General features: G+C 44.5%; 16 protein-coding genes across 32 annotated transcripts in view; 11 read left to right on the top strand and 5 right to left on the bottom strand.

Moving 5' to 3' along the window:
* The window catches only part of LOC131191912 (zinc finger protein 420-like), a 25,842-nt gene extending 21,517 nt beyond the window's left edge, over positions 1-4,325 (top strand). Inside the window, exon 6 of the mRNA XM_058170538.1 lies at positions 1-4,325. This exon is cut by the window's left edge and continues 256 nt beyond it. Coding sequence (XP_058026521.1) covers positions 1-1,693 — 1,693 coding nt within the window. The 3' untranslated portion in view covers positions 1,694-4,325.
* A 13,463-nt stretch (positions 4,326-17,788) lies between these two features.
* LOC131191919 (zinc finger protein 260-like) lies at positions 17,789-23,141 on the bottom strand. Its single transcript, XM_058170550.1, has 2 exons — positions 22,984-23,141; positions 17,789-20,331 (listed from the first exon to the last, which is right to left on the bottom strand). The coding sequence occupies exon 2, from the start codon at positions 20,252-20,254 to the stop codon at positions 18,437-18,439; it is 1,818 nt and encodes a 605-aa protein (XP_058026533.1). The 5' UTR covers positions 20,255-20,331; positions 22,984-23,141; the 3' UTR covers positions 17,789-18,436.
* A 1,530-nt stretch (positions 23,142-24,671) lies between these two features.
* LOC131191926 (gastrula zinc finger protein XlCGF17.1-like) lies at positions 24,672-42,377 on the bottom strand. 6 transcript variants are annotated; one of them, XM_058170567.1, is made up of 5 exons: positions 42,247-42,363; positions 33,433-36,697; positions 32,743-32,867; positions 29,977-30,078; positions 24,675-28,706 (listed from the first exon to the last, which is right to left on the bottom strand). In XM_058170567.1, exon 2 carries the CDS (start codon positions 36,605-36,607, stop codon positions 35,450-35,452), a length of 1,158 nt encoding a protein of 385 aa, XP_058026550.1. In that variant the 5' UTR covers positions 36,608-36,697; positions 42,247-42,363; the 3' UTR covers positions 24,675-28,706; positions 29,977-30,078; positions 32,743-32,867; positions 33,433-35,449. The 6 variants fall into 6 exon arrangements, with proteins under 6 accessions (XP_058026549.1, XP_058026550.1, XP_058026554.1 ...); XM_058170566.1 differs by having other exon boundaries at positions 24,672-28,706; positions 32,743-36,697; XM_058170571.1 differs by lacking the exons at positions 32,743-32,867; positions 33,433-36,697 and having other exon boundaries at positions 24,678-28,706; positions 42,247-42,377.
* A 2,862-nt stretch (positions 42,378-45,239) lies between these two features.
* LOC131191925 (zinc finger protein 501-like) lies at positions 45,240-69,641 on the bottom strand. 4 transcript variants are annotated; one of them, XR_009153604.1, is made up of 3 exons: positions 69,527-69,641; positions 65,413-67,290; positions 45,240-46,168 (listed from the first exon to the last, which is right to left on the bottom strand). XR_009153604.1 is itself a non-coding variant. In XM_058170564.1 (2 exons), exon 2 carries the CDS (start codon positions 56,087-56,089, stop codon positions 54,779-54,781), a length of 1,311 nt encoding a protein of 436 aa, XP_058026547.1. In that variant the 5' UTR covers positions 56,090-56,179; positions 69,527-69,603; the 3' UTR covers positions 53,855-54,778. The 4 variants fall into 4 exon arrangements, 3 of the variants coding, with proteins under 3 accessions (XP_058026547.1, XP_058026546.1, XP_058026548.1); XM_058170564.1 differs by lacking the exons at positions 45,240-46,168; positions 65,413-67,290 and adding an exon at positions 53,855-56,179 and having other exon boundaries at positions 69,527-69,603; XM_058170563.1 differs by lacking the exons at positions 45,240-46,168; positions 65,413-67,290; positions 69,527-69,641 and adding exons at positions 53,855-56,179; positions 59,420-59,530.
* On the bottom strand, positions 46,161-49,863 carry LOC131191927 (gastrula zinc finger protein XlCGF17.1-like). Its single transcript, XM_058170573.1, has 2 exons — positions 49,743-49,863; positions 46,161-47,761 (listed from the first exon to the last, which is right to left on the bottom strand). Exon 2 carries the CDS (start codon positions 47,669-47,671, stop codon positions 46,589-46,591), a length of 1,083 nt encoding a protein of 360 aa, XP_058026556.1. The 5' UTR covers positions 47,672-47,761; positions 49,743-49,863; the 3' UTR covers positions 46,161-46,588.
* A 689-nt stretch (positions 69,642-70,330) lies between the features above and the next one.
* Positions 70,331-114,193, top strand: LOC131191929 (zinc finger protein 502-like). Its single transcript, XM_058170575.1, has 8 exons — positions 70,331-70,390; positions 72,040-72,093; positions 80,653-81,402; positions 83,083-83,209; positions 84,691-85,515; positions 98,585-98,602; positions 101,733-101,754; positions 112,711-114,193. Exons 2-8 carry the CDS (start codon positions 72,082-72,084, stop codon positions 113,420-113,422), a joined length of 2,466 nt encoding a protein of 821 aa, XP_058026558.1. The 5' UTR covers positions 70,331-70,390; positions 72,040-72,081; the 3' UTR covers positions 113,423-114,193.
* LOC131191928 (uncharacterized) lies at positions 103,775-112,573 on the top strand. The gene is made up of 3 exons (XM_058170574.1): positions 103,775-103,851; positions 106,184-107,050; positions 112,416-112,573. The coding sequence occupies exons 2-3, from the start codon at positions 106,250-106,252 to the stop codon at positions 112,425-112,427; spliced, it is 813 nt and encodes a 270-aa protein (XP_058026557.1). The 5' UTR covers positions 103,775-103,851; positions 106,184-106,249; the 3' UTR covers positions 112,428-112,573.
* Positions 114,194-118,888: 4,695 nt separating the features above from the next.
* On the bottom strand, positions 118,889-212,673 carry LOC131191920 (zinc finger protein 24-like). 4 transcript variants are annotated; one of them, XM_058170551.1, is made up of 4 exons: positions 212,563-212,673; positions 125,198-126,034; positions 122,408-122,519; positions 118,889-121,003 (listed from the first exon to the last, which is right to left on the bottom strand). In XM_058170551.1, the coding sequence occupies exons 2-4, from the start codon at positions 125,870-125,872 to the stop codon at positions 120,135-120,137; spliced, it is 1,656 nt and encodes a 551-aa protein (XP_058026534.1). In that variant the 5' UTR covers positions 125,873-126,034; positions 212,563-212,673; the 3' UTR covers positions 118,889-120,134. The 4 variants fall into 4 exon arrangements, with proteins under 4 accessions (XP_058026534.1, XP_058026537.1, XP_058026536.1 ...); XM_058170554.1 differs by having other exon boundaries at positions 118,889-121,000; positions 212,563-212,672; XM_058170553.1 differs by lacking the exon at positions 212,563-212,673 and adding an exon at positions 129,263-129,281.
* Positions 129,596-134,832, top strand: LOC131191924 (zinc finger protein OZF-like). Of its 5 annotated transcripts, none has more exons than XM_058170559.1 (2): positions 129,596-129,716; positions 131,955-134,832. In XM_058170559.1, exon 2 carries the CDS (start codon positions 132,124-132,126, stop codon positions 133,666-133,668), a length of 1,545 nt encoding a protein of 514 aa, XP_058026542.1. In that variant the 5' UTR covers positions 129,596-129,716; positions 131,955-132,123; the 3' UTR covers positions 133,669-134,832. The 5 variants fall into 5 exon arrangements, with proteins under 5 accessions (XP_058026542.1, XP_058026540.1, XP_058026545.1 ...); XM_058170557.1 differs by having other exon boundaries at positions 129,612-129,777; XM_058170562.1 differs by lacking the exon at positions 129,596-129,716 and adding an exon at positions 129,931-130,078.
* Positions 138,533-143,174, top strand: LOC131190477 (gastrula zinc finger protein XlCGF26.1-like). Its single transcript, XM_058167801.1, has 2 exons — positions 138,533-138,639; positions 141,515-143,174. The coding sequence occupies exons 1-2, from the start codon at positions 138,542-138,544 to the stop codon at positions 143,172-143,174; spliced, it is 1,758 nt and encodes a 585-aa protein (XP_058023784.1). The 5' UTR covers positions 138,533-138,541.
* Positions 156,860-161,397, top strand: LOC131190478 (gastrula zinc finger protein XlCGF49.1-like). Its single transcript, XM_058167802.1, has 2 exons — positions 156,860-157,180; positions 160,380-161,397. The coding sequence occupies exon 2, from the start codon at positions 160,573-160,575 to the stop codon at positions 161,395-161,397; it is 825 nt and encodes a 274-aa protein (XP_058023785.1). The 5' UTR covers positions 156,860-157,180; positions 160,380-160,572.
* Positions 168,232-204,970, top strand: LOC131191914 (zinc finger protein 850-like). Its single transcript, XM_058170542.1, has 3 exons — positions 168,232-168,372; positions 191,897-191,957; positions 198,413-204,970. Exon 3 carries the CDS (start codon positions 198,582-198,584, stop codon positions 200,961-200,963), a length of 2,382 nt encoding a protein of 793 aa, XP_058026525.1. The 5' UTR covers positions 168,232-168,372; positions 191,897-191,957; positions 198,413-198,581; the 3' UTR covers positions 200,964-204,970.
* LOC131191922 (zinc finger protein 420-like) lies at positions 175,797-184,419 on the top strand. The gene is made up of 2 exons (XM_058170555.1): positions 175,797-178,704; positions 181,028-184,419. Exon 1 carries the CDS (start codon positions 175,807-175,809, stop codon positions 177,418-177,420), a length of 1,614 nt encoding a protein of 537 aa, XP_058026538.1. The 5' UTR covers positions 175,797-175,806; the 3' UTR covers positions 177,421-178,704; positions 181,028-184,419.
* LOC131191923 (zinc finger protein 501-like) lies at positions 205,311-212,577 on the top strand. The gene is made up of 2 exons (XM_058170556.1): positions 205,311-205,419; positions 209,281-212,577. The coding sequence occupies exon 2, from the start codon at positions 209,486-209,488 to the stop codon at positions 211,046-211,048; it is 1,563 nt and encodes a 520-aa protein (XP_058026539.1). The 5' UTR covers positions 205,311-205,419; positions 209,281-209,485; the 3' UTR covers positions 211,049-212,577.
* Positions 212,674-217,952: 5,279 nt separating the features above from the next.
* Positions 217,953-227,690, top strand: LOC131191916 (zinc finger protein 260-like). Its single transcript, XM_058170545.1, has 3 exons — positions 217,953-217,984; positions 219,244-219,317; positions 222,696-227,690. Exons 2-3 carry the CDS (start codon positions 219,286-219,288, stop codon positions 224,716-224,718), a joined length of 2,055 nt encoding a protein of 684 aa, XP_058026528.1. The 5' UTR covers positions 217,953-217,984; positions 219,244-219,285; the 3' UTR covers positions 224,719-227,690.
* A 2,504-nt stretch (positions 227,691-230,194) lies between these two features.
* Positions 230,195-242,535, top strand: LOC131191915 (zinc finger protein 260-like). 2 transcript variants are annotated; one of them, XM_058170543.1, is made up of 2 exons: positions 230,195-231,680; positions 239,973-242,535. In XM_058170543.1, the coding sequence occupies exons 1-2, from the start codon at positions 231,649-231,651 to the stop codon at positions 242,005-242,007; spliced, it is 2,067 nt and encodes a 688-aa protein (XP_058026526.1). In that variant the 5' UTR covers positions 230,195-231,648; the 3' UTR covers positions 242,008-242,535. The 2 variants fall into 2 exon arrangements, with proteins under 2 accessions (XP_058026526.1, XP_058026527.1); XM_058170544.1 differs by having other exon boundaries at positions 230,195-230,364.
* Positions 242,536-255,400: the final 12,865 nt, after the last annotated feature.

Genomic DNA, 255,400 nt, shown 5'->3' on the forward strand with positions numbered 1-255,400 from the left:
CCACACCACCAAGAAACCCTACAAATGCCTGGAGTGCGGGAAGAGCTTCAGCACCAGGCAGTACCTGGGCTGTCACCGGCGAGTTCACACCGGAGAGAAGCCCTTCAAGTGCGCCAAATGCGGGAAGAGCTTCAGCACCAGGCAATACCTTTCCTGTCACCAGAGAATCCACACCGGGGAGAAGCCCTTTAAGTGTCTGGAGTGCGGGGAGACCTTCTGCTGGGCCAATTCCCTGACCTTGCACCAGATCGTCCACACGGGGGAGAAGCCATTCAAGTGCCTGGTGTGCGGGAAAACTTTCAGCAGGAGCACCAGCCTTTCCTCCCATCAGAGGATCCACACGGGGGAGAAGCCATATAAATGCTTAGAGTGCGGCAAGAGGTTCATCCACAACACCAGCCTCACTTACCACCGGCAACACCACACCGGCGTGAAGCCCTACAAGTGTCCCGAGTGCGGCAAGAGGTTCAGTCACAGGACAAGCCTGACCTACCACCAGCGCAGTCACACCGGTGTGAAACCGCACGCCTGCTTGGAGTGCGGGAAGAACTTCAGTACCCGACAGTATCTCATGTCCCACCAGAGGATCCACACGGGAGAGAAACCGTACAAATGCACCGAGTGCGGGAAGCGCTTCGTCCACAGCACCAGCCTCAGCTACCACCAACGCCTTCATCGCGGGGAGGAGCCCTTTCAGTGTTTGGACTGCGGGAAAAGTTTCATTACGCGCCAGTGCCTGACTTCGCATCGCCGAATCCACACGGGGGAGGAACCCTTCAAATGCCTGGAGTGCGGGAAGACTTTCCGGAGACGAACGAGCCTTATTTCCCACCAGACTATCCACATGGGAGAGAAGCCGTACAAATGCCTGGAGTGCGGGAAGAGCTTCACGACGAGCAAGTACATCCTTTCCCATCAGAGGATCCACACCGGAGAGAAACCTTACAAATGTTTGGAGTGCGGACAGACCTTCTGTTGGGCTAACTCCCTCACCTTGCACCAGATAACGCACACGGGAGAGAAACCCTTTAAATGCATGGAGTGCGGGAAGAGTTTCAGCCGAGGCACCAGCCTTACCTCACATCAGCGGATCCACACCGGCGAGAAGCCGTTCAAATGTTTAGTGTGTGGAAAGAACTTCAGCACTAACAGGTACCTGACCTGCCATCAGCGGATCCATATTGTGGATAAAGCTTATAAATGCCTGGTGTGCGGGAAGAGCTTCACGACGAGCAAGTACATCCTTTCCCATCAGAGGATCCACACCGGAGAGAAACCTTACAAATGTTTGGAGTGCGGACAGACCTTCTGTTGGGCTAACTCCCTCACCTTGCACCAGATAACGCACACGGGAGAGAAACCCTTTAAATGCATGGAGTGCGGGAAGAGTTTCAGCCGAGGCACCAGCCTTACCTCACATCAGCGGATCCACACCGGCGAGAAGCCGTTCAAATGTTTAGTGTGTGGAAAGAACTTCAGCACTAACAGGTACCTGACCTGCCATCAGCGGATCCATATTGTGGATAAAGCTTATAAATGCCTGGTGTGCGGGAAGAGCTTTAGCACCAGCAAATACCTCAGCTGCCATCAAAGAATTCACACCGGAGAGAAGCCATTTAAATGCCTGGAATGTGGAAAGAGCTTTTGTTGGGCGTATTCCCTGACTTTGCATCAAAGAATCCACGCAGGATGAAGATGGATTTAAATGCTAGGAGTATGAAAATTACTCTGGTTTTGGATTATTTTTTTATTTTTATTTTTGTGGGGGCAGAAGGATGAAGGAGCCCTTAATCATAGAAAGATTTCGGAGAAAAACTATAGAAATCGTTGTGGAAAGAGATTTGTGTAGAACATGGACGCCGTTTCTTTGCATTAGATATGAATATATATGTGTCTGTCTGTGCATTTTTTTTTATTTTTGGTGTGTTGGCCCATTGTGGTTGTCCAGTGTTTCCAATGGCTTCTTTTGCCAGCCCCGCTTTCAAGGACTGGGAAGTGAATTTGAATCTTCAGCTCGCGCCACATCTAAGTGATCGCCGGACCCTAATTTGAATTCTTGGAAGGAGAAGGAAAGAGCGTTAATTCTGTGCAGTGATCTTGCTTCTCAGTGAGGACCGGAGATGTGAGAGGATCTATAGAAATGCCTGGAGTTTTGCAGAGGTCTTTCAGTTGGAGATAACGATTCAAGGATCCCCTATCGTAGGTTTGCTAGGAATATGCTAGGAATTTAGGAGGAGTGGTGTAGTGGCCTAGAGGTAGAGCCCTCGCCTCACAATCAATCAGGAGGCTGTGAGTTCAATCCTAGTAGAGACAGATATTTTTGTTCCTGGGCACACTGAGAATATATCTGCTGAACAAAACTCCGCATTGGCGACCAGGGAGGGCATCCGGCCATTAAACACTCTGCTAGCTCCATTCAGTTTCCCAGACTACCTTGCAAGGGATTATGGGGTCGTTAAAAGATGATGATGCCAGAAATTTAGGATTGCTCATCAATAGTATATCAAGATCCCTTGTGGGTTCCTACGAAACTGAACTTCTAAAGCTCTATGATTTAAGGATATCTCATCATAATCAAAGTTGTCTGACCTATTTCTGTAAGACAGGGATGGCAGGTATCTTCTGATCCTTTGGCCACCAAGTCTCCCTCAGCCTACTAGCCGAAATGCTTGACTCTCCAATTTTGAGAGTCCTTAGTAACGTACGGCTTCTCAGTACTCTACAGCTCTCTCTAAGCCGTGTACAGACTCAGCATATTGCCCCAATAATCTAGATCCTCATTTTACCGACCTTGGAAGGATGGAAGGCTGAGTCCACCTTCAGCTGGTGAGAATCGAACTGCTGGCAGCTGGCAGAAGTAACCTGCAGTACTGCATTCCGACCACTGCGCCATCACGGCTCAGTACCGCCGAGTCTTCCAGACACAGAATTTCAAGAAGAAAACATGGCTTCCAGCAAGCAGAATCAGCGTGCAAGATTCCTGTTTACTTTCTTTTCTGTAGCAAATGCAACAACATTCAAGATTGCTGGAGTGGAGGGGGATAATTTTGTGGGTGTTCCCAATTGGTTTACTCTCTTCTTTTTTTTTAATTAGGGCTATATCCCGCCTTTGATCCTGGAGCCTCCCTGATGGGATGTTGCTTCAGCAAAATTCGGCAAGGTAACCAGCTCCAAATCAACCAGAAGATTTCCACGATGGAAGGTGGATTTGAACTCGGATCTTTCCCTCCTGGTCTTATCCTAAACGTTGCTTCTAATTGTCATAGGAATCCACAAAGTGGAGGAGGAAGTGGGGGGGAGGGGAAACAACTGTAGCCACGTCCTAGTGTAAACCTCAACCCTGACATACTTGTTTATGGCGTCAGCATGCGGGTACCCAAGAAACAGGCCTTTGGGTATGATGTCGTAACTCGACATCAGCTGCAGGTTTCTGTGCTGGAAGGTAGATTTGAACTCGGGTCTCTCCTGCGTAGTCTGATCCCAGAATTGCCAGGAAGTCATTCTTTGGAAGTGTGATGGCACATCCTCCGACTGATGTTTGGCAACAGGGGCCCACAATGCATCGCAACCATTCCAGAATATGACTGCTGGACCCTGAAAGATTGGCCGTCCCTGATTTAGTCTCTCTGGACCTAGTTCTTCTCGTTCACCTCCTCTTCCTCCAGACTGACTTTGGACACATTTTGAGGGACAACCGTCCCCAAACCCAATGACTCGAGCAGGCCGAATGGATCATCCTTTCTGGGGTTTCTCCCACTTGTGTCTCCCACCCGTCATTCTAGGCCTGTGATGGCGAACCTATTTGGCACGCGTAGCCATATCAGTGGGCACGTGAGCTCAGCTCCAGCTGGTTTTCGGGCCTTCTGGGCTCACCAGAAGTAGGGAAACAGGCTGTTTCCTGCCTCCAGAGGGCCTTGGGGAGGGGGGGGGAAGGCCCATTTTTCTCTCACACCTGGCTCCAGAGCCTCTCTAGGAGTCGGGGGGGTGAAAACGGCCTTCCCCACCCCCCCGGAGGTCCTCCAGGGGCCGAAAACGGCCCATTTGCCAACTCCCGATGAGACCAGAAGGCCCGTTTTTTGCTGTCCCCAGCCTCCAGGGCCTCTCTAGGAGTCGGGGGAGGGAAAACGGCCTTCCCCACCCCCACCCCCCGGAGGTCCTCCGGAGGTTGAAAACGGCGCATTTGCCAACTTCCAGTGGGACCAGAAGGCCCGTTTTTTGCTGTCCCCAGCCTCCAGGGCCTCTCTAGGAGTCTGGGGAGGGTGATAACTGCCTCACCCACCCACCCACCCCGCAGAGGTCCTCCGGAGGCCAAAAAAGGCCCATTTGCCAACTTCTGGTCCCACCGGAAGTTGGCAAACGGGCCATTTCTGGCATCCAAAGGACCTCCAGGGGGTGTGTGGGAAAGGCAGTTTTTGCCCACCCCCAACTCCTAGAAAGGCTCTGGAGCCAGGTGTGAGAAAAATGGGCCTACTGGGCCATTGCGTGCCAGGAGCAGGGGAGAGGGGTCCCGGGGGCGGGGCGCATAGAATTATGGTTGTGGGCACGCGTGCGCAAGACTCACACACACACACACACACGCACCCCACTGGCACACGATGGCAAAAAGGTTAGCCATTACTGTTCTAGGCTGCCTTCTGTGTGGGGACATCGATCTTATCGTCACAGACCGTTTAGGAGCACTTGCACCCCTTCTGAGACTTGAGGGGGGAGGGTCCTGGATGGATCCAAGCAGCAGGGCCTTTATAGTGGTGGCAGCGAGATAAACCATCTGCCTGAACAACGGAAATCGCATCGTTTGACAAACTGCAAAAAGGGAACTTTTTTTTTTACTGCGGGTCGCTTCCACCGCTGCTAACATGTCACGGCAATTTTCCTTGCAGATCCGTTTGGGCCATGCTACAATGCTGCTTCTCTGGTTTTAACTCTCGATCCATCATAGGGATGTGCAGAGCACTGATCTACATGGGAAGAGCTCTTTTTGAGCGGGCCGTACCTCCATCAAAATAACAGCTGTATGAGGTGTGTTGATCTGTGCACACGTGATGGCATGTAGTCCAGGGCTGCGGGGATGGGACGGGAGAGGCTCCTTCACAAAGAGCAAAGAGATAATGTCACTTGGGGACTTTTGATATGCAGGAAGAGGTTGAAGGCGGAGCATCCCCTAGCAGAGAGGCGGGGACCTATAGCAATAAAAATAAGCACCCGTATTTTTCGGACTATAAGACGCACCTAAATTTAGAAGAGGAAAACAACAAAAAAAGTGTTTTTGGCCTCCTTTTTTTGGGCCCGTTTTTTTCCGAAAAAACAGGCCCAAAAAAGCCTCAAAAATGGGCCAAAAAAAGGCCCAAAAACGGGATGTACGTAGGCCAAAAAACAGCCAGCGGGTGGGAGGGGCTTCGGCAATATTCGATCTATAAGACACACACATTTTCACTCTTGGGAGACAAAAAAGTGCGCCTTGTAGTCCGAAAAATACGGTAGATTTATATACCGGTTCACAGTGCTTTACGGCCCTCTAAGTGCTTTAGAGAGTCGGTCCTCATTTTTACAGACCTCGGAAGTATGGAAGGCTGAGTCAACCCTGAGCCGGTGAGATTCGAACTGCTGAACTGCAGGCAGCCAGCAATCAGCAAAAGTAGCCTGCAGTACTATTTATTTTTATTTATTTTTAACCACGGCTCTTATGACTTGTGGACTTCAACTCCCAGAATTCCTGAGCCAGCATGGGTAGCTCAGGAATTCTGGGAGTTGAAGCCCACAAACCATAGAAGGGCCATCCTGCCCCACCCCTGGCAGAGTGTATTGAACACTTACACAGATGAGTGCCTGAGTCAGGCAAGGTTGATATCCAGCCAAGGAGCCAGCAATGACACCACAGGAGGAGCTGCTTCTAAGTAGCTTCTTCTTATTGCTCATCTAGAGACAGAAATCTTCCAAGCTAGGTTGTCTCTAATGAAGGAGAATATTTGGAGCTCAGGGTTGAAATGAGGGGTCCTTGGTGCTCTCTGAGCTTGCTTGTTTTCTTGCAGATTGTTGTGACCCAGGCCCAAGTAGGTAGTAGGAAACTCAAGTCAGTGTAAAAACAAACAAACAGCTGAGAATTAACTCGTTCTCAGCATAGTCCAACAAAATTAAAGCAAATTCCGCTCAACACAATTCCTCAGTCTATCACCAACCTTGGTCCAATTAGACAAGCTGCTAAAAGGCCCTTCTTGGCAAACGTTCAGAAGACACCAATACAAAATAAATGCAAGAAGACGAAGCTATCAACGTCGTTTTCCGGCAAAGCCCAAATGCAGTTGCTGGTCTTTTAAGCCTTATGGGAGGGGCCAATCATCTTTTGACCCTACTCCTGAGTCCTCTTTGCTTGAGCTGCTCTTGCCTTTTGGCAGTTCTTCTCATGCGTGCATTAGGAACAGGCTCCTCCTGCTCCTCTGCCTCACTACTGTCAGCCTCTGGAGATTCTGGAGTCTGCACATCACTCTCCGATGGCCCTGCCTCTGACGCAGAGCCCTCATCAAGGCCTTCCCCAGCCTCCAGGACTGGCCCATGTTCTTCCTCAGCCTCATCGCTGTCTGACTCCGTTGCCAGCTCTGCAGGCTGCTGGCGGACCACAACACAGATGCTTCATTACCCAAACTTGGTAACCACATCAGTGCTACTAAGGAGTGGGGTTAGCTTTCAGTTTATATTCTGTGGTGGCTTGTCCCTGTCAGTGTTGGTCCGCTTGGTCTTTAGAGATTCTTTGGTTGGGCTATTTGCTGTTGGCTTCTTCGGCAAGTTTCTGAATTGGGGTATTGCTTACTTGATTGTTGGTCTGATGTTAACCTTGGAATTAATGGACCTTATTAACTCCAAAGTCGGTATTAACTCCAAGGTTAATAACATGGTGGCACAATGGTTAGAACGCAGTATTGCAGGCTAATTACGCTCACTCGTCCTTCCTGAACAAGGCTCAAGGTTGACTCAGCCTTCCATCCTTCCGAGGTGGGTAAAATGAGAACCCAGATTGTTGGGGGCAATAGGCTGACTCTGTAAACTGCTTAGAGAGAGATGTAAAAAGCACTATGAAGCGGTATGTAAGTCTTAAGTGCTGTTACAATTGCTATCAGACCAACAATCAAGACATAAACAATACTCCAATCAAGAAACTGCCGAAGAAGCTAACAGTAAACAGCCCAACCAAAGAATCTCTAATACTACCGCGACCAACACTGACAGGGCAAACCACCGGAATATAAAGTGACAGCAAACCCCACTCCTTACGAGCACTGATGATGTTACCTAGTTTGGGTAATGAAACGTCTGCAAGAAAGCCAGCGAGCTCAGAGAGCACCAAGGACCCCTCATGTTGTCTCTTTGCTCTTCGTGAAAGAACCCCTTCATCCTGTGACTCTGAACTATATTCCACCACGGCACAGCCGAAACAAAACGGCCATTTTATCTCTCCTGAACACACTTGGTCCAGATGACGGTGGTTGAATGGGGAGGATGATGATGGTGGCCTGGGAAGGTGGGGAAGAAAGCAGGGCGGTCAGTGGGAGGTATCACCTAAGGACATCGGTGGCAAGGAAAGAAAGACGTTGCAGGCCGGAGCTGGTGGGAGAAGGACCGACGCGCATCAGATGTGCTCAAGCTTGTCCTGTCCGGATTTTGCTTCGCCCCAAACCAAACAGCCGAAGCACGGAAGTGCTTGTTACTGCTGGACTGTGGCTGAGTTTGGCAGAACTTCTGAAACACGATGGCCGGTTCTGCGTTCGAAACAAACTGTTGATTCTTTTCTCAGGCCCAGCCCTGTGTCGTTGATGAACTTTGGATAGATGTGTAGAAAAGTGGGTTTAATGGGAAAAGTAGAGTAGTAACCCTGTGTTTAAGCAACTTCTCCCCCCGTCGTAGGAATCCGCTCAGGTGAGGCACTGTGAATTGGAGAAGAGAGGTGTGAATCGAAACCGGGGCTGGGGTTTGGAAGCAGGCTGCGCAAGCTGCGCAGATGGAGTTGTGTCTGCTCGTGAGTGCGCCTGCCGCTCACATTAAATCATCCCCTCTCCTCTCCTGCCGGTCCCCTCGAGCTGGAAAAACTGGGGACCATTGTCTTAGAAGACCAACTGAGACTCCGGTGGACTGGCAGCCTGAATGGAGCCCAGGCTTTCAGGTGCCTTTGGAAAAAGAGGCTCTTCTGAACGGCTGGGTTTTGTTGCCGAGAATTTGGCTTTAGCATCTAGAGCCACAGTCTGTTTTTTTTCCCATGGCGTTTCTTGTTTAAACAGTGCCAGTCTATGCATGTTTTAAGAGAAATCCAGTGAGTTATGTTCAGCTTTTGCTCTTTTGTGTTTTGGTTGTTGTTTATCCCTCCCTGTTTTCCTCTGTAATTTCATTTTTTGTATGCCGTCTCGGATAGTTAACTGATTAATCTCCTGTACTAAAAGCATGGAATTACGGATGGGTATTCTGAGTGAGGGTTTTCGTGGCAGTGTCGCGCACAAGCCTAGTCTACGGCGGGAGGGGACAAATCACACGCCGTGATACTGCAGCGAGGCCACGCATGGCGTGACTGACATTATAGTAGCTGACCTAGGTAGTCCTTGACTTGCAACAGTTCATTTAGTGACCGTTCAAAAGGAGTGGTGCGGTGGCCGAGCGGTGGAGCTCCCGCCTCACAATCAGGAGGCTGTGAGTTCGATCCTAGGTAGGGTCACAGATATTTCTGTCCCGGGGCACACTGAGATTATATCTGCTGAACAAAACTCCACATTGGCGACAGGAAGGGCATCCGGCCATTAAAACACTCTGCTGACTCCATTCAGTTGCCCAGACTCCACCCTACCAGGGATTATTAAATGGTGATGATGATGATTTAGCCACCATTCAAAGTTACAACAACACTGAAAAAAGTGACATGACCATTTTTCACATTTATGACCGTTGCAGCATCTCCATGGTCACATGATCAAAATTCAGGCCCTTGGCAACTGACTCATATTTATGACGGTCGCAGTGTCCCGGGGTCACGCGATCACCTTTTGCAGCCTTCTGACCAGCAAAGTCATTGGGGAAGCCAGGTTCACTTAACAACCGTGTGACTAACTTAACAACTGCAGTGATTCACTTAACGACGGTGGTAAGAGAAGGAAAAAGGGCGACGCTCACTTAATTGTCTTGCTTAGCAAAACGTTTGGGCTCAAATATGGTCGTAAGTTGAGGAGTCCCTGTGATTGCTAAAAGGGAAAGAAAACGAAGCAGAAACTGGCCGAAAACTAGGAGCAACTCAGGTCAACTTTGTCTGCCTAGCTGCTTTTGGGTTTAACAAATAAGAGTTAAACCAAGCCATGGTTTGGTGGATGAAGAAGACAGTGCGCTAATGGGGCTTTCTGTCCATCAAGACTGGTTTTTCAAGCCCTCAAAATATAACTGTTGTTGGCACAGGCTAATGCAGCCTATTATTAACAGCAACTGCTTGCAATATTGCAGGTTCAAGTCCCACCAGGCCCAAGGTTGACTCAGCCTTCCATCCTTTATAAGGTAGGTAAAATGAGGACCCAGATTGTTGGGGGGCAATAAGTTGACTTTGTATATAGTATACAAATGGATGAAGACTATTGCTTAACACAATGTAAGCCGCCCTGAGTCTTCGGAGAAGGGCGGGATATAAATGCAAAAAAAAAAAAAAAGAATTGCACATGTAAGTAACAAGAATTGCACATGTCAGAGCATTTTCCCCTCCCCAGTTAAAGTTAGCGCCTCTCAGTCTTTTAAGACCGGGGAAAATCAAATTATCCTTTTTATGATGGTCATTAAAGGAATCGCTGTGATTTCCAGTCCCAACTGCAGTCAGTAAGCAAGGACTGCCTGCCATCAACGTAATGAAAATAACATTGTGCCTTCACAATGCAAGCACCACTTCTTTTTTTATTTTTTTTATTTTTTAACTTAAAACATTTCATTAAACAGTGCATCATATGCGTACAAATATCTCTGCAATAATCAGAATTTACAACAGTATTCATTACATATTGATTCTCTAATCTTAACAATAATAATAATGAGCATAATACATCTATTCATTTCTCCTTCTTAACGTATCTTCTAATAGGAATAGAATGATATTAAATATAATAATCTTAAAAGTCATATTAGTAAGAATCATCATATTGTTTGCTTCTCTATCATAACATGTTTTCTATTTTTCACTGATCTCCATTTATTTCTAACTTCTATTTTTATTTTCCAACCATTCATAAAATAATAATAATAATAATAATAATATCAGAGTTGGAAGGGACCTTGGAGGTCTTCTAGTCCAACCCCCTGCCCAGGCAGGAAACCCTACACCATTTCAGACAAATGGCTATCCAACATTTTCTTTAAAATTTCCAGTGTTGGAGCATTTACGACTTCTGCAGGCAAGTTGTTCCACTGATTAATTGTTCTGTCAGGAAATTTATCCTTAGTTCTAAGTTGCATCTCTCCTTGATTAGTTTCCACCCATTGCTTCTTGTTCTACCATCAGGTGCTTTGGAGAATAGTTTGACCCCCTCTTCTTTGTGGCAGCCCCTGAGATATTGGATATCTATGATATCTATCATGTCTCCCCTAGTCCTTCTTTTCATTAAACTAGGCATACCCAGTTCCTGCAACCGTTCTTCATATGTTTTAGCCTCCAGTCCCCTAATCATCTTTGTTGCTCTTCTCTGCACTCTTTCTAGACTCTCAGCGTCTTTTTTACATCGTGGCGACCAAAACTGAATGCAGTATTCCAAGTGTGGCCTTCCCAAGGCATTATAAAGTGGTATTAACACTTCACGTGATCTTGATTCTATCCCTCTGTTTATACAGCCCAGAACTGTGTTGGCTTTTTTGGCAGCTGCTGCACACTGCTGGCTCAAATCCCATGTCATATATTCCCCACCATCCAGTCAGAGGTCTGTAGAGATTCCCAGTCATCCAGGTCATGGTTGTCCCAACAGGTGCTTTTTCAGGAGGCAACTGGACTTTCTGGTTTGTCTTTTTTGAAGACGCTTCTTGGATGAGAAGCGAAACTTTTTCAAAAAGAAAAGCAAGAAAGTTCAGTTGCCTTCTGAAAAAGCACTTTTGGGACATCCAGTCAAAGCTGAAAAAGCTTCTTGAATGAGAAGCAAAACGTCTACAAAGACATCTGCATCTTGGAAAAAAAGCACTTTTTTTAAAATTTGCATTTATATCCCGCCCTTCTCCGAAGACTCAGGGCAGCTTACACTATGTCAAGCAATAGTCTTCATTCATTTGTATATTTATATACAAAGTCAACTTATTGCCCCCAACAATCTGGGTCCTCATTTTACCTACCTTATAAAGGATGGAAGGCTGAGTCAACCTTGGCCCTGGTGGGACTTGAACCTGCAGTAATTGCAAGCAGCTGCTGTTAATAACAGACTGTCTTAGCAGTCTGAGCCACTCAAGGACCTTTGGGACAACCCAAGTGTGCCTCTTGAAAAAAAGCACCTTTGTGACCTGGATGACTGAGAATCCCCATAGATAAAATTGTTAGGCGAGTTTTGCCACCTATTACGGCTTTTCTTGCCATGGTTGTTAAGGTGAATCGCTACATTTTTTAAGTTAGTAATGGGGTTGTTGAGAGAATCTGGCTTCCTCGTTGACTTTGCTTGTCGGAAAGTTACAAAAGGTAATTGCATCCCCCACGGGACAATGCCACCATTATAAATATGAGCCGGGTGCCAAGCATCCAAATTTTGATCGTGTGACCACAGCAGGGGTGAAATGCTCCCAGTTCGGACCGGATCGCCCAATCCGGTAGTGATGGTGGCGGGTGGTTCGAAGAACCAATAGCAAAAATTCCTGAGGGGGGGGGCATACCCAGCTGAGTCACGCGATCATCAGAGCGTGTTTTGTTTTGTTTTTTACATTTAAAAGCATTTTTTCTTTGGCTGAAAAAATGCTTTTAAAAGTAAAAAAAAAGCCTCTGATGATCATACAGCTCAGCTGGGATCGTCAGAACCCTTTAAAAGCATTTTTTCTACAACCTCTTCAGCCGAAGTGGTTGTACAAAAAATGCTTTTAAAAGGCTCCTCTGACGATCCTAGCTGAGTTGCCTGATCATCAGAGGCTTTTAAAAGCATTTTTTACAACCTCTTCAGCCGAAGAGGGTTTTTTTTTTTGTTTTTTTTTTTGTTTACATTTATACCCCGCCCTTCTCCGAAGACTCAGGGCGGCTTACAATGTATAAGGCAATAGTCTCATTCTATTTGTATATTTTTTTACAAAGTCAACTTATTGCCCCCCCCAACAATCTGGGTCCTCATTTTACCTACCTTATAAAGGGTGGAAGGCTGAGTCAACCTTGGGCCGGGCTCGAACCTGCAGTAATTGCAGGCTCTGTGTTCTAATAACAGGCTTCTCTACTGCCTGAGCTATCCCGTCCCTTTGTAGAAAAAATGCTTTTAAAAGAAGAAGAAAAAAGTTGGCCACACGCACCCAGTCACATTACCCCACCACCACCAAGCTATGCCCATAGAACCAGTAGTTACAAATTTTACATTTCATCCCTGGACCACAGGGCTGCCTGTGTTGTAAGTTGTAAGTTGAAAACAGTCATAAATCACTTGTTCAGTGTTGTTGCAACTTTGAACAGTCACTAAGCAAAGGATTACCTATAATGAGCAAGGAAGATATCCTTGATGAGGTAACATGGAAGATCATTATCTGGGCAAAAGGGACTAAATTTTTTTAAGTCACTGGAAATGAGATAACATTTGGAAGAGACTCAGACAGATGCCTTCCTGATTCACCAGAGAAGAAGAGGAATAAAAATGTAAGGTTCCAGAAGTTTCCCCGTGCCACTGAGATGCCAAAGAGAGTGAAACGCGAGATGAGGCTTGGAAAAATAACCACTTTTTTTTATTCTTTGGCCAAAGCAAAAAATGAGCTTGGTGTTGTGACTCAGGCCCAAGTAGGTAGTAGTAAACACAATCAGTTCGAAAACAAAGAGACTTTATTAGAACAGCTGAGAATTAACTCATTTTCAGCGTCGTCCAAATTAAATCGAAGCAAATGCTTCATAACACAATTCATCAGTCTTATCACCAACCTTGGTCTAAGTAGGCAAACTACCAAAGGCTTTTCTTGGCAAAAGTTCAAAAGCAGAAGACGCTGACAAGAAATAAATGCAGCAAGACAAGGATCATGTTTATCAATGTTGTTTTCCGACAAAGAGCCCACACGCTGTTGCTGGTCTTTTAAGCCTTATGGGAGGGGCCGATCATCTCTTGGCCCTACTCCCAAGTCGTCCTCTTTGCTTGAGATGCTTTTGCCTTCTGGCAGCTCTTCTCATGCGTGCATTAGGAACAGACTCCTCCTGTTCCTCTGTCTCAATACTATCAGGCTCTGGAGTCCACACCTCACTCCCTGATGGCCATGGCCCCAATTCTGCCTCCGATGCAAAGCCCTCCCCCGGGCCTTCCCCAGCCTCCAGGACTGGTCCATGTTCTTCCTCAGCCTTATCGCTGTCCGACTCTATTGCCAGCTCCGCAGGCTGCTGGCGGACCACAACACTGGGTGCTACTATTTCCAAAATACAGAGAAAAGAATGTAAGGAATAGCACCACACCCTGCGAGAATGGCCCAGAGTATTCTATACATTTTACGCCAAGAGAAACAAAGTTTATCCCATCGAAGACAAAGGTTCATCCCCAACGTAATCTTTAAAGCATTCTTTGTACAGGCCACTGTCTCTGTCCATGCTTTGCTATCTTACAGAGCAGCAGTCACCAGCTGATGGTCCGCAAGAAAATTTTGGTGGTCTGCAGAAAAATTATTTGCATTTTTTTTATTGCACTAAATCAAGGGTCCTCAAACTACGGCCCCTGGGTGGGATACGTGCAATGAACGTTTGTGTTGCTGCACAGAGTCTCCCCCTTCGGGGGTCTTTTTGTGTGGGTCATAGGGGGCCAGAAAATCCAACTTGGGGTCTGCTTCAGCCTCCTGGTGTGGGGTTTTGGACGAAGGTTGGAAGAAAGTGATGCTGGTGGATCAGAGCCAGAGGGCCTCGTTCCAGTGGGACTGCATCATGGCCTGGAACTGGCTGACCATCTCAGCCCGCTGAGCAGTGGTGGGATTGAGGGAATTTAACAACCGGTTCTCTGCCATAATGATTTCTTCCAACAACCAGTTTGCGAAACTGCTCAGAAAGTTAACAACCGGTTCTTCCAAAGTGGTGCGAACTGGCTGAATCCCACCACTGCCGCTGAGCCTCCAGGCGCCGGTACCTGGCCTTGCACTCCCGCAGGTCTTCCCTCTGTTTGGAAAGCCTATGCTCGTAGTCCTCAGTGAGGTGCTTCTGCTGAGCCTCCTTCTCGGTCAGATCCAATCTGAACTGAGCCAGCTGTTTTGCCAACTCTTTCCCGTGGTGGCTGCTTAGCTTAGAGGGGAGGGGCAAGTAGAGGTCGGGGAGGCACCCCTCGACGTGAGTGACATCAAGTTGGCCACGCCCACCCAGTCACATGACCGCCTAGCCACGCCCACCCAGCCGGTCATTAAGCAGATCTTATTAGTGGTCTGTGAGATTTAAAATTATGAATTTAGTGGTCCCTGAGGTCCGAAAGGTTGGGGACCCCTGTTACAGAGTATCCCTTACTTCTAAAACTAAAATCCTGTGGCATTTCTGGACTCCTACATAAACTCCTACATTGGCTATGTGTCAGATCGGTCTAACAAGTGGCAACTTCAAATCTCAATCAACAAATGTTCTGTCTTGCACATTGGCAAAAACAAATCAAAACATAAAAACATAAACTTTAAGACTTGTGGACTTCAACTCCCAGAGTTCCGTAGCCAGCAAAGCTGGCTGAGGGATTCTGGAAGTTGAAGTACACAAGTCTTAAAGTTGCCAAGGTTGGAGACCCCTGATCTATAGAGCAGGATGTTCCTGGGAACTGTCTCCCAAGGATGTGCCTAGCTCTGAAGCAAATTACAGAAGCGAGAAACCAGATAGAAAAGGATACAATTCTTTTACAGAATGAATTCCTAACCAATGATCCCTAACCATAGCAAAATAGTACAAGCAACTTCTTTAACAGAAGCAAAGGTTAGATTGATTCGTGTCAATATGTCCTTTCATTAACATATTTAAACCTGCATGATTTTGCCAATACTCCAAACTCGGGGTGGCAGGGAAACTTTTGACTTCTTGTGGAGTTGATTTCCCAGTTTGGTCTGACACAACATAGGTGTCCAAAGTTCTTCCTTCCACCCTTTTTCCAGTAGGATAACCCCAGTGGTGGGATTCAGCCAGTTCGCACCACTTCGGGAGAACCGGTTAACTTTCTCAGCAGTTTGGTGAACTGGTTGTTGGAAGAAATCATTAGGGCAGAGAACTGGTTGTTAAATTATTTGAATCCCACCACTGGATAACCCCATCCCTGTGAGGCCATGAAGTCTGAGGTCTAAAACTAATTACTGGCCATAAAATTTAGGAGCTATAAAGCCGTTTGCAGAAGAAGCGATGAATAAAATTGCATCACAATGCCAGCTTAGCTTCTTGTATGCACTGCAACGCAAGAACAAAAGGACCAAGCTTGTATTATGACATCGTAAGGCCTGCCTTGATACCAGGCATTGTCATGGCTAGGAAGGGATGACACCAGGGAAGAAATCCAGCAGGTTCTGACAGGTTCTGGAGAACCGGTAGTGGAAATTTTGAGTAGTTCGGAGAACTGGCAAATACCATCTCTGGCTGGCCCCAGAGTAGGGTGGGAATGGAGAGTTTGCAATATCCTTCCCCCTGGAGTAGGGGAGGGAATGGAGAGTTTGTAGTATCCTTCTCCTGCCACGCCCACCAAGCCACACCCACCAGAACCGGTAGTAAAAATATTTGGATTTCACCACTGGATTACACAAGTAAGTAAAGAAAGAAACAGTGCTTGTATTTAACAGTAACCATAGATTCTGGTGCTGGCCAGGAGAAATTAAGAACAGTTAAGCAGTGGGACAACTTGCTTTCACTGGAGGTTTTTAAGCAGAGATTGGACAACTATTTGTCTGAAACCATATAGGATCTCCTGCTTGAGCAGGGGGCCGGACTAGGAGATCTCCAAGATCCCTTCCAGCTCTATTCTGATTCTATTGCAACAGATTAAAAAGTTGCTCAAGAGGATAAATCCATAAGAACTACTTGCTTCATACCTACTTCCCTTTCCTCTCCTCCACTCTTCTCTTTCCCTCCTTTCTCTCCTTCTCTCCTACTCTTGTCTCCTAACTTATCTTCCTCTCCTTCTCCTTCCCTCCATCCCTCTCTCTCCTTCACCTCCTCTATCTTACCTTCTATTCCTGTCTTCTTTCTTTCTTCTTTGTTGTATGATATTTCCCTTGTTTGGTATCCGAGCAACTCTGATCTTCTGATAATATATACTTTCTTTTCAATTTCTTTTCTATTTTACCCAATCTATCATTTCATAATTGTACATTTATATCTATAATCTTCTCTTCTTCATCCCCCCCATCCCCCTTTTCCATTTACTCTGGTGGTATCTGGGTGTCAGGGTTCCAAGGAACACCCCCAACGTAATAAAGCTCTGGGGCCTGAGGTTCCTCAAAGTTTCAATTTATTAGAGATGTCATATTGGCACAACTGGGAAAACCCGAAACTGAAAGCTTCCAGGTTTTCCACACCCAGTTGACAGTTCACAGCCCTGCCCCACACCCACAAGTTCATCACATTGTCCAATCAACTCTTCACATTCAACTGGATACAATCTTCAGGCAGTCTCCATCAGACACAGGCAAAAAGCCTTGAATACGGAATGTTGTTATGGCTAACTTTCTACCGCTCCAACAACAACCCCCTCCCAACTTCTCCAGCTAAAATATGTGGCAGTGGGTTTATGTGAGCACATTATGAGCACTTGGCAACCAGCTGGCTTTTGCAACCAGTTCCATAATCTTTCAGCCATCGCATCACAATTTGCAGTTTTTTTGGCATTTTGGGCAAAAAATGTAAATGTCAGCTTTGGAAGCCACACTAGGCCGAAGGCTTCCATGTGCTGCCACAATTCTCTTCTGTGGGAAAGGAGGGGAGGAGGGTGGTAGTGCAAGGGATGATTAGACATAATAACATTTTCTGCCGGTCAAGGTCAGGCTGGGTTCGCATCTGGAGAAGGAGTGGCTGGAGTGATACTTCGACATGGGACGGTTGAGGATTGGAGCATGTGACCGTCAGAGGGATCATGAGGGGTGGAGATTTTGGGGTTTGTATTACTGAGGGAGGAACCGGAATCCCCAGTTTCGGTTTTCCTCCAACTGTGTCAGTTACCTATGCTAGTAAAAGAACTTTGAAAGATGTTGGTTTCGGAGTCTTTTCTGCAGGAGGGGTTTTCTGGAACACTGACAGCAAATTTGGAAGAGCGGCTTTATACTTAGGACTGCTTATTGCTTATTGACCACAAATGACAAATAAATGTCATAAAATCGGATCTGGTCATATGGGTGCCACTAAGTATGACTGTATACATCTATGACCGGGAATCTGTTCCTAATTGCAATCATAAATCAAGGACTGGCTGTGCTCTGCAAAATACAACTTATACTCCCCAACACTTGTAATTCAGTGTGGTAAGTAACTATTACTGCTGCATGTGAGCCAAAGCTTCTAAAATTCCTAACATGGATGCACTTCTGTTAGATTATCTACTCTCTATTGCAGGGGTCTCCAATCTTGGCCGCTTTAAGCCTGGCGGACTTCAACTCCCAGAATTCAAAGCTGGCTGGGGGATTCTGGGAGTTGAAGTCCGCCAGGCTTAAAGCGGCCAAGGTTGGAGACTCCTACTCTATTGGTATTTAAGGTTATTTGACTAGGAAAAACATTTTCCCCACACCAAACAATTGTATGATTTTGCTTTTGTCACTGTGTGACGTTTTTGCTGAATTGCGAGGTGTGACTGTTGAAAAAAAGTATTCCCAACATTGTTCCCAATGGAAGAGATTTATCGCTGCTGTGGACTTTCTGGTGTGATTTTTGGCTGTGATTTTCAATGAAAAGATTTATAGCCCTCTGCACATTTTTTTTATTTATTTATTTTATTTGCATTTATATCCCGCCCTTCTCTGAAGACTCAGGGCGGCTTACACTATGTTAGCAATAGTCTTCATCCATTTGTATATTATATACAAAGTCAACTTATTGCCCCCAACAATCTGGGTCCTCATTTTACCTACCTTATAAAGGATGGAAGGCTGAGTCAACCTTGGGCCTGGTGGGACTTGAACCTGCAGTAATTGCAAGCAGCTGCTGTTAATAACAGACTGTCTTAGCAGTCTGAGCCACTCAAGGACCTTTGGGACAACCCAAGTGTGCCTCCTGAAAAAAAGCACCTTTGTGACCTGGATGACTGAGAATCCCCATAGATAAAATTGTCTTAGCAGTCTGAGCCACCAGAGGCCCTTTGTAAGGTCACTCTCCTGCGTGATTTATGGTGTGCATGCAAACTGCTGAAGGTTGGGCAAAACATTTCCCACACTCCAGACATTTATGTGGTTTTCCCCCAGTGTGGATTCTCTGATGCTTCGAAAGAGTAACTTTCCGGGAAAAACATTTATCACACTCTGAGCATTTATGGGGTTTCTCTCCTGTATGGATTCGGCTGTGACTTCGAAGGGAACATGAATGAGCAAATGTTCTCCCACAATCTAAACATTTGTAGTTTTTTTTCCCTGTGTGAATGTTCACATGACTTCTAAGGGCTGATGTGGTACGATAAAATCTCCCACACTCGACGCATTGATATGGCTTCTCCCCTGTGTGAATTTTCTGATGGCTCCAAAGTAGTTCCTTATAACCAAAAGATTTTCCACATTCTACGCATCTGTATGGCTTCTCTCCCGTGTGGACCTTCTGATGCCTTCCAAGGTCACATTTTTGGATAAAACATTTCCCACACTCTACACATTTGTACGGCTTCTCCCCTGTGTGGATTCTCTGATGAATCTGAACACGGTACTGCGAAATAAAGCTTTTCCCACACTCCCCACATTTATAGAGTTTCTCCTCTTTGTGCCATTCCTGATGTCTATGAAGTTCAGAAGAATTTACAAATCGTTTCTCACATTCTGGGCATTCATAGGGTCTCTCTCCCGTGTGAAGCCTCTGATGTTGCAGCAGGTTTGATTTCAAGGTAAAACATTTCCCACATTCTGGGCACTTTTCATTTTTCTCCCGTGTGTGTGTTTTCCAGTGACTCCGAAGTGATGAGCTCTCAGTGAAACATTTTCCACACTCAAAGCATTTGTAAGGTTTGATTCCTGCATGGATCTTCTCATGGACCCAAAGATTTGCCTTCTGAGAAAAGCTCTTCCCACATTCCCAACACTTGTAAGGTTTCTCCCCTGTGTGAGTCCTCTCGTGGATTTTAAGACTTCCTATTTGAAGAAAAGGTTTCCCACATTCCAGACATTGATAAGGTTTCTCTCCAGTGTGGATTTTCTGATGTATCATAAGATTACTTTTTTGAGAAAAACATTTATTGCACTCCAAGCATTTATGGGGCTTCTCTCCTGTATGGATTCGGCTGTGACTTTTAAGATTAGATGAATTAACAAATGTTCTCCCGCACTCTAAACATTTGTAGTTTTTTTCCCCTGTGTGAATTTTCACATGACTTCGAAGGCTTGATGTGGTACGATAAGATTGTCCACATTCGTTGCATCGATATGGCTTCTCCCCTGTGTGGGTTTTATGATGACTCCAAAGGTCTCCATTTCGAGTAAAAGATTTTCCACATTCTACACATCTGTATGGCTTCTCTCCCGTGTGGAGCCTCTGATGCCTTCCAAGGTTGGGTTTTTGGGAAAAGCACATCCCACACTCCACACATTTGAATGGCTTCTCCCCTGTGTGGATTCTCTCATGATTCTGAAACATCCTTTGTTTAAGAAAACTTTCTCCACACTCCCCACATTTATAGGGTTTTTCCTCATTGTGGCCATTCTGGTGTTTCTGAAGTTCGGAAGAATTTACAAATCGTTTCTCACCTTCTGGGCATTCATAGGGTCTCTCTCCAGTGTGAAGCCTCTGATGTTGCAGCAAGTTTGATTTTACGGAAAAACACGTCCCACATTCAAGGCACTTTTTGTTTTTCTCCCCTGTGTGAATTCTCTCGTGGTTTGTGAGAGTGGCTTCCTCACAGAAAAATGTCCCACATTCCAGACATTTGTGGTTTTTCAAAGTGCTGCTTGTGCCTGACGGGGGATCCAAGAGTTTCCCAGGCTCCATCCTTTCTGACGGCTTCTGCCTTGGGCTGAATTTCTATTATCGGTTGATAGTTGTCTTGCAGGTAAATCTTTTACCCTCTGTTCAAAAAAAAAAAAAAAGAAAAGAAATGCAGAATTTTTTTTTTTTTTTGAGAGAAGTGCAGAATCACAAAATCTGAGATTTGGTAGGGACCATGAAGGTCTTTAGTCCAAACCCCTGTGCAGCACCTTACAACACTCCAGTGCAGGGGTCTCCAACTTTGGCAACTTTAAGCCTGGCGGACTTCAACTCCCAGAATTCCCCAGCCAGCTTTGCTGGCTGGGGAATTCTGGGAGTTGAAGTCCGCCAGGCTTAAAGTTGCCAAAGTTGGAAACCCCTGCTCCAGTGAACGAGCCCTCACATCTCTAGGAGACAAACTCTTTTATTATAGTAGTTGTTAAGTGACTTTGTGGGTTGTTAAGTGAAGGGAGATCTAGGCAAGAACTGCATGGATGTGTCGTGTCCCACTCCTCTGCTGACGGCTGGGTCAGGGAAATCCGAATCAGGCTTGCCTCTGCAGCCTGCCAAACTCCTAGCAAAGTTCTCAAGGCAGGCAGGAGACCAGAAAGTGACTTCAGCAAGATAAGATAGACTTTGCCTGACTCAGAGAATGCCAGAAAGCAGATCCTTTATATAGGCCATGGGGTGTGGCTCCATGACTCAGCACTTATCCAGGCCTGCCCCTCCCTTCCTTCTGTTGCCTCCGCCTATCCAATCTTCTGATGCGAGGGTCACTCCAGTCTGCAGCTGTTGGTAATTGACCTTCCTCAGGCTCACATGCTGTGGGGGAGGGGGAGGGGTCTAGTTGCTCCGTTTGCCTGGGCATGGAGCCAGGGCTGGGGGCTGGAGGTTCTTCTTCTTCCTCAGCCTGTCTGGGCATGGAGCCAGGGCTGGGGCCGGGAGGCATGCTAGGACATTCCTCAGCGTTCGGCAGCAGATAAGAAGGCCCCGGCTGCGGGGAAAGCGGACGAGGCACAACAGGATGCCCTGAAGAGGGTGGAGGTTCAGCGCAGGCCACACAGGAATTAAGAAAACTGCAGCATGGGGCAAAGCTGTAGCCACCCCACAAAGAAGCCTCAGATGCCCCATCTGGGCCCTGCAATGGGGCAGAAATGCCATGATGGTGCCTCAAGTGGAGGCCTGGGGCCTTCAGCCATTTCAGCCATCTGCCACTGACCCCAGGCCTGGATTTCAGCCCACTGTCACTGCTGCCACCCAGAAATGCGGCCTTAATCCCCAGACTGGTGGCTTTTACAGCCTTGTGCCATTTTCCAAGCTGCGTGTTCCATACCGTTGCTAAGCAACATGGACCAAAGCATCCCTAATCTTCTCCAGGAGCCCCTCAAGTCAAACGTGGCCAACACTGGGGGCCCCCCCCGCACCCCTCGCAGGATTAAAATTTCCCTGAAGTGTTCAGTGCCTACTAGGGGTGGATCGGTTTTACAACATTGGGTATTTTTTTCTTTCAAAAAAGGGGGGCAAAGCCAGTGGTGGGATTCAAATAGGGCCTCTTGTGGCTCAGGCTGCTAAGACAGTCTGTTATTAACAGCAGCTGCTTGCAATTACTGCAAGTTCAAGTCCCACCAGGCCCAAGGTTGACTCAGCCTTCCATCCTTTATAAGGTAGGTAAAATGAGTACCCAGATTGTTGGGGGCAATAAAAGTTGACTTTGTATATAATATACAAATGGATGAAGACTATTGCTTAACACAGTGTAAGCCGCCCTGAGTCTTCGGAGAAGGGCGGGATATAAATGCAAATAAAAAAAAAAACAACGGGCAATAAGAAAACTAAAGATGGCTTTGCCCAGTGGTGGGATTCAGCCAGTTCGCACCACTTTGGGAGAACCGGTTGTTAACTTTCTGAGCAGTTTGGTGAACTGGTTGTTGGAAGAAATCATTAGGGCAGGGAACAGGTTGTTAAATTATTATTATTTTTTATTTGCATTTATATCCCGCTCTTCTCCGAAGACTCAGGGCAGCTTACACTATGTTAGCAATAGTCGTCATCCTATTTGTATATTTATATACAAAGTCAACTTATTGCCCCCCCAACAATCTGGGTCCTCATTTTACCTACCTTATAAAGGATGGAAGGCTGAGTCAACTTTGGGCCTGGTGGGACTAGAACCTGCAGTAATTGCAAGCAGCTGCTGTTAATAACAGACTGTCTTAGCAGCCTGAGCCACAAGAGGCCCTATTTGAATCCCACCACTGGCTTTGCCCCCCTTTTTTGAAAGAAAAAAATACCCAATGTTGTAAAACCGATCCACCCCTAGTAGGCACTGAACACTTCAGGGAAATTTTAATCCTGCAAGGGGTGCGGGGGGGGGGGGAGGAGAGAGAGAGAGAAGGGGGGAGGCAGCAATCAAATTGAAAACGAGAACGGTGGGGAGGGGAGGGGGAGGCTGGGCTGCTCCCATCGCCACGACATGGAAAAGGGGAGACCACGGACCTTCTTGCTTGTTCTGCAAAGGCGGCCCCTCCTTACCCCATCTTTTATTTGCAGGAACGGCTCAGATGGGCTTTTTTGGGTGGGGGGCTTCCAGCGCCCTTCCTCCTTCCCTAATCCTCTGCAGCTTCGCTTTGCCCAAATGCACAAGGCGGGTGGAAGGAACCCACCGGCGGGTGTTCCTCCCACCCACCCTCTCCCCCATGCACCACCACCTCTACACACAACACATACACTACATACACACAACACATACACACCAGAAAGATCCGGAGGGAGAGCAGGGTCCATCTCAACCCCTTTCTGCCAACGCCGCTGCCAGCATCCCCGCACCGAAACGTTCCTTTCTTTTTTTCCCCACCCTCCTAAGACCCCCCAAACTCCACCCCAGATTTTCTTCCTCTCTAGGAATCCATCGCATCTACTTAACTCTTTCTGAGACCAAGCAGAAGAGGAGCAAGAAGAGGCTTGATGAAATAGGGAGGGAAAAGGGGAGGGAGGGGCAAGCGGGATTTGCACTATGTCTGCAACACACATACCCCACAGGCAGAGGTGAAATTCAGCAGGTTCTGGAGCAGGGGTCTCCAACCTTGGTCCCTTTAAGACTTGTGGACTTCAACTCCCAGAGTTCCTCAGCCAGCTTTGCTGGCTGAGGGACTCTGGGAGTTGAAGTCCACAAGTCTTAAAGGGACCAAGGTTGGAGACCCCTGTTCTGGAGAAACCGTAGCGGAAATTTTGAGTAGTTCAGAGAACTGGCAAATACCACCTCTGGCTGGCCCGAGTGGGGTGGGAATGGGGATTTTGCACTATCCTTCCCCAGGACTGGGGAGGGAATGGGGATTTTGCAGTATCTTTCTCCTGCCGTGTCCACAGAACCAGTAGTAAAAAAAATTGGATTTCACCACTGCCCACAGGTGACCTTGAAGCAAGACCCCAATGCTTTATAATACAAGTGCTTTATGTTTATTTGTTAGGATTATAACAAGATCAGATATTACCGACTTGTATAAAAGTCAACGTGTCACTTAGAAAGCAGAAGTATACCATTGGGCAGGTATATGGTGTTGCAAGCTTTCGGGAAAGTGCAGAAATATTTCTACAAACTGTTTTTGTAACTATGTGGCAAAGAGGAGGGGACATCGAGAGTAACACGTGTATCCAGAAGGTGTATGATAAGAGTAGACCATATATGGGCTTTTGTTTATTTCAACCAATTAGGATAACTTCTTCTTTTTTCTTATGGCAATGTCTGTAACCAAAAAGTATAAAAGATTATGTTTAAGCCATGCTCGATGCTCAGACCTTTGTTTTCCACCCGAGTGGGGGTCTGTGTCCTATTTGCGGAAATAATAAATTAATTCTTGTTTCTCAAATCCTTCGTGGTCTTGTCTCCTCACTTTAAGACATAAGTTTTCTACAACAACCTAAGGCCAGACAGAGGCACCTGGTTTGTGCGAAGCTGTAACCAGATTTGGGGGGTTGAATGCATCAGGTTAGTCTAGGGCAGCGGTTCTCAATCTTGGCATCTTTTCAGGTATGTGGACTTCAAATCCCAGAGTTCCTCAGCCAGCATGGGGCAGTCTGGGAGTTGAAGTTCAGGTATCTTAAGGTGGAGAAATGTCTCTATGCCAACCCAGGAAACAGGGCAATTCACAAGGCCAATCACAGGAATCCCATTGTTAACATCCCTACAGAGATATTATCCATCAGGCTTCTAAGCACTTCACCATTAACCCAAAGAAACTGGCTCAGAAAGGGTACCCCAAATATTTGACGGCAGCATTTGATGGGAATTGTAGTACTAGGGCCATCCAGAGAATAGGAATAGGGAAAATTCAGAGGCATCATTCCTCGTCCTATCCTGCTTGTTTAAGTCCAATTTTTACTTGCATTATATTCCATTCTTTCTTTTTTTAAAGAAATATATATTTTATTAAACTTTTTTTACATTAAAAACATAGGAAAAAAAGAAAAGAAAAGGTTATATCACTTAACAGCTATTTGTGGTGTTTTTCTTATAACAATAATCCGTGCAATGATTACAAACATTAAATTGTATATATTTGTGTTCTTGGTTTATCTATTGTTTATACTTAACAACTAACTATCCTTGTCTATCTCCTTTCTATCCATTTATACCACTGTTCCCATATATTATGAAATACGGATGTCTCTTTATCTTTTAAACTCAGCGTTAGTTTGTCCATTTCTGCGCAGTTTGTCCATTTCTGCGCAGTTATACTTTTGTATAACAAGTTTCTCTGTAGGTATACATGGCTGTTTCCAACATTGAGCGAAGGACATCCTAGCAGCAGTTAATATGTGTAGTATTAAATATTTTATACTCTTCACATTTTTTTTTTGGGAAAATCCCCAATAAAGAGTTCTGGTTCTAGATCTGATTGTTCATTCATGATTTCCTGTAGCCACCCTTTAATTTTTAACCAATATTTACGGGATTCGGGGCAGGACCACCACAAATGGTAATATGTTTCTTCTTTATTTTTACATTTCCAGCATATGGGGCTCATTTTGGGATACATTCGGGATATGTTCCATTCTTTCTATTCTACTCTATTCTTTATATACTTTATTTTCTGTTCTGTTCTACTCTATTCTGTTCATAGAATATCATAGGGAAGATGATCGTGGCTTACACAATTCTGATTATTGTAGGTAGAGACCCATCGTGGCATTTAAAGATGTTTTCAAAGGCCTTTCAGGCTGCTCTACCGAGTGCTGAACTGGGGCTTCTTTCTTGATTGCTACTTCCTTTACTCCTGATGGTTGATCCTAAAAGGCAGAAGCTGCTCAGTGCTTTGATATATTCATTGTCAGTTCTAAAGAGGTTTGTTCTACCTATTGTCATTAGTCGGTCTTTATATTTAATTCTGGACCTCACGGTCTTTATATTTAATTCTGGACCTCACTGATTTGTATACTTTATTTTATATGCCTGTTTAGCGTTTGGAAACCATAGGCTTGACAGTTGGCCATTGAAGCAATCATTGTCATCAAAATAAGGAAAAATTAAATGCAGATTTGGAAAATAATATATAAACTGTTGAACTGTTTCTCCCTGGTGTGAATTGTTTGACTACTCCAAACGCTGGTACGGTCTCTCTCTAGTTTGGATCCTCTGATAGCAATAGCACTTAGATTTATATACTGCTTCACAGTGCTTTTACAGCCCTCTTTTAAGCAGTTTACAGAGTCAGCATATTTCCCCCCACAATCCGGGTCCTCATTTAACCAACCTGGGAAGGATGGAAGGCAGAGTCAACCTTGAGCCGGTCAGGGTCAAACTCCTGGCTGTAGGCAGAGTTACCCTGCAATACAGCCTTGTAACCACTGCGGCATTGTAACACTGAACTGAGGGTCTGTTACCCAAAGCACCCAATTGCACATAAACCGATAACAGGGGGACGACAGGGAAAAAGAGAAAGTTAATTGTGCGTGAAAATATCAGATCCAGCTTCTCCAGCTTCTCTTAACCGTGTTAATAACTTAATTGCCATGGTTTCACTTAACAAGAGTGGGAAGAAAAGTCCTAAAATGGGGCAATTTAATGCAATATGGTATATGAATAATGAAATATCACAGAAAAGAAGAAACTGAATATTACGTAATTCAAAGTTAACACATCCCCCAACCTGCGATATATGTGCTAAATTACTTGCACTCCAATTAATCCTGAATGCCTGATTTATCACTTTCCAATTACGAACAGGGGCATCTTCATTGTATAGCTGATCCCATTTTTTACAAACTTATCTTTAAATCTTCAGCCCTCCTATTGATCAACAAAGTGCGCTCAGAGTGTACCCAAGTGTACCCAAAGTGCGCTCGGAGGCTTCAGTTAGTCCAGAATGCAGCTGCGCGGGTGATAGAGGGAGCTACACGTAGCTCCCATGTAACACCGCTCCTGCGCAGACTGCACTGGCTGCCTGTGGCCTTCCGGGTGCACTTTAAGGTGTTGGTTATGACCTTTAAAGCGCTCCATGGCTTAGGACCTGGGTACTTACGGGACCGCCTGCTGTTACCATACGCTTCCCACCGACCCGTACGCTCCCACAGAGAGGGACTTCTCAGGGTGCCGTCCGCCAAACAATGTCGGCTGGCGGCCCCCAGGGGAAGGGCCTTCTCTGTGGGGGCTCCCACACTCTGGAACGAGCTTCCCCCGGGTTTACGCCAAATACCTGACCTTCGGACATTTCGTCGCGAACTCAAGACTCACCTTTTTATCCGCGCGGGGCTGGCTTAAATCGGGATTTTAATCTTAAATTTATTAATTTTAAACGGGGTTTTAGTATGGTAAATTTTAATCATTGGGCTAATTTAAATAAGTTTTTTAAATCGTATTTTAAATCTGTATATTGTATTGCCGGTTTTTTATTATGCCTGTATACCGCCCTGAGTCCTTCGGGAGAAGGGCGGTATAAAAATCAAATAAAATAATAATAATAATAATAATAAAGATCCAAATCCAATGGACAAAAATGGCTAACGATGTAAGTATATAAACCCCCTTTCCATTTAGCTTAAATCCCCCTAACAAAATAATAGTAATAAAATTGGAAGTTATTAAACATTTTTGAAATAATACTTTATATCCAAAAATGAAAACAAAAATAAGTTAACAAAGATTTGATTTGACTAGCACATACTTATCGAAAACTTTTCTTTTCAGCCATAGGGGGATGTTCTTCTTGAAAATTATGCTTAAATTTAAGATTATATGACTAGGACTTCTTTCCTATATGGATTTGGCTTCTAAGGGAAGATGAATCAGCAAATGTTCTCCCACACTCTAAACAATTGAAATTTTGTTCCCCGTGTGCAGTTTTGTGTGTTTTTTAAGGGTTGTTAGGGTACGATAAAATTGTCCACACTTATTGCACTGAAAGGGCTTCTCCCCCGTGTGGGTTTTATAATGTACCCAAAGGTATCCCTTTTGAGCAAAACATTTTCCACATTCTCCACATCTGTATGGCTTCTCTCCTGTGTGGACCCTCTGATGCCTTGCAAGGTTGTATTTATCAGAAAAGCACATCCCACACTCCACACATTTGAATGGCTTCTCCCCTGTATGGATTCTCTCATGACTCTCAAGTTTCCTTCGTTCAAGAAAACCTTTCCCACATTCCCCACATTTATACGGTTTCTCGTCTTGGTGCCCTATTTGGTGTGTCCGAAGATCAGAAGAAGTTAGAAACCGTTTCTCACATTCTGAGCATCCATAGGGTCTCATTCCAGTATGGAGTCTCTGATGTTTCAGCAGGTTTGATTTCAAGGTAAAACATTTCCCGCATTCAAGGCACTTTTCGTTTTTCTCTCCTCTGTGTGTTTTCTCATGACTCCGGAGAGATGGAATCTGTGTGAAACATTTTCCACACTCCAAGCATTTGTGAGGTTTGATTCCTGCATGAATCAGCTCATGGACACAAAGATTTGCTTTATGAGAAAAGCTCTTCCCACATTCCGAACACTTGTAAGGTTTCTCCCCTGTGTGAGTCCTCTCGTGCTTTCTGAGAGTGGCTTTTTCACGGAAAAATGTCCCGCATTCCAGACATTGATAAGGTTTCTCTCCGGTGTGGATTTTCTGATGCGTAAGAAGGTGCGACTTTTGACCAAAGCCTAAGTCACATTCATCACATTTATAAGGTTTTAGTCTGGACGGGCTACCTAGATCTTTGGAGTTTTTCCCAGAGAAAAATTTCTCACCCTCTAAACCTTGACTGGATCCACTCCCCACATGGATCTTCCTGTGGGTCAAAAGGAGGGAGCGGCCAGCAAAGGATTTCCCACACTCTGAGCATTTGTGTGTCTTTTTGTGGTTTTTCAAAGTGCTCCTTGTGTCCGATGGGGCATCCAAGGGTATCCCAGGCTCCATCCTTTCTGGCGGCTTCTGCCTTGTCCTATGTTTCTACTGCCTGTTGATAGTTGTCTTGCAGGTAAATCTTTGATCACAATCTTTTACCCTCTGTCAGAAAAAGAAATGCAGAATCATATTTCCTTTTGAGGAACACAGAGATTCACAATATCTGAGACTTGGGAGGGATCAGGAAGGTCTCCCAATCCAACCCCCTTCTCAGGACCTCAAAACACTCTAGACAAATTCGCCAGTGAGGGAGCCCCCACATCACTAGGAGGGAAACACAGTTTTTACAGTAGTTGTTAAGGGATGTTGTAGGTTAACATAACATAACATAACATCAGAGTTGGAAGGGACCTTGGAGGCCTTCTAGTCCAACCCCCTGCCCAGGCAGGAAACCCTACACCATCTCAGTCAGATGGTTATCCAACATTTTCTTAAAAATTTCCAGTGTTGGAGCATTCACAACTTCTGCAGGCAAGTCGTTCCACTTATTAATTGTTCTAACTGTCAGGAAATTTCTCCTTAGTTCTAAGTTGCTTCTTTCTTTGATCAGTTTCCACCCATTGCTTCTTGTTCTACCCTCAGGTGCTTTGGAGAACAGCCCGACTCCCTCTTCTTTGTGGCAGCCCCTGAGGGTGTTGTTGAGGGTGGCCCGGAGAAGAAGCGGAGGGCTACCTGAACGGGCTGGGCAAGATCCTGGAGATCCTGCGCAGGCCATGCATGAATTAGGAGTGCTGCAGTGAAGTACAAAGATACAGCTGCCCAAGCTGGGCCCTGCAATGGGGCAGAAATGCCAGGGCAGTGCCTTAAGTGGAGAACTGGGCAGTAGTGGGATTCAAATAATTTAACTATCTGTTCTCTGCCCTAATGACCTGCTGGCTAGATATGACTGGGTGGGCATGTGACTGAGTGGGTATGGCCAACTCGATGTCACTCATGTTGAGGGGCGTCCCGCCTCGCCCGGCATCTCCTTGCAACGCCCAGCCGTATCTTGCCCCTCCCCCCCAGCCGCCCGCCTCAAAGGTGGTTAAATTCAATTTTTTTACTACTGGTTCTGTGGGTGTGGCAGGGAAAGGATACTGCAAAATCCCCATTCCCACCCCACTCTGGGGCCAGCCAGAGGTGGTTTCTGCCGGTTCTCCGAACTACTCAAAATTTACGCTACCGGTTCTCCAGAACCTGTCAGAACCTGTTGGATTTCACCCCTGCCTCGACATATCTATAGTTCTGTAAAAATGCTGTTCACCTTTTTTCACCTACAGAGCCAGGCATGACCCCCATAGGAATCCAGAAGGTATAAAAACCTACCCATCCTCAACTCCAATTTTGTCAGCTGTACCAGAACCACAAAAACTTTTGGTGGTTTTCTGCTCACCAATAAATGGATCTTCTTTTCAATCAGCCTCCAGAGTCCATTTTATTTCTGCCTTCTTTCTCCTGCTGTGAAACTGAACCAGATAGATTTTCCTTCCAAAATCTGCGAAAAACCAGAAAGAAGGAAGCTTCAATCGCAACAATACAAGAGCAAACAACAGATTCAAACTTAATGTCAACCGCTTCAAACTTGATTGCAGAAAATATGACTTTTGTAACAGAGTTGTTAACGCTTGGAACTCACTACCTGACTCTGTAGTCTCTACTCAAAACCCCAAAATCTTCAACCAAAAACTGTCTACTATTGACCTCACCCCATTCCTAAGAGGACTTTAAGGGGCGTGCATAAGAGCACAAAAGTGCCTACCGTTCCTGTCCTATTGTTCCCTTCATTATATCAAATTAACATAGTTGTTGCATGCTTTTACTTATATATACTTTTTTTCTCTCATGATGGGTTATTGTTTATGTTGATGATTGTATATACTGTTGTGACAAAATGAAATTTAAAAAGGGGGGGGGGAGACCCTCTTGCTTCTTCTGCTTAAGCGGCCCCTCCTCACCCAATCTTTTATTTTGGGGGATCTTTTTGGGGTGGGAAGAGTTTCCCAGCTCTCTTCCGCCCTGCCTGCTCCTATGCAGCTACGCTTTGTCCAAATGCATGGAAAAGGAGAGACCACGTGCCCCTTTGCTTCTTCTGCGTAGGCGGCCCCTCCTCACCCAATCTTTTATGTGCAGGATCTTTTGGGGGTCGGGTGGGGATTCCCAGCTCTCTCCCTTCCTCCCTGCTGTACTGCAGCTTCGCTTTCTCCACATGCATGGAAAAGAGGAGACCAGGGACCCTCTTGCTGTTCCACAAACACGACCTCTCCTCAACCTAAATCTTTTATCTGCAGGATCTTTGGTGGGTGGGGCTTCTTCCTCCTTCCCTGCTCCTCTGCAGCTGCAAATGCACAAGGCGGGTGGAAGGAACCCATCAGCGGGTGTTCCCAATCCACCGTGAAGTGGGGACCCCAAGGGCTCGATCCTCACCCCGCACCTCCTCTTCTGCCCCCCCCCCACCATCATGCACCAGAAAGGCCCGGGGAGGGAGAGAGAGCAGGGTCGATCTCAGCCCCCTCTGCAAACGCCGCTGCCAGAGTCCCGAAGAGGGGGCATTCAGACGAGACCCGGGAATGGGAAAAACCTTTGGCGCTCTCTTCTTTCCCCCCCCCGCCCCCGCCCCCAAACTCCAACCCCAAATTTTTCTTCCGCTCTAGGAATCCATCGCCTCTACTTAACTCTTTCAAAGACGGGAGCAAGAAGAAGGTTGATGAAATAGGGAGGGAAAGGGGGAGGGGGGGCAAGCAGGATTCGCACCACGACTCTAACCCCCCCCCCCTGTATACATACACGGGTGATCTATGCACCAAAACAAATTCCTTGTGTGTCCAATCACACTTGGCCAATAAAATTCTATTCTATTCTAAGTGCCGGATAGAAGCACCTGGTTTGTGCGAAGCTGTAAGCAGATTTGGGAGTTTAATGCATCAGGCTAGTCTAGGACACTATGTCTGAAACTTGGCATCTTTTAAGACAGGGGTCTCCAACCTTGGTCCCTTTAAGACTTGTGGACTTCAACTCCCAGAGTTCCTCAGCCAGCAAAGCTGGCTGAGGAACTCTGGGAGTTGAAGTCCACAAGTCTTAAAGGGACCAAGGTTGAAGACCCCTGTTTTAAGATATATGTGAACTTCAACTCCCAGAACTCCCCCAGTCAGCATGGGGCATTCTGGGAGTTGAAATTCAGGTATCTTAAGGTGCTGAATGGTCTCTATGCCAACTCAGGAAACAGGGCAATTCACAAGGTCAGTTACAGGAATGCCACCCTTAACATCCATCCCTACAGGGACATTATCCCTCCAACTTCTAAGGACTCAACACCATTCCATAGGAACTGGCTTGAAAGGGTGCCCCAAATATTTGAAGGCAGCATGTGATGGGAGTTGTAGTACTAGGGCCATCCAGAGAACAGCAACGGGGGAAACTTCAGAGACATCAGTCCTCATGCTATCCTGCTTGTTTAAATCCAGCTTTGGCTTCTATTCTGTTCCATTCCATTTTATTGTTTATATATTTATATCCCATTATTCCTCTTTTCTCTAATCGTCTCTTCACCTATTCTATTCCATATACTTTATATTTCGTTTTTTACATTCTATTGTTCTCTTCATAGATCATAGGGAAGATGATCATGGTTTACCTAATTCTAATTATTGTAGCAAGAGACCAAACATGGCATTTAAAAATGTTTTCAAAGGCCTTTATGGCTGCTCTACCAAGTGCTGGACTGAGGCTTATTTCTTCCTTTACTGTTGATGGCTGATCCTAAAAGTCAGGAACTGTTCACTACTTTAATATCTACATTGTCAGTTCTAATGGGGTTTGTCCCACCTATTGTCATTAGTTGGTCTTCCTTATATTTAATTCTGAACATCTCTGACTTGTACTTTTATTTTATATGCCGGTTTGATGTCTGGGAAGAATAGGCCGGACAGTTGGCAATTGAAGCAATAATTGTCATCCAAATAAGATAAAATTAAATGCAGATTTTATAAAAACAAATGGTTTCTCCCTGGTGTGAATTGTTGGCCAGTCCAAACACTGGTAGAGTCACTCTCTAGTGAGGATCCCGATAGCAATAGCACTTATATATCGCTTCACAGCCCTCTCTGAGCAGTTTACAGAATCGGCATATTGTCTCCCACAATCTGGGTCCTATTTCACCCACCTCAGAAGGATGGAAAGCTGAGACAATCTTGAGCCAGTCAGGGATTCGAACTCCTGGCTATAGGCAGCGTTAGCCTGCAATACTGCCTTGTAACCACTGCGCCATCATGACGCTGAACTGAGTATCTGTTATCCAAACAATATACAAGCACTCAATTAGGCATTAACCGGTCACAGGAGAAATGTCCTGGGAGAAGAGAAAGTTAATTGTGCGCGAAAATACCAGATCCAGCTTCACTTTTGTAATGACTTCGGCTTTAGTAATGTTTAATTTTGCCTGAACAATGGGCCAGAAGTCTTTTTCTTTGCTGGATGACCGAGTTGGGAAGGTTGACATTAGCACTGAAAGGGTATATCTCCACTGTGGAGTTTCCACTGACTTTTAAGATTCGATTTATAGCTGAAAGTTTTCTCACACACAAAACACTGGATTTTCTCCTTTTTGATGAGAACCTCTGGAGATACCAATTCATGCAACGTTGTCATGGGCTGGGGATGAGATGCCACTTCATGGAGGACGCAAGAGAAGAGAATTAACCACAGATCAGGGCAAGGGAGAAGTTAAGTTAGGTCTCACTTAGTGAGGTTCATGAATCCCACAAAAATATCCCATTCAATTTATACAGGTAGTCCTCAACTTACAATAGTCCGTTCATTACAAGTTACAAGGGCCCTGAAAAATGTGACTTACGACCGTTTTCACACTTGCAACAACTGCAGCACCTCCATGGTCGCATGATCAAAATTCAAATGTTTGGCAACTATTTCGTCACGTTTTGTCACAGTTGCAGTCTTTGGGTCACGAGATCCCTTTTTGCGACCTTCTCACAAGCAAAGTCAACGGGGAAGCCGGATTCACTGAACTGGGTTACTAACTTAATTTCCATGGTTCACTTAAACAAGAGCGGGAAGAAAAGTCGTAATATGGGGCAATTTAATGCAACATGAATAATGAATAATGAACTATCACAGTAAAGAAGAAACTGAATATTACATAATTCGAAGTTAACACATCTCACAACCTGTGAGTATTGCAAAATTCCTGCGCTCCAATTAATCCTGAGTGTCTGATTTATCACTGTCACTCCAATTACCAACAGAAGCATCTTCATTGTACCAGGTTTCCCCGAAAATAAGACATCCCCAGATAATAAGCCCAATCGGGCTTTTCAGCACATGCGATAAAATAAGCTCCCCCACCCAAAATAAGCCCCCCAATTATTTACACGCAAGCGCAGCCGGTCTTACCATTTCTTCTGGTTCCTTGCCGCACAAACAACACGAGGTGAGACAAGGCCGGAGGGGAGGATAGGGGGGGAATAAGCCCCAAGAACCCCACACGCTCTTACCGTACCTATCGGAAACACTGATGGCAGCCGCCAAAAAAGCAGCAGGCCTTGAGCCCGGTAACAGATAACGCTGATGGCCGCTGCAAAAAGAGCGGCACACCAGCAATGCGCTTCGCGTCTCACACCGCACTCTTTACCGGTAACGCTGATGGCCGCCACAAAAAGAGCGGCAGGCCAGCAACGTGCTTTGCGCCCGGTAACCAGTAACGCTGATGGCCACCACAAACAGTGGCAGGTCAGTGATGCACTTTGTGCCCCACTCCTTACTGCCTCCAGCAAAAATGAGAGAGAAAATGGGGAGAGAGAAAGGAAAGAAAAGAAAGAAAGAAAAAGGAAGGAAGAGGGAAAGGAAAAAGAGAAACAGAAATGAGAAGGAGGGAGGGAGGGAGGGAGATCCATTTCCCACACACACAGAGAAACCAAATGCCAAATCCCAACCACCACACCCCCAGGATCAATGATAAAAGAAAAAAATTATTGAACTCATGAGATTTTTTTTTTTTTACAACGTGTTTCCCTGGACACAACGGTGAGGAACGCGTCGGAGCTGGAAAGGTAAGACGCTCGTCCCGCTTCTTGCCCGTCCCACCTGCCACCCCCAAATTGCATCCCTAAAGGGGACGGGTGGCTAAGCAAGGGGCAGGAGCCCTGCCATGCACGGCGAGGAAGGGGGGGGAGAAGAGACGGCAAGGGGAGCCACGTTTCGCTTCTCCCCCGCCCCCACTATTGTGAGATCGTCATGGCAGCGCCACCGCCTTGTGGAGCAGGACTCTGCAAGACTTATGCCACTGCATGCACGGACCGCAGCACTGCCGTGAGGTTCGACATACCAGCGCAGCCGCAAGCAGCAGGACGCCAGCTGTGCCGGTATGATGAAGCTTGCAGCAGTGCTGCAGTTCATGCATGCAACGGCACAACAAGCCCTGCAGAGTCCTGCTCCACAACGCGGCAGCAGGACATGTCAGGGCAGTGACGGACGGCCGCTCGGCCAGCACGAAGAACAGGGAGGGGAGGCGATGGCAGCGATGGGACATCCAGTCTCACACTCGCCGCCTCCTGCGCCCCCCAAAATAATAAGACACCAGCGCTCCCCGATAATAAGGCCAAACGCTTATTTCTGGGTTCAAAAGAAAATAAGGCCCTGTCTTATTTTCAGGGAAACACGGTATATCTGATCTAATTTTTTACCAACTTATCTTTAAATCTTCAGCTCTCCTGTTGATCAACAAAGATCCAGATCCAATGGACAAAAATAGCTAACAACATAAATATATAACCCCCCCTTTCCATTTAGCTTAAATCCCCCTCAAAACAACTAGGTTCTTCTTGAAAATTATGCTTAAATTTAAGGTTATGTGACTAGGGCTCCTCCCTTGTATGGATTTGGCTGTGACTTCTAAGGGAAGATGAATCAGCAAATGTTCTCCCACACTCTATAACATTTGAAATTTTGTTCTCCGTGTGCAGTTTTGCATGTTTTCTAAGGGTTGATGCGGTACGATAAAACTGTCCACACTCAATGCACTGAAAGGGCTTCTCCACTGTGTGGGTTTTATAATGAATCCACAGGTATCCCTTTTGAGCAAAACATTTTCCACATTCTCCGCATCTGTATGGCTTCTCTCCTGTGTGGACCCTCTGATGTCTGGTAAGGTTGTATTTTTCGGAAAAGCATCTCCCACACTCCACACATTTGAATGGCTTCTCCCCTGTGTGGATACTCTCATGCCTCTGAAGCTTCCTTCGTTCAAGAAAACCTTTCCCACACTCCCCACATTTATACGGTTTCTCGTCTTGGTGCCCTATTTGGTGTGTCCGAAGATCAGAAGAAGTTAGAAACCGTTTCTCACATTCTGAGCATCCATAGGGTCTCATTCCGGTGTGGAGTCTCTGATGTTTCAGCAGGTTTGATTTCAAGGTAAAACATTTCCCGCATTCGAGGCACTTTTCGTTTTTCTCCCCTGTGTGTGTTTTCTCATGTCTCTGAAGACCTGAACTCATAGTGAAACATTTTCCACACTCCAAGCATTTGTGAGGTTTGATTCCTACATGGATCTGCTCATGCTGCCAAAGACCGGAATTCTGGGAAAAGCTCTTCCCACAGTGTCCACAGCTGTAAGGTTTCTCCCCTGTGTGAGTCCTCTCGTGCTTTCTGAGAGTGGCTTTTTCACGGAAAAATGTCCCGCATTCCAGACATTGATAAGGTTTCTCTCCGGTGTGGATTTTCTGATGTGTAGAAAGGTGTGACTTTTGATCAAAGCACAAGTCGTATTCATCACATTTATAGGGTTTTAGTCTGGAGGGGCTTCCGAGATCTTTGCAGTTTTTCCCAGAAAAGAATTTCTCACTCTCCAGACCTTGACTAGATCCAATTCCCACATGGATCTTACTGTGGGTCAAAAGGAGGGATTGCCCGGAAAAAGATTTCCCACACTCTGAACATACGTGTGTTTTTTTGTGGTTTTTCAAAGCGCTCCTTGTGTCTGGCGGGGCATCCAAGAGTTTCCCAGGCTCCATCCTTTCTGGCGGCTGCTGCCTTGTCCTATGTTTCTACTGCCTGTTGATAGTTGTCCTGCAGGTGAATCTTTGATCACAATCTTTTACCCTCTGTCAGAAAAAGAAATGCAGAATCATATTTCCTTTTGAGGAACACAGAGATTCACAATATCTGAGACTTGGGAGGGATCAGGAAGGTCTCCCAATTCCACCCCCTTCTCAGGACCTCAAAACACTCTAGACAAATTCGCCAGTGAGGGAGCCCCCACATCACTAGGAGGGAAACCCAGTTTTTAGAGTAGTTGTTAAGGGATGTTGTAGGTTGTTACGGGTGGCCCGGGGAAGAAGCGGGTGGAGGAGACCCTGCAGGCCCTACACAAGCCAGGCATGAATTAGGAGTGCTGCAGTGAAGTTCAAAGATGCAGCTGCACCCAGAACCTTCAGCCGCCACATCTGGGCCCTACAATGGGGCAGAAATGCCAGGGCAGTGCCTTAAGTGGAGGACTGGGGCAGTGGTAGAATTCAAATAATTTAACAACTACTTCTCTGCCCTAAAGACTGGCTGGGTAGGCATGGCCGGCTGAGCATGTGAGTTGGTGGGCATGGCCAACTCAATGTCACTCACATCAAGGGGTGCCTTGCTTGCCCGACCTCTCCTCTCCTCGCCATGCCTGGCACCCGCCTCGTCCTCCCCTCCCAGCCATTCCTTGTCACGCCCGGCCTCGCCTCCTGGCCGCTCGCCTCAGAGGCCTCAATGTATCTATAGTTGTGTAAAAATGTTGTTCACCTTTTTTCGAAATTATTATCTGCAGCTACATACTATAGATGTACTTTCATGGCCCACTGAAAGGAGGAAATGGCTCACATACTTTGCCCAAGTGTGTGATAAGCAGGTCACAAAACAGACTTTTGAGGGCCTGCCACAAAGAAGGGGAGGGCAATGCATTTTCTAAACCAGCAAAAGACGAAACAAGAAGCAATGGATAGAAACAGAACGAAGAGTGAAGCAACCAAAAACTCTGGAGGGCCTCTGGTGGCTCAGACTGCTAAGACAGTCTGTTATTAGCACAGCTGCTTGCAATTACTGCAAGTTCAAGTCCCACCAGGCCCAAGGTTGACTCAGCCTTCCATCCTTTATAAGGCAGGTAAAATGAGGACCCAGATTGTTGGGGGCAATAAGTTGACTTTGTATATAATATACAAATGGATGAAGACTATTGCTTAACATAGTGTAAGCTGCCCTGAGTCTTCGGAGAAGGGCGGGATATAAATGCAAATTAAAAAAAAAACTAAGCAGAAGCTTCCTGACAGTGAGAATAATTAACCAGTGGAACTGCTTGTCTTTTTTAGAAAAGACTGGACAGCCATTTCTCTGAAATGCTATAGCCCCCTCCCCACCCCAAGATCCTGTCTAAGTGTTATTCTGTTATTCTAACACCTTTCCCAGGCCCTCCACTCAGATTTTGGCATCCTCCTTTTTCCTGTCTGAGCAGGGGGTTGGACTAGAAGACCTCCAAAATCCCTTTCTATTCTGTTATTCCTGAGCTAAATACGCTAAGACCCTCATTGGGACCCTATCTCCTTTGCTTCCTCTGGACTGAGTTAAAGAGCTGCCTTTAGAGTCTAGGCATTCATTTTAATAAGGTTTTTAGAAACCTGCAGTTGAAAGTTCTTCATATCTCCTTATCCTGAAGACCCAATTTCATTTGGAATTTAATCCCAAGCTGATTGCCCTTTTAGCATTTCTCTTGACACGTTTCCAAAATGCACCAAGAAGCCACATCTCTCTCTCTCTCTCTTTCTTTTTCTAACACATGCGCACACAATTTAAGCAAATTCCCTAGTCTTGGAGCCTTAAATCATAAGCTACGTACCTTGGAAGGCTTCTAGTTCAACCTTCTGCTCAAGGCAGAACACCTCATACATATTTGTGAGTTTGCAGACATCCGGGCTTTGGCTGCAAGAACTGCAGGTAGACTTCCCAGCCATACACTTCCTCCTCCTGCCACCCCACCCCCTGCGAGGTAGGACCATCCCCAATTTGAAATGCCATTCCTCTAAACTGGAAGGATGGAACTCTTTTGTTTCAATTGCTGGTATGGAATAGGAATAGGAATAGGAATAGGAATAGAATAGAATAGAATAGAATAGAATAGAATTCTCTATTGGCCAAGTGTGATTGGACACACAAGGAATTTGTCTTTGGTGCATATGCAAGTGACATCTGCTATTTAGGCACCTGACTAACAACAACGCATGCCTAAGCCATAAATAAAGCATCATAAGGCTAACCTATATTCAATGAATCTAAAAGCAATCACAATAGAATATTAAATGTCCAATATCAAAGTTCTTTATTATAAATTTGTTTTCTGTAAAGTGAATTCAAAGAAATTTATGTATGCCTTTACCATTGCCAGACATATACTGGAATACCCACGGACCCCATTTTTGGAATACAAATCAAAATAATTCAGTTGACTTCAAGTACTTTAAGTACTTTACTTCTTTTCCTTCACGTCTAGCTTCATGTCTACAGGTATGTAAATAAAAATATGAAAAAATCCAGATTTTCAGCTGACTTATGGGAAAGAATCAGGAGAGTCAAACCAGCTTTGTTGGATTCCTCCTTTGTTGGATAATCTTGCTGATCGTCTTAGGAAATACAAAAAAAATAAGGCATTTTATAAACAAAAGAGGAGAAAAAACGAGTTCTGGCTGGAATAAGCAACCCATTCTTTATCCCTTTTTCTTGCTTTTTCTGAGTTACGCAGTTATGAACTCAAACCCATCATGTCTAATTAATCTTCGGTTTCGTTTCTTGTTCCTCCACAAAGGAAGGAAGAAAGAAAGGAGGGAGGGAGGGAGGGAGGGAGGGAGAGAGAGAAAGAGAGAGAGAAGGAAGGAAGGAAGGAAGGAAGGAAGGAAGGAAGGAAGGAAGGAAGGAAGGAAGGAAGGAAGGAAGGAAGGAAGGAAGGAAGGAAGGAAAGTAAGTAAGTAAGTAAGTCAAATTCAAAGACGTTCAAATACACCTTCAGCTATAGAAACTGTGCTACTGGAGTCAGATCCAACCCCTCTACCTTGCAGGTTTACACTTGGGGAGGGCAATTTAAGTATAAGAAAAAAAAGATATTACAAAAAAGGATTGTTTTGGCTTAATGAACTGCTGCTTTTATGCTTTTCTCCCCCCCCCCAACTCATAAGGAGCAGGATGGGTTAAAAAAAATTTTTTAAAGGGTCTAACAGCTAAAATTACATGGGAGATATGAAAACTAAAGGCATCTTTAGAAAGAAAAGCACCCAATAAATCCGATCCACACCTAGTAAGACATTGACTAAACCTTGGAAATCTTAACCCTGTGCCCCCCCCTCCACACCACCTAGAAGAATGAAATATTTTGGGAAATATTTTTTTAAAAAGGCAGGATAAAGTATTTCCCCTAAAGGAGAAATGGGAAAAAGTCTTAAGGGAGGCAGAACCCAGCCCCAGTTTCCCTGTCCCTAAGCAGAAACTGAGGAGGCCAACTTTTAGAAATGCAGATTTGGTAACCCATTCAGAAAGACTGGGCCGAGACAGGGTTAAGACTGGGATAAGCAACAACAACAACAAAAGTTGACCAAGTGAGTTCAGACAAACATCTAGGACCCTGATGCCGAAGCTATGGCACACGTGCCATAGGTAGCACCCGGTGTTGCGACCCAGGCCCAAGTAGGTAATAGTAGACGCAATCAGTTAAAAAACAAACAGACTTTATTAGAACAGCTGAGAATTAACTCATTCTCAGCATCCTCCAAACTAAATCAAAGCAAATTCTTCATAACGCAACTCTTCAGTCTTATCACCAACCTTGGTCTAATTAGGCAAACTGCCAAAGGCTTTTCTTGGCAAAAGTTCAAAAGCAGAAGATGCCGACAAGAAATAAACACAGCAAGACAAGGAGCAAGGCTATCAATGATGTTTTCCAACAAAGAGCCCAAACACCATTGCTGGTCTTTTAAGCCTTACGGGAGGGGCCAATCATCTCTTGGCCCTACTCCCAAGTCAACCTCTTTGCTTGAGCTGCTCTTGCCTTCTGGCAGCTCTTCTCATGCGTGCATTAGGAACAGGCTCCTTCCGTTCCACTGCCTCACTACTGTCAGCCTCTGGAGGCTCTGGAGTCCGCACCTCACTCCCCCATGGCCCTGGCCCCACCTGCCTCTGATGCAGAGCCCTCATCTGGGCCTTCCCCAGCCTCCAGGACTGGCCCATGTTCTTCCTCAGCCTCATCGCTGTCCGACTCCCTTGCCAGCTCCATAGGCTGCTGGCTGACCACAACACCCGGAGCCATATCTGTGAGCACACGAGTCGCCCTAGCTCAGCTCCAGCACGCATGTGCGCGCCAGCCAACTGATTTTCGGCCTTCCGGGCCCACAAGAAGTTGGGAAACGGGCTGTTTCCGGCCTCCAGAGGGGTGACGAAGGCTGTTTCACCCTCCCCAGGCTCCAAGAAAGCCTCTGGAGCCTGGAGAGGGTGAAAAACTGGCTACCAGGCCCACCGTGCCATCATGTGCCAAAAGCAGGGGGAGCATGGGGGTTCGTACACGCATGTGCAGGGGGGCAGGGCACATTGAATTATGGGTGTGAGCACGCACATGTGCACACACACCTGGAGCTCCCCCCCTGCTTTTGTCACACGATGGCAAAAAGGTTAGCCATCACTGATCTAGGATTTGCATTTCCTCTTTTGCCTACAAGAGCCAGCCATGACCCCCATAGGAATCCAGAAGGTATAAAAACCCCACCCGCCCTCAACTCCCATTTTGTCAGCTGTACCAGAACCACAAAAACCCCTGGTGGTTTTCTGTTCACCAATAAATGGGACCTTCTTTTCAATCAGCCTCCATTTGGATTCCAGCGTCTTTCCTCCAGCTTGGAACTGAACCAGATGGATTTTTCCTTCCAACATCTGAAAAGGCTGCGGCGGGAGGTGGGGGGGGGGGCAGGACAGGACAGGCAGAGGCTGCAACTAAACCTAAAGCCAGAACGACGGGGACGGAGGGGGGGGGCTAAACTGCTTCCCCCCAGCATGGAAAAGGGGAGACCACGTACCCCCTTGCTTCTTCTCCTTGGGCAGCCCCTCCTCTCCCAATCTTTTATTTTTGGGATCTTTTTGGGGTGGGGTGGGGTGGGGTGGGATTCCCAATTCTCTTCCTCCCTGCTCCACTGCAGCTTCGCTTTAACCAAATGCATGGGAAAGGAGAGACCACGTTCCCCTTTGCTTCTTCTGCTTAGGCGCCCCCTCCTCACCCAATCTTTTATGTGCAGGATCTTTTGGGGGTCGGATGGGGATTCCCAGCTCTCTCTCTCCCTCCCTCCCTGCTGCACTGCAGCTTCGCTTTCTCCAAATGCATGGAAAAGAGGAGACCACGGACCCTCTTGTTGTTGGACGAACGCGACCCCTCCTCACCTAATCTTTCATTTGCAAGATCTTTTGGGGGGGGGGCTTCCCAGCGCTCTTCCTCCTTCCCTGCTTCTTTGCAGCGTCGCTTTGCCGAAATGCACAAGGCGGGTGGAAGGAACCCACCAGCGGGGGTTCCCTCCCGTGAAGTGGGGACCCCAAGGGCCCGATCCCCACCCCATCCCGCACCTCCCCTTCCCCCCACATGCACTCCACTACGCACCAGAAAAGTCCGGAGGGAGAGAGAGCAGGATCGATCTCAGCCCCTTCTGCAAACGCCGCTACCAGCGTCCCGACCAGGCAGCATTCAGACGACACCCGGGAATGGGAGGGGTCTTTGGCGCTCTCTTCTTTCCCCCCGCCCCCAAACTCCAACCCCAAATTTTTCTTCCGCTCTAGGAATCCATCGGCTCTTCTTAACTCCTTCGAAGACGGGAGCAAGAAAAAGGTTGATGAAATAGGGAGGGAAAAGGGGAGGGAGGGGGCAAGCAGAATTCGCACCACGTCTCTACCCACCCCCACGGGTGACCGAAGTGCCGGATAGAAGCACCTGGTTTGTGCGAAGCTGTAACCAGATTTGGGAGTTTAATGCATCAGGTTAGTCTAGCAGCGGTTGGGCAGCGGTTCTCAACCTTAGCATCTTTTCAGGTATGTGAACTTCAACTCCCAAAGTTCCTCAGCCAGCATGGGGCATTCTGGGAGTTGAAGTTCAGGTATCTTAAGGTGATGAATGGTCTCTATGCCAACGCAGGAAACAGGGCAATTCACAAGGCCAGTTGCAGGAATGCCACCATTAACATCCCTACAGAGATATTATCCATCGGGCTTCTAAGCACTTCACCACTACCCCAAAGAAACTGGCTTAAAAAGGTGCCCCAAACACTGGAAGGCGGGGGTGATGGGAGTTGTAGTACTAGGGCCATCCAAAGAACAGGAATGGGGAATGTTAAGAGGCATCAGTCCTCATCCTATCCTGCTTGTTTAGAATAGAATAGAATAGAATAGAATAGAACAGAACAGAACAGAACAGAACAGAACAGAACAGAACAGAACAGAACAGAATAGAATAGAATATTGGCCAAGTGTGATTAGGAACAAGGAATTTGTCTTGGTGCATATAGTCTCAGTGTACATAAAAGAAAAGATACGTTCATCAAGAATCATAAGGTACAACACTTAATGATAGTCATAGGGTACAAATAAGCAATCAAGAAACAATATCAATATAAATGGTAAGGATACATGCAACAAAGTTAGTCATAGTCATAAGTGGGTGTTGGGAACGATGAGATTAATAGTAGTGCAGAGTCCCACTTTGGCTTCTACCCTGTTCCATTCCATTCCATTCTATTGTTTCCATACTTTATATTTCATTGTTTCTCTCTTCTTCTTCTTCTTCTTTTTCTTTTCTTTTCTCTTCATCTGTTCTATTCTATTCTACTCTATTCATAGAACATCATAGGGAAGATGATCATGGCTTACACAATTCTGATTTAAATATGATTTCAAATGCCTTTATGGCTCCTCTACCAAATGCTGGACTGGGGCTTCTTTCTTGATTGCTACTTCCTTTACTCTTGGTGGTTGATCCTAAAAGGCAGAAACTGCTCACTACTTCCATATCTTCATTGTCAATTCTAAAGAGGTTTGTTCTACCTATTGTCTTTAGCCTGTCTTTATATTTAATTCTGGACCCCACTGATTTGTACACCTTATTTTAAATGCCTGTTTAATGTTTGGAAAGAATAGGCCTGACAATTTGCAATTGAAGCAATAATTGTCATCGAAATAATATAAAGTTAAATGAGGATTTTTTTAAACGGTTGGTTTCTCCCCGGTGTGAATTGTTTGGCCACGACAAACACTGGTACAGATCACACTCTGGCAAGGATCCTGATAGTAATGGCACTTATATATCGCTTCAGAGACCTCTCTGAGCAGTTTACAGAGTCGCCATATTGCCCCCACAATCTGGGTCCTCATTTTACCGACCTCAGAAGGCTGAGACAATCTTGAGCCGGTCAGGGATTCAAGCTCCTGGTTGTTGGCAGTGTTAGCCTGCAATAACCTTGTAACCCAGTGGTTCTCAACCTTTATAGTGCTGTGACCCCTTTAATACAATTCCCCACAATGTGGCGACCCCTTTAATACAATTCCCCACGATGTGGCGACCCCAACCGTAAAATTATTTTCGTTTTGAATTTATCGCGCCTGAAGCCGTATTGGCTAGGGATCTGAACTGCTTGATTGCCTTGAGGACGGAGGCATTAAAGCGGAGACTCCTCCCATATTAAGTTTATCGCGCCTGAAGCCAGATTAGGCTAGCGATTGGGAGTGATTGCAACTGGCTTGAGAGGGAGACATCAGAGCAGATTTCTCTCTTTTTTAATTCATCGCGCCTGAAGCTGAATTCGGCTAGCGATTTGAAGAGCCTGCAGCTGGCTTGTGGAGTCAACCATTGGAGTCAACCATTCTTCAACTCACAAGTATACTTCCATATTCCGATGGTCTTAGGCGACCCCTGGCAAATCGTCATTCGACCCCCAACGGGGTCGCGACCACAGGTTGAGAACCACTGTTGTAACCACTGCGCCACCACGACTCTGAATTGCGTGTTCATTACCCAAACAATATACAACCACCCAATTGGGTATTAACTGGCCACGGGGGGGATGTCCGGGGAGAAGAGAAAATTAATTGTATGTGAAAATACCAGATCCAGCTTCACTTTTGTAACAACTTTGGCTTTAGTAAAGTTTAATTTTGCCTGAACAGTGGGCCAGAAGACTTTTTCTTTGCTGGATGTTGGGAAGGTTGACATTAACACTGAAAGGGTTTCTCTCCACTGTGGAGTTTCCACTGAGTTTTAAGATTTTATTTATAGCTGAACATTTTCTCACACAAAAAACACTGGATGTTCTCCTTTTTGATGAGAACCTCTGGAGATGCCAGTTCATGCAACGTTGTCATGGGCTGGGGATGAGATGCCACTTCACGGAGGACGCAAGAGAAGAGAATTAACCACAGTTCAGGGCAAGCAAAGAGTTAAGTTAGGTCTCGTTTAGTGAGGTTAATGAATCCCACAAAAATATCCCATTCAATTTCTACAAGTACTCCTCAACTTACAACAATTTATTTAGTGACCGTTACAAGTTACAATGGCACTGAAAAATGTGACTTATGACCGTCTTCTCACTTACAACCACTGCAGCATATCCATGGTCACATGATCAAAATTCAGATACTTGGCAACTGTTTCATATTTATGACGGTCACAATGTCCCGGCAGTGGTGGGTTTCAAAAATTTTTTTACTACCGGTTCTGTGGGTGTGGCTTGGTGGGTGTGGCAGGGAAAGGATATTGTAAAATCTCCATTTCTTCCCGATCAGCTGGGACTCGGGAGGCAGAGAATAGATGGGGATGGGGCCAGCCAGAGGTGGTATTTACCAGTTCTCCAAACTACTCAAAATTTCTGTTACCGGTTCTCCAGAACTGATCAGAACCTACTGAAACCCACCTCTGTGTCCCAGGGTTATGTGATCCCCTTTTGTGACCTTCTGACAAGCAAAGTCAATGGGGAAGCCAAATTCACTTAACAACCGTGTTACTAACTAAACACTTGCTATGGTTCACTTAACAAGAGTGGGAACAATAGTCGTAAAAATGAGCAAAATTCACATAAAAATGTTTCACTTAGCAACCTACATTTTGTGGCTCAATTGTGGTCCTAAATCAAGGACTACATGTACTATTTGAAGTGATATCTCGATGGAAAATAAGGTAATTGTTTCTGGATTGATGGCAATAGGCAAGAAAAACATTGAATACAATATGATATATGAATAATAATGAAATATCACAGTAAAGAAGAACAAGAATGTGCTTCAAAAATTTAAATTTATAGATAAAACAACTGTACATATGGTAACCTTAATTGCACATATTGTAACCTAACATTAAATGAATTTTGAGTCACATGATAATCAACTTGGTATCCATTTAAAATTCACACTAATCTGAATATTACGCAATTCAAAGTTACACACCTGCAATGTACGTGCTAAATTACCTGTACTCCAATTAATCCTGAGTGTCTGATTTATCACTCTCTCCAATTATAAACAGGGGCATCTTCATTGTATATCTGATCCTATTTTTTACAAACTTATCTTTAAATCTTCACTCTCCTATTGATCAACAAAGATCTAGATCAATGGACAAAAATAGCTAACGACCTAAGTATATAATCCCCCTTCCCATTTATCTTAAATCCCCCTTGTAACAACTAAACAAAATAATTACAATTAGAAGCCATTATAAATTTCCTGGAATAATAACTTGTTAATGAAATAATGAAAACAAAAATAAAAGGCTAACAAGAAAGATTTGATTTTACTAGAACACACTGATCGAATACTTTTCTCTTTAGTCATAGGGGGAGGTTCTTCTTGAAAATTATGCTTAAATTTAAGGTTATGTGACTAGGGCTTCTCTCCTGTGACTTCTAAGGGAATTTGGCTGTGACTTCTAAGGGAAGATGAATCAGCAAATGTTCTCCCACACTCTAAACATTTGAAATTTTGTTCCCCGTGTGCAGTTTTGCGTGTTTTTTAAGGGTTGTTAGGGTACGATAAAATTGTCCACACTCATTGCACTGAAAGGGCTTCTCCCCTGTATGTGTTTTATAATGTACTGAAAGGTATCCCTTTTGAGCAAAACATTTTCCACATTCTCCACATCTGTATGGCTTCTCTCCTGTGTGGACCCTCTGATGCCTTGCAAGGTTGTATTTATCAGAAAAGCACATCCCACATTCCACACATTTGAATGGCTTCTCCCCTGTATGGATTCTCTCATGACTCTCAAGTTTCCTTCGTTCAAGAAAACCTTTCCCACACTCCCCACATTTATACGGTTTCTCATCTTGATGCCCTATTTGGTGTTTCCGGAGATCAGAAGAAGTTAGAAACCGTTTCTCACATTCTGAGCATTCATAGGGTCTCATTCCGGTGTGGAGTCTCTGATGTTGCAGTAGGTTTGATTTCAAGATAAAACATTTCCCGCATTCAAGGCACTTTTCGTTTTTCTCCCCTCTGTGTGTTTTCTCATGACTCCGGAGAGATGAAATCTGTGTGAAACATTTTCCACACTCCAAGCATTTGTGAGGTTTGATTCCTGCATGAATCTGTTCATGGACACAAAGATTTATCTTCTGGGAAAAGCTCTTCCCACAGTGTCCACAGCTGTAAGGTTTCTCCCCTGTGTGAGTCCTCTCGTGCTTTACGAGAGTGGCTTTTTCACGGAAAAACGTCCCACATTCCAGACATTGATAAGGTTTCTCTCCAGTGTGGATTTTCTGATGGGTAAGAAGATATGACGATCGACCAAAGCTTAAGTCGCATTCTTCACATTTAAAGGGCTTTAGTCTAGGGGGGCTCCTGAGATCTTTGGAATTTTCTCCAGGGGAGGCTTCCTCACACTCCAAACCTTGACTGGATCCACTTCCCACATGGATCTTCCTGTGGGTCAAAAGGAGGGACTGGCCAGCAAAGGATTTTCCACACTCTCTGCATTCGTGTGTTTTTTGGTGGTTTTTCGGAATGCTGCTTGTGTCTGACAGTGGATCCAAGAGTTTCACAGGCTCCATCTATTCTGGCAGCTGCTGCCTTGGGCTGAATTTCTATTTTTTGTTGAGAGTTATCTTGCAGGTAAATCTTTGGTCACAATCTTTGACCCTCTGTTAGAAAAAAAAAAGAAATGCAGAATAATATTTCCTTTTGAGAAAGATAGAGAGTCACAATATCTGAGACTTGGGAGGGATCAGGAAGCTCTCACAATCCAGGATTCACCCATCTTTCAGATCTCAGGGACCACTAAATTCATAATTTTAAATCCCGCAGACCACTAATATGATCTGCCTAATGACCGGCTGGGTGGGCACAGATAGATAGTCAAGTGACTGGGTGGGCATGGTCAACTCAATGTCACTCACATTGAGGGGCACCTCCCAGGCCTCTACTCGCCCCTCCCCGCCCAGCCCCTCCTCGCCTGCCCGCCCAGGCTCCTTAGTTCCCCAACAGGAAGCAGTTGTTTGGAGCTAAGCAGCCACCATGAGAAAGAGTTGGCCAAACAGCTCTGTTCAAATTGGATCTGACCGAGAAGGAGGCTCAGCAGAAGCACCTCACTGAGGACTAGGAGCATAGGCTTTCCAAGCAGCGGGAAGACCTGCGGAAGTGCAAGGCCAGGTACCGGCACCTGGAGGCTCAGCGGGCTGAGATGGTCAGCCAGTTCCAGGCCATGATACAGTCCCACTGAAACGAGGCCCTCCGGCTCTTCGCCACCACCGGCACTTCCCTCCAGCCTTTGCCTAAAGGAAGCTGAAGCAGACCCAAAGTCGGAATTTCTGCCCCCCCACCCCCACCCACGCAAAAAGACCCTGAAGGGGGAACACTCTCTGCAGCAACACAAATGTTCATTGCAGGTATCCGGCCCTGGGGTCATTGTTTGAGGACAACTGATTTATAAAAAATGCAAATAATTTTTCTGCAGACCAACAAGTGTCAAACCCGCCCATCCCAGAAGAATGAAATATATTAGGAAGTATTTAAAAAGGCAGAATATTATATTTCCCTAAAGAAGACAGAATGCAGCCCCCACTGTTTCTTCAGAGCTCACTGCAGCTGCCAGCCCTTAAGGAGATAAAGAGCTTATTGAAAGAGGCAGCAGCCAACTATCCAGAATGGCTCTATTCATATGCAAAGCAAAGACTGCAGGCAGAAATGAATTCAAGGCAGGATACTGCTTGCCGCTAACAAAAGCCGAATGGTAGGATTATTGCAGCAGCCCCTCTCCCAAGATCCAGCACAGGAAAAAAAAAAACCTTAGCCACAATAGGAATTGCCCAACACCCTTTCAGAACACAACCTCATTCATCACGCACACATACAGTATTTCAGGACCTGTAAATCCTGGCACTCATCTAGCTAGTGGTGCAGCTGACCCAAAATTTCCCGTTGTGTCTTTGTGTCTGTTTCCCTTCAATAAACTTTCTTGCCAATCAGCCTCCATGTTGTTTCAGGCGTCTTTCTCCTAGCTTTGAACTGAAGCAGATGGTTTTGCCTTAAGGCATTTAATACACCCTGGAGCAGGGGTCTCCAACCTTGGCAACTTTAAGCCTGGTGGACTTCAACTCCCAGAATTCCCCAGACAGCTGGAATTCTGGGAGTTGAAGTCCACCAGGCTTAAAGTTGCCAAGGTTGGAGACCCCTGCCCTGGAGGTTTTCACCCTGCAAAGTTGCCAAGGTTGGAGACCCCTGCCCTGGAGGTTTTCACCCTGCAAAGGGTGCGGGGGGGGGGGCAAAATGAAAACCAGAACGAGGGGCGAGGGGGCGAGAGGGGGGGGCTAAGCTGCCCCCCCACGGCATGGAAAAGGGGAGACCACGGACCCCCTTGCTTTTTTCTGCAAAGGCGGCCCCTCTTCACCCAATCTTTTAACTGCAGGAACGACTCGGATCTTATTTAGGGTGGGGGGCTTCCCAGCGCCCTTCCTCCCTCCCTGATCCTCTGCAGCTTCGCTTTGCCCAAATGCACAAGGCGGGTGGAAGGAACCCACCGGCGGGTGTTCCTCCCCACCCGTGAAGTGGGGACCCCAAGGGCCCGATCCTCACCCCGCACCTTTCCTTCCAACACCACCACCCCAAATACACTCCACTACGCACCAGAAAGACCCGGGGGGGGGAGAGAGAGAGCAGGGTCGATCTCAGCCCCTTCTGCAAACGCCGCTGACAATCTCCCGACCAGGCAGCATTCAGACGAGACCCGGGAATGGGAGGAGCCTTTGACGCTCTCTTCCCCCCCCCAAACTCCAACCCCAAATTTTTCTTCCGCTCTAGGAATCCAGCGCCTCTACTTAACTCCTTCGAAGACGGGAGCAAGACGAAGGTTGATGAAATAGGGAGGGAAAAGGGGAAGGAGGGGGCAGGCAGGCAGAATATTTATTATTTATTTATTTATTTATTTATTTATTTTTATTTTGTCATACAGTATATATGAGCGTAAGCATGAATAACTATACAGTATATATATATATATATATATAAGTATGAGTATGTAATAACTAAATTAATTGAATATAAAGAAAGGAAACAATAGGACAGGAACGGTAGGCACGCTTGTGCTCTTATGCACGCACGCCCCTTACAGACCTCTTAGGAATGGGGTGAGGTCAATAGTAGATAGTTTTTGGTTAAAGCTTTGGGGATTTTGGGAAGAGACCACAGAGTCAGGTAGTGTATTCCAGGCATTAACAACTCTGTTAGTGAAGTCGTATCTTCTGCAGTCAAGATTGGAGCGGTTCACATTAAGCTTAAATTTGTTGTGTGCTCGTGTATTGTTGCAATTGAAGCTGAAGTAGTCTTTGACAGGAAGGACATTGTAATAGATGATTCTATGAGTTAAACTCAAGTCATGTCGGAGACGGTGTATATGCAGCACATCTGAACCCACCCACCCCCATAGGTGACCTAAGGCCGGGCAGAGGTACCTGGCCCTGGTTGGTGCGAAGCTGTAACCAGATTTCGGAGTTTAATGCATCAGATCAGTCTATCTAGGGCACTGTTTCTGAACTTTAGCATCTTTAATATGAACTTCAACTCCCAGAATTCCCCCAGTCAGCATGGGGCATTCTGGGAGTTGAAGTTCAGGTGTTTTAAGGTGGAGAATGGTCTCTATGCCAACCCAGGAAATAGGGCAATTCACAAGGCCAGTTACAGGAATGTCACCATTAAGATCCCTACAGAGACATTATCCCTCTGGCTTCTAAGCACTTCACCACTACACCAAAGAAACTGGCTCTAAAGGATGCCCCAAATACTTGAATGCAGGGTGTGATGGGAGTTGTAGTACTAGGGCCATCCAGAGAACAGGAATGGGGAAAGTTCAGGGGCATCAGTCCTCGTCCTATCCTACTTGTTTAAGTACAACTTCAGCTTCTATTGTGTTCCATTCCATTCTATAGTCTACATACATTATATTCTATTGTTTCTTCTTTTTTCTTTTCTCTTCATCTCTTCTCTTCTATTCATAGAACATCATAGGGAAGATGATCATGGCTTACACAATTACTTTTATCGTAGGTAGAGAGCCATCATGGCATTTAAAGATTTTTTCAAAGGCCTTTATCCAAAATTTTTCCCTACTGGTTCTGTGGGCATGGCTTGGTGGGCATGGAAGGGGAAGGATATTGCAAAATCTCCATTCCCTCCCCTCCTGGGGGAAGGATATTGCAAAATATTCATTTCCACCACACTCTGGGGCCAGCCAGAGGTGGTACTTGCTGGTTCTCTGAACTACTCAAATTTTCCACTACTGGTTCCCCAGAACCTGCTGTATTTCACCCCTGCCTTTCTATACAAGTTTCTATACAAGTACTTCTACCAAGTGCTGGACTGGGGCTTATTTCTTGATTGCTACTGCCTTTACTCTTGATGGTTGATCCTAAAAGGCAGAAGCTTCTCACTACTTTGATACCTTCATTGTCAGTTCTCAAACGGTTTGTTTTACCTGTAGTCCTTAGTCAGTCTTCTTTATATTTAATTCTAGACTCCACTGATTTGCATAGCTTGTTTTATCTGCCTGTTTGATGTCTGGAAAGAATAGGCCTGAGAGTTGGCTATTGAAACAATCATTGATATCAAAATAAGCTAAAAATAAATGCAGAATTGAAAAATCCCCGGTGTGAATTGTTTGATGAGATGTGAGATATTAAGTTCACACTGGAACTCTTCCCGCAATCTGAACACAGGTTTGGCCTCTCTCCGGTGTGAATCCTCAGGTGGTAAATGAATGATTTGCTTGTACTGAAGCTCTTTCAATACTCAGGAGCCCTGAATGGGTTTATCTTCAGTGTGGAGTTTCCAAGGAGTTTTAAGGTTCGATTTATAGCTGAAACTTTTCTCTCACACATAACACTAGATTCTTTTTTTCTTTTAATGAGAATCTCTGGAGATGCCAATTCCTGCAACCTTGTCATGGGCTGGGGATGAGATGCCAGTTCATAGAGGACACAGGAGAAGAGAATTAACTACAGTTCAGGGCAAGTGAGGAGATATGGTAGTCTTCATTAGTGCAATTAATGAATTCCACCCAAAAAATGACATTAAATTTATAATATTTGATGTGATATTCCTATGGAAAATAGGCTAATCGTTTCCAGATTGCTGGAAATAGGCAAGAAAAATGTTTAATATGGTATATGAATCATAATGAAATTTCCCAGTAAAGAAGAAAAGGAATATGCTTAAAACAATTTACATTTATAGATAAAACGACTGTACATATAATAACCTTAATTGCATACATTGTAACCTGACATTAACTAAATTTTGGGTCACATGAAAGGCAACCAGATATCCATTTACAATTCACACTAAACTGAATATTACACAATTCAAAATTGCGCTTCTCACGACCTGCTGTGTACATACTGAGTAACCCAGTGATGGCTAACCTTTCACGTCACCGCGTGTTGACCTGCGTGCCGGAAATGGCATGCAAAACCATCCCATCTGGACTGCACGACCTCATTGGTCCTCGTGCAGGAGTACCGAAACCAGAAGAGTAGTGTTCCGTCGTGCATACACATGCCGGCACCCAAACCTCGAGCGCGGAGGCATGCCCATTGAACATCTGGCCATCAGGAATGCGCATGACAGAAACCCAGAAGTTTGTGTGCCAGTGCGCACATGCGTGACAGAACATTTCCGGGTTTCGGCACTGCCATGCACGAAGACTAGCAGACTGGTGCGCATGTGTGCACTGGAACGTGGAAGAGGAGCCAGCAAGGCCATGCATCCTGCGCAGGATGGTTCTGCATGCTACTTTCAGCACGCATTCCATGGGTTCGCCAACAAGGTAGTAACCTGTGCTCCAATTAATCCCAGTGGGTGATTTCTCACTCTCTGCAATTGCGGCCAGGTGCATCTTCGTGGTCAGGGAATTGCACAGCTGGTATCCAAACTGAGTCAGAGATACTGTCAAGAATCAGCAGTTTTATATAAGTAAATATATTTACAGTAAGTAAGACAGGCAAACAGTAAACCAATTACCTTAAAAAGTTTTAATTTACAATCTTAAAAGAGAATTTCCTGTCCAAGCTGGCCGCCCAGGTCTCTTGGGGTTATTTCTGTTATGTATTTGGACTTTAGGAGGGAAGTTTGGGCGGGAACAAGCATGTTGCTGATTGGCTGATGCCTCAGCCAAAATAGTATTTAAAGAGGGGTTTTTGCCTGTTTGGTTTTGCTGGGTCACAATAAACTAAAGAGCTGTTGTCACTTGTATCATCTCCTGCCTCTTCATTGCCCAAACCTAACATTGGCGACGAAGGTGGGATGTTGAGGCAGTGAGACCAGGAAAAGAGCTGAAAGAGTAACGGATTCGCAAAACCCAGCCAGTATCGGGAGCGGATATATAGCAATGTCTAGCTATACACCGCCAGCGCCATTCGACCCTGCCAAGGAGAAATGGGGGTCGTACATAGCTCGTTTCGAGTGTTTCCTCGAAGCAAATGAACTGCAAGGAGTCTCGGATAATCGAAAGCATGCTTGTTCCCGCCCAAACTTCCCTCCTAAAGTCCAAATACATAACAATTTCCACTGTGAATACGAGAGGACGGAGGGCGGATAAGGGGGCAAAACAGACCCGGAGGCTCAAGTGACATCTGAAGGATATTTTCCTCCTCTAGATCAGGGGTCTCCAACCTTGGCAACTTTAAGACTTGCGGAAGGCTGAGGAACTCCGGGAGTTGAAGTCCGCAAGTCTTAAAGTTGCCAAGGTTGGAGACCCCTGATCTAGATCACAACCATTTTTTTTAATAATACCCAGGTCTGGGAACCTTTTTCTCACTTCACTGCAATTATGAACCGCTTTGTGTTCTTTGAAAAGATTACAGGAGAAAATGTTAAGATTTCTAGGCTTTCTCTCTATGGGGGCTTACAAATGTATCACAACAACTGTCTCATTTCAAGAAAACAGATTTTTCACACACCAGGCACTAATGCAGTTTGTCACCCGGAAAGAGTGTCCAATAGTCCGAGCACCTGGAGGGTTTAACTGGAGGGCATTTTTATCTGCAGACCAAGTAGACATTCCAGAAAAATATTTCCCACATCCCAAATGCACAATTTTTTTTTCTTGTGGATCTTTACAGCCTCCAGAGCAGTGCTGGGTTGCCCCCGGTTTGGAACGGTTCGCAAGTACCGGTGGGAGGCTCCGCCCACTGACCTGGACGTCATCAGGAAGCTTCTGCGCATGCGCAGAAGTGCACACACATGAAACAAGCGCACACGCATGGCCCCGTTGCAAACCAGTAGTAAAGGTAAGCAGAACCCACCCCTGCTCCAGAGGTATCAGTGAAGTCAGTGTTTTGCAATATTCCAAGCATTTATACAATTACGTTCTTTTGTGAACACTTCAGGATTTAGCAAGGTTTCCTCACAGGTAGTCCTCGGCTTATAAAACCACTTTGTTCAAGAAAACTAGGAAAAACATATTGCCCGTACCAAGCAATTGTAGAATTACCCTCTGTCACTGTGTGAAGTTCCCAATGAATAGTATAATGTATGACTTGAAAAAAATATTACATTCTTTGTTCACAACTGAAGGGATTTATATCTGCTATGGGGTTTCTGATGCATTTTAGCTTTGATTTGGAGTGAAATGTTTTCTCACCCTCTGCACACTCCTGCGTAGAGTAAGGTCACTCTCCTGCGTGACTTCGGGTGTGCCTGTGAAATGCTGCAGGTTGGGCAAAACATTTCCCACAGTCCGAACATTTATACGGTTTCTCTCCAGAGTGGATTCGTTGATGTATTACAAGAGTACTTTTCTGAGAAAAACATTTATTGCACTCCGAGCATTTATGGGGCTTCTCTCCTGTATGGATTCGGCTGTGACTTTTAAGCGAAGATGACTTACCAAATGTTCTCCCACAGTCTAAACATTTGTAATTTTTCTCCCCCGTGTGAATTTTCACATGACTTCGAAGGCTTGATGTGGTACGATAAAATTGTCCACATTCGTTACATTGATATGGCTTCTCCCGTGTGTGGGTTTTATGATGACTCCAAAGGTCTCCGTTTTGAGCGAAGCATTTTCCACATTCTCCGCATCTGTATGGCTTCACTCCCATGTGGAGCCTCTGATGCCTTCCAAGGTTGTGTTTTTCGGAAAAGCATTTCCCACACTCCTCACATTTGTAGGGTTTCTCCCCTGTGTGGATTTTCCCATGATTCTGAACCTCTCTTGGAGTAAGAAAACTTTTCTCACACTCCCCACATTTGTAAGGTTTTTCCCCTTTGTGCCTCTTCTGGTGCCTCTGAAGTTCCGAAGAATTTACAAATCGTCTCTCACATTCTGGGCATTCATAGGGTCTCTCTCCAGCGTGGAGTCTCTGATGTTGCACCAGGTTTGATTTCCAGGTAAAACATTTCCCGCATTCGAGGCACTTTTCGTTTTTCTCCCCTGTGTGTGTTTTCTCGTGACTCCGGAGAGCTGAACTCTGGATGAAGCATTTTCCACACTCCAAGCATTTGTAAGGTTTGATTCCTGCATGAATCTGCTCATGGATCCAAAGATGGGCCTTCTGAGTAAAGCTCTTCCCACATTGCCCACAGCTGTAAGGTTTCTCCCCAGTGTGAATTCTCTCGTGGTTTCTGAGATTGGCTTTCTTTTGGAAAATTTTCCCACAGTCCAGACATTGATAAGGTTTCTCCCCAGTGTGGATTTTCTGATGTCTAAGAAGGTGTGACTTTCGACCAAAGCATAAGTCACATTCCTCACATTTATGGGGTTTTAGTCTAGAGGGGATCCTGAGATCTTCGGAGTTTTCTCCAGGGAAGGATTTCTCACCCTCCAAACCTTGACTGGATCCACTTCCCACATGGATCTTCTTGTGGGTCAAAAGGAGGGACCAGCCAGCAAAGGATTTCCCACACTCAGAGCATTCATGGGTTGTTTTGTGGTTTTTCAGAGTGCTTGTTGTGTCTGATAAAAGATCCAAGTCCACCATCCTTTATGGTGGTTGCTGCCTTGCACTGATTTTCTACCGCTGGTTGATCGTTGTCATGCAGATAAATCTTTGATCACAATCTTTCCTCCACTGTTAGAAAGAAAAAGAAATGAAGAATAGTATTCCCTTTGGAGAAAAGTAAAGAATCACAAAATCCTAGACTTGAAAGGGACCATTTGGTCTTCCAATGTAACCCCCTCTCTAGGACCTCAGAACACCATAGACAAAATCTCCAGTGATGGAGCCCCCACATCTCTAGGAGGCAAACTCTTCTGTTGTTGTAGAAATTAAGTGATTTTGTGGGTGGTTTAGTGAAGAGGGTGCCTCAAGGGATCGGGAAAGACCCAGGAGGTCTAGTGCAGGCCATGCAGGAATTAACTGCAATGGTGGTGCAAAGCTGCAGCCACACCCAGAAGCCTTAGCCACCCCAGCTGGCCATATTATGGGGCAGAAATGCCAGGGCGTGCCTGAAGTGGAGGCCTGGGCTAGGGGTGAAATGTAAAATTTGTTACTACCAGTTCTGTGGGCATAGCTTGGTGGGGTGGGGGTAATGTGACTGGGTGGGCGTGGCCAACTTTTTTTTTTTTACTTTTAAAAGCATTTTTTCTACAACCTATTTGGCCGAAGAGGTTGTAAAAAAAATGCTTTTAAAAGCCTCTGATGATCAGGCAACTCAGCTGGGATCGCCAGAGGAAAAAAAGCTTTTAAAGGGTTCTGACGATCCCAGCTGAGGTGCATGATCACCAAAACCTTTTAAAAGCATTTTTTCTACAACCTCTTCGGCCGAAGAGCTTGTAGAAAACATGCTTTTAAAAGGTTCTGGCGATCAGGCAACTCAGCTGGGATCGCCAGAGGAGCCTTTTAAAAGCTTTTTTTTTTACAACCCCTTCGGCCAAAGACGTAGAAAAAATGCTTTTAAAGGGTTCTGACAATCCCAGCTGAGCCGCATGATCATCAAAGGCTTTTTTTTTTACTTTTAAAAACATTTTTCGGCCGAAGAAAAAATGCTTTTAAAAGTAAAAAAAAACCCTGATGATCGCACGGCTCAGCTGGGGCAGGGGGGCAGGGATTTTTGCTACCAGTTCTCTGAACTACCCGCCGCCATCGCTACTGGATTAGGCGATCCGGTCTGAACTGGGAGCATTTTACCCCTGGCCTAGGGCCTTCAGTCGTTTCAGCTAGCTGCCACTGACTGTTGTGTCCTCCCTCGCCTCCGTCCGAGTGATGGCTTAATTAGCCGGCAGTATCAGCTCTGGCAACAGAATAACCATCGTCTGCCAAGAGCCCCCGTTATCTTCCACGATGCTGGTGAGTCACCCAGAAACAAACTTCAGCTCTTAATCAGTGGATTTGCCTGTTACAAAGAGACACAGCACCTCTGGCTGCCTTTTATATCCTGTGGGGTGTGGCTCCATGACTCAGCACTTCCTGGGCCTGCCCCACCCCTGCTTCTGTTGTTCCCGCCTCTCCTGCCTACGAAACCTAGGGTCCAGCCAGGCCTGATTGCCATCAGCCGGGTCTGGAGGCGTGGCCTGGGAGGGGAAAGAGTCTGGGGATGGAGGCCTCGTTATCTCCTCCACCTGGCCTGCCTCTGGCTCCTGGAGCTGAGCCAGGGAAGCCGGTGCTCCCAAGGTAAGTCCTGATGGCCCTTCCCCCTCACTGTCCAAGTCACTTTCTGGCAGCAGGCCCGGCTCGGTGGGGCGCAGACACAACACTGACATCAGTCCTGGACTTCAGTCCAGTGCCATCATTTCCACTGAGGAATGCGGCCTTAATCCTCAGACCGGTGGCCTTTGCAGCCTTGTACCATTTTCCAAGCCGCACATTCCATACCGTTTCTAAGCAACTTGTCCTGAAAGCATTTCTAAGCTTCCCCAGGCCTTCCTCAAGTCAAATGCAGACTGTGCCAGGCCTCTCTGCACGTGGCCTCTCCTTTCGGAAAATCCAGGCTTCTTACCTTACCACTTAACGACCAGCGAGATCACTTAACAACTGCAATTGTGAGTGCAGAATGACATTGCTTGAGCAAAGCGGTCCTGTGATATCTCACATAATGACCACTTTGCTAAACAAGCAAGATTCCAGTCCCCAAATGTAATTGTACGTCGAGGACTACCTACAGGCAACGCAAAAGATTAAGGCTTCGTAGAAGCAAAAGAGGAGGAAGGAGAGGTCAGGCTAGTATAAGCAACCCATTTCTTCTCCCTTTTTCTTGCTTATTCTGTGTTTTTGCAGTTATGAGCTCCATCCCATCATGACTAATTGATCCTGGCTTCCTTGTGACACATTTCCTCTTCCTATATGGGGAAGGAAGGAAGGAAGGAAGGAGGAAAGGAAGGAAAGTATATACTTAGACTTACATACCACTTCATAGTGCTGTACAGCCCTTTCTAAGCGGTTTACAAAGTCAGCATATTGCCCCCAACAATCTGGGTTCTCATTTTACCCACCTCGGAAGGATGGAAGGCTGAGTCAACCTTGAGCCTGGTGAGATTTTGATCTGCCAAATTGCAGGCAGCCGGCAGTCAGCAGAAGTAGCCTGCATTACTGCACTTTAACTGTGCCACCGCAGAAGAAGGGAGGGAGGGAGGGAGGTATAGAGAGGTGGGTTCAAATCCACCTTCAGCTATAGAAACTCTGGATGACCCGGGGCCAACCCTGACCTGTCTACCTTTCAGGTTTACCCTTGGATAGGGGAATAAATTAAAAGATATTATGAGGAAGGCTTGTTTTGGCTGAATGAACTACTTACTGCTCTTATGCGTTTCCCCCCCTCGAACCCCGCCCAGTCACCTAGAACTCATGAGGAGCAAGATGGGATTTTGAAAAAGGAAAGAAAAAGGCGCCAACAGCTAAAAATAAAGGGGCAATATGAGAATTAAAGGCGGATTTGAAAGAAAAAAACACCCCATAAAACCGATCCACACCCTAGTGAGACACTAAACACCCGCGTGGAGTTTTAATCTCGCAAGGGGGGAGGGAGGCAGCAATCGAACCTGAAATCGAGATCGATGCTGCATCCCCCGCCAAGGCAGCGAAAAAGGGAGACCACCGACCCTCTTGCTTGCTCTGCAAAGGCGCCCCCTCCCCACCTTGCCTGTTCTTTGCAGGGACCACTCGGATCCTTTTTTTGGGAGGGTCGGGGGGGCTTCCCAGCGCTCTTCCTCCCTCCTTGCTCCTCTGCAGCTTCGCTTTGCCCAAATGCACAAGGCGGGGCGGGGGGGGGGAGACTCACAAGCGGGTGTCCCCGCGTTAAGTGGGGATCCCAAGGGCCCGATCTCCCCCCCGCCACGTCCCTCCCACTGCTCCCCCCCTTACATCCCCACACACCAGAAAGATACGGAGGGTCTCTGCAAACGCCGCTGCCAGCATCCGCCCGTGGGAGCATTCAGACGAGACCAGGAACGGGAGGAGCATTTGGCGTTCCCTTCTTTCCCCCCCCCCCCACTCCTCCTTCTCATTCCCCTCCCCACAAGACCCCAAACTCCACCCCAAATTTTATTCCTCTCTAGTAATCCGTCGCCTCGATTTAACTCCTTCGAAGACGGGAGCAAGAAGAAGGTTGATGAAATAGGGAGGGGAGAGGGAGGGGCTAGCAGGATTCGCACCAAGGTCTGTAGTGTACAACATCCCTCCCTCCACAGGTGACCTAAGGCCGGGCAGAGGCACCTGGCCGTGGTTGGTGCGAAGCTGTAACCAGATTTGGGAGTTTAATGCATCAAGTCAGTCTATCTAGGGCAGCGGTCACCAACTGGTGGGTCCACAAGAAAATTTTGGTGGTCCGCAGAAAAATCATTTGCATTTTTATATTGCGCTAAATGCTATTTATCTTTTTTAAAAAAATCATATTAGTGGTCCGCGGGATTTAAAATTATGACTGTAGTGGTCCCTGCGGTCTGAAAGGTTGGTGAGCCCTGACCTAGGGCACTGTTTCTGAACCTTGGCATCTTTTAAGATACTTGAACTTCAACTCCCAGAATTCCCCAGTCAGCATGGGGCATTCTGGGAGTTGAAGTTCAGGTATCTTAAGGTGCTGAACGGTCTCTATGCCAACCCAGGAAACAGGGCAATTCACAAGGCCAGTTACAGGAATGCCACCCTTAACATCCCTACAGGGACATTATCCCTCAGGCTTCTAAGCATTTCACCACTACACCAAAGGAACCTGCTCGAAAGGGTGCCCCAAAAACTTGAAGGCAGGGTGTGATGGGAGTGGTAGTAGTTGAGCCATCCAGAGAACAGGAATGGAGAAAGTTTAGAGGCATCAGTCCTCGTCCTATCCTACTTGTTTAAGTCCAACTTTGGCTTCTATTCTGTTCCATTTCATTCCATTGGTTATATTTCTTTATTTATTATTTAGATTTTTATACCGCCCTTCTCCCGAAGGACTCAAGGTGGGTGTACAGCCAGATTATAAAAAACAATACAATATACAAATTAAAACAGAAAGTTAAAATAACATATTCTATAAATGGCCGAAAATTTAAAACCATCAAATTTAACCCATAAAATTCATAAAAATACCCCAATTAAAATTATTTAAAATTCAAAAAGTTTAAAAAATTTAGGCCAGTCCCACTTGAATAAACAAGTGCATTTTCAATTCACGGCGAAAGGTCCGAAGATCAGGTAGTTGACACAAACCAGGGGGAAGTTCGTTCCAGAGGGTAGGTATTATATATTTTATATTCCATTTATTTATTTATTTATTTATTTATTTATTTATTTATTTATTTATTTATTTATTTATTTATTTATTTATTTATTTATTTATTTATTTATTTATTTATTTGATTCATTGATTCATTGATTCATTGATTCATTGATTCATTGATTCATTGATTGATTGATTTCTAGACCGCCCTTCTCCCGAAGGACTCAGGGCGCTGTACAGCCTTATTAAAACACATAGGAACACAATAAATTTAAAATACATTTAAAATGAAATATTTAACCGGCCAATTTAAAACTAAAACGGTCAAACGACCGATATAAAACCCTAAACTATAAAATTATAAATAAATTAATACAGTTTAAAATTCAATTAAAACTAAGTTAAACTAAAATATCAAATTAAAATAATATTTAGGCTTTATATTCCATTGTTTTGTTTTGTTTTCTCTTCTTTCCATCTGTTCTATTCTATTCATAGACCATCATAGGGAAGATGATCATGGCTTAGACAATTCTGATTATTGTAGGTAGAGACCCATCGTGGCATTTAAATATGATTTCAAATGCCTTTATGGCTCCTCTACCAAGTGCTGGACTAGGGCTTCTTTCTTGATTGCTACTTCCTTTACTCTTGATGGTTGATCCTAAAAGGCAGAAGCTGCTCAGTGCTTTGATATATTCATTGTCAGTTCTAAAGAGGTTTGTTCTACCTATTGTCTTTAGCCAGTCTTTATATTTAATTCTGAACCCCACTGATTTGTACACCCTATTTTACATGCCTGTTTAATGTTTGGAAAGAATAGGCATGATAATTGGCAATTGAAGCAATAATTGTCACCAAAATGACATAAAATTAAATGTAGATTTTTAAAAACGGTTCAATGGTTTCTCCACGGTGTGAATTGTTTGGCCAATCCAAACACTGGTATGGTCTCTCTCTGGTATGGATCCTCTTTTAGCAATAGAACTTAAAACTCTGATACCACCTCACAGGCTTGGCAACTAGTTCATGTTTTATCACAGTTGCAGTGTCTCTGGCTCATGAGATCTCTTCAATGTGGAAGCCAGATTCACTTAATAACCATGTTACTAACTAAACCAGGGGTCTCCAACCTTGGCCACTTTTAAGACTTGTGGACTTCAACTCCCAGAATTCCTTAGCCAGCAAAGCTCTCTGGGAGTTGAAGTCCACAACTCTTAAAGTGGCCAAGGTTGGAGACCTCTGAACTAAACAATTGCAATTGTTCACTTATCAAGAAAGAAAAGTCGTAAAAATGAGCCAAAACGCACTTAACTCGTTTCACTTAGCAACCTACATTTTGTGGCTCAATTCTGATCGGAACTCAAGGACTACCTGTACTTTTTGAAGTGATATCTTGTTGGAAAATAAGGTAATTGTTTCCAGAATGACGGAAATAGGCAAGAAAATCATTGAATACAATATGGTATATGAATAATAATGAAATATCACAGTAAAGAATAATATGCTTTAAAAATTTAAATTTACAGATAAAACAAGTGTACATATAGTAATGTTAATTGCACATACTATAACCTGACATTGTGAATTTGGGTTCACATGATAAGCAACCTGGTATCCATTTAAAAGTCACACTAGACTGTATATCACATAATTCAAAGTTAACACATCTCACAAACTGTGATGTGCTAAGTAAACTGTATGCCAATTAATCCTGAGTGATTTATCACTGTCCCTGCAATTACAAACAGGTGCTAAGAAAGAAGATTTCTGGCTAAGAAATCGCATTAAAACTCCTCTGCCTTCAATTTTCCTAACAAATATATGCTCACTTGCAAATAAGATGGATGAAATACTCCTCTTAAACAAATACTATTCTGATTTTCGCAATTCAGCAGTCCTATGCTTCTCTGAAACCTGGTTAAATGAATCAATTGAAAATAGCATTTCTTTTCTAATTGCTGTTTATATCCCACCACAAGCCTGTGTAAACAAGGCATTACGAACTCTAGCTGACCAAATCATGAAGGCTGAAGCCAACACCCTGATTCACTGGCCATTGTTTTGGGAGATCTAAACAAGGCAAACTTAAGGCAAGAGCTACCAAAATACTTTCAGCATGTCAATTGTCCCACCAGAGGCAAGAATACTCTAGACCATTGCTACACACTAAAAGATGCTTATCGGTCTTTACCACGTGCAGCTGTAGGACACTCTGATCATTGCATGATTCACCTTGTACCTGCTTACAGGCAAAGACTTAAAACCACAAAACCAACAATTAAATCAGTGAAGACCTGGATGGAGGAGGCAAAATTAAAGCTACAGGCATGTTTTGATTGCACTGATTGGAATATTTTTAAAGATACCTCTGCAGACCTGGATGAACCCACAGATACTGTAACATCATATGTCAGCTTCTGTGAAGACCTATGTGTACCTACAAGGAACTTGCGAATATACAGTAACAACAAACCTTGGTTCACACCTAAACTTAAGCAGCTACGACATTCCAAAGAGGAAGCCTACAGAAAAGGTGATAAAATGCTGTACAATCAGGCCAGAAATGCACTAATAAGGGAGATCAGAGCAGCAAAAAGAAGCTACTCTGAAAAGCTAAAGAATCAGTTTTCAGCAAATGAACCAGCAAACATGTGGAAAACTCTTAAAAATATCACCGGCTATGGCAAACCTCCTTCCCAGGCTGAAGGTAATCAACAACTGGCAGATGACCTGAATGAGTTTTACTGCAGGTTTGAAAGGAAACTACAGCCACCTATCTCCACAACCCCCATCTCAGACACACCAACAACAGCCAAGCCTCCTACAACTGACCCCATTTCATTGGGTTCACAACCCCTAGTGATCACAGAAAAGGAAGTGCAGAACCTATTTCACAGACAAAAGCCAGGAAAAGCTCCAGGCCCAGACAAGATAACTCCTTCTTGCTTAAAAGTCTGTGCTGACCAATTGGCCCCATCTTCACCCATATTTTCAATAAATCACTAGAGATGTGCTATGTTCCTTCTTGCTTCAAACGCTCTACCATCATCCCAGTGCCAAGAAGCCCACCATCAAGGAACTGAATGACTACAGACAAGTTGCTTTAACATCTGTAGTCATGAAAACCTTTGAAAGGCTAGTGCTTTCCTACTTGAAAACCATCACGGATCCGCTGTTAGACCCCTTGCAATTTGCATACCGAGCAAATAGATCAACAGATGATGCTGTTAATATGGCTCTGCACTACATCCTACAACATCTTGAGTCTCCAAAGACCTATGCAAGGGTCCTTTTTGTAGACTTTAGTTCAGCATTCAATACCATCATTCCAGACATTCTTCTAACTAAGCTAAACCAGCTACAGGTACCGGAACAGACTTGTAAGTGGATCACAAGCTTCCTAACAAACAGGAAGCAGCAGGTGAAGCTAAGCAAGATCACATCAAATACCTGTACAATTAGCACAGGGGCCCCCCAAGGCTGTGTGCTCTCCCCACTTCTCTTCTCTCTGTATACCAATGACTGCATCTCCAATGATCCATCTGTTAAGCTACTGAAGTTCGCAGATGACACAACAGTGATTGGTCTCATTCGAGACAATGATGAATCCGCATATAGGCGAGAGGTCGAACGACTAGCCTTGTGGTGCAACCAAAACAATCTGGAACTGAACACACTCAAAACCGTAGAAATGGTGGTAGACTTTAGGAGAAACCCTTCCATACTTCCACCTCTCACAATACTAGACAACACAGTATCAACAGTAGAAACCTTCAAATTTCTAGGTTCTATCATATCGCAAGATCTAAAATGGACAGCTAACATCAAAAACATCATTAAAAAAGGACAACAAAGAATGTTCTTTCTGCGCCAACTCAGTAAGCTCAAACTGCCCAAGGAGCTGCTGATTCAGTTCTACAGAGGAATTATTGAGTCTGTCATTTGCACCTCTATAACTGTCTGGTTCGGTTCTGCAACCCAACAAGAAAAACACAGGCTTCAGAGGATAATTAGAACTGCAGAAAAAATAATTGCTACCAACCTGCCTTCCATTGAGGACCTGTATACTGCACGAATCAAGAAGAGGGCCGTGAAAATATTTACAGACCCCTCACATCCTGGACACAAACTGTTTCAACTCCTACCCTCAAAACGACGCTATAGAGCACTGCACACCAGAACAACTAGACACAAGAACAGTTTTTTCCCGAAGGCCATCACTCTGCTAAACAAATAATTCCATTGACACTGTCAAACTATTTACTGAATCTGCACTACTATTAATCTTCTCATAGTTCCCATCACCAATCTCTTTCCACTTATGACTGTATGACTGTAAATTTGTTGCTGGCAATCCTTATGATTTATATTGATATATTGACCATCAATTGTGTTGTAAATGTTGTACCTTGATGAACGTATCTTTTCTTTTATGTACACTGAGAGCATATGCACCAAGACAAATTCCTTGTGTGTCCAATCACACTTGGCCAATAAAAAATTCTATTCTATTCTATTTAAAAGTCACACTAAACTGTATATCACATAATTCAAAGTTAACACATCTCACAACTTGTGATGTGCTAAGTAATCTGTATGCCAATTAATCCTGAGTGATTTATCACTGTCCCTGCAATTACAAACAGGTGCATCTTCATTGTATTACCTGATCCCATTTTTTACAAACTTATCTTTAAATCTTCAGCTCTCCTATTGATCAACAAAGATCCAGATCCAATGGACAAAAATAGCTAACAACGTAAATATATAATTTTTCAAATCTTTATTGTCAGTGCACAACATATGTACAATGAGATTGGTTGAGTTCTCTCAGTGCATAACAACTAAACAAAATAATTATAAAGCAATAGTAATAAAATTGGAAGCTATTTTATCAGGAATATCAGGAAACATTTCCTGAAACAATAAACTTTATATCCAAAAATGGAAACAAAAATAAGTTAACAAGAAAAAATTGATTTGACTAGCACACACTGATCAAAAAGTTTTCTCTTCAGTCATAGGGGGAGGTTCTTCTTGAAAATTATGCTTAAATTTATGTGATTAAGACTAGGGCTTCTCTCCTATAGGGATTTGGCTGTGACTTCTAAGGGAAGATTAATCAGCAAATGTTCTCTCACACTCTATAAACATTTGAAATTTTGTTCTCTATGAATTTTTGCATGTTTTCTGAGAGTTGATGCAGTACGATAAAATTGTCCACATTTGTTGCATTGATATGGCTTCTCCCCTGTGTGGGTTTTATAATGTACTGAAAGATATCCCTTTTGAGCAAAACATTTTCCACATTCTCCACATCTGTATGGCTTCTCTCCTGTATGGACGCTCTGATGCCTTGCAACATGGTGTTTTTGGGAAAAGCACATCCCACACTCCACACATTTGAATGGCTTCTCCCCTGTATGGATTCTCTCATGACTCTCAAGTTTCCTTCGTTCAAGAAAACCTTTCCCACACTCCCCACATTTATACGGTTTCTCATCTTGGTGCCCTATTTGATGTTTCCGGAGATCAGAAGATGTTAGAAATCGTTTCTCACATTCTGTGCATTCATAGGGTCTCATCCCGGTGTGGAGTCTCTGATGTTGCAGCAGGTTTGATTTCAAGATAAAACATTTCCCGCATTCAAGGCACTTTTCATTTTTCTCCCCTCTGTGTGTTTTCTCATGACTCCGGAGAGATGAAATCTGTGTGAAACATTTTCCACACTCCAAGCATTTGTGAGGTTTGATTCCTGCATGAATCTGTTCATGGACACAAAGATTTGCCTTATGAGAAAAGCTCTTCCCACATTCCGAACACTTGTAAGGTTTCTCCCCTGTGTGAGTTCTCTCGTGCTTTATGAGAGTGGCTTTTTCACGGAAAAACGTCCCACATTCCAGACATTGATAAGGTTTCTCTCCAGTGTGGATTTTCTGATGGGTAAGAAGGTATGACGATCGACCAAAGCATAAATCGCATTCATCACATTTAAAGGGCTTTAGTCTAGGGGGGCTCCTGAGATCTTTGGAATTTTCTCCAGGGGAGGCTTCCTCACACTCCAAACCTTGACTGGATCCACTTCCCACATGGATCTTCCTGTGGGTCAAAAGGAGGGACCGGCCAGCAAAGGATTTCCCACACTCTGAGCATTCGTGTGGTTTTTCGTGGTTTTTTGAAGTGCTGCTTGTGTCTAATGGGGTATCCAAGAATTTCCCAGGCTCCATCCTTTCTGGCGGCTGCTGCCTTGGGCTGAATTTCTATTATGTTGATAGTTGTCTTTCAGGTAAATCTTTTGTCACAATCTTGTACGCCGGCAAGGGTAATAAAAGTTTAGCCTATAGAGCCAGCCATGATCCAGAAGGTGTAAAAACCCACCCATCTTAAAAAACTCCCGTTTTGTCAGCTGTACCAAAACCACAAAAACCCTGGTAGCTTTCTGTTCACCAATAAATGGGACCTTCTTTTCAATCAGCGTCCATTTGGATTCCAGCGTCTTTCTTCCGGCTTGGAACTAAACCAGATGGATTTTTCCTCCCAACGCCTGCAAAGGGGGCGGGGTTTTGGGGACAGGGAAGGGAGAAGCAGCAATCAAACTTAGAACTAGAACGACAGGTAAGGGGGAGGGAGGAGGGGTTAAGCTGCTCCCCCCCCCCACTGCACAGCAGGGGAGACCACGGGACCAGTGGTGGGTTTCAAAAATTTTTACTACCGGTTCTGTGGGCGTGGCTTGGTGGGCGAGGCATGGCTTGGTAGACGTGGCAGGGGAAGCATACTGTAAAATCTCCATTTGCTCCCCACTCCAGAGGAAAGTTTCTGCAAAATCCCCATTTCCTCCCAATCAGCTGGGACTTGGGAGGCAGAGAATAGATGGGGGCGGAATTTTTACTACCAGTTCTCCGAACTAGTCAAAATTTCCACTACTGGTTCTCCAGAAACTGGTCAGTTATGAAAGTTATGGAATCTATCATCAACCAATCCATTACCCTCCACCTAGAAACAATCAATCTACTCTCTAATAAACAATTTGGTTTCAGAAAAAAATTATCATGTAACTTACAACTTCTTCACTGCAAAAACATATGGACTACAAATCTTGATCAAGGCAAAACAATAGATGCAATATACATAGACTTCTGTAAAGCTTTTGACTCAGTGGTACATGACAAACTTTTCCTAAAACTAAAATCCTACGGCATCTCTGGACCCCTCCACAATTGGATAATGGCATTCCTGTCTAACAGACAACAAGTAGTCAAAATAGGCAGTGCCATATCAAATCCTGTTCCTGTCAATAGCGGCGTTCCCCAAGGCAGTGTTCTTGGACCAACACTCTTCATATTATACATTAATGATCTCTGTGACCACATTAAAAGTAACTGTGTTCTCTTTGCTGACGATGTCAAAATATTTAACACTACCAACAATACAGCTACCCTTCAAAAAGACCTTGACTTTGTGTCAGAATGGTCAAAAACTTGCCAACTCCAAATCTCAACCAGCAAATGCTCTGTCTTACACATTGGAAAAAAGAATCCAAACACTAAATACAAACTCAACGGACATTACCTTACAGATGACCCCCACCCTGTCAAAGACCTTGGAGTTTTCATATCCAATGATCTAAGTGCCAAAGCCCACTGCAACTACATCGCAAAAAAGGCTTTAAGAGTTGTAAACCTAATCTTACGTAGCTTCTTCTCCAGAAACACTACACTGCTAACCAGAGCTTATAAAACATTTGCTAGACCAATTCTTGAATACAGCTCGCCTGTCTAGAACCCATACCACATTTCAGACATCAATACAATTGAACGTGTCCAGAAATATTTTACAAGAAGAGTTCTCCACTCCTCTGAATACAACAAAATACCTTATGCTGCCAGACTTGAAATCTTGAATTCAGAAAACTTAGAACTCCGCCGCCTTCGACAGGACCTATGTTTAACTCATAGAATCATCTATTGCAATGTCCTTCCTGTTGAAGACTACTTCAGCTTCAATCATAACAATACAAGAGCAAACAATAGATCTAAACTCAATGTTAACCGTTTCAATCTTGATTGCAGAAAATATGACTTCTGTAACAGACTTGTTAATGCTTGGAACACACTACCTGACTCTGTGGTCTCTTCTCAAAATCCCCAAAGCTTTAACCACAAACTTTCTACTATTGACCTCACCCCATTCCTAAGAGGACTATAAGGGGCGTGCATAAGAGCACAAACGTGTCTACCATTCCTGTCTTATTGTTTCCTTTCATTATATCCAATTAATATAGTTATCACATACATGCTCATATATATGCTTATATATTATATAGTTATTTTCATGCTTATGCTTATATATACTGTTGTGACAAAAAAAAAGCAGCACAACTCTGCACAGGACCTTCTTGCTTGTTCTGCAAAGGCGGCCCCTCCTCACCCTATCTTTTATCTGCAGGAACGACTCGGCTCTTATTTGGGGCGGGGGCTTCCCAGCGTTCCTCCTCCCTCCCTCTCTGATCTTCTGTAGCTTCGCTTTGCCCAAATGCACAAGGCGGTTAGCAGGAACCCACCAGCGCAGGGCTCTCCAACCTTGGTCCCTTTAAGACTTGTGGACTTCAACTCCCAGAGTTCCTCAGCCAGCTTTGCTGGCTGAGGAACTCTGGGAGTTGAAGTCCACAAGTCTTAAAGGGACCAAGGTTGGAGAGCCCTGCGCTGGTGGGTGTTTTTCTCCTCCCGCCCATTGAGTGGCGACCTCAAGGGCCCGATCCCCACCCCCCAACCAACACACACCAGAAAGGCCCGGGGAAGGAGAGAGAGCAGGGTCGATCTCAGCCCCTTCTGCAAACGCCGCTGCCAGCGTCTCGAACATGCAGCATTCAGACAAGACCCGGGAATGGGAGGAGCCTTTGGCGCTCTCTTCTTTCCCCCTGCCCCCAAACTCCAACCCCAAATTTTTTTTCCGCTCTAGGAATCCATCGCCTCTACTTAACTCTTCCGAAGCCAGGAGCAAAAAGAGGCTGGAAGAAATAGGGAGGGAAGGGCGAGCCGGATTCGCACCAGGTCTCTAACCCCTGCCCTAGACAACCTTGCTGCATTCAACCCCTCAATGCAGAGGTCTTCAACCTTGGTCGCTTTAAGACTCGTGGACTTCAACTCCCAGAATTCTCCTGCCTGCTATGCTATGCTATGCTATGCTGGCTGGAGAATTCTGGGAGTTGAAGTCCATGAGTCTTAAAGCGGCCAAGGTTGAAGACCTCTGCATTGAGGGGTTGAATGCAGCAAGGTTGTCTAGGGCAGGGGTCTCCAGCCTTGGCAACTTTAAGACTGGTGGACTTCAACTCCCAGAATTCCCCAGCCAGCTTTGCTTTGTTGGCTGGGGGATTCTGGGAGTTGAAGTCCACCAGGCTTAAAATTGCCAAGGTTGGAGACCCCTGGTCTAGGGCAGCGTTTCTCAACCTTAGGAGTTTTTAAGGTTGGTAGGCAATTGTTTCCAGATTGACGGATATAGGCAAAAAAAACAAAACATTGAATGCAATATGGTATATGAATAATAATAATGAAATATTTTTGTAGACTTTAGTTCAGCATTCAATACCATCATTCCAGACATTCTTCTAACTAAGCTAAACCAGCTACAGGTACCGGAACAGACTTGTAAGTGGATCACAAGCTTCCTAACAAACAGGAAGCAGCAGGTGAAGCTAAGCAAGATCACATCAAATACCTGTACAATTAGCACAGGGGCCCCCCAAGGCTGTGTGCTCTCCCCACTTCTCTTCTCTCTGTATACCAATGACTGCATCTCCAATGATCCATTTGTTAAGCTACTGAAGTTCGCAGATGACACAACAGTGATTGGTCTCATTCGAGACAATGACGAATCCGCATATAGACGAGAGGTCGAACGACTAGCCTTGTGGTGCAACCAAAACAATCTGGAACTGAACACACTCAAAACCGTAGAAATGGTGGTAGATTTTAGGAAAAACCCTTCCATACTTCCACCTCTCACAATACTTGACAACACAGTATCAACAGTAGAAACCTTCAAATTTCTGGGTTCTATCATATCGCAAGATCTCAAATGGACAGCTAACATCAAAAACATCATTAAAAAAGGACAACAAAGAATGTTCTTTCTGCGCCAACTCAGTAAGCTCAAACTGCCCAAGGAGCTGCTGATCCAGTTCTACAGAGGAATTATTGAGTCTGTCATTTGCACCTCTATAACTGTCTGGTTCGGTTCTGCAACCCAACAAGAAAAACACAGACTTCAGAGGATAATTCGAACTGCAGAAAAAATACAACCTGCCTTCCATTGAGGACCTGTATACTGCACGAATCAAGAAGAGAGCCGTGAAAATATTTGCAGATCCCTCGCATCCTGGACATAAACTGTTTCAACTCCTACCCTCAAAACAATGCTATAGAGCACTGCACATCAGAACAACTAGACACAAGAACAGTTTTTTCCCGAAGGCCATCACTCTGCTAAACAAATAATTCCCTCAACACTGTCAGACTATTTACTGAATCTGCACTACTATTAATCGTTTCATAGTTCCCATCACCAATCTCTTTCCACTTATGACTGTATGACTATAACTTGTTGCTGGCAATCCTTATGATTTATATTGATATATTGATCATCAATTGTGTTGTAAATGTTGTACCTTGATGAACGTATCTTTTCTTTTATGTACACTGAGAGCATATGCACCAAGACAAATTCCTTGTCTGTCCAATCACACTTGGCCAATAAAAATTCTATTCTATTCTATATCACAGTAAAGAAGAAGAAGAATATGCTTTAAAAGTTTAAATTTATACAGAATGCTGTATATATAGGGACCTTGATTGCACATATTGTAACCTGACATTTACTGAATTTTGGGTCACATGATAAGCAACCTGGTATCCATATACAAGTGGGAAGGTAACAGCATTCCGTGTGCCTTTGGCGTTGAGTCATGCCGGCCACATGACCACGGAGACGTCTTCGAACAGCGCTGGCTCTTCGGCTTTGAAACGGAGATGAGCACCGCCCCCTAGAGTTGGCAACGACTAGCACGTACGTGCGAGGGGAACCTTTACCTTATCCATATACAATTCACACTGAACTGAATATTACATACTAGTAGTTAAAAGTTAACACATCTCACAACCTGTGAGGTACGTGCTAAGAAATCTGCGCTGCAATGGATCCTGAATTTCTGATTTATTGCTGTCTCATTAATTACAAACAGGTGCATCTTCATTGCATACCTGATCCCATTGTTTACAAACTTGTTTTAAATCTTCAGCTCTCCTATTGATCAACAAAGATCCAGACCCAATGGACAAAAATGGCTAACAATGTAAGTATATAATCCCCCTTTCTATTTATTTTAAATCCCCCTCATAACAACTAAACAAATAATTACGAAACAATAATATTACCATTAGAAGCTATTAAACATTTCCTGAAATAATAAACCTTATATCCAAAAAAGAAAACAAAAATAATAAATTAACAAGAAATACTTGATTTGATTCCTCCTCCTCCTCCTTCCCTTCCTTCCTTCCTTCCTTCCTTGGCCAAATTGTCCACAAAATAAAATTATAGAGTTGGAAGGGACCTTGAAAGTCTTCTAGTCCAACCCACTGCCTAGGCAGGAAACCCTACACCACTTCAGACAAATGGTTATCCAACATCTTTAAAACTTCCAGTGTTGGAGCATTCACAACTTCTGGAGGCAAGTTGTTCCACTGATTAATTGTTCTAACTGTCAGGAAATTTCTCCTTAATTCTTAAGTTGTTTCTCTCCTTGATTAGTTTGAACCCATTGCTTCTCGTCCTACCCTCAGGTGCTTTGGAGAATGGCTTGACTTCCTCTTCTTTGTGGCAGACCCTGAGATATTGGAACACTGCTATCATGTCTCCCCTAGTCCTTCTTTTCATTAAACTAGACATACCCAGTTCCTGCAACCATTCTTCATATGTTTTAGCCTTCATCCCCTAATCATCTTTGTTGCTCTTCTCTGCACTCTTTCTAGAGTCTCAACATCTTTTTTACTATTGTGGCGACCAAAACTGGATGCAATATTCCAAGTGTGGCCTTCCCAAGGCATTATAAAGTGGCACTAACACTTCATGTGATCTTGATTCTATCCCTCAGTTTATGCAGCCCAGAACTGTGTTGGCTTTTTTGGCAGCTGCTGCACACTGTTGGCTCATATCTAAATGGTTGTCCACTAGGACTCCAAGATCCCTCTCATAGTTACTACTATTGAGCGAGGTACCACATACTTGGACTGCAAGAGGCTCTTTCAGGGTAACAAACCACACAGATGTTTAGAGGGTAGAAAAACTGTCGTGGACAATGTGAGAAAATTAAGAACATGCTGTAGGCTAGTGCAAATACTTTTCTTAAAGACTCAAGAATGGCCTGAAACGTTGAAAAAAAGTCCCACTCCAGGAGATTATGGACTTCCGTACACTTCCTACGGAAACAAAACTTCCATGAAACCTTAAAAGTTTGATTTTACAATCCTAAAAGAGAATTTCCTGTTCCACTTAAAATTTGGCGACCAGGGCAGAGGTGGGTTTCAGCAGGTTCTGACCAGTTCTGGAGAACCGGTAGTGGAAATTTGGAGTCGTTCGGAGAACCGATAAATACCCCCTCTGACTGCCCCACCCCCATCTATTCTCTGCCTTCCGAGTTCTAGCTGATCGGGAGGAAATGGGGATTTTGCAGTAACCTTCCCCTGGAGTTGGGGGGAATGGAGATTTTAAAGTATCCTTTCCCTGTCATGCTGACCAAGCCACACCCACCAAGCCATGCCACGCCCACCAAGCCACACCCACAGAACCGGTAGTAAAAAAAATTGAAACCTACCACTGGACCAGGATCTCTTGAGGCCTCTCCCACTATAAATAGGATACAAGTGGGGGCAGATAAGGGGTTAAAAGAGACTCTGACAATTAAGTGGCATCTGTAGGATATTTTCCCCTTCTGGATCACAATATTTTTTTCATAACACCCAGGCCAAAGAACCTTTTTTTCTCTCACTTCACCACAAGTATGAACTGCTTTGTGTTTTTTTAAAAAGATTTCAGGATAAAACATTTTCTATGCCGCAAAGATTTGTAGGGCTCCCTCTCTGTGAGACTCATACATGTATGACAACAATTGTCTCATTTCTAGGAACAGATTTTCCACATACCAAGTTCTGATGTCTTTTGTCATCTGAAGAGTGTCCTGTAGTCTGAGCACCTGGTGGGTTTCTCCTCAGGGCATTTTTACCTGCAGACCAAGTAGACATTCCAGAAAAATATTTCCCATACATCAAAACCACAATATCTTTTTCTTGTGGATTCTTTGGGGCCTCCAGAGATCTCAGTAAAGTCAGTACTTTGCAATATTCAAAGTGTTTATACGATGACCCCGTGTTGCGAATGCTCCAGGGTTTATCAAGGCTTCCTTACAGGTAATCCTCAATTTACGGCAAGCATTGATGGCCCATAAACCAATTCTGGCCATTGTAAAATGCTGCCCCTCCGATCAAGTTATGTGACCACATTATGAGCACTTGGCAACTGGTTGGCTTTTGCGACCAGTTCCGTGATCCTGCAACCATCCGTTCACAACTTGCAGCTTTTTGTCAAATTTTTTTTTTTTTTGCAGAAAATACAAGTTTAGAAGAGTGGCTTTATAATTAGGACTGTTTTGCTTAAAGACCACAAAAAATGTCATAAAATCAGATCTCGTCATATGGGTCCCACAACAGACGACTGTATAAATCTGTTCCTAATTGCAATCTTAAATAGAGGACTAGCTGCGCTCTGCAAAACATAATGTATATCAGGGATCTCCAACCTTGGTTCCTTTAAGACTTGTGGACTTCAACTCCCAGAGTTCCTCAGCCAGCTTTGCTGGCTGAGGGACTCTGGGGGTTGAAGTCCACAAGTCTTAAAGGGACCAAGGTTGGAGACCCCTGATCTATATCAGTGGTGAAATCCAATTTTTTTTACTACCAGTTCTGTGGGCGTGATGTGGCTTGGTGGGTGTGGTGTGGCTTGGTGGGTGTGGCTTGGTAGGCATGGCAGGGGAAGGATACTACAAAATCCCCATTCCCACCCCACCCCAAGGGAAGGATACTGCAAAATCCCCATTCCCACCCCACACTGGGGCAAGCCAGAGGTGGTATTTGCCGGTTCTCTGAACTACTCAAAATTTCCGCTGTCGGTTCTCTAGAACCTGTCAGAACCTCCTGGATTTCAACCCTGGATCTAGGTCAAGCAAGTTTATTCATGGTTGAGAACTTTTGGTTCACCGACTTATAATAAGCCGCCTTCTCCAAACTGCTGTGCTGAACCGCAGCTTCCATTGTCCACAGCCAGGCCAGTGAAATTTTAGATCCATGAAAGAGTTAAGTCTAGTGAATTCCTTGGTGGGAGAAAAAAGGCATTCCTAGAGAGGAAAAGGTGGATGTGGAATCATAACTTGAAAAAGGAGACCCGTAAATACCGCAGACCCTTTTCCTGTTCCCACGCTTTTTCCCTTCCCTCTGGAAACAGGAGCTTTTCATGCTGCTAAGGATTCCAATGCATTTTTTTTAAAAAAAGGGCATTTGTCTTTCTCTGCCGGAGTCGCGCGGGGTGCATATGCAGGAAGGACGACCTGGAGGGTGCAGTCAAAATCAGTAAAATTGGGTGAGTTTTTAAAAATAAACGGCGGACGGGAGGCAGGAGAAACCCATTCAGTGTTTTGCATCAAAACAAAACAAAAAAGTGCCTACCCCAAATCAAGTGACTGTCAGTTATCTTGGTTTTCAGTCCCCACAATTTTTAACTAATCCAAGAGAGCCTATGAGATGCTCAGTCATCCAGGTCATGGGTATGTCCCAAAGATGGGTTTTTTTCAGGAAGCAATTGAACTTTCTTGTTTTATCTTTGAAGACATTTCGCTTCTCATCCAAGTCACTTCTTCAGCTTTAACTGGATGGTGGGGAATAGAATAGAATAGAATAGAATAGAATAGAATAGAATAGAATAGAATAGAATAATGGAATGGAATAGAGTAGAATAGAATAGAATAGAATAGAATAGAATAGAATAGAATAGAATAGAATAGAATAGAATAGAATAGAATAATGGAATGGAGTGGAGTGGAGTGGAGTGGAGTGGAGTGGAGTGGAGTGGAGTAGAGTAGAGTAGAGTAGAGTAGAGTAGAGTAGAGTAGAGTAGAGTAGAGTAGAGTAGAGTAGAGTAGAGTAGAGTAGAGTAGAGTAGAGTAGAGTAGAGTAGAGTAGAATAGAATAGAATAGAATAGAATAGAATAGAATAATGGAATGAAATAGAGTAGAGTAGAATAGAATAGAATAGAATAGAATAATGGAATGGAATAGAATAGAGTAGAGTAGAGTAGAATAGAATAGAATAGAATTCTTTATTGGCTGTGTGATTGGACACACAAGGAATTTGTCTTGGTGCATACGCTCTCAGTGTACCATAAAAGAAAAGATACGGAGTTTTTTTAATTAATTAATTTTTTTATTTTGTCACAACATTATATACAAGCACATATTTATTTATTTATTTATTTATTTATTTATTTATTTATTTATTTATTTTGTCACAACAATATATGTAACTATCATACAGAAAGGTTATATAGTACATAAAGGTATAAGCATATATATATATATATATATATATATATATATATATATATATATATATATATATATATATATATATATATATATATATATGTAGATCTTTAGTTATGATCTTTGGTTAAACCTCAGAAAACATATATATATATATATATTTATATTTATATTTATATTTATATATATATATATATATATATATATATATATATATATATATATATATATATATATATATATATATATATATATATATATATGAAGAAGAAAAGAAAAACAATAGGACAGGAATGGTAGGCACGTTTGTGCGCTTATGCACGCCCCTTATTCTTAGGAATGGGGTGAGGTCAATAGTAAAAAGTTTTTGGTTAAAGCTTTTAGGATTATGAGAAGAGACCACAGAGTCAGGTAAAGTATTCCAAGCACTGATGATTCTGTTACAGAAGTCATATTTTCTGCAATCTAGATTAAAGCGGTTGACATTAAGTTTAAATCTATTGGTTGCTCTTGTATTATTGCAATTAAAGCTGAAGTAGTCTTTGACAGGAAGGACATTACAATAGATCATTCTATGAGTTAAACTTAGGTCTTGTCGAAGACGACGGAGTTCCAAGTTTTCCAAGCCCAGGATTTCAAGTCTAGTGGGATAAGGTATTTTGTTGTTTACAGAGGAATGGAGAACTCTTCTTGTAAAATATTTCTGGACACGTTCAATTGTACTGATGTCAGAGATATGGTGAGGGTTCCAAACAGGTGAGCTATATTCTAGAATTGGTCTAGCAAATGTTTTATATGCTCTGGTTAGTAGTGTAGCGTTTTTGGAAAAGAAGCTACGCAAGATTAGGTTTACAACTCTTAGAGCCTTTTTTGCTATGTAGTTGTAGTGGGCTTTGGCACTTACATCATTTGACATGAAAAGTCCAAGGTCAGGATGGGGGTCATCTGTAAGGTAATGTCCATCAAGTATGTACTTAGTGTTTGGGTTCTTTTTTCCTATATGTAAGACTGAGCATTTGCTGGTTGAGATTTGGAGTTGCCAAGTTTTAGACCAAGCGGTTAGATGATCAAGGTTTTTTTGAATGATAGAAGTATTATCATTCAACATATATTGAAAGGAAACAATAGGACAGGAATGGTAGGCACTTTTGTGCACTTATGCACGCCCCTTATTGTCCTCTTAGGAATGGGGTGAGGTCAATGGTAGACAGTTTTTGGTTAAAGCTTTTGGGAGGTTTTTTTTGGGGGGGAGTTTGTCAAGAATCATAAGGTGCAACACTTAATGATAGTCATAGGGAACAAACAAGCAATCAAATCAAATTAGGAAACAATATAAATCGTAAGGATACCAGCAACAAGGTTACAGTCGTACAGTCATAAGTGGGAGTAGTGATGGTGTTCGGGGGAAAAAACTGTCCTTGTGTCTAGTTGTTCTGGTGTGCAGTGCTCTGTAGCGTCGTTTTGAGGGTAGAAGTTGAAACAGTTTATGTCCAGGATGCGAGCGGATCTGTAAATATTTTCACAGCCCTCTTTTTGAATCGTGCAGTATATCTATGTCTATGTCCAGTCTACAGCACAGTCCTTTCAGCAATTCGAAGAAGGCTCCACACCCATTTGCACCAGTCAGGTGACCCGGAAGACACAGGTAAAGCTCCAGGTGGCCTCAACCACTCTCTCAAAGGATGCAAATGACCAGCTGTCTGGAAGAAATATAAATCCTTCCCATTCCCCACTATCCTATCAGAGCTGAAGTAGCTTCTTGGATGAGAAGCGAAACGTCTTCAAAGAAAACGTTTCCCAGAAAGTCCAGTTGCCTCCTGAAACAGCACCTCTGGGGTAGTCCAAGAGAATATGGCTGTTGAGGTCCAATGCAGCCAAAGGGCGCCAGGTTGGAGAAGAATATCTCAAGTAATTGTGTTCTCTTTGCTGACGATGTCAAACTATTTAACACCACAGACAACACTTCTATCATTCAAAACGACCTTGACCATCTAACCGCTTGGTCCAAAAATTGGCAGCTCCAAATTTCAACCAGCAAATGCTCAGTTTTACATATAGGAAAAAAGAACCCAAAAACTAAGTACATACTAGATGGACATTACCTTACAGACGACCCACATCCCGTTAAAAACCTTGGAGTTTTCATGTCAAATGATCTAAGTGCCAAAGCCCACTGCAACTACATAGCAAAAAAAGCTGTAAGAGTTGTAAACCTAATTTTGTGTAGCTTCTTTTCCAAAAACACCACACTACTAACCAGAGCATATAAAACATTTGCTAGACCAATTCTAGAATACAGCTCACCTGTTTGGAACCCTCACCACATCTCTGACATCAATACAATTGAACGTGTCCAGAAATATTTTACAAGAAGAGTTCTCCATTCCTCTGAAAACAACAAAATACCTTATCCCACCAGACTTGAAATCCTAGGCTTAGAAAACTTGAAACTCCGTCGCCTTCGGCAAGACCTAAGTTTAACTCACAGAATCATCTATTGTAATGTCCTTCCTGTCAAAGACTATTTCAGCTTTAATTGCAATAATACAAGGGCAACCAATAGATTTAAACTTAATGTCAACCGCTTTAATCTAGATTGCAGAAAATATGACTTCTGTAACAGAATCATCAGTGCTTGGAATACTTTACTTGACTCTGTGGTCTCTTCCCATAATCCTAAAAGCTTTAACCAAAAGCTTTCTACTATTGACCTCACCCCATTCCTAAGAGGACCATAAGGGGCGTGCATAAGCGCACAAACGTGCCTACCGTTCCTGTCCTATTTGTTTTTCTTTTCTTCTTCCTATATATGTTTATATGTTTATATACTATATAATCTTTTTGTATGATGTTGTGACAAAATAAACAAATAAATAAATAAGAAGCAAACAAAAGAAACTAGTGCAGGTAATCTTTGACTTACGACCATAATTGGGACAGGAATTTCCATTGCTAGGCAAGGCTGTTAAGCGCATCATTACTGGTGGTTACCGTCATTCTTGTCATGGTTGTTAAGCAAATCACTGCAGTTGTTAAGTGAGTCACACTGTTGTTAAGTGAATCGGGCTTCCCCCATTGACTTTATTTGCCAGAAGCCTGCTGGGGAAGGTCACAAACGGTGATCGCGTGACCTCGGGATCATAGATGATCCAAGCGCCCAAATTCTGATCACCCATCCATGCGGAGGCTGTGATGGTCGTAAGTGTGAGGGTTGGCTGCACGTCACTTTTATCGGTGTTGTTTTGACTTTGATTGGTGGCTAAATAAATGGCTCAGTTGGGGATTTTCCCTCTGTGCTTTACAGGCCGTCCTCAATTTACGACCACAATTGAGCCCAAAGTTTACATTGCTAAGTGAGAAATTTGTTAAGTGGGTTTTGCCCCATTTTACAACTTTTTTCTTGCCATGTTTGTTAAGTTTGCTAGAGTTGTTAAATTAGTAACACAGCTATTAAGGGAATTAGTTTTCCTATTGACACGAAGATCGCGAACATGACCCCGGGACACACTGCAACCGTCATAGATGTGAGTCAGTGATCAATCATCCGATTGTAAATCATGTGGCCATTTGGATGCTGTAACGGTCAGAACTGTGAAAAACAGTCATAAGTCACTTTTTTCAGTTCTGGTGTAACTTTGAACTGTCACTAAGTGTTGTGTCTTGCCCGCCCTCAGAGCAGCCGGGGCCTTCTTATCTGCTCCCGAACACGGAGGAATGTATGCCTCCCGGCCCCAGTCCTGGCTCCATGCCCAGACAAACTGCAGAAGAAGGAGCACCTCCCGGCCCCAGCCCTGACTCCATGCCCAGGCAAATGGAGCAGCTAGACCCCTCCCCCTCCTCCACAGCATGTGAGCCTGAGGAAAGTTTACTTCCAACAGCTGATTGGAGTGACCCTCGCATCAGAAGATTGGATAGGCGGAGGCAACAGAAGGAAGGGAGGGGCAGGCCTTAATGAGTGCTGAGTCATGGAGCCACACCCCATGGCCTATATAAAGGATCTGCTTTCTGGCAGTCTCTGAGTCAGGCAAAGTCAAACTTATCTTGCTGAAGTCACTTACTGGTCTCCTGCCTGCTCTGAGGACTTTGCTAGGACTTTGGGCAGAGCTGCAGAGGCAAGCCTGATTCGGATTTCCCTGACCCGGCCGTCAGCGGAGGAGTGGGACACGACACTAAGCGAACTATTGTAACTCAAAGGCTACCCACATCAGCTTTCTTTCCCAGCAACAAATGTTTTCTTGCTTGTCTTCTTTCTCCCTCTGCAGAGACGCTCCATTTCCGTCTTGGAAATGGAAGATCCGGTGATGGTCCTCAAAGTGGCAGGAGGGTCAGGCACGGTGGGAAGAAACCCTCAGCTGCTACCGACTGGAAGCATTGGGCAATTCCCACAAAGGGTGCCACCGCAGAAGAAAGTTAAGCAGGAACCAGACGAAGTGGTCCTTCCTTATTGGGACACCCACTTTCGGCAGGAAACGGGATCCCCTTGCTCACGATGGGGGTCTCCTCAGCCGCCCCAGGAGCCGACCCCGTGGGATGATGCCAAGGGCTTCCTGGCCTCCTTTGAGCAAGTGGCCAAAGCTTGCCGGTGGCCGAAATACGAGTGGGTATCCCGTCTCTTGCCCGCCCTCGGTGGGCAAGCTGAAAGGGCCTTCAGTAGCCTGGAGGCCGGAGAGCAAGAGGATTATGGGAAATTGAAGATGGCCATCTTACAGGGAAGCGCCCTGAGCCGGGAGAAGCAACGCCAGCACTTCCGGCGTTTCTGCTACCAGGAGGCTGAGGGCCCGCGATGGGCTTGCAGCCGTCTTCAGGAGCTTTGCCGCCAGTGGCTGAAAGTGGAGAGACACTCCAAGGAGCAGATCCTGGAGTTGCTGATCCTGGAGCAGTTCCTGGCTATCCTACCAGGGGAGATTCAGAGCTGGGTCAGAGCCCGGGGCCCCGACACCTGCTCCCAGGCGGTAGCCCTGGCCGAGGATTTTCTGCAGAAGCAGCCGGGAATGGAAGAGTGGGAGCAACAGGTGAGGAGAACTGATCCTGATTACATCCGTGACCCTAAGGTTAGTGGTGGAAAGGCAGCACGTCTCAAAAAAGGAAGCATCGCTGATTATTTCCAATGCAAGATGGGGTTTATTGTTCATCGGACTTTAATATTCACCTGCACTCAGTGGTGAAATTCAAATTTCTTTACTATCGGTTCTGTGGGCGTGGCTTGGTGGGCGTGGTGTGGCTTGGTGGGTGTGGTGTGGCTTGGTGGGCGTGGCTTGGTGGGCGTGGCAGGGGAAGGATACTGCAAAATCTCCATTCCCACCCCACTCTGGGGCCAGCCAGAGGTGGCATTTGCCGGTTCTCCGAACTACTCAAAATTTCCGCTACCGGTTCTCCAGAACCTGCTGAATTTCACCCCTGCCTACACTGCATAGCACCTTATTTTTTTTATATGTGCTCTGCTAAGTACTGTAAACTAGTGGCTCTGATTGTACTTACCAGCCACTGAGAAACTGACTAGATTAGAGAAACTGATCATTTGTTTGCGGCTAAAACAGCTCTTAAGATTCTTATATGTTTTGACCATACAAATAAATTAAAAACATCTTATCTGTTTGTCCTGTCATCTATCTAGGATAGACAGACAGACCTCTTTAATTTAGTTGTATCGCACCTTTATTTTTATTTTTTACAAATAACACAAGGTGGCAAACATGTCCAACACACCTTCCTCCTCCTATTTTCCCCACAACAACAACAACCCTGTGAGGTGGGTTGGACTGAGATTGACTGGTCAAAAGTCACCGAGCTGGCTTTCATGGCTAAGGCCTCTGGTGGCTCAGACTGGTAAGACAGTCTGTTATTAACAGCAGCTGCCAGCAATTACTGCAGGTTCAAGCCCCACCAGGCCCAAGGTTGACTCAGCCTTCCATCTTTTATAAGGTAGGTAAAATGAGGACCCAGATTGTTGGGGGCAATAAGTTGACTTTGTATATAATATACAAATGGATGAAGACTATTGCTTGACATAGTGTAAGCCACCCTGAGTCTTCGGAGAAGGGCGGGATATAAATGCAAATAAAAAAAAAATGGTGGGACCTGAACTCACAGTGTCCTGTTTTCTAGCCTGCAGCTTAACCATTAGATCAAACTGGTATCTGTCTGTCTGTCTGTCTCTTTCTATCCCTATTTCTATTTCTATCCCTATTGTCGCCCAGAGTTACCCTGCGGTCAGATGGATAGCCAATGAATTTGACAAATAAATAAATAAATAAAGCAAGTAGGTAAGTAAGTAAAGTTAGTTAGTTAGTTAATTAGTTAGTTAGTGGTCTGTGACTGTAATAAAAATTGTTGTTGCAATAAATAAATAATAAAATAAATAAATAAAGTAAGTAAAGTTAGTTAGTTAGTTAGTTAGTGGTCCGTGACTGTAGTAAAAATTGTTGCAATAAATAAATAATAAAATAAATAAATAAATAATACAATAAATAATGTTGTTATGACTAACTTTCTACCGCTCCAACAACAACCCCCTCCCAACTTCCCCAGCTAAAATATGTGGCAGTTAAGAAGCAAAAAAGAAAATTGTCTTCCAAAACTGACACCTTCTTTTCATTAAACTAGAACACCCAATTCCATCAACCGTTCTTTATATTAGATTAAGGCATAGTCTGTCCTTCAGCTAGCTAAAGCGTATACCATTAATATTTCAGGATATCATGCCATGTGAGGAAGTAGCGGTTGGTTTTTCAGGATCAGAACAAGCTTTCCAGCCTCCGGATCAGAGCCAGCTGCAAGGAGAAGCCGAAGGAGAAAGTGATGGGGGCAGTTGTCTCCCAGGTACTGTTTGCATCTCACATACTAAAGTTTAAGTTTTGTTCCTCCTCCTTCTACACAACTTTTAAGGCAGGGGTCTCCAACCTTGGCAGCTTTGCTTTGCTGGCTGGGGAATTCTGGGAGTTGAAGTCCTCCAGGCTTAAAGTTACCAAGATTGGAGACCCCTGTTTTAAGGCACGTTTTTCTTGTAAAGGTTTCCACAGCCTATCTTGGTTTAGATATGAATCTGAATGTTTTTTTAAAACACTAGACAACCCCCTTTGGGACATCATTTCAAAGATAGAGGTAGTCCTCGCCTTATGACCGCAATTGAGCCCAAAATCTCCATTGCTAAACAATGAGGAAGAACTTTCTGACAGTGAGAAGAATCAACCAATGGAACAGAAGTTGCCTTTGGAAGTTGTGGGAGCTCCATCACTTGAGACTTTCAAGAAAAGATTGGACTGCCATTTGTCAAAAATGGTGTAGGGTCTCCTGCTTGAGCGGGGGGTTGGACTAGATGACCTACAAGGTCCCTTCCAACTCTGTTAATCTCTGTCTGAATTGGGTATGTCTAGTTTGATGAAAAGAAGGACTAGGGGTGACATGATAGCAGTGTTCCAGTATCTCAGGGGTTCCCACAAAGAAGAGGGAGTCAAAGCTATTCTCCAAAGCACCAGAGGGTAGAACAAGAAGCAATGGGTGGAAACTAATCAAGGAGAGAAGCAACCTAGAACTAAAGAGAAATTTCCTGACAGTTAGAACAATTAATCAGTGGAACAACTTGCCTCCCGAAGTTGTGAATGCTCCAACACTGGAATGTTGGATAACCATTTGTCTAAAGAAATTTCCTGATAATAAGGACATTTAACCAGTGGCACAACTTGCCTCCAGAAGTTGTGGGTGCTCCATCACTTAAGAGTGGGGGTTGTTAAGAAAAGATTGGATAGCCATTTGTCTGAAATGGTATAGGGTTTCCTGCTTGAGCAGAGGGTTGGACTAGAAGACCTCCAAGGTAGGGGTGAAATGCTCCCGGTTTAGACCGGATCGCCCAATCTGGTAGCGATGGCAGCAGGTGGTTCGGAGATCCGGTAGCAAAAATCCCTGCCCTCCCCCCCCCCACATGCCCAGCTGAGCCACACAATCATCAGAGGCTTTTTTTTTTTTACTTTTAAAAGCATTTTTTCTTCGGCCGAAAAAATGCTTTTAAAAGTTAAAAAAAAAAGCCTCTGATGATTCTGTGGCTCAGCTGGGATCATCAGAGCCTTTTAAAGGCATTTTTTCGACAACCTCTTTGGCCGAAGAGGTTGTAGAAAAAATGCTTTTAAAAGTAAAAAAAAAAAGTTGGCCACACCTACCCAGTTACATTACCCCCTCCCCAACAAGCTATGCCCACAGAACTGGAAGTAACAAATTTTACATTTCACCTTTGCTCCAAGGTCCCTTCTAACTTTGTTATTCTGTTCTACATGAAATCAGCATCTCTTCTGTTCTCATTCCAACAGACTACAGACCTGCAAATGATCAGGAGCAGAGAAGCTATTTGCAGGGAGGAGTTGAGGAAAGGGACCTGTGCTGGATCCCACAAGGACGATTCACCAAGAACTTTTCCAGCGTCCCCGATGAGCAGAAACTCTTCCAGAATCAGACCCGGCCAAAAATTCAGCCAGGAATCCATATACAGAACAAAGCCACCCTATCCATCGCTTCGGTCATCAATAGGAAGATCTTGGGCAAACCCTTATTATTCCAGATTCAGAAGTCAAGCATCCCGTCTGGGCTGGACTTGAGTCGGGAACCAGACGATAACATCCCGGTTCCCGAGAGACCCTACCACAAGTGTCCGATCTGCGGGAAGACCTTTGGTCAAAGCTCGCATCTGAATTTCCACCAGAGGACCCACGACGTAGAGAAGCCGTACAAGTGCACCCAGTGTGGGAGCAGTTTCCACTCACGCCAAGGCCTCATCTACCACCAACGCAGCCACGCCGGCGAGAAGCCGTACAAGTGCTCCTTCTGCGGGAAAAACTTCAGCCAGAGCTCTCACCTCCTGGTGCATAAGAGGAGCCACACGGGCGAGAAGCCCTTCAGGTGTCCTACCTGCGGGAAGTGCTTCAGCCGCAACTCCCTTCTGACCATCCACCAAAGGACCCACACAGGGGAGAAGCCGTACACATGCTTGCAGTGCGGCAGCCAGTTCCATTCCGGTTCGGGGCTGATTAACCACAAGAGGATTCACGCAGGCGTGAAACCCTATCAATGCGTGAAGTGTGGGAGGGATTTCATCCGGAAGGCACACCTCATTCGGCACCAGAGCATACACAGCGATGGCAAGGACGGCACGTGACCTGGCTTGCAGGGGAAAACCGGAGAGAGAAGCTCCTTCAAGAACTCACTGCTTATGTTAGATCAGGGGTCCCCAATCTGTGGGTGTGACCCACTACCTGTTGTGACTTGTCCTCCCTCCTCTCCTCAGCCGGGCCCCTCCCGTCTCCAACCGGGCCTTTTATCAGACTCCGAGTCTGATAATGAAGATGAACAGCCTGTCATGCCTCCAGCCCCCGGCCCTGGCCCCATGCCCGGAGAGGATTCCAGGAGTGAAAGGACAAGCCTGATAAACCTCACTCATACAGCGTGTGTTCCTTTGGCTCAGCCTTCAGAGCAGGAAGCCAACCAGGTGCTAGAATCACTCGGCCCTACTCCCTCTGACCCCTCCCTTTCCCAGAAGCTGACAGCAGATCCAGCTGAAGACAATTCAGTGTGGGAGGACCCTCGCTTCCAGAGATCTGAGAGGCGACGCCAGCAGAAGTAGGGGTGGGGCAGGCCTGGATAAATGCTGAATCATGGAGCCACACCCCACAGCCTATATAAAGGACCTGCTTTTGGCATTCCAACCTTGAGTCAAGCAAAGTCTTATCTAGTTTGCTGATATCGGATTCTATCGCTGAAGTCACAACTTGGATTCCTGCCTGCCCTGATAAACCTCGAAGGAACTTGGCAAGCTGCAAAAGCTTCATTGCCAAGTTTGTTACGGACTTCCTTGCCTCGTTTGTCAGAGTGGGAGTGGGACACGACACTACCAGGCTGTGGCCTAATTGCCACCGGGCTGCGTGAGGGGCCGGCTGGTGCACGCACATGGCCTCAATTGTCCGAGCGTCGCCATGAGCATCACGAGCAGTCGCGACCCCTCTCGTGCGAGCCTCACTGTGAGTGCTTGCGGCCCCACTTGTGCAAGCGTTGTCGCGGGCTGTCGCAGTCCCATTTGCATGAGCCTCATCGCAGGCACTCGCAGTCCCATTCGCATGAGCCGTGCCACAAACGGTTGCAACTGCACTCATGAGAGCGTCATCGCAGGCGTTCATAGCCCCACTCGCACGAGTGTTGTTGTTGTGGGCGCTTGCAACCCCACGCGCGCAGGTGTCATTACAGGCACTCGCAATCCCATTCACCTGAGCCTCGTCACAGGCATTCGTAGCCCACTCGCACAAGCGTCATTGCAGGTGTTCATGGCCCCACTCGCACAAGTATCATTGCGGCCACTTGTGGTCCCACATGCGCCTGCCTGCACCGCCCCCAACCATCCCTTCTTCTCCTCCTCCCCTCGCTTGGGGCCGCCAACCCAGAAAGGTTGGGGAACTCTGTGTTAGATCACAGGAACAAACACAAGCCCACCGAGTAACTGCTGAGCCTACATGTTTAGGAATCAGAGTGAAAATAGTAGTATAGCTAGTCCTCAGTTTACAACAGTGGTGGGTTTTAAAAATTTTTACTACTGGTTCTGTGGGTGTGGATTGGTTGGTGTGGCTTTGTGTGCATGGCAGGGGAAGGATACTGTAAAATCTCCATTCCCACCCCACTTCAGGGGAAGATTACTGCAAAAATCTCCATTTATTTTATTTATTTATTTTATTTTATTAGATTTTTATACCGCCCTTCTCCCGAAAGACTCAGGGCGGTGTACAGCCAAATAGTAAAACCCCACAATATACACATTAAAACAGAAACTTAAAACCAAGCATATTACATAAATGGCCGAAATTTAAAACAATCAATTTAAAACCCTAAAATTCATAAATAACCCCAATTAAAATTTAATAAAACTTTTAAGCCAGTCCCGCTTGAATAAATAAATGCGTTTTCAGCTCACGGCGAAAGGTCCGAAGATCAGGCAATTGGCGTAAACCAGGGGGAAGTTCGTTCCAAAGAGTAGGAGCTCCGACAGAGAAGGCCCTACCCCTGGGGGCCGCCAGCCGACATTGTTTGGCGGACGGCACCCTGAGAAGACCCTCTCTGTGTGAGCGTACGGGTCGGTGGGAGGCATAAGGTAACAGCAGGCGGTCCCGTAAGTACCCGGGCCCTAAGCCATGGAGCGCTTTAAAGGTGGTAACCAAAATCTTAAAGCGCACCCGAAAGACCACAGGAAGCCAGTGCAGGCTGCGCAGGAGTGGTGTTACATGGGAGCAACGAGTGGCTCCCACTATTACCCGCGCAGCTGCATTCTGAACTAGCTGAAGCCTCCGGGTGCACTTCAAGGGCAGCCCCATGTAGAGAGCATTGCAATAATCCAAACGAGAAGTGACAAGAGCGTGAGTGACCGTGCATAAGGCATCCCGGTCAAGGAAGGGGCGCAACTGGCGGACCAAGCGTACTTGGTGAAAGGCCCTCCTGGAGACGGCCGCCAAATGATCTTCAAACGACAGCCGCCCATCCAGGAGGACACCCAAGTTGCGCACCCTTTCCATTGGGGCCAATAACTCGCCCCCAACAGTCAGCTGCGGTTGCAGCTGACTGTACCGGGGTGCCGGCATCCACAGCCACTCCGTCTTGGAGGGATTGAGCTTGAGTCTGTTTCTCCCCATCCAGACCCGTACGGCTTCCAGGCACCGGGACAGCACTTCGACAGCTTCGTTGGGGTGGCCCGGGGTGGAAAAGTACAGCTGCGTGTCATCAGCGTACAGATGGTAACTCATCCCAAAACCACTGATGACCTCGCCCAGCGGCTTCATATAGATGTTGAACAGGAGAGGCGAGAGAATCGACCCCTGAGGCACCCCACAAGTAAGGCGCCTCGCGGTCGATCTCTGCCCCCCTGTCAACACCGTCTGCGACCGGTCAGAGAGATAGGAGGAGAACCACCGATAAACGGTGCCTCCCACTCCCAAACTCTCCAACCGGTGCAGCAAGATACCATGGTCGATAGTATCAAAAGCAGCTGAGAGATCTAATAGGACCAGGGCAGGGAACAACCCCTATCCCTGGCCCTCCAGAGGTCATCCACCAACGCGACCAAAGCTTTTCTCTGTACTATGTCCGGGCCGGAAGCCGGACTGGAACGGGTCTAGATAGACAGCTTCATCCAGGTACCGGGGAAGCTGCCATGCAACCACACTCTCTACAGCCTTCGCCACAAAGCGAAGGTTGGAGACTGGACGATAATTTCCCAAAATAGCTGGATCCAGGGAAGGCTTCTTGAGGAGGGGTCTCACCACCGCCTCTTTCAAGGCGGCAGGGAAAACCCCTTCCACCAAAGAAGCATTTATAATTCCCTGGAGCCAGCCTCGTGTCACCTCCTGAGTAGCTAGTACTAACCAGGAGGGACACGGGTCCAGTAAACATGTGGTTGCATGTAACCTCCCCAGCAACCTGTCCACGTCCTCGAGAGCCACAGAATCAAACAACCTCAACAAGACGCGTCTCCGTCATCTCATTTGGATCATCGCAATTTTGGTCTAAACTATCCCGAAGCTGAACGATTTTATCGTATAGATAACCGTTAAACTCCTCAGCACGTCCCTGTAAGGGGTCATCCCGCCCCCCCTGATGAAGGAGGGAGCAGGTCACCCGAAACAGGGCGGCCGGGCGGTTATCTGCCGATGCAATGAGGGTGGAAACGTAAGAACGTTTCGCCTCCCTCATTGCCACTAGATAGGTCTTAGTAAAAGACCTCACTAGTGTCCGATCAGCCTCGGAACGGCTAGACCTCCAGGTGCTCTTTAGGCATCTTCTCCGGCGTTTCATCTCCCTCAGCTCCTCAGAGAACCAAGGAGCCAATTGAGATCTACGCCGGGTCAGAGGCCGCAAAGGCACGACACGGTCCAAAGCCCCAGCCGCGGCCCGTTCCCAGGCCGCAACTAGTTCTTCAGTCGTGCCGTGGGCAAGATCCTCAGGGAACGGCCCAAGCTCCATCCGGAACCTCTCAGGGTCCATCAGGCGATTGATCCATTCCCTCCCTATCAGCTGGGACTTGGGAGGCAGAGAATAGATGAGGGTGGAGCCAGTCAGAATTTTTACTACCGGTTCTCCGAACTACTCAAAATTTCTGCTACCAGTTCTCCAGAACTGGCAGAACCTGCTGAAACCCACCTCTGGTTTACAACCACAGTTGGGACCAGAATTTCAATTGCTAAGTAAGATAGTTGAGCCATGGTGGCGTAGTGGTTAGAATGCAATATTGCAGGCTAATTCTGCCGACTGCCGCAGTTTGATTTTGACTGATTCAAGGTTGACTTAGCCTGCCATCCTTCCGGGGTCAGTAAAAATGAGGACCCAGATTGTGCGGGGGGGGGGACACAATATGTTGACACTGTAAAAATGCTTAGCGAAGGCACTGTGAAGCGGTATATGGGTAAGTCTAAGTGCTATTGCTAGTTAAGTGAGTTGCACCCAATTTTACGACCTATTTTGCCACAATTGTTCAGTGAATCGCTGCAATCCTTAAGCGAATCCTGGTTGTTCAGCAAATCCGGCTTTCCCCATTGACTTTGCTTGTAGGAAGCTGGCTAGGAGGTCTGCAATTAGGAATTATGTGACTCCCAGGATTCTGCAACTGTTGTAAATACATACCAGTTGCCAAGTGCCGGATTTTGAGCGTGGAGATGCTGCGACGGTCGTAAGTGCAAGGACCAGTTGCAAGCCATTTTTTTTAGTGTTATTATAACTTCAAATGGTTGCTTAAGGATAATTAGAACTGCAGAAAAAACCAGTGGCTACCAACCTGCCTTCCATTGAGGACCTGTATACTGTATGAGTCAAAAAGAGGGCTGTGAAAATATTTACAGACCCCTCACATCCTGGACATAAACTGTTTCAACTCCTAACTTCAAAATGACACTATAGAGCACTGCACACCAGAACAACTAGACACAAGAACAGTTTTTCCCCGAACACCATCACTCTGCTAAACAAATAATTCCCTCAACACTGTCAAACTATTTACTAAGTCTGCACTACTATTAATCTTCTCATCGTTCCTATCACCCATCTCCTCCCACTTATGACTGTATGACTGTAATTTTGTTGCTTGTATCCTTAACGATTTATATTGATATTGATTGGTTCCTGATTGCTTATTTGTACCCTATGACTATCATTAAGTGTTGTACCTTATGATTCTTGATGGTCTTTTCTTTTATGTACACTGAGAGCGTATGCACCAAGACAAATTCCTTGTGTGCCCAATCACACTTGGCCAATAAAAAATTCTATTAAAAAAAAATTCTATTCATCCAAGAAGCTTCTTCAACTTTGGCTGGATAGTGGGGAATGGAAGGATTTATACTCCTTGCAGACAGCTGGTCATTTGCATTCTTTTAGATAGTTATTTGTCTGTGAAAAAGGGGCAGGGCTCTAGTCATGCTGGGAGGTGGGGCAACTTCTCTTGTTTTTTCAATCTCCCCTGCGGAAGCTCCTAGCTGGGAAACCCACAGGAGCAGCAAAGGGGAACTTGGGAAAGAGAAAAGGGGGAAAAATCATCGATCATTTGAAAGGCATATCAGGCTTTTTGTAGATACACCTTCGTTTGTTTGTAGCCAATGACTGCTTCACTTCAATAAAATAAGTGTGGCCTGTAAGGCCACACTTGGAATATTGCATTCAGTTTTGGTGGCCACGATGTAAAAAGGATGTTGAGACTCTAGAAAGAGTGCAGAGAAGAGCAACGAAGATGATTAGGGGACTGGAGGCTAAAACATATGAAGAACGGTTGCAGGAACTGGGTATGCCTAGTTTAATGAAAAGAAGGACTAGGGGAGACATGATAGCAGTGTTCCAATATCTCAGGGGTTGCCACAAAGAAGAGGGAGTCAAACTATTCTCCAAAGCACCTGAGGGCAGGACAAGAAGCAATGGGTGGAAACTGATCAAGGAGAGAAGCAACTTAGAACTAAGGAGAAATTTCCTGACAGAACAATCAATAAGTGATACAACTTGCCTGCAGAAGTTGTGAATGCTCCAACACTGGAAATTTTAAAGAAAATGTTGGATAACCATTTGTCTGAAATGATGTAGGGTTTCCTGCCTCAGAAGGGGGTTGGACTAGAAGACCTCCAAGGTCCCTTCCAACTCTGTTATTATGTTATGTTAAAATGAACGTCCTTTCTTGCCCTTCCTTAATGCTTGGAATTCAATCCTGATGGGGCTCAAGGTTGACTCAGCTTTCCATCTTTCCGAGGTCTGTAAAATGAGGACCCAGATGGTCGGGGGCAAATAATGCAAATAATACTGACATTGTAAAACCAGATTTGTTGTGGTAGTAATTGTTGTAAACTGCCAGAGAGTGCTGTAAAGCAGTGGCCCCCAAACTTCGAGGCTCGGTGGCCTGGCGTGAGGGAGGGGAACTGGGCTGCGTGAACGAGCACATGCATACATACAGCCCTTGCATGAGTGGCCAGTTGGCACGTACGCACGCAGCTCAACTTACATGAATGCTGAGCTGACTGCACGAATGAGTGCCCACCATCTTACTGCTTGTCCAAATTGAGTTACACACGTGTGCACCAGCCTGCCACTCGCATGGCCCAATTTCGAGTAGGCCAGCCTTGGTAGTGGGTCGCGGTCAGAGTGGATTTCAGCAGGTTCTGACCAGTTCTGGAGAACTGGTAGCGGAAATTTTGAGTAGTTTGGAGAACGTGTAGTAAAAATTCTGACTGGCCCCACCCCCATCTATTCTCTGGGTCCCGAATCCCAGCTGATCGGGAGGAAATGGGGATTTTGCGGTATCCTTCCCCTGCCATGCCCACCAAGCCATGCCCACCATGCCACGCCCATCAAGCCACACCCACAGAACCAACAGTAAAAAAATTTGAAACCCACCACTGGTCACAGCCTAGGGGGATTGGGGACCCTTTCTGTAAAGCACTATGGGGAGGTACCATATTTTATTTATTTTATTTTATTTATTTTATTTTATTTTGTCATAACAATATATGTAGGTATCATACAAAAAGATTATATAGTAAATAAACACATATATGGGTAAATATAAGGAGGTATAAGCATATATATAGGAAGAAGAAAAGAAAAACAATAGGACAGGAACGGTAGGCACGTTTGTGCGCTTATGCACGCCCCTTATGGTCCTCTTAGGAATGGGGTGAGGTCAATAGTAGAAAGTTTTTGGATAAAAGTTTTAGGATTATGGGAAGAGACCACAGAGTCAGGTAAAGTATTCCAAACACTGATGATTCTGTTACAGAAGTCATATTTTCTGCAATCTAGATTAAAGCGGTTGACATTAAGTTTAAATCTATTGGTTGCTCTAGTATTATTGCAATTAAAGCTGAAGTAGTCTTTAACAGGAAGGACATTACAATAGATGATTCTGTGAGTTAAACTTAGGTCTTGTCGAAGGCGACGGAGTTCCAAGTTTTCTAAGCCTAGGATTTCAAGTCTGGTGGGATAAGGTATTTTATTGTTTTCAGAGGAATGGAGAACTCTTCTTGTAAAATATTTCTGGACACGTTCAATTGTATTGATGTCAGAGATGTGGTGAGGGTTCCAAACTGGCGAGCTGTATTCTAGAATTGGTCTAGCAAATGTTTTATATGCTCTGGTTAGTAGTGTGGTGTTTTTGGAAAAGAAGCTACGCAAAATTAGGTTTACAACTCTTAGAGCTTTTTTTGCTATGTAGTTGCAGTGGGCTTTGGCACTTAGATCATTTGACATGAAAACTCCATATAAGTTTAAATGCTATTATTATTGCAACAGGCACCTGGCAGATTCATGGGGAGGGGGGGGCGGTTAAGATTCCTTGGCCCACCATGACTTCCAGGCAATAATTTTTGTTTTTTGTAGTACCATGATAGAGTCTGGAATATGTAGTAAATCTAATCAAGGAACAAAAAGTGTCAGTTGGCAGAGACTCCCCGATCTGGTAAGAACAAAGATAACAGGGTGTAGGAAGTTAGCACCCCATCTTTCCTAGAAGAATGAAATATTCTGGGAAATATTAAAAAGGCAGAATATTATATTTCCCTGGATGAGAAAGGGAGAAACATGGTTTTAAAGACAAAGCAGCTTCCTGCAGCTCCCTGCCCCCCCCCCCCGCTTCAGCTTCAGCGTGATGGGATTAAGACATGGCCCTCACCACACGGCAGCTGGGAAGATTACATCACCCAGCAAGGCTCAACCAAGCCTGGGACACAGACAGCCTACAAAGCTAGCTAAGATTCCCCCCCACCCCGGGAGTCTGACAACCAATCAGAATACAAGCTCAAATTCAAACCCCAACAGACGGTTTAAATCTCTCTCTCACACGCGCGCTCAACCATGTGCTTTTTTGCCCAGGACCTCAAACCATGTGGCCCTGTCCACTATTAACATCTTTCCAAAAAAGCCATCATGTTTCCAATGTCTTTCTCCCCACTTGGAACTGAACCCAGATGGACATTTCTTCCAACCATTGATTGTAGGAGATTAGTCCTTGGTGATAGGAAAGCAGAGATCTGGTATCAGTTAGCACAGTTTGTTAAAAGGCAGGCCTGTTGAAAGCACCTGCCTTTTAATAAAATGAGTTGTAAAAGGTATGACTTGATCAGGGGTCCCGAATCCCAGGGCCGGGCCATGTCCTGTTCGGAACTGAGGCGCGCGAGTGTAGCTCCATTCACACAAGCGCGCAAAGCTCCATTCCCGTGAGCGGTGTTGGAAGAAATATCCATCTGGGTTCAGTTCCAAGTGGGGACAAAGACACTGGAAACATGGAGGCTGCTTGGAAAGATGGTTTAATGGTGGCCAGGATCACATGGCTTGAGATCCTGGACAGAAAAGGGATGAGATCCTGTGTGCTCCCTGGCTTTATGCTTTTTCTGAGCTTTGAACTTTCTGGGGCACAGGAAGAGTATCCTGATTGGTTGTCAGACTCCCAGGGGGTGGGAGTCTTAGCTAGCCTTGCTGGCTGATGTAATCTTCCCAGGTGCCATGTGGTGAGTTTCAGTTGCTAGATGGGTTCTATTATGATGCAGATGATGGTTGACAAAGGTGGGGGAAAATGAGTGAGCTTAGCTGAGGCTTTAATGGCCCATTGACAAAGGTGGGGGGGGAGTCAGGAAGCTGCTTTGTCTTTAAAACATGTTTCTCCATTTCTCATCCAGGGTAATATATTCTGCCTTTTTAAATATTTTCTAAAATATTTCATTCTTCTAGGAGAGGGGTGGGTGCTAAATTCTTACAGCGGCAAGCTGATCCACAAATGGAGCTGTGCACATGAGCACGTCCGCTTACCATGCACCCGGAGCGATCCCTTTTTCAGTGGTGGGATTCAAGTAATATAACAACCGGTTCTCTGCCCTGATGATTTCTTCCAACAACCAGTTTGCCAAACTGCTCACAAAGTTAACAACCGGTTCTCCCGAAGTGGTGTGAACCGGCTGAATCCCACCACTGCCCCTCTCCCCTCCCTACCTTCCCACGCCTGTCTGCTAAACCGGAAAGGTTGACGACCGCTGTACTAGACACCTGAGGAAGAGAGCGGTGACAAGACCGTTTCAGCACCTTGGACAGCTCTGATTAGGGTTGAAATACGGCTGAGCTTAAGGAAACGGTCATTCTATTTATCTCGTTTTCTTAAATCCGTGCCTGTTTCTTGGGCAGAAATTCAGTAGACCACGATCTGTTTCTGAGGAGTTGGAAGTTATTGGTTTTGGGTCTCGGGGTTCAGAAAGTTGCAAATTAGTGGAAATTAGAAATTCTCAACCTTGGAAAACCTTATGATGAATGGACTTCAACTCCCAGAATCTACCTGTTAAAATTCCCCATGCTGGGTGGAGAATTCTGAGAGTTGAAGTCCATGCATCTTAAAGTTGCTAAGGTTGAGAGACATGAGTTTGGAGACTGTGGTGGAGATGTTAAAATAATCTGTCTACTAAATGATCTTGGAGTCCTTAGAAGACCCCAGTGATGAAATTATATTGAAAATACTGTTCTGGGCATTTGTGGGGTAGTGCAGGGGTCTCCAACCTTGGAAACTTTAGGACTTGTGGACTTCAACTCCCAGAATTCCTCAGCCAGCTAGCTGAGGAATTCTGGGAGTTGAAGTCCACAAGTTTTAAAGTTGCCAAGGTTGGAGACCAGTGATTGGTTGCTCCCAGTTCTGTCCGGTTCTTTAGAATCAATAGTAAAAGCAGTGGGATGCTCCGCCCACCCACCCGGACATCATAATTGACGATCTGTGCAAGCATAGAAGCTTCTGTGAATGCGCAGAAGTGTGCTCTCCCGTTGCGAACTGGTAGTAAAGGTAAGTAGAACCCACCCCCGTTGGAGACCCCTGGGTTAGTGGGATCATTTGACAGTATTGATTCTGGAACAATTGAGCACCCAGGGGGGATTTGGGCTGTGCTTACACCAGGGCCTCTGGTGGCTCAGACTGCTAAGACAGTCTGTTATTAACACATCTGCTTGCAATTACTGTAGGTTCAAGGCCCACCAGGCCCAAGGTTGACTCAGCCTTCCATCCTTTATAAGGTAGGTAAAATGAGGACCCAGATTGTTGGGGGCAATAAGTTGACTTTGTATATAATATACAAATAGGATGAAGACTATTGCTTCATAGACTATGCCAGTCTCAGAGGCATCAGGATTCCTCACCCCACCCCAAAGGTAGAGCACCTTGAAGTACAAAGTGGATCCACATCAGAAGGATGCACGGTTTGGTTTTTTTTTGTATTTGCGGCTTTCTAGCACCTTATCCAGCACCTGGACTGGGTGAAGGATCAGACTAGATCAGCCAATTTCTCCAGATGGGTAGACTTCTGTTCCCATAATTCTCAACCATAAAGTTGCTGGGTGGAGAATTTCAAACTCATTCCGCACACTCTGCTGGAGAGAAGTTCCCTGAGGATGAGCTCCAGCATGAGTCCAAAAGCTCGGAAGGCAAAACCTCCCGATGGAATCCTGCATCATTCCAAAATGGCTAAAGAGCATGGCAAAAGCTGGCTGAGAGAGGTCTCTTAAGATTCCTCCCATTCTCTCAATTCTCTGATCCAACAGCGCAACAGATCCCTAGGGAAATGATTTTTCACTTCAAAAACGTCGACTGCATCAAACTCCAAGCTGCTGGCTCAGACATATGGCTTCCAATCCCTGTCTCTTCCATTAAACTCCCCAATTGGATATGGACAAGCATATTCTCAAAGTCTTGTCTAGCTCATATAATATGGTGGAAATGTTTAAAAGGTCTCTTCTAAATGATCTTGGGAGTCCATAGAAGACCCCAGTGATGAAATGATCTTGAAAATATTGTTCTGGCTTTTTTGTGGGTTAATGGCATCACTTGACCAAATTGATCTGGAACAATGAAGCGCCCAATGTGCTTACCCCAAACCTTACAAATGGATTTTGTTCATTTTTTTCATTCATTACAACACAAGCAGCAGTGGTGGGATTCAAATTAGTTAACAACTGGTTCTCTGACCTAATGACCAGCTGGGTAGATGTGGCTTGGTGGTCATGTGACCGTGTGGGCGTGGTCAACTCAACGTCACTCACGTTGATGAGCAATCTGCCTTAGCTGTTACTGTCTAATAAGGGTTAACCAGAGAGGCAGTTTCTGTAAGCAGGGCAGTAAAGCTTAGGCTAGAAACACCACCAGAATGTTTCTTTCCTGCCTTCCTTACATGATTAGCCCTGTAAAGTAGAAAAAACAAAATAAGATTTCTTCCAGCAACGGGTTCTCTGAACTGCTTAGAAAGTTAACAACCGGTTCTCCTGAATAGGTGCGAACTGCCTGAATCCCACCACTGACAACAAGCCAATAAATCACAACAAGGCTTGAAAGTAAAAAACTAAACTAAACTAAACTAAAAAAGCTAACACAGTTCTGGGCTGCATAAACAGAGGGATAGAATCAAGATCACGTGAAGTGTTAGTGCCACTTTATAATGCCTTGGTAAGGCCACACTTGGAATATTGCATCCAGTTTTGGTCGCCATGATGTAAAAAAGATGCTGAGACTCTAGAAAGACTGCACATATGAAGAACGGTTGCAGGAACTCGGTATGTCTAGTTTAATGAAAAGAAGGACTAGGGCAGACATGATAGCAGTGTTCCAATATCTCAGGGGTTGCCACAAAGAAGAGGGAGTCACACTATTCTCCAAAGCACCTGAGGGTAGAACAAGAAGCAATGAGTGGAAACTGATCAAGGAAAGAAGCAACTTAGAACTAAGGAGGAATTTCCTGACAGTTAGGACAATTAATGAGTGGAACGACTTGCCTGCAGAAGTTGTGAATGCTCCAACACTGGAAATTTTTAAGAAAATGTTGGATAACCATCTGACTGAGATTGTGTAGGGTTTCCTGCCTGGGCAGGGGGTTGTTGTTGTTGTTGTTGTTATTATTATTATTATGTCTAAAATGAGTCAGGTTTAGCTAGCATGTGCAAGCTGCCAGGTCTTTATTTGATCCTCTTACATGCATTGTATGAATGTAATCGATTGCTTGAAAGAAAACTTCTTTACACCTTTGATCACATGGATGTGATCATGGTCCCTTTGTGAATGTAGCCCACAGTGTAATTATGCACATTAGGGTCCCTTCAGTGGTGGCACCCCATTCTGGGCAATATCTTCCCTGCTGAACTATATTTGTTTCCAAATATTGTAACTTCTGAGCACTAGCAAGAAACTCATTCATTATCATCTCTGGTTGATATTAAGTAACTGCAGATTTGTTTTTGCTATTCCTACTAGTTTTTTAATCTTAAACTGTATTTGGTTTGTTTGTTGCTGCGTTTTATATGACTGCTTTAAGGATGAAAAGAAGGCCAGCAATAAAAAAACCCAAAATATTCACCCATAGCCACTTTATTATTAAACAAAAGCAAGAGATAGTCCATATGTATGAGCTGGTTCCTACATTGATAGATTCAAAACTCCTACATTGATAGATTCAAAACCTGGACGGAGGAATCAGAATTAAAGCTACAGGCATGTTTTGACTGCACTGATTGGAATATTTTTAAAGATACCTCTGCAGACCTGGATGAACTCACAGATACTGTAACATCATATGTCAGCTTCTGTGAAGACCTATGTGTACCTACAAGGAACTTGTGAATACACAGTAATAACAAACCTTGGTTTACACCTAAACTTAAGCAGCTACGACATTCCAAAGAGGAAGCCTACAGAAAAGGTGATAAAATGCTGTACAATCAGGCCAGAAATGCACTAACAAGGAAGATAAGAGCAGCAAAAAGAAGCTACTCTGAAAAGCTAAAGAATCAATTTTCAGCAAATGAACCAGCAAACATGTGGAAAACTCTTAAAAATATCACCGGCTATGGCAAACCTCCTTCCCAGGCTGAAGGTAATCAACAACTGGCAGATGACCTGAATGAGTTTTACTGCAGGTTTGAAAGGAAACTACAGCCACCTATCTCCACAACCCCATCTCAGACACACCAACAACAGCCAAGCCTCCTACAACTGACCCCATTTCATTGGGTTCACAACCCTAGTGATCACAGAAAAGGAAGTGCAGGACCTATTTCACAGACAAAAGCCAGGAAAAGCTCCAGGCCCAGACAAGATAACTCCTTCTTGCTTAAAAGTCTGTGCTGACCAATTGGCCCCATCTTCACCCATATTTTCAATAAATCACTAGAGATGTGCTATGTTCCTTCTTGCTTCAAACGCTCTACCATCATCCCAGTGCCGAAGAAGCCCACCATCAAGGAACTGAATGACTACAGACCAGTTGCTCTAACATCTGTAGTCATGAAAACCTTTGAAAGGCTAGTGCTTTCCTACCTGAAAACCATCACGAATCCGCTCTTAGACCCCTTGCAATTTGCATACCGAGCAAATAGATCAACAGATGATGCTGTTAATATGGCTCTGCACTACATCCTACAACATCTTGAGTCTCCAAAGACCTATGCAAGGGTCCTTTTGTAGACTTTAGTTCAGCATTCAATACCATCATTCCAGACATTCTTCTAACTAAGCTAAACCAGCTACAGGTACCGGAACAGACTTGTAAGTGGATCACAAGCTTCCTAACAAACAGGAAGCAGCAGGTGAAGCTAAGCAAGATCACATCAAATACCTGTACAATTAGCTCAGGGCCCCCAAGGCTGTGTGCTCTCCCACTTCTCTTCTCTCTGTATACCAATGACTGCATCTCCAATGATCCATTTGTTAAGCTACTGAAGTTCGCAGATGACACAACAGTGATTGGTCTCATTCGAGACAATGACGAATCCGCATATAGACGAGAGGTCGAACGACTAGCCTTGTGGTGCAACCAAAACAATCTGGAACTGAACACACTCAAAACCGTAGAAATGGTGGTAGACTTTAGGAAAACCCTTCCATACTTCCACCTCTCACAATACTTGACAACACAGTATCAACAGTAGAAACCTTCAAATTTCTGGGTTCTATCATATCGCAAGATCTCAAATGGACAGCTAACATCAAAAACATCATTAAAAAAGGACAACAAAGAATGTTATTTCTGCGCCAACTCAGTAAGCTCAAACTGCCCAAGGAGCTGCTGATCCAATTCTACAGAGGAATTATTGAGTCTGTCATTTGCACCTCTATAACTGTCTGGTTCGGTTCTGCAACCCAACAAGAAAAACACAGACTTCAGAGGATAATTAGAACTGCAGAAAACATAATTGCTACCAACTTGCCTTCCATTGAGGACCTGTATACTGCACGAATCAAGAAGAGGGCCGTGAAAATATTTGCAGATCCCTCGCATCCTGGACATAAACTGTTTCAACTCCTACCCTCAAAACGACGCTATAGAGCACTGCACACCAGAACAACTAGACACAAGAACAGTTTTTTCCCGAAGGCCATCACTCTGCTAAACAAATAATTCCCTCAACACTGTCAGACTATTTACTGAATCTGCACTACTATTAATCGTTTCATAGTTCCCATCACCAATCCCTTTCCACTTATGACTGTATGACTATAACTTGTTGCTGGCAATCCTTATGATTTATATTGATATATTGATCATCAATTGTGTTGTAAATGTTGTACCTTGATGAACGTATCTTTTCTTTTATGTACACTGAGAGCATATGCACCAAGACAAATTCCTTGTGTGTCCAATCACACTTGGCCAATAAAATTCTATTCTATTCTATTCTATTTTATAAACAGTTGCAACTGAAGAAGCTTCTTGGATGAGAAGCGAAATGTTTTCAACAAAAACAAAACAAAACAAGAAAGTTCAGTTGGTTTTTGAAAAGCACTTTTGACACAACCATGACCTGGATGATGGAGCATCATAAACAGCTGCAACCACTATCAGTGAACAGGCTTGCCTCTTCATCAGGCTACAAAGAAGAGAATTAAAAAGTCTCTTCCCAAATAAATAGATCCTGCTGTGACCCAGGCCCAAGTAGGTAGCAGTAAACCAGTTTAAAAGCAGACTTTATTAGAACAGATGAGAATTAACTCATTCTCAGCATAGTCCAAACTAAATCAAAGCAAATTCTTCCCAACACAATTCCTCAGTCTTAAGGTAAAGGTTTCCCTAGCACATACGTGCTAGTCATTGCCGACTCTAGGGGGCGGTGCTCATCTCCGTTTCAAAGCGGAAGAGCCAGTGCTATCCGAAGACATCTCCGTGGTCATGTGGCCGGCATGACTCAACACCAAAGGTGCACTGAACGCTGTTACCTTCCCACCAAAGGTGGTCCCTATTTTTTCTACTTGCATTTTTACGTGCTTTCGAAACTGCTAGGTTGGCAGAAGCTGGGACAAGTAACAGGAGCTCACCCCATTACATGGCAGGACTAGGGATTCGAACCGCTGAGCTGCCGACCTTTTGATCGACAAGCTCAACGTCCTAGCCCCTGAGCCACCGTGTCCCTTCTTCAGTCTTACCTTGGTCTAAATTAGGCAAACTGCCAAAGGCCTTTCTTGGCAAAAGTTCAAAAGCAGAATAAGAAACAAATGCAACAAGACAAAGCTATCAACGTTGTTTTCCGACAAAGAGCCCAAACACCTTTGCTAGTCTTTTAAGCCTTATGGGAGAGGCCAATCATCTCTTGGCCCAACTCCCAAGTCGTTCTCTTTGCTTCAGCTGCTCTTGCCTTCTGGCAGCTCTTCTCATGAGTGCATTAGGAACAGGCTCCTCCAGTTCCTCTGCCTCACTACTGTCAGCCTCTGGAGGCTCTGGAGGCTGCACATCACTTTCACCAAGGCATTATTAAAGTAGTACTAACACTTCATATGATCCTGATTCTATCCTTCTGTTAATGCAGCCAAGGATTGGGTTGGCTTTTTTTTTTTTTTTGATGACTGCAGCACACTGCTGGCTCATATTTAGATGATTGTCCACTAAATCCCTCCCACGGTTACTACTGTTGAGCCAGGGGCCACTTATCCTATACCTATGCATTGGGTTTTTCTTGCCTAAATGTAGAACCTTACTTCTCTCACCATTGAATTTCATTTAGCTTTGTTAGTTCTCATTGGTTCTTGGATGGGAGACTACCAGAAAATCTTAAAATTTCAGGCTAGACCCCCCATCCAAAGGAAAAAAAAACCTCAAAGAAAGGAAACGGCAAACCACTTCAATATTTCTGCCAAGAAAACCACAAGGATATCATCCTAAAGCCGCAAGGGTGGAACTCAACTTGAAGAAGTCTTTACTTTCATGTCTATTAGAACCCTTAGTTTATTTCATTACAACAACAGGAAAAAATAATTACAGGAAGTGGGGCCAACTTTTATATGGCCAGTTAATCAGTGGAACAACTTGCCTCCAGAAGTTGTGAATGCTCCAACACTGGAAGTTTTTAAGAAGAGATTGGACAACCATTTGTCTGAAATGGTATGCTTGAGCGGAGGGGTGGACTAGAACAGGGGTCTCCAACCTTGGTCCCTTTAAGACTTGTGGACTTCAACTCCCAGAGTTCCTCAGCCAGCTTTGCTTTCTTTGGGCGAGGGTTTAAGGAAGTGGCACCTGGATTGGGTCATAGGGGTCTGTTGTTGACAAAGATTTGCAGAAGAGGTGCAAATCCCTCCTCACACACACACACCCCGAATAGAGGCAGTCCTCAACTTACAACCGTTTGTTTAGTGACCAAACTTAACGGTAACAGAGTTGGAAGGAACCTTGGAGGTCATCTAGTCCAGGGGTCTCCAATCTTGGTCCCTTTAAGACTTGTGGACTTCAACTGCCAGAGTTCCTCAGCCAGCTTTGCTCTGGGAGTTGAAGTCCACAGGTCTTAAATAGAATAGAATAGAATAGAATAGAATAGAATAGAATAGAATAGAATTATTGGCCAAGTGTGATTGGACACACAAGGAATTTGTCTTGGTGCATACGCTCTCAGTGTACATAAAAGAAAAGATACCAAGGGATCAAGGTTGGAGACCCCTGGACTAGAAGACCTCCAAGATCCCTTCCAACTCTATTATCATTCTGTTTACTTAAAGACTGGTGGACTTCAACTCCCAGCATTCCCCAGCCAGCATGAATTCTGGGACTTGAAGTCCACACATTTTAAAATTTGCCAAGGTTCAGAAATGGGGGATTATATACATTTACATTTATTTATTTATTTATTTATTTATTTTATTTATTTATTTTATTTTGTCACAACAATATATGTAGGTATCATACAAAAAGATTATATAGTAAATAAACACATATATGGGTAAATATAAGGAGGTATAAGCATATATATAGGAAGAAGAAAAGAAAAACAATAGGACAGGAACGGTAGGCACGTTTGTGCGCTTATGCACGCCCCTTATGGTCCTCTTAGGAATAGGGTGAGGTCAATAGTAGAAAGTTTTTGGATAAAGCTTTTAGGATTATGAGAAGAGACCACAGAATCAGGTAACGTATTCCAAGCACTGATGATTCTGTTACAGAAGTCATATTTTCTGCAATCTAGGTTAAAGCGGTTGACATTAAGTTTAAATCTATTAGTTGCTCTAGTATTATTGCAATTGAAGCTGAAGTAGTCTTTAACAGGAAGGACATTACAATAGATGATTCTGTGAGTTAAGCTTAGGTCTTGTCGAAGGCGACGGAGTTTCAAGTTTTCTAAGCCTAGGATTTCAAGTCTGGTGGGATAGGGTATTTTATTGTTATTTATACATTTAGACTATAAATGGTTGGATTGTTCCTCCTTGTTTGATCTGGCCAGTGATAAAAAAAGCTTAGTTCCCGAGTCTCTTCTGACTTAAAATTAAACTCTGGTTTTCAAATCAGTTTCTTTTTTAAAAAAAGAAAAAAAGCCTTGTTTGTTTCCAAAGGGTTAAGCCTATAGAGCTGGGCTTCCTAGAAAGGAAGAGGGGGGGGTGAATGGGAGGGAGCAAAAGCTGCTCCTTTTTCTGCAAAGCAAGAAGAGGTTTTGTTTTTTTTTAATTGCTCCAACAGTTGCAAAAGGACAAGAGGACCCAGAAGAAGGTTGTATGAAAAAAAAAAAAAAAGCAAAGAATTTAGGGAAGGGAGATGGCAGAAGATGCAAAAACGCGAAAAACGCTTTCGCAAAAATTAGGGGGAAACCCTCTGTATTTGATTGACAGGCAGACTTTTCTTCCCCAAATTATACCGGTTTTTCCGCGCCCCCCCCCCCCCGCATAGATCGCAGGCGAGACGCTCCCGATCCCAGAGAAGAAGAAACCAACAGCAGGGAAAAGGGAAATAGGATCCCCTGCTTGAGCCGGCGGGTGCGGGGGGGGGTTGGATTGGACTAGAAGACCTCCAAGGTCCCTTCCAACTCACGTTATTCTGTTATGCCTTGCCATCGTGTCGGGAGTGTGCTACCGCCGCACCCATCATCCTGGGCTCGGTGGGTTTGGGAATCCAATAACAGCCTGATGGGAGTGAGACTTAAGTAGATGTTTTGAGGGGGGGGGAGACATTTCCAGCAGCTGTTCAACTTATAACTAAGATAAATAAGTAAAATGATGTTTTTTTTAAACAGGTGAATGACGGTGGGTTTAGCTACTTGTTTTAGTTTTGTGGCATGTCCCCAGAGTCACTTGTTTGTGAGATGGGCAGCTGTATAAGATAGACAGACAGACGGACGGACGGATAGATGGATAGATAGATAGATGAGATGGGCAGCTATATAAAATAGATAGATAGATAGATAGATAGATAGATAGATAGACAGACAGACAGACAGACAGACAGACAGACAGACAGACAGACAGACAGACAGACAGACAGACAGATAGATAGATGAGATGGGCAGCTATATAAAATAGATAGATAGATAGATAGATAGATAGATAGATAGATAGATAGATAGATAGATAGATAGACAGACAGACAGACAGACAGACAGACAGATAGATGAGATGGGCAGCTATATAAAATAGATAGATAGATAGATAGATAGATAGATAGATAGATAGATAGATAGATAGATAGATAGATAGACAGACAGACAGACAGACAGACAGACAGACATACGGTAGGTAGATAGATAGATAGATAGATAGATAGATAGATAGATAGATAGATAGATAGACAGACAGACAGACAGACAGACAGACAGACAGACAGATAGATGATAGGTAGGTAGGTAGATAGATTTATTGATAGATAGATTGATAGAAGACAGACAGACAGGCAGACAGACAGATAGATAGACAGACAGATGGATAGAAAGATAGATAGATAGATAGATAGATGAATAGATAGATAGACAGAAAGACAGACAGACAGACAGACAGATAGATAGATAGATAGATAGATAGATGATAGATAGATAGATAGATAGATAGATAGATAGATAGATAGATAGATAGATAGATAGATAGATAGATAGATAGATAGATAGATAGATAGATAGATGAGATGGGCAGCTATATAAGATAGATAGATAGATAGATAGATAGATAGATAGATAGATAGATAGATAGATAGATAGATAGATAGATAGATAGATGAGATGGGCAGCTATATAAAATAGGTAGATGAAGGGAGGGATGGAGGGAGAGAGAAAGAATGAAAAAAGAGCAAAAGGAAGGAAGAAAAAAGAAAGAGAGGAAAAGAAAGAAAGAAAGAAAAAGAAAGAAAGAAAAGCAAATAAATAATAAATCTTATTCTGGAAAGAGCTGGCAGTTGTTCTCAGTGCATATCGCTGTGCCAGTCTTCTGTTATGACTCATTATGCCTTGACATATTATGTCCAGGACTAATCTGATAAATCTGTTGTAATCATTGTGATCTTGTGGGACCAAAGAGAAAATTAAATATACAGGCTGACATTACCCATTTTGCCAAAGTAAACTTATAACTTTAATAAGTAAAGTAAATTTATAAAGAAAACGATTTTCCTTATTTAACCATACATAATATACTATCTAGAGGGGATGCGGTGGCTCAGTGGCTAAAATGCTGAGCTTGTTGATCGAAAGGTCGGCAGTTCAGCGGTTCGAATCCCTAGGGCCGCGTAATGGGGTGAGCTCCCGTTACTTGTCTCAGCTTCTGCCAACCTAGCAGTTTGAAAGCACGTAAAAAATGCAAGTAGAAAAAATAGGGGTGGGTACGTAACAGCGTTCCATGCACCTTTGCTGTTGAGTCATGACCACGGAGACGTCTTCGGACAGCGCTGGCTCTTCGGCTTTGAAACTTTGAGCACTGCCCCCTAGTGTTGGAAACAACTAGCACATATGTGCAAGGGGAACTTTTCCTTTTTTTAATATACTATCTGACACCCAGGATTTTGAGTAAAGACATCTGTTCATCTCTAACTTAGGTTCAGTTTTCTTCTGCTTTCCAAACAGGAGTTCAGAAGAAAAGTGTGACTCCCGAGAACCTATTTTTGGAGATTCTTACATTGCTGGATTAAAATGGAAGGGAACCCCTTCCCTGTCTGGCCAAAAGAAGAAGACCCAGAAGAGGTTGGAGAAGCCCTTGGAGGCCTCCAGAAGGTTGTTGCCTTCAAGCCCCAGGCAGATGAAGGAGGAAGTCCACTGTTGGGGTCAGTGCCTTCTGGGTTTATTGGACACCACCCACAAAGGACAACATTACATTGGGCGAAAGAAGAAGCAAGAGAGGGTGCGACAAGATGCTGGGAAGCCCAGTTGCAGATGTTTCTGAAGAAGATGGAGTCACCTTGTTCCACCTGGAGATCCGCACCCTTGGCAGAGGTGCCTACACCATGGGACAACGCCAAGGCATTTTTGGATTCCTTTGAGCAAGTGGCCAAAGCTTGCCAGTGGCCCAAGGAAGAATGGGTAGCCAGGCTCTTGCCGGCTCTCCGTGGAGAGACCCAACAGGTCTTTGACGGAATGTTGGCCAAGGATAGGGTAGATTACGGGAAAGTGAAGGCGGCCATCTTGCAAGGGGACACCCTACAGAGGGAGAAACATCGTCAGCACTTCCGTCATTTCTGTTACCAGGAGGCTGAGGGACCTACCGCAGCATACAACCAGCTCCAAGATCTTTGTTACGGGTGGCTGAAAGTGGAGAGACACTCTAAGGAGCAGATCCTGGAGCTGTTGATCCTGGAGCAATTCCTGGCGATCCTGCCCCGGGAGATCCAGAGTTGGGTCTGGGAATGCAGCCCCGAGACATGCTCCCAAGCGGTGGGCCTGGCGGAAGAGTTCCTTCAGCGTCAACGAGAGGCCAAGGACCGCTGTGGAAAGCAGGTGAGACGGGGTGGGACTCTGGTTTAGAAGGTCACAGAAGTCACCACATTGGCCAGGAGGGTTAGAGGTACACATTGAAAGATATCTCGCTTGTCTTGAGTTTTCTGTCTGTCTTGGAGCTACATTTTGGGATGCGGAGCTGCAGTAATGAAGTTGGTGCAGGTTAAGTCAAAGGAGGCGAGTCAAAACATAGAAGAAGCTGGGTAGAGGAAAAGGTTATACTAATGATAACCAGATGTCAAGTAAAGGGCATTGTAGCTGTTCCTGCTTCCCCAGACATTCGGGAGACTCATCCTTCCTTTAGACTTTGGCTTGTTTTCTCTTTGACTTTGGCTTCAACTGGCTCATGTACCAATGTTGGCCAGCTACCAAATGCCTGGCTCAGCTTTCCCCATTGAGCTGTTTTCAAGAGGTCTGGGACTAGGTCCCATCAGTCCCAGAGCAGCCAATGTCTAAGGTTAATTGGAGTTGTAATTCAAATAAGCCCCCCTGGTAGTCCAGTCAGTCTTGTCCAATCCACGTTTCCGCTAGGTGGCACATGGGGCGCATCTTCAGATGGTTCCATCCCCCTTCAGTTTAAAGTTTCGTTTCTCTTCCAGCACTGTTGTCCCCCCTCCCCGTTACCATGACAGCCGTAGCAAGCTAGGTAATAAAAGCCTAAATCAGCAGGGTAATAAAAGCCTAATTCAACAGATAGTATAAAGCAATAAAACAATCAAGGTGTAGTAAATAAACTGGTAGCAAGTGGAGGCTGACGCACACACACACACACACACATATTCTGAGGTTTTCGCGGGTGTTTGTATGTAGGTCTTTGGTTATTCGGGTTTTCTCCCGCGTAAAATTAGAAGTGTCTTGGCGACATTTCGACGAAGTCTCATTCGTCATCTTCAGGCTTCAGCTTCGTGCTTCATGCTCCTAGAAGCACGAAGCTGAAGCCTGAAGATGACCAATGAGACTTCGTCAAAACGTCGCCAAGACACTTCTAATTTTACGCGGGAGAAAACCCGAATAACCAAAGACCTACATATATATATATACACATACATACATACATACATACATACACTATATGAGTTTTCCACTGTCTCACCTCACAGCAGCGGCACCGATAGCCCCACCCAGCAGGAGCCCATGTGGCCGCTGCTCGTATGCATTGCCCTGGCCTCTGTTTCACCATCAGAGGCCTTCAGGAAAGGTCTCTGCAGCCGAGAATTGAGCTCTGGATTGACGCGCTATAGATAAACAGAGAGAGAGATACAGACAGGCAGATATAGAAGATAGATAGATAGATAGATAGATAGATAGATAGATAGATAGATAGATAGATAGATAGATAGATACAGATACATAGATAGATAGATGATAGATATAGATGATAGACTGATAAAGATAGGTAGGTAGGTAGATATAGATAGATGATAGATACATAGATAGATGATAGAGAGAGAGAGATGATTGATAAATAGATGGTAGGCAGATAGAGATAGATAGATAGTTGATAGATTGATGAGAGAGAGAGAGAGAGAGAGAAGACAGGGGGGAGAAGGAGAGAGAGAGAGATGAAAAATGAACTCAGTGGGAGACCAACTCAATCCCATCTGGGAATAAATAACCCACAGCTTGGGGGTTTGAGCACTGTTGTGTCTGCGCCCCCCCCCCCCAAGCCGGGCCCCCTGCCAGAAAGTGACTTGGAAAGTGAGGGGGAAGGGCCATCAGGACTTACCTCTGGAGTTCAGCTCCAGGAGCCAGAGGTAGGCCAGGTGGAGGAGATAACGAGGCCTCCGTCCCCTGACTCTCCCTCCAAGGCTACGCTTCCCCCCCAGGCCATGCCTCCAGACCTGGCGTGATGGCAACCAGGCCTGGCTAGATCCCAGGTTTCGGAGATACGAGAGGCAGCTACAACAAAGGAAGGGGTGGGGCAGGCCTAGAGAGTGCTGAGTCATGGAGTCACGGAGCCACACCCCACAGAGTATAAAAGCAGCCCTGGCTGCTCTTCTGCTCTGTGACGAGCAAAAATTGAGCTGAACTATTTGACTCGTGAAGAAGTGAGCTGAACGTTCGGCCTGGATTGCTGACTTCCTGGTTGCCCGGCAACCCCAAGATAAGGGAGACTTTGGCAGGCAGCTGCAGATTCCCCGCCAGGACTGATAGCAGCCGTGAACTCAGCCGTGAACTCAATTACTGGCTCGTTTAGCCAGCTCGCATGGCTGAGGCCGGGAGGGGACAGAACAGAACACTATCCATGGTGGCAAAGGACACAGTTGTCACTTCCCAGCCCTGTTGTCCTATCCTAAAACTGTTCCTCTCTGCTAATTCCAGGTCAACATCAAAGAGAGCTCCCTGCATTCCTCTGAGGCCAGCCAGGCTCCCCCTGATACGCAGCAGAGGCAGCTGTATGCTGCAACTAAGCAGGAAGACGGTGAGCGGGACGCCGGGCCATTGGACCAGAAGGGGAGCCTCTGTAAGCATCTGTGCCGCCCCTGGCTGAGCTAACCTTGGTTGCCAGCCATCGATTCTATCTGATAGAAGTTCAGAATCGTTTATTCTACGGCCAGAAGGGTGGACATTCAGTGTTGTACTGGTAGTCCTCGACTTACAACAGTTCATTTAGTGACTGAACTTACAACGGTACTGAAATGCTGTTGTAATGATTTATGACATTTTTTCACACTTATGACCATCGCAGCATCCCCGTGGTCACGTGATCCCGATTCAGAGGCTTCGCAATTGATTCATATTTAGGAGGGTTGCAGTGTCCTGAGATCATGTGGTCAGATTTCGCAAACTTCTGACAAGCAAAGTCAATGGGGAAGCCGGATTCCCTTAACGACCATGTTGCAAACTTAACAACCCCCAATGATTCATGGAACAACTGGGGCAAGAAAGGTCGTAAAATGGGGCAAAACTCACGGAGCAAACGTCTCACTTGGCAACATAAATTTTGGGCTCAATTTTTTTGTTTGTTTACATTTATACCCCGCCCTTCTCCGAAGACTCAGGGCGGCTTACAGTGTGTAAGGCAATAGTCTCATTCTATTTGTATATTTTTTTTACAAAGTCAACTTATTGCCCCCCCAACAATCTGGGTCCTCATTTTACCTACCTTATAAAGGATGGAATTGCGATCGTAAGTCATAAGTCGAGGACTGCTTAACCACCAGTCACACAGTGGCTGTTCGAAGTTATGACAGACCTCGTAAAAGCTACTTATGATCCCATTTCAAGGCCGTGAGCTAAAAACACACTTATTTATTCAAGCGGGACTGGCTTAATAGTTTTATTAAATTTTAATTGGGGTTTTATTATTTTAGGGTTTTAAACTTTAAATTTTTAATGTTGGCCATTTTGTAATATGCTTTGTTTTAAATTCTTTGTTTTAATTGTATATACATGGGTTTTTATCTTTTGGCTGTACAACACAATTGATGGTCAATATAAATGTAAATAAATAAAAATAATAATAAACATAAACATAAACATACAACCATTGCAGAGCCTCTCATGTGGCTCAGGCTGTAAGAAGCCTGTTATTAAAACACAGCTGCCTGCAATTACTGCAGGTTCAAGCCCCACCAGGCCCAAGGTTGACTCAGCCTTCCATCCTTTATAAGGTAGGTAAGATGAGGACCCAGATTGTTGGGGGGGCAATAAGTTGACTTTGTAAATATACAAATAGAATGAGACTATTGCCGAGGAATATAGAATAGAATAGAATAGAATAGAATAGAATAGAATAGAATAGAATAGAATAGAATAGAATTTTATTGGCCAAGTGTGATTGGACACACAAGGAATTTGTCTTGGTGCATATGCTCTCAGTGTACATAAAAGAAAAGATACCTTCATCAAGGTACAACATTTACAACACAATTGATGGTCAATATAAATGTAAATAAATAAATAAATAAATAAATAAATAAATAAATAAATAAATAAATAAATAAATAAAAATAATAATAATAATAATAATAATAATAATAATAATAATAATAATAATAATAATAATAATAATAATGACCAACCATAGGGACACTGCAGCCCCTCCGCCCCAGCTTTCTCTCCCCCAATCGCACTCCATTGGGGTCTCTGAAGGCCTTGGTCCTATCCCCACACGCCCATCATCCATCATACACACTCATCTTTTGAAGATCTCTGGACCTCATGTTGGGGAAGAATAATAATAGAATAACAGAGTTGGAAGGGATCTTCGAGGTCCTCTAGTCCAACCCGCTACTTAAGTAGGGTCTTAAAACCTCCGGTGTTAGAACACCCGCAACTTTTGGAGTTCTACTGGATAACCGTTCTGACTGTCAGGAAATTTCTCTGTAGTTCTAGGTTGTGTTTCTCCTTGATTAGCTCCTATCCGTTGCTTCTTGTCTTGCCTTTCGGTGCTTTGGAGAATATCAATCAGTACAGTACAGTACAGTACAAACCTGGAAGGGAGTCCAACCCCCTGCTCAAGCAGGAAGGCCTATATCGGTGATGGTGAACCTGTGGCATGCGCCAGCCAACTGATTTTCGGGCCTTCTGGGGCCACCGGAAGTTGGCAAATGGGCCGTTTCCGGCCTCCGGAAAGCCTCCGGGGGGGGGCATGCCAATTTCACCCTCCCCAGACTCCTAGAAAGGCTCTGGAGTCTGGGCAAAGCAAAAAACGGGCCTACCGGGCCCACCAAGCCATCACGTGCCAAAAGTGGAGGGAACGCGGGAGGGTCGCGCACGCATGTGCAGGGGGTGAGGTGCATAGAATTATTGGTGTAGACACATGCGCGCACGACTCCCCCACACTCCCCCCCCCACTTTTGGCACACAATGGCAAAAAGGTTAGCCAACGCCCTATATCATTTCAGACAAATGGTTGTCCAATCTCTTCTTAAAAACCTCCAGTGTTGGAGCATTCACAATTTCTGAGTGGCCCCCCGCTTGCGCCCCATGTGCATGCGCACACGCCCCATGCATGCAACTGCCCCCCCATGCATGCGCGTGCAGCCCCACCCCCACATGTCCCCCGTCCCCTGCATATGGGTGGCAGAGACCCAAAGACCAGCTGACCGGCGGGAGGCGCTTGCGCATGCACGGCGGAGCTGAGTTGGGGCGACAATCGCGTGCCCACAGAGAGGGCTCTGCGTGCCACCTCTGGCCCGCGTGCTTTAGGTTCGCCACCACGGACTTACACTTAGGGTTCAAATCTCAGATTAAACCTGAAGTTTAGTAACCATCCGGAAACCGTTATTTTGTAACCTTAGTTTGTTTGCGTTTTAGATGTAGATGGCTTGACGTGTGTCACTAAAACGAGTAAGGGTAGGTCCATCTCCTGAGGCACAGCTTCTTCCACCGTTTTAATCGCTTCCTCTTTTTATTCCAGTGGGGGAAATGAAGAACGAAGACGTGGTGGAACCTTGTGAGATGCCTTCAGAAGACAACCCTATCGAAGTCCTCAAAAAAAACCTACGGAAGCAGGGTGGATCAATCAGATCTGAGGGGATCCCTCTAGAGAAAAGGAGTGACGTCGCCATTTCCTGCCAGGAGGAAGAAGTCCACGAAGTCATCATTCTGGGACAATCAATGGAAGAGAGGAAGAAACAGCGCCAGGGCGACCACTGGAGAACCCACTTAGGGGAGAACCCCAACAAGAACCCAAGTTTTGGGAAGGGTGTTCATCAGAGCAGCAACCTGGCCGAGTGTCCGCGTCTCCACTCTGGCGTCAGGCCTTACAAATGCTTAGAATGTAGGAAAGATTTCAGTCAAAGCACCCAACTGACCTCCCACCAGAGGACCCACACGGGGGAGAGGCCGTACAGTTGTCCAAGCTGTGGCAGGACCTTCAATCAGAGCACCAGCCTGATCCAACATCAGAGGATCCACACCGGGGAGAAACCCTACCAATGCTCCGAGTGTGGGAAGAGCTTCCGCCACAGCACCAGTCTGACCTCCCACCAGAGAATCCACACGGGGGAGAAGCCGTACAAATGCTCCGATTGCGGGAAAGGCTTTTGCAACCAGTCGGGCCTCATTAACCACAAGACCATTCACACGGGGGAGAGGCCCTACAAATGCTTGGAGTGCGGGAAGAGTTTCAGCCAGAGCACCCACCTTACGTCGCACCAAAGAATTCACACGGGCGAGAGGCCGTACAAATGCTCGGACTGTAACAAAACCTTTTGCGATCAGTCGGGGCTCGTTAAACACCAGAGGATCCACACGGGGCAGAAACCCTATAAATGCCTGGCGTGCGGGAAGAGTTTTAGCCAAAGCACCAACCTTATTAGACATCAGAGAATCCACACGGGGGAGGAAGCCCACAAATTAACCTCTCCTTGTAACGCGATGGTTGCGTTCCAGTTTCAAATGCCCGCCATTTCTAAGGCTTAATCCCGGTAGTCCTCGATTTACGACCACAACTGAGCCCAGAAGTTATGTTGCTAAGTGAGTTTTGCCCCGTTTGACAACTTTTCTTGCCGCCTTTGTTAAGTGGATGTGTGTCGTCGTTTAATGACCTCATAATCCTTTGCGGGGGTGGAGTCAGGGCAACTGAACGGAGCTCGCAGGGTGTTTACTGGCCAGATGCCCTTCCTGTCGCCAATGCGGAGTTTTGTTCAGAAGATATATTCTCATTCTGCCCCAGAGAGAGAAATAGGAGCCTCTACCTAGGATCGAACTCACAGCCTCCTGATTGTGAGGCGAGAGCTCCGCCTGTAGGCCACCGCGCCACTCTGTTAAGTGAATCCCTGCGGCTGTTAAATTAGTAACGCAGTGATTAGGTGAATCGGGCTTCCCCGTTGACTTTGCGCGTCAGAACGTTGCAAAAGGTGATCACGTGACCCCAAGATGTTGCAGCCGTCATAAATACGAACCATTTGTCCAGCATCTCAATGTAAAACACATGATCATGGGGATACTGCAAAGGTCATAAGTGTGAAAAATGGTCACCTCACTTTTCTCAGTCCCGCTGTAATGTAAAGCCACCGTCAATGACTGAAGCAAAAAAAAAAGTCATACAATTGGGCATGATTTATTTAACATCTGTCTTGCTTAAATTTTGGGCCCGGTTGTGTTTGTAAATCGAGGACTACCTGTACACCTCTACAGCAGTCATACCCACTGCGATGTTATAAATCGGTGTCTCTTGATTGTTTGTCTATACCAGGGGTCTCCAACCTTGGTCCCTTTAAGACTTGTGGACTTCAACTCCCAGAGTTCCTCAGCCAGCTTTGCTGGCTGAGGGACTCTGGGAGTTGAAGTCCACAAGTCTTAAAGGGACCAAGGTTAGAGGCCTCTTGTCATGTCCCACTCCCCCTCCGACGACCGGATCTAGGAAGTCCGTATCAAGCGTGGCCACGAAGCCTTTGCAGCTTTGCCAAATTCTTTTCAGGAATCCAAGTTGTGACTTCAGCAAATTAAATGAGACTTTGCTTGACTCAAAGTTGCTTGACTCAAGCTGGTCCTTTATATAGGCTGTGGGGTGTGGCTCCATGACTCAGCATTTATCCAGGCCTGCCCCTCCCTTCCTTCTGCTGACGTCGCCTCTCAGATCTCCAGAAGCGGGGATCCTCCCACTGTGACTTCTCTTCCACTGGATCTGCTGTTGGTAATTCCAGCACGTGGCTGGCTCCCTTCTCACACGCTGTAGGAGTGAGGTTTGTTTGTTCATTCCTGACATCCTGTCCGGGCATGGGGCCAAGGCTGGGGGCTGGAGGCATGACAGGCCGTTCATCTTCATTATCAGACTCCAAATCTGATAGCAGGCCCGGGAGGAGACGGGCTGAGGAGAGGAGGGAGGACGAGGCACAACACCTGGTCTATATAGCAGTGTTTCTCAACCCAGGCAACTTTAAGATATGTGGACTTCAGCTCCCAGGATGCCTCATGCATGGCTGTGGAATTCTGGGAGTTGAAGTCCATACATCTTAAAAGTGGCCAACGTTGAGAAATACTACCTTATAGGGACAATAGTCAAAATTGAAATACGCTGAGTGAACTCCCCCTTTCCTAAGCGTTCGAGCTGCTGCTCCTCAGCCTTCTCAAAACTGCCACCAAATTTGAATATGCTAGAATGAAGAAATGATTCGATCCATTGGGAATAAATATGAACTATATTGTAACAATGATATCGGCATTATTTTTATTCTGGTTCTTCTCATCTTTAACCTGGTCCCACTCATTCAAGACATACATCTGTTGGCTTGCCTCTCCAAGGGGATTTTCAGTCAGTCTACCTGCCAGCCCAGATCTATGGGGAGTCATGAGAAAGGGGCTAGACTAGGAGTGGGGAGATCCAGAGTCTAATCCTGCCCCGCCCCCAGCTCAGGGATCCCTAAGGGTTTTTTAGTCCAGACCCCATAATTTCACAGTGTTTGTCATGAGGAAAAATAAGAGGAAGGAATGCAATATATGAATAGGTAATGGTAAAGGTTCCCCTCGCACATACGTGCTAGTCGTTCCCGACTCTAGGGGGCGGTGCTCATCTTTGTTTCAAAGCCGAAGAGCCAGCGCTGTCCGAAGATGTCTCTGTGGTCATGTGGCCGGCATGACTCAACGTCAAAGGCGCATGGAACGTTGTTACCTTCCCACCAAAGGTGGTCCCTATTTTTTCTACTTGCATTTTTTACGTGCTTTCGAACTGCTAGGTTGGCAGAAGCTGGGACAAGTAACGGGAGCTCACCCCGTTACGCGGCAGCACTAGGGATTCGAATGGCTGAACTGCCGACCTTTCAATCGACAAGCTCAGTGTCTTAGCCCCTGAGCCACCGTGTCCCTAATGTATGAATAGCTAGATAGAAATCAAGAAAAAGAGGTTCAGATTCGGGAAGTTTATGACAAACCTGGTTAAACAGAACAAACAAGGTTAAGCAGAATCTGTGGCAGAGACTGGAATCAATCCAGGTTGTCCTCAATTTACGACCACAATTGGCAGTGTGGGTTGCCCCCCCCCCCGGTTCTGACCGGTTTCTATAGAACCTGTAGTAAAACTGGAGGGAAGCTCCACCCACTGACCTGGATGTTGTCATAGGTGATCTGCGCATGCGCAGAAGCTCGGCGTGCACGCAAGGGAAGCAAGCACGTGTGCATGATCCCGTTGCAAACTGGTAGTAAAGATAAGTAAAACCCACCCCTGACAATTGGAACCAGAATTCTGAAGTAAGGCAATTATGTATTTATTTATTTATTTTATTTTATTTACATTTATATCCCGCCCTTCTCCGAAGACTCAGGGCGGCTTACAGTGTATAAGGCAATAGTCTCATTCTATTTGTATATTTACAAAGTCAACTTATTGCCCCCCCAACAATCTGGGTCCTCATTTTACCTACCTTATAAAGGATGAAAGGCTGAGTCAACCTTGGGCCGGGCTCGAACCTGCAGTAATTGCAGGCTACTGCGTTCTAATAACAGGCTTCTTACCAGCCTGAGCTACCACGACCCAGCCAATTTTTTTACTTTTTTTTTAAAGTCATTGCAGTTAAATTAGTATCACCAATTTAAGTGAATCCAGCTTCCCCATTGATTTTGCTTGTCAGCAGGTCACAAAAGTGGATCGTGTGACCTCTGGATGCTGCAGTTATCCTAGATATAAACCAGTTGCCAAGTATCTGAATTTTGATCAGGTGACCAACAGGAGGCTGCAACGGTCGCTGACTGAAAATTGGTCATAAGCCACGGTGGCCCAGTGGTTAGAGTGCAGGACTGCAGGCTACTTCTGCTGCCTGCTGGCTGCCTGCAATTTGGCAGTTCGAATCTCACCAGGCTCAAGGTGGACTCAGCCTTCCATCCTTCTGAGGTGGGTAAAACGAGGGCCCAGATTGTGGGGGGGAAATATGCTGACTCTGTAAACTGCTTAGCGAGGGCTGTAAAGCACCGTGAAGCGGTATATAAGTCTTAAGTGTTATTGCTGTTGCTATAAGTCACTTTTTTCAGTGCCATTGTAAACTTCGACCAATGTACAACCTGTCACTAAACGAATGGTTGTAAATTGAGGACTATCGGTACTGGAAGACTTTCATTGCGTTCCCCCTTTGCTTTCTCTTCTTTAGCACATTTCTCTCACCTGTTCTTCAGAGCAGAGTTCCCCAAACTTTCTGGCTTTGTGGACCGGCCGGAGATAGAGAGGAGATGGTTATGTGCAGGGATGGGATTCTGCCAGTTCGGACCAGTTCAGGTGCACCGCCGATCAGCTGAGAACAAACCGGTTCGCTCCGATGATCAGCTGGGCCAGCCCACCCATCCCTGCACTGTACCTACCTTTATTTCCTTTGTTTAAAGTCCAGCTGATCGGCGTGACAGTGCAGATTGCCATGCCGATCAGCTGTTTTATTCACCGGAGCTGCAGTAGAAGGTGCTGTTTTCAAATGTACTGCGAGCGCATAGATTACCCGTTTGGGCGGAAGCGCGTGCGAAGCGAAGCAGTTGTCACACTGGTTGAATCCCACCACTGGTTGTGTGCGAGAAGCAGGCAAGGGTGCACACAAGAGTGACAGAACTTTAGTCTAAAAATGAAACACCGCAACTGGTGATCTTCACCGCATTTGTTTTTCTCTGTCACGCCTTCGCTTGGTGACCATTTTCCTTAGTGACCATTTCGCTTCCAATTTAAGAAACCGATTGGAGTCGCTAAAGGAGGGGAGGGTGTGTATAACTCTGTTGATACAGGGCAAGATTCCATTGGCTATTTTGGCAACCGCAGCACACTGTTGGCTCATGCTGAATTTATTTCTCAGTACACCTTACGGGTCACTATTTATTTAAATGTATCGGCTGCCCAATTTCAGTGGGGTCTGGCCAGTGTACCAAACTAAAACCTCAAAGTTTAAAAAAAGAAATATTACAAACGGGGGAATCCTGGGACTTGAACTCTATAGTGTCTCAAGGAGGTCAGTCCTTCGCTGGCCCTATTGGATCAGGGGTTCAGTGAATGCAACAGGAAATGCTTTATGTCGTAAGATACTTTAGAAGAGGGGTCTGCAAACTTGGCTCTTTTAAGACTTGTGGACTTCAACTCTCAGAGTTCCTCAGCCAGCTTTGCTGGCTGAGGAACTCTGGGAGTTGAAGTCCACAAGTCTTAAAAGAGCCAAGTTTGCAGACCCCTGCTTTAGAATCATTTTTTACATCATAAAATGTTTTACAACACTCACCAAATTTCAATTTGACGGGAATCTTGGATCTCAGGTTTCAGACCTGTTTCAGGCTGTGGGGATCACCAGAGTACATCGCCACCGATCGCTGCCTCCACGTGTCGTATTTTCGGCCTCTGCACATCGCGTTTTCGGCCTCCACATGGCCCATTTTTGGCCTCCGTGCGTCGCATTTCCACCCGGTTTCGGCGATGATACGCTGTGGCGATCCCAGCAGCCTAGAATGGGTCTAAAATGGAGTGTGCGGAGGCCGAAAACGCCATGTGCAGAGGGGGCGATGGGCTGTGGCGATCCCGGCAGCCTGGAACAGCAGATTGGTGGTATTCCGGGAGGCCGATCCAACCGCCAATCATGCTGAATCAGGCTGCGATAACGTGCTGAAGCTGACTAGGCTGTTTGCTGCAAGGATGCTAGCCAGATGAATACCGATGGATGCTGATAGGCAGAGACAGAATTTTTTTTCTTGGTGACGTCCCCAAAAATTAATGTGCGTCTTATACTCCGAAAAATACGATAAATCATAACTTTGAATAGTCACTAAATGTCCTTTTGTTAAAATACCTGTAGTTTGGGTGTGTGTGTGTTGGTGAATAGGCAGCCCCTTGCCGTGGCAACCCTGTTGTGTGACACCCCCCCCCACCCCATATTCCAAAGTATGTGTCCAAAAGACACCAGAGGCCCTGTTTCAAACGACAGAAAAGCCAATGACTGCGTGTATTGTTTTAATAAAAAGATAATACTTTCAAAATATTTCTCCACGGATTGACAGCACGGCTTACGACCCCCCCAAATTTCGGTTACCGAGCCAAAGAATTGTTTAAATGAATCTTGCCCCCTTTTATGACCCTTCCTTGCCACAGTGGATAAGTGAATCACTACAGCTGTTAAGTTAGTAACAAGGTCATCTGGCTTGCCCCTTGACTTTGCTTGTCAGAAGGTCGCAAAAGGACCCTGGGACACTGCAACTGTCATAAATATGAATCAGTTGTCAAGAGTCCGAAATCTGATCATGTGACCACGGGGAATGCTGCAACGGTCGTTAAGTGGAAAAAGCGGTCCTAAGTCGCTTTTTTCAGTGCCGTTAACTTCGAACAGTCAGTAAAAGAAGTGTTGTAAATCGAGGACTATCTATATCCAATGATTGCCAAGACCAGTATTTAGAGCAGGGGTTTCAAACTTGAGGCCTGTGGGCGAGATCCAGCCCGCGCGGCCGCTCTGGAAACAGCGAAGGACCGGCCTGCGGTGCCTCTGCCAGCGAAAAAGGAGCTCGGGAGCCCATTTTCTCTGGCAGAGGGTTGCAGGAGGCCGTCGCAGCCGAAAACGGAGCTCGGGAGCCCGTTTTCTCTGGCAGAGGGTTGCAGGAGGCCGTCGCAGCCGAAAACGGAGCTCGGGAGCCCGTTTTTGCTGGCAGAGCGCTCGGGCCACCAACGGCGCCCCCTCAACACGAGTAACATCGAGCTGGCCACGCTCCCCTCGGCCCCCCGAGGTCAAACACAACCCTGATGCAGCCCTGAATGAAATTGACTTTGACACCCCCGATTTCGACTCATCAAATGGCCAGCCAGGTGTGGGTGGTTTCTCGGCTTGAGAACAAGGTGCAACGGAGGGTGGGGCAGCGGAAGCACTTGGCTGGAAACCTGAGAAACCGATCATTAACTACGGTAAAGATTGTTGGGGGCCGGTAGGCTGACTCTGTAAACCGCTTGGAGAGGGCTTCAAAGCGCCGTGAAGCGATATATAAGTCTAAGTGCTATTGCTATCCCCCAAAACCAGCGCCTTGTAGCTCCTCAGTGCACAATGCTCAGAAAGGGACGAATAGTTCAAATCTTTCCCTGTGCCCCCCGCCCCAAATTGTGGTAGTTCCCCATATTGCTTTAATGCCAGCTGGATTGGAAATTTCTCCAGTCGCCAAGGGGAGAAAAAAATCCCCTCGGCAATGGAGAGCAGCCGAGTGGCTAATCACTCAGCTTCTCCGAAGTCTCGCAAACCATGGCTTCCAACTGAATCTTGTCTCCACATTCGAAAACGCTGATACTTTTGCCCAAGGCGTACATTTTCTGGTGGGCCAAGCACGGTGAATGCGGCTTCAACTTCTGACCGTATTCGGGGCATTTAAAAGTCTTCTCCTCCACAGGAACGATGGGGGAACGAATCAGTTTGGGCTGGTCCGGGAGGCTACAATCTGCGTGTTGATACCTCCGTTCGCCCAGGTGGACTCTCTGATGGGAAGCCAGGTAAGTGCTCCGGCTGAAGCTGTTCCCACACTCGCCGCACTTGTGGGGTTTCTCGCCCGTGTGGATCCTCTGGTGGGAGTTGAGAATCGCCTTCTGGCTGAAGCTCTTGCCGCACTCCATGCAGATGTACGGCTTCTCCCCTGTGTGGATCCTCCGATGCTTGATCAGCGTGGACAAGTCGCAGAAGCTCTTGCCGCAGAAGGAGCAGCTGTAGGGCTTCTCCCCCGTGTGGATCCTTTGATGGGAGGCCAGGAGGTCGCTACGGATGAAGCTCTTCCCGCACTCCAAGCACTTGTACGGTTTCTCCCCGGTGTGGATTCTCAGGTGGATCTTCAGGCTCGACTTGTAGCTGAAGAATTTCCCGCAAACGTTGCACTTGTATTTTCTCTTTTCGGTCGGCTTCTCTTCGGGGAGGGAAGCGTTATGGAATCCCGCCGCTTGGGAAGCCATGTTTTTCTTACACTTATCCGTGAGGTAGTTTCTCCTTGTCCTCCTCAGCGGGCGTATCTCTTCCAGCTTTGGCGGCTCGACGCGGTCGGAGGCAACTTTCAAAAGTCCCCTGCCGTTCTCGCTTTGCCGTACGTCACCTGCTGAAATAAAGAGAGGAGTGAAGAGGGCAAAAGGGAGAAAACACAGAATAACAGTTGGAAGGGACCTTGAAGGTCTTCTAGTCTGACCCCCCTGCTCAGGCAGGAAACCCTGTACCATTTCAGGCAAATCGCTGTTCAGTTTCTTCTTAAAAAGCTCCAGTGATGGAGCCCGTGTAACCGTGATGGCGAACCTATGGCACGTGTAGCCATATCAGTGGGCACGCCGGCTCAGCTCCAGCAGACATGCAGACACCAGCCAGCTGATTTTTGGGCTTTCTGGGCCCACCAGAAGTAGGGAAACAGGCTGTTTCCTGCTTCTGGAGGGTCTCGGGGGGGGGGGGGGGGGGGACCCGTTTTGGGACCCGTTGTGGGACCGGAAGTGGGCAAACAGATTGTTTTTGGCCTCCAGAGGACCTCCGGGGTGGTGGGGAAGGCCCGTTTTCTTTCTCACCTGGCTCCAGATCCTCTCTATGCATCTAGGGAGGGCAAAAATAGCCTTCCCCAGGCCCTCTGGAGGCCCTCCGGATGCCAGAAATGCCCCTTTTGCCCCCTTCGGGTGGGACGGGAAGTGGGCAAACAGATTGTTTTTGGCCTCCAGAGGACCTCCGGGGTGGTGGGGAAGGCCCGTTTTCTTTCTCACCTGGCTCCAGATCCTCTCTATGCATCTAGGGAGGGCAAAAATAGCCTTCCCCAGGCCCTCTGGAGGCCCAAAACAGCCTGTTTCCCAACTTCCGGTTGGACAGGAAGTGACGTTTTCTGCTGCCCCCACCCCCCAGAGACTCCTAGAGAGACTCTGGAGGCTGCGGACAGCAAAAAGGTCACTTCCTGTCCCACCGGAAGTTGGGAAAGGGGCCATTTCGGGCCTATGGAGGGGCTTCCGAGAGGGTGGGGAAGGCTGTTTTCGCCCTCTCCAGATGCATAGAGAGGACCTGGAGCCAGGTGAGAAAGAAAAACAGGCCTATCGGGCCATCACATGCCAGGAGCGGGGGGGGCGGGGGGGGGGAAGGGCGGTTGCACGCGCATGCGCAGGGTGGGGCGGATAAAATTATGGGTGTGGGCACGCATGTGCGTGAACCTTACCCCCACCCCCCCATCCTGGCACGCGATGGCAAAAAGATTAGCCATCACTGCCCTATAACATCTGGAAACAAGTCGTTCCACCATTAGGAAATTTCTCCTGTAAATCTGTAAAGCAGGAAATATATGTATTTTTTTTTTAAAAAAAACTGTATATAAAATATAAAAATAAACTTTTTTTTAAAAAAAAAAAGATATCAGTCAGCAGGATTGCAGCCCACAATATGTGGAGGGTGTCAAAGGCTGGTGCACAGGGAGGGAAAAAATATACCAGTTTTTCTTTGGTTTATACCATGGAAACCCAGGAATCTTGGTTTTTTTACTCACTGCATGAATTTCCAGCCTTCTCCTCTTCGTCCAGGAACGGTCTTGGGAGAATCCTTCCGCTGTCAGGTGAGTCCAGCTCTGCCTTGGCTGAGGGAACGGCTGCTGTGGTCCCCTGCAATGACAGACAGGGTCAAAACGCAAAACAGAGCTTAGGAACAGGGAAAGCAAGATAATGACAGGTTGCCCCATCACCTCAGCCTGTCCCAGACGTTCAGATAAGGAAGGCACAAACAGGCCCCATCAGTCAAAAGTTTTTGATTGGCAGGATCAAAGAAGAGGGCCTTTTATGCCCATGCCCCTGCTTTGGGGAACACCTTTTTTTTTTTTTAATTTGCATTTATATCCCGCCCTTCTCCGAAGACTCAGGGCGGCTTACACTATGTTAGCAATAGTCTTCATCCTATTTGTATATTTATAGACAAAGTCAACTTATTGCCCCCAACAATCTGGGTCCTCATTTTACCTACCTTATAAAGGATGGAAGGCTGAGTCAACCTTGGGCCTGGTGGGACTAGAACCTGCAGTAATTGCAGGCAGCTGTGTTAATAACAGACTGTCTTACCAGCCTGAGCCACAGAGGCCCAATCTCTGTTCTCAGAGATTGTTGTAACCAAAGCCCAAGTAGGTAGTAGGAAACTCAGTCCGTGAAAAAAACAAACAAACTTTATTCGAACAGCTGAGAATTACTTCATTCCCAGCGTAGTTCAACTAAATTAAAACAAATTCCTCCCAACACAAATTCCTCAGTCCTATCGCAAACCTGGGTCCAATTAGGCAAACTGCCAAAGGCCTTTCTTGGCAAACGTTCAGAAATCACAAAAATAAATGCAAGACGTAGAAGCAGAAGACGAAGCTACCAATGTTGTTTTCCGACAAAGAGTCCAAAAGCCGTTACTGGTCTGTTTTAAGCCTTACGGGAAAGGCCAATCATCTCTTGGCCCTACTCCCAAGTCGTCCTTTTTGCTTGAGCTGCTCTTGCCTTCTAGCATCTCTTCTCATGCGTGCATTAGGAACAGGCTCCTCCTGTTCCTCTGGCTCACTACTATCAGGCTTTGGAGGCTCTGGAGTCCACACCTGACTCCCCGATGGCCTTGGCCCCACCTCAGCCTCATCACTGTCCGACTCCGTTGCCAGCTCTGCAGGCTGCTGGCGGACCACAACAGAGATGAGAAAAGACCCGTCTTTTGGCCTTCCACATAGGGGTCAAATCCTAGCTGTGCAGCCTTGTGTGAGGAACACAGGGGACCCCACCCCCCTGGATTAACATGTATTAACCTGCGAGTCCCTTGGATTGCAAGGTGAACAAACAAGTCAGTCCCAGAGGAGACCAACCCTGACTGCTCTTTATTTATTTATTTATTTGAATGTTTATACTGCCCTATCTCCCAAAGGACTCAGGGCGGTTCACAGCCAGATAAAAACATGCAAATAATACAGGCAAAAACAACAATTAAAAAACTTATTAATTAGGCCGAATTAAAAATATCACTAGAATAAAATAATATAAAACCCCATTAAAAACTAAATTAAAAACTAAAACCCTAGGCTAGCCCTGCGCAAATAAATAGATGTGTCTTAAGCTCGCGGCGGAAGGTTCGGAGGTCAGGAAGTTGACGAAGCCCTGGGGGAAGCTCGTTCCAGAGGGTGGGAGCCCCCACAGAGAAAGCCCTTCCTCTGGGTGTCGCCAGTCGGCACTGCCTGGTGGACGGCAACCTAAGCAGTCCCTCTTTGTGAGAGCGTATGGGTCGGTGGGAGGCGATCGGTGGCAGTAGGCGGTCCCGTAAATAGAAGGCCAGATCCTGAAGAGGAAACTGAAATACTTTGGCCACCTAATGAGAAGGAAGGACTTACTGGAGAAGAGCCTAATGGTGGGAAAGATTGAGGGCAAAAGAAGGACGACAGAGAACGAGGTGGCTGGATGGAGTCACTGAAGCAGTCGGCTGAGGACTGCCTACAAAGGCAAACATGGCGTGTTTTTTTCTGGTGAGGCCAAGTCTATCAGGGCAACCTGGTCTACCGAAATATGGGACGGAGCATACTGCTTCCGCTTTCGCCTTTCAGCCCCAATGTCTCCCCTGGTATAGCCGACAAAGTGAGGAGAACCCGTGGCTTAGAGGTTAATACATCTACCTAATATGCAAGTAGCCCAGGTTCGAATCCCAGAAAGGGTATGGCTAGCTGATGAGAGCTAACTAGCTTGAAATAGATCTATACCAGTCTCCCTTTATTTCTTTGTCGGTAAATATAAACTCAACAGGCAGAGACATGCCAGACAGTATTTAGAATTAGAATAGCAGAGTTGGAAGGGACCTTGGAGGTCTTCTAGTCCAACCGCTTGCTTAGGGAGGAAACTCTGTACCATTTCATGGTTGCCCAATCTCTTCTTAAAAGCTTCCAGTGTTGGAGTATTCACAACTTCTGGAGGCAAGTTGTTCCGCTGATTAATTGTTCCCACTGTCAGGAAATTCCTCTTTAGTTCTAAGTTGCTTCTCTCCTTGGTTACTTTCCATCCGTTGCTTCTTGTCTTACCCTCAGGTGCTTTGGAGCAGGGGTCTCCAGCCTCGTCAACTTTAAGACGTGGACTTCAACTCCCAGAGTTCCTCAGCCAGCAAAGCAAAGCTGGCTGAGGAATTCTGGGAGTTGAAGTCCACAAGTCTTAAAGTTGACAAGGTTGGAGACCCCTGCTTTGGAGAATAGCCTGACTCGCTCTTTGCAGATAAAAATGTTGCAGATATTTGTAGAATATCTCAATTGTTGTAGAGCATCTGGTGTAAAAACAAGGGGCTTTACCTGTTGTTCCCATCTCGAAGACTCTCTTTGCATCCAGAGGAAATCCTCGGCCAGGGCGACCGCCTGGGCGCAGCACGCAGGGCCTCTCTCCCGCACCCAGCTCTGGACCTCCGGAGGGAGGACAGTCAGGAACTGTTCCAGGATCAGCAACTCCAGGATCTGCTCTTTGGAGTGTCTCTCCACCTTCAGCCACTGACGGCACAGCGCCTGGAGTCGGTTGTAAACCCCGCGAGGCCCCTCGGCCTCCTGGTAGCGGAGACGCCGGAAGTGCTGGCGTTGTTTCTCCCGGCTCAGGGCATCTCGGTGCAAGATGGCCGCTTTCACCTTCCCATAATCCTGCCGGTCTCGAGCCTCCAGGTTACTGAAAGCTTGTTCGGCTCCTCCGCGGAGGGCAGGCAAAAGCCGGGCTGCCCATTCTTTCCGGGGCCATCGACAGGCCTCAGCCACTTGTTCGAAGGAGGCCAGGAAACCCTTGGGGTCGTCCCAAGGAGTGGGCTCCTCTGGACCCTGGCTGCCCCCCCACCCGGAGTGCAGAGAGCCTGCGGTTACGATCAGGTCTTGCCAGTGTTGGGGTAACTCCGTGTTCGTCTGTAGCATCTCCGCTCCCAGTTTCTTGGGAAAAAATTCCCACACGCGTTTCGCCTGGACCTCACTCAAGGCGCTCAGCGTGGCCATCGCCTTCTCCCTTCTGTTTCTTCTCCTAAATGCAGAAAAGGGGTTGCTTGCAAACACGTCCGGTCAAATCCGTGGATTTGTCCGAGGAAACTTCTTTCCCGAACTGGGCTCGCTCGCTCGGTCAGAGAAGTAATTGTTTTTCCCAAAAGTTGACGTTTCTTCCTACGGGACAGAGAAGATGGAAGAAATGGGGAAAAGACAATCCAACAATTAGCTTGTCCATCATTTTTCATCATCAGAGTTAAGATCACAGTAACACAGAGTCGGAAGGGACCTTGGAGGTCATCTACTCCAACCCCCTGCTCAAGCAGACCTGTATTAGGGATTTGAACCGCCGACCTTTCTGATCGACAAGCTGAGTGTCTTAGCTACTGAGCCACCTAGTCAAGCTTTGAGGCACCTAGTCAGGCTTAAATTGCAAGGGGCCATGGAGCTCCTCTAATCCAACCCCCTGCTCAAGCAGGCGTCCCTATATTTTATATTTCTGAGAGCCAAAGCAGATTGGTTCCCCTGTCCAAAAGCAAACAAATCCTTGCATATAAAAGGCTAATCTGTCAAGGGTCTTGTATCCTTAGAGATGAGAATATGAGAAGAGTGAACAAGCAGGATGGCTAGGGATTTCTGAGAGTCCGCATATCTTAAATTTCCCAAGGTTGAAAAACACTGTTAGGAAGTAAGAGGCATTCAGGAGATGCAGCCTCTGGGTCCTTCAACTGGGGAAGCTGCTGGGGAACTGAGGACTAACCTCTTTCTTTCTCTCTCTTTCTTTCCTTCTTTTTCTCTCTTTCTCTCTCATGCTAAACTAACTTTCAAGGTTTGGGGAGAGGGAGGGGGAATGGGAGGAGGAAGTGCTAAAACTGCCCACTTTAACTACTGTTCAAAAACCAATACCGGATTCAAAATAGGTATCAGGTTAAAAAATAACAATTAGTTTTTGAGTGAAGTTAGGAATTGACATGTATTAGAGTTTAAGAAAGAAGGGAATTGATAGTGTGATGGTTTGATGGTGTGAAATGGAATATGTTTTATGTTATATTTTAGATTATGTTTGTTAGTTACAATACCCTGTATTCTGTTCTGGGAAGTCTCGGGGGGGGAGGGGGGGAAATGGGGGGGGGGAAGGGGAAGATTATAAATTGATTGATTGCCATTGTACAGAAACAAGGGTAGAATTGAACAAGTTGGAATGGTGTAAAGTCGGGGCTGCTTGGTAACAACTCCTGAAGGGAAAGGGTAAGGAAAGAGGAGTAAAGAAGGGAGAAAGTAGGTAGGCAGGTAGGCAGGTAGGAAAGAAGGGAGGGAGAAGAAAGGATAGGAGGAGAAGAAGGAGGAGAAGATAGAGGGTTAGAAAGGATGGTAGTGAGAAGTGGGAAAGAGGAGGGGAAGTAGGAAAGCGAGGAGAAGGTGGTGGGGGAAGTTTAAGAAGGATGAGAAGGGAAGAAAGGATTAAAGGGGGGAGTGGCGGTTGAGTAGCCCGGATTGAGCATAATTTGAGTATAGGATCGATTGTTGTATAAGTGATTGTATTGTACACTGGTCAAATTGTGGGAATTATTATGGAAAAAAAATAAAAAAAATTTGCCCTAAAAAAAACTATTAAAAAAACCCCCCAATACTGGTAGTCCTCGACTTACGACCACAACGGAGCCCCAAATGTCCGTTGTTAAGCGAGACGTGCTTTAAAATGCGCTTCGCCCCATTTTACGACTTTTCCTGCCGCCGTTGTTCAGGGAATCACGGCCGTGCTGAAGTTGGTAAACCAAGCCGTTCAGCGTGTCTGGTTTTCCCCCACCGACTTTGCTCGTCCAAATGGTGGCCAACGTTGATCGCAGGACCCGGAGACATTGCAAGCCATCATCCATATGAGTTGGCTGCCCGGCATCAGAAGTTTGATCCCGTGAGCCTGGGGAATGCCGCAGGGGTCGTCGTCACAACGGTCATAAGTCACTTTTTCCAGTGACCCTGACTAGGTGGTTCAGTGGTTAGGACGCTGAGCTTGTCGATCAAAAAGGCCAGCAAGTTCGGCGGTTCGAATCCCTAACACAAATCTCCTGCGTGAACAGGGAGTTGGGCTAGATCAGGGGTCACCAACCTTTCGGACCTCAGGGACCACTAAATTCATAATTTTAAATTCCGCGGCCCCTAATATGATCTGCCTAGTGACCGGCTGAGTGGGAATGGCTAGGTGGTCATGTGATTGGGTGGGCGTGGCCAAGTTGATGTCACTCACGTCAAGGGGCACCTCGCCAACCTCTACTCGCTCCTCCATTCCCAGCCATTCCTTGCCTGCCCGCCTGGGCTCCTTAGGGCCCCAACAGGAACCAGTTGTTGGAGCTCAGCAGCCACCATGAGAAAGAGTTGGCAAAAGAGCTCAGTTCAAATCAGATCTGACCAAGAAGGAGATTCAGTAGAAGCACCTCACTGAGGACTACGAGCATAGGGAAGACCTGTGGGAATGCAAGGCCAGGTACCGGCGCCTGGAGGCTCAGTGGGCTGAGATGGTCAGCCAGTTCCAGGCCATGAGGCAGTCCCACTGGAACGAGGCCCTCTGGTTCCTTGCCACCAGTGACACTTCCCTCCAGCCTTTGCCCAAAGCCCCACACCAGGAGACCGAAGCAGACCCCAAGTCAGAATTTGTGCCCCCCTCTGACCCCCACAAAGAGACATCAAAGGGGGAGATTCTCTGCAGCAACAGAAACATTCATTGCATGTATCCATCCCAGGGGGCCATAGTTTGAGGACCCCTGATTTAGTGCCATATAAAAATGCAAAATAATTTTTCTGCGGATCACCAAAATTTTCTCGCGGACCACCAGTTGGTGACTGCTGGACTAGATCTAGGGGTCTCCAACCTTGGTCCCTTTAAGACTTGTGGACCTCAACTCCCAGAGCTTTGCTGGCTGAGGATCTCTGGGAGTTGAGGTCCACAAGTCTTAAAAGGACCAAGGTTGGAGACCCCTAGACTAGATGACCTCCAAGGTCCCTTCCAACTCTGTTACCGTTAAGTTTGGTCACTAAACGAACGGTTGTAAGTTAAGGACTGCCTCTATTCGGGGTGGGGGGGTTGTACCTCTTTTGCAAACCTTTGTCAACCACCGACCCCTATGACTCAATCCAGATGCCACTTCCTTACACCCAAGAAAAACTTAACGGTCCCACCCACCCCCCAAAAAAATAAAACATCCCAGAGCAAACTTGGACACAGAGTCCCTAACGGAGAAGCGAGGACGGGGTCGCGTTGCCCACCAGACCGGCCCTTCCGACGTGCACACGGGGGCGGAGGGGGGGGGGACGGGACGATCCAACCCGGGAGTCGTGGGAACTCGCGGCAACTTGGAAAGAGCCTCCAAACACCCGGCTGCTGACCCCAGCTCTGGGGTGCAGCCTCACCCATCATCATCATCATCATCATCCCCGGCCAAGTCGGCTGGGGAAGACAGTTGCTGGAGTCCTGTTCTGCCCTTCTAATGCTGTCCTCCCGTTTTAAAAGACTCGCCTTCGCCTTCGCCCAGCCGGGAAAGAAGCGGCTCGCCCAGCGCCCTCCGAGGGGGAAGCGGCGCTTCCCGGACCCCGAAACTGCAGCCGTTCCAGGGGGGGAGGAGAGGAAGGAGGGGCTAGAGCGTCTCCCCACCCTATCTCAGGGAGGAAAAGGGAGCCGGAAAAGGCGGGGAATTGTTTCATAATAGCCCCTCTAGGAACCTCCTCTCGTTCTCCCTCTCCATTGTCTATGGGAGATGGGTTGCCGGGAGTTTTGATGCCCTTTTTCCCCACTTGCGGCGCTTTGGGCGGCTGTTCCAATTCTTCGTTTGCCGGCAAGGCTGCTCCTGGGTCCCGCTCCGGGCAGGTGGGGCTCCCGCTCTCCCTCCCTCGGGCTGCCCGGAGGGCTTCTCCCCGCCAGGAGGAAGGTAGCCCCGAGAGGGTCCCGGGTGGATGCGGGGCTGGGCAAAGGGGGGGAAGCCCCGCCCCACGGAGGGCAAAGGGGGCTTTTCTTTGAAGGGGTTCAGGGGGGATTCTGGGGTAATCAAGTACTTCAATTGGGGGTGGAGGGTTTTCTTTAGGGGGAAAAAAGGGTTTGAATTGAGTTCATTTTCTCCCAACGGTGAAAAGTTTTCACTTTCTTTCTGCTTCATCTACATAGAGAAGAATGACTAAGAATTCTTTGCTTTTATTTTAGTATTTCAATTGTTTATTTTTCTTTCTCCAAAGGTGGGTAGAAGCAGAAAAAAATCATTATTTGCCTAGTTTTGCTCTGCTGTGATGTGGCAGCCCCTCGTTGGTGGGTTTTATCCATCAGAATAGGGTGGGAAGGGCCCTTGGAGGTCGTCTAGTCCAGCCCCCTGCTCAAGCAGGAGACCCTGTACCGTATACATTTGAGACAGGTGGCCGTCCATTCTTTTCTTAAAAGTCTCCACTGTTGGGGCAACCACAAATTCCTTGTGTGTCCAATCACACTTGGCCAATAAAAAATTCTGTTCTATTCTATTCTGTTCTGTTCTGTTCTATTCTAACTTCTGCAGACCAGTTGCTGTTGTTGGTAGTGGCAAAGTTGTGTCCGACCCATCGTGACCCCATGGACCACATTCCTTCCTGTCCTTTACCATCCTCTGGAGTCCATTTAAGCTCACACCGACTGCTTCACTGACTCCATCCAGCCACCTCATTCTCTGTCGTCCCCTTCTTCTTTTGCCCTCAATCTTTCCCAGCATTAGGCTCTTCTCCAGTGAGTCCTTCCTTCTCATTAGGTGGCCAAAGTGTTTTGAGTTTCATCTTCAGGATCTGGCCTTCTAAAGAGCAGTCAGGGTTGATCTCCTCTAGGACTGACCAGTTTGATCGCCTGGCAGTCCAAGTGGGGGAAAAGTGACAGGTTTCCATCGGTCTTCTTCTTTAGGTTCATATATAAGATCTGTTTTTTTAAATGGAAGCTGTTCGTTCCCTGTTGTGTTCAATGTGGGTGTATTGGATTTCTTCTTGAGGTTCATTTTTTTAAAGAAGCTCTTTGCTTACAAAGGAAGCTGGTAAGTAGTAGAGCAAGCCTATTAGGAGAGAAAAGGAAGGAAAAGGAAAGGAAGAAGGAACTGTAAATGAGAGAAAGGAGAAAGAGGGAGCTGAGGGGGGAGAGGAAGAGGAGGAGATTCCGGATGGTCAGTGATCTTGACCAGGACAGCCTCAGAGACCTCAATGGAACTGAAAAGGATTGAATATGACAGTGGAGAAAAAAATATGTTAATTCTATAATTTTGCCACCCCATATCAGGTAAAATTTGATTTTGCCCCAAGCACAGTCCTCCAAAGCAGGGATCAGTCTTCAGCCCAGAAATTACATATCCCTCAGCTAAACCATTATTATTTTAACCATGGTTTCTGGTGCTTAAGCCCCTTGGTGAAGTGATTCCAGCAATTGGGTGGATACTACATTCGAAGCCAAAAGAAAATGGTTGAAGACAAATTCCAAAATCTGACCTGGGCAGGTATGAGGATCTGGTGGAAATTTTGGCCAAATATACCATCAGCTTCCCTTTTAGAAAACATGAGCCATTGCTGACCCCGATGAATGTATTTACATCCGGCCTAAACTATAAAGCAACAATAGGAAGCCATTCTTGGAGGAGCCCATATTAAAGTCTCTGGTGCCCCAAAGAACAGTGTCCATATATGAACAGTGTCCATATATGAATAGTGTCCATATATGAACAGTGTCCATATATAGGTTGTACATAATTAGATCTACCTGACACATAGAAATCCTATGGGGGGTCTTTGTCTCACATCCTGTTACCACACGCACGCACCCCAGCCAAGGAAAAGGAAAAGGCAGGGATCATCCCCAGTTCAGGCAGGCAAATGGAAAGCAACAGGGACTCTGTCAGCCATCCCTTCTCATCATACTAAGAAAAGGGAAGGGGAGGCCAGCTCTGCAGCAAGGACCCCAGCATTGCTTTGATTCTGCAGGGAAGGAATGGAAATTTTTGGGGGTACTCCAGGGTTTATATAGGGGGTCTTGCAGCTATTGTTTGGGCTATTTGGAGAGCTGAAGAAAATAAATTTTCTTCTCTCCTTCACTTCTTTTATCTTCATCCTGCAGGTGCCACCAGGAAAACCTTTGGGGGAAGTTCTGCTTGCAGGATCCAATCTGGCTCAGTCACCGGGACTAAAGATTTAGTCTTCTCAGCTTTCGGACTCGTGCTGGAGCCCATCCTCCTGCCCATCTTCTAACTTTTTCACCAAAGTTCTGCTTGTTCGAGTTTCCTCGGATGGAAAGCCCTGGAAGTAAGCAGCCCCTGGAAATTATGCAGAGGGGGGAACACTTTGGCCAAAGGTCCCTTCAGAGGAATCTGGGGAGACCCTTGAAATGCTCCAAATGCGGAAAATCCTTTGCTCACCGGTCCCTCCTTTTGATCCATCGGAACCTGCATATGGGAAATGGATCCCACCTGTGTTTTCTTTGTGGAAACTCCTTTCCTGGAATGTGGAGCTTTGCCAAACATCTCCGGAGCCACCCTGGACTGAGGCCTTATAAATGCGGAGAGTGCGGGGAGCATTTTGCTAAAGGCTCAGACCTTGGAGCCCATCAGCGAATCCACCAGGGAAAGAGATCTCAGGAATCCTGGAAGCGCTGGGGAAGATTTCCTGGAAGACGGCGTCTTTCTAGGCCTCAGAAGAGCCCAGCTGAAGAGAAGCCCTGCAAGTGTGTGCAATGTGGGCTGTGCTTTTCTCAAAACTCACAGCTGCTTAAACATCAACAAATCCACACCAGAGAGAAACCTTATCAATGTCTGGAGTGTGGGAAATCTTTCCACTTTAAACAATGTTTTAGAAAACATGAGAAAATTCACACAGGGCAGAGTCCTTATAAATGTTTTGTGTGTGGAAAATGTTTCACTCGGAGCTCATCTCTTTGCAAACATAATAAAACACACACAAAGGAGGAAAGGAAAACGTGCCGAGAATGTGGGAAATGTTTTTCCAGCAAATTCTGGCTGATGCAACATCAGAGAATTCACACTGGAGAAAGACCCTATAAATGTCCAGAATGTGAGAGACGATATGTGAGTTTGTCGGCACTTCGGAAACACCAAAGCACACACACATCAGGAAGGCTCTATAAATGTAAGGATTGTGAGAAATGTTTTTTTTTTAAGGGAAGTCTTTTTCGACATCAGAGTGTCCACACAGGGGAGAAGCCCTATCAGTGCATCCAGTGTGGAACATTTTTTCGTACAATATTCATCCTCAGAAGTCATGAAAATGTTCACAGAGGAGAGAAAAAATTCAAATGTTTAGACTGTGGGAAAGCATTTGTTTCTTCATTTACCCTTAGAAATCACTGCCGAATACATACAGGAGAGAGGCCCTATAAATGCTCGGAGTGTGGGGAAACTTTTCATTGCCAGAGACATCTTACAAACCACAAGAGGATTCACGCAGGAGAGGAAGCTTACAAATGTGTGCAGAAAAATGAAAAGTGCCCAGAATGTGAGAAATGTTTTGGCAGGAAGTCAAACCTAATTCGACATCAGAAAATACACACCGGAGAAAGACCCTATCAATGCCCAGAATGTGAGAAAAGATTTGTGCAATTGAGTGAACTTCAGATACATCAAAAGGGACACACAGGGGAGAAGCCCTTTAAATGTGGGGAGTGTGAAAAATGTTTTATCACGGCAGCACGGCTACGGGTTCATCAGAGAATCCACACGGGGGAGAGGCCATACAAATGTGAAGAGTGTGGGAAATGCTTTTCTCAAAAACACCACCTTACATATCATCAGAAGATCCATACACGAGGGAAGCCATAGCGATTCACAGAGTGCGATAATGTTTTGTTCAAAAGGAAGACATCAGAAAAATCAGAGTAAAGGGGAAGATGAGAGGTCAACTGAATGCAGAGAGATTGACTGTTTTCATATATAGAGTTAATTAAGATTTAAAGTAGGCGAAAGGAGATATGGAATTGAACAATAGACTGTGAATTTGAAACTAAAGTGCCATATGTGGAAATGGTGGATAATTGTAATTATTGTAATTGTAAATAATTGTAATTATTTGGCTATCCGTGATCATCTCGGTATAGTTCTCCAATACTAAAGATGTCCGGTGATATGGCCAGCAGCTGACACACCCAATGACAATTTTTAAGAGGTCAAGTTAGGGACTTTTGCATTATGGATATCAGCAAGGCTGGGTATTCCTGCAGAAAAAAATGATATGATAGCTATTTCAGTGAGGGAAAATTTAATTGGGGAAGATTTGCTTCAGACCAATTTATAATGTTAACAGGACAGCTTTGGGACTTTTTAAAATGGATATAAATAAAGCTGAGAACTTCAGGAAAAGAGACTTGATAGACTCTCCTTGAAAGAAAGCGACTCTATTCTAGGAAGATAAGCTGGAGGGAGTGACTTAAATATGTTTTAATTAGAATGGATTACCATATTTTTCAGAATATAAGACCCATCTTCCCCCCCCCCAAAAAAGGTTAAAATTTCGGTGCGTCTTATACTCTGAATGTAACCCCGTTCACCCACTGGCCCCCACACTTTGGCTTCTGCCTCCCAGCAATTTACCTCCTTGCAGCAAGCAGCAAGAAGAAACAGCCCATTTCACTTTCAGCACAGCCTGATTAGCACAAGCAGCTGATTGTCTGTCCCATCAGCCTCCCGACCCTCAGCTGTTTCAGGCTGCAGGGATTGTCATTGCCTATTGCCAGGCAGGACTCTGCTGCTTGCTGCAAGCAGGCAAATTGCTGGGAGGCAGATTTTTTTTTTCTTGTGATGAAAATGAAAATGAAACTAAAGCAGGCTGTTTGCTGAAACGAGGCAAACTGAGAAGCAGAGTAATTGTGAGCGTTTTATGGTCTTACTTTCTTCTTTGTGTCCTTTTGTTGTAAAATTTCTGTCTAGAATCAACAATTAGTTGGAATTTAAAAAGCATTTCACTAACTTAGTTGAAATATTACCTGAAGGAAAATAAAGAGGGGGGGGAACCTTTACATCTAACAGATTGTGTGCTGTATAACTTACTGATTCTGATTACAATACCAATCTATGCAAAGACAAAAAACTTTAAACTGGTAAAATTACATATTATTTCCCATATCCATGCACTAGCACAGGGGTCCCCAACTTTTCGGACCTCAGGGACCATTAAATTCATAATTTTAAATCTTGTGGACTACTAATATGATCTGCTTAATGGAGGTCATGTGAGTGGGTGGGTGTGGCCAACTCCTCACCTCCCCGCCCAGGGTCCTTAAGGCGCCAACAGGGAACAGTTGTTGGAGCTAAGCAGCCACCATGAGAAAGAGTTGGCAAAACAGCTGGCTCAGTTCAAATTGGATCTGATCGAAAAGGAGGCTCAGTAGAAGCACCTCACTGAGGACTACAAGCATAGGCTTTCCAAACAGAGGTAAGACCTGCGGGACTGCAAGGCCAGGTACCGGCACCTGGAGGCTCAGTGGGCTGAGATGGTCAGCCAGTTCCAGGCCATAATGCAGTCCCACTGAAACAAGGCCCTCCGGCTCTTCATCACCAGCAGCACTTCCCTCCAGCCTTTGCCCAAAGTCCTGCACCAGGAGGCCGAAGCAGACCCCAAGTCAGAATTTCTGTCCCCCTCTGACCCACACAAAAAGACCCCAAAGGGGGAGATTCTGCAGCAACACAAACGTTATTGCACGTATCTGTCCCGGGGGCCGTAGTTTGAGGACCCCTGATTTAGTGCAATATAAAAAATGCAAATAATTTTTCTACGGACCACCAAAATTTTCTCGCGGACCACCAGTTGATGACTGCTGCACTAGCGTATATCTTGTTTTCCTTCCCAAAAAAGATAGGTGCATCTTATAGTCTAAAGTGTCTTATAGTCTGAAAAATATGGTATTTTTAAAAAATCTATATATAATAATAACAACAACAACAAAAACAACAGAGTTGGAAGGGACCTTGGAGGCCTTCTAGTCCAACCCCCTGCCCAGGCAACCCCCTGCCCTACACCATCTCAGACAGATGGTCATCCAACATTTTCTTAAAAATTTCCAGTGTTGGAGCATTCACAACTTCTGCAGGCAAGTCGTTCCACTTATTAATTATTCTAATTGTCAGGAAATTTCTTAGTTCTAAGTTGCTTCTTTCCTTGATCAGTTTCCACCCACTGCTTCTTGTTCTACCCTCAGGTGCTTTGGAGAACAGCCCGACTCCCTCTCCTTTGTGGCAACCCCTGAGATATTGGAACACAGCTATCATGTCTCCCCTAGTCCTTCTTTTTATTAAACTAGACATACCCAGTTCCTGCAACCATTCTTCATATGTTTTAGCCTCCAGTCCCCTAACCATATTTGTTGCTCTTCTCTGCACTCTTTCTAGAGTCTCAACATCTTTTTGACACCGTGGCGACCAAAACTGGATGCAATATTCCAATATTCCAAATTACCAAGGCATTATAAAGTAGTATTAACATTTCATGTGATCTTGATTCCATCCCTCTGTTTATGCAGCCCTGAACTGTGTTGGCTTTTTTAGCAGCTGCTGTACACTGTTGGTTCATATCTAAATGGAGTCCACTAGGACTCCAAGATCCCTCTCACAGGTACTACTATTGAGCAAGGTACCCCATATACGGTACCTGTGCATTTTGGTGTTTGTTTGTTTTTTTGCCTAAATGTAGAACCTTACTTTTTTCACTGTTGAATTTCATTTTGTTAGATAGCGCCCAGTGTTCGAGTCTGTCAAGATCCTTCTGTAACTTGAGCCTATCTTCTGGAATGTTGTCTATTCCTGCCAGCTTGGTATCATCTGCAAATCTGATGAGTTCCCCATCTATCCCCTCGTCCAAGTCATTGATGAAGATGTTGAAGAGTACTGGGCCTAAAACAGAGCCTTGGGGTACTCCACTGCATACTTCCCTCCATGTGGATGTAGTTTCGTTGAGGACTACATGCTGAGTGCGGTTGGTCAGCCAGTTACGAATCCATCTGGTGGTGATTCTGTCTAACCCACATTTTTGTACTATGTACTGTATATATATACTATGTATGTATGTATGTACGTATACACACACGTGTGTGTGTGTGTGTGTGTGTGTGTGTATTCTGAGGTTTTCGCGGGTGTTTGTATCTAGATCTTTGGTTATTCCCGCGTAAAATTGGAAGGTCTCCCGCGTAAAATTGGAAGTGTCTTGGCGACGTTTCAACTAAATCCCATTCGTCATTTTCAGGTTAGGTGTTTACGGCTTCGTGCTTCTAGGAGAAATGTGTGATCGCAGCTGTTTCTTCCTTTTAACTGCTAGTGTGGGTTTGAACTGATTGGGTGACTTCAACTCCCAGCTTTGCTGGCTGAGGAACTCTGGGATTTGAAGTCCACAAGTCTTCAACTTGCCAGGGTTGGAGAGCCCTGAGCTAGAAGACCTCCAAGTTCCTCTTCAACTGGTTATTCTGTCAGGCTTTCTCACCTGTGGCTTGGAAAGTGTTACACACCCACCAGTCACCCCCATCGATGGCCAGAATGTGAGAAACGATTTGTAAACTCTGCTGAACTGAGACATCACACGGGGCAAACCATGATGAAAGCAAAGCTTACGGGATGGTGTTTCCTGAATGCTCTTAAGGCAGGGGTCTCCAACCTTAGTCCCTTTAAGACTTGTGGACTTCAACTCCCAGAGTCCCTCAGCCAGCTTTGCTTTGCTGGCTGGGGGATTCTGGGAGTTGAAATCCACCAGGCTTAAAGTTGCCAAGGTTGGAGACCCCTGGTCTAAGGCAGCGTTTCTCAACCTTAGGAATTTTTAAGATTGGTAGGCAATTGTTGTTTCCAGATTGACGGAAATAGGCAAGAAAAACATTGAATGCAATATGGCAAAGCTGGCTGAGGAACTCTGGGAGTTGAAGTCCACAAGTCTTCAAGTTGCCAGGGTTGGAGAGCCCTGAGCTAGAAGACCTCCAAGTTCCTCTTCAACTGGTTATTCTGTCAGGCTTTCTCACCTGTGGCTTGGAAAGTGTTACACACCCACCAGTCACCCCCATCGATGGCCAGAATGTGAGAAACGATTTGTAAACTCTGCTGAACTGAGACATCATACGGGGCAAACCATGATGAAAGCAAAGCTTATGGGATGGTGTTTCCTGAATGCTCTGAGGCAGGGGTCTCCAACCTTGGTCCCTTTAAGACTTCTGGACTTCAACTCCCAGAATCCCTCAGCCAGCAAAGCTTGGCTACATTGGTCCCAGCCTTGCCAGGGGACGGATGAGGGATCTTAGCGCACAGTCCCGCCTCCAAGTCCCCCAAACTTTGGGGGAAGCAGAGAGCGGGGATCCCCGGTCGCCTCTTCCCAATCCTGGGGGAGAGGCAGGGAAGGAGGAAAAAGCTCCCGGCTTCCCTGGACTCCGCCCGGCCGGAAAAGAGGCGGCTCGGCCAGCGGCTCCCGGGGGAGGAGAGGAAGGACAGGCTAGAGCAGAGGTGTCCAAACTTGGTCCCTTTAAGACTTGTGGACTTCAACTCCCAGAATCCCTCAGCAAAGCAAAGCTGGCTGAGGAACTCTGGGAATTGAAGTCCACAATTTTGGACACCCCTGGGCTAGAGCGTCTCCCTACTCTCAGGGAGGAAACGAGGCCGGAAAAAGCAGGGAGAAGCATCCAAGGAGCCCCTCTGGGAAGTTCCTCTCGGTGTCCCCCCACGCACGTGTATGGGAGCTGAGTTGCCGTTTCCTCCACTTGCGGCTTGGGCGGCTGTGCCAATTCTTGGCTGTCCGGCAAGGCTGCTCCTGGGTCCCGCTCCGGGCAGGTGGGGCTCCCGCTCTCCCTCCCTCGGGCTGCCCGGAGGGCTTCTCCCCGCCAGGAGGAAGGTAGCCCCGAGAGGGTCCCGGGTGGATGCGGGGCTGGGCAAAGGGGGGGAAGCCCCGCCCCACGGAGGGCAAAGGGGGCTTTTCTTTGAAGGGGTTCAGGGGGGATTTTGGGGTAATCAAATACTTCAATTGGGGGGGTGGAGGGTTTTCTTTATGGGGGAGGGAAAGGGTTTGAACTGACTTCAATTTCTCCCAACGGAGAAACGATCCACTCTCTCTCGGCTTCATCTAAATAAAGAAATGAAAATTCTTTCTTATATTCTAATATTTGGATTTCTTTTGTTTGGCAAAGCTGGGTAGAATCTCTTTTTTCACTCGTTTTGCTCTGAAGAGTCTGTGATGTGTCAGCCCCTCGTTGGCGTGTTTTATAAATCAGAATAGAGCTGGTGTAGGGACCTTGAAGGTCATCTAGACCAACCCTCTGCTCAAGCACATTATACCATTTCTGTCCATTTTTTCAGAAAAATCTCCAGTGTTGGAGCAGCCACAACTTCTGCAGACCAGTTGCTACACTCATTAACTGTCCTCTCTGTTAGGAAGTTTCTCCTTAATTCCAGGTTGCTTCTCTTCTTGATTTGTTTCCATCCATTCTTCATTATTCTTCATTATTATTATTATTTATTATTCATTATTATTCCATTATTCTCCATTCCTGCCTTCTGGTGCTTTGGAGAATAGGTGGACTTCCTCTTCTTTGTAGCAGTCCCTCAAATACTGGAATAGCAATCATGCCATACCTGATCCTTCTTTTTTCTAGAGCCTAGACTAAGCATTCTTGTCGAAGAATGAAATAAGATTGGTTTGGCATGATCTGTTTTTAGCAAACCCAGAATAGAATAGAATAGGAATAGGAATAGGAATAGGAATTAGAAAGAATAGAGAATTCTTTATTGGCCAAGTGTAATGGCTTTTAATTATAACTTTGTCTCTAGATATTTGCAGATCTGTGTTTTTATTATGTTTTCCAGGATCTTCCCAGTTATTGATGTTGGGCTGATTGGTTTGTAGTTTCTCTGGTCTCTCTCTTTTTCTCCCCTTTCATGAAAATGGGCATCATGATCCATTCTTTTCAGATTCATTGTGTTATTGGTCTCCTTGTGCAGGAGAAGAAAGGGGCAGTACTCCATGGGTTTCATTATTTCTGTTACATCTTTGATTTTTTCTTCAGGGAGATTAATTTACCAAGCTAGAATAGAATAGGAATAGGAATAGGATAGAACAGTTTATTGGCCTTGTGATTGGACACACAAGGAAGTTCTCGTGGTGCATATGCTCTCAATATAAATAAAAGAAAAGATACATTGGTCAAAAATCACAAGGTACAACACTTAATGATAGTCATAGGGAACAAATAAGCAATCAAATCATATTAGGAAACAGTCAATCAATAAATCATAAGGATACCAACAAAAAGTCATAAGTAGGAAGAGTTGGGTGATAGGAACAATGGAAAGATTAATAATAATGCTGAAAGTATTAATAATAATGGTGAAAATAATAATGCTGACAGTATTTTGGAAGTTCTTTCCTTAAGTTTACCTTGTTTAGATCTTCCAAAATAATGGCCAGTGAATCAGGGTATTTGGCTTCAGCCTGCATAATCTGGTCAGCTAGAATTTGTAATGCCTTGTTTACACAGGCTTGTGGAGGGACATAAACAGCAATTAGTAGAAATGAGGAGAACTCTCGTGGAGAGTAAAATGATTTGCAGTTGATAAGTAGAGAATCTTAAGTTTTCATCACAGAATTTATACATTATACTTATATTCTGAGACCATCTGTTGTTGATATATAAGCATAAGCCGCCTCCTTTCTGATGATTCTGCAATTCTATCTGTTCTATGTATCTGAAACCCTGGACTTTGCATGCTGTTATTGACTATCTGCTCTGCAAACTATAATTTCTGTTTCCCTAAGAATTGAATCGCCTGTCACTGAAACTCGCCTTCTTTCCCTAGGAAACTCTGGGATATTTCCATCCGGTTGCAGAAATGCTGGGTTTTGATTCTTTTTTAGAAACTATTGAAGACTGCTCTTTTGTGGGCGACTGCATATTCCTTTTCAGGGGGAGAACATGGCAGCGAATGTTCACTTCCAGAAAAGCTTCATTGGAGTGGATTGGATAGATAGAAGGGGCTTTGCTCTCGGTTGTTGTTTTCTTCTAAAAGTGACAGGCTTCCATCCGTCTTCCTCTTTAGGTTCATATATAGGGTCAATTTTTTTAATGGAAGCTGTTTGTTCCCAATTGTGTTCAAACCGTATTTCTGGTCCCAATCAATGTATTTGCATCCTCCCTAAACTATAAAGCAACAATAGGAGGCCATTCCAGGAGGAAGACATATTCAATCTGTGCTGGTTGAAAGAACAGTCTCCATTAATATCTACATAGGTTGAACTCTCTACACAATTAGATCTACCTGGCACATACATACAAATCCTATGGGAGGGAAGGTCTTTGCAGTTTGCTTCATATCATGTAGCATCGCCTCCCCCCCCCCCACGGAAAAGAAAAAGGCAGGGATCATCCCCAGTTCAGGAAGGCAAATGGGCAACAGGGACTCTGTCAGCCATCCCCTCTCCTTGTGCTAAGAAAAGGGAAGGGGAGGTCAGCTCCACAGGGGAGATCCCAACATTGTTTGATAGTGCAGGGAGGGAATAGAGCCTTTGGGGGGTCATACAGCTTTGGGCACTCAGTCCAGAAAAGGTTAGCCATCACTGATATATGGGGGCTTCCAGCTATTGTTTGGGCTATTTGAAGAGCCGAAGAAAATAAATCTTCCTCTCTCCTTCACTTCTTCTATCTTCATCCTGCAGGTGCCGCCAGGAAAACCTTTGGAGGAAGCTCTGCTTGCAGGATCCCATCTGGCTCAGTCACCGGGACCAGAAGTTTCGTCTTCTCAGCATTTGGACTCATCCTCCTGCCCATCCTTCAACCTTTTGGCCAAAGTTCTGCTTGTTACAGTTTCCTTGGATTGAAAGCTGTGGACGTGAGCAGCCCCTGGAGACTATGCAGAGGGAGGAACACGTTGGCCAAAGGTCCCTTCAGAGGAATCTGGGGAGACTCTACAAATGCTCCAAGTGCGGGAAATCCTTTGGTCACCGGTCCCTTCTTTTGATCCATCGGAAGCTGCATACGGGGAATGGATCCCACCTGTGTTTTCCTTGTGGGAACTCCTTTCCTGGAATGTGGAGCTTTGCCAAACATCTCCGGAGCCACCCTGGACTGAAGCCTTACAGATGCGGAGAGTGCGGGGAGCGTTTTGCTAAAGGCTCGGACCTTGGAACCCATCAGGGAATCCACCAGGGAAAGAGATCTCAGGAATCCTGGAAGTGCTGGAGAAGATTTCCTGGGAGACGGCATCTTTCTAGGCCTCAGAAGAGCCTGGCTGAAGAGAAGCCCTGCAAGTGTGTGCAATGTGGGCTGTGCTTTTCTCAAACCTCGCAGCTTCTTAAACATCAACAAATCCACAGCAGAGAGAAACCTTATCGATGTCTTGAGTGTGGGAAATCTTTCCGTTATAAACAATTATTTAGAAAACATGAGATTATTCACACGGGGCAGAGTCCTTATAAATGCTTTGAGTGTGGAAAATGTTTCACTCGGAACTCATCTCTTTGCCAACATAATAAAACACACACAAAGGAAAGCAAAACGTGCCTAGAATGTGGGAAATCTTTTTCCAGGAAATCATGCCTGCTGAAACATCAGAGAATTCACACTGGAGAAAGACCCCATCAGTGCCCAGAATGTGGGAGATGTTTTGGCCAGAAGTCAGCTCTAATTCGACATCAGACTATACACACCAGAGAAAGACCCAATCAATGGCCAGAATGTGAGAAAACATTTGTGGATTCTTATGAACTTCGGAGACACCAAAGGACACACACGGGAGAAAAACTATATAAATGTAATGATTGTGATAAATGTTTTTCTTCGAAGGAAACTCTTTTTCAACATCAGGGTATCCATACACGGGTGAAGCCCTTTATGTGCATCGAGTGTGGAACATTTTTCCGTACAATACAAAGCCTCCGAAATCATGAGAATGTTCACAGAGGGGAAAAAAAGTTCAAATGTTTAGACTGTGGGAAATCATTTGCTCTTTCATCAACCCTTAGAATTCACTGCAAAATCCATACGGGTGAGAAATGCCACAAATGCTCAGTGTGTGGGAAATCTTTTAGACGGAAAGATGGACTTGTGCGGCATCAGAGAAACCACTTAGAGAAGCAATATAAATGTCCAGAATGTGGGAGATCTTTTGGCTTCAAGACAAGCCTAATGCGACATCAGAGACTTCACACTGGAGACACACCCTTTCAATGCCCACAATGTGAGAAACGATTTGTGGAGTCTGCTGGACTTCGGAGACATCAGAAGAGGCACACGAGAGAGTTGCCCTATAAATGTGGGGAGTGTGGGAAAAGTTTTCTCACAGCAAAACTGCTTCAGGTTCATCAGAGAAGCCATTAGAGAAGCAATATAAATGTCCAGAATGTGGGAAATCTTTTCATTGCAAATATTATCTTAGAAAACATGAGAGGCTTCACAAAGAAGAAAACCCTTTTCTACATGTGCAGAAAAATGAAAAGTGCCCATAATGTGAGAGGTGTTTTGGCAGAAAGTCAACCCGAATTCAACATCAGAGAGTTCACACGGAGAAAAACTATATAAATGTAATGATTGTGATAAATGTTTTTCTTCGAAGGAAACTCTTTTTCAACATCAGGGTATCCATACACGGGTGAAGCCCTTTATGTGCATCGAGTGTGGAACATTTTTCCGTACAATACAAAGCCTCCGAAATCATGAGAATGTTCACAGAGGGGAAAAAAAGTTCAAATGTTTAGACTGTGGGAAATCATTTGCTCTTTCATCAACCCTTAGAATTCACTGCAAAATCCATACAGGGTGAAGCCCTTTATGTGCATCAGTGTGGAACATTTTCCGTACAATACAAAGCCTCGAAATCATGAGAATGTTCACAGAGGGGAAAAAAAGTTCAAATGTTTAGACTGTGGGAAATCATTTGCTCTTTCATCAACCCTTAGAATTCACTGCAAAATCCATACAGGTGAGAAATGCCACAAATGCTCAGTGTGTGGGAAATCTTTTAGACGGAAAGATGGACTTGTGCGGCATCAGAGAAACCACTTAGAGAATCAATATAAATGTCCAGAATGTGGGAGATCTTTTGGCTACAAGACAAGCCTAATGCGACATCAGAGACTTCACACTGGAGACACACCCTTTCAATGCCCAGTATGTGAGAAACGATTTGTGGAGTCTTCTGGACTTCGGAAACATCAGAAGAGGCACACGGGAGAGTTGTCCTATAAATGTGGGGAGTGTGGGAAAAGTTTTCTCACAGCAAAACTGCTTCAGGTTCATCAGAGAAGCCATTAGAGAAGCAATATAAATGTCCGGAGTTTGAGAAATCTTTTCATTGCAGATATTATCTTAGAAAACATGAGAGGCTTCACAAAGAAGAGAAGCCTTTTCTACATGTGCAGAAAAATGAAAAGTGCCCATAATGTGAGAGGTGTTTTGGCAGAAAGTCAACCCAAATTCAACATCAGAGAGTTCACACCGGAGAAAGACCCTATTAGTACCCAGAATACGGGAGGTGTTTTGGCCAGAAATCAATCCTAATTCGATATCACTCTGGAGACAGACCTTATCTGTCTTCAGAGATAGCTGGGGCTGGGATATCTCAGGCTACAGAGAAGCCTGTTATTAGAACACAGAGCCTGCAATTACTGCAGGTTCGAGCCCGGCCCAAGGTTGACTCAGCCTTCCACCCTTTATAAGGTAGGTAAAATGAGGACCCAGATTGTTGGGGGGGGCAATAAGTTGACTTTGTAAAAATATACAAATAGAATGAGACTATTGCCTATACATTGTAACGCCCTGAGTCTTGGAGAAGGCGGGATATAAATGTAAAAAAAATCAATGCCCAGTATGTGAGAAACGATTTGTGAGTCTTCTGGACTTGAAACATCAGAAGGGAAACACAGGAGAGGCCCTGTAAGCGTGGACTGTGGGAAAGGTTTTCCCAAAATAATGGCTTGCACGGCATGGAAAGTTCCATACGATTGAAGCCATAGAGATGCATAGAATGCGGTAATGTTTTGCTCAAAGTGAGACCTCAGAAAATCACATGGAAAAGCCCTTATAGGCCCAGAACAGTTTTCATAGTTGTTCAACCCTTAGAAGTCATATAAGGGTTCATAAAGGTGGGGAATAATAATAATGTTGATGTTGACAGTGTTGCACCAGCTTTGATGGAGGTCAACAAGAGGAAGCTGTTAAAAGCACAGTAAACCCAAGTATTAATATAGGAAAACAGCGATGCAAACTTGAGCTGACAGCTGGTGTAACAAAGCACTGCATGGACAGTTCCTTGACAAGATCCAAGGAAAAGTAAATAAGGAAGAGACCTGGTTATGGCTGACCAATGAAACACTGAAGAAAGAAACGGAAGGCCTGAGTCTTCGGAGAAGGGCGGGATATAAATGTAAAAAAAAAAAATCAATGCCCAGAATGTGAGAAAAGATTTGTGGAGTCTGCTGAACTTCAGAGACATCAGAAGGGAAACACAGGAGAGAGGCCCTGTAAACGTGTGGACTGTGGGAAAGGTTTTTCCCCAAAATAATGGCTTGCACGGCATGGAAAGTTCCATACGCGATTGAAGCCATAGAGATGCATAGAATGCGGTAATGTTTTGCTCAAAAGTGAGACCTCAGAAAAATCACATGGAAAAAGCCCTTATAGGCCCAGATGGTAGAACAGTTTTTCATAGTTGTTCAACCCTTAGAAGTCATATAAGGGTTCATAAAGGTGGGGGGAATAATAATAATGTTGATGTTGACAGTGTTGCACCAGCTTTGATGGAGGTCAACAAGAGGAAGCTGTTAAAAGCACAGTAAACCCAAGTATTAATATAGGAAAACAGCGATGCAAACTTGAGCTGACAGCTGGTGTAACAAAGCACTGCATGGACAGTTCCTTGACAAGATCCAAGGAAAAGTAAATAAGGAAGAGACCTGGTTATGGCTGACCAATGAAACACTGAAGAAAGAAACGGAAGGCCTGATTCTTGCAGCCCAAGAACAAGCCATTAGAACGGATGTAATTAAAGCCAGAATAGAAAAATCTGCTGATGACCCCAAATGCAGACTCTGTAAAGAAACAGATGAAACCATTGATCGCATACTGAGCTGACTACAAACAACGTCACAATACAGTTGCACAGATGGGACAGTGGAACTTGTGTCACAACTACCATCTGCCTGCAGCAAAGAACTGGTGGGACCATAAGCCTGAAAAAGTGATCGAAAATGAGCATGCAAAACTACTGTGGGACTTCTGAATACAGACTGACAAAGTTCTGGAACACAATACTCCGGATATTACGATTGTGAAGAAGAAAAAAGTGTGGATCGTCGACCTTGCCATACCTAGTGACAGCAGAATTGATGAAAAACAACTTGAAAAACTTACCAGATATCAGGACTTGAGAACTGAACTGCAGAGACTCTGGCATAAACCAGTGCAGGTGGTTCCAGTGGTACTCTGCACACTGGGTGCTGTGCCTAAAGACCTAGGCAAGCGCTTAAAAACAATTGGCGCTGACAAGATCACCATTGGTCAGCTGCAGAAGGCCACCTTACTGGGATCTTGTTTGTATAATCCACCGATACATCACACAATCTTAAACATTTGGGAAGTGTTCGACTAGTGATTAGTGACACGAAATCCAGCATAGTTACCTCGTTTGCTGTGTATACTGTCATTTTGTGTAAATAATAATAACAATAACAACAATAACAATAAAAACAACAATAACAACAAGGGACGTTGGAGGTCTTCCAGTCCAATCCCCTGCCCAGGCAGGAAACCCTACACCATTTCAGACAAATGGGTTATCCAACATTTTCTTAAAAATTTCCAGTGTTGGAGCATTCACAACTTCTGCAGGCAAGTTGTTCCACTTATTAATTGTTCTAACTGTCAGGAAATTTCTCCTTAGTTCTAAGTTGCTTCTTTCCTTGATCAGTTTCCACCCATTGCGTCTTGTTCTACCCTCAGGTGCTTTGGAGAATAGTTTGATTCCCTCTTCTTTGTGGCAGCCCCTGAGATATTGGAACACTGCTATCATGTCTCCCCTAGTCCTTCTTTTCGTTAAACTAGGCATACCGAGTTCCTGCAACCGTTCTTCATATGTTTTAGCCTCCAGTCCCCTAATCATCTTTGTTGCTCTTCTCTGCACTCTTTCTAGAGTCTCAACATCTTTTTGACACCGTGGCGACCAAAACTGAATGCAGTATTCCAAGTGTGGCCTTACCAAGGCATTATAAAGTGGTATTAACACTTCACATGATCTTGATTCTATCCCTCTGTTTATACAGCCCAGAACTGTGTTGGCTTTTTTGGCAGCTGCTGCACACTGCTGGCTCATATCTAAACGGTTATCCACTAGGAGTCCAAGATCCCTCTCACAGGTACTACTATTGAGCAAGGTACCACCTATACAGTACCTGTGCATTTTGTTTTTTTTGCCTAAATGTAGAACCTTACTTTTTTCACTGTTGAATTTCATTTTGTTAGATAGCGCCCAACGTTCAAGTCTGTCAAGATCCTTCTGTATCTTGAGCCTATCTTCTGGAGAGTTGGCTATTCCTGCCAGCTTGGTGTCATCTGCAAATTTGATGATTTCCCCATCTATCCCCTCGTCCAAGTCAGTGATGAAGATGTTGAAGAGTACTGAGCCTAAAACAGAGCCTTGGGGTACTCCACTGCATACTTCCTTCCGTGTGGATGTAGTTCCGTTGAGGACTACACGTTGAGTGCGGTTGGTCAGCCAGTTACAAATCCATCTGGTGGTGGTGCTGTCTAACCCACATTTTTCTACTTTATCTAGTAGTAGGTTATGGTCTATTTTATCAAACGCTTTACTGAAATCCAAGTAAATTATATCGACAGCATTCCTCTGGTCTACTAATTTTGTCATTTTGTCAAAGAATGCAATAAGATTAGTCTGGCATGATCTGTTTTTGACAAACCCATGTTGGCTTTTGGTTATTACTTTGGTTGCTTCTAGGTGTTCGGTGATTCGTTGCTTGATTCTCTTTTCCAGAATCTTCCCCGGTATTCAGGTCAGGCTGATAGGTCTGTAGTTTCCTGGATCTGTTTTTTTTTTCCTTTTTTGAAGATGGGAACTACATCAGCTCTTTTCCAGTCCTCTGGCAGCTCCCCTGTGCTCCAGGATCTTTGAAAGATATAGTTCTTTCTTCTGTGTTTTGCTTCTTGATTTAGCCTTGCTTGAAAAGCTGATATCCATTTCACTTGATATATCAATTTTTCTTTCCAAAACAAGCACAGCAAAGTCACATTAAATTTAGGTTCTATCCCTGGTGTTTCTTTCAACCATCTAACCGAGAGGTCTCCAAACTCGGCAATTTTAAGACTTGTGGACTTCAACTCCCAGAATTCTGTATGGCTGGCTGGAGAATTCTGGGAGTTGAAGTCCACAAGTCTTAAAGCTTCCAAGTTTGAAGACCTCTGGTAACCGTTTTCCAAGTTTATTCATGAACTTGTTTAAAAATTCCAGATTGGGTCAAACGTCATCTTTGTGATTTTATATGTTTTGTATCACAATACAAAAAAGATGTTGACACTAATAAGGATGCAGGGAAAAGCAACAAGGGTGATTAAGGGACCGGATGCTAAAACATCAGAGGAAAGGTTGCAAAACTGGTTATATCTAGTCCAGGGGTGTCAAACTCCGTTTAATTGTGGGCCGCAATGTGTTTGACTTCGGAGGGCCAGGAGAGGAGTGGCCGGGGGAGACACCTATGGTGGCCAAGTGCCAAGGCAGGACTTCCCTGAGACCCTTCCTCACTCTCATTATAATTTCCCCTCCCTTCTTTTTCCTTCCCTCTTCATTTTAATTTCTTCTTCCTTCCCCTCTTTACTTATTTTTCCTTCCTTGCAATCTTCCCATCTTTCTTGTCTTTTCCTCTTTCCCTTTCTCCTTTTCTGCCCCTTCTTGCACGCTCAAATGCAGAAGGGGAAACATTTCTCCTTTTGTTTTGTTTTTAGTTCTGATAGCCCTCTGCCAGACAAAATGAGGTGCGGGGGGGGGACCGCAGGGGGGCTGCACGGGTGCCGTCCTGTGCTGTTTTCGGCCTAGATGGCCTCATGCAACACTGTGGCAGCCAAAACAAGGAAGGGGGGGCGCACTCCCTTTCAGCTGCCAGAGTGCTTGCAGGAGGCTGTCCAAGCTAAAAAAAGGTGTAACACCCCCCCTGCACCCCGTTTTTGCTAGCTGAGGCACATGGGCCGGTCCTTTGTGATTTCCATGCCATATCTAAGCAAAACGTGGGCCAGATCCTGCCCATAGGCCTTGAGTTTGACACCTCCTTAAGATGGAAAAAGGTACACAAGTTTGATAAAATCCACTTTTATCAATATAGGATGAGATAGATAAATACAGACAAATGTGCATGTTTGTAAGAGCAAAATTTCACTCATAGCTTTGCCACAGAGCAGCAGGAAGCTTATAGCTAACTGCAGACAAGAACAGGAAATTTACTTAGATAGAAATTTAGATAAGTTTTGCAAGATACCTGTCACTAGTGAGTAAGAGGAAACAAAATATTTAGCTTCTGTAGAACAGCAGCAAGGGGGACAGCAGAGATAGGGGGCTGTCGGTATTACAACCAATCATGATAAGTGTCTATATAACCATATATAGAAAATTGTTTTTCCTGTTTCCTGTTCTTTTGAAGTATAAAAGAAAGTGCGTCAGAACACATCAATGTTCATTGTTGCCATCGCCTATGTTTGCCACTGAACATGCGCATTAAACCTGTTCTGTTCATCCAGGAATTCTCTGTGTATTCCTAAATTCCATCACACCCTAGTCTGGCTGAATGAAGAGAGGACTAGGAGGGACAGGATGGCAGCATTTCAATATTGGAGAAGCTATCACAAAGATTTTGGGCTGGGGTGGGGAGGACACAACCTACTTTCCAAACCACCTGAAGGCAGAAGCAGCAGCAATAGCTGGAAAATAATCAAGGAGAGATGCAGCCTAGAACTAAGGAGAAATTCCCTAACATTTATTTATTTTATTTATTTATTTATTTAAATTTTTATACCGCCCTTCTCCCGAAGGACTCAGGGCGGTCTACAGCCAAAAATAAAAACAGCGAATATACAAAGTGAAAATATCAATTTAAAATACCTATTCCATAATGGCCAAATTAAAACCGTCAGATTGACCTAACCTAAAATACCCCATATAAAATTACAAAAGATTAAAACTTTAAAATTTAGAATTTAAAAAATCAGTCCAATCCCGCTTGAATAAATAAGTGAATTTTTAATTCCCGGCGAAAGGTCCGAAGGTCAGATATTTGGCGCAAACTGGGGGGAAGGTCGTTCCAGAGCGTAGGTGCTCCAACAGAGAAGGCCCTCCCCCTGGGGGCCGCCAGCCGGCATTGCTTGGCGGATGGCACCCTGAGGAGACCCTCTCTGTGAGAGCGTACAGGTCGATGGGAGGCATAAGGTAACAGCAGGCGGTCCCGTAAGTACCCAGGCCCTAAGCCATGGAGTACTTTAAAAGTGGTAACCAAAACCTTGAAGCGCACCCGAAAGACCACAGGTAGCCAGTGCAGACTGCGCAGGAGCGGTGTTACCCGGGAGCAACGAGGAGCTCCTCGATCACCCGCGCAGCTGCATTCTGGACTAACTGCAGTCTCCGAGTGCACTTCAGGGGTAGCCCCATGTAGAGAGCATTGCAATAATCCAGACGGGAAGTGACGAGAGCATGAGTGACCGTGCTTAAGGCATCCCGGTCCAGAAAGGGGCGCAACTGGCGGACCAGGCGAACCTGGTAAAGGCTCTCCTGGAGACGGCCGCCAAATGATCTTCAAACAACAGCCGACCATCCAGGAGAACGCCCAAGTTGCGTACCCTCTCTGTTGGGGCCAGTGACTCGCCCCCAACAGACAGCTGCGGTAGCAACTGACTGTACCAGGGTGCCGGCATCCACAGCCACTCCGTCTTGGATGGATTGAGTCTGAGTCTGTTTCTCCCCATCCAGACCCATACGGCCTCCAGGCAACGAGACAGCAGTTCAACAGCTTCGTTGGGGTGGCCCGGGGTGGAAAAGTACAGCTGAGTGTCATCAGCGTACAGCTGATAACTCACCCCGAAGCCACTGATGACCTCACACAACGGCTTCATGTAGATGTTGAACAGGAGAGGCGAGAGAATCGACCCTGAGGCACCCACAAGTAAGGCGCCCGCGGTTGATCTCTGCCCCCTGTCAACACCGTCTCAAGTCAGAGATAGGAGGAGAACCACCGATAATGGTGCCTCCACTCCCAAACCCTCCAACCGGCGCAGCAGGATACCATGGTCGATGGTATCAAAAGCCGATGAAAGATCCAACAGGACCAGGGCAGAGGAACAACCCCTATCCCTGGCCCTCCAGAGGTCATCCACCAACGCGACCAAAGCTGTCTCCGTGCTGTACCCGGACCGGAAGCCGGACTGGAACGGGTCTAGATAGACGGCTTCATCCAGGTACTGGGATGCCACATTTCTACAACCTTCGCCACAAAGCGAAGGTTGGAGACTGACGATAATTACCCAAAATAGCTGGGTCCAGGGAAGGCTTCTTGAGGAGGGGTCTCACCACCGCCTCTTTCAAGGCAGCGGGGAAAACCCCTTCCAACAGAGAAGCATTTATAATTCCCCGGAGCCAGCCTCGTGTCACCTCCTGAGTGGCCAGCACCAGCCAGGAGGGACACGGGTCCAGTAAACATGTAGTGGCATGTAACCTCCCAGCAGCCTGTCCACGTCCTCGGAGCCACAGAATCAAACTCATCCCAAACAACATCAACAAGACGTGTCTCAGTCATCCCATCCGGATCATCACAATCTTGGTCCAAACTATCCCGAGCTGAGCGATTTTATCGTATAGATAACCACTAAACTCCTCAGCACGTCCCTGCAAGGTCATCCCGTCCCCTGGTGTAAAGGAACGGGTCACCCAAACAGGGCAGCCGGGCGGTTATCTGCCGACGCAATGAGGGTGGAAAAAGAATTTCGCACCCTCATTGCCACTAGGTAGGTCTTGAAAAAGACCTAACTAGTGTCCGATCAGCCTCGAACGGCTGGACCTCCAGGTACTCTCTAGGCGTCTTCTCCGGCGTTTCATCTCTCTCAGCTCCTCAGAGAACCAAGGAGCCAATTGAGATCTACGCCGGGTCAGAGGCAAAAGGCACGACACGGTCCAAAGCCCCAGCCACAGCCTGTTCCCAGGCCGCAACTAGTTCTTCAGTCGTGCCGTGGGCAAGATCATCAGGAAATGGCCCAAGCTCCGTCAGGAACCTCTCGGGGTCCATCAGGCGCCTGGGACGGAACCAACGCATTGGTTCCGTCTCCCTGCGGTGGTGAGCAGTGGTCTGAAAGTCTAGGCAGAGGAGAAAATGATCTGTCCATGACACCGGTGTCGTCACTAAATCCCCTAATACCAGATCATTAAATCACTGTCCAGAGATATAAATCAAGTCCAGTGTGGACCCCCCCGTGTGTGTAGGTCCATCAGTTACTTGGATCAGGTCCAAGGCCGTCATGGAAGCCTGGAACTCCTGAACCACCGTCGATGACAAGCCGGCCGATGGCAGATTGAAGTCCCCCATGACCAAAAGTCTGGGGATCTCAATCGCCACCCCGGCAAGCACCTCAAGCAGCTCAGGCAGGGCTGTAGTCACGTAGCAAGGAGCCAGGTACGCGATCAACAGACCCATCTGATTCTTATGGCCCCATTTCACAAGAAGGGATTCACACCCAGCTATCTGAGGCACAGTGGACTCTCTCAGCTCAAGACTCTCTCTCATCACAACCGCCACCCCGCCACCCCTACCCTGGGCCCTCGGCTGATGGAATGCTCGGAAACCTGGCGGGCACAGTTCAACCAGGTGCACATCCCCTTCTGCACCCAGCCAGGCCTCCGTAATGCCCATGAAGTCCGCGGACTCCCCCCGAATATGATCACAAATCAGGGGGGCCTTGTTAACCACGGACCGGGCATTGCACAACATCAGCCGCAGGCCCGGGCCCTGAGGATCCTGACCTTCCGGGTAACGGGTAAGAACTGAGGGACCGGAGCACGTTATCGCTTTTAAACAGCGAGTCCGTGCTCCCGAAAAATGATACGGCCCCTTGCTTCCGCCATATCTGCCCCTCCCACTTACCGTACAGATGGAACCAACATCTACGCCTGGTACGAATCCCTCACCCCCCTCCCTCGGACCGGATAAAATGCCATGTAGAACTATTTATCAGTGGAACTGTTTCCCTCCAAAGATTGTGAGGCCTCCATCAATGGAGGCTTTTAAGAGGTGACTAGACAGTCACTTGTCTGGAATGGTATAGGATCTCTTGCTTGGGCAGGGGGTTGAGCTAGATCAGGGGTCTCCAACCTTGGCAACTTGAAGACTTGTGGACTTCAACTCCCAGCTTTGCTGGCTGAGGAACTCTGGGAGTTGAACACCCACCAGTCACCCCCATCGATGGCCAGAATGTGAGAAACGATTTGTAAACTCTGCTGAACTGAGACATCACACGGGGCAAACCATGATGAAAGCAAAGCTTACGGGATGGTGTTTCCTGAATGCTCTAAGGCAGGGGTCTCCAACCTTGGTCCCTTTAAGACTTGTGGACTTCAACTCCCAGAGTCCCTCAGCCAGCTTTGCTTTGCTGGCTGGGGGATTCTGGGAGTTGAAGTCCACCAGGCTTAAAGTTGCCAAGGTTGGAGATCCCTGGTCTAAGGCAGCGTTTCTCAACCTTAGGAGTTTTTAAGATTGGTAGGCAATTGTTTCCAGATTGACGGAAATAGGCAAGAAAAACATTGAATGCAATATGGCAAAGCTGGCTGAGGAACTCTGGGAGTTGAAGTCCACAACTCTTAAAGGGACCAAGGTTGGAGACCCCTGTTGTAAGGTTCCACAATGGGGTGGGGGAGAGGAATGTAGCCTATTTTTCTACAATTGGCAAAAAACCGTCTTATTAAATCCTTTGATCCACGTGTCACGTGGCTCCATCCACTTGTAGTTTCAGTCCCGCACTTTCCCACAACTCCCCAGGGAAGAGGAGCCCCTGAGTGGAGCCGGGAAGGAACGAAGGGCAAGGAAGGCAGGGAATGAAAGTCGCCCTTTGCACCTAGTGGGAGAAGGAGGGAGGTTTATTTATTTATTTATTTATTTATTTAGTCACAGCAATATATGTAGGTATCATACAAAAAGATTATATAGCATATAAACACATATGAGTAAATATTAGGAGGTATAAGCATATATATATATAGGAAGAAGAAAAGAAAAACAATAAGACAGGAACGGTAGGCACGTTTGTGCGCTTATGCACGCCCCTTATGGTCCTCTTAGGAATGGGGTGAGGTCAATAGTAGAAAGTTTTTTGGATAAAACTTTTAGGATTATGAGAAGAGATCACAGAGTCAGGTAAAGTATTCCAAGCACTGATGATTCTGTTACAGAAGTCATATTTTCTGCAATCTAGATTAAAGCAGTTGACATTTAGTTTAAATCTATTAGTTGCTCTAGTATTATTGCAATTAAAGCTGAAGTAGTCTTTAACAGGAAGGACATTGCAATAGATGATTCTGTGAGTTAAACTTAGGTCTTGTTGGAGGCGACGGAGTTTCAAGCTTTCTAAGCCTAGGATTTCAAGTCTGGTGGGGTAAGGTATTTTTTTGTTTTCAGAGGAATGGAGAACTCTTCTTGTAAAATATTTCTGGACACGTTCAATTGTATTGATGTCAGAGATGTGGTGAGGGTTCCAAACAGGTGAGCTGTTAGATGATCAAGGTCGTTTTGAATGATAGAAGTGTTGTCTGTGGTATTAAATAGTTTGACATTGTCAGCAAAGAAAACACAATTACTTGATATGTGGTCACAAAGATCATTAATGTATAGTATAAAGAGTGTTGGTCCAAGGACGCTGCCTTGAGGAACACCACTCTTGACAGGAACAGGATTTGATAAAGCATTGCCAATTTTGACCACTTGTTGTGTGTTAGACAGAAAAGCGGATATCCATTTGTGAAGGGGTCCTGAGATGCCATAGGATGTTAGTTTTAGGAGAAGTTTATCGTGTACTACTGAGTCAAAAGCTTTTCAGAAGTCTATGTAGATTGCATCTATTGATTTGCCTTGATCAAGATTTGTAGTCCATGTTTTTACAGTGGAGAAGTTGTAAGTTACATGATAATTTTTTCCTGATATGGGTTATCGGAGTTAACAAAAACTGAGCCAAAGAAAATGTTGAAGAGGTTTGCTTTGACTGTTTCGTCATTGCATTCTTTGTTGTTAGAATCTTTTAGTGGTGGGATGGATCTTGAGTCTTTAAGTTTATTGTTGACAAAATTATAAAAGGCACGATTGGAATTTGTGCACAGAAGGTTCTCTTCTTGCTTGGTGTGGTAATTTGTGCATTCAGTTTTTATTTGGTTGCATATATTTCTGTAGCGGTTTTTGAAATTTGCAACATAGCCTTTTTTGTTTCTTTTCCAGAGGGATTTTTTTTTTGATTGAAGCTTTTTTATTGATATGGGTAGTTTGTTTTTCCTGATCATGGTAGTCATTTGTGGTACATATAGTTTGATGACTCTATTGATTTCAAGTAGGAAGACTCTATAGTGGTCTTCAGCGGTTATGCAGGTTGCAAACAGATTTTGCCAGTCCAGAAATGAAAGATCGTTGTTTATAAGGTCGTAATTGGCTTTTTTGAAGTTGTAGTTGGGAGTACTGTTGTTATGACGATTTAAGTATGGACGTATATTGAGACGAAAATCAATCATGCAGTGGTCACTGTTGGAAAAAGGTTCTTTAATTTCTAGTTCGTAAATTGAGTTTGAATTGTTGCAGAAGATGAGATCAAGGCAGTTGTTGAGTCTTGTATTGTTGGTTACAAGTTGTTCAAGACCTAGGTTTGTAACAGCGTTGTATAGTGTAGTATGGATTGGGTCAGTTGAACATTCATTAGTTATCCAGTTAATGAGAGGTAGATTTAGGTCACCCAGGAAGATGAGAGGATATGGGCAAGAGGTAGCCCATGTTAGCATTGAGGTTAGCATATTTGCATGGGTAATGTCATAGTCAGGGGCTCTGTAGCATAGTAAGAATTGAAGAGTAGTGTCAAGGGATAGGTCGCATACAATAGTTTCAGGAAGAGAAAGTTTATGTGCTACTTGGATATTTTTTAGATTCAGTGACTTTTTGTAAAAGATAGCCACTCCACCACCTCTTCGGTTTTCACGATCTGATCGATAGACTTGATATTCTTTGTTTGAGATAATGGAGTCAGGAAGGGATGAGTTCAGCCATGTTTCACAAACAAAAATGATATCAAATGTGCCACTGTTTAATAAGAGGATAAATTCAGGTAATTTGTTGACTATGCTTCTTGCATTTATCAATTTGCATTTGAGATCTGAAGTGATTGGTGTTGAAGAGGTAAGGGGCGTGCATACCTAGTTTTGGATGTTAGTAGGTTGGGGGTTGTGTACAACAGATGGTTGTATAGATGGTTGGATGGTAGTTTGGTTGTTTGGATGGATGGTTGTTTGGATGGCTGTTTGGGTGGATTGTTGGGTGGCTGTTTGGATGGCTGTTTGGATTGGTTGGTTTCCTTCCTCCCGCCTCCACAGGGCGGCCTCTCCTGCAGGGCAAGGAACGGAGGGCTTGGCTGACTTCCAGGGCTGGTGGGCGATCCTCGTTTAATGCCGGTCTGGGTCCCTGCGGAAGCCACGTCCCCGATCCATCATCTCAGCCTCTTCGGCCTCGGCAGACGCTCCCTATCTCACCCGCCTCCCTACTACGGAGCCCATCGTCCCCAGCCGTCCCAGCCTTGACAGGGGACGGATGAGGGATCCTAGGGCACAGTCCCGCCTCCAAGTCCCCCAAACTTTGGGGGAAGCAGAGAGCGGGGATCCCCGGTCGCCTCTTCCCAATCCTGGGGGAGAGGCAGGGAGGGAGGAAAAAGCTCCCGGCTTCTCTGGACTCCGCCTGGCCGGGAAAGAGGCGGCTCGCCCAGCGCCCTCCGAGGGGGAAGCGGCGCTTCCCGGGCAATGAAACTGCAGCGGCTCCCGGGGGAGGAGAGGAAGGACAGGCTAGAGCGTCTCCCCACTCTCAGGGAGGAAACGGGGCCGGAAAAAGCAGGGAGAACCCTCCAAGGAGCCCCTCTGGGAAGTTCCTCTCGTTGTCCCCCCACGCACGTGTATGGGAGCTGAGTTTCCGTTTTCCCCACTTGCGGCGCTTTGGGCGGCTGTGCCAATTCTTCGTTTGCCGGCAAGGCTGCTCTTGGGTCCCGCTCCGGGCAGGTGGGGCTCCCGCTCTCCCTCCCTCGGGCTGCCCGGAGGGCTTCTCCCCGCCAGGAGGAAGGTAGCCCCGAGAGGGTCCCGGGTGGATGCGGGGCTGGACAAAGGGGGGGAAGCCCCGCCCCACGGAGGGCAAATGGGGCTTTTCTTTGAAGGGGTTCAGGGGGGATTCTGGGGTAATCAAGTACTCCAATTGGGGGTGGAGGGTTTTCTTTAGGGGGGGGGGGAAGGGTTTGAATTGGGTTCATTTTCTCCCAACGGAGAAACGATCCACTTTCTCTCGGTTTCATCTAAAAAAGAAATGAGAATTCTTATATTCTAATATTTGGATTTCTTTTGTTTGGCAAAGCTGGGTAGAATCTCTTTTTTCACTTGTTTTGCTCTGAAGAGTCTGTGAGGTGTCAGCCCCTCGTTGGTGTGTTTTATAAATCAGAATAGAGCAGGAATAGAATAGAATAGAATAGAATTTATTGGCCAAGTGTGATTGGACACACAAGGAATTTGTCTTGGTGAATATGCTCTCAGTGTACATAAAAGAAAAGATACGTTCATCAAGGTACAACATTTACAACACAATTGATAGTCAATATATCAATATAAATCATAAGGATTGCCAGCAACAAGTTATAGTCATACAGTCATAAATGGAAAGAGATTGGTGATGGGAACTATGAAACGATTAATAGTAGTGCAGATTCAGTAAATAGTCTGACAGTGTTGAAGGAATTATTTGTTTAGCAGAGTGATGGCGTTCGGGAAAAAACTGTTCTTGTGTCTAGTTGTTCTGGTGTGCAGTGCTCTATAGCGTCGTTTTGAGGGTAGGAGTTGAAACAGTTTATGTCCAGGATGCGAGGGATCTGCAAGGTCATCTTGTCCAACCCTCTGCTCAAGCACATTATACCATTTCTGTCCATTTTTTCTGAAAAAACTCCAGTGTTGGAGCGGCCACAACTTCTGCAGACCAGTTGCTACACTCATTAACTGTCCTCTCTGTTAGGAAGTTTCTCCTTAATTCCAGGTTGCTTCTCTTCTTGATTTGTTTCCATCCATTCTTCATTATTCTTCATTATTATTATTATTATTTATTATTCATTATTATTCCATTATTCTCCATTCCTGCCTTCTGGTGCTTTGGAGAATAGGTCGACTTCCTCTTCTTTGTAGCAGTCCCTCAAATACTGGAATAGCAATCATGCCATACCTGATCCTTCTCTTTGCTAGAGCCTAGACTAAGCATTCTTGTCAAAGAATGAAATAAGATTGGTTTGGCATGATCTGTTTTTAGCAAACCCAGAATAGAATAGGAATAGGAATAGGAATAGGAATTAGAAAGAATAGCGAATTCTTTATTGGCCAAGTGTAATGGCTTTTAATTATAACTTTGTTTCTAGATGTTTGCAGATCTGTGTTTTTATTATGTTTTCCAGGATCTCCCCAGTTATTGATGTTGGGCTGATTGGTTTGTAGTTTCCCTGGTCTCTCTTTTCCCCTTTCATGAAACGGGCACCATGATCCATTCTTTTCAGATTCATTGTGTTATTGGTCTCCTTGTACAGGAGAAGAAAGGGCAGTACTCCATGGGTTTCATTATTTCTGTTACATCTTTGATTTTTCTTCAGGAGATTAATTTACCAGGCTAGAATAGAATAGGAATAGGAATAGGATAGAACAGTTTATTGGCCTTGTGATTGGACACACAAGGAAGTTCTCGTGGTGCATATGCTCTCAATATAAATAAAAGAAAAGATACATTGGTCAAGAATCACAAGGTACAACACTTAATGATAGTCATAGGGAACAAATAAGCAATCAAATCATATTAGGAAACAGTCAATCAATAAATCATAAGGATACCAGCAAAAAGTCATAAGTAGGAAGAGATGGGTGATAGGAACAATGGAAAGATTAATAATAATGCTGAAAGTATTAATAATAATTGTGAAAATAATAATGCTGACAGTATTTTGGAAGCTCTTTCCTTAAGTTTGCCTTGTTTAGATCTCCCAAAATAATGGCCAGTGAATCAGGGTATTTGGCTTCAGCCTCCATAATCTGGTCAGCTAGAATTTGTAATGCCTTGTTTACACAGGCTTGTGGAGGGACATAAACAGCAATTAGTAGAAATGAGGAGAACTCTCGTGGAGAGTAAAATGATTTGCAGTTGATAAGTAGAGACTCTTAAGTTTTCATCACAGAATTTATATATTATACTTATATTCTGAGACCATCTGTTGTTGATATATAAGCATAAGCCGCCTCCCTTCTGATGATTCTGCAATTCTATCTGTTCTATGTATCTGAAACCCTGGACTTTGCATGCTGTTATTGACTATCTGCTCTGCAAACTATAATTTCTGTTTCCCTAAGAATTGAATCGCCTGTCACTGAAACTCGCCTTCTTTCCCTAGGAAACTCTGGGATATTTCCATCCGGTTGCAGAAATGCTGGGTTTTGATTCTTTTTTAGAAACTATTGAAGACTGCTCTTTTGTGGGCGACTGCATATTCCTTTTCAGGGGGAGAACATGGCAGCGAATGTTCACTTCCAGAAAAGCTTCATTGGAGTGGATTGGATAGATAGAAGGGGCTTTGCTCTCGGTTGTTGTTTTCTTCTAAAAGTGACAGGCTTCCATCCGTCTTCCTCTTTAGGTTCATATATAGGGTCAATTTTTTTAATGGAAGCTGTTTGTTCCCAATTGTGTTCAAACCGTATTTCTGGTCCCAATCAATGTATTTGCATCCTCCCTAAACTATAAAGCAACAATAGGAGGCCATTCCAGGAGGAAGACATATTCAATCTGTGCTGGTTGAAAGAACAGTCTCCATTAATATCTACATAGGTTGAACTTTCTACACAATTAGATCTACCTGGCACATACATACAAATCCTATGGGAGGAAAGGTCTTTGCAGTTTGCTTCATATCATGTAGCATCGCCTCCCCCCCCCCACGGAAAAGAAAAAGGCAGGGATCATCCCCAGTTCAGGAAGGCAAATGGGCAACAGGGACTCTGTCAGCCATCCCCTCTCCTTGTGCTAAGAAAAGGGAAGGGGAGGTCAGCTCCACAGGGGAGATCCCAACATTGTTTGATAGTGCAGGGAGGGAATAGAGCCTTTGGGGGGTCATACAGCTTTGGGCACTCAGTCCAGAAAAGGTTAGCCATCACTGATATATGGGGGCTTCCAGCTATTGTTTGGGCTATTTGAAGAGCCGAAGAAAATAAATCTTCCTCTCTCCTTCACTTCTTCTATCTTCATCCTGCAGGTGCCGCCAGGAAAACCTTTGGAGGAAGCTCTGCTTGCAGGATCCCATCTGGCTCAGTCACCGGGACCAGAAGTTTCGTCTTCTCAGCATTTGGACTCATCCTCCTGCCCATCCTTCAACCTTTTGGCCAAAGTTCTGCTTGTTACAGTTTCCTTGGATTGAAAGCTGTGGACGTGAGCAGCCCCTGGAGACTATGCAGAGGGAGGAACACGTTGGCCAAAGGTCCCTTCAGAGGAATCTGGGGAGACTCTACAAATGCTCCAAATGCGGGAAATCCTTTGGTCACCGGTCCCTTCTTTTGATCCATCGGAAGCTGCATACGGGGAATGGATCCCACCTGTGTTTTCCTTGTGGGAACTCCTTTCCTGGAATGTGGAGCTTTGCCAAACATCTCCGGAGCCACCCTGGACTGAAGCCTTACAGATGCGGAGAGTGCGGGGAGCGTTTTGCTAAAGGCTCGGACCTTGGAACCCATCAGGGAATCCACCAGGGAAAGAGATCTCAGGAATCCTGGAAGTGCTGGAGAAGATTTCCTGGGAGATGGCATCTTTCTAGGCCTCAGAAGAGCCCGGCTAAAGAGAAGCCCTGCAAGTGTGTGCAATGTGGGCTGTGCTTTTCTCAAACCTCGCAGCTTCTTAAACATCAACAAATCCACAGCAGAGAGAAACCTTATCGATGTCTTGAGTGTGGGAAATCTTTCCGTTATAAACAATTATTTAGAAAACATGAGATTATTCACACGGGGCAGAGTCCTTATAAATGCTTTGAGTGTGGAAAATGTTTCACTCGGAACTCATCTCTTTGCCAACATAATAAAACACACAAAGGAAAGCAAACGTGCCTAGAATGTGGAAATCTTTTCCAGGAAATCATGCCTGCTGAAACATCAGAGAATTCACACTGGAGAAAGACCCCATCAGTGCCCAGAATGTGGGAGATGTTTTGGCCAGAAGTCAGCTCTAATTCGACATCAGACTATACACACCAGAGAAAGACCCAATCAATGGCCAGAATGTGAGAAAACATTTGTGGATTCTTATGAACTTGGAGACACCAAAGGACACACACGGAGAAAACTATATAAATGTAATGATTGTGATAAATGTTTTCTTGAAGGAAACTCTTTTCAACATCAGGGTATCCATACACGGTGAAGCCCTTTATGTGCATCAGTGTGGAACATTTTTCCGTACAATACAAAGCCTCGAAATCATGAGAATGTTCACAGAAGGGAAACACAGGAGAGTTGCCCTATAAATGTGGGGAGTGTGGGAAATCATTTGCTCTTTCATCAACCCTTAGAATTCACTGCAAAATCCATACGGGTGAGAAATGCCACAAATGCTCAGTGTGGGAAATCTTTTAGACGGAAAGATGGACTTGTGCATCAGAGAAACCACTTAGAAGCAATATAAATGTCCAGAATGTGGGAGATCTTTTGGCTACAAGACAAGCCTAATGCGACACCAGAGACTTCACACTGGAGACACACCCTTTCAATGCCCAGTATGTGAGAAACGATTTGTGGAGTCTTCTGGACTTCGGAAACATCAGAAGAGGCACACGAGAGAGTTGCCCTATAAATGTGGGGAGTGTGGGAAAAGTTTTCTCACAGCAAAACTGCTTCAGGTTCATCAGAGAAGCCATTTAGAGAAGCAATATAAATGCCCAGAATGTGGGAGATCTTTTGGCTGTAAGTCACAACTAATTCGACATCAGACTATACACACCAGAGAAAGACCCTATCAATGCCCAGAATGTGAGAAAACATTTGTGGATTCTTATGAACTTCGGAGACACCAAAGGACACACACGGGAGAAAAACTATATAAATGTAATGATTGTGATAAATGTTTTTCTGAGAAGAAAAATCTTGTTCAACATCAGAGTATCCATACAGGGGTGAAGCCCTTTATGTGCATCAGTGTGGAACATTTTTCCGTACAATACAAAGCCTCGAAATCATGAGAATGTTCACAGAAGGAAAAAAGTTCAAATGTTTAGAATGTGGAAATCATTTGCTCTTTCATCAACCCTTAGAAGTCACTGCCAAATCCATACAGGTCAGAAATCCCACAAATGCCCACTGTGTGAGAAATCTTTTACGGAAAGATGCACTTTTGATACATCAGAGAAACCACTTAGAGAAGCAATATAAATGTCCAGAATGTGGGAGATCTTTTGGCTACAAGACAAGCCTAATGCGACATCAGAGACTTCACACTGGAGACACACCCTTTCAATGCCCAGTATGTGAGAAACGATTCGTGGAGTCTTCTGGACTTCGGAAACATCAGAAGACGCACACAGGAGAGTTGCCCTATAAATGTGGGGAGTGTGGGAAAAGTTTTCTCACAGCAAAACTGCTTCAGGTTCATCAGAGAAGCCACTTAGAGAAGCAATATAAATGTCCAGAATGTGGGAGATCTTTTGGCTACAAGGCAAACCTAATGCGACATCAGAGACTTCACACTGGAGACACACCCTATCAATGCCCACAATGTGAGAAACGATTTGTGGAGTCTGCTGGACTTCTGAGACATCAGAAGAGGCACACGGGAGAGTTGCCCTATAAATGTGGGGAGTGTGGGAAAAGTTTTCTCACAGCAAAACTGCTTCAGGTTCATCAGAGAAGCCACTTAGAGAAGCAATATAAATGTCCGGAGTGTGAGAAATCTTTTCATTGCAAATATTATCTTAGAAAACATGAGAGGCTTCACAAAGAAGAGAAGCCTTTTCTACATGTGCAGAAAAATGAAAAGTGCCCATAATGTGAGAGGTGTTTTGGCAGAAAGTCAACCCGAATTCAACATCAGAGAGTTCACACCGGAGAAAGACCCTATTAGTACCCAAAATATGGGAGGTGTTTTGGCCAGAAATCAATCCTAATTCGATATCACTCTGGAGACAGACCTTATCAATGCCCAGAATGTGAGAAAAGATTTGTGGAGTCTGCTGAACTTCAGAGACATCAGAAGGGAAACACAGGAGAGAGGCCCTGTAAACGTGTGGACAGTGGGAAAGGTTTTCCCCCAAAATAATGGTTTACACGGCATGGAAAGTTCCATACGCGATTGAAGCCATAGAGATGCATAGAATGCGGTAATGTTTTGCTCAAAAGCGAGACGTCAGGAAAATCACATGGAAAAAGCCCTTATAGGCCGAGAACAGTTTTTCATAGTTGTTCAACCCTTAGAAGTCATATAAGGGTTCATAAAGCGGGGGGGGGGGATGGGATAATAATAATGATGATGATGATGTTGAAAGTGTTGCACCAGCTTTGATGGAGGTCAACAAGAGGAAGCTGTTAAAAGCACAGTAAACCCAAGTATTAATATAGGAAAACAGCGATGCAAACTTGAGCTGACAGCTGGTGTAACAAAGCACTGCATGGACAGTTCCTTGACAAGATCCAAGGAAAAGTAAATAAGGAAGAGACCTGGTTATGGCTGACCAATGAAACACTGGAGAAAGAAACGGAAGGCCTGATTCTTGCAGCCCAAGAACAAGCCATTAGAACGGATGTAATTAAAGCCAGAATAGAAAAATCTGCTGATGACCCCAAATGCAGACTCTGTAAAGAAACAGATGAAACCATTGATCGCATACTGAGCTGACTACAAACAACGTCACAATACAGTTGCACAGATGGGACACTGGAACTTGTGTCACAACTACCATCTGCCTGCAGCAAAGAACTGGTGGGACCATAAGCCTGAAAAAGTGATCGAAAATGAGCATGCAAAACTACTGTGGGACTTCTGAATACAGACTGACAAAGTTCTGGAACACAATACTCCGGATATTATGATTGTGGAGAAGAAAAAAGTGTGGATCGTCGACCTTGCCATACCTAGTGACAGCAGAATTGATGAAAAACAACTTGAAAAACTTACCAGATATCAGGACTTGAGAACTGAACTGCAGAGACTCTGGCATAAACCAGTGCAGGTGGTTCCAGTGGTACTCTGCACACTGGGTGCTGTGCCTAAAGACCTAGGCAAGCGCTTAAAAACAATTGGCGCTGACAAGATCACCATTGGTCAGCTGCAGAAGGCCACCTTACTGGGATCTTGTTTGTATAATCCACCGATACATCACACAATCTTAAACATTTGGGAAGTGTTCGACTAGTGATTAGTGACACGAAATCCAGCGTAGTACCTCGTTTGCTGTGTATATTGTCATTTTGTGTAAATAATAATAATTAGAACAACAATAACAATAAAAACAACAATAACAACAAGGGACGTTGGAGGTCTTCCAGTCCAATCCCCTGCCCAGGCAGGAAACCCTACACCATTTCAGACAAATGGGTTATCCAACATTTTCTTAAAAATTTCCAGTGTTGGAGCATTCACAACTTCTGCAGGCAAGTTGTTCCACTTATTAATTGTTCTAACTGTCAGGAAATTTCTCCTTAGTTCTAAGTTGCTTCTCTCCTTGATTAGTTTCCACCCATTGCTTCTTGTTCTACCCTCAGGTGCTTTGGAGAATAGTTTGACTCACTCTTCTTTGTGGCAGCCCCTGAGATATGGAACACTGCTATCATGTCTCCCCTAGTCCTTCTTTTCATTAAACTAGGCATACCGAGTTCCTGCAACCGTTCTTCATATGTTTTAGCCTCCAGTCCCCTAATCATCTTTGTTGCTCTTCTCTGCACTCTTTCTAGAGTCTCAACATCTTTTTGACACCGTGGCGACCAAAACTGAATGCAATATTCCAAGTATGGCCTTACCAAGGCATTATAAAGTGGTATTAATATTTCATGTGATCTTGATTCTATCCCTCTGTTTATGCAGCCCAGAACTGTGTTGGCTTTTTTGGCAGTTGCTGCACACTGCTGGCTCATATCTAAATGGTTGTCCACTTGCAGCCCTAGATCCCGCTCACAGGTTATACTATTGTGCAAGGTACCACCTTTACAGTAATTGTGCAATTTGTTTTTCTTGCCTAAATGTAGAACCTTACTTTTTTCACTGTTGAATTTCATTATATTAGATAGCACCAATGTTCAAGTCTCTCAAGATCCTTCTGTATCTTGAGCCTATCTTCTGGAGTGTTGGCTATTCCTGCCAGCTTGGTGTCATCTGCAAATTTGATGAGTTCCCCATCTATCCCCTCGTCCAAGTCATTGATGAAGATGTTGAAGAGTACTGGGCCTAAAACAGAGCCTTGGGGTACTCCACTGCATACTTCCCTCCGTGTGGATGTAGTTCCGTTGAGGACTACACGTTGAGTGCGGTTGGTCAGCCAGTTACAAATCCATCTGGTGGTGGTGCTGTCTAACCCACATTTTTCTACTTTATCTAGTAGTAGGTTATGGTCTACTTTATCAAATGCTTTACTGAAGTCCAAGTAAATTATATCGACAGCATTCCTCTGGTCTACTAATTTTGTCATTTTGTCAAAGAATGCAATAAGATTAGTCTGGCATGATCTGTTTTTGACAAACCCATGTTGGCTTTTGGTTATTACTTTGTTTGCTTCTAGGTGTTCGGTGATTCGTTGCTTGATTATCTTTTCCAGAATCTTCCCCGGTATTCAGGTCAGGCTGATAGGTCTGTAGTTTCCTGGATCTGTTTTTTTTTTCCTTTTTTGAAGATGGGAACTACATCAGCTCTTTTCCAGTCCTCTGGCAGCTCCTGTGCTCCAGGATCTTTGAATTAGATAAGTTTATCAATCATGCCATAAAAATTGTGTTTCCTGTTCTCAGAACACATCAAATGTTCAGTTAAACTGTTTCAACTCCTACCTCAAACACTGCACACAGAACAACTAGACACAAGAACAGTTTTTCTACAAATAATTCCTTACTGAATCTGCACTACTATTAATCATCTCCCATCACCAATCTTGACTGTATGACTATAACTTGTCCTTATGATTTATATTGATATATTGACCATCAATTGTGTTGTAAATGTACCTTGATGAACGTATCTTTTCTTTTATGTACACTGAGAGCATATGCACCAAGACAAATTCCTTGTGTGTCCAATCACACTTGGCCAATAAAAATTCTATTCTATTCTTCTATTCATTAAACCTGTTCTGTTCATCCAGGAATTCTCTGTGTATTCCTAAATTCCATCACACCCTAGTCTGGCTGAATGAAGAGAGGACTAGGAGGGACAGGATGGCAGCATTTCAATATTGGAGAAGCTATCACAAAGATTTTGGGCTGGGGTGGGGAGGACACAACCTACTTTCCAAACCACCTGAAGGCAGAAGCAGCAGCAATAGCTGGAAAATAATCAAGGAGAGATGCAGCCTAGAACTAAGGAGAAATTCCCTAAGATGTAGAACTATTTATCAATGGAACTGTTTCCCTCCAAAGATTGTGAGGCCTCCATCAGGGGAGGCTTTTAAGAAGTGACTAGACAGTCACTTGTCTGGAATGGTATTGGATCTCTTGCTTGGGCAGGGGGTTGAGCTAGATCAGGGGTCTCCAACCTTGGCAACTTGAAGACTTGTGGACTTCAACTCCCAGCTTTGCTGGCTGAGGAACTCTGGGAGTTGAAGTTCACAAGTCTTCAAGTTGCCAGGGTTGGAGAGCCGTGAGCTAGAAGACCTCCAAGTTCCTCTTCAACTGGTTATTCTGTCAGGCTTTCTCACCTGTGGCTTGGAAAGTGTTACACACCCACCAGTCACCCCATCGATGGCCAGAATGTGACAAATGATTTGTAAACTCTGCTGAACTGAGACATCATACGGGGCAAACCATGATGAAAGCAAACTTTACGGGATGGTGTTTCCTGAATGCTCTAAGGCAGGGGTCTCCAACCTTGGTCCCTTTAAGACTTGTGGACTTCAACTCCCAGAGTCCCTCAGCCAGCTTTGCTTTGCTGCCTGGAGGATTCTGGGAGTTGAAATCCACCAGGCTTAAAGTTGCCTTGGAGACCTAGTCTAAGTTTTCTCAACCTTAGGAATTTTTAAGATTGGTAGGCAATTGTTGTTTCCAGATTGACGGAAATAGGCAAGAAAAACATTGAATGCAATATGGCAAAGCTGGCTGAGGAACTCTGGGAGTTGAAGTCCACAACTCTTAAAGGGACCAAGGTTGGAGACCCCTGTTCTGAGGCCCACAATAGGGGGGAAATTGTAGCCTGTTTTCTACAAGTGGCAAAGAGCCCTCCCATCCAACCTCTGGTCCATGTGGGTCACGTGGCTCCATCTACTCCCGGTTCCCACCTCCCAGTTCTCCGTTTTCACAACTCCCCAGGAAGAGGCTAGTGGAGCCAGGAAGGCAACAAGGAAGGCAGGGAATGGAAGTCGCCCTTTGCACCTAGTGGGAGAAGGAGGGAGGTTTCCTGCCTTCCGCCTCCACAGGGCGGCCTCTCCTGCAGGGCAAGGCACGGAGGGCTTGGCTGACTTCCAGGGCTGGTGGGCGATCCTCGTTTAATGCCGGTCTGGGTCCCTGCGGAAGCCACGTCCCCGACCCATCATCTCAGCCTCTTCGGCCTCCCTATCTCACCCGCCTCCCTACTACGGAGCCCATCGTCCCCAGCCGTCCCAGCCTGGCCAGGGGACGGATGAGGGATCTTAGCGCACAGTCCCGCCTCCAAATCCCCCAAACTTTGGGGGAAGCAGAGAGCGGGGATCCCCGGTCGCCTCTTCCCAATCCTGTGTGGGAGGCAGGGAGGGAGGAAAAAGCTCCCGGCTTCTCTGGACTCCGCCCGGCCGGGAAAGAGGCGGCTCGCCCAGCGCCCTCCGAGGGGGAAGCGGCGCTTCCCGGGCACTGAAACTGCAGCGGCTCCCGGAGGAGGAGAGGAAGGACAGGCTAGAGCGTCTCCCCACTCTCAGGGAGGAAACGGGGCCGGAAAAAGCAGGGAGAAGCCTCCAAGGAACCTCTCTGGGAAGTTCCTCTCGTTGTCCCCCCACGCACGTGTATGGGAGCTGAGTTGCCGTTTCCTCCACTTGCGGCGTTTTGGGCGGCTGTGCCAATTCCTCGTTTGCCGGCAAGGCTGCTCCTGGGTCCCGCTCCGGGCAGGTGGGGCTCTGCCTCCCTCCTCGGGCTGCAGGCTTCTCCCGCCAGGAGGAAGGTAGCAGAGGGTCCCAGGTGGATGCGGGCTGGGCAGGGAAGCCCGCCCCACGGAGGGCAAAGGGGGCTTTTCTTTGAAGGGGTTCAGGGGGGATTCTGGGATAATCAAGTACTTCAATTGGGGGTGGAGGGTTTTCTTTAGGGGGGGGGAAAGGGTTTGAATTGAGTTCATTTTCTCCCAACGGAGAAACGATCCACTTTCTCTCGGTTTCATCTAAAAAAGAAATGAAAATTCTTATATTCTAATATTTGGATTTCTTTTGTTTGGCAAAGCTGGGTAGAATCTCTTTTTTCACTTGTTTTGCTCTGAAGAGTCTGTGATGTGTCAGCCCCTCGTTGGTGTGTTTTATAAATCAGAATAGAGCAGGAATAGAATAGAATAGAATAGAATTTATTGGCCAAGTGTGATTGGACACACAAGGAATTTGTCTTGGTGCATATGCTCTCAGTGTACATAAAACAAAAGATACGTTCATCAAGGTACAACATTTACCACACAATTGATGATCAATATATCAATATAAATCATAAGAATTGCCAGCAACAAGTTATAGTCATACAGTCATAAGTGGAAAGAGATTGGTGATGGGAACTATGAAACGATTAATAGTAGTGCAGATTCAGTAAATAGTCTGACAGTGTTGAGGGAATTATTTGTTTAGCAGAGTGATGGCCTTCGGGAAAAAACTGTTCTTGTGTCTAGTTGTTCTGGTGTGCAGTGCTCTATAGCGTCGTTTTGAGGGTAGGAGTTGAAACAGTTTATGTCCAGGATGCGAGGGATCTGCAAGGTCATCTTGTCCAACCCTCTGCTCAAGCACATTATACCATTTCTGTCCATTTTTTCTGAAAAAACTCCAGTGTTGGAGCAGCCACAACTTCTGCAGACCAATTGCTACACTCATTAACTGTCCTCTCTGTTAGGAAGTTTCTCCTTAATTCCAGGTTGCTTCTCTTCTTGATTTGTTTCCATCCATTCTTCATTATTCTTCATTATTATTATTATTATTTATTATTCATTATTATTCCATTATTCTCCATTCCTGCCTTCTGGTGCTTTGGAGAATAGGTCGACTTCCTCTTCTTTGTAGCAGTCCCTCAAATACTGGAATAGCAATCATGCCATACCTGATCCTTCTCTTTTCTAGAGCCTAGACTAAGCATTCTTGTCGAAGAATGAAATAAGATTGGTTTGGCATGATCTGTTTTTAGCAAACCCAGAATAGAATAGGAATAGGAATAGGAATAGGAATAGGAATTAGAAAGAATAGCGAATTCTTTATTGGCCAAGTGTAATGGCTTTTAATTATAACTTTGTTTCTAGATGTTTGCAGATCTGTGTTTTTATTATGTTTTCCAGGATCTCCCCAGTTATTGATGTTGGGCTGATTGGTTTGTAGTTTCCCTGGTCTCTCTCTTTTTTCCCCCTTTCATGAAAATGGGCACCATGATCCATTCTTTTCAGATTCATTGTGTTATTGGTCTCCTTGTACAGGAGAAGAAAGGGGCAGTACTCCATGGGTTTCATTATTTCTGTTACATCTTTGATTTTTTTCTTCAGGGAGATTAATTTACCAGGCTAGAATAGAATAGGAATAGGAATAGGATAGAACAGTTTATTGGCCTTGTGATTGGACACACAAGGAAGTTCTCGTGGTGCATATGCTCAATATAAATAAAAGAAAAGATACATTGGTCAAGAATCACAAGGTACAACACTTAATGATAGTCATAAAGAACAAATAAGCAATCAAATCATATTAGGAAACAGTCAATCAATAAATCATAAGGATACCAGCAAAGTCATAAGTAGGAAGAGATGGGTGATAGGAACAATGGAAAGATTAATAATAATGCTGAAAGTATTAATAATAATGGTGAAAATAATAATGCTGACAGTATTTTGGAAGCTCTTTCCTTAAGTTTGCCTTGTTTAGATCTCCCAAAATAATGGCCAGTGAATCAGGGTATTTGGCTTCAGCCTCCATAATCTGGTCAGCTAGAATTTGTAATGCCTTGTTTACACAGGCTTGTGGAGGGACATAAACAGCAATTAGTAGAAATGAGGAGAACTCTCGTGGAGAGTAAAATGATTTGCAGTTGATAAGTAGAGACTCTTAAGTTTTCATCACAGAATTTATATATTATACTTATATTCTGAGACCATCTGTTGTTGATATATAAGCATAAGCCGCCTCCTTTCTGATGATTCTGCAATTCTATCTGTTCTATGTATCTGAAACCCTGGACTTTGCATGCTGTTATTGACTATCTGCTCTGCAAACTATAATTTCTGTTTCCCTAAGAATTGAATCGCCTGTCACTGAAACTCACCTTCTTTCCCTAGGAAACTCTGGGATATTTCCATCCGGTTGTAGAAATGCTGGGTTTTGATTCTTTTTTAGAAACTATTGAAGACTGCTCTTTTTTTTTTTTTTTTTTTATTCAAAAAGTTTTTATTGGTCAAAAAAGGTTTATACAAATAGATATCAGGTATGGTAAATTTTCATTTTTCTTATCCAAGATAAGAATTTTACTCAAATTTTTTAACACATACAACAGCCATATGGCAAGCAGGTGACACGAAGTAGCTAAATTTACAAATCTTAGATACGCAATAAAGAAGGGTCAAGAATAAACAGAATATCGTACAAAAGAGAATAAGGAAAACCAACACAATACCAAATATCTTTATCACTTCCTAGTTTTGGATCTCAGAACTCTGGGTTCAGCCTGACCCAACTCCAGGGCCGCAACAGCTGCAGCCGTCCGCCCCATGGTCTATAACCTCCCTTCTTCAATTCCTGGGTCATCTGATTCAGGAGGCTTTGTTCCTCCACGAGGCCGTAGCCTCCGCGTACTAATTTTTTGTCCAATGCCCTCCGGAAAATCATCAATCCCTCTGGCATCAGCCATCTGAAACCCACTCCCTTCTGGTACAATTTGCTTGACAAAAGTAATATTTCTTTCTCATTTCACGTACCTGTCTGGGAATCTGCCTCAGAATGGCTATCTCTGCCCCTGTAAATCAATTGCCCACTCCTATGTTTTCTAAGAATTTCATCTCTCATCTCTCTTCTCACAAATTTAACATGAACCTCTCTGGGAACTGCATGTGCGTGCATATTGTGAGTTAACTCTATAAACTCGATCCACATCCCAATTCATGAAATCAACACCTCTCCCCAGAAATTCTCCCAACAATTTAGTCAACATCTCTCAAATCTTCTTGGTCCACTTCTTCCAAATTTTGAAACCTAAGGAAATAAGACATTTTATCCATCTGTAGTCCAAGCACAGCATTGCCTGTCGTCTCCTCTCTTTTCTGCACTGCCGCATCTCACCCTCAGACCTTCCACTTTCTGCTTGTTTTCTGCTGAGACTTGTTGAGTATCCTTTAAACTTTTGGATAGTCACAATTTCTACTCTTATTTCCGTTTGGCCTCTTTGCAAATCAACCAATTTCTTGTCCATATTAGATAACTTTTCCAGAATTCTCTCCATCTCTCAGCAGTTGGTCTCTGACCTTTTGCCATTTGAAAAAAAAAATTCAAAATCCTCAGGCAAGCACAGTATCCTTGTAATTTCCTCCGGATCCACCAGGGCACTCACAGGAGCAACGAGTCCAGAGTACAGTTAGTCAACCAGGAAGCCAAGAAGTGATGTCATCAAGATTCTCATAGTGAAGGCGGAAGCTGGGCCACCACTGTTCCCCAGAGGAGGGGCCTCAAACCTCCCTCCTAAATTTCTCCATCACCTCTCTCCAGAGCTCCACAAACAGTAATCTTCTTATTTTAAGTTATCCTCTCTCCAGAATGACTCGTGCTCCTTCCAGCCGCGGGGAAAAACCCCCGCACTCGGAGCACTCCACTGCATATCCCTTCCCTTCTCCATTCCTGCCTTCTGGTGCTTTGGAGAATAGGTCGACTTCCTCTTCTTTGTAGCAGTCCCTCAAATACTGGAATAGCAATCATGCCATACCTGATCCTTCTCTTTTCTAGAGCCTAGACTAAGCATTCTTGTCGAAGAATGAAATAAGATTGGTTTGGCATGATCTGTTTTTAGCAAACCCAGAATAGAATAGGAATAGGAATAGGAATAGAAATTAGAAAGAATAGCGAATTCTTTATTGGCCAAGTGTAATGGCTTTTAATTATAACTTTGTTTCTAGATGTTTGCAGATCTGTGTTTTTATTATGTTTTCCAGGATCTCCCCAGTTATTGATGTTGGGCTGATTGGTTTGTAGTTTCCCTGGTCTCTCTCTTTTTTCCCCCTTTCATGAAAACGGGCACCATGATCCATTCTTTTCAGATTCATTGTGTTATTGGTCTCCTTGTACAGGAGAAGAAAGGGGCAGTACTCCATGGGTTTCATTATTTCTGTTACATCTTTGATTTTTTTCTTCAGGGAGATTAATTTACCAGGCTAGAATAGAATAGGAATAGGAATAGGATAGAACAGTTTATTGGCCTTGTGATTGGACACACAAGGAAGTTCTCGTGGTGCATATGCTCTCAATATAAATAAAAGAAAAGATACATTGGTCAAGAATCACAAGGTACAACACTTAATGATAGTCATAAAGAACAAATAAGCAATCAAATCATATTAGGAAACAGTCAATCAATAAATCATAAGGATACCAGCAAAAAGTCATAAGTAGGAAGAGATGGGTGATAGGAACAATGGAAAGATTAATAATAATGCTGAAAGTATTAATAATAATGGTGAAAATAATAATGCTGACAGTATTTTGGAAGCTCTTTCCTTAAGTTTGCCTTGTTTAGATCTCCCAAAATAATGGCCAGTGAATCAGGGTATTTGGCTTCAGCCTCCATAATCTGGTCAGCTAGAATTTGTAATGCCTTGTTTACACAGGCTTGTGGAGGGACATAAACAGCAATTAGTAGAAATGAGGAGAACTCTCGTGGAGAGTAAAATGATTTGCAGTTGATAAGTAGAGACTCTTAAGTTTTCATCACAGAATTTATATATTATACTTATATTCTGAGACCATCTGTTGTTGATATATAAGCATAAGCCGCCTCCTTTCTGATGATTCTGCAATTCTATCTGTTCTATGTATCTGAAACCCTGGACTTTGCATGCTGTTATTGACTATCTGCTCTGCAAACTATAATTTCTGTTTCCCTAAGAATTGAATCGCCTGTCACTGAAACTCACCTTCTTTCCCTAGGAAACTCTGGGATATTTCCATCCGGTTGTAGAAATGCTGGGTTTTGATTCTTTTTTAGAAACTATTGAAGACTGCTCTTTTGTGGGCGACTGCATATTCCTTTTCAGGGGGAGAACATGGCAGCGAATGTTCACTTCCAGAAAAGCTTCATTGGAGTGGATTGGATAGATAGAAGGGGCTTTGCTCTCGGTTGTTGTTTTCTTCTAAAAGTGACAGGCTTCCATCCGTCTTCCTCTTTAGGTTCATATATAGGGTCAATTTTTTTAATGGAAGCTGTTTGTTCGCAATTGTGTTAAAACCGTATTTCTGGTCCCAATCAATGTATTTGCATCCTCCCTAAACTATAAAGCAACAATAGGAGGCCATTCCAGGAGGAAGACATATTCAATCTGTGCTGGTTGAAAGAACAGTCTCCATTAATATCTACATAGGTTGAACTCTCTACACAATTAGATCTACCTGGCACATACATACAAATCCTATGGGAGGGAAGGTCTTTGCAGTTTGCTTCATATCATGTAGCATCGCCTCCCACGGAAAAGAAAAAGGCAGGGATCATCCCCAGTTCAGGAAGGCAAATGGGCAACAGGGACTCTGTCAGCCATCCCCTCTCCTTGTGCTAAGAAAAGGGAAGGGGAGGTCAGCTCCACAGGGGAGATCCCAACATTGTTTGATAGTGCAGGGAGGGAATAGAGCCTTTGGGGGGTCATACAGCTTTGGGCACTCAGTCCAGAAAAGGTTAGCCATCACTGATATATGGGGGCTTCCAGCTATTGTTTGGGCTATTTGAAGAGCCGAAGAAAATAAATCTTCCTCTCTCCTTCACTTCTTCTATCTTCATCCTGCAGGTGCCGCCAGGAAAACCTTTGGAGGAAGCTCTGCTTGCAGGATCCCATCTGGCTCAGTCACCGGGACCAGAAGTTTCGTCTTCTCAGCATTTGGACTCATCCTCCTGCCCATCCTTCAACCTTTTGGCCAAAGTTCTGCTTGTTACAGTTTCCTTGGATTGAAAGCTGTGGACGTGAGCAGCCCCTGGAGACTATGCAGAGGGAGGAACACGTTGGCCAAAGGTCCCTTCAGAGGAATCTGGGGAGACTCTACAAATGCTCCAAGTGCGGGAAATCCTTTGGTCACCGGTCCCTTCTTTTGATCCATCGGAAGCTGCATACGGGGAATGGATCCCACCTGTGTTTTCCTTGTGGGAACTCCTTTCCTGGAATGTGGAGCTTTGCCAAACATCTCCGGAGCCACCCTGGACTGAAGCCTTACAGATGCGGAGAGTGCGGGGAGCGTTTTGCTAAAGGCTCGGACCTTGGAACCCATCAGGGAATCCACCAGGGAAAGAGATCTCAGGAATCCTGGAAGTGCTGGAGAAGATTTCCTGGGAGACGGCATCTTTCTAGGCCTCAGAAGAGCCCGGCTGAAGAGAAGCCCTGCAAGTGTGTGCAATGTGGGCTGTGCTTTTCTCAAACCTCGCAGCTTCTTAAACATCAACAAATCCACAGCAGAGAGAAACCTTATCGATGTCTTGAGTGTGGGAAATCTTTCCGTTATAAACAATTATTTAGAAAACATGAGATTATTCACACGGGGCAGAGTCCTTATAAATGCTTTGAGTGTGGAAAATGTTTCACTCGGAACTCATCTCTTTGCCAACATAATAAAACACACACAAAGGAAAGCAAAACGTGCCTAGAATGTGGGAAATCTTTTTCCAGGAAATCATGCCTGCTGAAACATCAGAGAATTCACACTGGAGAAAGACCCCATCAGTGCCCAGAATGTGGGAGATGTTTTGGCCAGAAGTCAAGTCTAATTCGACATCAGACTATACACACCAGAGAAAGACCCAATCAATGGCCAGAATGTGAGAAAACATTTGTGGATTCTTATGAACTTCGGAGACACCAAAGGACACACACGGGAGAAAAACTATATAAATGTAATGATTGTGATAAATGTTTTTCTTCGAAGGAAACTCTTTTTCAACATCAGGGTATCCATACACGGGTGAAGCCCTTTATGTGCATCGAGTGTGGAACATTTTTCCGTACAATACAAAGCCTCCGAAATCATGAGAATGTTCACAGAGGGGAAAAAAAGTTCAAATGTTTAGACTGTGGGAAATCATTTGCTCTTTCATCAACCCTTAGAATTCACTGCAAAATCCATACGGGTGAAGCCCTTTATGTGCATCGAGTGTGGAACATTTTTCCGTACAATACAAAGCCTCCGAAATCATGAGAATGTTCACAGAGGGGAAAAAAAGTTCAAATGTTTAGACTGTGGGAAATCATTTGCTCTTTCATCAACCCTTAGAATTCACTGCAAAATCCATACGGGTGAGAAATGCCACAAATGCTCAGTGTGTGGGAAATCTTTTAGACGGAAAGATGGACTTGTGCGGCATCAGAGAAACCACTTAGAGAAGCAATATAAATGTCCAGAATGTGGGAGATCTTTTGGCTTCAAGACAAGCCTAATGCGACATCAGAGACTTCACACTGGAGACACACCCTTTCAATGCCCACAATGTGAGAAACGATTTGTGGAGTCTGCTGGACTTCGGAGACATCAGAAGAGGCACACGAGAGAGTTGCCCTATAAATGTGGGGAGTGTGGGAAAAGTTTTCTCACAGCAAAACTGCTTCAGGTTCATCAGAGAAGCCATTTAGAGAAGCAATATAAATGCCCAGAATGTGGGAGATCTTTTGGCTGTAAGTCACAACTAATTCGACATCAGACTATACACACCAGAGAAAGACCCTATCAATGCCCAGAATGTGAGAAAACATTTGTGGATTCTTATGAACTTCGGAGACACCAAAGGACACACACGGGAGAAAAACTATATAAATGTAATGATTGTGATAAATGTTTTTCTGAGAAGAAAAATCTTGTTCAACATCAGAGTATCCATACAGGGGTGAAGCCCTTTATGTGCATCGAGTGTGGAACATTTTTCCGTACAATACAAAGCCTCCGAAATCATGAGAATGTTCACAGAAGGGAAAAAAAGTTCAAATGTTTAGAATGTGGAAAAGCATTTGGTCGTCCATCAACCCTTAGAAGTCACTGCCAAATCCATACAGGTCAGAAATCCCACAAATGCCCACTGTGTGAGAAATCTTTTACACGGAAAGATGCACTTTTGATACATCAGAGAAACCACTTAGAGAAGCAATATAAATGTCCTGAATGTGGGAGATCTTTTGGCTACAAGACAAGCCTAATGCGACATCAGAGACTTCACACTGGAGACACACCCTTTCAATGCCCAGTATGTGAGAAACGATTCGTGGAGTCTTCTGGACTTCGGAAACATCAGAAGACGCACACAGGAGAGTTGCCCTATAAATGTGGGGAGTGTGGGAAAAGTTTTCTCACAGCAAAACTGCTTCAGGTTCATCAGAGAAGCCACTTAGAGAAGCAATATAAATGTCCAGAATGTGGGAGATCTTTTGGCTACAAGGCAAACCTAATGCGACATCAGAGACTTCACACTGGAGACACACCCTATCAATGCCCACAATGTGAGAAACGATTTGTGGAGTCTGCTGGACTTCTGAGACATCAGAAGAGGCACACGGGAGAGTTGCCCTATAAATGTGGGGAGTGTGGGAAAAGTTTTCTCACAGCAAAACTGCTTCAGGTTCATCAGAGAAGCCACTTAGAGAAGCAATATAAATGTCCGGAGTGTGAGAAATCTTTTCATTGCAAATATTATCTTAGAAAACATGAGAGGCTTCACAAAGAAGAGAAGCCTTTTCTACATGTGCAGAAAAATGAAAAGTGCCCATAATGTGAGAGGTGTTTTGGCAGAAAGTCAACCCGAATTCAACATCAGAGAGTTCACACCGGAGAAAGACCCTATTAGTACCCAGAATATGGGAGGTGTTTTGGCCAGAAATCAATCCTAATTCGATATCACTCTGGAGACAGACCTTATCAATGCCCAGAATGTGAGAAAAGATTTGTGGAGTCTGCTGAACTTCAGAGACATCAGAAGGGAAACACAGGAGAGAGGCCCTGTAAATGTGTGGACTGTGGGAAAGGTTTTTCCCCAAAATAATGGTTTGCACGGCATGGAAAGTTCCATACGCGATTGAAGCCATAGAGATGCATAGAATGCGGTAATGTTTTGCTCAAAAGCGAGACATCAGGAAAATCATATGGAAAAAGCCCTTATAGGCCCAGAACAGTTTTTCATAGTTGTTCAACCCTTAGAAGTCATATAAGGGTTCATAAAGCGGGGGGGGGGGATGGGATAATAATAATGATGATGTTGACAGTGTTGCACCAGCTTTGATGGAGGTCAACAAGAGGAAGCTGTTAAAAGCACAGTAAACCAAGTATTAATATAGGAAAACAGCGATGCAAACTTGAGCTGACAGCTGGTGTAACAAAGCACTGCATGGACAGTTCCTTGACAAGATCCAAGGAAAAGTAAATAAGGAAGAGACCTGGTTATGGCTGACCAATGAAACACTGAAGAAAGAAACGGAAGGCCTGATTCTTGCAGCCCAAGAACAAGCCATCAGAACGAATGTAATTAAAGCCAGAATAGAAAAATCTGCTGATGACCCCAAATGCAGATTCTGCAAAGAAGCAGATAAAATCATTGATCACATACTGAGCTGCTGCAAGACAATAGCTCAGACTGACTACAAACAACGTCACAATACAGTTGCTCAGATGGGACACTGGAACTTGTGTCACAACTACCATCTGCCTGCAGCAAAGAACTGGTGGGACCATAAGCCTGAAAAAGTGATCGAAAATGAGCATGCAAAACTACTGTGGGACTTCTGAATACAGACTGACAAAGTTCTGGAACACAATAGCCTGGATATTACGATTGTGGAGAAGAAAAAAGTGTGGATCGTCGACATTGCCATACCTAGTGACAGCAGAATTGATGAAAAACAACTTGAAAAACTTACCAAATATCAGTGTCGTGTCCCACTCCCCCTCTGACGGCCGGGTTGGGGAAGTCCGTATCAAGCGTGCCTCTGCAGCTCTGCCAAAGTCCTATCAGAGTTCTCAAGGCAGGCAGGAGACCAGGAAGTGACTTCAGCAATCCAAGGTAGACTTTTCCTGACTCAGAGAATGCCAGAAAGCAGATCCTTTATATAGGCCATGGGGTGTGGCTCCATGACTCAGCACTTATCCAGGCCTGCCCCTCCCTTCCTTTTGCTGACATCGCCTATCAATTCTCTGGAAGCTTTTTTTAATTTTTTACTTTTGTTGCTAGCCTTTGTTCCTTGTGAGCCTTAGGTTTCTTCACTTCATCTTTACAGGCTCGGGCTATTTGCTGATATTCTGCCTTAGTTATTTGCCCCTCTTTCCACTTTTTATACTAGTCCTTTTTGTCTTTCAATTTGTCAGATAGTTCTTTCTTTATGCATCCATGCTGGTTTCTTTTGAGATCTATTATTTTTCTTCTTCATTGGTATTGTGCTAGTCTGGGCTTTTATAATCTCGCTTTTCAAAATTTCCCAAGCTTCTTGGGTTGTTTTCCCGTTGAGGATTCTCATCCATGAAATTCTTTTCAAGCTCTCTCTAAATTTATTGAAATTAGCTCTCTTAAAGTCCAAGACTCTAGTTTGACTTTGTTCTACTACTTGTGTTTGCGTAATGTTGAATTCCAATATTGCGTGATCATTTGCCCCGAAGGTTCCTGTAGCTTCAACACCTTCTATCATTTCATCTCCGTTAGTGAGAATTAAGTCCAATATGGCTGATCCCCTTGTTCTCTTCTCTATTTTTTGGGAAACAAAGTTGTCTGCTAGGTTTGTTAGGAACCTGTTGGATCTTCCACTTGGTGCAGAGTTTGTTTCCCAGTTGATGTCAGGGTAGTTAAAATCCCCCATTACTACTGTGATGTGCTTCCTACATACCTTAGTTAGCTGACTAGCAAAAAGTTCATTTACTTCCTCTGTTTGGTTAGGTGACCTATAGTATAGACCTATGGCAATATCATTCCCCCCCTTTAATATTGACCCAAATGCATTCAAGATAATTTTCATCATTGTTGTGCTCTATTTCTGTAGAAATATAGCTATTTCTTATATATAGTGCAACGCCACCTCCTCTTTTATTTGGTCTATTTCTTTTAAATAATTTATATCCCTCTAGCTGTATGTTCCATTTGTGGGTTTCATCCCACCTAGTTTCCGTAATGGCAACAATATCATATGTGCCCTCATTTACTTGAATTTCTAATTCAACCTGTTTATTCCTCATACTCTGTGCATTGGTGTATAGACATTTGAGTCCATTTGGATTGACCTTGTGTTTACTGTCTACATAACCTGTGTTGTGCCTGACTGCCCCTACTTTCTTGCCACCTGTTGGATAAGTGGAACGACTTGCCTGCAGAAGTTGTGAATGCTTCAACACTGGAAATTTTTAAGAAAATGTTGGATAACCATCTGACTGAGATGGTGTAGAGTTTCCTGCCTGGGCAGGGGGTTGGACTAGAAGGCCTCCAATGTCCCTTCCAACTCTGTTGTTATATATATTATATAAATGCTTGGTTTTGCTTGACAGCAGGGCTGATAATCTTACCCACACAGACATCTATGTTGCATACACTGGTAACCCTATTAATTTTGGATTGCTGGGGACAGAAATGTTCTGTATCAATTAATTCTCTGTCCCTGCTGTTCAGTTTAAATGTTTATCCAGAAAATCTGTGAATTTGTTGCTAAGTAACTCAGTCCCTTTCTTTGATGGATGCAATCCATCTCTTTTGTACAGTTTTTCATTGGACCAGTTGCAGACATCATGACTAATAAAACCAAAGCCTTCCCTTTTACACCACTCCTTTAGCCACACATTAAACTCCACTGCACTCTGACCTTTACCTTTTTGTTCCTTATATACTGGTAAAACCTCTGAAAAGATAAACCTACAACCTATACTACTGAGTTCATACCTCAAGCTCTGGAAATCATTCTGCACAGAAAGTACATCCTTTTGGGACAGATCATTTATGCCAAGGTGTATAATAGCATCAACATCACAATCCTTACTGGCATTCTTGACTATCTTAAGAATATGCCTCTTGTCTCTGCTGGCAGTAGCACCAGGCAGACACCTGATCTCTTTCAAAACTTCCATACCCTTTCCTAAATTTACATCCCTTACAATTGAATCACCAATCAGAAGGTGGCTTCTCTTTTTGGATACTGTGCTCTTCTTGTGTGACCGATCTGTAATACCTGATTCACACTTTCCCCTTTCCAAAGTAAATTCTTCATCTCGGACCATGATCCCCTGTTTGTTTGAGTTATCAGTATCACAACTACTTTGACCTGTCACTTTAGTGTCCCTATTAAGGTCAACAAGGGCACTATATCTGTTATACTGGGACACTGCAAAAGCTTTGTGTTTGTGGTTCACAGCTCTCAGCCTACCAGATCCCACGGTTGTCCATACTGCCCTTCTCCTGCAGGATCTTTGTGGAAGAGGGGACTGACGGGACGGCAGCTCAATAGAGTGGAATGGCTGAATTGGGCACCTAATTTCGGCTTGGAGAACACAGATTTGAGATTCTAGATAGGTAATCTGTCCACATAGACTACTAATTTGTTTACAAAGAGGACAGTACCCAAATCTGAAAAGAGTACTGCGAAAGACAGCTGCAAAACAAATATTTATTTATTTAGTCACAACATCATACAAAAAGATTATATAGTATATACACATATAAACATATATAGGAAGAAGAAAAGAAAAACAATAGGACAGGAACGGTAGGCACGTTTGTGTGCTTATGCACACCCCTTATGGTCCTCTTAGGAATGGGGTGAGGTCAATAGTAGAAAGTTTTTGGTTAAAGCTTTTAGGATTATGGGAAGAGACCACAGAGTCAGGTAAAGTATTCCAAGCACTGATGATTCTGTTGCAGAAGTCATATTTTCTGCAATCTAGATTAAAGCGGTTTACATTAAGTTTAAATCTATTGGTTGCCCTTGTATTATTGCAATTAAAGCTGAAGTAGTCTTTGACAGGAAGGACATTACAATAGATGATTCTGTGAGTTAAACTTAGGTCTTGTCGAAGGCGACGGAGTTCCAAGTTTTCTAAGCCTAGGATTTCAAGTCTGGTGGGATAAGGTATTTTGTTGTTTTCAGAGGAATGGAGAACTCTTCTTGTAAAATATTTCTGGACACGTTCAATTGTATTGATGTCAGAGATGTGGTGAGGGTTCCAAACAGGTGAGCTGTATTCTAGAATTGGTCTAGCAAATGTTTTATATGCTCTGGTTAGTAGTGTGGTGTTTTTGGAAAAGAAGCTACGCAAAATTAGGTTTACAACTCTTAGAGCTTTTTTTGCTATGTAGTTGCAGTGGGCTTTGGCACTTAGATCATTTGACATGAAAACTCCAAAGTCTTTAACGGGATGGGGGTCGTCTGTAAGGTAATGTCCATCTAGTATGTACTTAGTTTTAGGGTTCTTTTTTCCTATATGTAAGACTGAGCATTTGCTGGTTGAAATTTGGAGCTGCCAATTTTTAGACCAAGTGGTTAGATGATCAAGGTCGTTTTGAATGATAGAAGTGTTGTCTGTGGTGTTAAATAGTTTGACTATTATTACACTGAACTAAGCTGGTCATTCTGAAATAGAATAAAATCACAATCTCAAGTGGACTAACCCTGAATATATTATTATATTATAAAAATAGAAACTCTCAGATTGTGGGAGAGCATTTTCTTGTGAACCATCCTTTAAAAATAACACTCTAATCCATGTAGGAAAGATGCACTTTAAATGTTTAAAGTGTGATGTATGGTTTGCCTGGAAAAATACTCTTTCAGCATCAGTAAATTATTACTGGAGAGAAAATTTTATCAGGGCTTAGAATGTGGCAAAGATTTTTATCTGATCTTCAGATGCACATGAAAAACCCATACAGGAGGAAAACCTTACAAGTGTATAACATGAGAATACTTTTCCTTGCCAGTTGGAACGTCTTGCCTCCTTGAGTTTGTCCATTAAAATTACCTCCTTGGAAATTTTCTTGCAAAAAAAATCAAGTAGGACATTGTAGCAGATAATTTTATGAATTACGCTTAGGTCAGATTGAAGGCGGCGTAGTTCTAAATTGTCTAAACCCAAAATTTCAAGCCTAGTGGCATAAGATGTTCTGTTGCGAGCAGAGGAGTGGAGGACTCTTCTCATGAAATATCTCTGGACTCACTCAATTGTATTAATGCAGTGCGGGTTCCAGACAGATGAGCTGTATTTGAGAATTTGTCTGGCAAATGTTTTGTTTGCTCTAATTAGTAGTTAAATATTACCAGAGAAGAAGCTATGCAAGATTAGGTTAACAACTCTTAATGCCTTTCTGGCAATGTTGTTACAGTGGGCTTTGGCATTTAGAACATTAGATATGAGTACTCCAAGTCATTGACAGAGTGAGGGTCATCTACAAGGTCATGTCCACTCAAGTTTGTATTTTGTGTTCTGATTCTTTTTGCCAATGTGTAAGACAGAGCATTTGTTGGTTGAGATTTGAAGTTGCCAATTATTTGTCCATTCTGACACAAAGTCAAGGTCTTTTTGAAGGGTAGCAACATTGTCGGTGGTGTTAAATAGTTTTACATCATTGATGAAGAGAATTCAGTTGCTTATAATATGATCGCAATGGTCATGTATGTAAAGTATAAAGAGTATTGGTTCTAGAACGCTGCCTTGAGGGACACCACTATTAACAGGTGCAGGATTTGATAGGGCACTACTTATTTTGACCACTTGTTGTCTGTTCGACAGGAATACAGCTATCCAGTTATGTAGGGGTCCAGAGATCCCATAGGATTTTAGTCTTAGGAGTAGTTTGTTGTGTATCACTGAATCAAAAGTTTTACAGACGTCTATGTAAATTGTGTCTATTGCTTTGCCCTGATCAAGTTATGTAGTCCATATGTTTTTGAAGTGTAGAAGTTGTAGATTACAGGATAATTTTTTTCTGAAACCAATTTTTTAGAGAGTAGGTTGTTTGTTGGGGGTTTTGACAGAAAAGGGGGGAAAGCTAAGGTTTCTGCTAAAACCTTGCAAGCCATCAAAAGTCTCTTTTTAGTTGGGCAGGATTAACAAATCCAGGAAATAAATAGAATCATAGAATATGTATCCTAAAGCACAACAGAGGCCCAGAGGTAAGAAGCGCTTTGCTGATAATTTTGTGTTAAGTTTAAAAGATCTTTTGGAAGAAATCAAAATATTAATGGAAACAGATTTTTAGTGCATTAGCTGGTTTTCAATGCAATAGCTAATAGACAAAGTAGTTGACCAAAATAGGAAAACAGAAGAGAAAATAGAATTGATGGGGAAAAGTGATTTAAAAGAAATGATACAAAAGTAAGACATTTGGATATTGTTACAAAGAATACGAATTCAGTGTCAAAATAATTGTGATAAGGCATGGAATCATATTGAAAAAGATGTGTTCAGATGGGAAAATAATACAATTGTCACTGATTATAGAAGTTCTATGATTTAAGAAAGATAAGAATCTTGAGGAATGGCAGAAGGGAATTAATAAATTTATATGGGAAGATAAAAAAGCTAGGGTTAAAATGAAAATAATTCAAGATTCCCGGGAAAGGGGAGGTTTAAAAATGCCCAATTTTAAATTATACTATGAAGCAGCTGCTCTCTCTGTAATAAGTGATTGGTTTAATTTAACGGAGGAAAGAATTTTGAATATAGAAGGTTATGACTTGCTATATGGATGGCATGCATATTTAATTTATGACAAAAAAGTGGATAAGGCCTTTAAAAATCATGTGTTAAGAACTGCTCTTCATGTGTTTGGATAAAATACTCTTACAAACTAAATTATAAGGTTCCTATATGGGCAAGTCCTAGACATACAATAGAGAATATAAATATAGAACAGAATCAGGAAATGATTACATATAAAGATCTTTTGTATACTGAAAGAGGTAATTTGCAATTAAAATCTCTGCACGTACTAAAAGAAGAAGGGAAAAATTATACTTGGTTTCAATATGAGCAACTACGTGCTAGATGGAAGGAAGATCAGAAAATTGGTATAGAGCAGAACGAGGGAAATTTGGTAAAGCAAATTAGAAATCAGTCTCAGGAGCATATAAAGAGATTGTATAATGTGTTACTTGAAATAGATTCTGAAAGGGACTTGGTAAAGGACTGTATGATAAAGTGGGCACAAAATTTTCAGGAGCCAATATTATTGGAAACTTGGGAAAAAAATAGGGTTAGAAATGTTAAATTCACGCAGGCACAGAATCTGAGGGAAAATTTTTATAAAATGTTTTATAGATGGCATTTAGATCCTAAGAAATTATTATGTATGTACCCAGATATGCAAGCAAAATGTTGGAGATGTAATTGTGATGATGCTACATATTTTCATATTTGGTTGACTTGTAAGGATATAAAGGCCTTTTGGATAAAAATTTGGTGGATTTTACAAAATGTTTTGAAAAAGAAGATAAAGTTCCTGCCACAATTTTTTCTGTTGGGAATTATTACGGACTGTACAGTAACTGAGACTAAATTGATTTTAAATCTAATAACAGCAGCAAGATTACTAATAGGACAGTACTGGAAGAAAAAAGAAGTAGCTACAATAGAAGAATGGATATTGAAAGTTGCCAATTTGGCTGAGATGGCGAAGATATCAGCCTTTTTGAAAGACAATACGCAAGAAAGATACTTAAAGAAATGGGAAAAATGGATTGACTATATTCGAAGTAGATATCAGACTAAGAGTTATCAGACTGTTTTTGAATGATTACGATGTATTATTTTTGATTGTTTTCGGGGGAAGTTAGGAATTGATGATTGTAGGGGTATATTTAAGTTGGGACGAAAATTTTTTAGCATATGTTTGTTTTATTTTTAACTATACCTTGTACTCGTTCCGGGAAGTCGGGGGGGGGAAGGGGGAAAATTTTTTCTGTAAAACCTTTTGAATAAAAAAAAAAAGAAGAAGTTCTATGATTAAAAGAAACTATATTACTAGACTGATGCTTCTGTTTTAAACAATAGCTATCCAGACAATGGGTGCACCACATAAGCAATGACAGGAAAATATATTTAAGTTTATATGGCAGGAGAAAAACCAAGAGTTTAATTTCAAACTGTTCCAAGATCAAAGACAGGAAGGCCTGGAGGAACATTGTCCATGGGGTCACGATGGGTCGGGCAGGACTTCGCAACTAACAACAACAAAAAGATCAAAGAGAAAGAGGATGATTAGGATTGCCTGATTAAAAATTGTACTTTGCAGCCTGTTTGCTTTGGATGAAAGAGTGGCTATTGCTGAGCAATAATCTGGATGGGGAGGAACAGGCTCCGACTCAACCCTTCCAAGACAGAGTGGCTGTGGGTTCCGGCGTCCCGGTACAGTCAGCTTACACCATCGCTGACTGAGGGGGGGGGAAGTACTGACCCCCAGGGGAGGAGTGCGCAACTTAGGCGTTCTCCTGGACGATCGGCTGTCCTTAGAGGATCATTTGACAGCCGTCACCAGGGGAGCATTTTATCAGGTTTACCTGATCCGCCAGTTGCGCCCCTTCCTTGACCGGGATGCCTTACGCACGGTCACTCATGCCCTCGTCACTTCCCGCCTGGACTATTGTAATGCTCTCTACATGGGGCTCCCCTTGAAGAGCACCAGGAGGCTCCAGTTAGTCCAGAATGCGGCCGCGCGGGTGATAGAGGGAGCACCGCATTGCTCCCATATAACACCTATCCTGCGCGGCCTGCACTGGCTGCCGGTAGCCTTCCGGGTGCAATTCAAGGTTTTGGTCATCATCTTTAAGGCGCTCCATGGCTTAGGACCGGGGTACCTACGAGACCGCCTCCTGCCGCCGATAGCCTCCCAACGACCGGTGCGCTCCCACAGAGCGGGCCTCCTCCGGGTGCCGTCGACCAAGCAATGCAGGTTGGCGACCCCCAGGGGGAGGGCCTTCTCTGTGGCAGCACCGGCCCTGTGGAACGAGCTTCCTCCAGGGTTACGGCAACTCCCAGACCTCCGGACCTTCAGACGTGAACTGAAGACTTTATTATTTCAACGAGCTGGACTAGCCTAAGAATAAAATATTTTAGTTAATTTTAATGGGTTTTAACCGGTTTTTACCGTTTTATTATTTGGCGATTGAAATATTTAGTTTAAATTGGGTTTTAAATTGCTTATTTATTATTGTTGCATTTTAATATGCCTGTGAATATGCCTGAGTCCTACGGGAGATGGTGCAGTATAAAAGTATAAAAAAAAAATTAAAAAAAATAAGAGGATTTTAAAACAGGAAGGGTATGGCTTTTTTATGGTTCAGCTTCGACAATAGAAACATAGGCAGTGCCCAAAAACACCTTAGTGGGTCTCGGCACAAGAAGCATTTGATGGAAAAGAAAGAGTAGACCACACTAAATGGATGAAGCGTCATATCCTGGTGTCTTACACTTTTTGTCTCATTTCTTCGAACCGCTTTTCCTCAACAATTTGTCAATTACAGGTAGTCGACTCAAAAAACAGTTCATTTAGTGATGGTTCGAAGTTACAATGGCAGTGAAAAAAATGATTCATGACCATTTCTCAGCATCCCCAAGATCACGTGATCAAAATTCACTGACCACTGACTCTCATGTCTGTCTGTCCAGGGTCACCCGATCCCCTTTTGCGACCTCTTCACAAGCAAAGTCAAGGGAGAATCCAGATTTATTTTATTTTATTTATTTATTTATTCATACTTTTATACCGCCCTATCTCCCTAGGGACTCAGGGCGGTTTACAGCCACATAAAAACATAAGTATATACAGAATAAAACGTTAATTTAAAAAACTTACTCAATAGGCCGAATATTTAAAATAGAAATATAAATAATAAAACCCCATTAAAACCAAATTTAAAATTTAAAAATTCTAGTCCAGTCCTGCGCAAATAAATAGATGTGTCTTAAGCTCGCGGCGGAAGGTTCGAAGGTCAGGAAGTTGGCGAAGTCCTGGGGGAAGCTCGTTCCAGAGGGTGGGAGCCCCCACAGAAAAGGCCCTTCCCCTGGGTGTCGCCAGTCGGCACTGCCTGGCCGACAGCACCCTGAGGAGTCCCTCTCTGTGAGAGCGCACGGGTCGGTGAGAGGCAATCGGTGGCAGCAGACGGTCCCGTAAGTAGCCCGGCCCTACTTAACAGATACTTAACAACCATGTGACCAGCTAACAAACTGCAGTGATTCACTTAACAACTGTGGGAAGAAAGGTCATAAAATGGGGAAAGCTCACTTAACAAGCGTTTCACTTAACAACAGAAAGTTTGGGCTCAATCGTGGCCGTAAGTGGAGGACTACCTACAGATGATAAATTGAGAATTCTTTGAACAGGAACATGGAGAATACAAGGTGAAGTCAAAAGAATGTGGAATCTTTTGTTGAAAAGTCACACCTCATTCGACATCAGAGACTTCACACTGGAAACAGACCCTATGAATGCCCATAAAGTGAGAAACAATTTGTGGAGTCTGCTGAACTTCAGAGACACAGGGAAAAGGTCCTATAAATGAGGGCTCACATTTAGCCGGTTGTCCACTAAGACTCCAAAATCCCTCTCACAGTCACTACTATTAAACCTGGTTTCCCCCAGTTTATATGTGTGCTTTTGGTCCATACATGTACTCATTGTACATGTACAATTGTGTATTTTCTGACCCATCCACTGTGATTATCAAGTCTGCAGATGATACCACTGTATTGGGCCTCATTACAGGTGGAGACAAAGCAGCAATGCTCTCTACATGGGGCTCCCCTTGGGGAGCACCCGGAGGCTTCAGTTGGTCCAGAATGCAGCTGCGCGGGTGATAGAGGGAGCCACTCGTGGCTCCCATATAACACCAATCCTGCGCAGACTGCACTGGCTACCTGTGGTCTTCCGGGTGCACTTCAAGGTGTTGGTTATCACCTTTAAAGCGCTCCATGGCATAGGACCGGGATATCTTCGGGACCGCCTTCTGCTACCACATGCCTCCCACCGACCGCACGCTCCCATAGAGAGGGTCCCCTCAGGGTGCGGCCAGCCAAACAGTGACGGCTGGCGACCCCCAGGGGGAGCCTTCTCTGTGGGGGCACCTACTCTCTGGAACGAGCTTCCCCCAGGACTTCGACAACTTCCTGACCTCCGGACTTTTCGCATGAGCTGAAAACATACCTATTCTTCCGAGCAGGACTGGCTTAATAGGGGTTTTAATTGCTTTAAATGTGGTTTATTTTTATATTATGTATTTTATATTTAAATTTAGGCCATATGGAATAAGTTTTTTAAATAGTTTTTATTGTAATATATTGTATGGTTTTACTTGGCTGTTCACCGCCCTGAGTCCTTCAGGAGAAGGGCGGTATAAAATAAAATAATAATAATAATAATAATAATAATAATAATAATAATAATAATAATAATAATAATAATAATAATAATAATATTATTATTATTATTATTATTATTATTGTGTGTGTGTGTGTGTGTGTGTGTGTGTGTGTGTGTGTTATTATACACAATGATGCTAAGAAAACAACCTGCAGCTGAACATCAGCAAGACAAAGAGATGGTGCTGGACTTCTGGAAAATGAGAGAGGAACCTGCCCCACTTTACATCGAGGGGGGCTGTGTGGAGAGAGTCTCCTCCTTCAAATTCCTCGGAGTCCATCTTAGGGAAGATCCCACTTGGAGAAAGAACGTAACTCAGGTGGCCAGGAAGGCCCAACAAAGACTCCACTTCCTCAGGGTTTTGCGGAAGAACAAAGTCGAACAAGAACTGATGACCTCCTTTCCTGGACTGGCTTGATTTTAAAAATTTTAATTTGTTTTTATGGGTTTTAAATTTTTGTAAATTTTTTATAGGGTGTTATTATATTCTAAATTTTCGGCCAATTGAATAAGTTTTTTAAGGGGTGTTCTTAATATTATATGTATTGTTTTTCTTTGTATTTTTATTCTGGCTGTGCACCGCCCTGAGTCCTTCGGGAGAAGGGCGGTATACAAATTAAAATATTATTATTATTATTTTACCGGTCTACAATAGAAAGCGTCCTCACTTATTATAAATCAACATATAGAAATGAGGCCAGAAACATTTTTACTGGGAATAATTCCAGGGTCATATGAAAAAGAAATACGGTATTTAATTATCCACATAGTTCCAGCAGCACGAATAGTCTACGCACAGAACGTAGGAAAAATAATATACAATCCGAAGACAGTGTAATTAGAAAAATCATGGAATGTGCAGAAATGGATAAGCTTACGAAAGAGATACAAGAAAAAGAGGAAACAGAATATTATCTAGTCTGGGAGAGATGGTATAAATGGTTGGAGGAAAAGGGGAAAAAAATAAAAGAACAAGGAAAAATTAAATAACGGCTAAATTAGGAGTAGAAATAGAACAAATAGGAGGAAACAAAAATTGTGGAAAGGAAATTGGGTACACGTGTATATATATATCTAAGTATATATGTAAATAAAATAATTAGAATATATTACAGTGATATATCTATGAAATATTAGAAATATATGTATAAAAGATACATTAGGATAAGAGAGAGAAAATGTATAACTATTGATCACTGACGCGAAACTGTTGAAAAGAAGAAAGTGTTAATATTTCGTTTTTGTTTTGTTTTGTTTTGTTTAAATCTGTTTAATAAAAATTATTTTTTTAAAAAGAAAGAAAGTATGGTGGGCTGGTTTGACAACCGTGGATAGAAGACATTATAGAGGGTGATGAGTAGGGGACAAAACCTCATGGGCTTCCCCATGAGGAATCATCACTAGACACAAGAGCAAACAATAGATTCAAACTTAATGTTAACTGCTTCAATCTTGATTGCAGAAAATAGGACTTTTGTAACAGAGTTGTCAACGCTTGGAACACACTACCTGACTCTGTGGTCTCTTCTCAAACTACCAAAATTTTTAACCAAAAACTGTCTACCATTGACCTCACCCCATTCCTAAGAGTATGCATAAGTGCACAAAAGTGCCTACCTTTCCTGTCCTATTGTTTTTCTTTCATTATATGTGCTTGTATATACTGTTGTGACAAAATAAATAAATAAATAAATAAATAAATAAAATAAATAGATTGAAGGGGCAGGACACCTGAAGGCAACGGATGGAAACTAATCAAGGAGAGAAGCAACCTAGAAAGGGGAAAAATTCCCTGACAGCTAGAACAATCGATCAAGTGTTTAATCGACCTGTGTTTAACACACAGAATCATCTATTGCAATGTCCTTCCTATTAAAAGACTACTTCAGCTTCAATCGCAATAATACAAGAGCAAACAATAGATTCAAACTTAATGTTAACCGCTTCAATCTTGACTGCAGAAAATAGGACTTTTGTAACAGAGTTGTCAACGCTTGGAACACACTACCAGACTCTGTGGTCTCTTCTCAAAATCCCAAAATTTTTAACCAAAAACTGTCTACCATTGACCTCACCCCCTCCGTAAGCGGACTATAATTATCTCTAGTCACTCCACACATAATCACACACTCAATTCCCCTCTCCTTCAAAAATATATCTAATACAAAATATTTCCTAAATTTACTCATATGCTATTCGATATTTTTTTATCTGATACTTATTTTGAATATAATCAATCCACATTTTCCACTCTAAAATATATTTTTCTTGTGTATAGTCTTTCAAATAAGCTTATTTGAAAGACATGTATTAATCTTGAGGGGGGAGGTACACTAAGGGAGGCTTCGCCAAATCTCATTGTACACATGTTGTGCATTGCCAATAAAGGTTGAATTGAATGGGATGGTGTTTCCAGATGCCCAGAAGTGCACAAAAGAGGAAAATTGTCGCCTGCCCCGCGTCCAAATCCCCCAAAACTTCGGGGGAAGCAGAGAGCGATGATCCCCGGTCGCCTCTTCCCAATCCTGGGGGGAAGGCAGAGAGGGAGGAAAAGACTCCCGGCTTCTCTGGACTCCGCCCGCCCGGGAAAGAGGCGGCTCGCCCAGCGCCCTCCGAGGAGGAAGCGGCGCTTCCCTGGCCCCCGAAACGCTAGCCGCTCCCAGGGGAGAAAGAGTGGCTAGAGCGTCTTCCCCCTCCTCTCCCAGGGAGGAAACTGGGCCGGAAAAGGCGGGAAGAAGCCTTCGTGGGGCCTCTCTAGGACTTTCCTGTCATTCTTCCTCCCTCTCTGTGATTTCCCCAGTTGCGGCGTTTTGGGCGGTTGTGTCAATTCTTGCTATCCGGCAAGGCTGCTCCTGGGTCCCGCTCCGGGCAGGTGGGGCTCCCGCTCTCCCTCCCTCGGGCTGCCCGGAGGGCTTCTACCCCTCAGGAGGAAGGTAGCCCCGAGAGGGTCCCGGGTGGATGCGGGGCTGGGCAAAGGGGGGGAAGCCCCGCCCCACGGAGGGCAAAGGGGGCTTTTCTTTGAAGGGGTTCAGGGGAGATTCTGGGATAATCAAGTACTTCAGTTGGGGGTGGAGGGTTTTCTTTAGGGGGCAAAAAGGGTTTAAATTGAATTCATTTTCTCCCAACGGAGAAAAGATCCGCTTTATGCTGCATCTCAATAGAGAAGAATGAATGTTCTTTGCTTTTATTTTATATTTCAATTGTTTACTTTTGTTTCTCCAAAGCTGGAAATAATCCATAATCTGGAAAAAAATCATTATTTGCCCAGTTTTGCTCTGAAGGAGGCTGTGATGTAGCAGCCCCTCGTTGGTGGGTTTTATCCATCAGAATAGGGCGGGAAGGGCCCTTGGAGGTCTTCTAGTCCAGCCCCCTGCTCAAGCAGGAGACCCTGTACCATTTCTGACTGGTGGCTCTCCATTCTTTGCTTAAAAGCCTCCAGGGTTGGAGCAGCCACAACTTCTGCAGAGCAGTTGCTACACTCATTAACTGTCCTCACTGTTAGGAAGTTTCTCCTTAATTCCAGGTTGCTTCTCACCTTGATTTGTTTCCATCCACTGTTTCTTGTCCTGCCTTCTGCTGCTTTGGAGAATAGGTTGACCTTCTTTGTGGCAGCCCCTCAAATACTGGAATGGCTATCATGTCACCCCTAAACCTTCTTTTTTCTAGACCAACCATTCTTGTCAAGGAAGGAAATAAGATTCGTTTTGCATGATCTGTTTTTAAAAAAACCATTAACGGCTTTTAATTATAACTTTGTCTCTAGAGGAATGCAGATCTGTGTTTTTATTATCTTTTCCAAGATCTTAGTTATTTATGTTGGGCTGATTGGTTTGTAGTTTCCCTGGATCTCTTTTTTTTTCTTCCTTTCTTGAAAATGGGAACCACATCCGTTCTTTTCAGATTCATTGTTGTGTTATTGGTCTCCAGGTGCAGGAGAAGAAAGTACTCCATGGGTTTATTTCTGTGACGTCTTAGTTTTTTGCTTCAGGGAGATAGCATACCTGCCTAGATTGACTATCTGCTTTGCAGACTATAGTTTCTGTTCCCCTAAGAATTGAATCGCCTGTCACTGAAACTCACCTTCTTTCCCTAGGAAATTCTGGGATATTTTCTTCCTGTTGCAGAAATGCTGGGTTTTGCCCCTTTTTCAGAAACTATTAAAGACTGCTCTTTTATGGGCGACTGCATAGTCCCTTCCAGGGGGAGAACATGAAAGTGATTGTTCAGTTCCAGAGGGTCCTCATTGGAGTGGATTGGATAGATAGAAGGGGCTTTGCTCTCGGTTATTGTTTTTGTCTAAAAGTGACAGGCTTCCATTGATCTTCCTCTTTAAATTCATATATAGGGTCAATTTTTTAAATGGAAGCTGTTTATTTTTGTCAAGCCTATATTAGATAACATATATAGGTATAAACATGATTTGAATACATATGAATACAAATAAAAGGGAACATTAGGACAGGGACAGTAGGCAGGTTGGTGCGCTTATGCACACCCCTTACAGACCTCTTTTTTTTTTTTTTGAATTTATATCCCGCTCTTCTCCGAAGACTCAGGGCGGCTTACATTGTGTTAGGCAATAGTCTCATCCATTTGTATATATTATATACAAAGTCAACTTGTATTGCCCCCCAACAATCTGGGTCCTCATTTTACCTACCTTATAAAGGATGGAAGGCTGAGTCAACCTTGGGCCTGGTGGGACTCGAACCTGCAGTAATTGTAATTGCAGGAAGCTGTGTTAATAACAGACTGCATTAGCCTGTTGAGCCACAAGAGGCCCTCTTAGGAATGGGGTGAGGTCAACAGTAGACAGTTTAAGGTTAAAGTTTTGGGGGTTTGGGGAAGAAACTACAGAGTCAGGTAGTGCATTCCAGGCACTGACCACTCTGTTGCTGAAGTCAAATTTTCTGCAATCGAGTTTGGAACGGTTTACTTCAAGTTTGTATCTATTGTGTGCTCGTGTTTTGTTGTGGTTGAAGTTGAAGTAGTCATTGACAGGTAGGACATTGTAGCAGATAATTTTATGTACTATGCTTAGGTCAGACTGAAGGCGGCGTAGTTCTAAATTGTCTAAGCCCAAAATTTCAAGCCTGGTGGCATAAGGTATTCTATTGGGAGCAGAGGAGTGGAAGACTCTCTTTGTGAAATATCTCTGGACTCTCTTAATTGTATTAATGTCCGATATGCAGTGTGAGTTCCAGACAGATGAGCTGTATTCAAGAATTGGTCTGGCAAATGTTTTGTATGCTCTAGTTAGTAGTCCAATATTAGCAGAGAAGAAGATACGCAAGATTAGATTAACAACTCTTAATGCCTTTTTGGCAATGTTGTTACAGTGGGCTCTGGCACTTACTGTAGATCTTTAGAAATGAGTACTCCAAGGTCCTTGACAGAGTGAGGGTCGTCTACAAGGTCATCTCCATCTAGCTTGTATTTTATGTTCTGATTTTTTTTGCCAATGTGTAAGATAGAGCATTTAGATGAGATTTAAAGTTGCCACTTGTTTGACCAATCTGACACACAGTCAAGGTCTTTTTGAAGGGTAGCGACATTGTCGGTGGTGTTGAATAGTTTTCAGGAAGCTGTGTTAATAACAGACTGCATTAGCCTGTTGAGCCACAAGAGGCCCTCTTAGGAATGGGGTGAGGTCAACAGTAGACAGTTTAAGGTTAAAGTTTTGGGGGAATGCAGGGAATGCATCGAAGAGAATGCAGTTGCTTTTAATATGATCACAAAGGTCATTACGCAAAGTATAAAGAATGTTGGTCCTAAAACGCTGCCTTGGGGAACACCACTGTTAACAGGTACAGGATTTGATAGAGCGCTTCCTATTTTGACCACTTGTTGCCTGTTTGACAGGAAAGCAGCTATCCATTTATGCAGGATTCCAGAAATGCAAGAAGATTTTAGTTTTAGAAGTAGTTTCTCATGTACCACTGAATCAAAGGCTTTACAGAAGTCTATGTAAATTGCGTCTATTGCTTTGCCCTGATCGAGATGTGTAGTCCATATGTTTTTGCAATGTAGTAGTTGCAAATTACAGGATAATTTTTTTCTGGAACCAAATTGTTTGTTGGAGAGTAGGTTGTTTGTCTGTAGGTGGAAGGTGATGGATTGGTTAATGATTGATTCCATGACTTTTTAGGTGACGCAACATAATGAGATTGGTCTCTGTAATTTTCAACTAGGTTGGTTTCTCCCTTTTTGAAGATAGGGATGACCGTGGCTAGTGCCCAATGGTTGGGCAAGGAGCTGGTCTTTAAAGATTTTTCAAAGATTATGCTTAGAGATTCTGCTATTGCAGTGGAAACTTTTTTAAGAAGTAGGCACATAGTCCCTCAGGTCCAATAGATAGGGATGGTTTTAGACTGCGCAGTGCCTTTTCAACATTGTCTTCTGTAAAATTGATATGTATTAGATCATTGTAATCCTTGTAATTCTTTGTGGTGTACGACTGGGAAATTGTTGTGCCTCGTCCTCCCTCCTCTCCTCAGCCGGGTCCCTCCCACCTACACCTGGGCCTGTTATCAGACTCGGAGTCTGATAAGGAAGATGAACGGCCTGTCATGCCTCCAGCCCCCGGCCCTGGCCCCATGCCCAGACAGGATGTCAGGAATGAACAACCAAACCTCACTCCTACAGCGTGTGAGCAGGGAGCCAGCCACGTGCTGGAATTACCGACAGCAGATCCAGCTAAAGAGTATTCACAGTGGGAGGATCCTTGCTTCCGGAGATCTGAGAGGCGATGCCAGCAGAAGGAAGGGAGGGGCAGGCCTGGATAAATGCTGAGTCATGGAGCCACACCCCGCAGCCTATATAAAGGACCTGCTTGTGGCATTCCAACCTTGAGTCAAGCAAAGTCTAATCTAGTTTGCTGAAGTCACAACTTGGACTCCTGCCTGCCCTGAGAAACCTGGAAGGAATTTGTCAAAGCTGCAGAGGCTTCGTGGCCACGCTTGATACGGACTTCCTAGACCCGGTCGTCGGAGGGGGAGGGGGACACGACAGAAATATTGGGTTAGGGTTGTTTTTGGACTCATTCTTGCAAATGACTCTACACAATCATCGGGCCACAGAGCTGTCATTGTACTTGTTTGTATTCAGGGCCATCTCTGGAAATTGTGATGATGTCTTCAGGGTCTGGAGTATGTCTGGCGTATGGGAGTTGCTTATAATGTTGAGAATGTTAGTGATCTCATCAGGTTCGTTGGTGTCTTCCAGGCCAAATAAAATAGTATTTGGACATTTCTGTTCACGTTCAATGGTGTCTTTGATGAGTAAGGAGATATTATTTGTTGGGTTGGCATTTGTTGGGTTGGTGGTTATTTGAGGTTGCGGTAGTGGTTGTTGAATTGAGATAGAATTTTGAGCTGTTCAGTATTTACTTATCTGTGCTGTATTTTTTTCCCCAAGAGATGTTAGACATGCTTGTAAACTTGCTTCAAAACAGGCTACTAAGCCTGCTTCTGTGGATTCAATGGATGTTTCCATGGTTTCGACTTTATCAGACCAGACACTTAGATTGTCCAGCTTAGGTAAACATGATGGACAGAGACATGGAAACGTAGCTGATGCTTGTAGGAGATTTGGTATGTGTTTGGTTAGTTTTAAGCAGGAAAGGTGGCCGTAATTGTCACATAGCTGGCATTTAATGATATCCTTGTTGTTATTGATGGTTACAGAACATTTAAAGCATGTGCAGGAGTCGTTAGGGTGGTCACTGGTAGAGATATCTTTGTGAGTGTTTGGTAGTAGTAGATTGATTGGAGTTTTTGTCTGGCATGGTAGATTCGTTGAGTACCGTATTTTTCGGAGTATAAGACGCACCAGAGTATAAGACGTGCCTTAATTTTTGGGGAGGAAAATAAGAAAAAAGCTGATTGGTAGGTGGATTGGCCTCCCGGAATACCCCCAATCAGCTGTTCCCAGAGGTGAATTTTAGCAACAGGTTCCTTGATTGTGAGCTCTGTGCCTTTTTTTTTTTTTTTTTTGCCTTTTTTTTTCTGCCTCTGAAACTTCTGAAACCCTGTTTCAGAAAAAACATTTTTCTGCCTCTAAAAGCCTCCGAAACAGAGCTTCAGAAAAAAAGTCTCTGAAGCTCTGTTTGGGAGCTTCTTTTCTGAAGCTCTGTTTGGGGGATTTTTTTCTGAAGCTTAGTTTCTGATGCTTTTTTCAGCCTCTGAAACCTCCGTTTGAGAAGCTGGGTGGGGCTACATTCAAAGTCTAAGATGATTGTCACCCTCTTTTTTGGGGGAAAAAGGTTGAGTTTTATACTCCGAAAAATACGGTACTTCTTATTTGTTGTTATTCAATGTTGAATTTTTATTTGCTGGTATGTATTAATTTCTTATTAGATGGTAATCTAATCCAATCAATAATACTAATCAATAACACTAATTATTCAATATTAATTAAATTAGACAATGAATCAGTTAAGATAAACTATTAATCTATTAGGCAATTAATTAATCAACCAGTAGACAATTAACAAGACAATAAATGGTACTGAAATCAATCAGTATTGATAATCAATTGAGTATCCATTAACCGACACTGAAGCAGGCTCCGATTAGGTCGATTCTCCAGCTGTGTTCTGATTTGTTCTATTATCCAATAAGGGAAACATGCAGGAACAGGAAACAGATCCACATGCTCCACAGATCTTTGCTGGGGAATTTCCAACTGGGGTGGGGGCGTTTACAGTTCCAAGGGGGTGGGTTGCTATCCTCTTGGGGATCAACTCTGGATACTACGTCTTTGTTTTGGTGGCTTCTGGACGTTTGGCAGGAAGGGCTTTTGGCAGTTTGCCTAATTGGACCAAGGTTTGTGAGATAACTGAGGAATTTGTGTTGGGAGGCATTTGTTTTACTTTGAGTTGAACGACGCTGGGAATGAAATAATTCCCAGCTGTTCGAATAAAGTTTGTTTTTCCACGGACTAAGTTTATTACTACCTACTTGGGCCTGGGTCACAACAGACATATTCAATCTGTGCTGGCCCAAAGAACAACGTCTATGAATACCTACATGGGTTGTACCCTCTACACAAGTACATCTACCTGGCACATATAAATCCTATGGGGACCTCTTTGCAGTTTGTCTCACGTTGTGTAGCATCATCACCACCACCCCCTCCTGAGCAAAAGGAAAAGGCAGGGATCATCCCTAATTCAGCCAGGCAAATGGGGAGGAATAGGGACTCCATCAGCCATCCCTCTCATCATGCTAAGAAAAGGGAAGGGGAAGCCAGCTCCGCAGGGAGGATCCCAGCATTGCTTTGATTCTGGGGAGGGAATATAGTCTTCCAGCTATTGTTTGGGCTATTTGGAGAGCTGAAGAAAATAAACCTTCCTCTCTCCTTCACTTCTTTTTTCTTCATCCTGCAGGTGCCACCAGGAAAACCTTTGGAGGAAGCTCTGCTTGCAGGGTCCCATCTGGCTCAGTCACCGGGACCAGAGATTTAGTCTTCTCAGCTTTCAGACTCGGGCTGGAGCTCATCCTCCTGCCCATCTTCCAACCTTTTGGCCAAAGTTCTGCTTGTTACAGTTTCCTGGGATGGAAAGCTGTGGACGTGAGCAGCCCCTGGAAACTATGCAGAGGGGGGAACACGTTGGCCCAAGGTCCCTTCAGAGGAATCTGGGGAGACTCTACAAATGCTCCAAGTGCGGGAAATCCTTTGGTCACCAGTCCCTCCTTTTGATCCATCGGAAGCTGCACACGGGGAATGGATCCCACCTGTGTTTTCATTGTGGAAACTCCTTTCCTGGAATGTGGAGCTTTGCCAAACATCTCCGGAGCCACCCTGGACTGAAGCCTTACAAATGCGGAGAGTGCGGGGAGCGTTTTGCTAAAGGCTCGGACCTTGGAGCCCATCAGGGAATCCACCAGGGAAAGAGATCTCGGGAATCCTGGAAGCACTGGGGAAGATTTCCTGTGAGACGGCGTCTTTCTAGGCCTCAGAACAGCCCGACTGAAGAGAAGCCCTGCAAGTGTGTGCAATGTGGGCTGTGCTTTTCTCAAACCTCGCAGCTGCTTAAACATCAGCAAATCCACATCAGAGAGAAACCTTATCAATGTCTTGAGTGTGGGAAGTCTTTCCATTATAAACAACTGTTTAGAAAACATGAGATTATTCACACAGGGCAGAGTCCTTATAAATGTTTAGAGTGTGGAAAATGTTTCACTTGGAGCTCATCTCTTTGGAAACATAATAATAAAACACACACAAAGGAGGAAAGCAAAACATGCCTAGAATGTGGGAAATGTTTTTCAAGCAAGTCATGCCTGCTGCAACATCAGAGAATTCACACTGGGGAAAGACCCCATGAATGCCCGGAATGCGGGAGACGTTTTAACCAGAAGTCAAACCTAAATAAACATCAAAAACGTCACACTGGGGAAAGACCCTATCAATGCTCAGAATGTGAGAAACGTTTTGTGGTTTCTTCTGACCTTCGGAGCCACCAAAAGATGCACAGGGGAGAAAAACTATACAAATGTAAAGATTGTGATAAATGTTTTTTTAAAATGTCAAATCTTTCTCAACATCTGAGCATCCATACAGGGGTGAAGCCCTTTATGTGCGTTGAATGTGGAAGGTTTTTCCGTACAATACAAAACCTCAGAAGTCATGAAAATGTTCACAGAAGGGAAAAAAAGTTCAAATGTTTAGAATGTGGGAAAGCATTTGGTCGTCCAGCAACCCTTAGAATTCACTGCCAAATCCACACAGGTCAGAAACGCCACAAATGCCCACTGTGTGAGAAATCTTTTGTCCGGAAAGACGCACTTGTGATACATCAGAGAAGCCACTTAGAGAAGCAATATAAATGTCCAGAATGTGAGAAAACTTTTCATTGCAAATATTATCTTAGAGAACATGAGATGCTTCACAAAAGAGAGAAGCCTTACAAGCCTGTGCAGAAAAAGGAAAAATGCCCACAATGTGGGAGATGTTTTGGAACAAAGTCACAACTAATTCAACATCAGATACTTCACACTGGGGAAAAACCCTATCAGTGCCCAGAATGTGGGAGATCTTTTGGCTACAAGTCAAACCTAGCTCAACATCAAAGACTTCACACCGGAGAAAGACCCTATCAATGCCCAGAATGTGGGAGATCTTTTGGCTACAAGTCACACCTAATTCGACATCAGAGACTTCACACTGGAGACACACCCTATCAATGCCCACAATGTGAGAAACGATTTGTGGAGTCTGCTGGACTTCGGAGACATCAGAAGAGGCACACGGGAGAGTTGCCCTATAAGTGTGGGGAGTGTGGGAAAAGTTTTCTCAAAGCAACACTGCTTCAGGTTCATCAGAGAAGCCACTTAGAGAAGCAATATAAATGTCAAAAGAGTGAGAAACCTTTTCATTGCAAATATTATCTTAGAAAACATGAGATGCTTCACACAGGAGAGAAGCATGTGCAGAATGATGAAAAGTGCCCAGAATGTGGGAGGTGTTTTCCTACAAGGTCAACCCTAATTCGACATCAGAGAATTCATGCTGGAGAAAGACCCCATGAGTGCCCAGAATGTGGGAGGTGTTTTAGCACAAGGTCGACCCTAATTCGACATCAGAGACGTCACACTGGAGAAAGACCCTATCAGTGCCCAGAATGTGGGCGGTGTTTTGGCAGAAAGTCAACCCTAATTCAACATCAGAGACGTCATACTGGAGAAAGACCCCATGAGTGCCCAGAATGTGGGAAATGTTTTGGCCAGAAGTCATACCTAACTCGACATCAGAGACTTCACACTGGAGACAGACCTTATCAATGCCCAGAATGTGGGAAAGGATTTGTGGATTCTTCTGAACTTCGGAGACATCATGAGAGGCACACAGGAGAAAGGCCCTGTAAATGTGGGGAGTGTGAGAAAGTTTTTCTACCAGCAACACTGTGTCAAACCCTGGAGTCCCAGGATCTTTGAACTACTGCTTCGAGTTCATTAGAGAATCCACACAGTGGAGAAGCTGTACAAATATGTGGAGTGTGGGAAAAGTTTTTCCCAAACACAACACCTTGGAAAGCATCAAAAGGTCCATATGAGAATGAAGCCATGGAGATGCATAGAGTGTGATAATGTTCTGCTCAAAAGCGAGACATCAGGAAAATCACTTGGGAAAAACCCTAATAGACTCTGATGGTAGAATAGTTTTTCATAGTTGTTCAACCCTTAGAAGTCAGTTCATAAAGGGGTGGGGGATTAGAAACTCTCAGATCGTGGGAGAGCATTTTCTTGTCAATCGTCCCTTAAAAATCATACTCTAATCCGTATACGAAAGATGCAGTTTAAATGTTTGAAGTGTGATGTATGGTTTGCGTGGAAAAATACTCTTTCAGCATCGGTGAATTCTTACTGGAGAGAAACTTTTTATCAGGGCTTAGAATGTGGTGAAGTTTTTTATCGGATCATCAGATCTTCAGATGCACATGAAAAATCCACACAGGAGGAAAACCTTACAGGTATATAACATGAGAATACTTTTCCTTGCCAGATGGAACATCTTGCCTCCTGGAGTTTGTCCGTTAAAATTGCTTCCTTGGAAATTTTCTTACCAAATTAAAAAAAAAAATCATAATTGTGTAAAGTTTTAATTCTAAGATGTGTATATGAAAATCTGATATGAATGTGAAAACCTAATAGCTAATGTGAAATTGTCTGAAATACTTTAAGGACTCCTGCCTTGGGCAGGGAAGGTAGGACTAGAAGACTACAGCTCTGTTATTCTGTGGTAGCTCCCTTCTAGCCCTATGATGCTAAGAATTTAAAAAGAAAAAGGGAAATGGTAACGGATGAAAAGCAAAAGGAAGGAGTGCTGACAAAACGGGAAAAACTAAGGTTTCTGCTAAAACCTTCCAAGGCACCAAAAGTCTCTTTTTAGTTGAGCAGGATTAATGAATCCAGGAAATAAATAGAATCATAGAATATGTAGAACACAACAGAGAGAAGCCCGGTGGTAAGAAGAACTTTGCTGATGGTTTTGTGGTAATTTTAAAAGCCCTTTGGAAGAAATCAAAATATTAATCGAAACATTAACAGATTTTTAGTGCATTAGCTGGTTTTCAGTGCAATAGCTAATAGACAAAGAAGTTGACCAAAATAGGAAAACAGAAGAGAAAATAGAATTGATGGGGAAAAGTGATTTAAAAGAAATACAAAAGTAAGACATTTGGGTATTGTTACAAACAATACGAATTCAATGTCAAAATAATTGTGATAAGACATGGAATCATACTGAAAAGGATGTGTTCAGGTGGGAAAAAAATACAATTGTCACTAATTATAGAAGTTCTATGATTAAAAGAAACTACATAACTAGACTGATGTTTCTGTTTTAAACAATAGCTATCCGGACAATGGGTGCACCACATAAGCAATGACAGGAAGATATATCGAAGTTTATATGGCAGGAGAAAAACCAAGAGTTTAATTTCAAACTGTTCCAAGATCAAAGACAGGAAGGCCTGGAGGAACATTGTCCATGGGGTCGCGATAGGTCGGGCAGGACTTCGCAACTAACAACAACAAAAAGATCAAAGAGAAAGAGGATGATTAGGATTGCCTGATTAAAAATTGTACTGTGCAGCCTGTTTGCTTTGGATGAAAGAGTGGTTATTGCTGAGCAATAAAAGGATTTTAAAAGGGAAGGGTATGGCTTTTTTATGTTCAGCTTGGACGATGCAAACATAGGCAGTGCCCAAAAACACCTTAGTGGGTCTCGGCACAAGAAGCATTAGATGGAAAAGAAAGAGTAGACCACAATAAATGGATGAAGCGTCATATCCTGGTGTCTTACACTTTTTGTCTCATTTCTTTGAACCGCTTTTCCCCAACAATTTGTCAATACAGGTAGTCGACTCAAAAAACAGTTCATTTAGTGATCATTCGAAGTTACAGTGTATATACAGTGTATGTAAAATAAGCCATAACAAACAGTATGTTATCATTATAAACATGTATAAACATAAAAACCCAAGGTTTAAATTTCATGTCTTTCAATTACAAACAAATCCAAGAGTGGCTTCCAAGTAGAAGGAAATCTAGAGAAAGTCTTCTTTTACCCAAAGCAGTCAACTTCCCCATCCATTCTTCCATTCTGGGTATATGTGAGTCCTTACATCTGTGTGTGAAGAGAGCTTTGCTGCTGTTGTCAGATAGAAAAACAAAGTTCCACAGTTTCTTCACTCTAGTCATCTATCAAATCTAGAAGAAAAGCCTCTGGTTCAACTGGAAATTCAGGAAAGCCTGTTTAGGCTCCTCTGGTCAAGGATCTCATGGAAATTGCCTTCTCTCTTCATTGCACCTAAATGATAGGAGAGGCCCATCTTTCTTCCCCCCACCAACACCTCCACCTCCCCAAAGTCCTGGTGGTCTCCCATTCAGAAGAGAAGAGCTGACTTGAGACTCAGATAGCATTTTTTAAATGATACAATAAAGGTAATGTAGACTTTTTAAAAACCACATTTCAAGTGCCTTATGGAAGGGAAAATGCCTTGGTGATTCTTGGCACAGAAGATGGACAATAAAGTTGAAGTCCAGAGATCAACTACAGGGAGGCTGACTGTTCCATATTTTTCACATGCAGAGTTAAGAGAAAGATTTAAAATAGGCAGAATGACATTTGGAATGGAACAACAAGACTGTCAGAGAGAAATTGAAACTAAACTATGTGCAAATGATGGACATGTCATTTACTTGGCTATCCAGCATAATCTCGGTGGTGTTCTTCAAAATTAATGTTCAAAAATTGCCACTCTTCCTATCCTCCTCGTCTTCCGAAAAACATCACAGTGAATATCATAGCTACCATCATTCTCATCTTAAGATTCTGTCAATCTAGCCTACATCAATAAAGTAAGAATTCTTCTGGGTTTTCTTTTGTGATTCAGCCTCACCCGAAGAGCCAATATCCGTCTTGATACCCCATATCATTTTTCTTTCCAAAATCACATTAAATTTAGGTCCTACTACCCCTGGGGTTTCTTTGCAACCCTCCAATTGTTTTCAAACCATTTATTCATGAACTCGTTTAAACATTCCAGATTGGGCTAAAGTTCATCTTTGAGATTTTGTATGTTTCGTATCACAATACAAAAAAGATGTAGGTTGCAGGAACTGGAAGTGACAGGATGGCAGCCTTCCAATATCTGAGGAGCTGTGGCAAAGATCAGGGGGAACCACCTACTTTCCAAAGCATCTGAACAAGAAGCAATGGCTGGAAACTCATCAAGGGGAGATGCAGCCTAGAATTAAAGAGAGATTTCTTTCCTTCCTTCCACCTCCACAGGGCTGCTTCTGCTGCAGGGAGACCGGCCGGCGGGCAATGAATGGAGGGCTTGGCTGACTTCCAGGGCTGGTAGGCAATCCTAGTTTAATGCCGGTCTGGGTCCCTGCGGAAGCTACGTCTCCGATCCATCATCTTTGGCCTCGGCAGACGCTCCCTATCTCATCCTCCTCCCTCTTTCCCTGCCTCCCTACTACGAAGCCCACGAAGCTATAGAGCACTGCACACCAGAACAACTAGACACAAGAACAGTTTTTTTCCCGAAGGCCATCACTCTGCTAAACAAATAATTCCCTCAACACTGTCAAACTATTTACCAAATTTGCACTACTATCAATCTTCTCATCGTTCCCATCACCAGTCTCTTTCCACTTATGACTGTATGACTGTAACTTTGTTGCTGGCAGTCCTTATGATTTATATTGATATACTGACCACATCAATTGTGTTGTAAATGTTGTACCTTGATGAACGTATCTTTTCTTTTATGTACACTGAGAGCATATGCACCAAGACAAATTCCTTGTGTGTCCAATCACACTTGGCCAATAAAAAATTCTATTCTATTCTATTCTATTCTATTCTATTCTATTCTATTCTATTCTATTCTATTTTATTCTATTCTATTCCATCAGCCAGCTCAGCCTTGCCAGGGGACGGATGAGGGATCCTGGCGCAGGGGTCTCCAAATTTGGTCCCTTTAAGACTTGTGGACTTCAACTCCCAGAGTCCCTCAGCCAGCAAAGCTGGCTGAGGAACCCTGGGAGTTGAAGTCCACAAGTCTTAAAGGGACCAAAGTTGGAAACCCCTGTCCTAGCGCACAGTCCCACCTCCCCCAAACTTTGAGAGAAGGAGGGAGCGGGGATCCCGGTCGCCTCTTCCCAATCCTGTGTGGGAGGGAGAGAGGGAGGAAAAGGCGCCCTCCGAGGGGGAAGCGGTGCTTCCCGGACCGTAAAACTACAGCCGCTGCGGGGGGGCGGGGGGGAGGAGAAGAAAAGGGGATAGAGCGTCTCCCCACCCTCTCTCAGGGAGGAAACAGAGCCGGAAAAGAAGAAGCCTCCGAAAGGCCGCTCTGGGAAGGTCTTCTCGTTGTCTCAGGTATCTGGGAGCTGAATTTCGGGGAGTTTTGTTGCCCTTTTTCCCCACTTGCGGCGCTTTGGGCGGCTGTGCCAATTCTTCGTTTGCCGGCAAGGCTGCTCCTGGGTCCCGCTCCGGGCAGGTGGGGCTCCCGCTCTCCCTCCCTCGGGCTGCCCGGAGGGCTTCTCCCCGCCAGGAGGAAGGTAGCCCCGAGAGGGTCCCGGGTGGATGCGGGGCTGGGCAAAGGGGGGGAAGCCCCGCCCCACGGAGGGCAAAGGGGGCTTTTCTTTGAAGGGGTTCAGGGGGGATTCTGGGGTAATCAAGTACTTCAATTGGGGGTGGAGGGTTTTCTTTAGGGGGGGGGAAAGGGTTTGAATTGAGTTCATTTTCTCCCAACGGTGAAAAGTTTCACTTTCTTTCTGCTTCATCTACATAGAGAAGAGTGAATGTTCTTTGCTTTTATTTTAGTATTTCAATTGTTTAGTTTTGTTTCTTCAAAACTGGGTAGAAGCTGAAAAAAATCATTATTTTCCTAGTTTTCCTCTGAAGGAGGCTGTGATGTGGCAGCCCCCTCGTTGGTGGGTTTTATCCATCAGAATAGGGCGGGAAGGGACCTTGGAGGTCTTCTAGTCCAGCCCCCTGCTCAAGCAGGAGACCCTGTACCATTTCTGACTGGTGGCTCTCCATTCTTTGCTTAAAAGCCTCCAGGGTTGGAGCAGCCACAACCTCTGCAAACCAGTTGCTACAGTCATTAACTGTCCTCTCTGTTACGAAGTTTCTCCTTAATTCCAGGTTGCTTCTCTTCTTGACTTGTTTCCACCCACTGTTTCTTGTCCTGCCTTCTGGTGCTTTATTTATTTATTTATTTATTTATTTATTTATTTATTTATTTATTTATTTATTTATTTATTTATTTATCAAACTTATATACCGCACCATCTCCCGTAGGACTCAGGGCGGTTCACAGGCATATTAAAACAGGTTGGGGAATAGGTTGACTTGGTCTTGTTTGTGGCAGCCCCTCAAATACTGGAATACTGCTATTATGTCACCTTCGATCCTTTTTTCCTTTAGAGTCTAGACTCATGATGGCGAACCTATGGCACGCGGGCTGGAAGTGGCACACAGAGCCATGTCACCCAGCAAGCGCGGCGTCACCAATTGCTCTTTCAGGTTTCCGGGGCACGCACGGGCACCGGCCAGCTAGTCTGCTGGTTACTGGTGCTGCGCTGACTGGGATCCACGTGGGCTGCTGCAAGGGGAGACCAGGTATGGCTGGCTGGATGCTCGACGCTGTCCGGAGTGCGAGGCTGGCAGGAGGAGCCACCACTGCTTCTTAGCTGGCACAAACGGCCTGACGCCGCAGCTTGCCACCCCCCGTCTCCAACCTGCCGGCTGTTCTTGCCACTGCCAGGAAAGGGGCAGTGCAAGAACCATTGCTGCCGGGGACGAGGGGGTAGCAACAGCAAGGATGGGCAAGCCGGGGCTTCCCTGTCTCCCTGCCCGAGCAGGTTTCTGGTTCAGCCCCAGGCCTCCGGGGGGAGGGATTGAAGCCCCGACTCGCCCATCCATCCTGCCGCCACCCCCTCGCCCCTGGTGGTAGCGGTTCTCGGACTGCTACTACCCTGTCAGTGGCAGGTTTCAATCCCTCCCCCGGAGGCCTGGGGCCCTGCCAGAAGTCCGCTTGCGCGGGAAGACAGGGAAGCTCCGTGTCAGGCCTGGAAACCATACTAGGCCGTAGGTTTCCAGACGCTGCCACATTTCTCCCCTGAGGGGAAGAAGGGGGGTTGATGGGTATGATAACATTCTTCAAGCGGTCAAGGTCGGATTGTGTTCGCATCTGCAGAAGGAGTGGCAAGAAGAGGTTTCGAATAAAGTGGAAGAACGTTGGACCATGTGACCGGCAAAGGGGTTAGGGGGGTGGGACTCTTGGGGTTTGTATAACTGGGAAAAGAATCCGGAAGTTTCAGTTTTAGAATTTCACTCATCGTGTGCCAGTTTCCTTATGCTAGTAAAGAACTTTGAAAGACAATGGCTTCAGAGTTTTTTCATGCAGAAGAGGTTTTTCTGGAACCTTGACACTGGCTCGCCCATCCTTGCTGCCGCTTCCCTGGCAGTGGCAAGAGCAGCCACTGAGGCAGAGAAGCTGACGGCAGGATGCGGTGGCAGGCCATTTGCGCCGACTAAGAGGCAGAGGCTTCTTCTCCTGGTTGCTCCAGGAGAAGAAGCTGCCAATGGGGAGTCGAGCTGCCCCAGGAAGACCGGAGGGGAGCACAGCTCCTCACTCATGAAGCGGTTGCGATAAGTGGTGCGCTGGCCGGGAAGCAGTCCTGCTCCCTTGGAAGAAGTGGCGGGAGACGACTGTGCCAACGTTTGCCAGCGTGAACGGCCTGCCCACCTCTCGCTTCGGGCAGCGTCCAGCATAGCTAGCATGGCTGGATGCTGCCCGGCGCACGAGGCTGGCAGGCCGTTCACGCCGGCAAAGTTTGGTGCAGGGGACTTTCTAGGCCCAAAATGGGAGTGGGGGGGGGGCAATGCGTGGGGAGCGTTGGGTTGTGCACACATGCGCAGATGGGGGTCTGCATTGGATTATGGGGGCCAGCACACATGCATGCAACACACTTTTGGCACGCAAGAACAAAAAGGTTCACCATCACTGGTCTAGCTAGACTAACCATTCTTGTCAAAGAAAGAAATAAGATTGGTTTGGCATAATCTGTTTTTAACAAACCCATAATGGCTTTTAATTATAACTTTGTCTCTAGATATTTTCAGATCTGGGTTTTTCTTCTTTTCCAGGATCTTCCCATTTATTGATTGTGGGCTGATTGGTTTGTGGTTTCCAGGGTCTCTTTTTTCCCCCCCCTTTCCTGAAAATGGGAACCACATCCGTTCTTTTCAGATTCATTGTTGTGCTATTGGTCTCCATGTGCAGGAGATGAAAGAGGCTTCATTATTTCTGTTACATCTTTGATTTTTGCTTCCGGGAGATAGCATACCTGCCTAGATCGACTATCTGCTCTGCAGACTATAGTTTTTGTTCCCCTAAGAATTGAATCGCCTGTCACTGAAACTCGCCTTCTTTCCCATGGAAATTGTGGGATATTTTCATCCGGTTGCAGAAATGTTGAGTTTTGATTCTTTTTTACAAACTATTGAAGACTGCTCTTGTGTGGGTGACTGCATATTCCCTTCCAGGGGGAGAACATGAAAGTGATTACTCAGCTCCAGAGGGGCTTCATTGGAGTGGAGGATAGATGGAAGGGGCTTTCCTCTCGATTGTTGTTTTCTTCTAAAAGTGACAGGCCTTCCTCTTTAGGTTCATATATAGGGTCCATTTTTTTAATGGAAGCTGTTTGTTCCCTATTGTGTTCAAACTTCATTGCTGGCCCCAGTCAATGTATTTGCATCCTCCCTAAACTATAAAGCAACATTAGGAAGCCATTCTAGGTGGGAGACATATTCAATCTGTGCTGGCCGAAAGAACAACATCCATGAATACCTACATGGGTTGTACTCTGTACACAAGTAGATCTACCTGGCACATATAAATCCTACTGGGGCTCTTTGCAGTTTGTCTCACATCATGTAGCATCACCGCCAGCCCCCTTCTGCGGAAAAGGAAAAAGCAGGGATCATCCCCAGTTCAGGCAAGCAAATGGGGAGCAACAGGGACTCCATCAGCCATCCTTCTCATCATGCTGAGAAAAGGAAAGGGGAAGCCAGCTCCGCAGGGAGGACCTCAGCATTGCTTTGATTCTGGGGGAGAGGGAATAAAGGCACTGGGGGCCACTCCAGGGTTCATATAGGGGGTCTTGCAGCTATTGTTTGGGCTAAATAAATTTTCCTCTCTCCTTCACTTCTTTTATTTTGATCCTGCAGGTGCTACCAGGAAAACCTTTGGAGGAAGTTCTGCTTGCAGGATCCCATCTGGCTCAGTCACCGGGACCAGAAGTTTCGTCTTCTCAGCTTTTGGACTCGTGCTGGAGCTCATCCTCCTGCCCATCTTCCAACCTTTTGGCCAAAGTTCTGCTTGTTACAGTTTCCTTGGATTGAAAGCTGTGGACGTGAGCAGCCGCTGGAAACTATGCAGAGGGAGGAACACATTGGCCAAAGGTCCCTTCAGAGGAATCTGGGGAGACTCTACAAATGCTCCAAGTGCGAAAAATCCTTTGCTCACCGGTCCCTCTTTTTGATCCACCGGAAGCTGCATACGGGAAATGGATCCCACCTGTGTTTTCATTGTGGAAACTCCTTTCCTGGAATGTGGAGCTTTGCCAAACATCTCCGGAGCCACCCTGGACTGAGGCCTTATAAATGCGGAGAGTGCGGGAAGCGTTTTGCTAAAGGATCGGACCTTGGAGCCCATCAGGGAATCCACCAGGGAAAGAGATCTCAGGAATCCTGGAAGCGCTGGGGAAGATTTCCTGGGAGACTGCATCTTTCTAGGCCTCAGAACAGCCCAACTGAAGAGAAGCCCTGCAAGTGTGTGCAATGTGGGCTGTGCTTTTCTCAAACCTCGCAGCTTCTTAAACATCAGCAAATCCACACTGTACATAAACCATATCAATGTCTGGAGTGTGGGAAATGTTTCTGTTATAAAAAATGTTTTAGAAAACATGAGAAAATTCACATAGGGCAGAGTCCTTATAAATGCTTTGAGTGTGGAAAATGTTTCACTCGGAGCTCATCTCTTTGCCAACATAATAAAACACACACAAAGGAGGAAAACAAAACGTGTCTAGAATGTGGGAAATCTTTTTCCAGGAAATCATACCTGCTGCAACATCAGAAAATTCATACAGGAGAAAGACCCTATCACTGCCCAGAATGTGGAAAAGATTTTTCCCAAAGGACACACCTAATTCAACATCAGAGACTTCACACTGGGGACAGACCTTATCAATGCTCAGTATGTGAGAAACGATTTGTGGTTTCTTCTGAACTTCGGAGACATCAGAAGAAGCACACAGGAGAGTTGCCCTATAAATGTGGGGAGTGTGGGAAAAGTTTTCTCACAGCAACACAACTACGGGCTCATCAGAGAATCCACACGGGGGAAAGACCCTATCAGTGCCCAGAATGTGGGAGATGTTTTGGCCAGAAGTCAAACCTAATTCGACATCAGAGACGTCACGCTGGGGAAAAACCCCATGAATGCCCAGAATGTGAGAAAAGATTTGTGGAGTCTTCTGAACTTCAGAGACACCAAAGGACCCACACGGGAGAAAAACTATATAAATGTAATGATTGTGATAAATATTTTTCTTTTAAGGAAACTCTTTTTCAACATCAGAGTATCCATACAGGGGTGAAGCCCTATATGTGCATTGAGTGTGGAAGATTTTTCCGTACAATACAAAGCCTCAGAAGTCATGAGAATGTTCACAGAGGGGGAAAAAATTTAAAATGTTTAGACTGTGGGAAAGCATTTGCTTCTTCATCATCCCTTAGAATTCACTGCCAAACTCATACGGGTGAGAAACGCCATAAATGCTCAGTGTGTGAGAAATCTTATACCCGGAAAGATACACTTGTGATGCATCAGAGAAGCCACTTAGAGAAGACGTTTTTCCCAAAAACAAGGCCTTGGAAGGCATCAAAAGGTCCATATGCGAGTGAAGCCATAGAGATGCATAGAGTGTGGTAATGTTTTGCTCAAAACCGAGACATGAGGAAAATCAAATGGAAAAGGCCCTTGTAGGCCCAAATGGTAGAACAGTTTTTCATAGTTGTTCAACCCCTAGAAGTGATATAAGAGTTCATTAAGGAAGGGGAGGGAATTAGAAACTCTCAGATCATGGATGCATTTTCTTCTCAATCGTCCCTTACAAATCACACCCTAATCCATATAGGAAAAATGCACTTTAAATGTTTGAAGTGTGGTGTATGGTTTAGCTGGAAAAATACTCTTTCGGCATCAGTGAATTCTTACTGGAGAGAAACTTTTTATCAGGGCTTAGAATGTGGTGAAGTTTTTTATCTGATCATCAGATCTTCAGACGCACATGAAAAATCCACACAGGAGGAAAACCTTACAGGTGTATAACATGAGAATACTTTTCCTTGCCAGATGGAACATCTTGCCTCCTGGAGTTTGTCCGTTAAAATTGCTTCCTTGGAAATTTTCTTGCCAAATTAAAAAAAAAAATCATAATTGTGTAAAGTTTTAATTCTAAGATGTGTATATGAAAATCTGATATGAATGTGAAAACCTAATAGCTAATGTGAAATTGTCTGAAATACTTTTAAGGATTCCTGCCTTGGGCAGGGAAGCTGGGACTAGAGCAGGGATCTCCATCCTTGGCTGGGGAATTCTGGGAATTGAAGTCCACCAGGCTTAAAGTTGTCAAGGTTGGAGACCCCTGGACTAGAAGACTACAACTCTGTTATTGTGTGATAGGTCCTTTCTAGCCAGAGGTAGTATTCAACCAGTTCAGACGGGTTCAGGCGAACCCGTAGCGGAAATTTTAACTGGTTCAGAGGACCGTCAAATATCACTTCTGGCTACCCTGCCCCCGCTCGCTAACCGCCCACCACTCGGCCGCCCACTGCCCGCTCGCCCCGCCCTATATAACTTGCCTTCATCACGCAGCCCAGCTAATCTCCTCCATGCCTCACCCGCCCTGCTCATCAAAAGTAAGCATGCCATTTGCTCACCCTTAGCCTCAGGCCCCAACTCAGGCATGCACCATTCCCCGGCTCCAGCCTTCCCCCGGAGCCTTCCCCCGCTGGCTGCTTGCCTCAGCTGGGTTGGGGAATGCTCCATTCCCCAGCTCTGGCCTTGCCCTGGAGCCTCCACCCGCTCTCGGCTGTTTCGTGTAATGTGCCATTTCTCAGCTCCAGTCATGCCCCAGAGGCTCTGGCTGTGCTCCTCAGCTTGGTCATGGAATGTGCCATTCTCTGGCTCCGGCTTTGTCCCAGAGCCTCTGCCAGCTCGCCTCGGCCTGGTCAGGAAATGCGCCATTCCCCCACTCCAGCTTTCCCCCGGGCGTCCGCCCACATGCCACCACTCCCCTGTGGTCTGAAACTATGCCCCACTGGGCCAAAGCAATTGATTTGGCCTGTGGCCTGCTGTGGTAGGCTGAGAGGCCGCCTGGATGGGGTGGCATGAGGCCAGGAAGGCCGAAGTGGTTTAGGAATGGACTGGACGGTGGTTCTTACCTTTAAGAAGTCCTATCCGGAAAGTGCTGCAGTGGAGGTCTTGTAGCCACTTCTTCTGTCCGTTGCCGAGCCTCGGTTGCGCTCCGTGTGCTCTCCGGGTCAGCAGCTGCTTCTCTCCACTGCTACTCTTACTGGGGAAGGCAGCATCTTGTAAAATTTAGCAGCTATGAGCTGCCGCTTTCCTCTAAGTCCCATCCGGAAAGTGCTGCGGCTGAGAGAAACAGCATTCAACATGGCTGCTGCTTTTCTGTGCTGAACTTTCCAGGTGGGACTTGGAGGAAAATAGTGGGCTGTGCTAAATTGCACAAGACATTCTCCCAGCTGTGCGGAGAGAAGCAGCTGCTCCCCTGAAGAGCTGAGATGGAGGGGAGCAGAACCGCACATGCATGGAAGCCATGTGTGAACACTGTGTGTGAAGAGAGCTTTCCTGCTGTTACCTTATACAAAATCAAAGTTCCACAGTTTCTTCCCTCTATCTGTCAAATCTAGAAGCAAACCCTCTGGTTCAACTGTAAATTCAGGAAAGTCTGTTTAGGCTCATACAGTAAAGGACCTTGTGGAAATTGTCTTCTCTTTTCATTGCTAAATGACAGGGTGGGGTCATCTTTCTTCCCCCCCTCCCAATCTTACCTCCCCAAGCTCTGGTGGTCTCCCATTCAGAAGAGAAGAGCTGACTTGAGGCTTGGATGACATGTTTTTTATAATGCAATAAAGGTAATGTAGACTTTTAAAAAACAATGTTTGAAGTGCCTTCTGGAAGGCATAGAAAAGGAGGGATTGACTTTCATAATTTTCATAGATCACAGCTGAAATCTGTCTTCACCCCCTGATATCATTCTTCTTTCCAAAAGAGGCAGGTCAAGGTCAGATTAAAATTAGGCCCTAATTTTAGGGGTTTCTTTAACCTTCCAAACATTATCAACCTGTTTATTAATGAACATTATTCATGAACCTGTTTATTCATGAAACAAATTCCAGATTGGGCTAAAGTTCATCTCTGGGGTTTTGTACATTTTGTACAAAGAAAGATACAAGAAAGATGTTGAGCCCAATAAATGTGCAGGGAAGAGCAACAAATACAGGCAGGGGACTGGAGGCTATTACATGAAAGGAATGGTTGTAGGAACTGGTTATGTCTGGTCAGAGTGAAAAAGGGGAAGCTGAGAAATCAACCGATTGCAAAAGGATCGACTGTTTCATAGAGTTAATTAAGAGAAAGATTTAGAGTAGGCAAAATAAGATTTGGAATTGAACAACAGAATTTGAATGTAAAGAACTGTCTGGGCAAATAATGGATCTGTAATTACTTGGCTATTCATCATAATCTCAGTATTGTTCTCCAATACTAAAGTTCAAAAACTTCCACCCTCTTCCTATCCTGCTCCACTTGTCCAACTTTCTCTTCTCTAAAACGTCACAGCCAATATCATGGCTACCAGCATTCCGATTTTAAGACTGTTACTCAAGCCTGTATCAATAAAATTAGAATTCCAGAACGCTTCTGGGTTTTGTTTCTTGATTTAGCTTCCCTTGAAGAGCTGATATCCACCTTGGCCCCCTAATATCATTTTTCTTTCCAAATTAAGACAAAAGTGACATTAAATGTGGGTCCCACCCTTGGGGTTTCTTTCAACCACCCAACCGTCTTCGAATAGTTTATTGATGAACTTGTATAAAAATTCCAGAGTGGGTCAAACATCATCTTTGAGGTTTTGTATATTTTGTATGATACAAAAAAGGGTGATTAATAAGGGCGCAGAGAAAAGCAATGCAGCAGATTAAGGGACTGGATGCTAAAACATGGTTTCAGGAACTGGTTATGTCCATTCGAAGGAAGAGACGGGTGAGGAGTGACAGGATGGCAATCTTCCACTATTGGAGAAGCTGTCACAAAGTTAAGGGGGACAATCTATTTTCCAAAGCACTTGAAGGCTGAACAGCATCAACAGCTGGAAACTAATCAAGGAGATGGAGCCTTGATTTCTAAGTAGAAATCCCCTAACATTTAGAACTATCAGTGGAACTGTTTGCCTCCAACAGTTGTGTGGGCTCCATCAGGGGAGGCTTTTAAGAAGAAACTAGACAGTCACTTGTCTGGAACGGTATAGGATCTCTTGCTTGGGCAGGGAGTTGAGCTAGATCAGGGGCCTCCAACCTTGGCAACTAAGACATATGGACTTCAACTCCCAGCAAAGCTGGCTGAGGAATTCCAGGAGTTGAAGTCCACAAGTCTTCAAGTTGGGAAGATCCAAGCGAGTCATTGGGATGATCCAAGTCATTGGGATGATCCAAGCGAGGGAGAGGAGGCACGTCTTGTTGAGCCTGTTTGGGATGAGTTTGACCCTGTGGCTCCCAAGGACGTGGACAGGTTGTTGGGGAGGCTTCACGCCACTACATGTTTACTGGACCCGTGTCCTTCCTGGCTGGTACTGGCCACTCAGGAGGTGACACGAGGCTGGCTCCAGAGGATTATCAATGCTTCTTTGTTGGATGGGGTTTTCCCTGCCGCCTTGAAAGAGGCGATGGTGAGACCCCTCCTCAAGAAGCCCTCTTTGGACCCAGCTATTTTGGGTAATTACCGTCCTGTCTCCAACCTTCGCTTTGTTGCGAAGGTTGTAGAGAGTGCCGTGGCGCGACAGCTACCCCAGTACCTGGATGAATCCGTCTATCTAGACCCGTTCCAGTCCGGCTTCCGACCCGGATACAGCACGGAGACAGCTTTGGTCGCATTGGTGGATGATCTCTGGAGGGCCAGGGACAGGGGTTATTCCTCTGCCCTGGTCCTATTAGACCTCTCAGCAGCTTTTGATACCATCGACCATGGTATCTTGCTGCGCCGGTTGGGGGGAGTGGGAGTGGGAGGCACCGTGTATCAGTGGTTCTCCTCCTATCTCTCCGACTGGTCACAGACGGTGTTGACAGGGGGGCAGAGGTCGACCGCGAGGTGCCTCACTTGTGGGGTGCCGCAGGGGTCGATTCTCTCGCCCCTTCTGTTCAACATCTATATGAAGCCGTTGGGTGAGATCATCAGTGGCTTCGGGGTGAGATACCAGCTGTACGCTGACGACACTCAGCTGTACTTTTCCACCCCGGGCCACCCCAATGAAGTTGTTGAAGTGCTGTCCCGGTGTTTGGAAGCCGTACGGGTCTGGATGGGGAGAAACAGACTCAAGCTTAATCCCTCCAAGACGGAGTGGCTGTGGATGCCGGCATCCCGATTCAGTCAGCTGCAGCCGCAGCTGACTGTTGAGGCAGTTATTGGCCCCAAAGGATAGGGTGCGCAACTTAGGTGTCCTCCTGGATGAACGGCTGTCGTTTGAAGATCATTTGACGGCCGTCGCCAGGAGGGCCTTCCACCAGGTTCGCCTGGTTCGCAGTTGCGCCTTCCTTGATCGGGATGCCTTGTGCACAGTCACTCACGCCGCTACCTCTCGCTTGGATTATTGTAATGCTCTCACATGGGCTCCTTGAAGTGCACTCGAGGCTTCAGTTAGTCCAGAATGCAGCTGCGCGGGTGATAGAGGAGCCGTAGCTCCCACGTAACACCGCTCCTGCGCAGACTGCACTGGCTACCTGTGGCCTTTCGAGTGCACTTTAAGGTTTTGGTTACGACCTTTAAAGCGCTCCATGGCTTAGGGCCTGGGTACTTATGGGACCGCCTGCTGTTACCGTATGCCTCCCACCGACCCGTACGCTCTCACAGAGAGGGACTTCTCAGGGTGCCATCCGCCAAGCAATGTCGGCTGGCGGCCCCCAGGGGAAGGTCCTTCTCTGTGGGGGCTCCCACACTTTGGAACGAACTCCCCCCGGGCTTACACCAAATACCTGACCTTCGGACCTTCCGCCGCGAACTGAAGACACATCTTTTCATTCGCGTGGGGCTGGCTTAAATTTTAAATATTAAATTACATAAATTTTATCGATTTTAAATTTTTTACTAATTTTAAATGGGGTTTTAGTTTTTTATAAATTTTTAAAGTTTCTAGGCTAATTATAATAAGTTTTTTAACTTGCATTTTAAATTGTATACTGTAGTGTCTGTATTTTTACTGTTGCCTGTACACCGCCCTGAGTCCTTTGGGAGAAGGGCGGTATAAAAATCAAATAAATAAGAATAATAATAAAACAGTTGCCAAGGTTGGAGACCCCTGAGCTAGAAGACCTCCAAGCTCCATCGAACTGTTGTTCTGTCAGCTTTCTCACCTGTACACTTGTACACTTTCTCACCTGTACACCTGTACTTTCTCACCTGTACACAGCTTTCTCACCTGTACACTTTCTCATATGTACACTGAGAGCATATGCACCAAGACAAATTCCTTGTGTGTCCAATCACACTTGGCCAATAAAATTCTATTCTATTCTATTCTATTCTATTGTAGCTTGGAAAGTGTTCCCCACCACCAGTTACCCCGATCAGTGCCCAGAATGTGATAAACCATTTGTGGAGTCTGCGGAACTTCAGAGACACCAAAAGGGCCACACGGGACAAACCATGATGAAACAAAGCTTATGGGATGGTGTTTCCTGAATGCTCTGAGGCAGGGGTCTCCAACCTTGGTCCCTTTAAGACTTCTGGACTTCAATTCCCAGAGTTCCTCAGCGAGCAAAGCTGACTGAGGAACTCTGGGAGTTGATGTCCACAAGTCTTAAAGGGACCAAGGTTGGAGACCCCTGTTCTGAGGCCCACAATAGGGGGGGAATTGTAGCCTGTTTTCTACAAGTGGCAAAGAGCCCTCCCATCCAACCTCTGGTCCATGTGGGTCACGTGGCTCCATCTACTCCCGGTTCCCACCTCCCAGTTCTCCGTTTTCCCACAACTCCCCAGGGAAGAGGAGCCCCTGAGTGGAGCCGGGAAGGCACGAAGGGCAAGGAAGGCAGGGAATGGAAGTCGCCCTTTGCACCTAGTGGGAGAAGGAGGGAGGTTTCCTGCCTTCCGCCTCCACAGGGCGGCCTCTCCTGCAGGGCAAGGAACGGAGGGCTTGGCTGACTTCCAGGGCTGGTGGGCGATCCTCGTTTAATGCCGGTCTGGGTCCCTGCGGAAGCCACGTCCCCGATCCATCATCTCAGCCTCTTCGGCCTCCCTATCTCACCCGCCTCCCTACTACGGAGCCCATCGTCCCCAGCCGTCCCAGCCTGGCCGAAGGAGGGACCCCATAGGCCGATTCCCGCGTCCAAGTCCCCCCCCCGCCCAGAAACTTTGGGGGAAGCAGGGAGGGAGGATCCCCGGTCGCCTCTTCCGAATTGGGGGGGGAGCGTCCGAGGGGCCGTTCTAGGAAGTTCCTCTCGTTGCCCCCCCACGTGTCTGGGAGCTGAATTTCGGGGAGTTTTGTTGCCCTTTTTCCCCACTTGCGGCGCTTTGGGCGGCTGTGCCAATTCTTCGTTTGCCGGCAAGGCTGCTCCTGGGTCCCGCTCCGGGCAGGTGGGGCTCCCGCTCTCCCTCCCTCGGGCTGCCCGGAGGGCTTCTCCCCGCCAGGAGGAAGGTAGCCCCGAGAGGGTCCCGGGTGGATGCGGGGCTGGACAAAGGGGGGGAAGCCCCGCCCCACGGAGGGCAAAGGGGGCTTTTCTTAGAAGGGGTTCAGGGGGGATTCTGGGGTGAATGAAAGAAATAGCCGCCTCCTCACTTCAATTGGAGGGGTGGGAAGGTTTAAATTGCTTGAATTGAGTTCATTTTCTCCCAACGGAGAAACGATCCACTTTCCTCCTGCTTCATCTAAATATTTGGATTGCTTTTGTTTGGCGAAGGTGGGTAGAATCTCTAAAACCCAGTTTTTTCCACTTGTGTTGCTCTGAAGGGTCTGTGATGTGTCAGCCCCTCGTTGGTGGCTTTTATAAATCAGAATAGAGATGATAGGGACCTTGGAGGTCTTCTAGTCCAACCCTCTGCTCAAGGACCTTTTACCATTTCAGACAGGTTTCAGTCCATCTTTTCTGAAAAATCCAGTGTTGGAGCACCCGCAACTTATGCAGAGCGGTTGCTACACTCCTTAACTGTCCTCTCTGTTAGAAAGTTTCTCCTTAATTCCAGGTTGTCTCACCTTTAATTTGTTTTCATTCATTGCCTCTTGTCCTGCCTTCTGGTGCTTTGGAGAATAGGCTAACCTCCTCTTTGTGGCAGCCCCTCAAATATTGAAATACTGCTATCATGTCACCACCAATCCTTCTTTTCTCTAGAGCAGGGGTGTCAAACTGTATTTCATTGAGGGCTGCATCAGGGTTGTGTGGATGGAGGGTGGGGGCATGTGCTTGGTCACAGGACTTGGGAGGGCCAAGTGCTAAGGCAGGACTTCCCTGAGACCCTCCCGCCCTCTCAGGTAATCCTCAAGTTAGGAATGTAATAGAACCTGCCAATTATATACGTAATCCAATGATTTGTTTGATTGAATCATATTAAATGAATGTGATCACTCCCTGCTTTCCCCAATGCATTTGTTAATCGATTGCGTAGGTAATTAAATACACATGAGGTATCTCAGGCTGGGGAAGAGCATGGGGGGGCTATTGCTGGAGCAGGCCATCCAAGGCCTCTCCCAATCCACTCAGGTACGTCATAGCCAGTCAGCAGGAAGCTGCTTTTAGCTGGCCAGACTGGTCCCAAACTGAGCTTGCAAGCCCTCCTAACAGAGAAGCCTTTTATTCAGATGGGGAAAACTGGTTTCCTTACATCTCATGTTCTTACAGCTTCACTGGCTTCTGAATAAAAGTCTTTGGCTTCTCTGTCTCATGGGTCAGCCTCTTCTGAAGCTCTTTGAAAAGTAAGTACAGTAAAACCATGGGAAATGGGGAGGGAAGGAGTAAGTGGAATCCGGGATGCTAGGAAAGCAGACACAGTCTGTGGAGAGAACCAAACAGAGCCTTGGAGGGCCGGATTTGGCCCATGGAGGCCCCATTTCAGCCTGTAACAGGCCAGGGGTGGCCCACGTAGGCCTTAACATAGCCTCAAAGGGCTGGATCTGGCGCTCTGAGGTTCCATTTCAGCCAGCAATAGACCAGGGGAGGACTCTGGAGCTCCCCACACCCCTATTTGGCTGGCAGAGTGCTGCAGGAGAATGTGCAGGTTGAAAACGGCCCGGGGAGCACCGAGGTCCACTTCTTTGCTATTACCAGGCTGGTTCTGCAGGACAGATCTAAGCACCCCACGAGTCTTGAGTTTGACACCCTTGGTCTAGAGGCTAACCAGCCAAAGAATGAAATAAGATTGGTTTGGCATGATTGGTTTTTAACAAACTCATGCCTGCTTTTACTTATAACTTTATTTCTAGATGTTTGCAGATCTGTGTTTTTATTATATTTTCCATTCTCTTCTCAGGTATTGATGTTGGGCTGATTGGTTTATAGTTTTTCAGATGTCTTTTTTTTCTCCCCTTTCTTGAAAATGGGAACCACATACCCCTATGAGGGTATGAGGTTCCCAGGAGAAGAAAGGGGTAGTACTCCATGGGTTTGATTATTTCTATTATATCTTTGATTTTTGCTTCGGGGAGATAACATACCTTCCTAGATTGACTATCTCCTCTGCAGACTGTAGTTTCTGTTTCCCTAAGAATTGAATTGTCATTTTCCCCCAGGGAACTCTGGGATATTTTCTTCCTGTTGCAGAAATGCTGGGTTTTGCCTCTTTTTTACAAACTATTGAAGACTGCTCTTTTGTGGGCGGCTGCATATTCCCTTCCAGGGGGAGAACATGAAAGTGATTATTCGGTTCCAGAGGTGCTTCTTTGGAGTGGAGTAGAAGAGATAAGAAGGGACTTTGCTGTCGGTTGTTGTTTTCTTCTAAAAGTGATAGGCTTCCATCGGTCTTTCTCATTAGGTTCATATACAGCACAGGTGTCAAATTCAACACATCACTTTGCCGTAACGTTATATTTGGTGACGATTTTGCCCCAAGCACAGTCCTCCAAAGCAGGGATCAGTCTTCAGCCCAGAAATTATATATCCCTCAGCTAAAACATTATTATTTTAACCATGGTTTCTGGTGCTTAAGCCCCTTGGTGAAGTGATTCCAGCAATTGGGTGGAAACTACATTCAAAGCCAAAAGAAAAAGATTCCAAAATCTGACCTGGGCAGGTATGAGGATCTGGTGGAAATTTTGGCCAAGTATACCATCAGCCTCCCTTTTAGAAAATGGGGGTCTCACTGGACCCCCAACATAAGCCATTGCTGACCCCGATGAATGTATTTGCGTCCTCCCTAACCTATAAAGCAACAATAGGAAGCCATTCTTGGAGGAGCCCATATTACAGTCTTTGGTGGCCCAAGGAACAGTGTCCAGGACTACCTACATAGGTTGTACATTGTACACAAATAGATCTACCTGACACATACAAATCCTATGGGGGGTGTCTCACATCATGTTGCCTCACGCACACACACCCCCAACCAAGGAAAGGGAAAAGGCAGGGATCATCCCCAGTTCAGGCAAGCCAATAGGGGGCAACAGGGACTCTTCCCTTTCATGATATGAAGACAATGGAAGAAGAGGTCAGCTCCACAAAGAGGATCCCAGGATGGCTTTGATTCCACGGGGAAGGAACGGAAGCTTTGGGAGCTGTGAGATATAAGACCAAATATTTTAATCCTCACAATTCATAAACAAGTCTGGTTCACAAAATCAAAGGTTTATTGGAGATAAAATGAAGAAAAATAAAAAGCAGTCGCGAGCGCGGCCTCTTAGACCCTTCCCAAATGGATTGAGTTCAAAGAGCGCAAAAAGCAGTTTTCAAGCTACACATTTTATACTCCTACACAATGCACGCCACCCCTATGAAGCCCTCCCAACTCCCCTTTAGTCACCTAAGTCAATCTCCAAGTTGTTTTATACTTTAAAGGGTCATCTTGACATTTCCTGCCTAACAACAACTATCTTATCATCTTTACTTTTAATTTTCACCTTGAGCGGATGTTCCTTGCATACAGATAGTGGTCTTGCCTAAGAATAGAATTTTTTATTGGGCAAGTGTGATTGGACACACAAGGAATTTGTCTTGGTGCATATGCTCTCAGTGTACATAAAAAAAAAAAAAGTTACGTTCATCAAGGTACAACATTTACAACACAATTGATGGTCAATATGTCAATATAAATCATAAGGATTGCCAGCAACAAGTTATAGTCATATAGTCATAAATGGAAAGAGATTGGTGATGGGAACTATGAAAAGATTAATAGTGGAGATTTAGTAAATAGTTTGACAGTGTTGATGGAATTATTTGTTTAGCAGAGTGATGGCCTTCGGGAAAAAACTGTTCTTGTGTCTAGTTGTTCTGGTGTGCAGTGCTCTATAGCGTCGTTTTGAGGGTAGGAGTTGAAACAGTTTGTGTCCAGGATGCGAGGGGTCTGTAAATATTTTCACGGCCCTCTTCTTGATTCGTGCATTATACAGGTCCTCAATGGAAGGCAGATTGGTAGCAATTATTTTTTCTACAGTTCTAATTATCCTCTGAAGTCTGTGTTTTTCTTGTTGGGTTGCAGAACCGAACCAGACAGTTATAGAGGTGCAAATGACAGACTCAATAATTCCTCTGTAGAACTGAATCAGCAGCTCCTTGAGCAGTTTGAGCTTACTGAGTTGGCGCAGAAAGAACATTCTTTGCTGTCCTTTTTTAATGATGTTTTTGATGTTAGCTGTCCATTTTAGATCTTGCGATATGATAGAACCTAGAAATTTGAAGGCTTCTACTGTTGATACTGTGTTGTCTAGTATTGTGAGAGGTGGAAGTATGGAAGGGTTTCTCCTAAAGTCCACTACCATTTCTACGGTTTTGAGTGTGTTCAGTTCCAGATTGTTTTGGTTGCACCACAAGGTTAGTCGTTCGACCTCTCGTCTATATGCGGATTCGTCATTGTCTCGAATGAGACCAATCACTGTTGTGTCATCTGCGAACTTCAGTAGCTTAACAGATGGATCATTGGAGATGCAGTCATTGGTATACAGAGAGAAGAGAAGTGGGGAGAGCACACAGCCTTGGGGGCCCCCTGTGCTAATTGTACAGGTATTTGATGTGATCTTGCTTAGCTTCACCTGCTGCTTCCTGTTTGTTAGGAAGTCTTGCAGCTATTGTTTGGGCTATTTGGAGAGCTGAAGAAAATAAATCTTCCTCTCTCCTTCACTTCTTTTATTTTCATCCTGCAGGTGCAACCAGGAAAACCTTTGGAGGAAGTTCTGCTTGCAGGATCCCATCTGGCTCAGTCACCGGGACCGGAAGTTTCGTCTTCTCAGCATTTGGATTCGTGCTGGAGCTCATCCTCCTGCCCATCTTCCAACCTTTTGGCCAAAGTTCTGCTTGTTACAGTTTCCTTGGATTGAAAGCTGTGGACGTGAGCAGCCCCTGGAAACTATGCAGAGGGAGGAACACTTTGGCCAGAGGTCCCTTCAGAGGAATCTGGGGAGACTCTACAAATGCTCCAAGTGCGGGAAATCCTTTGGTCACCAGTCCCTCCTTTTGATCCACCGGAAGCTGCATACGGGGAATGGATCCCACCTGTGTTTTCATTGTGGAAACTCCTTTCCTGGAATGTGGAGCTTTGCCAAACATCTCCGGAACCACCCTGGACTGAAGCCTTACAAATGCGGAGAGTGCGGGGAGCGTTTTGCTAAAGGATCGGACCTTGGAGCCCATCAGGGAATCCACCAGGGAAAGAGATCTCAGGAATCCTGGAAGCGCTGGGGAAGATTTCCTGGGAGACGGCATCTTTCTAGGCCTCAGAAGAGCCCGGCTGAAGAGAAGCCCTGCAAGTGTGTGCAATGTGGGCTGTGCTTTTCTCAAAACTCACAGCTGCTTAAACATCAACAAATCCACGCCAGAGAGAAACCTTATCAATGTCTTGAGCGTGGGAAATCTTTCCGTTATAAACAATTATTTAGAAAACATGAGATTATTCACACAGGGCAGAGTCCTTATAAATGCTTGAAGTGTGGAAAATGTTTCACTCGGAGCTCATCTCTTTGCCAACATAATAAAACACACACAAAGGAAAGCAAAACGTGCCTAGAATGTGGGAAATCTTTTTCTAACAAATCATGCCTGCTGAATCATCAGAGAACTCACACTGGAGAAAGACCCTATGAATGCCTAGAATGTGGGAGATGTTTTGGTCACAAGCCAACACTAATGCGACATCAAAGAATTCACACTGTGGAAAGACCCTATGAATGCTCAGAATGTGGGAGATGTTTTCGTGACAAGTCTCACCTAATTCGACATCAAAGAATTCACACTGGGGAAAGACCCTATCAATGCCCAGAATGTGAGAAAAGATTTGTGGCGTCTTCTACACTTCGGAGCCACCAAAGGACACACACGGGAGAAAAACTATACAAATGTAATGATTGTGATAAATGTTTTTCTCGGAAGAAAACTCTTTTTCAACATCAGAGTATCCATACAGGGGTGAAGCCCTTTATGTGCATCGAGTGTGGAACATTTTTCCGTACAAAACAAAGCCTCCGAAGTCATGAGAATGTTCACAGAGGGGAAAAAAAGTTCAAATGTTTAGACTGTGGGAAAGCATTTGCTCATTCATCAACCTTTAGAATTCACTGCCAAATCCATACGGGTCAGAAACCCCACAAATGCCCACTGTGTGAGAAATCTTTTACCCGGAAAGATGCACTTTTGATACATCAGAGTAAGCACAGTGGAGAGAAGCAATATAAATGTCCGGAGTGTGAGAAAACTTTTCTTTGCAAGTATTATCTTAGAAGACATGAGAGGATTCACAAAGGAGAAAATGAAATGTGCCCAGAATGTGGGAAATGTTTTGGCACAAAGTCACACCTAATTCGACATCAGGTACTTCACACTGGAGAAAGACCCTATCAATGCCCAGAATGTGGGAGATGTTTTGGCATAAAGTCGCACCTAATTCGACATCAGAGACTTCACACTGGAGAAAGACCTTATCAATGCCCAGAATGTGAGAAAACATTTATGGAGTCTGGTGAACTTCGGAGACATCAGAAGGGACACACAGGAGAGAGGCCCTGTAAATGTGCGGAGTGTGGGAAAGGTTTTCCCACAGAAACACGACTACGGGCTCATCAGAGAATCCACACGGGGGAGAAGCCATACCTGTGTGTGGAGTGTGGGAAATGTTTTTCCCAAAAACAACACCTTGCAAGGCATCAAAAGATCCATACGCGAGTGAAGCCATAGAGATGTATAGAGTGTGGTAATGTTTTGCTCAAAAGCGAGACATCAGAAAAATCATATGGAAAAAGCCCTTATAGGCCCAGATGGTAGAACAGTGTTTCATAGTTGTTCAACCCTTAGAAGTCATATAAGAGTTCATTAAGGGAGGGAGGGAATTAGAAACTCTCAGATCATGGGAGCATTTTCTTGTCAATCGTCCCTTACAAATCACACTCTAATCCATATAGGAAAGATGCACCTTAAATGTTTGAAGTGTGATGTATGGTTTAGCTGGAAAAATACTCTTTCGGCATCAGTTAATTCTTACTGGAAAGAACCTTTTTATCGGGGCTTAGAATGTGGTAAAGTTTTTTATCTGCTCATCAGATCTTCAGATGCACATGAAAAACCCACACAGGAGGAAAACCTTACAGGTATATCACCTGAGAATACTTTTCCTTGCCTCCTGGAGTTTGTCCGTTAAAATTGCCTCCCTGGAATTTTTCTTGCCAAGTTAAAAAAAAAATTCATAATTAAAAAAAAATAAGACTTGTATGTAAGACTTTGTAAGACTTTGTATGTAAGACTTTGTAAGACTTTGTATGTAAATATGAAAATCTGATGTGAGTGTGAAAACCTAATATCTAATGTGAAATTGTCTGGAATCGTATAAGGACTCCTGCATTGGGCAGGGAAGGTAGGACTAGAACAGGGATCTCCAACCTTGGCAACTTTAAGCCTGGCGGACTTCAACTCCCAGAATTCCCCAGCCAGCAATGCTGCCTGGAGAATTCTGGGAGTTGAAGTCCACCAGGCTTAAAGTTGCCAAGGTTGGAGACCTCTGGACTAGAAGACTACAGCTCTGTTATTCTGTGGTAGGTCCCTTCTAGACAGAGGTGGTATTCAACCGGTTCAGACAGGTTCAGGTGAACCCATAGTGGAAATTTTAACTGGTTCAAAGAACCATCAAATATCACCTCTGGCTTCCCCGCCCCCGCTCACTCACCACTCGGCTGCCCGCTCGCCCCGCCCTATATAACTTGCCTTTGCCATGCAGCCCAGCTAATCTCTGTGCCTCGCCTCCACACCTCACCCATCCTGCTTACCAAAGGTAAGCATGCCATCTGCTCGCACTTCGCCTCGGGCCTCGACCCAGGCATGCGCCATTCCCTGGCTCCGGCCTTTCCCTGGAGCCTGCACCCGCTGGCCGCTTGCCTCAGCCGGTTCGTGTAATGTGCCATTCCTCAGCTCCAGCCTTGCCCTGGAGGCTCTGCCTGTGCTTCACAACTGGGTCATGGAATTTGCCATTCTCTGGCTCTGGCTTTGCCCCACAGCCTCCGCCAGCTCACCTAACCGTCCAAACATTTTCAACCTGTTTATTAATGAACATTATTCGTGAACCTGTTTATTCATGAAACAAATTCCAGATTGGGCTAAAGTTCATCTCTGGGGTTTTGTACGTTTTGTATCACGATACAAAAAAGATGTTGAGCCCAATAAATGTGCAGGGAAGAGCAACAAATACAAGCAGGGGACTGGAGGCTATTACATGAAAGGAATGGTTGTAGGAACTGGTTATGTCTGGTCAGAGTGAAGAAGAGTAAAGGGGAAGCTGAGAAATCAACCGATTGCAAAAGGATCAACTGTTTCATAGAGTTAATTAAGAGAAACATTTAGAGTAGGCAAAATAAGATTTGGAATTGAACAAATGCCTAATTTAAAATTGTATTATGAAGCAGCTGCTCTTTCTGTAATTAGTGATTGGTTTAATTTGACGGAGGAAAGGATTTTGAATATAGAAGGTTATGATTTATTATATGGATGGCATGCATATTTATTGTATGATAAGAAAGTAGATAAAGCATTTAAGAATCATGTGTTGAGAATTTCTCTTCTGCGTGTCTGGAAAAAATATTATTATAAGTTAAATTATAAAATTCCTATATGGGCAAGTCCTCAGCATGCAGTAGAGAATATAAATATAGAACAGGAAGAAGAAATGATTACTTATAAAGATCATTTATATAATGAGAGGGGAAATTTACAACTAAAATCTTTGGATACATTAAAAGAAGAAGGGAGGAATTATACTTGGTTTCAATATGGACAGTTAAAGGCTAGATGGAAAGAAGATCAGAAAATTGGTATTATTCAAAATGAAGAAAATTTGGTTAAACAAATTAGAAATCAAACCCAGGGGCATATAAAGAGATTGTATAATGTGTTGATAGAAATAGATTCTGAAAGAAATTTAATAAAGGATTGTATGATAAAATGGGCACAGAATATTCAGGAACCAATAATGCTGGAAACATGGGAAAAAATTTGGGTTAGAAATATTAAATTTACGCAAGCGCAGAATTTAAGGGAAAATTTTTATAAGATGTTTTATAGATGGCATTTAGATCCTAAGAAATTATCATGTATGTATCCAGATATGCAAGCGAAATGTGGGAGATGTAATTCTGATGATGCTACATATTTTCATGTATGGTGGACTTGTAAGAAAATTAAGTCTTTCTAGATAGGAATTTAGTGGATTATGCAGAATGTTCTGAAGAAGAAGATAAAGTTCCTACCGCAATTTTTCCTTTTGGGAATAACAACAGACTTTACAGTGATTGAGACTAAATTGATTTTGAATTTAATAACAGCAGCAAGCAATATTGTTGATTGGACAATATTGGAAGAAAAAAGAATTACCCACAATAGAAGAATGGATATTGAAAGTTTCCAATTTGGCTGAGATGGCTAAAATCTCAGCCTTCTTGAAAGACCATACTCAAGAAAAATATCTAAACGAATGGAAGAATTGGTTTGATTATATTCAAAATAGATATCAGATTAAGAAATTTCAGATTGCCTTTGAATGAAGGATGTTGTTTTTGATTTTAATGGAAGAAGTCAGGTTATGTGAGAGAGAAGGATTATAATTGTGTTAGATTTTAAAAATTTAATGTATGATTGTTTGTTTATTGAACTATACCTTGTGTTTGCTCCGGGAATTTGGGGGGAGGGGGGTTTTGAGGGAGGGGGGAAGGAGAGGGAGGGGAGGGGGAAAAATTTAATTATTCTTGTAAAACTTTTTCAATTAAAAAAAAAAAGATTTGGAATTGAACAACAGAATTTGAATGCAAAGAACAGAATTTGAAGGCAAATAATGGATGTGTAATTACTTGGCTATTCAGTTGCGCCCCTTTCTAGACCGGGATGCCCTATGCACGGTCACTCATGCCCTCGTGACGTCTCGCCTGAATTACTGCAATGCTCTCTACATGGGGCTCCCCTTGAAGGGCATCCGGAGGCTACAGTTAGTTCAGAATGCGGCTGCGCAGGTTATAGAGGGAGCCCCTCGTGGCTCCCGTATGACACCGATCCTGCGCAGACTGCACTAGCTACCTGTGGCCTTCCGGGTGCGCTTCAAGGTTTTGGTAACCACCTTCAAAGCGCTCCATGGCATAGGGCCGGGTTATCTACGGGACCGCCTACTGCTACCGAATACCTCTCACCGACCCGTGCGCTCTCACAGAGAGGGACTCCTCAGGGTGCCGTCAGCTAGGCAGTGTCGTCTGGCGGCGCCCAGGGGAAGGGCCTTCTCTGTGGGGGCTCCCACCCTCTGGAACAAACTCCCCCCAGGACTTCGTCAACTTCCGGACCTCCGAACCTTCCGTCGCGAGCTCAAGACACATTTATTCATCTGTGCAGGACTGGACTAGGTTTTAAATTTATAGGGGTTTAATTGGTTTTAATATTTATATTTATATTTTTAATAATTTGGCATTAGAATAAGTTTTTTAATGGTTATCTTAATTTGTACATAAATGTTTTTATTTGCCTGTGAACCGCCCTGAGTCCTTCGGGAGATAGGGCGGTATACAAATATGAATAAATAAATAAATAAATAAATAAAATCATAATCTCAGTATTGTTCTCCAATACTAAAGTTCAAAAACTTCCACCCTCTTCCTATCCTGCTCCACTTGTCCAACTTTCTCTTCTCTAAAACGTCACAGCGAATATCATGGCTACCAGCATTCCGATTTTAAGACTGTTACTCAAGCCTGTATCAATAAAATTAGAATTCCAGAACGCTTCTAGGTTTTGTTTCTTGATTTAGCTTCCCTTGAAGAGCTGATATCCACCTTGGCCCCCTAATATCATTTTTCTTTGCAAAATAAGACAAAAGTGACATTAAATGTGGGTCTCACCCTTGGGGTTTCTTTCAACCACCCAACCGTCTTCGAATAGTTTATTGATGAACTTGTATAAAAATTCCAGAGTGGGTCAAACATCATCTTTGAGGTTTTGTATATTTTGTATCATGATAAAAAAAAGGTCTGGCAATTAATAAGGGCGCAGAGAAAAGCAATGCAGCAGATTAAGGGACTGGATGCTAAAACATGGTTTCGGGAACTGGTTATGTCCATTCGAAGGAAGAGACGGGTGAGGAGTGACAGGATGGCAATCTTCCACTATTTGAGAAGCTGTCACAAAGTTAAGGGGGACAATCTATTTTCCAAAGCACTTGAAGGCTGAACAGCATCAATGGCTGGAAACTAATCAAGGAGATGGAGCCTTGATTTCTAAGTAGAAATCCCCTAACATTTAGAACTATCAGTGGATGTTTGCCTCCAACAGTTATGTAGGCTCCTTCAGGGGAGGCTTTTAAGAAGAAACTAGACAGTCACTTGTCTGGAACGGTATAGGATCTCTTGCTTGGGCAGGGAGTTGAGCTAGATCAGGGGTCTCCAACCTTGGCAACTAAGACATGTGGACTTCAACTCCCAGCAAAGCTGCCTGAGGAATTCCAGGAGTTGAAGTCCACAAGTCTTAAAGGGACCAAGGTTGGAGACCCCTGTTCTAAGGTTCCACAATGGGGTGGGGGAGAGGAATGCAGCCTATTTTTCTACAATTGGCAAAAAACCGTCTTATTAAATCCTCTGATCCACGTGTGTTACGTGGCTCCATCCACTTGCAGTTTCAGTCCCGCACTTTCCCACAACTCCCCAGGGAAGAGGAGCCCCTGAGTGGAGCCGGGAAGGAACAAAGGAGGCAGGGAATGGAAGTCGCCCTTTGCACCTAGTGGGAGAAGGAGGGAGGTTTCCTTCCTCCCGCCTCCACAGGGCGGCCTCTCCTGCAGGGCGAGGAACGGAGGGCTTGGCTGACTTCCAGGGCTGGTGGGCGATCCTCGTTTAATGCCGGTCTGGGTCCCTGCGGAAGCCACGTCCCCGATCCATCATCTCAGCCTCTTCGGCCTCGGCAGACGCTCCCTATCTCACCCGCCTCCCTACTACGGAGCCCATCGTCCCCAGCCGTCCCAGCCTTGCCAGGGGACGGATGAGGGATCCTAGCGCACAGTCCCGCCTCCAAGTCCCCCAAACTTTGGGGGAAGCAGGGAGGGAGGATCCCCGGTCGCCTCTTCCGAATTCGGGGGGGGGGGGAGCCTCCGAGGGGCCGTTCTAGGAAGTTCCTCTCGTTGTCCCCCCACGTGTCTGGGAGCTGAATTTCGGGGAGTTTTGTTGCCCTTTTTCCCCACTTGCGGCGCTTTGGGCGGCTGTGCCAATTCTTTGTTTGCCGGCAAGGCTGCTCCTGGGTCCCGCTCCGGGCAGGTGGGGCTCCCGCTCTCCCTCCCTCGGGCTGCCCGGAGGGCTTCTCCCCGCCAGGAGGAAGGTAGCCCCGAGAGGGTCCCGGGTGGATGCGGGGCTGGACAAAGGGGGGGAAGCCCCGCCCCACGGAGGGCAAAGGGGGCTTTTCTTTGAAGGGGTTCAGGGGGGATTCTGGGGTGAATGAAAGAAATAGCCGCCTCCTCACTTCAATTGGGTGGGTGGGTGGAGGGTTTTCTTTAAGGGGGGGGGGAAGGTTTAAATTGCTTGAATTGAGTTCATTTTGTCCCAACGGAGAAACGATCCACTTTCTTCCTGCTTCATCTAAATATTTGGATTGCTTTTGTTTGGCAAAGCTGGGTAGAATCTCTAAAACCCAGTTTTTTCCACTTGTGTTGCTCTGAAGGGTCTGTGATGTGTCAGCCCCTCGTTGGTGGCTTTTATAAATCAGAATAGAGATGATAGGGACCTTGGAGGTCTTCTAGTCCAACCCTCTGCTCAAGGACCTTCTACCATTTCAGACAGGTTGCAGTCTATCTTTTCTGAAAAATCCAGTGTTGGAGCACCCGCAACTTCTGCAGAGCAGTTGCTACACTCCTTAACTGTCCTCTCTGTTAGGAAGTTTCTCCTTAATTCCAGGTTGTCTCTCCTTGATTTGTTTCCATCCATTGCTTCTTGTCCTGCCTTCTGGTGCTTTGGAGAATAGGCTAACCTCCTCTTTGTGGCAGCCCCTCAAATACTGAAATACTGCTATCATGTCACCACCAATCCTTCTTTTCTCTAGAGGAGGGGTGTCAAACTGTATTTCATTGAGGGCTGCATCAGGGTTGTGTGGATGGAGGGTGGGGGCATGTGCTTGGTCACAGGACTTGGGACACGTGGGAGGGCCAAGTGCTAAGGCAGGACTTCCCTGAGACCCTCCCACCCTCTCATTATACAGGTAATCCTCAAGTTATGAATGTAATAGAAACTGCCAATTATATACATAATCCAATGATTTGTTTGATTGAATCACGTTAAATGAACGTGATCACTCCCTGCTTTCCCCAATGCATTTGTTAATCAACTGCGTAGATAATTAAATACACATGAGGTATCTTAGGCTGGGGAAGAGCATGGTGGGGGGCGATTGCTGGAGCAGGCCATCCAAGGCTTCTCCCAATCCACTCAGCCACGTCATAACCAGTCAGCAGGAAACTGCTTTTCACTGGCCAGACTGGTCCCAAACTAAGCTTGCAAGCCCTCCCAACAGAGAAGCCTTTTATTCAGATGGGGAAAACTGGTTTCCTTACATCTCACGTTCTTACAGCTTCACTGGCTTCTGAATAAAAGACTTTGGCTTCTCTGTCTCATGGGTCAGCCTCTTCTGGAGCTCTTTGAAAAGTAAGTACAGTAAAACCATGGGAAATGGGGAGGGGAGGAGTAAGTGGAATCCGGGACGCTAGGAAAGCAGACACAGTCTGTGGAGAGAACCGAACAGAGCCTTGGAGGGCCGGATTTGGCCCATGGAGGCCCCATTTCAGCCTGTAACAGGCCAGGAGTGGCCCACGTAGGCCTGAACATAGCCTCAAAGGGCTGGATCCGGCCCTCTGAGGTTCCATTTCAGCCAGCAATAGATCAGGGGAGGACTCTGGAGCTCCCCGTACCCCTATGAGGTTATGAGGTTCCCAGGAGAAGAAAGGGGTAGTACTCCATGGGTTTGATTATTTCTATTACATCTTTGATTTTTGCTTCAGGGAGATAACATATCTTCCTAGATTGACTACCTCCTCTGCAGACTGTAGTTTCTGTTCCCCTAAGAATTGAATTGCCATTTTTCCCCAGGGAACTCTGGGATATTTTCTTCCTGTTGCAGAAATGCTGGGTTTTGCCTCTTTTTTTAGAAACTATTGAAGACTGCTCTTTTGTGGGCGGCTGCATATTCCAGGGGGAGGCTATGAAAGTGATTGTTCGGTTCCAGAGGTGCTTCATTGGAGTGGAGTAGAATAGATAAGAAAGGACTTTGCTCTCGGTTGTTGTTTTCTTCTAAAAGTGATAGGCTTCCATCGGTCTTTCTCTTTAGGTTCATATACAGCACAGGTGTCAAACTCACCACATCACTTTGCCGTAACGTTACATTTATTTATTATTATTATTATTTATTAGATTTATAAACCGCCCCTCTCCCGAAGGACTCAGGGCATTGTACAGCCAGAGTAAAAAGAAACAATATACAGTTAAAATAAAATTAAAAAACTTATTATACAGTGTGGCCGAAATTAAAATAATTAAGAATCTAAAAACCCCAATTAAAACCAAAGAAAAATTTAGAATTTAAAACTAAACAATTTAAGAAAGCCTGCGAACAAACAGATGTATTTTTAGTTCGGCGAAAATCCGAAGGTCAGGTATTTGGCGTAAACCAGGGGAGTTCATTCCAAAGAGTGGGGCCCCACAGAGAAGGATCTTCCTCTGGGGGCCGCCAGCAGTGTGTCTGGCAGGCGGCACCTGAGAAGGCCCTCTCTGTGCGGCGTGCGGGTCGGTGGGAGGCATGAGGTAACAGAAGGCGGTCCCGTAAGTACCCAGGTCCCAAGCCATGGGCGCTTTAAAGGTGGTTACCAAAACCTTGAAATGCACCCGGAAGGCAACAGGAAGCCAGTGCAGTCTGCGAGAGAGGTGTCACATGGGAGCTACGTGTGACTCCCTCTATCACCAGCAGCTGCATTCTGGACCAACCAAAGCCTCAGTACATCTCAAGGGAGCCCCATGTGAGAGCATTGCAATAATCCAGGTGGGAGGTAACAAGGCGTGAGTGACTGTGCATAGGGCATCCCGATCAAGGAAGGCGCAACTGGCGAACCAAGCGAACCTGGTGAAAGGCTCTCCTGGAGCGGCCGCCAAATGATCTTCAAGCGACAGCTGTGCATCAGGAGAACACCCAAGTTGCGCACTCCTCCTTTGGGGCCAATAACTGCGCCCAACAGTCAGCTGCGGCTGCAGCTGACTTTATGTCAGTGCCGGCATCCACAGCCACTCCGTCTTGGAGGATTGAGCTTGAGCCTGTTCCTCCCCATCAGACCCGTCGGCTTCCAAACACGGGACAACACTTGACAACCGTTGGGGTGGCCGGGGTGGAAAAGTACAGCTGAGTATCATCAGCGTACAGTTGATATCTCACCCCAAAGCCAATGATGATCTCACCCAACGGCTTCATATAGATGTTGAACAAGAGGGTGAGAGAATCGACCCTCTGACACCCACAAGTGAGGTGTCTCGGTCGACCTCTGCCCCTGTCAACACCGTCTGCATCGGTCGGAGAGATAGGAGGAGAACCACCGATGACGGTGCCTCCCACTCCCAACCCTCCAACGGCGCAGCAGGATACCATGGTCGATGGTATCGAAGCCGCTGAGAGGTCTAATAGGACCAGGGCAGAGGAATAACCCCTGTCTCTGGCCTCCAGAGATCATCCACCAACGCGACCAAAGCTGTCTCCGTGCTGTATCCGGGTGGAAACCGGACTGGAGCAGGTCTAGATAGGCGGCTTCATCCAGGTACTGGGGTAGCTGCCGTGCCACAGCACTCTCTACAACCTTCGCAGTGAAGCGAAGGTTGGAGACCGGACGGTAATTACCTAAAATAGCTGGGTCCAGGGAAGGCTTCTTGAGGAGGGGTCTCACCACTGCCTCCTTCAGGGCAGCAGGGAAAACTCCCTCCAACAAAGAAGCGTTAGTAATCCCCTGGAGCCAGCCTGTCATCACTTCCGGGAGGCCAGCACCAACCAGGAAGGGCACGGGTCCAGTAAACATGTCGTAGTATGCAGCCTCCCCAGCAACCTGTCCACGTCCTCGAGAGTCACAGGATCAAACTCATCCCAAATAACCTCCACAAGACGCGACTCCGCCCTCCCACCTGGATCATCCCAATTTCAGTCAAAAGTCCGTCGGGCTGAGCGATTTTGTCGTATAGATAACCACTAAACTCCTCGGCACGGCCCTGCAGCGGGTCATCCCGCACCTCCTGATGCAGGAGGGGCGGGCCACCAGGCTGGGCGGCCAGGCGGTTATCTGCCGATGCAATGAGGGTGGAAGCATAGGAGCGCCTCGCCTCCCTCATTGCCACTAGGTAGGTCCTAGAATAGGATCTAACTAGTGTTCGGTCAGCTTCTGAACAGCTGGACCTCCAGACACTCTCTAGGCGTCTTCTCCGGCGTTTCATCTCCCTCAGCCCCTCGGAGAACCAAGGGGCCGGGCGAGACCTACGCCGGGTCAGAGGCCGCAAGGGCACGACACGGTCCAAAGCTCCAGCCGCGGCCCGTTCCCAGGCCGCAACTAGCTCTCCAGCCGTGCCGTGGGCCAGGTCCTCAGGAAACGGCCCAAGCTCCATCAGGAACCTCTCCGGGTCCATCAGGCGCCTGGGACGGAACCAGCGCATTGGTTCCGTCTCCCTCCAGTGGTGGATAGTGGTCCGAAAATCTAAGCGAAGGAGAAAATGATCTGACCATGACACCAGTTCTGTTTCTAAGTTATCTAATACCAGATCATTTCGCCACTGACCAGAGATATAAATCAGGTCCAGTGTGCCACCCCCTATGTGCGTGGGGCCATCAATTACCTGGATCAGGTCCAAGGCCGTCATGGAAGCCTGGAACTCCTGAGCCGTTGTCGATGACAGGCCCGTCGATGGCAGGTTAAAGTCCCCCATGACTATCAGTCTGGGGGTCTCCACCGCCACCCCGGCGAGCATCTCCAACAACTCGGGTAGGGCTGTGGTCACGCAGCAAGGAGCCAGGTACGTGATCAACAAGCCCATCTGATCGCGATGGCCCCACTTCACAAAGAGGGATTCACAACCGGCAATCTGAGGTACAGTGGCCTCCCTCGGCTCTAGACTTTCTCTAATGACAACCGCTACCCCCCCACCCCTACCTTGGGCTCTCGGCTGATGAAATGCTCGGAAACCTGGTGGGCATAACTCCACAAGGGGAACCCCCCCCTCCGGACCCAGCCAGGTCTCCGTAATGCCCATGAGGTCCGCGGCTTCCCCCTGAATAAGATCACCAATCAGGGGGGCCTTATTGACCACGGACCGGGCATTACATAACATCAACCGGAGACCAAGGCTCAGACCATGGCTTGAGGCAGGTGAAGACTGAGGGCCGGAGCACGTGATCGTTTTGAGACAGCGAGCACGTGCTCCCAACACTTGATATGGCCCCCGCCCGCCATATCTGCCTCTCCACTTACCGTACAGATGGAGCGTTTTCCACTCCTGGGCAGACCCATCCCCTCTGCCTTCGGACCGGATGGTACAATGCCACGAACAAGCACAGGGGCTAAATCCCTCCCCGACGGGTTATTCCCCCCACCCGTCGTATCCCTCCCTCCCCTTAAAAGACCCCTTTTAAAAAACCTATTTAAAAATCTCCAGAAACTCTTCTTGGCCGCATGCCACCTCTCTGGGTCCCAAGACCCTTCGTTGAGGTAAGCTCTTGATAACCTAGAGGGCCATTCCTGCGAGGCGGGGGAACCTCGCAGTCGTAATAGATCGGTGGGTGAGTATCTCATGAAAGAATAATAGTTTATGACAGCGAAAGTATACAACCCAAGGCGGCATAGATGTTAACCGGCTTCTAGGCCAACCGAGTTGACTGTTCCGCTCAAGTCCAAATGAACCCAAAGCCGTTTGGTGACGTTTTGATCTTTACGGAGCTGGGAGGCCGTAACGTGTGTCACGCATCTGGCTTGCGAACCGTCAGTTCGACACCCCAGATATATAAGGTCAATTTTTAAAAAAATATAAGCTGCTTGTTCTCTATTGTGTTTAGCGTGGGTGTATTGAATTTCTTCTTTAGGTTCATTTTTTTGAATAAGTTCTTTGTTTACAAGTTACTGGTAGAGTAAGCTACTAGGAGAGAAATTTATTTATTTATTTATTTATTTATCATATTTATATACCGCCCTATCTCCCGAAGGACTCAGGGCGGTTTACAGGCACTTAAAAAAACACAGAGATACATAAATACACTATAAAAACAATTAGAAAACTTATTCTATAAGCCCGTATTTTAAAATATAAAAAATAAAACCCAGTTAAAACCCATAAATTTAAAATCTAGCTCAGTCCTGCACAATTAAATAGGTATGTTTTGAGGCCGCGGCGGAAGGTCCGAAGGTCCGAAGCTGGCAGAAGGCCGGGGTAGTTCGTTCAGAGGTGGGAGCCCCACAGAGAAGGCCCTTCCTGGGCCGCCAGGCGACATTGCCTCGCTGACGGCACCCTGAGGAGACCCTCTCTATGAGGCGCAGGATGGTGAGAGGCATTCGGTAGCAGTAGGCGGTCCCGTAAATAACCCGGCCCAATGCCATGGAGCGCTTTAAAGGTGGTCACCAAAACCTTGAAGCGCACCGAAGGCCACAGGTAGCCAGTGCAGTCTGCGCAGGATGGGTGTCATGCGGGAGCCACGAGGGCTCCATCTATCACCAGCGCAGCGCATTCTGGACTAACTGCAGCCTCGGATGCCCTTCAAGGGAGCCCCATGTAGAGAGCATTGCAGTAATCCAGGCGAGACGTCACGAGTGCGTGGGTGACCGTGCATAGGCATCCCGGTCCAGAAAGGCGCAACTGGCGTACCAGGCGAACCTGGTAGAACGCTCTCCTGGAGACGGCCGTCAAATGATCTTCTAAAGACAACCCGTTCATCCAGGAGGACGCCTAAGTTGCGAACCCTCTCCATCGGGGCCACTGACTCGCCACGATGGTCAGCCGCTGATTTAGCTGACTGTACCGGGATGCCGCATCCACAGCCACTCTGTCTTGGCGGGATTGAGCTTGAGCCTGTTTCTCCCCATCCAGACCCGTGACGGCCTCCAGACACCGGGACAGCACTTCGATAGTGCTTGGGGTGGTCCGTGTAGAAAAGTACAGCTGGGTGTCATCCGCATACAGCTGGTACTTCACACCGAAACCACTGATGATCTCACCCAGCGGCTTCATGTAGATGTTAAACAGTAGGCGAGAGGATCGACCCCGCGGCACCCCACAAGTGAGGCGCCTCGGGCCGACCTCTGCCCCTATCACACCGACTGCGATCGTCGGAGAGATAGGAGGAGAACCACCGATAAACGGTGCCTCCCACTCCCAATCCCTCCAACCGGCGCAGCAGGATACCATGGTCGATGGTATCGAAAGCCGCTGAGAGGTCTAATAGGACCAGGGCAGAGGAACAACCCCTATCCCTGGCCCTCCAGAGATCATCCACCAACGCGACCAAAGCCGTCTCCGTGCTGTAACCGGGCCGGAAACCGGACTGGAACGGGTCTAGATAGACAGTTTCATCCAGGTGTAAGGGAAACTGATATATAATATATATATATATAACTGATATATAATAATGAATAATAATGAAGAAAAGGAAGAACAATCTCAGCTGTAAAGGAGAGAAGGGAGAAGAAGGGAGCGGAGGGGGGAGAGGATTCAGGATGGTCAGTGGTCTTGACCAGGACAGCCTCAGAGACCTCAACGGAACTGAAAAGGATTGAATATGACAGTGGAGAAAAAAAATACGTTAATTCTATAATTTTGCCACCACATATAGGCCATGAGGTAAAATTCAATTTTGCCCCAAGCACAGTCCTCCAAAGCAGGGATCAGTCTTCAGTCCAGAAATTACATATCCCTCAGCTAAACCATTATTATTTTAACCATGGTTTTCTGTGATTAAACCCCTTGGTGAAGTGATTCCAGCAATTGGGTGGATTCTACATTCGAAGCCAAAAGAAAATAGTTGAAGACAGATTCCAAAATCTGATCTGGGCAGGTATGAGGATCTGGTGGAAATTTTGGCCAAATATACCATCCCTTTTTCCAACATGAGCCATTGCTGACCCTGATGAATGTATTTGTGTCCTCCCTAACCTATAAAGCAACAATAGGAAGCCATTCTTGGAGGAGCCAATATTTGGTGGCCCAAGGAACAGTGTCCAGGACTACCTACATAGGTTGTAACCTGTACACAAATAGATCTACCTGACACATACAAATCCTATGGGGGGTGTCTCACATCATGTTGTCTCACGCACTCCCCCCCCAACCAAGGAAAGGGAAAAGGCAGGGATCATCCCCAGTTCAGGCAAGCCAATAGGGGGCAACAGGGACTCTTCCCTTTCATGATATGAAGACAATGGAAGAAGAGGTCAGCTCCACAAAAAGGATCCCAGGATGGCTTTGATTCCACGGGGAAGGAATGGAAGCTTTGGGGGCTGTGAGATATAAGACCAAATATTTTAATCCTCACAATTCATAAACAAGTCTGGTTCACAAAATCAAAGGTTTATTGGAGATAAAATGAAGAAAAATAAAAAGCAATTGCAAGCGCGGCCTCTTAGACCCTTCCCAAATGGATTGAGTTCAAAGAGCGCAAAAAGCAGTTTTCAAGCTACACATTTTATACTCCTACACAATGCATGCCATGCCTATGAAGCCCTCCCAACTCCCCTTTAGTCACGTAAGTCAATCTCCAAGTTGTTTTATATTTTAAAGGGTCATCTTGACATTTCCTGCCTAACAACAACTATCTTATCATCTTTACTTTTAATTTTCACCTTGAGCGGATGTTCCTTGCATACAGATAGTGGTCTTGCCTAAGAATAGAATTTTTTATTGGGCAAGTGTGATTGGACACACAAGGAATTTGTCTTGGTGCATATGCTCTCAGTGTACATAAAAGAAAAGATAGGTTCATCAAGGTACAACATTTACAACACAACTGATGGTCAATATATCAATATAAATCATAAGGATTGCCAGCAACAAAGTTACAGTCATACAGTCATAAGTAGAAAGAGATTGGTGATGGGAACTATGAGAAGATTAATAGTAGTGCAGATTCAGTAAATAGTTTGACAGTGTTGATGGAATTATTTGTTTAGCAGAGTGATGGCCTTCGGGAAAAAACTGTTCTTGTGTCTAGTTGTTCTGGTGTGCAGTGCTCTATAGCGTCGTTTTGAGGGTAGGAGTTGAAACAGTTTATGTCCAGGATGCAAGGGGTCTGTAAATATTTTGACGGCCCTCTTCTTGATTCGTGCAGTATACAGGTCCTCAATGGAAGGCAGGTTGGTAGCAATTATTTTTGCTCCAGTTCTAATTATCCTCTGAAGTCTGTGTTTTTCTTATTGGGTTGCAGAACCGAACCAGACAGTTATAGAGGTGCAAATGACAGACTCAATAATTCCTCTGTAGAACTGAATCAGCAGCTCCTTGGGCAGTTTGTGCTTACTGAGTTGGCGCAGAAAGAACATTCTTTGTTGTCCTTTTTTAATGATGTTTTTGATGTTAGCTGTCCATTTGAGATCTTGCAATATGACAGAACCTAGAAATTTGAAGGTTTCTACTGTTGATACTGTGTTGTCTAGTATTGTGAGACGTGGAAGTATGGAAGGGTTTCTCCTAAGGAGCTTTTAGCAAGTCAAAACACATTGTCTCTACTAATTACAATTTGTGATCAGTTTCCAAAAGTAAGAACATCATAGCTTTTTAATACATTAAACGCTTTTATAAAAGAGTAACTTATTATTCATTTCCTTCAGGGCCCCTCCAGGGTTCATATAGGGAGTCTTCCAGCTATTGTTTGGGCTATTTGGAGAGCCGAAGAAAATAAATCTTCCTCTCTCCTTCACTTCTTTTATTTTCATCCTGCAGGTGCCACCAGGAAAACCTTTGGAGGAAGCTCTGCTTGCAGGATCCCATCTGGCTCAGTCACTGGGACCAAAGGTTTCGTCTTCTCAGCTTTTGGACTCGTGCTGAAGCTCATCCTCCTGCCCATCCCTCAACCTTTTGGCCAACGTTCTGCTTGTTTGAGTTTCCTTGGATTGAAAGCTGTGGAGGTGAGCAGCCCCTGGAGACTATGCAGAGGGAGGAACACGTTGGCCAAAGGTCCCTTCAGAGGAATCTGGGGAGACTCTACAAATGCTCCAAGTGCGGGAAATCCTTTGCTCGCCGGTCCCTCTTTTTGATCCATCAGAAGCTGCATACGGGGAATGGATCCCACCTGTGTTTTCATTGTGGAAACTCCTTTCCTGGAATGTGGAGCTTTGCCAAACATCTCCGGAGCCACCCTGGACTGAGGCCTTATAAATGCGGAGAGTGCGGGGAGCGTTTTGCTAAAGGCTCGGACCTTGGAACCCATCAGGGAATCCACCAGGGAAAGAGATCTCGGGAATCCTGGAAGCGCTGGGGAAGATTTCCTGGGAGACGGCGTCTTTCTAGGCCTCAGAACAGCCCGGCTGAAGAGAAGCCCTGCAAGTGTGTGCAATGTGGGCTGTGCTTTTCTCAAAACTCACAGCTGCTTAAACATCAACAAATCCACACCAGAGAGAAACTTTATCAATGTCTTGAGCGTGGGAAATCTTTCCGTTATAAACAACTGCTTAAAAAACATGAGAAAATTCACACAGGGCAGAGTCCTTATAAATGCTTTGAGTGTGGAAAATGTTTCACTCAGAGCTCATCTCTTTGCCAACATAATAAAACACACACAAAGGAAAGCAAAACGTGCCTAGAATGTGGGAAATCTTTTTCTAGCAAATCATGCCTGCTGAATCATCAGAGAATTCACACTGGAGAAACCCCCTATGAATGCCCAGAATGTGGGAGATGTTTTCGTGACAAGTCAACACTAATTCGACATCAAAGAATTCACACTGGGGAAAGACCCTATCAATGCCCAGAATGTGAGAAAAGATTTGTGGCGTCTGCTACACTTCGGAGCCACCAAAGGACACACACGGGAGAAAAACTATACAAATGTAATGATTGTGATAAATGTTTTTCTCGGAAGAAAACTCTTTTTCAACATCAGAGTATCCATACAGGGGTGAAGCCCTTTATGTGCATCGAGTGTGGAACATTTTTCCGTATAAAACAAAGCCTCCAAAGTCATGAGAATGTTCACAGAGGGGAAAAAAAGTTCAAATGTTTAGAATGTGGGAAAGCATTTGCTCATTCATCATCCCTTAGAATTCACTGCCAAAGTCATACGGGTGAGAGACGCCACAAATGCTCAGTGTGTGAGAAATCTTTTACCCGGAAAGATGCACTTTTGATACATCAGAGTAAGCACAGTGGAGAGAAGCAATATAAATGTCCGGAGTGTGAGAAAACTTTTCTTTGCAAGTATTATCTTAGAAGACATGAGAGGATTCACAAAGGAGAGAATATGCAGAAAAATGAAATGTGCCCAAAATGTGGGAAATGTTTTGGCACAAAGTCACACGTAATTCAACATCAGAAACTTCACACTGGAGAAAGACCCTATCAATGCCCAGAATGTGGGAAATGTTTTGTCAGAAAGTCACACCTAATTCAACATCAGATACTTCACACCGGAGAAAGACCCCATCACTGCCCAGAATGTGGGAGATGTTTTGGCACAAAGTCACAACTAATTCGACATCAGAGACTTCACACTGGAGACAGACCTTATCAATGCCCAGAATGTGAGAAAACATTTGTGGAGTCTGGTGAACTTCGGAGACATCAGAAGGGACACACAGGAGAGAGGCCCTGTAAATGTGCGGAGTGTGGGAAAGGTTTTCCCACAGAAACACGACTACGGGCTCATCAGAGAATCCACACGGGGGAGAAGCCATACCTGTGTGTGGAGTGTGGGAAATGTTTTTCCCAAAAACAACACCTTGTAAGGCATCAAAAAGTCCATACGCGAGTGAACCCATAGAGATGCATAGAGTGTGGTAATGTTTTGCTCAAAAGCGAGACATCAGGAAAATCATATGGAAAAAGCCCTTATAGGCCCAGATGGTAGAACAGTTTTTCATAGTTGTTCAACCCTTAGAAATCATATAAGAGTTCATAAACGGGGGGGGGGGGATTAGAAACTCTGAGATTGTGGGAGAGCATTTTCTTGTCAATCATCCCTTAAAAATCACACTCCAGTCCAGAGATGCAGTCAAATTGAAAAGGATCTATTAAGATGGGGAAAAAATACAATTGTCATCGATTATAGAAGTTCTATAATTAAAAGGAACTATATTACTAGACTGATGTTTCTGTTTTAAACAATACCTATGTGGACAATGGGTGCACCACATAACCAATGACAGGAATATATATCTAAGTTTATATGGCAGGAGAAAAACCAAGAGTTTAATTTAAAACTGTTCAAGATTTTTACTTTGTTTTTATTTGTTCCTTTTTTGTTGCTTTTTATTTGGAGATAAAACCTCCAATATAATTAGCTGAACATGAGCAATAGGTGAGAAATGTGTTCTTTTTTAATTTGCTTTGTTGATCTATTTTATGCTTTTTTATTTGGAAAGGGATTTTGACATAAATAAGTGATGGGAGACCTTTCAATTAGGGTGAGAGTGAAGGCAGGAGAGATTTTTACTTGGCTTTTAATACTTTTAATTTGTTTTTATATGAGAAGTGGGATAATGCTTGTTTTTTACTATTTTAATTGTTTCTCTCTCTTTTTTTTACTTGGAATGGGATTTTGAAACAAATAAGTGATGGATGACCTTTTAACTAAGGTGAGATTTAAGATAGGAGAGAATTTGACCTTGCTTTTATTTTATTTTTTGATTATAGGTCTTTGATAAATATTACAGATAATTGAGCTGTATTTTGTTTCTTGAAAGGGAGGGGCAAGAAAAGGGACAAAAAATATGGGAATTAGATTTGATCAAATATTTTTCAGGATAAAGGGATGGAATAAATGTTTTAAAAGAAATGGGTTATTATAAAATTTGAAGAGGGGAAAATATTGGGTAAATAATACAATGAGGGGATGAAATTTGAAATATTTCTTTCGACGATGGAAGCACTTATACATCCAAATATTATTAATATGGGAAATATCGTTAGATACAAAGATATTTTGTCAGATAAGGGGGAACTTAAAATGAAATGTGAATTGGAAAAGCAGGGGACTGATATGGATTGGTATACACAGTTGCAAATGCAATCTAGATATGAAAAGGATTCTAAACTTTATGGTTTTTATATGGAACTGACAGAATTGGATAAGATATTGACAGAAATAAAAGAGAGAATGATAAAAAAAATTGTAGTTATTTATTGAGCATTAAATTAGAAGAACAAGTCAAAGAAACAATGATAGCATGGGTGAAAAATCAGGCAATCCTAATTACCCTCTTTCTCTTTCAAGTTCCCGCATATCTGACAAAAGATCTTTGTATCTAACAATATTTCCCATATTTGGATGTATAAGTGCCTCCATCGTCGAAAGCCAGACTGGTATCTTTTTTTTTATAAAAAGTTTTTAAAAAAACAACAACACCACATACAAATCTTTGTTGAACAAGATATCAGTCGGGTACATACTTAAACATATTTCAAATTTCATCCCCTCATTGTATCATTTATCCAATATTTTCCCCTCTTCAAATTTTATAATAACCTATTTCTTTTAAAACATTTATTCCATCCCTTTATCCTGAAAAATATTTGATCAAATCTAATTCCCATATTTTTTGTCCCTTTTCTTGCCCCTCCCTTTCAAGAAACAAAATACAGCTCAATTATCTGTAATATTTATCAAAGACCTATAACCAAAAAATAAAATAAAAGCAAGGTCAAATTCTCTCCTATCTTAAATCTCACCTTAGTTAAAAGGTCACCCATCACTTATTTGTTTCAAAATCCCATTCCAAGTAAAAAAAAGAGAGAAACAATTAAAATAGTAAAAAACAAGCATTATCCCACTTCTCATATAAAAACAAATTTAAAGTATTAAAAGCCAAGTAAAAATCTCTCCTGCCTTAACTCTCACCCTAACTGAAAGGTCACCCATCACTTATTTATGTCAAAATCCCTTTCCAAATAAAAAAGCATAAAATAGATCAAAAAAGCAAATTAAAAAAGAACACATTTCTCACCTATTGCTCATGTTCAGCTAGTTATATTGGAGGTTTTATCTCCAAATAAAAAGCAACAAAAAAGGAACAAATAAAAACAAAGTAAAAATCTCTCCTATCATAAAACAAGAAAATAAAAATTTCTCCTATCTTAAGCCTTACCTTAATTAAAAAAATCTATCACTTGTATTATTTCAAAATCCCATTCCAAGGGAAAAACATTAAAATGATAAAGTAAAAGAAAATAAGAAAGGAACAAACAGTATCTCATTTCTCACCCATTAATCATATTCAAATCTTCTACTTAAAAGCTTTATCTTCAGATTTTTTCAGTTTCACTAAATGTGCTCAAAATACTGTATTTTCTTAACTTATTAAATTCTTTGTTTGCCCCCATCCTCCTCAACATTAATACAAGTTTTAATTTCAAACATTCTCAGAAACAAAGAATATCCCATTTCTCACTCAATGTTCATATTCAAAAAGCTTTCAATTTCACTAGATGTGCTCAGAAACTATATTTTCTTAATTTATTGAATTCCTTGTCTAATTTATTCTTTAATATGCAACTTTTAAAGGTCAACCATCTAGATGCAAAAATATTTCTTTGGAATGTCCTGAAATCAATCTGGAGCTTTTCAGGCTATGGAAGGAGAGCTCCCATCAAACCTCAGAAGCTTTTCTGTGGCTATATTTGGATGTCTCAACTTCAGCCTGAATGCTCATCTCTCCCTCTTTGCCCGAGGGAAGAGATTTCCAAGCTGTCGGACCAGATTTACGATGTCCTGACAGTTCTTATAGACTAGGGAGTTAGCAGCCTAATCAAGGCTGCTTCTCAACGAAGCGGAGCCATACCATACCGGAAGTCCTTTTATGGCAGACAAAACGTAGCATCCAATTTCCACGGCAGGAATTGATTTATGATGGATTGTACCGTGGACGGAGCAGAAACTGGAGTTCTAGAACTTGTTTGTAAGAAGACTGCAAGCCCCTGAGGATATATTTGTTCCGAAGATAGGAGAGAAGAAAGCAAATGGCGGTTTTGTGGAATGTGTGTACTGGAAACGAAAGTTAAAGAAATGCTTACTAACAGCTAGTGTCGAATTAGAAGATATATTAGAAGATATATAGGAAGATACTGACTAAATGGAAGAAACGAGAATTTTATGATTTATACTTTTTTCTTCTTCTTTTGGATTATAGTGATTTAGAAGAAAAGTTTTTTGAATTTTTCTTTTTGAATTTTTTTTTTTTTGGTCTGTTATTAGGTTATATTTTTAAAAAATGACTTTTAAGCAAATAGTACCAAAAGTCATTAAAAACTTTGAAATTTCTTCAGTTCAGATTCAAAAATTAAAAGAAGAAATCAAAAAGGAATTAAGAAATTCTTTACAGGATTTTTTGGAGAGTCATTTTTTAGAAATAGATCAAAAATTTGATGAAATAGAGAAAGAGATGTTGGATTTTAAGGAAGTGGTGGAAGAGCAGAAGAGGGAAATGAAAATGATAAAGGATGCAATTGCGCAAATATTAAGCTCTTGTATTCAGATGGAAGATGATCTTGAAGAAATTAATAAAGCTAATTTAGAGTTGAAAAGGAAAATAGAAGAAATTCAAAAGAATCAAAACAACTGGAATTTAGGTAATAAGATGGAAGATATACAGGCAAAGGTAGATAGGGCAGATGAAGAAAGCGTAATATTACAATATAGATTAATGGGATATGCTAGAAGGGTGAAGGGTTTGAAGCAAAATAGGAAGGAAAATTTAAAAGAGATTTTTACGCAAGCCTTTGCTCAGATAAGGGGTGTGGAGCCAGAAGATTTTGAGATTAATATTGAAAGAATTTATCGTGCTAATTCTTGGTGGGCAAGACAAAATAGAGTACCGAGGGATGTGGTTATTTATTTTACAACTAAAAAGATTAGGTATGAAATTTTGCAAGCCTTTTATAAAAATAAATTTCAAATATTGGGACAAGATATAAAAATGACGAAGAAAATTCCTCCTAAAATGTTAAGAAAGAGAAGAGAATTTGCTTTTTTAGTGGATGAGTTTAAGAAACATCAGATATATTTTAGATGGGAAGTTCCAATGGCTTTGTCAGTGAATTTTAGAGGCAGAAAGTATTTTCTTAATTCAGTTATGAAAGCGAGACATTTTTATATTAATGTTTTAAAGAGTGGGAATCCTTTGTTGTTAGATGCTAAGTTAACTGGTTTGGAAACGATGGAAAATAGAATAGGAGAGGGGAGGAATGTTTAAGATGTGAATATGATGATTATGGTTAATTTTTGGAATTGATTTGTTTAGGATATAAATTATAGGATTTTTGTTATTTGCTATTTGTATGGTATAAATCTATGGGATGATATTATTTAATTGTGAAGGATGGAAAGTAAAATTTATGAATTTAGATAATTGGATGAATAGTTTACTGTTATATTGTGATGTAGTTTAATTGATTATTTGTTTTAACATTTATAGATAGTATTATGTTGTGTATTTATTTGAGAGATTTTATTTGTTTTGATTGATGGAGTAGTATTAAGATTGGACATTAAATGTTATGACAATTGAAGAAATATAAGCTGATGAAAATTTGAATTTGAGAAGCTGGATTTATTTAAGAAATGATATTTGATTGATGGATTGAATTTGAGAAGATGGATAATTTTTAAAATGGACTTGAGACATTAAATGTTATGACAATTGAAGAAATATATAAGTGATGAAAATTTGAATTTGAGAAGCTGGATTGTAATTTGAAGAAATGGACTTATGAAATTTGAAGGAATATACAAGTGGTTGAATTGAAAATTGACTTGAATTTGAGAAGATGGACTAACTTTAAAATGGACTGTAATAGAATATTAAATGGACTGACAATTAAAGAAATATATAAGTGATGAAAATTTGAGTTAGAAGATGGACTGTAATTTGAGAAATGGACTTATGAAATTTGAAGAAATATACAAGTGGAAAAAACTGAATTTGAGAAGATGGATTAATTTTAAAATGGACTGTAAGAAGAAGTAATATGTGAAGTTGGTACTGTTTCTTTTCTTTTTTCTTTTATTATTCTTTCCTATCTTTTTTTTTTATTGTGAGGGATCTAAAGTTTTAAATTTTTAAAGGTGGGAGGTTATGTATATTTTGTATACTTTAGCTTGTGATTGTTGGTCATAATACCCGTATTTGCTCTGGGAAGTCGGGGGAGGGAGGAGGGGAGGAAATGATACATGGATTGATTATTAATGTACAGTAATTTTGAAGATATGAAATTAAAATTTAAAATGATATTGGGGATGCTCGACTGCCATTTCAGAAAGAAAAGGAGAGAGAGTAGAAGGAGGGAAGAAAGTAGGTAGGAAAGAATAGAGAAGGAGGAGGAATAAGAAGGTTAGATAGGGTGGAAGAAGGAGGAGTGGAGAAGGAGGAGAGGAAGTAGTAAAGTGAAGGAGATGAAGGATGTGAAAGTAGTAGAGGGTAGAGAGGAGGTTGTGAAGAAGGAAGTGGCAGTCAGGCAGGCCTGAATCAGTAATAAATAATGATTAATGATGGATAATAGTTTGTACATAAATATGATGTTGGAAAATTTAAATCATTTTTGTTGTTATTAAAGTTTAGCAAAAGATGATTAAAGAAATACTACACTGTAAAGCTGTGATCAATAAGGACAATTTAAGGATTGGATCTGATGGAAGGAAAGGGAAGACCAAATGAATCGGGCTTACAGTGGATCAATCTCATTTTTCATTGTTGTTCACCTCTGTATCTTGTCTTAGTTCATAGGTTTCAGCTTTTTAAGTTATACAATTCAGGGCAGTGCTGAGAGCTCAAGAGAAACATATTTCTAGAATTTTGCACAAAGCCCTTAACATGATTCTAAAAAGCTTTTTAGAATCTTTGTATAATCTGTAAGAATTCTGTTCATACATGTATATAAAACAGCAAATTGTGACTCACTTCTAGATTACTTTTATTTGGTAAGAATCGTCATTAGAGCGGATTTAAAAGGAAAGGATAAATACTATATTTACAATATGGGAAGGATAAAAGCAAGAGAAAAAGAAATCAAGAAGTGGGATAAGTCATGAAAACAGCCTATGAGTTACAGAAAAACTTAAAGAGCCTATCAATTCATGGAATTAAGGAAATTTGATACAACTTAAAATTCCTGGTCTACCTAGATAAGTGGTTCAGATATTAGCTAAATCAAAATAGTCTTGAACCACTCCTTCAGAGAAACATCCAACCAGGTGATGTCACTAAGAAGCTAGATCTGACAGTAGCCTATGCCTTATTATTACAAATGGCATTGTCTCAACAGACTAACCTAAACAAGTAAACTGCAACCATCAAGATAATAGAACCTAAACCAATTTAAGTTGGGAGGCTGCATGGAACTACAAATCATTGACTAACAAATGTCATTTGTTACACCTAGCCTCTGATATAATTCACACAGAGATAAGAATTTCTGATAAGAAAACAAAAATCTTATTACTAGAGTCAGCAAATTCTACATTTCATTTCACGGCTATAAGTTAAAACAGATTACTAATATTTTGTTGTTTAAAATATTCTGAGCAATGACTCTAATTATTTTATTAACAGTCTCACCTCTATCAGATATGGGATAATTAAAGTTTGTATGAAAAATCACTGAACTTTTGCTTTTCAAGCTGTCCCTTTTCGCTAAAAGCTTGCGGAAAATAAGTTCATCTGGCTCATTGCTCCCTCAGCAAAATTCATTAAAGAATAAGCACCTTAGGATCTGACACCATTTCCTCTCTGCTTGACTAGTGTATTCTATTCAACTCTGGAATACTGTTTAGGTGAAATGGACTTACTACTCTGCCCATTAACTTTGAATATTCTTATTCAGTTTTTACTTTGCTCATGTAAAAAAGGACAACCAAGGCTTTAGACAAGTTAGCCCTGGATTTGAGACTCTCTCTCCCATAATTTATGGCGCTGGAGAATGGTTAGATCCTGGGGCTAAATTATCCCGACAAGTAAATGAACAGCTGAAGATTTGCTTTGGCAGCAAAAATGCAATCAATGATGTCTAATTTTCTGAATTCCACTTTATTGGAATTTATTGAGCTCTATTAAACAGTTGATTATCCTCTTTTTAAATAAACAAGTAAAAAGCAGGTGGTCAACACCGCAGTACTGCAGGCTAACTCATGACTACTCCAGGAGTTCTACAGCTCCTGTTGACTCAGCATCCTTTGAAGATGAACCCAGATTGTTGGGGGCAATCTGATTGCCATCACTCAATCCTAGAGAGTGCTGTAATTATCTCCCTTCATTGACTGCTCTGGTATAAACTCAAAGTAGAGTAAGATGTGTGGATGGCTAATGACTTGTAATGAAATTTCTTCTACAACACAACTAAAAGAAAACCTCATGATAGACTCATAGTCATAATCTCAGTAATAATAACTCTTCTTTAAACAAACTCTCTATTCAATTCAGCCTAAATTCTGAGAATGACCAAAGTAAACATTTCAACACAAAGAAATAGAGAAAAGACAAATGAGAAAAGGTTACTACTTGTTAAATAATAACAGTAATTTCTAAATAATTAATCAGAATTTTCAGGCAAACTTCAAACAGGGTTCATTCTTACCTAAAAATGCAACTAAAAATCTCTAAAACTTGGAAAGCAAGATCAAGAAGCATGACAAAAATCTGTATCTGCAATTGCTTCCAAATCAGAGTTGTTGCAATATAGAAAAGAAACATTCAGAGATAATTTTTAAAGCTTAGATGCTGAGAGAATAGAAAGCTAAGAATCAGATATACATTGATCCCAGTGTTCAATCTTAAAATGAAATTGAAACAATAAAGAATACAGCCATATTAAACAGCCAAGGTTGAAACACACTCCTAGAAAGCCCAATGGAAGTTGCCTGTTGCACACTATTATAGAAGTTTCAAGTTCCTTTATTGATTTCTACCATTGTATTCTTGGGACGATGGCTTCATTTCTCTTAAATTCATGAACCCCTGAAGCAACGAAACATGTTATTGTTAACAAGGTCTCCAAAGGCTTGAGTCTGCTTCTCTTTTACAGTATCATAATCCCTGCTTTTGAAATAATAACCATCACCTTTCTGAGGACAACACTTTGAAATCTTTACAATCATCATCTAAAAGGCTCAACCTATTACTCTTTTTCTCAGGTCACGGGATGCTTTCCTAAAACAATTTTTTCCCTGCCAGATGTGAACTGCAAATCAAATTTTGAACATGACTTTCTATATTTTACATATTAAGGTGAACATACCCAACACAGCTTTTCCTCATTTTACTCGTAACTTTGAGTGATCTGAGAGACCTCCCTTTGTCACTCCAATGGCTCTTATGGCTAGAGGACTTGAACTCATCATACTGCTTTTGACTGGCAGGCCAGTTCTAGGGAATTTTGAAAGTTGAAATCTTCCTTTTAACTGCTAGTGGGGTTTGAACTGATTGGGTGGGAGCTTGGCTGTGCTCTGATTGGATGGGGTTTTTGTGCTCTGATTGGCTGGGGTGTGTCCTGTTTGGGTGGGGGCTTGGTTGTGCTCAAATTAGTCTGAGCTGCAGGGGATCTGAGCTGGTGAGCTGCACTGCTGCTGTTTGGCTTCGTGTTCGTGGTCGTCGCTACATCTTCGTAGTGGGTGTCAGTCTGCTGCATGTATGGATTGAGGGGTTTGAAGGCTAATGTTGCAGCTGCGGTCTGGCTTCTGGTCCTTGGTCGTGCTTCCTGATCAGTGTGGGTTTGGGTGCTTTCTGGGTGGATGTGTGGTGGTGACATCCTGTGTGGACCTCGTGAGTGTGGGTCTGGTGTCATTCCTCGTGTTAGGGACACGCTTGTCAATAAGGGCAGGTTTCAAATGGCTGGTAGGCGGAGGTATCATCTCGCTTGTTCATGCTGTGTGGCGTTTATCTCGATGGCTTCTCTGATTATTCTGTTGTTAAAGTGTTCAGTTTTGGCGATAGTTCTGGTCTTTTAAAGTCAATATCGTGTCCTGTGACTTTAAAGTGTTGGACCAGGGAAGAAGTTGGTTCCTCTTTTGAATGAGTTCTTGTGTTCTTCAATGCGCACTTATTCTTCTGTTGGTTTGTCCAATGTATGTGGTGGGGCAGGCGGTGCATGGGATTTCATATACTCCTTGATTTTCTAACTCAATTTTGTCTTTGGGGTTTCTTAGGATGGTGGATATTTTTTGGTTTGTGCAGAATGCTGTCTTGATGTTATGTTTGTGGAGGATCTTGCTGATTCTGTCTGTGGTGCCTTTTATATATGGGAGGAGGGCTGTGCCATTTTCTTGCTCTCTGTCTTGGGTTTTAGTGGGGGGTTCTTTTTGGATTAGTTTGGTAATCTTACTTCTGGAATCCATTGGATGTTAGTACGTTTGTGAGAGTGTGTAGTTCGGTTTTAGGTGTTGTTCGTCAGCTAAGCATTTTGTTCTAGAGATGAGTGTCTTGGCTACGGAGTTGATCTGTGCTGGGTGGTGGTGTGAGAGTGCATGCAGATAGCGGTTTGTGTGTGTTTTCTTCTGGTAGATGGTGTGTCCTAGGGAGCCATTGGGTTTCTTGTAGACTAAGACATCTAGGAAGGGAAGTTGGTTGTTAACTTCTGTTTCCATGGTGAACTGTATTTTGGGGTGTAGGCTATTGAGGTGTGTGAGGAAGTTTTCAAGTTTTTCTTTCCCGTGTGGCCAGATTATGAAGGTGTCCTACGTATCTGAGCCAGAGTTTGGGTTTGTGATCAGATTTTTCTAGTGCTTGGGTTTCAAAGTGTTCCATGTAGAGGTTGGCAATGACAGGTGAGAGGGGTGATCCCATGGGTGCGCCTTCTATTTGTTTGTATTTTTGTCCGTTATAGATGAAGTATGTGTTGATAGGCAGTGGTTGGTCAGATCTAGTATGTGCTTGGGGGGGTTATATTTGTTTTGGATAGCTGTCAAGGCTTCTTTGATTGGCACTTGGGTGAAGAGGGATATGACATCAAAGCTCACGAGTAGGTCGCTGGGCTGTAAGTTTTGTTTCTTTATGATCTCTATGAACTGGAATGAGTTTTTTACGTGTGAGGCGATGGATTCTGCATAGGGCTGTAGTTGTTTGGCGAGAAATTTGGCTAGGTTTTGTAGAGGTGAGCCTATGGAGCTGACTATGGGTCTGAGTGGGGTTCCTTCTTTGTGTATCTTGGGAGGCCAGAGAGCTTAGGGCATCTGGATGATTTCTCTGGGAATGATTCTTTGTTGATTTCTTCGCTGATGGGGAGGCTTTTATTTTGGATCTAGTGGTTTTTCTAGGTAGGTGGTGGGTCTGTTTTTAGGGCTTGTATGCAGGGTCTTGGAGTAGGTTGGTTAATTTGGTTTGGTAGTCAGATGTGTTCATAACCACCGTATGCCTTGTCTGCTGGTAGGATTATTATGCTGGTGTCTTTTTCAGGTTAAGTAGTGTCTGTTCCTCTTGGGTAAGTTGCTTTTGGGTGGCTTGCTGCTGCAGAGGATGTTGGTGATTTCGAGTCTGATTTTGTTAGCGCCATCGGGTTGATTTTGGTCAGGCTGGTTTCAACTCCGCATATAATGGTCTCAGTGGGGATGTATTTGGGAGTGACTGCAAAGTTGAACTTTGGAAAGGACATCGGTTTCAGCTTTGGTGAGGATCCTATCTGAGATGTTATGCACTGTTTGTTTCATGTGTGGCTGTGAGGGTGGAGGGGTTTGTTTCTGGCGTTCTTGTAGTCTTCGGAGTTTGTTGGTGTGTGTGTCCGTCTTGAGGGTGGTCTGTGTTTCGGCTCTCCAGACGGCAAGTTGTTTGGATTTGTCCCAAAGTGCAGGGTGGATCTTGTTGCTGAGTTTGAGGTGAAGTGTGAGGAGATCTTTGTTGATTTGATCTAGGAGGAATCTTTTGTGTGAAGTTCATTTCTGATTAAGGCCAATTCTGTTCTTTTTAGGATGCGCTTTGGCTGCAGAGTTGGAGTGAATTTCAATTGAAGCATTTGGGGATTAAATTTTGATCTCGCAGTTTCAGAGGAATGCAAGGTCACATAAAATGGAAGCTTTTGGACTTCTAGTTTTCATAGGTCCTGGTCAGATGGTGGATTTCTCCCGTAGAGGTGCAATATTTGTTTTGAGGTTTTCGCGGGTGTTTGTATGTAGGTCTTTGGTTATTCGGTTTTCTCCAAAATTGAAGTGTCTTGGCGACGCTTCGACGAAGTCTCATTCGTCATCTTCAGGCTTCAGTGCTTCTGGGAGCAATGTGTGATCGCAGCTGTTTCTTCCTTTTAACTGCTAGTGGGGTTTGAACTGATTGGGTGGGAGCTGTGCTCTGATTGGATGGGGTTTTTGTGCTCTGATTGGCTGGGGTGTGTCCTGTTTGGTGGGGGCTTGGTTGTGCTCAAATCTAGTCTGAGTTGCAGGGGATTTGAGCTGGTGAGCTGCACTGCTGCTGTTTGGCTTCGTGTTCGTGGTCGTGCTACATCTTCGTAGTGGGTGTCAGTCTGCTGCATGTATGGATTGAGGGGTTTGAAATGGCTAATGTTGCAGCTGCGGTCTGGCTTCTGGTCCTTGGTCGTGCTTCCTGATCAGTGTGGGTTTGGGTGTGCTTTCTGGGTGGATGTGGTGGTGACATCCTGTGGGACCTCGTGAGTGTGGGTCTGGTGTCATTCCTCGTGTTAGGGACACGCTTGTCAATAAGGGCAGGTTTCCAAATGGCTGGTAGGCGGAGGTATCATCTCGCTTGTTCATGCTGTGTGGTGCGTTTATCTCGATGGCTTCTCTGATTATTCTGTTGTTAAAGTGTTCAGTTTTGGCGATAGTTCAGGTCTTTGTAAAGTCAATATCGTGACCTGTGACTTCAAACTGTTGGACCAGGAAGAAGTTGGTTCCTCTTTTGAATGAGTTCTTGTGTTCTTCAATGCACTTATTCTTCTGTTGGTTTGTCCAATGTATGTGGTGGGGCAGGCGGTGCATGGGATTTCATACTCCTTGATTTTCTAACTCAATTTTGTCTTTGGGGTTTCTTAGGATGGTGGATATTTTTTGGTTTGTGCAGAATGCTGTCTTGATGTTATGTTTGTGGAGGATCTTGCTGATTCTGTCTGTGGTGCCTTTTATATATGGGAGGAGGGCTGTGCCATTTTCTTGCTCTCTGTCTTGGGTTTTAGTGGGGGGTTCTTTTTGGATTAGTTTGGTAATCTTATTTCTCTGGAATCCATTGGATGTTAGTACACTTGTGAGAGTGTGTAGTTCGGTTTTTAGGTGTTGTTCGTCAGCTAAGCATTTTGTTCTAGAGTTGAGTGTTTTGGCTCTGGAGTTGATCTGTAGTGGTGGTGTGAGAGTGCATGCAGATAGCGGTTTGTGTGTGTTTTCTTCTGGTAGATGGTGTGTCCTAGGGAGCCATTGGGTTTCTTGTAGACTAAGACATCTAGGAAGGGAAGTTGGTTGTTAACTTCTGTTTCCATGGTGAACTGTATTTTGGGGTGTAGGCTATTGAGGTGCGAAGTCTCCAGGACTTCGTCAAACCTGCTTCTCGAGCTTAAACTCACTTATTCATCTGCGCTGGACTAAAGTTTATGGGTTTTTAATGGGTTTTATTTTAAATGAATCAGAAAACAAATATATATATATATAATATATATATATATATATATATATATATATATATATATATATATATATATATATATATATATATATATATATATATATATATATATAATTAAATAAATAACTATATTAATTGGATATAATAAAACAATAGGACAGGAACAGTAGGCACTTTTGTGCTCTTATGCACGCCCCTTATTCTATTCTATTCTATTCTATTCTATTCTATTCTATTCTATTCTATATTATTATTCTTTCCAAAACAGGCAAGGAAAGTCAGATTAAAATGTAGGTCCTACCCCTGGAGTTTCTTTGCAACCGTCCAAGCATGTTCAAACAGTTTATTCATGAACTTCTTTAAAAATTCCAGATTGGGTTAAACTCCATCTTGGGGGTTTTGTACATTTTGTATCACAATATAAAAAAGATGTTGAGCCTAATAAGGGTGCAGGGAAGAGCAACAAAGATGATTAGGGAGGGGACTGGCAGCTACAACGAAAGAGGAAAGGTTGCAGGAACTGATTGTCTAGTCCAGGGGTCTGCAAATTTGGCTCTTTTAAGACTTGTGGACTTCAACTCCCAGAGTTCCTCAGCCAGCAAAGCAAAGCTGGCTGGG

The sequence above is a fragment of the Ahaetulla prasina genome, chromosome 2, assembly GCF_028640845.1.
Source record: "Ahaetulla prasina isolate Xishuangbanna chromosome 2, ASM2864084v1, whole genome shotgun sequence".
NCBI lineage: Eukaryota > Metazoa > Chordata > Lepidosauria > Squamata > Colubridae > Ahaetulla > Ahaetulla prasina.

Coding starts and splice junctions, on each gene's coding strand:
- LOC131191919 (XM_058170550.1), bottom strand. CDS start 20,254: ATGGAGCCTGGGAAACTCTTGGATCCCCCGTCAGGCACAAGCAGCACT.
- LOC131191926 (XM_058170566.1), bottom strand. CDS start 36,607: ATGGAGCCTGGGAAACTCTTGGATGCCCCGCCAGACACAAGGAGCGCT.
- LOC131191927 (XM_058170573.1), bottom strand. CDS start 47,671: ATGGAGCCTGTGAAACTCTTGGATCCACTGTCAGACACAAGCAGCATT.
- LOC131191925 (XM_058170564.1), bottom strand. CDS start 56,089: ATGGTGGACTTGGATCTTTTATCAGACACAACAAGCACTCTGAAAAAC.
- LOC131191929 (XM_058170575.1), top strand. Junction 81,403..83,082: donor TGGAAGAGTGGGAGCAACAG/GTGAGGAGAACT, acceptor TTAATATTTCAG/GATATCATGCCATGTGAGGA. Junction 101,755..112,710: donor CACTGCTGGCTCATATTTAG/ATGATTGTCCAC, acceptor GAAGGGTGTTCA/TCAGAGCAGCAACCTGGCCG.
- LOC131191928 (XM_058170574.1), top strand. CDS start 106,250: ATGGAAGGGAACCCCTTCCCTGTCTGGCCAAAAGAAGAAGACCCAGAA.
- LOC131191920 (XM_058170551.1), bottom strand. CDS start 125,872: ATGGCCACGCTGAGCGCCTTGAGTGAGGTCCAGGCGAAACGCGTGTGG. Junction 122,520..125,197: donor CTTCGAGATGGGAACAACAG/GTAAAGCCCCTT, acceptor CTGTCATTGCAG/GGGACCACAGCAGCCGTTCC. Junction 121,004..122,407: donor GAAGGCTGGAAATTCATGCA/GTGAGTAAAAAA, acceptor TCTTTATTTCAG/CAGGTGACGTACGGCAAAGC.
- LOC131191924 (XM_058170559.1), top strand. CDS start 132,124: ATGGAAAGCCCTGGAAGTAAGCAGCCCCTGGAAATTATGCAGAGGGGG.
- LOC131190477 (XM_058167801.1), top strand. CDS start 138,542: ATGGGAGCTGAGTTGCCGTTTCCTCCACTTGCGGCTTGGGCGGCTGTG. Junction 138,640..141,514: donor CTGGGTCCCGCTCCGGGCAG/GTGGGGCTCCCG, acceptor TTCATCCTGCAG/GTGCCGCCAGGAAAACCTTT.
- LOC131190478 (XM_058167802.1), top strand. CDS start 160,573: ATGCAGAGGGAGGAACACGTTGGCCAAAGGTCCCTTCAGAGGAATCTG.
- LOC131191922 (XM_058170555.1), top strand. CDS start 175,807: ATGTGCATCGAGTGTGGAACATTTTTCCGTACAATACAAAGCCTCCGA.
- LOC131191914 (XM_058170542.1), top strand. CDS start 198,582: ATGGAAAGCTGTGGACGTGAGCAGCCCCTGGAAACTATGCAGAGGGGG.
- LOC131191923 (XM_058170556.1), top strand. CDS start 209,486: ATGCAGAGGGAGGAACACATTGGCCAAAGGTCCCTTCAGAGGAATCTG.
- LOC131191916 (XM_058170545.1), top strand. CDS start 219,286: ATGGGTCAGCCTCTTCTGAAGCTCTTTGAAAA. Junction 219,318..222,695: donor CTTCTGAAGCTCTTTGAAAA/GTAAGTACAGTA, acceptor TTCATCCTGCAG/GTGCAACCAGGAAAACCTTT.
- LOC131191915 (XM_058170543.1), top strand. CDS start 231,649: ATGGGTCAGCCTCTTCTGGAGCTCTTTGAAAA. Junction 231,681..239,972: donor CTTCTGGAGCTCTTTGAAAA/GTAAGTACAGTA, acceptor TTCATCCTGCAG/GTGCCACCAGGAAAACCTTT.